General features: G+C 52.3%; 10 protein-coding genes across 15 annotated transcripts in view; 5 read left to right on the top strand and 5 right to left on the bottom strand.

Annotated features, from left to right (window-relative positions):
- Positions 1–5430, top strand: part of LY75 (lymphocyte antigen 75) — a 45815-nt gene extending 40385 nt beyond the window's left edge. For both annotated transcript variants that reach the window (XM_040069649.2, XM_040069650.2), the window contains exons 33-35: positions 203–325; positions 791–958; positions 1944–5430. In XM_040069649.2, the coding sequence (XP_039925583.1) occupies positions 203–325; positions 791–958; positions 1944–2128 (476 nt within the window). In that variant the 3' untranslated portion in view covers positions 2129–5430. The remainder of the gene's footprint in view (positions 1–202; positions 326–790; positions 959–1943) is intronic.
- A 3264-nt stretch (positions 5431–8694) lies between these two features.
- Positions 8695–89450, bottom strand: LOC120754924 (unconventional myosin-X-like). Its single transcript, XM_040069208.1, has 41 exons — positions 89107–89450; positions 84483–84581; positions 78876–79034; positions 74998–75185; positions 74621–74755; positions 70381–70505; positions 69059–69072; positions 68366–68450; positions 66797–66900; positions 65334–65463; positions 64385–64503; positions 60631–60777; positions 59824–59924; positions 57878–57944; positions 57333–57425; positions 53620–53688; positions 52677–52759; positions 50969–51077; positions 50198–50278; positions 49159–49283; positions 48252–48366; positions 42491–42597; positions 37920–38225; positions 33995–34034; positions 31725–32516; positions 29569–29692; positions 28842–29085; positions 27931–28026; positions 26215–26308; positions 25518–25573; positions 23741–23883; positions 22229–22423; positions 20382–20539; positions 19070–19193; positions 17003–17300; positions 15525–15732; positions 14753–14889; positions 14465–14588; positions 12471–12920; positions 11521–11712; positions 8695–10969 (listed from the first exon to the last, which is right to left on the bottom strand). Exons 1-41 carry the CDS (start codon positions 89230–89232, stop codon positions 10856–10858), a joined length of 6276 nt encoding a protein of 2091 aa, XP_039925142.1. The 5' UTR covers positions 89233–89450; the 3' UTR covers positions 8695–10855.
- Positions 89451–107811: 18361 nt separating this feature from the next.
- SLC4A3 (solute carrier family 4 member 3) lies at positions 107812–141380 on the bottom strand. 2 transcript variants are annotated; one of them, XM_040069344.2, is made up of 23 exons: positions 141331–141380; positions 136294–136434; positions 134942–135098; positions 131073–131407; positions 130509–130651; positions 129737–129948; positions 123771–123922; positions 122961–123141; positions 122291–122426; positions 122014–122188; positions 121504–121600; positions 119614–119798; positions 117851–118064; positions 117321–117542; positions 116848–116996; positions 115304–115498; positions 114653–114859; positions 113954–114043; positions 112194–112360; positions 111559–111812; positions 111138–111307; positions 110504–110677; positions 107812–109782 (listed from the first exon to the last, which is right to left on the bottom strand). In XM_040069344.2, the coding sequence occupies exons 2-23, from the start codon at positions 136345–136347 to the stop codon at positions 109705–109707; spliced, it is 3747 nt and encodes a 1248-aa protein (XP_039925278.1). In that variant the 5' UTR covers positions 136348–136434; positions 141331–141380; the 3' UTR covers positions 107812–109704. The 2 variants fall into 2 exon arrangements, with proteins under 2 accessions (XP_039925278.1, XP_039925279.1); XM_040069345.2 differs by having other exon boundaries at positions 109571–109782; positions 116848–116936.
- A 341-nt stretch (positions 141381–141721) lies between these two features.
- On the top strand, positions 141722–160931 carry STK11IP (serine/threonine kinase 11 interacting protein). The gene is made up of 24 exons (XM_040070020.1): positions 141722–141825; positions 141917–142119; positions 144184–144258; positions 144485–144580; positions 145512–145619; positions 145818–145889; positions 146840–146969; positions 147139–147242; positions 148031–148120; positions 149216–149257; positions 149765–149932; positions 150224–150305; positions 150416–150781; positions 150964–151154; positions 152135–152245; positions 152946–153141; positions 154527–155024; positions 156506–156621; positions 156812–156909; positions 157091–157269; positions 157518–157602; positions 158091–158173; positions 159574–159800; positions 160094–160931. The coding sequence occupies exons 1-24, from the start codon at positions 141771–141773 to the stop codon at positions 160232–160234; spliced, it is 3516 nt and encodes a 1171-aa protein (XP_039925954.1). The 5' UTR covers positions 141722–141770; the 3' UTR covers positions 160235–160931.
- Positions 160932–166707: 5776 nt separating this feature from the next.
- On the top strand, positions 166708–171850 carry LOC120755350 (gap junction gamma-1 protein-like). 3 transcript variants are annotated; one of them, XM_040070161.1, is made up of 3 exons: positions 166708–166766; positions 169588–170783; positions 170884–171850. In XM_040070161.1, the coding sequence occupies exons 2-3, from the start codon at positions 169613–169615 to the stop codon at positions 170889–170891; spliced, it is 1179 nt and encodes a 392-aa protein (XP_039926095.1). In that variant the 5' UTR covers positions 166708–166766; positions 169588–169612; the 3' UTR covers positions 170892–171850. The 3 variants fall into 3 exon arrangements, with proteins under 3 accessions (XP_039926095.1, XP_039926093.1, XP_039926094.1); XM_040070159.2 differs by lacking the exon at positions 166708–166766 and adding an exon at positions 167273–167343; XM_040070160.1 differs by lacking the exon at positions 166708–166766 and adding an exon at positions 167274–167336.
- Positions 171851–172408: 558 nt separating this feature from the next.
- INHA (inhibin subunit alpha) lies at positions 172409–174903 on the bottom strand. Its single transcript, XM_040070162.2, has 2 exons — positions 174610–174903; positions 172409–173711 (listed from the first exon to the last, which is right to left on the bottom strand). The coding sequence occupies exons 1-2, from the start codon at positions 174866–174868 to the stop codon at positions 172978–172980; spliced, it is 993 nt and encodes a 330-aa protein (XP_039926096.2). The 5' UTR covers positions 174869–174903; the 3' UTR covers positions 172409–172977.
- A 1390-nt stretch (positions 174904–176293) lies between these two features.
- Positions 176294–192392, top strand: OBSL1 (obscurin like cytoskeletal adaptor 1). The gene is made up of 26 exons (XM_040070078.2): positions 176294–176355; positions 177529–178627; positions 179389–179658; positions 179868–180128; positions 180295–180600; positions 180685–180963; positions 181060–181335; positions 181464–181736; positions 184163–184435; positions 185167–185439; positions 185733–186008; positions 186149–186424; positions 186514–186789; positions 187051–187332; positions 188039–188314; positions 188452–188727; positions 188812–189078; positions 189229–189498; positions 189581–189847; positions 190089–190355; positions 190729–190841; positions 190989–191142; positions 191243–191404; positions 191556–191660; positions 191789–192055; positions 192298–192392. The coding sequence occupies exons 2-26, from the start codon at positions 177589–177591 to the stop codon at positions 192303–192305; spliced, it is 6792 nt and encodes a 2263-aa protein (XP_039926012.1). The 5' UTR covers positions 176294–176355; positions 177529–177588; the 3' UTR covers positions 192306–192392.
- A 221-nt stretch (positions 192393–192613) lies between these two features.
- Positions 192614–197708, bottom strand: TMEM198 (transmembrane protein 198). 2 transcript variants are annotated; one of them, XM_040069709.1, is made up of 5 exons: positions 197671–197708; positions 195562–195812; positions 194880–195455; positions 194438–194646; positions 192614–193988 (listed from the first exon to the last, which is right to left on the bottom strand). In XM_040069709.1, exons 2-5 carry the CDS (start codon positions 195722–195724, stop codon positions 193842–193844), a joined length of 1095 nt encoding a protein of 364 aa, XP_039925643.1. In that variant the 5' UTR covers positions 195725–195812; positions 197671–197708; the 3' UTR covers positions 192614–193841. The 2 variants fall into 2 exon arrangements, with proteins under 2 accessions (XP_039925643.1, XP_039925644.1); XM_040069710.1 differs by having other exon boundaries at positions 194456–194646.
- A 3312-nt stretch (positions 197709–201020) lies between these two features.
- On the top strand, positions 201021–206118 carry CHPF (chondroitin polymerizing factor). Its single transcript, XM_040070224.2, has 4 exons — positions 201021–201325; positions 202495–203059; positions 203245–203427; positions 203854–206118. The coding sequence occupies exons 1-4, from the start codon at positions 201021–201023 to the stop codon at positions 205114–205116; spliced, it is 2316 nt and encodes a 771-aa protein (XP_039926158.1). The 3' UTR covers positions 205117–206118.
- A 4870-nt stretch (positions 206119–210988) lies between these two features.
- On the bottom strand, positions 210989–239543 carry ASIC4 (acid sensing ion channel subunit family member 4). The gene is made up of 10 exons (XM_040069550.1): positions 238385–239543; positions 216052–216196; positions 215757–215884; positions 215507–215666; positions 215050–215106; positions 214801–214954; positions 214310–214401; positions 213913–213992; positions 213489–213593; positions 210989–213209 (listed from the first exon to the last, which is right to left on the bottom strand). Exons 1-10 carry the CDS (start codon positions 238958–238960, stop codon positions 213090–213092), a joined length of 1617 nt encoding a protein of 538 aa, XP_039925484.1. The 5' UTR covers positions 238961–239543; the 3' UTR covers positions 210989–213089.
- Positions 239544–280581: the final 41038 nt, after the last annotated feature.

The following is a 280581-nucleotide window of genomic DNA, read 5'->3' as shown; positions in this document are numbered from 1 at the left end:
CTGAAGCCATCTTGTAAAACATGCTGTGTTTTAGGAGACGGGAGGTTCATGTCTTTATTATGCTGGTTATTCTAAACTAATTTTACAAGTCCAGATCAGCAAATGCTTTCCCATATTAATTGTTCCCACAGAAAACTCAGTGTACCAGCATCATGAAAAATCATGTAAGTTGCAATTCTGACTGGTTTCCTCTGCCCCTTAGGTCCTTCAGCAACCCTTCTGACTATAGTGGATGCTGAAGAAAATGCATTTGTGAGTGCACACATAAAGGAACATGATCTCATCACCAGGAATGTATGGCTTGGCCTGGATCAGAGCTTTAAGGGTAAGAAGTAGCAATAATGTATGAGCATGAATGTTTCATATTGTAAATATAAATGCATAAATTCTCAAGTAAGAACATTTCTGTAGTGTTGGTAGCCTACGGTAACTTGTACTTGAGGTTGGAATCTGTTATTTAACATTTTAAAGCACTTTGGACTTCATTGTAGTTAAGTCTCTTCTGTTGCACAGTTAGGGTAATCACTTAATTAAATCAATCAATTAATTAAATTAATTTTTCCCACCTCTGCTATTGCTGCCTAATGATGCAAGTGCATCAATTGCTAAAGGTCTGGAGAAGAGGGGTGGCTAAAAGTTGTGTGTTCATATTTACTGCTTTCAATATATGGGATGGATAGTCAGCCCTTTTCTTTTTAACAGTGTAAAGAAATCAATAGACTGTGAATGACATTGTGTAGCATTACAGGATGTTTTGGTGATCCAGACTAAGTAAAGTTTTTTTCAACAGGACGGTCCCTGAACTGGCTGGATGGCTCATTAGTTAAATACGTCAACTGGGAGAATAAAACTGCAGAAGCCAATGAAAAGTGCAGTGTTATCCTGTCCACAACTGGCATGTGGTCCAAAGTTGACTGTGCACGTAGTCGAAGCAGAGTGGTTTGTAAAGCTCCATTAGGTACGGAAGCATTATTTTAGCAGAGACTTAATTTTGTAGAGATTGTTTTTTGGGAATGTCTGGTTTATTGGATAAAGTCTGTGTTGAATTAATGGAAATGCAATTTACAAAAGAACCCATCAAGTACCTCTGCCTAAGCAAGAGTCTTTTGTTGTTGTTTACCCATAAAAATGCATTCAGAGACAAACTGAGTAGGAATTTACTTCTCCTGGCTCTCAGTATCCACTCAGTGAGTAAGGAAGAAAACTGTAATGTCCAGAAAGCGTAGAGTAGTTGCTATTGCTTCTTAGCACAGGGTATCCTGTCATGGGTGAGTTTATGTAGTTGGAATCAGAAAGAGTTCTGCTTGTAAGAGATGCTGAGTAAGCAGATACTGCACATTGTGTTTTCAGTCTTAGGGAGGCTTCTGGAAAGGTCACCCCATAGCTCCAGCAAAAGACTCAGGCCTTTACTCCCTCGTCCTTGGCTTTGTACAGGAAAGCAAGCAGTTAACTGAGCATTAAGCAAGCCAGTTCCTGAGAAGCAGTGGAGTTTTTCTGATTTTTGTATACATTTTCACTGAAGTGGAAATGCAGGAATAGATTAAACTTTGTGCCACTAAGGAAGACCTCAACAAAATCTTTTCAGTCTGAAGGCAGTATAATTGCCTTCCCTTCCAAGAGCCCAGGATCTAATTAGATTTATGAAGTATACAAAACTTTCAAGGTGTGCAGCCTTTGCAAGTTTTTGAACTCCAGAGGTCCCTTCCAACCTAAATATTAGTAAATTAACAACCGAATGATCAAAAATAAGCTAATGAATTCCTGCATGAATTAGCATCTAATTTCCTATGTGATGAAGTAAAGACTTAATGGGAAGCAGTTTGCCTTTACTTGAGCTAAGAGTGCAGTGTTACCATGCAGCTACCTAAGCAGCAACCCCATGACAAAATATTCTTGCCAAAACTCCTAAATAAATAAATAAAACTCCTTTTGTTCTGTTTCAGGTTCTAATCATACTGGTGTAGCTGTAGCATTTGCCCTGCTAATTATCTTGGTTTTTATTGCTGGACTGGTATGGTACCTCTACAAAAAGAAGCGTCTTCACTGGAGTGCCTTCTCTGCCGTACGCTATCAAAGAGGGATGAACGATGATGAAACTGATGACATGTTCACAAAAGATAGCTATTGAAAAACTTTCTGATCAATTTAAGCATGAACTTCACTATGTGAAGCCATAAGAAACGAGCTACTTGATGTTTTATTACTTCTTTCTGGAAAAGTAACAAGGATATTAATGGGGGCTAAAACTAGTTTGTTTATATACAAGTGCAATTTTTATTCAATTTTATGGTAATTCTTTACATTTGGCCTCAGGCCTTTAAGATGCAAGGTGTTTAGAGTTCTGTTGTATTTTTTAATTTATGGTATTATCTCTTTACTGGAATTTTTGATGGAAAAAATTAATGCCAACAGTACTTCATACAACATCACTTTAATGAATACACTTAAAATTTACTTCTCCAATACTCTTATTTATATGAGGATTAAATGCCTAATTTTATGGTTACCAACCTATAACTTTATAGGTGAAATATGTCATCTGTCCAAGAAACAAGATAAAAGATGTCTAAGGAAAGACTGAGGATATATGGTAAACAAACTTGTGTACATAATTGCTAAAATTACTTGAGTATTTTTCATAAAACTTAAACTTGATTTTTGTATGTGATGTGTTACTGTAGCCTTTCCTATGCACTCCAAAGAAAGTTATAAAGGGAAAAACAGAAGACAGAGTTGTATATATTAGTTACTCAGTGATTTGATCAGTTATTGTTTTGAAGACGTCTTTTGACTTTTTTGAATGCACAGTACAAGGAACAGGTGCATTTACTTTTATGAAGAAGGATATGCCAAAGACCAAATCCATTCTGCATGTGGTGGTGGCAAGAGGTGGTAAATAGGAATACATTGGCCTGGTGTGCTGAGAAGAGTACTACTGATTTCTCTGAAGCAGCAGAGCAGGGTCACAGTGTTCAACTGCCTTCTTTTCCTGCAGTTTACTTATGTTTATGGCACTTTTCTTTGTTCCTGTTTGCACTATTTTGATAAGGAAGTGTTTATCATTTGTGTTGAGAAGTAGAGAACTCACAGATACCGCTTTGGGCCTGTTAAAAGAGCAACCTGAAGGGGCACAGTAAAGGAGCCATTGTGGCAGTTTGCTGATCAAAGAAGTTGGCACTTTTGTAGTTTGTTCAGTACTTTGGGCACAAATGTGAACGTTTGCTTTTCCTGAGGTAACTTGTAGAAAATGTAGTTACAAGGAAAATAACTCTCATTCTTTAAACTGCCCTGGTATGAGAAGTGTTTGAAATGTTGCAAAGTCTGGTTCCTGATGTTTTCTGGTTTAGCTTCTAGGCCTAAGTGCTTTGCCAAGTGATTTCTAACTTAATGGACTAGAAAAAATGTTGATTATTGTCTTTTTCTAACTGCAGTAATAAAGGGGGGGAATTATTTACAAGATCCCATGTTTTGAGATTTACTAGTTTTATAGATGTTTATACTCTGAGCATTTTTAAGTGTGACTCTGAAATGGAAAGTGGAAATTAGAAGTAAGGGCCTAATTCAACACAAAAGGATATATACTTTTTATTAAAAATTGTATATTCTTATAAATGATGTAAATAATTTTTTCAGGCCCCATTTGTCGTGTTTATTTCATCACACCCAGGTTGTCTAATCACTGGTAATTCCTTTTTGTGCAAGCACCCTGGCCTTAGTGCAGGTGAATAACCCACTTCATTTGAAATACACAGGAAGATCACTTGGCAGTATTGTTATTGAAAGAATAAAGTTAAATAAAAGACTGAACTGCTTACATTGGTTTTACTTCCATTTAAGCAGTTATCAGAGTTAAGGTATGGGTCATTAATCACTGGGTAAAAAAGGACAGTGCAGGGGCTGTGACCAGAATTAAAGCCGGTAAGTGTGTGTTACCACAGTAAGAAAACTTTATAGAGGTAATACGTATCTTTGATGTATTTAAAAAGAATGCCGGTAATTTTCTTTATTTTCTTTTTGCAGTTGAAAACTTAGGTATACCTAGCTTTTATCAAGCTTCTTCAGGCTTACACAAGGAACATTCCTCTCTGCCTTTTTGTTCTAATCGAGGTGTAGTTCATTAGCACCTCGAGGCCCAAATTAAGGCAGTGTATAAAGGCTCCCTCCATAATGCCTCCTAAAATATAGGCAGAGTTAAACTACTTCCAGCTAAGTACCACTTGCAATTAAAGCATGAGATGTATTCATTTTAAGTGATGTCTGAGCTCTGAATTCCAGACGTCCAAAATCTCTGATTGCTGGTCAAAGGGCAGTGTTATTTTTAGCTCCAGTAATGGCTTGCTGGGAGAAACATCCTATTGTGCAAGATGGCCAACAAGGTCATCTGCTTCACAAACATTAATCTTAAATCTGAAGATGATGCACAAGGAAATGGCAGCAGAGAAATGCTTTCCCAGGTCCCAGAGCAATGGAGTTGAAAAGGCATCCTAAAACTCCTTCATCCCAGAGGACAGACTATCTGCCAGCTGTGGTAGCTTTAGGCAGAATGTGTACAGCTTCACTTCTTCCTGAATTTTGCCCAGTCCTTGTAAGACTCTGGGTCATGGAAAGGTTAATCCACATCTGCCACTGCACCAGCCAATTTTTTTTTTTTTTAAGGGTTTCTGCATCAGTAACTTAATTGACATAGAAATCAACAAGTCTTTATGCATGAGCACCCTTTGGGCGTGATGTTTTGTTGTACTTCTCAGCATTTTTCCCTTAAACCAAATGCACCATCTGCGTGTTGCTTTGGACATATGTCATACATGTAAACATTTTTGAAAAGAGTAAGTAAATTTCATGGCCTGCTAGTGATTTTTCTTTTTTGGTGTGGCTGCAAATAAACAAAGACCAAACGTTACAATTTTTGTTGCTGCAAGTTGGAATTACTATTTGAGCCCTTCGTGCATCTGCTGTTGCTGTGTGTATGGAGCATAGTGGGATATATAAAACCCAGGCTTCTAAAAGTTAGTCAAATTCATTCTCAAGAAGAATGAATGTACTTCTAGATGTACTTCTTATGTACTTCTAGACAAATTCATTGTCAAGCAGTACATAAAGTTCTTATTGACCAAATTGAAAAGGCACCGTACAGTTTTAACACAAGACCTGTGAGCAGTTATGAGCTTAGGAAAATCAGATCCCTTACTGGAGAGTAAAATTCAGTTGTCACTCTAATGGACCCTTCCCATGTAGGTCTGGAATTTTATGATGAGACAAAGTACTAGAGAGGGAATATTCTGTTAATAGCAAATTAACTAAAAAGTGGTGAATACCATAAATGCCCTTAGAAAATACTGTTATCCTTTCTTTATGGCTAAACCTCAGCAATGGTATTTGCACACTGAAAACTCCTGTACACTCTATTGTAATATCTGATAGTAACTAAGATTTTTAACATATTTATCAGGGTAGGGGAGGATACCAGATGAGGGTTTTATTGTGTTGACACAGTAGTGCAACACAGACTGTAAGTCCTTATGGATTTCTCTTCACCAATGCAGAAGGAACTATAATGACAAACAGTACAATTCTTTGTTTTTCTACTTTTCAGCATAAATAATTTACTCCAAGGTGACTTTTGAAAAAGTGGATTCCAGCAATACAAAACAATTTTTTCAAAATGTGTTTCCTGAATTAAGCTGGCCTCTTACGCATTTTTTGCCAGAACAAACGAAAACAGAAATATTTTTCTGCATGCTGTGTCTTGGGACACTCATACGACTAATGAGAGTACTGCTCCTGCTTTCTATAAAATTTCTCTTTTCAAATGCCATGTGTCATCTTCCTTTTTAGATTATTCAGAGCAGGTAACTGTACAAAACCATATTGCTTACATTTTGTTAAAGCTAACAAGCCTTATATGCATATTTGAATTTAAACTTACAAAGTAGTGGGTTGAGTTGGTTTTACAAATATGTGTGTGTGATTGAATGTCATCACCATTAGCAACTGAACTTTCATTATGAAATGTCTTTTTTTCATAAACGTGATCTGGATATTTGAAGAGTATCTTGTGTTAAAAGAAAGTGTGAATTATAAATGTATGTGGATAATGGGAAGTCACGTTTCCCCAGGGCTTGCATCGTGAGCTGCTTTGAGGAAAAGACTGTAGTTTCTGAAATTCCATCTTTTATTGTCTCCTGCAGATACCGTTCTTTGTACCTCTTCTCTCCCATACCTGCTTTGCAGCACTATTAAGCCACCAGGTGGAGAACACGCCACCACAGACACGAGATCCAAGCAGTCAGCCTTACACCACCGCACGCTGCCAAGGGGGCCAGAAAGCACCACTTCTCTAGGGAGCAGCAGCCACAAGGCTGGAACACGTGCGATGGGCACTGCCAACAGCCCCACAGCGCTGCTAGGGGCTGCAGGAGTCACTGTGGACAGCTGGAACACCCTGTAGCAGCAGGACACCACAACCTTGGCAGGATGGGTCTGTCTCCCTCCTGTGTGAGCAAGAAAGCCAAGAGCAGCTTTCTTGACCCTGGCCCAAGTACTCATGACACGACAACAGGGAGTTTATTGTGAACTACAGCCACTTGTCCCCTCCTCCCCTTCTCCTAACTTCCATTTCCTCCCCTCTCCCACCTTCTTCAAGCAGGGTATCTGTTCCCATGCAGATTCAGTGCCTTTGTACCCCGCATCAGGCACTTGAGCTGCCTTCAGCCTCACACTGCAACAGGAGAAAGGAACAAGACAGGTAAGTTGTTCCTATTAATGTGTGTTCCTCATTAGTGACCCTGCAAAAACTATGCCCAGTGTCCAACCCAATACAGAGCCAATTAAGTTTATCTTCTTAGAAGGCTGTCACTATATAGTCACTCAGGCTTTATAAGTGTTTGCTTTTACAGGAAGAGCATGTTTGTATTGGTAATTCTGAGCCCTCACAGCATTTTGGGGAGGGCCTAGGGGCCCCAGACGTGTCCCTGGGTGCAGTGAGGGCAGGAGGTGGAGCTGGCCTCTGGGACACCAGAGCTCTGTTCTGGAGCTGGCTGGGCTGCCCAAGCCAGCGCTGGGTAGCAAACGCTGGCAGGAACCCGGAATCGGCCAAGCCCTGGCCACGTTTGCTCTGGGATGCAGTCAGACCTGAAGAGGGTCGCAGAGTCTGCGTGCTCCCTGTGATGGATTCCTCCCAGCGGGGCGCCACAGCCGTGCTGGAGCAGCGCTGAGCTGGCACTGGGGTAAGTGACTGTCCCTGGCACTCCAGCTACCGGCCTTCGCCTCGGTGCTGAGCATGGGACGGGCCAAGGTGTGTACCAGCTGTGCATTAGGGAGAGCCGGTCAAAAAAGTAGCCAAGAGCCTGGCAAATCTGCATCCCACTGATTTAGGAATTCATATTTTAAAGAGGGGGCTGGAATTCACCTGTGAGATTTGCTTAAAGGCTCAAGGGGACCGTGTTACTTTGAAGCAAATGCACAGGGTAATAATAGAATACACAGCCTACAGAGAGAGGTTGTGTGTTTTAAAACCAGGTACAAATAAATGTTTCAAGTTTAGAGCCAATAATAACTAGACACATGAGCTTGTGAAATAACTTACCTGAGGCAGTGTCTGTGTATAAATCACTTCATGTTTATGGTGTAGGTTCTGATTATAAATTGTCATGAAACTAATTCACAGAGCATTCAAACTTAAATTAACTATTACAAAAATACTTGGGTGGGGTCCAGAGGGACTGCATGTCACACTGACAGGGTGATCAAACATTTAAAAAGGGACTCAGAGAAGGCTTTTAGTTGGCTGCTGCTTTGAGCTATTATTCATGGCTACCACTCAATAAATGCGTTTGTGTGTATTGTAGTCATACTGGACCTGCAGCAGTGCATGTTTGTTGTCTTTATAGAGAGGTATTAATGAAACAAGTGCAGTCTGAAATTCAACAGCTGCCCAGAAAGGAGACTGGTTAGCTGGCAGTAAGCAGAAGCAGTTGCAGCCTTGAATAAAGACCTGGAAAGTCTATGCAAGGGGATAAAGATGGGAAAAAAAAGAAGAAAAGAATCGGAACAGTTCAAAGTGATACTCTATAGACCAATCTCCAGGGTCTTGAGGCTCTCAGGCCATCTGACCAAGGTATACAGGGGAGCATAATGATGGGGATTGCGCATCACTGCTTGGATTCCGTATCTGTGTATGGATTGAGGGAACTTTTGTTTGCTAGTGGGGTGGTCTGTGTTGCTGACAGCTCAGATGCTCCCAGTCCCATTTACTTCAGTGACACAAGCTCTTAGGTGAGCACTGTGGCCAGGCCATGCACTTGTGTGGGAATTGCAAATTGGCAGTTTATTTGAGCCAGAAGTGATTTTCTGTTATTAGTGACTTTGAGGTGCTGAAGAGAAGGTATGGAGCTGATCCCACAGGTTGGGCCTTGGGAGATGATTAATTCCTTGATCTGCTGTCTCAGAACCAGAGGGACATCTCCCACTGAGCAAAAGTGTGACTCAGCCCCAGAGAGAAAAGCAGAAGTTAACAAACCTTCCCCACTGTAGCAGCAACGTATTTTCTACTGCCCCCAATATTTGCTTCTTGGAGGAAGGGCTGTTGTATCCTCATGCCAATGACGCCTGCTTTTCACTTAAAAGTTCCAAGCGTTAAGCTCTGAGCAAACACCTTAACGTGGGCACACAATGCCTGCAAGTGAATACAGCCTGTGCAATCCAATAATTTATTAAACTTTCATCTTGTAAAGCCAGTTACAAATTAAAAAAAGACAGAAGGAGTTCTGTAATAGAAATGAGCAAAATTACAACAAATAGTAAGTGGGAGTTATGTTTCAAGTGGGTTCAAGCTGCCTGCAGCAACCCAAGAGCCAGAACACAGAGCTAGTGCAGAGTTAGGACAGGGATAATCAAGCCTAGTCTGATGTATTAGAGATCAAGCCAGTGTATGCAGTGTATACAGTGCTGTTTCTCAGGTGGCCTCTGCATTGCTGTTCTGTCCCACCTGTGCACTGGTCATCTCTTTATTCCTTGTCACAACAAGAGGGTGTTTGTAGGATCCATCAGTGACACTATTTAAGGCAAACTCCAGCTGAAGGAACGATGCACAGCAGTGGCCACCCTCTTCAGCTGATTGTGTAGCAAGTGCACGGAGTGTTTGCACATGCTGAAGTGTAGTGGAAATGAGAGAGGAGCAGGGGTTATGTACAGTGTTTCTTCTTGTACTGTCACCCTCACAACTAGTGCTCTGCAACACAGTGATATGGCACAATCTGACGATGAATTGGAATGGAACCTGTTGTACACTGACTCCTACTTTTCTATGCAATTTCTGTTTCACAGCTAACAGGCCTTAGCTGCTGCTACTTCAGAAAATGAGACAGCCAATTTTAAATGTGGAAGAAGGCCCACATTACCTACAGCTGCAGTTTCAGTAAGAAACAGAATGGGCATCTGCAGTCTAGAATCCCAAGACTAGACAAGGGTCATGGAAAATGACTGACCGCCAGATTTTGTGTTTGTTAATGCAACTAATTTATGACAGGATGATACTGAATATTGTTTTAAACAATTAAATCAACTTTCCATCAGCCAGAGACTGAAGATGACTGTCATCTTTTATGGAGAAGAAAAAAATTCTGCTTCTTCAAATTGCAGGTAGCTATAAAAACCTCCAAGAAGCAGTTGTTTTGGCAAAATAGCATTGTTTTCAAGTTCTGCCAAGGACTAAGGACCTAGAAGAGACTCGATGGGGATCTAGGGATTCAGTGATGTGAACAGTTCTTGTTAAAAGTTGGGGTGGATGAAGGATTTGGAATTTGCTTACTGTAGTACAGAAGTAGTAAAAATCTTGCCTATAACAATTTATCTAGGCACCTATTCACTCAGTAGGAAGCAGTTAGCTTAAAACTAAGTTCAGGGACCTCAGTCATCCTAAAATCCCCCCTAAAGAAAGATCTCAATGCAACAAGCTGCTCACCATAAATCTCCAACCTCCATCTAATACTGGGAGTTTGAAGAGCAGCTCTTCTGGAAATGCTACTAAAACCATCTCCCCTCCTGAGCTGTACAGGGGAACCGCAGTCATTATTTTTTATGCAAGAGGTGCTGCTTGCAGTGTGCCCAGAATGGCACCTTATGGCCTATTTCAGTGGTGCTAGTCCCAGAGGTTTTCTCCTAGACTGGAGTATTTTGTAGTTTAACTGAAAGTGCCACTTTTTAGTCGTGTACCCGTGAACTTTTATTGGAAGGTAACCAACCACCTTGGGTGTTTTTATTTGTTTCTTTGTTTAATACTCTCTCACAAAGGGTTTGACCTCTCTATTGGACCATTTGGCTTCAATTATACAAACAGACCAGATCAGATGGTTAGTAGATCCTGAAGAAAAAATCCCAAACCCAGAGTGATTAATATTTTTGATTTGTTTGCAAAATAAATAAAACAAATATTCTTTTAGCAGACCATGCTGTGATCACATGATCCCACATGTCTGCACGTTCAGAATTCTTAAGGAAGCTTAAGTCTGTCTCCTGTCCTGCAGAAATGATCCTTGTACATTTTTCTGCCAGTGTGATAGGTGATAGTGAAAGCAGCGGAGAGGACATGGAGGAGGAGGATGCTTCTGACTTTGCTTCTTTAAGGTACATTGTTCATCAAACAAGCAAGGGGAAAACAAGTTTTGGGTCATTAGCATTTAACAACAGTTGTAACTGTTTAATGTCTTTGGGCAGAGGTGCAAATCCTATGGTATTGTAGAACTGTCACTTCAGGTTTTAAATACAGTAGTCAGTTGAATCCTTAAAAAACATCTTTGCTACACTTGTGCTGGCAAGTTGCAAATACCCATGCCTAACTAGTGCCAGTTCATCCGTATCACCTAGTCCAGATGCTTGCATGACTGTCCACACTGGTGGCCGATTTGACACTGCAGCGTTTCTTCACGATCATGTTGATGTACGCTTTCATGATCTTTATTATCTCACCCACCTGGGGAGAGATCACAGGAACACAGCATAAGCACTTTGAAAACCTTAATACACTGAGGCATGCTTTGGATACTTTGCTGAAAGAGATCCCCCTTCTCCAAAGTCATGAGACAATAAATTTTGCATGTTTATACTGAATGTGAACATGACAGTAGGAAGAGAAAGGCTTGACAAGTTTGTGCTCTGCTGTAGCAACACTTTAAAATATTTTTAGCTCAAAGAAAAGCAACTTTCATACTACTAAGTCCTTTTTTTTAAGTTTGTGAAATTCCCCATTCATCTACTGGAAAGGAATGAAGAAAAGCCACACAAACTGAAGAGCACCCAGAACTGGAAACTCTTGATGCACTGGAACACCTATCAACCTCCTTCACTTTCTAACCAGCCTATTTTTTTGTTCATCTCTGTATTCAAGAAGAGGTACCATGCCCATTAGGATTAAGCCCCCTTCATCTTTTCCCTTGGCTGTGTACTCCATTAGTCAAGAACTCCTGCACAGAAACCTGTCTATTCCTTGAAGCTTAAATGAAGTGGCCGTGTGCTTTCACATACCTGGGAGGTTTCAAAGAACATTTCTCTCTCATCCACTGTAATTTTGAAGGTGTTAGGCTGTGGTGCTCCAAAGAAAACGATGTGCTCATACTGGAAAGTTTCTAGTGGTTTAGGATCCCCTCGTTTGTAGACAGAGACATTCTCTGTGCTGACGCCAAGCCAGAGATCATTGGGGAATCCACCCTCCTTGCACTGCAGAAAGAGAAACATGACCTCTTACATAAATGCAGTGGAGGATCAAATAATTTTCAATTCAAGAAAAAGCCCTCTGTTTCTAGCTCTCATAGGACATTTCAATTCAATGAATAAACCAGGGTACTTGCAAAATCTATGTTGGAGGCACTTCTGCTGTGAAGATTCAGGTGACAACAGCTGTGAGTCAGATACTAGCTGAGTAATAAATAATTATTATAGGGAAGAGCTCTCATCAAATTTTAAAGTGATGTAGCAAGTCAATATTCCACTTCTTAGAGACAATACAGTGAGTGCAAGCAACTTCCCATGGTGATCCATGTAGGCAGCAGCAAAACTGACAGAACTGAACTGTGGCCTCCTACTCCAGCAGGCTGAGCACAGTGCTGTACAGGCCCATCTGTGCAGTTTCTGTTGTACTGCTGCAGAACAGGATTGCACTTTTTGCTTGCAAGAAGACCAGAGCTTTGTTTTACGCTGACTTTCACTAGCCGCCACTTTCTCTCCTCCCCGCTACCACCCACTAACAAAGTGGGAATCCACTGTCTCCCTTCATTAACCAGGATGCCCTGCCTTGCTTGTTCTATGCTCTCTGTGTCATAACTCTTGGGTATTGTGGTACTACAGGCTTACCCTGAGATTACTAAGGCAAAATGTGTCTAGTTCTCAAAATTCCCTTCTGTTACAGACAGCTCTATCTGTTCTCCAGACCGATACCTCTCCTCAGCTGTGGTTTTAGAAGTTTATTAACCACTCACCTCAACATCAAAGAGGGTTGATCCATAACCTGGCCACTCCTTTACAATGGACATGTATTTCACCATGGCCTGATGCTGAGAGAGCCCCTGCAGCTTGGTCCATTTCTGTGCTATGCTTGCCCGAGCAGCTGAAAGCTCTTCTTTTACCCACATCTCCATCATCTGCTCTTCTTCTACCTTCTGCTTCTTTACAGACCCTGTCTTGAAGCTACGCTTCAATGTCCCTTCAAGGAAGCTGGTCCGTCTCCTCTCCAGAGTGTGACTGGTACTGCTGCTGCTCTTTGTTGAGTGCAGTATTTTGGATTTCAGCCTGTTAACTGGGTAGATTCCATCAAGGGTCCAGCTTATTTTGGAATAATCTCCATGAAGATACTGCAGCCGCAGAGCTGCCAGACGCTGCAGAGTGTCCTCCGGCCCAGGAAAATGACCAGCTATGAGGCTTTCATGAGCCTACAAACAAAAGTCCCTCAAACTCATTAGAAAGCAAAAAGCACACTTTATTCACAAATAGGTCTGTGTACAGATTCCTGTTCCATCTGCTGGTCCCAGCAGGACAGACATAATTCAGGAGGTCAGAGCAGACATTGTAATAAATATGTCAACGTCTGCAAGTGGTTGATACCAGGGGGGAACACCCGTCTCTGCAAGCCTGAACAGGGCAGAGATCTTTGAGGGGCTCCTATGCTGTACAGAAAGTCCTACAATGAGGACCATTTAGGTCTGTAACAGATGAGAGACACCAGAATTGAGGCAGTTTGGTTTTGTGCTGTACCAGGTACAGCTCCTGTCTGAAGATTATATTTAACACCAGAGTAATATATAATAAATTCAAGATTCTCAACCTCAGTTTCATTACACAAAAGCACCTCCCACCTCCTCCTCCTTCACCTGATGTCTCCAACAATCTTCTTGCTAACCTTTGCCTGTTTTTCTGTGAAATCTGTCAGTGGGGCTTTTTGCACGTCCATCTAATGTCTGGGTAACACCTACTCTCCTACTGTTACTTCTCCTTGCCAGTTAAAGCTGTGGAGACTGAAAGCCTTGTCAACAGGGAGTTTGGTACAACTGCGGTTCCACAGAGCACCTTGTGCTCCTGCCTCTTTTCTAGACATTCTCTAGCTAACAATGCTTGATGTTCAATTCAAGAAAGGAACCACTGTCTGAGTGATGTACATGCCATCCATTTGACTATCGGTGGGTTTCAGTCTTCATGACTCTGATGGCCATTAACACAGGTTCAGTAATTTTCTACAGCTGTGATTTTCTGAGGCAAGTTCAGTGTTCATTAGAAGTAATACCATTAGAAGATGGGATGAATCACATCACAGCTGGGTGCTCCAGTAGGTTTAGTTTTACATGCCAGCTGCAAAGCTCTTTCATACCAGTGTGATCTTGCCAGCATCACTGTGCTATGGAGTAGAGTGACTTAAAAAAAATAACAGCCTGCTCAGCAGATAAATATTGTCAACTACATCCTCCTTTCCTCTGTCTGCAGTACTTTTCTAGGGCCCCTCAGTTAATCAAAAGAAATTGCTCAAAAGACATTTCATAGTTCTGGTAACACCCCAAGGATGTTACCTTGGGCTGTTCTTGCAAGCTGATTTGCAGATAGATATATTCTCCAGTTTTCTTCACATTTATGTTCTGAAAGCACCTACCTTTAATGATTCTCTTGAATCATTACCCAAATTTCTCTGCCTTCTAAAATGAAAGACCAAGTTTATTAAAAAAAAAAAAAAAAGTACTAATTATAATTAGTATTGAACTTTTTTTGAGCCTTTCCTAATTTTTATTGCTTTTGTTCTAATACTCATTTTCCCTAGAAAACGTCACAGTCTGTCTGCTTAGTAGATTCCAGGCAAAAATCCAACACATTAAATTCTTCTGCTACAACTAGCATTCCCACTTCTAATGAAAGGTAAACCAGTTTTCTGTGTCCTCTTGTGTGCTTTTGCCACCCTGGAAACCAAATAATTCTCCCAGAGTTAGTTTACCTGCTCAAACATGAAGGCAAATTCCACGCCATCTTTGGGAACATTCTCAATATCCAAGAAGCAATAAAGCTTAAAATAGAGTTGCCACTGTCCTTCCTCCTCTTCTTCTTCAGAGCCAGCAAGTCTGTAAAATATAAAAGAGAATGAGAAGGGAAAAAATCAGGAAGGAAAAGTGCCATGGTGCTGGAATGTCCACAGTGCAAATCACAATCTGAAGGTAACCCTGGATTCTGAAATCCAGTGTTACATCCAACGAGAAATTAAAGGTTTCATAAAACACTCCTTTACCTCTCAAACTTGGCCAAGATATCAGCCACAATCACCCGACTCTCCACAGCACGGTCAACGTGTTGATTATGTTCAAAGAGTGCAAACATATTCCGGCTGTCCTCCATTGCCAACCCTCGGATCAGCTTTTCAACCACCTGCAAAATCAGACATGTCACACAGTAGGCATCACTCCCCCTTTCACAATGAAGAATCAGTACCTCTTCAGTTCACCTATCATTTCATACATCTCCATCACATTTCTCCCTTAATTACTGTGTTTTCAGATTAAAGAATTCTAACCCTAAAAGATCATTCCCTGCAATGACATCATTACATGCATTTGATCATCCTTTTCTTCTCTGAATCTTTTCAATCTTCACTCTCCTTTTGAGGATGGGGAATTGTAATTCTGCACAAGATTTAGGCACATAATGGATTCAGATGTCATGGTGACATTCTCAGTTCCTCTAACAACAATTCCACTAATTCAGCATTAATGTTTTCACAGACATGACTACTGCAACCTGGAATCCTACTTCTGACCCTTTAATGATTAAGTTACTGGTAGAATATCCCTCTCAGAAAGATTCCATTAGGAACTGGAATTTCTCCTTGTCCAGAAAACTCTGTTTAGCAAGTTTCAGACAAAGGGCAGAACGCCAGGAAAAAAAAAAAAAAAAGAGAGAGAGAGAGAGAAATTGGAAATGAAGGGGAATGGAGTATCCCTGCAACAGACCCACTCTCCAGACACAGATGTGCTCACATCTTCTTCATCCTACTAATGCATTACCTCCCCAGCACTGGTGTGGGAGTTGATGGTTATTTTGCAGGAGCCACCACCATGGCAGTACACTGTCGTGGTCATTTCCTCACGGGTGAGAAGAGCCTGTATTTCCTCCTGGGAGGGCACAAACTCCCTCGTCTTTGTTCTCTTCAGGGAATCACTTATGAACTGTGCATACCTGTCTATTTCTGAGTCTGGAAAGAGATCTTTTACCCTGATTGTAAAGAGAAGCAAAAAAAAACAAAAGCCCATTACACAGTGAATAACATATTACTCTAAAAATGAGACTACTGCAAGTAAAGAGTTTGTTAGAGATGCTGATGTCAAATGCAACCACACGAAAACCAAGTTATTTCCAAAACCATACAATCTGCTCTTACTAGACATTTGAAAGTCACTGCAGTGGCATTTCTCAGCAATGTATGAAATAAGCAGTTCAAAGTTTCAGGAGTTTAGTGACAGCTGAAGACAGCAGGGTTGACAATCTTAATTTACAAAACTGAGAATAAAAACTGTGAAATCAAATGTAAACTTTTTTCATTTATTCTTAATGGTTTTGTTTTGTTTGTTTTTGTGTTATGGTTTTTTTGGTTGTTTTTTTTTTTTAAATTTGCTGGCTGTGTTTGAGCCACTTTTACAGTATGTTTGAGAATTAAGAAGATAGAAAGCAGATGCCTGTCTACTGTTCTCTTCCCTCCAAGACCAGCAGGTCTAGGTATAACATTATTTGCAACTCCAGTGATAAAACAATGAAATGGCTACATGGAGTTTCTGCATTTCTTAGACCCAGGCCATAGATGTAGCTATTTAGTGTATTGACACAAATCTCATCCCACTCTTTCCTAGCTTGGAAGGAATCAAATAGATTTTATTGATCTTTCTCATCGATAGGAATGGAGGAAGGGTACACTGCAGATCAGGCCCAGTGCAGACTGCTTTGTAAAACTTCATTAGATGATGAAGATGACTTGGGAAGAAATGTAAATTATTTAGTCCATGAAAATGGGAGGTTAAAACAGATTAAAAATACTAATTTCAAGCATTATGCACTTAATTAACAAACCCTGAAAAATTATAAATTGGATTTACAGTATCTCTCCTACTTCACAGTATGCATTTTGCCTGTGCCAGCTGTAAGATAGTACATACTTCCAAGAGCATGGAAGTACAGTCCTTGCCTTTCCTGCAGGTTGATAATGTTTATATGTACATTAGTAAGCAGCAGGTCATCAGTGCAAATCCACTGCAACAGTCTCATGGTATTCTGTGTGGGTTACTTACATTCATTCCACATTCTTTTGACACAACAGATGAGTGGCAAGGGGGGAGTCCGAATACACAGAACAGCTGGTGGTAAGAATTGGGCAAAGGTAGGAGGCTGGACACCACAGGAAGGTGCTTGCACAGCAAGGGGGTAACTCCAACAGGCAGAGGAAGATCAGCAGAGTAAAAGGAAACAAGCTGCAAACAAAAGAGACATTTACCTTCGAAGGTGGAACTTGAGGTAGCGCAGGATCCCTCTGCTGGGCAGGAAAGTGCAGCTCATACAGGTCATCAGCTGCCAGTGGTGCAGGTTCCCAGTACTGTTGGGATGTGGCATGTGGTTGGTTTGCTTGATGAGCTGACAGTACACTTCATCACGGAGGGGCTTTAAATCATGGCAGGTCTGCAGGATGCCTTGGATAATGGGTATGGGGTCAGACACGGTCTCAATTTCCTGAAGGGAGTTGAAGATCTTCACTGCTTCATCCTGTAAGCTGCTGTAACCCTTCTCTTGTTGCACTAGAGAATAATCACAAAGGTGACAAGAGGTGAGCATCTCCCTCATTTTCTACTGGCCCAGCAGCAGTACAATCAACTGTACCCGTCTGTCACGGAAGAACGGAAACCTGAGCATTAGCTCATATCCTGAGCTTCAATTTATACTTTAAGTTCATTAATGCTTCCTCTCTAAATGTTCAAATGCAGTTTTAATTCGTATTTGCCAGCATCTGATTTGCCACCACTGCCAATCCGTTTTTGGATACACTGTGCAGAAAAGCAGATCAATGATTTTAAGGGAAATGAGCACCAAAATCTAGTTCAGTCTCTGCAACCAAGGTACTGGAACGCAGCCACTGAAGCCTGGCTTGTGTAATTCCAAAATTCTGTGTTGCACCTGTATTAGCTTTGACCCCAGGCTAACATAGAATTTAAGCAAATTGCTGCAGCACAAATGCAACTTATACCTATTGTTTAGATTTAAAATGCTCAGACCAAAACTTGAGTTGTTTGAGCATCTAAATGTCTGCTTTTTGAACTGCTCAGAGACATGTGATACCATTCAGAGGCAGCCTTGCATTCTCCTTTGCACATCTCTGGGGCTTTAAGTCCTTCTGTATATCTTATAGAGCCACTGCTTCCCCAGAGGCCATGTATTAACTGTATACAGAGACACAGCTCTAAAAACTAAGTTCCACAGTCTAAGTGCTTGCTTTGTATTTTTCCTGTATTTCAGATTTTACTTTCTCTGTGCTTTTAATCTGCCATGTAATTGGATCCTTGTACTGTGACAGACCTAGTATCCTTTCACTTTCTCCATGACAGTCTTCCTGCCCTAAAAACTTCACTTTGAGGCTGAAGAATCCTGTTCTCTATTTGGTCACTAAACTGTAGGCAAGTTCTTCTGTGCCTCTGATCATCTTTGGACAGGTTTTTACATCTCCTGTATCTTTTACAAGATGTAGAAGGCAAAACTGTATTCCGTACTCAAGATGCAGGTGCACAGTATATATACAGCTGCACAAAGACTTCATTTTTCCTTTTCTAAGGAAAAAAGATTTCCTTTATTTTTCCTTTTCAAAACCTTACATTAGCTGCTTTGTTTCTGTACTCACCACTAGAGTTGACATTTTCATAAAGCTATGTAAATTGATGTTCACTTTCCTAAGCTCTAGATCACTACCTGTGTGGCAGACTTTTTTCCCATATACATTGCTTTGATTGAAATTAATTTCTTACAAGATGCTGTGGGCTCAGTCACTCCACATGAGACATTCTTCTGTAGTTCTTCACCAGCTTTCAGTTTTAATATGTCACACACTCTGTAATCATCAGCAAATCACTTGCTGCCCCATCACTCTAGCTCTTTCATGCTTCTGATACATTTGAAAAAGTAGTAATTTAGTCTGGTTTTACAGCAGCTTCTGCAGAAATACTACCCCACTGCCAGCTGCATGATGTAATCCTATTGTAGTATTTCCACTAGAGCCACTCAAAACCCAGTTGTGGCTGAAGAATGACAGGTTGCATGTCTCCTGGATGGATGATAAAATTATCCCATTTACTTTAAGATTCAGTGTTCCCACGGTAAGAGGCAATGGACACTGAACACACTCCAGAGAAGAAAGGGAGAGAGAAAGGGACTGTTCCCTCACTGAACCCTGGGGCTACATTGCCCCAAATAGACTTCACCTGCACAGAGAGAGCTTACAGGCCCATTCTGTAGTGCTCAGGCTCCTCACTGACCCTCAAAATGCGGGTGGGTTCTGTCACTTGGGTAAAATACTTACAGTTGACACTGACATCTCCATACGGTAGTGGGAGCAGTGGGGAATGCAAGGGGTGCTGGGTGTATCTCAAGATTGGGTTCCTCCTATAGGTCTGTTCCACTACTTCAAAGTTTGTACTGTTTTCCTGGGAAAGAAAGCAAAATTAATTATCCTCAAATAGGCACAGTCCTTTGCAGGATGCCCTCACACATTTAGATTCAAGCTCAACTACCTCTGTCTAAATTTCTGGAGGTACCTAAGGGGACTAAGCAATCAAAGCATAATCTGTATCTAAAAATTACCCTGTGTATTATTTCTGAAAATTAAACACAAGAATAGCCATGCTGCATCATCCCACTGGTCACCAGGCACAGAATCTTTCCTCCAAGCATGGCTTGTGTACCATACGTGGCATGATCCTCCTCTCCTGTGTCCTTCAAGCTTTCAACATGACATGGTTAATGGACTTTCTGACCACAAGTCTGTCATTTTCAGTGTGTAATAATGAGCCTATTCTCAACTTGTCTGGTTGTACTATATGTGTTTGCAGAATGAACAACCAAAATGCTCCATGATGTTCACAACCTGGGCCTGTCACTACCATACACACGGGATCACATTCTTCTGCACTTTGTCCTAGACTCATTCCCTAATAGTACATGACATTCCACTTGTCCTTGAACCCCGAGCTGAAATTTTCCAAGATCCTCTACAATCACTCTCAGCTCTTTCTTCCTAAATATGAACTATCTAATTGCATCCAGTTTACAGTTCATCACAAACACATTTCTTATGAAATTTGCTTTGGTGTGTCTTCTTAAATGACTCTAGGTTTATTTACAAAGTTTCTGGCAAGTTTTTCCTCAAAAATTACTCCTGTGGTACAATTCCTGCTACTTTGAAGGATATTGTCTTTCCACTCTTTACTCAGACATCTAACTACACAAGCCTAAGGTATGAAGAGAACTTCAGGATACATCAAAGTCAGATGGCTGGAACGGATTTTTTTGTATTTGTGTCTGGAGGATGCTTAAGAGTGGAATGGATGGAGCAGAGATTTGCAAATACTTGATGGTGTAATCCTGCATGCAATTTTTAATTGCACAGAGTCATAGTCAAGACTTATACGGATCAGTTAAAAAAATAAAATTCATGCAATATTTGATTTTTTTTGTTGTTGCACAGTTGTGTAAGTTTTTTGGTTTTTACTCTTTGAATTTTCCCCTTAAGACAGCAACCCCATTTTTTGCCACATCCTCTGCAATGACTGGGTTAGGCCAGTGGTGGTCTGGCTGCTCCCAACCCGTGTGGGAATTAGCAGGATGCCACCTACCCTGATGTCACGAATGAGTTGCTGTGTAGGTGTTTCTATGGGAACTTTGCTGTCAATGACACCCTGAATGGCAGAGGCCCAGCGCATGGCTTCGTTCAGCAGCTTCGTGTAGAGTCTGTACGAGTGCTTCCGCCCATGGACTATGATGTTCCAGTAGCCTGTGGAGAAACAAAGGTGGAAACAAGGCTGGAAGGTGAAACTGGCTGCCATATCATGTAGTTGACTAGAGGTTAGTAAATGTGACATCCACCTACAAAAAGGGCCAGAAGGAGAATCTGGGGAACTACAGCTCCGTCAGTCCGGCCTCGATGGCGGGGAAGGTTATGGAGCAGATCACCTTGGCTGTCAAAGGAGAGCAATGGAGCTGGGGAAGGGTCTGGAGCACAACTCCTGTGAGGCGTGGCTGAGGGAGCTGTGGGTGTTCAGCTTGGAGAAAATGAACCTCAAGGGGGACCTTATTACTATCTACAACTACCTGAAAGGAGGATGTAACCAGGTGGGCGTCTGCCCCTTTCCCAAGTAACAAGTGACAGGACAAGAGGAAAGGGCTGTCAAAAGACTGCCCAGGAAAGTGGCTGAAACACCATCCCTGGAGGCATTTTTTTATATGTGGCACTTTAGAGACATGGCTTACTGGTGGACTTGACAATGTTAGGCTAATGGTTTGACTTGATTATTTAGAAATCACTGATTCTCTTTTTGCCTGTAGCTTATGAAAAACCCTTGCTGCTTTCACAGCAATATACGGTGCGTCTGCTTAAAATCCACAAGTAGACGTTAACATCCCCATTCCCCATAAAACTGATTTATCAATAGGAAAGTCCCAGTCCAGAGTTTTGTGTGAAGAGAGCTTTCCAAGATACAAGTATCTTGCAGTGTAACCTGACTACCTGCCTGCCAACCAGGCAGCTCACTTTCACAGACAGCACTTGGACTACACTGTCCTGTTACTCACTTGGAAAATGTCCACTCTACATACAGCACCCAGTCAGATTGCCAAATAAACTCCCAGAAGTTTCAAAAATATGTGTTTGACAACCTGAGAGAATGTGTCAAGGCAATGGCAATTCTATCTGCTATAGGCAACCCCAGACACATCAAAAATGTGGACACCTTCTTGTGAATGAGCAGAATGAATTTCCTCTCATCTCACTTTACTAAATACTTCCAGCTTCCAGCCCTTCTAAAAGGTATCCCAAACAACTCCAGTACTCAAATGTACACTTTTTCAAGTCTTTTTCGAAGGTTCACAATCTTTGTATGGGGGATTCACCCTTTATCCCATAACCTGGGTTCCCTTCCAAATTCCTAAGGCAAGCAATGGAGGATCATGCAAGATCCTGCCTTCCCAGAACTGTCATGTTGCACAGAAAGCAAAAACAGGCCTTTGTCATCTTTTGTTTCTCTCAAGTTGAGTGATACCACCACACATGCACTGTACATCCCTTACAGTGTATGGGATGGCTGCTATTTAAGATGTTAACACTGGCCCCAGTGACAAACGTAGGTCATGCTACAAAGCGACAGTTCTGGGGATGTTCCAGTAATTAGTGTCAGCTATAGGAACCTGTTACCCTGCTTGGGGAACACTGAGATAAGCAGTGACTCTAATCAGTGAGAAACATCAGCACAGTGTATCTCTGTCAGGTGTCAGGCACTTACAGTCACTTGCACACTTTGCAAATCTCTTACAGTTTCCATGGGCAGAGATGTTTGCAGCCAGACACAAAGCCTCAGATGACATCAAGACTGCCTTCTCAACGTGACACACCACTACAGTCCTGCACCATCCCCTCTTCAGGAACTGCACACCTGGAGTCTGCTCTTTACCACTTTCTCCCTCTTACCTGTGTCTTTGAAGACCCTCTCGTCGGGCTGCACTACGGAGCAGAGGCTGTTGAGCACGAGCGTCCCGAGCTTGGCAGCCGTGCGCTCGGATGACTTGTAGTAGTCGAGGGCAGTGTTTGTCAGAACAAACCAGCGCTTCTTCATCTTCAGAGAGGACATCTTGTTGCTGCTCTGAACCTCCTTATGAAGCCAGCCTAGCACAGAAACACGAACATGTCATTACGCGCATCTCTGGCTCCCATGGTTAGGAAATAATTCCACTGTCATTTTAGATTTGTTGCAAAACAAAGGAAAAAAAACATTAAGGAGATTCAGTAATTCAACAGGAAAAAATTACAGCCTGCATTACTAAAACTGTCAAAAAGATAATTTTCTACTCAGAGGTGTAAAAAGCAATGTCCACCCACAAGGCAAAATGTTCAAAAAAATGTGGGACGAACCAAGAGGCTTCATACAAAGAAAAGACAGAGATAAACCTTCCTGAATATACACCTTTGCGGCTACTCTGCCGTCACAGAGACATTTTATTATGAAGAGCAAAGCATACTCTGCAAAGGATCATTCCTTTTTCTCTTTGACTAATGAACAATATCAGATGAAAGGAACTGTTGCCTTGCAATTAAGCATTTTGAAGTTAAGGTACTCAAACTGTTGTCTTATAGTCTCTTTTCATCATTCAGTCTTGAAATTTTTAAGATTAGGGTTGAAGGCTTTTGCCCCATTTTGGTGACTCTTTTCTTGATGTCTTTCTGCCTTGCCATGACCACTACAGGACCTTTATTCCTCCATTTCTGGAAGATGCTAGGCAATTTGCTCATATACTTGCTCTCCACAGACTGGATCAGGAGTGTCTTCATACATTAAGACAATGTGATAAGTTCAAAATATAGATAAAATTTAAAAATATTTAAGACAAATGGATGAATATTTTGCAACACATATATGTGATCCCTACTCATGCTCCACCATCTTCAACTAAGCTCTGAGTAAAGATGTAGTTTAAATCTTTTGCTCAACCTCAGAGAAGTCTTCTCACCTCACTATGTCTACCATAATCAGGTTAGTTAGTTTATCTGAGGACAGCAGCAATCCCACAAAGATCTATCTCCCTCCCTCTCTACATGACAGGTGTCAGAAGGAACTGAGCTGCCAACAAAAGCCCCAGTGTCATGTTTTAGTCCATCTAAGGCAGCTGCTCCTCATCAGCCGCCATGCTCCTCCCTATTCCCGGGCGGCATTTGCCGGACACGTTTAAATAGGCTAGAACTATCATCAGAAAATTAAACATATGAAGCACTTATTTTTCCTTTTCTACCTGGCAGGGAATTAGGTAAGATCCAGGGTTAGCACACACGTGACATGGCAAGCAGCAGGCAGTAAGGTAGAGGGGGCAGAGAATGACAGTTTTTGGGGAGCAGCTAAACCCTAGACTGAGTTAGCAACAGTCAAATCTCCCTGTCAGATTACAGGCAGAAGATGAGTTTCACATAATTGCATGTATTTCCTTTCACCTCTCACAAGGAATTCCTGGCCATCGACCTTGGATTCGCCTTTGGGTTTCTGCAGCAGGGAGATCCAATGGTGCATTTCCTCAGGAGTGTCGCTGTTGCAGTGAATCACGCGATTGGCTGTGATGATCACAAAAGAATTCGGTCTGCCAGAAAACAAAAGCATTAAAATTAGTCATAACCATGCAAGTAACACAGCACACCCAAAGTCATGTTTTTTACCTTCCCATAAACAGAAAGACTTCCTGAATACAAACTACAGAGGAGTGAATAGTTAAGATCATCTCTTGTTCAGTTGCTCTGTCAACTGATGAAGGCAGAGACCAGCTAAATGAAATTAAGTATCTTTCAAAAGCTGCTTCCAAAGACTAGAAAATATTAATTAGCTAATAAGAAGCTGCAAAAATGTCCTTGGTTCATTAGCAAAGGACTTTCACCGATTAGAGTGAGCCATGCTCGTACCACTGGGCTGAGCTGGTACAGCCATTCTCCTCATGCTTATTAAAACCAGTGATGCAAACACAGGTCTCAGTAGGATCAGCTAAAACACGTCTGAGATTTAGAAAGGATGAGCTGATCCTGATAAAACAGAGTAAAAACTGTTGTGTTGCTCCTGGATGACTTTGTCCTTCTCTTGCAACTGTATCTTACCAAAAGAATATTCACAAATCTGTACAAAATTGATGCTTTACAGGAAAATGGAAAAATAAAAGTATGACCAGTTCCAAGAAAATAGACTCATAGAACTTTGAAAGCAATTCCAGATTTCTGTGAGAAAACAGAGAAATTGAAAAGTAGAATATAAGTATGAAGCAAAAGGTGCAATCAAATTCTGTTAGAAAAATGCATAAACCTATGGAAGATAAAAATAAGCTGCATAAAAATGTTGGTTGAGAATAAGCATTCTCCTCAGAATTTGTGTAACATTGCTTCAAACACTGATATTCCAGAAAAGCATACCTCAGCAAATACATAAACAAATTTTGACTGTTCAGTTTACTATTTGTTCCTAGTTTTCACTGGTACACAGATTAATTACGAGGAGTACAGGCTGAGAACTGCCTAAAATGTCTTCATCAATGAAATCTTAGTTCACTTCTGAAATGCATTTTCTGAACTACAAAAAACAAAGTCCTAGCAACCTGTGTCAGAGCCCAGAGATGTATCCCCAGACCACAGAGATAAATAACTTAATAGCTAACATTTTACTTCAGCACTGTGGTATCTTTGCCCTGGCCGAACTTGTTAATATGTGGGAAATAATTAAATGTTAACATAAAGTGATATGAAATATCCCATCATCTCTTCTCTGAAACTAATTAACTAAAGGTCTGAGTTCTGTTGCATTGAAAAGATGTCAAGAATAATACAGATTTCTAAATTCATCCATTATTTTTCCACAATGCTGTTTCTTTCCTCTAAATGTACAATACTAACTCAAAATTACTTTGTTGAAAAAATGGAAGTGCTGCTTTTGCTGGACATATTTTTTCAGTGCTGGTAATGGATAAAAATATTATTTTTTGGCATTGAGATTATGCTGTTTTCACTTTTAAGCGCTGCAGGAGAAACTTTGACTCAAAGACAATACATATATGGACTTCATGCCTATAAAGTGATATTGCTTGAAACAGGCTAAAGATTTCACCTATGTTTATCTATTTCAAGAAAAATATGTATGAGTTTAAACAAATACAAACCACAAAGGAAACCTGGACCTACCCACAAAAATATTGTATGGAGTTTCTGATTTAAGAGATGGTCAGATTGCTGTACCTACCTATCAGGATTGTCTGAGGCACAGACAGAGTCAATAAGCCCAACATCCAGGGTTCCCTGTAGAGTGAAGAAGACACAGATTGCATTTGAGATTACAGGTGTTCTCCTCTGTGGATAGGATTGGAATTGAAACCAACCCTCTGAATTCCAATAGCTCGAGTAGAAATGTACACACGAGAAAGGCACAAGTGAGTCATCTTTCCTCCCTAAACAAGGTAAGATGTGCAAGGGGTTCCACAGGACTCAAGGATGTGCAAGGGGTTCCACAGGACTCGAGGAAGAACAGTTACAAGTTTCCAGAGGGTATTATGAAGATCTGAAATAACCTTAGCTATTATCTCTGTACTGGCAAAATACATAAATACACTGCTCTTCCCAACTGCTATCTTCTGTCTGGAATAGCTGTGACCTAAACTCGTCCCATCCAAAGACATTTTATCTGCATGAGGCAGCCTCCCTCCTCTCCTCCAACTGCAAAGAGCTGTCTGTGATCAAGCTGAGCAACCCACAACAAGCACCATGTTCCCTACTGCTTACCCTTTTTGCTACCAGCTTTGCTGTTTCTCTATAATTATGAATGTCCAACTTTCTTACACTGCTTAAGAAATACAGCACTGCATGTGCTGGAAAAACTTGCACAAATAGTTAAACACAGAGGGCTCCAAGCATGCCCACAGGCTGGTTGCACAGTAACTCACCACAGCATTCTTTGGATTGGCCTGTTCGTCCTGCATTTCCCTCAGCTGCTGTGCTGTAGCGCTGTGTACTCGGCTCAGGACATTAAACCAACCGCTGCCAATCAAAACAGATTCAGAGTTAAACTTTCAGTAGTGAAACTGGCTCGAGAACACGATCAAGGAACCTGGAAAGATGCCACTGGGAAAATTTCTTCATTCACAATTTCCTGAATACTATGTCACAAAATATCTCTTGGGCTGATCATACCAGATTCCAATGTCTTCCTTCCTCCTTATTTATCCATGAAAATTCTGTGCATGTTCTTCAACCCACTGACAGCTGCTCCTGCAAAATCCAGTTTTCCACTTGTTATTCAGGGAATTCTAAGCAGGCAGTGGCTTTACAGGTAGCCCATGTCAGCAGACTGAGAAGAGCATACAGCACTTGTAAATACAGGGTTAGTTTGGAATCTTCCTGGACTAGAGTCCTAGAGATGCCCGGGAGACTTCTTGATTAGTCTCTCTCTGATCTGCTGAACTTGAAAGTCATATGGATGGCACTTAATCATGGGTTTGTTTATAAGTGAATCTGGGGTGAAGTTTTTTGTCTGTGAAAGGGCTTCTCTTACAGACATATCTGGAGGGTAATCGCTGCTGCAGGAAAAGCAGATTCTTATCTCCAGCTTCCAGCGAGATCAGCAGACATCCATACTTCATGAAGGATTCTCAAAGTGGATACCCTTCAACATCTGCTAATCTGCCCTTTGCTACTGCAAGTGTTGGTGCTTTCTTCTCCCTCAGAACAGAGACTGATAGGGCATAGATAGAGGCCACATTTGGTTTATGCTTGTCCTAATAATTCTGTTATCTTAGGGCATACCTACTGCAGTTGTGGAAGTTCTGGGTTAAGAAGTCACTGCTCCTTCCACTACTGCTCCCTAAATTTGCTCGCTTCTTGTCTATGTGGCCATTCATCAGTCTATTTATGTTCAGTTGTATCCAAACACTTCCCCCCTTTCTCTCTGTACACCAAAAAAATAATATACCCTAAATAACTTCACAGAATCAGTAGATCAGAGAAACAGTTACACTGTCAGGGCTGAGAGAGCAGAAGCCTTGGTAAAGTGGTAAGACATGAGTGGCCAAGGACAGTGACTCTTAACTTGGCTTTGCATAGCCAGGATAGGTTGTCCAACCTGCCCTTAAACAACTGATTCCCACTGTCTGGCCAGGATGCCAAGAAGGAAGGACATGAGTCACTTGTTTGCTTTGCACTGAGAAGATTTTATCAGATGACACTACAGACTCTGATAAGCTGCAGCCTTTTTTCTGTCTCCTGGATAAAACCCAGCTGCTCTCGCAATCATTTACAGACAAAATGAATAGACTTTTTGTTTGATCCAAGATTCCATTAAATAAATAAATCAGCTATTAGATGTTCCAGTTTATATTAAGGTTTGTCTGTCTGCTGAAGTAACCCTGAATTCAGCATGCTCACAGCCACATGAGAAGCTGGCAGTCCTGTGACTGGCAGACTGAACCACAACCTTGGTAGCTGTAACATCAAGTCCCCAAAGTAGGTGTGATGCATCCTAGGAAGCATGAAATGACACTCTGGAACAAATCCCCCCTTTTCCCCAGCAAAAGGGAATTGACTATGTTTTCTCAGACTCTTACATGAGTAGCTGGGTCAGACCAGAACTGAATGAACAAACCTAACAAAACTCCCTATTGTACCTGGCATCTTCAGGTGACTCTGCAACAATGTGGTAAACTCGGTCTTCTGTCACAATGTCCAAGGCATTCTCCTTTTCATGAATATCAACAATCTCTCTGCAATACAAGAAAGCACGAGAGCCAAAGCTAAAAACCTTTCACAGGCCTGAATTCCACCTTGTCGACTCTTGGTGATTCTAGGTGAACCTACTGTTCACCCCACAGAAAGGAAATCACTGGCTCACATGGCCTGAAACTCTGACAGAAAAATTCCACCAATGCACATCAAGACATTTAAGAAGATCTGTAGACTTAAAAACCAAAGCTTAAGGCATTGCATGGATTTTCAAGACAGCAGCAGACTAAATGGAAGAAGGGACAACAGGGAGGCTGATACAGAGATCTGTTTACAAAGTTGGGTGTGCCACTCTTTTTGGCACTTTACAGTCTGTATAATGCTAACAGGTGACCAGTCTGTCCTTTCCTACAGCGGGAGCTGAGGAATTGACTATGGCAGCAGAAAGAGCATTTGGGACTCAGGAAAAGGCACAGTACATGCTGCCAAACTCAAATCCCGCTGTGAGCTTCATAATACCTCTGTGAAATGCCTGGAGAAGCCAGAAAACAGATGGAGTCTGGGTAGGAGAGAATGCATGGGGTATGTACTTAATTAGCCCCTCCTGGTCTGGCTCCATCCACGGCTTGGAAAGAGCTTCTGCTGGATTATGAAATGCAAGACTGGGAAAATAACTATGAAGTAATTGCAGACTCCCTCCAGAGTAAAACTAGATGCCGTAATTGTCTTTTCCTTCGTTTCTGATTCTCCAAGCACCACAGAAGATACACAGGCCAACAAACAGCAGCACTGGGCCCTTCATGATTGATTTACAGTCTGAATACTAGGGATCAAAGGGATTTATTTTTGCACTCACTTTGCCCTTCTGATATCAATAGTCCCCTTCAGCTTTTCCTCGCTGTCATTCTCGAAGTACATCAGCTTAGATTCTCGAAGCACAAACCAGCGGCGCTTCCAATTGCGGCGCGAAAGCGTTGACATTCCTCCGCCTTTTTTGTAGAGCCAGCCTGACTTCAGGGCCTCCTGCTTGGTGCGGAACCACATGAAGGCCTCGTTCTTCAGGACACACCAGCGCCGCCGCCACGGGTTCATGAGACCTCCTGCAAAAGCGAGGGAGCAAAATTTCAGCAGGCGTGCAAGAGGGGCCATGCTTCCATCCTGACCCTGCTCCTGGGCAGGAATAGTTGCCACTTCAGTTCCTACATCAAACAAAGGAACTGAAGGAGAGAAACAAAGCTGTGCCTAATTTTCAACATAGAAAAAAACAAAACAAAACTAGTGAAACAAAAGCAAAATCTAGAAATATATGCACTACTCAAGTATTTTTGTTCTGACTTCAGTTTTAGCTGAGAATGAATTGTTTAAGCCCATACCAAGTAGGCACAATTAAGTCCCAGTGGCAAAGATATCCCTGACAGTCAGCTCCTATCTCTTTACTTATTGTTTTAAATAAAAGAAGAAAATAAAAAAGGAGAATAAACTGGGAACTGAAAGCAAATAAAGATGATGATTCTGGACAAACAGAAAAGTAAAGCAGGTTTCCTGGATCCCATCTATCCACAGTTTTGGCAAAATCCACTTACCCTTCATGTAAAGGTAACTGTGAAAATAGGGGGGCCCTGAGCCATTGAAGATAGTGACTCGTCCATTACAAAACTCTTCATCTGTATCAATGTAAACATCCACTTCTTCTTCACTCTCCAGAAACTAAAGAAAATAAATTAAAAAAAAAAAAAAAGAAAAAGAAGAGATATAGTCTACTTGGGTTCTCCTGGTCGCAGGAGGACTGGAGCAATTAACAGGGTTAGAGAAGTCACATGATCAGAAGGTGCAAAACTACACATAGTCTCTTTGCAGAAAAAGCACTACAGTAAAAGTAGAGGCATGACAGCTTATCCATTAATGCCTAAAGCAAGAACACAGAATTTTCATACCTGAAAGGAGAGCAGTGGACATGGCTGGAAAGCTCCAGTTCCCTGCAGTAACAAAACTTCCTGTTTCAAGGCAGAGCCCACCTTGCAAAATCTAATTTGATGGAATTAGGAGAATTTTTCATTCTGGAGTTTTCAGATTTTTCTGGCAGAAAGGCCACAATGCCAGACAAGACAGAACAGTGATTTAACCCCTGCTTTGGGTTGATTAGGGAAAAAGCGTAGTCCAGGATAACTGAACCCTAAAAACATCAATCTAAATTACTGAAACAATAGTACTGAATTTACTCATCTCTGTTCTCCAACTAGATAAAGGTCCTCAGCCATAAGAAAGTACTTCACATACAAAATCATTTCCTTAACCTTAAATATAATTCCATTCTATTTGCTTTATTAATTTAATACTAATGAAGGCAGTTCCTTAGACCTTTTCCTTCCTCAAACCCACGTTGCTCTTTTTAATTTTCCCATCTTCTCTCAGTGACCCTCTTGCGTCTCATCCCTGCTCCACTCTTTCATCCTCTCCCTTGCCATTAAGTTTCAAAAACCAGGTAGTCTTGGAACAGCAGCTACCGATGGGATCTTGACTCAGCCGCAGTTATTGCGTCCTGTTGCTCACACTATGACAAAGTATCAACTGGCTTTTTCATTAGCCTTACTCACTGATGAGCCAATAAACCCCTCCACTTCTATTAGCATTTTAAGAAGAATGGTAGAAACCAACCTAAGCTGTGACAGAGTGATTCATGATTTGAAGATTACCTGACAGTGATCTGTGAGTACCTGCCCACAGAGAAGGCACCTTTACTCAAGCAGATCACATAAAAAATTCTGATGGCTGGCAGCTGACATTAGGGAAATGCAAACAAGATAATCATGCAACTTTTTTAAGAAAGGTCACAATCTGGCATCAGAAAAACGTACTGAAGGAAGTAAACTGAGTTCCTAAAAAAAAAAAAAAAAAAAAAAAAAAAAAAAACCATAGTTTTCTAAAAGATATTTCAAGATAACCCTTAGGGATATCATTTATTGGAAGTATTTCTGTGGCTGTCATTGGCTTCACACCTGACCTCCTCACAATCTCATGTGGGTTTTGACATCCTGTCCTGTAAGAGGGTTTATCATTGCAGTATTAAGCAGCTGGCCTGAGAGCCAGGATGTCCAGATCCACTGTTGGATCTAAGCTGAGATACTGTAGTACTAGGCCAGTAGCCCAGCTTTAACCACCCTGTCATTGTCCCTGTAGCAGGAATGAAAAGGGTCAGTGATCCTGGCTGCGTGCATTGGGACCCAGCCCAATTAGCACAGTAATTTCTTCCAGCTTTAGAATAGCTTAACTTGTACACAGCAGCTGAAAATAAACCCTTGACTGAACAGACCAAGAAAAAAAGTTTAGTGATGGAGATAAATCAAACCCCAGCCTTTCCCATTTCTTCTTGTCATTGCACACTGGAACCTTAGGCCCCCTGTGAAATCTCTCTTAAGGCAGATCATACACCTACAAAATACCAGTTGTTTGCTTTCCTTCCTCCTAAAGGGTGTTATACTAACATATGGCAATGGAAACAATCTAAAATAGGTACACATGTACTAGCTTGTGTGCCAGCAGACACCAGACAAGCACAAGCCCTCTGGCCTTCAGCCTGTCTATGACTCTTTCCTTTTTTTCAAGCTGATTATTGATATAAGAGAGTTATACATTAGGAACTATACCCAAAGTCAGCAGGCATACAGTAATAAGGCAAAGATGTTATAAACATCAGCAAAGTCACACTAATGTCCAGAAAGGTGAAGGGAGAGATTCTCACCGAGTCCAGGCTGCCACGGTTGGAGTCCAGGCTGGTACCATGGGAGTGTCTCAGACCCTCCTCATCATTCAGAGGCTCAGCTGAGGCATTACCTGCATCTCCATAGCCATCAAACTCCTCATGGTCATAGTCAGACTCCACATCTTGGGGGGAGGTGTAAATGGGCTCTCCTGCCTCTCCACTGTTACTCCTCTGTGTATCAGACACAGTGCTGTAAACACTTTCTGCTGGGTCAGAGAGGGCTCTCTCCTCCTTGGGGCTAGTAGTTCTTTCCAGAGAAAGTCCTGGAGCATGGGCAACATCTCCCACTTCCCTCTTGAGACGCAAAAGGCTTGTGTTTGCAACTTCCTTTGAGTAGTTACCACTGTTTCTTGTGCCATACTGATTTGAGACCACCAAACTGGAAGTTGGCCGCCCTTCATCATCAGCATGAAAACCCTCATCCACCTCCTCTTCAGCCAGTGGTGCCACCAGGCTGCAGTCAATGTTCAGTGTCCCCTCACTAGAAAGTGAGCGCTCTAAGTTCTGCACACTCTCATCCAGATTGCCAAAATCCAGCAGCTCCAAGAATTCCTGGGCAACCCTGGATGCCTCTTTTTCCAACCTCTGTATCTCTTCTTCTCGCTGCCGATAGATTTCATTCCTGGTGTCTTCAGAGATGACAGACATGTGATCCTCTTTCTGTTGCTGCAACTTTTCAATCTCCTTCTCCAGTCTTAAGATCTCCTCCATTTGACGTCTCTCTTCTTCTTTCAGGGGATTATCCACCTCCTCAGTATTTACTGTTTCCACCTTAAAGAATTTAGAATAGTGTTAAAGCACTTTCTTCAACCTGTCTGTGACCTTGCCTGGACCTTTCACTTTTTCTGTCTCCTGTGCTTGCCTTGTACTTACCATCTGCAGAAAGATGACTCCAAGCATCCTGCAATCATTCATGGTGTAAAACCTAAAGGCAGAACTACTGGATCTTCAGGTACCTCCTTTTTCCCAGCAATCTACCTCCATTATGAATCATACAAAGAATCTCATTGGGTTCAGTCAATTTTCAGAAAAGCCTCTCTATCTGTTGGTCACTGTACACTGCAACTCTGATAAAAGCAGCCTGAAGGTCCATTCTCTCTTTTTGAACTCAGACACATACAGGAGGAAGCAACTATATATGAAAACATATATGCATAGACTACTTAAGAGCTGAGGATTTCCCAGAAATTCATTAAGAGGTCTGGAAATTTCCTTGTTTCCTGAAATGAAGATATGACCATCAGAATCTGCGGAAGGGATACTTGCATGAAGCAGGACTGTATCCACTCCAACCACAACCCAACAAAACTCAACCCAGAATTTCCTGGGATTCTTTAGCATCATTAGACAGCTGATGGCTGACTGCTGAAGACTGTCTTACTCTATTCTCCACACTGAAGTAAAAGGAAATTTCTAGCAAATACGTGATCCTTGGAAGATACTAGTAACTTTCACTGATGTTTGGGATAAAGCCTCCCTACCCTTTCACAGAGGATGTTAACACATACACATGAGAGAACAGATACACACGTGAGAAAAAGTAAAAATAAATTGCAATAGGATTTCATGTACTTCTTGATAGTACTTATGAAAATGCAGTCAATATATTGGCCCATTTAAGCCTTAATCCTTGTTTTCTTTAGTTATCTTGTTGCTTGTTCTCTACTTGACTCTTACTTGTGGATGAATGCAAGTCTATGCTTCTAACCTCTCCTGAACAAAGATGGTCTGAAACTGGGGAACAAGTGGTATGGGAAAAAAACCAATGAGATACACAGCCATTTTCACACACCTCGGGGTAGGTGGTCTGCTCTTTGGTATGTCAAGTACCAACAATTAGATCAGTTACAAGGGATTTATTTTAGCCATGGCAGCAGTTGGCTGCACTCTTACTTCGGCTGTTACAGGCAACAATCCAGCAGAACAGACTGTGTCACAGTGCAGCACATCACAAGGTTATCTAACAAGTTCAAGCAGGAGAGATAAAAATAGGATACTGCATGTTCAATATGGAAATTTTCAAGTAGAACCAATGCAAGCTCATACAAGAGCCATGAAAAAAGCCCTACCTTGTTACCTCTATGCACCTCTGCCAAAGCCAAACACCTGCAGGCTTTGAGTGAACAAAGTCCATTTTTTAAATAGTGTTGCCACCACAACAGTATTGGTATCCAGGCAAAGTGGAGGCAATGAAGGACTCTTCACAGACATTCACAAGAAAATGTGTGAAAAGAACAAGTGAAACTTACCTGGGCCACCTGCAGTAGTGCATTCAGTTGCTCCTTTTCTCTGTCAAAAAAAAAAGACGTAACACTCAGAAACAGACCTAGTTCTCCTGCGTGAGGTTTTTAGAATTACATGAACACATCATCCCTCCATGGATAAGGTTAAAATGAGGTACTTGCTGTAAGACTGATTTAAAAGCTTTTGCAATTTAGTAAAAATCCAATTCTCTGTGGTTGGCATGACCTTTGTGGATATAACAGATTTTCCCCATGCACTTAACTTTCAGATCAATTAGGAAATTGGATTAGTTGGAACACACCAGGAAGGACATTGCAAACAGTGACAGAAAGACAAATCAGACTCATGATAAATGTAAACATAATCTTCTGAAGTACTATAAATCTGTGAATAATGCAGCTGTACATGTGTAATTGACAGGTATCAGGAAACTGTGTTCATTTTTTAAAAACAAAATTATTGCAGCATCAGCACAGAATTTGTGTTTTGTTTTGCTTTTACTGTATTAAATCCCCAACTCACATAACTTCTCAGTGGCATGCAAAATCCAGTTTATTTGTGAAGACTGTAAGAGTCAGAGTTTGTTAGTAAACATGAGCAGAGGAAAAATACTATCCCACAGTGCTGCAGCTCTACCCAGATCAGAAAGGTTACACTCCCAAGCAAAGCTATCACTGTGGCCAGTTTCTCCAGAGCAAGTATGCTACAAGCAACTGAACCAGCAGACAGACAAATGCCCGAGTCGTGCTTAGGGAGCAGGAATAGGATGCTGCTGGATGGAAGAAAGCTACCACTGCCAGTGGTGACTTTCAAATCTATAATTCAACCCCAGGGAGAACAGGAGGGCAACAATATTTATTTCCCAGGCCTTGCAGATTTTCTCAGTCAAATTCTAAACTGCGGCTGCAAGTCACAAAGTCCTTAAAGCTCTCATTTTTGTGCTCACTCTCTCCAAAAAAAATCCAGGAAATATTTGTAAATGAAAGCTGACATAAGTGAGATCCAGATGGTTCCAACTCTACTGAAAGACCCCTAGCAATCACCATGAGTTAAACCACTGCCTTAAATTATAAGAGGGCTCAAAAGCACAACCATTAAAAAAAAAAATTAGGACTATCACCTATAATCTACATACCAATTCCTGCAACTGTTCCTCACAGTTTTTAAACCTTTAGTATGTCTTCCTGTGTTCTCGTCATCATCAACTGATCTACACTCTTCCTGAAATGTGATACCCAAAACTAGGGACAGTACTGCAACTGAAGGGCACTGAAGCATCACCCCATCTTACAGAAACAATTGTTTATAGAGAGCATTTGCTTTCTCCTCTCACACAGCAGGACACTGGTGACATACTCAACTTAGCCTCCAGACCTTGCTCCTGCTGTTGAAGTAAGCATTCCTCCTCCACTCCCTGTGCATTTGATTACTCCTGACTGTAAATTTGCATATGTCTATACCAGAAGTTACCGTTTTTCAGATCCTTAACCTGCCGAAATTATCTGAACTGTAATCCTAAACTATATGCCTACAGCCCCCCAGGAGATGGTTTTATCTGCAAATTTAATAACGATATTCATATTTCCTCATCCAAATTCTTATTAAAACACTGCATAAGTCCCATAGCCAGCACAGATCATGGAAGAATCCCATTCAAGAGTTCTATTTAACAAAAAGCTACTATTGTTTATTAATTTATTGCAGTAAAACTACAAATCCTAGTCTTGCTTCACATACTTTTTTACAAAGCAAATGTCTTTTAGCATCTTAGAGTATTGTTTTAACAAATCAAAGCCCTTACCTACCCTTTACCTACCCAAAGTCAAGTTACCAGTCCTCCACAGCTTTTCCCTGTCCACAAGACATGCCGTAAGATACCACCAAAGGAAAAAGGTAACTCTAATGCTGTTTGTTCTTCAGAAATCCATATTGGCTTGACTCCTTTATCAAGCATTTACAACTGTGTGATCATTTGTTTCAGTATCTTCCTGAAACTGAGGCCAGGCTGACTAGTCCACAATTCCCTTACTCTTCCCATTTTAAAAGGGGGTCATTATAGTTTGGTATTTTCCATTTCTATGAAAAAATTACTATCCACAAAGGAGAAGAAAGAGAACAGCTACTGTTTTAAATTGCTTTAGCTAGTTCTTGAAGTACCCAAACATAATTTACACCAAATCCCAATACCTTCTTTATAATTTGTAATTTGATTTATCTGAGCATTTTCTAACCTTATATTTCCACTACATGTTCTGAATTCTCATACATCCTTCCTAATCATATTTAATGTCTAACAGTTAAGCTTTTGGGGAAGATAAAAATAGCATCAACTACCTCGTTTTTCTCAACATTATTATTTTTCTTCCTGTTGAATGTTAGACCAAATTGTTCCATGTCTCCCCTCTACTAACAGTGCATGCACAGTAACTACATGCCAACTTCTAGTTCATTACAGCTCAAACTGCACCTAGGTCGTTCTGATTTTGTCTACACTTGTGTTGGGGTTTTTTGCTTGTTCTCAGTAGATTAGCTGATTTGCAATTTCTATGGACTTCCACCTCATTTTTTAGGTCAAATGGATGTTCAGAAGTTAGCCAAGTTGGTCTGCCAGTACCGTCCTGACTACTCACTCAGATGTCATTTAACACTGATCAGAAAATGAAAATGAGTTTTCCTGATTCCTAGAAACACTTCTCTGCCATGAGACATCTCATGGTCTGGGAACTAAAGGGCAAAAATACTCTTAGCCAACAAACTAGACAAGTCCTTAGTTTTATTATAGAATCAAATGCTGAATTGGAAGGGACCCATCAGGATCATGGAGTCCAACTCCCAGCCCCGTGCAGGGAACCCCAAGAGTCACACCATGTGACCAAAAGTATTCTCCAGTGCTTCCTGAACTCTGCCAGGCTCCACTTCTTTGGGGAGCCTATTCCAGTGCTGACAATCCTCTGGGTGAAGAACCTTTTCCTGGTATCAAACCTAAGCCTTCCCTAACTCAGCTTCTGGCCATTTCCTCGAGTCTTGTCACTTAGCACGAGAGTGAAGAGATCAGAGGCTACCCCTCCTCTTCCTCCGTGAGGACGTCCAAGACCACAGTGAGGTCTTCCCTCAGTCCCCTCTTCTCCAGGCTGAACAGATCAAGTGACCTCAGCCACTCCTCATATGGCTTCCCCACCAGACATTCACCATCCTCATTGCTCTCCTTTGGACACACTATAAGCTTAATGTTTTTTCTATATTCTGGTGCCCAAAACTGCACACAGGATTCAAGGTGAGTGCTTCTAACCTTAGAATTTTCTGATGCCTGGCACACAGTCTGATGAGATCCCCTTTGGGAACGCAGGTAACAAAAGCCCAGAAAAACTACTTCGGAAAAATGAAGTATCACACAATTCTACGTTGAAATTTATATAATAATAAACACAGCAGAGTCCAGCAGGTGCAGCCAAGCGGCAGCACTGACCCCACACACAGCAGCACTTCTCATTTGCCACGAGAACTGCTGGGTAAGCTCTTTCATTGCCATGGGAGTTTCCTGCCATCCTTCCCCTTTGTCTCCCCACGGCGCAGTCACCTGCAAAGGCCTCCATCCTGAGGGTCTGATGTCATTTTCCCTTTGGCACCATATGCACCACTGCCTGTGGCAGGTGCCACCTTGGAAAGGGGTATTTCCACCATTCAGGGTTTCAATTTGTTCTCAGGGAGCTTGTGAGATTTAGCAATTTTGTATATAGTGATTATTTACTGCTGTTTTTTGCCTGTTGCAGTTTCACTTGTTAGTAAACTTATTTTTTCACTTACAGCTACTTGTATTCATTCCTTATCGGTGGAAACGGATCGGTTAAAACAAAGGGGGAGAACTCATTCTATAACGGTCCCCATTAAATTGTCTAAAACCAAGACAGAATGCAAGATACCATCTTTTACCTTTCCTTCACCTCTTCCTCTTCCTGCTTCCTCCTACGCTCCTCCTCTTCTTGCCATTGTCTTTCCTCTTCCTCTCTTCTGATCTGCTCTTCCTCCTCTTGCCTCCTTCTCTCCTCCACCTCCTGCTTCCGCCGGAGCTCCTGCTGCCGCAGGTGCTGGTAGAGGCTGCGAGCCAGGCGGCCACGCCAGTGCTTCTGCAGGGTCACCGCAGAGGCCTTCAGGCGCAGCAGGCTCTTCTTCCAGAAGTATGCTCGGTAGTTCTTTTGGATTATAACAACACTGGATAGCACCTGCTGATACTTCTTCCTAAAAACAGAACCACACACTTAACGCACCACGAAATCATACGTGTTCTGCATTTCTCATGCCCTTGCATACTGAAACACATCCACAGACAAGTCTCTTCTGAAAAATATGGTTCAGAAGTGACATAATTTCTGTTCCTCTCCTGCCACTCACTACCTCCAAATCATATTCACCTCATTGGTCTCCCTCCTAAATCTACCACTGGTTTGTTTCAATGGGCACCTACTTTTGTGAAGACTCTCAGACAGTGAGGGAGAGATATTTGGCACATGGAAAGGGAGGGTCCTCTGGCCCAAAGTCTCCTTGCATTGCACATAAACACATTCACTGTGCAATGAGCGTAATCATTCCGTATGCATTTATTACAACAGCAACATACAAATGGCCTTACTATATGAGAAGATATATTGCTCCATCTCTTAAGTGATCAAAGGCAAGTTATTCCAGGAAAGGCAAAAAACAGTGCAAAAATAGATTTGGTCACATTAATTTCACATTGTCTTAGAGAAAACACACAGATACTCCAATACTGATGGGTGAATCAAACATTGTAACAGGTTCACATAAACAAATATTTCTTTTGCGTATTTTGCCTAAACGAGAATCATAGACTATCTTGAGTTGCAAGGGACCACAAGGACCATCAATGATACCAAAATCAACTTTGCAGCACTTTAAGAACATGACAAAGCCTCAAAACACAACAAACATCATTCAGTATTTCTGTAGTCTAGTAAAGTTGTAGAAAAGTCAGGTTTTGCCTCTGCATTAAAGACTGTTTTTATCAAGGACATGAAAAAAGTTCCCGGTAGAAGTTTGTAGATGATACACAAACCAGGCAAATAACAAGAGTTACCATTACACAGTAATCTGGATCAATTTGTAAGCTAGATTCAAGCAAACATTAAACAATCCAAAAGAGCCAATCGTGAGGGTTTGTATTGAAGTATCAAAGGCCAAACACAACTGATGTGGGACTAGGTTGGGAAGCAGCAAGTCGAAACTAGATTTTTGGGTGCCAGATCATCACACAAAGGCAAATACCCACGACAATACTATAGAAAAAAAATACTACTGGGATTCTTATACTTCTAAGCAGAAATACTGTTGTATAGAATACTGCTTTTATCCTGTGTTCTGGGCTAGCCACCTCCATTTCAAGAACAATGTTAGACCCTCAAGTGATTTCTGAGGAAGCAGAACTAGAACCAGAAATTCAGGCTTATAGAACGAGAGCAATTACTCCATACAAGACCTTAAGAAATAGAAAAGCCTAAGGGGAAAGGCTTTAACTCAGGTAAAGTATCCACATTTCTATTTTTCCAACAGGGGCCATAAGATTTAACTAACCTGAAGCTGACATCTATTGTCTGAAAATAAGCAGACATTTTAAAAATAATTTAATATATTTAGATAACTTACTATCTTGCACTGGGGAAACAACCATTGTTATTAGTCAAATCAAAAACTTCTTTAATCCAAACCAGAATGTGGAGAGAGAAATTATGTGGGGCTGTTACACAGGATCTTGGGCCAGCAGGCCACAGTAATCCTTGAGGTCTTACAGTACTAGAAAGCACACTGGAAATAGCATGGTATTCACACATACATTTCCCACAGACCTTCTGCAACACCCTGAGGAAAAGACACACCTTAAAATCCCTGTCCTGGCAATGTAATTCCCTTCAAATGGCTACAGGGACCCACAATGACAGCTTGCCACCTCCCAGTACACCAGACACATCAGCTCAGTCAAGAAAATCAGGGGAGGGATGCTAATAGCAGTGGTGTGTAGAGGTCATGCTCTTTTCCCTAAGTATTAAGTCAAAGGGAGGAAGCACAGAGAAAAGAATAGGAAAGGCAAGAGGTGGTAAGAAGGTTTTAGGTTGATTACTCCTGGGCTGTAATCCCCTCATCCCCACTCCTGTCCACCCTGTGTCCTGCACATGGGGTGTGAACAGCTGCACATGCACTCTCTGCCAAGGCAGACCAAGTGCATCAAAAAGGGTACTCTGAACTTTTACAAAATGCATCTGCCAGAAACTCTCTCAAGTGCAACATGTGCCAAGCCCTGCCCAACTCCAGGCCAGCTCTGCCTGCTAATCTGCCAGGCTGAAGTGCCCCCTCATTCCTCATGACCACAGCCAAGCAGATGCCCTTCAGCTGGAATTGCTGCTCAAAGGCTGCAAATTTCATTCCCCTTGTTCAAGGTTCCACTCACCCTTCTGCACTGGCCGAAGAAGTTCAGCCTGCAGACAAGTGAAGGGGTTGGGAGACCTTCTGACCACACCAGAGAAGGCAAGCTGGCTGCAAGGCTCCAACGCTGTACTTGAAATTTACTTAATTATTCTGTCAATGAGCTGTAGTTAGCAGTTATGCCTCAAGGACTAGAGATCACAGCGTTATGGAGCAATTTGCTACTGTCTTCTTCCCATGAGCAATTCAGTCCTGAAGAAACCAGGGGCACAGCCAAATTCATACATGGATCCTGCACTATGTGGTTTTTAGCTGCTGAAGCCGTTACCTGCATCTCAGAGCTCCGCAGATTAGCTACGTAAGAATGGGGTCACTTCAATGGGCTTGATTTTCTTGTCTCACATTTTAGTGATCAGAGGTACTACGTGGCATAGGTTGCAGGGAATGAGAGCAAAGGAAATCTGGTTCTCCAGGCTCACAGAACAAGTTCACAAAGGGGGAGAAACTAGTAAAATCCTTCCTTTGCCAGTCTACTTTGCACGAGACCAAATGAATTTAAATACACTTATACTTGCAAAACTAACAGAAATGGTATCAAGCTTAAGGCAGCACATACTGGTATTTCTGCCCAAGTCTGCACAGACCATTCAGCACTTGCCCAGATGAATTTCTGCCTGCTGGACTTTTTTCAGTACAGGTGCAGTGCAACTGGAAACTCCCTTCACAGAGTTTTACAGACCCCCTTTCTAGCTCTTCTTTACTCCCTGCTCTCCTCCCCAGCGAAGTCCAGTTACCTCCAGCTGCTTGTAAAGATTTACACTCTGCCTGCAGAAGCACAGCTTGTTCTTAAGAATGAGACTCGTAACAGCAACATGTGGGATGAGGAACTCAGAAGCGTGGAGACTGAAGGACCACAAGATTTCTAACCAAGAGGAACACTGCTGCCACGCAGTCTCCATCACAGCCCTGCAGGGCAGCAGCTTCCTTACCAGGAACTCAGAAAAGCAGTAATCTGGTATGCCTGCAGTGATGTTTCCCAGCAAATCAATTTTCCTGTGCTAATCCCTATCCCTCTCTCCAAACGCTAGACACAAAGTAAAAGAGAGCAGAGGCCCTGACACAAAGAACTTGCAATCTCACGTCAAACAATAGAGCGAGCTCATTTGTCTTCCGAGAGGGAAATAAATAAATGAATAAAAGCCCCAGAGATCAAATGTGTATTTTGCTGATATTACACACTGGCAAGGCAGGGTACAAACCTTGCACTCATTTCCCAACGCAAAATGAGCTACCTGGTGTAACTGGAGCTCTAAGAAGAGTGCCTGCTGAAACAGCTCTGCTGGCCAGGGATTCCACCTCCTCACAACCCTGACTGACAGGTGTCTGGAGCAAAAACCAGCCAGGAAAGAGCATCTTACTGGGATTAAGACTGCATACCACAGCCATTAAGGAGTCAGCTGTTGCACTGACGAGGGGCAGAGGAGGGGTGGTTTGTCTGCAGTTGGTCCTCCCAAACCTCCTCTGGTCAGGTGCAAAAGGGAGAGGCAAGAGGAGATTACTGTTGCAGAGCTGGCCAAAAACCAATTCTGAAGAGTTAATTAAAAGGAGAGGGAGATCACGAGGCAAACAGGCAGGGCGAGGAAAGAGGGTGAGCAAAGGCAGAACTGCAAGTGAGGAAGAAGCAATTGGCAGGGGGAACAGAAAACAGATTTGACAGGCACAAGGAAAAGGAGGGGACCAAAAGTGTAGGTGGGGCCCAGCCAGGAGAGCCCTGAAGGCAAGGAAAAGGTGTCATCAGAGGCAAGCAACGGGTACAGAAGTCCACGGGAAGCCTGCTGAGCAGCCTTGAGGGAGGGTGCAAACGTGCGCATAACTGAAAAAGAGGTGCCAAAAGTGCAGGAAGGTTTCGGCAGAGCTGATGCCGACAGGGAGGGCAGATTCTGCAACTCTCCCTCAGAATACAGGAGGGGAAGACGGGACGGATGCCAGGGGACTAGAGAGCAAAGCAGGGTGTCGGGGCAACCCAGGCACGCAAGCAGAGGGACGGTGGGGCAGCCCCCAGCACTGACCTTGCCATGTAGCCCAAGACGTGGGCCCGGATGACTATAGCTGCTTTCCTCAACTCCTCTTCCCGATCCTTCTCCAGCTTCTGCTCAAGAGCTTCCTTCAGGAAAACCTGACGCCACGGGGAGGAGTTTCAGTAAACACAAAGAGAGGAAAGAAGTCAGTCCCCGGGAGAGCCGGGCGGTTTCATCCCCGGGTGAGCGGCGCGGAGAGCGCTCCGTGCCCGGGCGGCTGCGCTGCGCTGCCGCCCCCGCGCTGCCCCGGCGCTGCCCCGCGGCGCCCGCACTCCGAGCGCCGGGAAAAGTTCTGCAGCGGCGTGAGCCAAACTCCCTGCCCAACCCCCGCCGCCCTCACTCTGTGGTCAAGACTTAAAAGAGAGAGAGAGGGAGGGAGCAGAGGAAGGAGGGAAAGAGGAGGGAGGAGGAGAGCCCAAGTTTGCGCCTGTGATTAACTCTTTCCCAGCTGACAGCTTTCCCGGCACAATCCGGTACCTCCCTGCAGCAGGCACTGGGACCTTACGTGGGTGATTAAATATTTTGCAAAGAAACTCCTCCGCGTTTCAAGGAAAGGGAGGAACTTTTAGATTTCTAGACTCCAGGAAGTAACCTTAACAGCAATCTTAGTGGAAGGCAGGCGGAAAGCCAAAAGCCCGGTCGAGGCACAAAGCTGCGCGCACTCTCAGCCCGCCGGTGCTGAAGCCCTCCGCCGACCTCCAGAAACTCTGGGGTGAGATGCTTCCGTGCTGAAGAGGTCCGACAGTGGAGCATGCACTAGGGGCAACTGAGCTCTGACGACAGAACTCGCCAAGTATTACTGGTTACACGTCAGTGTCCAGTATTTTAATTCTCAAGCATCTTTCACTACCTGTATCTACTTCTGCTCGGTGCTAAATGCTTGTGAAGAACGCAGGTGCTATGTTAAAGACAAAAGGACTGAGATACAAGCAAGATAAGGCCATGTTTACAGCAATTGTCCTGACATCTAAGCAATGTTAAATCAGCTGGCTTGCATTAGGTTAGCACAGGATTCAGCACAAATTCCTGAAATAAATGCACTGCTTTTTGAGATGGATTGCAGCCTGCATGGAGCTCCACGGTGCTGCGGGTACACTGCTAGCAGTACCCAGACTAGAAAAAGCTGGTAAAATATGTCCATAGAAGCTGCAGTCACAGCACAAGTGCCATATGGCCATTCTCGTGTGACCTGCTGCCTGGCATTGGATAAATCCCTGCCAGGGCCAACAGCAAAATGGGCTACACTGGGGAAGTGCAGCTCCACTTGGTAAAGCGCTGCCATGTACACAGGATGTGAGCTGATATCAATCTGCAGAATTCAGAACCACATTAATCAGTAGAAACTCCTTACAAATATACTGGATCTGTGTGGTTGTGCTGAGAGGCCAGAGATTTGAACAGTCATTTAGTCCAGTGCTCTGCATAAACTCCCCTCTTTCCCAGTTACCTCCCCTTTATGTCTCTGTATACCTCCCCCTCCATCGCTGCTTTCAGCCGCATCCCTTAGGGCTCTTCCTTCTCCCTGCAATGACCATTGTGTACTGACACCTCTCCCTGAGTTAGTACCCATAGCCAGTGGCATTCCTGGACTTGAATTTCTCCTGGGGAATAGCTTCAATTAAGAAATGAGGTGTTCTGTAATGACTAAGTAACCATGGGTAGCCTGAAAAGAAGCTTCATTATCAAGGTAATGCCAACCATGAAGCTGGCATCCTTCCCTGCAAGTTGTACATCCACTCCCTCTGTCAACTCAACTATCTTTTAAAGATTTCTCTGAGGCAGGGATTGCTCTTTCCATTACATTCCAGAACCAAGCAGCAGTCACCCATTTCAAGAATGCAACCAGCAAAACACTGTCTCGGTCCATTATCTTCATCAAATTGCAAAAATACTCGAGCCATCAGGACTGCCCTAGCAAGCACAGTCTTTTCTGAGCCAAGCCAGTTTAAGGGGGCGTGGGGAAAGGGGGGGAACTTCAGGGCATGCAGAGTTCTATGAGACCCAACCTTAATCCTATAGGATTATAGGATCTATATATGCTTGAGTGAAGGGTTAATCTAAAAAAAACCATAACAATATCTAGTTATAAACTGTTGGCATTTTGAAGGTTTGGAGGTTTTTTTAGACTCCACTAGTTGACAAGGAAGAATAACATGCATTTCAAGTCCAGAAGTATTTTTGATGCCTTGCAGAAATAAACTGGAAAGTGGCTGTTTCTTTGTCATTATTCATAGTCATTTTCTGAAAATATAACATCATTTTCACCTGAGAAAAGAATGAATGAACAAAACATGCAAGATTACATCTATCATATTCTACTCATACTAGACACTGGCCAGGTTTTAAACCACAGTGCATCACCACAGGGCTCCTCACACAACCTCAAAACCTGCATGCACCATCAGTGTGACAGTGAACATGTTAAGGTTTCACAGAGATCAGAAGACACAAATGTAACTGCTTGGGCACCCATGTGTACATAAGGGGGATCATATGATTCTTGGGGACAACACTGGGAAAGCAGGAAGTGGGTCACTGTGACCTGGATGCCAAACAGCGAACAGCAACCTCCTCCTTCAAACAGGCCCTGCAAATCAGCAGGTTGAAATCTGGAGATTATTGCCTTCAAATAGCAAAGGTTACTGTGTTTAACCACTGTAGGAGATCTGTGTTGTGGGTATGGGCAGGTATGGCAGAAGGCCCAGGTGCACTGAAGAAAGGGGTCATGGAAGCTGCTGCTCCATCCCACCACATCCCCAGTGAAGGCAAAGGCACCTTAGCACAATCTCTTTCACATCAGACTGCTTGTTTGCATCTAAGCACTCAACTTGCCATACCACCAGATAAAACCTGCATTGCATACATTAATACCTCTTATAAACATTAATTTGACAATTGCCAGCACAGCAGCTGCTCTATTCTTAATGAAAAACACAAAGATCATCCTGCCCTTCCTCCTCTGTTTCCTTTCCCAAGCTTCACAATCCCCTGCACTAATTCACAGTCTTTTCCTTCCTCCTTCAAACAATTGCTAGGGATATAATTATCCTTCCATTCATTCTGCAGGAAGTATTCCCCCTTCTATAAGCCTTGCTCTTCACCCACCCCTTATACTTCTTCCTAGGTTACATCCCCATGGGCTTGCCACACCTTTTTCAGTAGCTACTCCTGACTAAGCCAAGATTAGTTCTGGGAATACCAACCTGAGTACCCAGAGCTGCACCTGTAGCAGCAGAGGTGGCAGTAAGGCCGTGCAGGGGACTTCCTTTTCAGGACAATGACCTATGCTCTGCTCCCCTTGGCTGGTAGCTTCACTTTACCTTTACCTGAAAGACTCAGGAAAAATGAAGGCTCTTTTCTCCATCAACCCAAGTGTTCCAGGCCTACATTACCTAGCACCAGCTGGAACATGAATGCAGACAAGGCCCCACCTTGGCATCTGCTTTCCTAGGGACAGGCTTTCTGGAAGCACTGTCACAAAGCTGAGCTGCAAAGTGGTCTCTAAGGGAGGAATGAAATGGCTTTGCATGGGAAAGAATGCCAAGCAACTCATCTGAAGAATGACATGGCAGAGTAATCCACCTTGGAATGAAAACACCATGCAGCAGCCCGGGGCTGGCTGGCTATTCAGCATGGAGCAGATGTGGGACATGCCAGGACAGCCTTGGGCTGATCCATTCTTTTAATACATAGAACTGCTCCTCTCTACCAGGACACACATCTCGAATACAAACAATGCCAAATAGAAAGTAACTTCTACAACTAAACAAAATGGCTCAACTGCTTCCCGGCGCCAGTGAATTTTCCTTCTCAGGCATAAAGAATACAAAAACTGCCTCTCTTAATAATTTCTTTCTTTCCACAATATTCGGACTCATAGCAACCAGTGCCACAGCAGAGAGATTGCAGTTTACCAACATGCTGCATACAGCTCTTGAGTTAAGTTTTAGTTTACAGGACACAGTCATTAAAAAAGAAATACATTAGGGAACATCCAGAATTTCAACAGAACGCAAACACATTTTCTTTGCCACAGTTACCACCCATACTGTTTTGGGGTTTTTTCCAAATAATTTTTGCAGGTCAAGGGGTGAGTGAAAATAGATCAGTCCTTCATGATTCACAATGGGGACTGAAGAGAAAAGGGACCTATAGCTTCCAGGGGCTCAAAGCAGCCTGGATTTCCTGCTTGTTGTTAGTCCACTTTAGGCTCTGGACTCCAGCTGTACAGCTTATAATCTTTTGTACTCTAAAAGGTATGTGCACAAGAGTTTGGTCCTCCATCCTGCTGCCCTTGCTGTAGCACAGCAATCTTCCATCTCTTGTCATGCTAGGAAGAAAGTTCAAACTCTGTGTTTACCAGCTCTAAACACCATTTTCTAAAGCTTTCCAGACAGCTCTGCAACACACATGCTCTCCACATAGGCTTTAACACTGAAATGCTGGGAGACTGGCAGTCACCCAAGCAATGTGGATTATCCAGGGACAGGAATTACCAAAATGGTTCCTGGTTTGCAGACACCAGTGAGGAGACTCCAGATTCCAAAATCAAAGATGGGTAACACTTTAATCACAGAGCAGAAATATAGCTAAGTGTTAAAATCTTCTTTCTGGAACATCAGTGGAGACATGGGGAAAAACAAACAAACAAACAAACAAACAAACTCCAGATTAATACATGTCCTTCCCACAGCAATGGCCAGTGGTTTTCTTGATTGTCACACAGAGCTCATAGCCTAGACTACCAACTGGACTACCATCAGCCCTCTAGGAAGAGGAGAAAGAGATCTTGCTCCAATAAATATTAGACCACTTATTAAGAAATAATTGCTCAAAGCAACAAATGTCATTATCTGATCTTCTGGACAAATTAAATGTGCATGTTCACTAGAATCACTTCTGGTTTCATTGTGGCACTGCAAATATTCTGAAGTACTTTTCTGAAGGCTTAAGGGCAAAAAAATGCAAAAAGTTGCTTTGATGTACTACCATCTGCTCTAGATATGGACTGCACACCCACTATTGAGAAATGCTGTCTGTATTGGACATCATCCATCTTGGAATATTCTTTGATGAATTTACTGGAGTATGTGGAAAGCTGTGATAGAGACAGCTTCACACTCCCAGATTTCTATAGCAATATACCTCAAAATGCTCACATCTATTTTTGCATGAAAATCCAGACTATTCCAGGCAAGAGAGAAGCGTTAAGCATTCACCAAAACAGAAGCAAGATCTGAATTACGCAAGGGGGCAGAAGCATTTGGATGCTTCTTCATAGAAAATGTATGCTAGCATCTGGGCTAACTGCAAAAGGATCATCTGAGCTTCCCCAACAGAAAGCTGTCATACATCTGGTGATGCAGCTATTCACAGCTTAAATATATACCAAGATTCAGCTCGCTGCCTCAAGCAAGAATTTCAGTTAGTCAAGCAGAGGCACAAGAGGCAAGAGTTAATGGCACACGCTACAGTTAAATAAAATGAGACCCATGTTTGTTCCCCTTGAATCTTTAAATTGATCAGACACAACAAAATCAATTGGCTTGGTCAATTAGGAGTTTGGATTAAAAACAAACAAACAAACAAAAAATAACAATCTGCTATGAAATATTTGAGATACTGCAGGTCAGTGGCATATGCCAGTGTATTGAAAGGATCACGACTGTAGTGCCTTGCAATCTGACCAGATGCAATCATGTCCCCTTGCAGCTGGAATGAAGCCATACCCTTCCCCACACTGATGAAGTACCTTGGTTTTACCCAACTGCCATTCTTTCTTGCTGCTGTCATAGGTCTGAAGAAAACCTGCACATACAGCTTTGCTGTTGTCTGAGAGGCTTGGCCTCTTCACAAGCATCTTGTACCTAAGAACAAAACAGAATCTCATCAGATTACAGATAACAGTAGCTGCCCCCTCCCTCTCTCTTCCCAATCTTTTAATTCTAATTATCCTCCTCCCATTAGTCCTTCTTCCTCTGAGACCTTCCTTCTTCATGTTTACCTTCCAATTTGGAAATTTCCATCCCCCAACCCTTATCTGTTCCTACCACACTGGCAATTATTGTTGCAATCCCACTAAAAGAATACAAACTCAACAAAATTTTTCAGTAAAGAACAACTGTCTTTTTGAAGCATGTGCTTTCATCAGACACAAGTTATTTTGTTCAGTATAGGGGCGGCATTTAGTGCTCCAAGAGACAAAGGAAGCAATGTTCAGTGTCCCTTCTAGCCTTAAACTTCAAAAAATCCTTTTGATGTTGTTTATTAAAAGAAATAATCACTCCTTCCAATATTAATCATCAACTGTACTGTCCATTAGAATTTTCTTCAGCTGCCTAAAGGTTTTAAGCACGGTATTTTCCTTTTACATATTATGACCAGCTGGATTTCACAGCATCACATTAGCTAATCTGTGGCAAAGCTACCAAGAAAAAAAAGACCAAAGACCATCTGGCTATTTTTCCATTCTGACTTATAGCCTTAAGGCAAGTCTCCAAAAGGTCTCCCAGATCAGTCTATGATATGAGCATTAAGGCCATGGTCAGAAAAACATCCCACAGATGATCCATAGCAGAAGAAGCAGTTAAAGAGGGAACAGTCATACAGAATTCTATACTTGGGGCTGCTCCAGCATACAGTACAGTGACAGCAATTACCTGCTGAGGAAGTCCTGGAAAAGGCGCCGTACAGGGAAACCCGCTCTGCGAACTTTCACTGTCTCCAGCATCCCTGAGTACCGGAGCTGGTTTAGCACCACATCTGGATTAAAGAGGTTCGGCGCCTAAACAGTGATCCAGAATCAAAACCAAATAAGCGAGGGGGTCACAGGCTGTCTATCTCTTTCACTGTAAAAAGCCAACCCTTTTGCCAAGCATACTTGGTCATGCCATGTAAAAAGGGGGATGTTTGGGTCAAGGGGAAGGCAACATCACAACACTGCACAATGCAGAATAAGGGACAAAAGGGAATTGGGCTGATTCAGGAAGGAAAAAAACAAGTTTGCAGACTGCACTTCCAGTGGGACTATGGTAGAAAAGCAAAGATACAAACTCCTAACACATACAGAGTGCAGAACCCTGACTCAGTTCTCTTTTCAGTTAAACTGGAGGCAAACTACAGAATTCTCTTCTGGCATAAATCCCCTAAGCAGCCTGTCCTCTGCCCTATCATTCATGGTTTCAAAACACACAAAGAAAAGGATCAGTTCAGAGCTCCCCACCCAATCTAGTTAGCTGCATGCTCTCCTGCCACAGCTCACAATACAAGCGAGAGCCAGCCTGTCCCTAAGCACTGTGACTTGATCATGATATGTCCACCTTCACTGCCAGGGATCTGCAGGAGACAGTGCCTACTGCACAAGCCCTTCACTCCAGAACAGATTTCTCTACAGGCACTATAAACAGGAGTGACTGCCTCTTCTATCACTGCTCTGGACTCTGCACAAGTCTCCAGGTTTCATAAGCACGGAAAGAAGTGGGAATGGCTATATCATCTCATATTCAGCATGCAGTCTTTCCATCTGATTACCAGGAGGAGGGTGTGTTATTCTCAAGCGTAAAATAACTAGAATGAAAAAGGAAGGTGGGGAGGAACTGCTCTTACCCTCAGTTTGAGGCACCTGCTAGGCATTTGTGTAAGGGCATGCCCATGCAGGCCTGTGTCACATGCACACATATGGCTGGGAGACAGACTTACCTTTTCTGTATTTGGTTTGATGCAGCGGATGAAAAATGGGTTGGAAGTACTAAGTGTGGCCATCAGGGAATGGAGAGAATCCTAAAGACCAGCAAGAGAGACCCAAACAATCAGTCACTACAGAAGAGAAAGGGGCTACATTTGATGCAATAATGTCTTCAAGCAGCCCTCTCAATCCCTGTCCTTTGCCTGCCAAAATTTCAATAACCCATGAGATTCCTTTCTGTCCGAACATACCCACAGTTTGCTCTTAAGGAAATTTATATGGCCATGCTCATCCTTGGAGCTGTATCACTTTTGTGAGTTAATTTTACAAGTCTTTCAAACTTTAAATATAGGAAAACAAAACAGTGAAATGAACAGAAGGTCTACAGACAATCTAATTGTCTACAGACAATTCACACTTGCAAGGTCCTCCTAGTAAGGTTTTATTGTAATTGTCACTACACCTGTAAAAATGTTGCCTAAAAGGACACATATACTTGGCTGAAACACCAAGCCAATATGAAAGATCAAAGAACCTCAAGAACTTCATATACTTATCAAAGTACCCTTTTCCTCTGCCACCCTGCTCAGTCTTATCATCTCACATTTTATACCAGACAGAAATCCTTGGGGCTGTGGCACTGTCTTTTTTTAGCACTGCTACATTCCTGCACATTTTCAGTGCTGGACACAAAACAAGGATGAATGACTCCTCTTGGCTGCCGGCCTTGCTTTACCCATCTGCTCCTCCCCAGAAGCCTGCTGCTCTCTTGGAAAACATCATACCCTGAACTGGGAACTGACAGTCGGTCTGCGCCTCTGGGTGCCCATCTTCAGTGTCTCTTCACTGCAACGACTGCAGACTCTTTCAAAAAGGTCATAGATGAAGTCCAGCCTAAGGGAGAAGAAAAGAATCAAAGATGCAAGATCCCTACCACCTGTGAGAAGATGGTTCTTATTGTCAGCTACTGCCCTGTCTCATTGAGAAACACCTCATTTTTTATGCCTGCTGTGCCAGAGCAGCTGCAGGAAGCAGTTCAGCTGGGCACTTCAGCAAGGAAATTAATACTTCCCATGTGGCTGCCCAGATCCTGTATGCCACACTCAGCTGCAAAGCCAGAAGCCCCATCTCACACTTTCAAGCAGCATATTACACAAAGGAAAATCTCCATTCTGCACTGGCTAGGACACCTCTCTTGAGCAAGGAGGGAATGCTCAAGGGACACCTCCCTTGAGCAAGCATACGGCCCCAGGCAAAACTACCTTGAAGGTATGCCAGCTAGACTGGTGCTGTCACGCCTCCCAGACTAGCTCTCATGATTAGCCCCCCATGACATGATCATGAAATTGGAAGCCCAGCTCTCCTGTGTCCAGCGGGGTTCTAGAGCTACCTTCTACATAGGTCAGTTCTGGGGAATCTTCCACCAGTTTGCCACTCCTGAGACATTGGTGCTGATTCCTACAAAGTTGCACAAAGTTCTTCAGAGCTGCTTGCACCAGTTTATTGTTTTGCTTGCTTCTGGCCCAACTTCTCTTCTTGGCACGTTGAAAAAGCCCTAGTCCTTCTATTATGCTGGACAATAACAACCACAATTCTGGCCTCAAGCCTCGTGCAAAATGTTCCTCAGATGGCACTGTCCGAGTAAGACAACCATGAGCAGCTCATAGTCTCAGCTCCCCCAGCTTGTTTCAAGGCTTCTCAGTGCATGCTCTGCAGCAGCTTCAGAGAAGAGGCAGTTCTGAAACAGTCTCATCAGGCTGGAGCCCAAAGGCAATACATGGACTGTGGTAAGGGGCACATGGTAGAGCTGCTGCTCAAAGGCTTGTAGGAACCTCTACATTATTAAATGCCTCCCTACCACTAGACCTCACTTCTGTTTCCCAGACCTTGCTCAAGATCCAAATCAGCTCATTTCTCTAAGGTCATGTTGCAGCACTGGGATATAACATTCGAGTCCATGCCCAGTCCCACAGCAACAGCTCAGTCTGGCTCAGGATAAGGACAGATGATTTCCACTAACAAGCAGCCTCTGTACAAAGGCTGGCAACGGACAGCATGGCAAAGAGCATTGGCTCATTCAGGGAAAACGTTGCCATTGTTGGTATAGGGAGGTAAGAGGAATAAGGAAAAGGAAAAGGGGAAGGGGAAGAGGAAGAGGAAGGGAGGGGGAAGGGGAAAGGCAAAGGCAAAAGGAAAGGGAAAGGCAAAGGGAAAAGGAAAGGAGGAGGGAAAAAACCAAATTGCCTGAAGGGACATCTGTCATGCTATTAAAGCTCTTTTTAAAACTGGGACAACATGAGTCCTGATTAAATCTATGCCTCATCTGACTTCTCCAGCTCTCCTTTCTTCTATCAGGACACTTCAGCACAAAGAGAAGAATGATTAAGAATGATGCCTGATGCCCTGGCAAAAGCAACTGCTTTCCTTGGTCTGGTTTATTCCATGAATGTGGCTTCGATCCGCCCAACAGATGTGGCCTCCTGACAAACATACCTGCTGTCTTTCAGCATGTTTAAAATGTCATCACGAAAGGTGTCTCTGTTCTTCTCCAGAAAGCCTCTCACATCATACAGCACCTGCAACACACAGTGCCGTGCAGATCACTAAGTCCTTCCACATTTACATGCCAATGAACGAGGCCTCCAGCAGAGCTACACAGTACACAGTAACACTGCAGGCATGTGCCAAGATCTGAATTTCTGGGGTCAAAGAGCTACAGAGTTCTGCAGTTACTGGCAAGAAAAGTGGCTTTTAGCCATCAGTTTAAAAAAACACAAAAAAAACCCTTCAGAAACAAGAGCCAAGTGAAACAGCGGCAAAGATTTGCCTGGCAGGAGAGGGTCTCTGGGGAAATCCTCTGCAAGGTGTGAGGTACTCTATTCACTTGAGGAGAGTGAAGAGAACGGCCACCCAGTGCCCCAACTTCTCAACCACAAGTGCTCAGCAGATTATTCTGGGAGGAGGTTAGCCCTTCTTTAATGTGCAGGTGTCCTCCCTTGACACACCTTAATCTGCTTCATATCTCTTCACAACAAAGAGCAACATTTAACCTTGAAGGCTCAGGAACCTTTTCCTTTTTGCAATAGGTATTCAGCCTTTCCTCCTCCTCCTCAAAAGTTGAATTTTCCTTGCGACTTTTCCTTTGCATTTTGTTTATTTGTGAATATCCAAGGAAAGACAACATGAGTAACAGAAGTAAGGAGTTTATCCCCCCAACAAAAAGTTACCTGAGAAACTGAAATATCCAAGTTGGAGAATATAGTACTGGAGAGCGACACACTATTTTAAGCCCATCATACTCGTTGTGCTCTGGTACGGGACACTAACTGTGTGGAAACACACAGCTCAGAGACATTCTTGGTTTCTGGAATCTAGAACTGAGGACCTCAAGTCCAGAAGATACCAAGCATCTCACAAACACATCACGAACACCTACCTCCCCTGCATAATGCCTTATGCCAAACTGATGGTCTGTCACCCGAGGCTTTACGTAGTAGGGGTTGCTCTGAAATGAAAGAAAAAGAAGTTGTCTTATAACGTTGGTATAAGAATAAATAGTCAGTCAGGAACTCTGCCATGACTATGACAAGGCTGGGATGGGCAAGGACCTTTGCTCTTGCAGAGCCCGACCACATCTGCTGCAGCTATCTGCAGCTACATTACAAATATGTTACTCAAATTTAAATGGAAATATCCAGCCCTTCAAGGCGTTTCTCATGTGAGCAAGGGCTTGCAGAATCAAGGCTGCGGAGGCATGCCATGGATGAAATGTCAGTTCTTGTGTGTCTGACACCTGAGGAGGCTGAGCTCCACACAAACCATGTGGCGCAGGACACAGGATCAGGATGCAGGGAAGATGGCAGCTTTGCATAACACCTCCACAGCTTTTCTTCATCAAAGGAAATAACATACCAATTTCCTGTCTTCCTCTATATTTTATCTTTTCTTGCACCTCTCGTCCCCTACATTCAATATTCAGTTTTCCTTTCTATTTTTCTTCTCTCATTTCCCCGCTCCTTTCTCTGTTCTGTGAAAACAATTTTAACTATTTAAGAGCAGCCGTGCTACTCTAGACCAACAATCTATCCAGCTAAGTATTCTGCCTCTAGCACTGACTATGTAGGGTAGAGTACAAACAAACCAAGTAAATCATACTTTCATCCTAATAGTCCCTCAAACTCTAATTATTTATATGAGGCCTGCCTAACGAGTAACCCCAAATGGATTTCTCTCTGAAATACTTGCTCATTCCACAAGTGAACCCATGCAGACTTCTTGCATCTGGAGTGTCCTTTCACAGGGAGTTCTCAACCAACTACATAAAGAACTAGAGCTGCTTGGATTTAAGGCTGGCTTCCATTAGTGCCATTAATCTTCTACAGGCCATGTGTGACTTTTAAACCCATCACACCCACCCAAGTCATCTTGTCTCCACACTGCAGGTCCTTTTGACACGGTTTTCTGCAGCACTGAAGCTGTCCCAGACCTGCTGTTTACCAGTTCTGCCAGAAGCTCTCCTTGAGTGGAGGGGCCCCATGGTGTACGTGGCTCAAAGTGAAGGTGATCCACAGACTATACAATGCCATAACCATGTTTTCTACTTTTACTGTTAGTCTCCTGGGAGCTTTTACTACTTCTTTGGTGGATTTTTATTACAGCTGAGCCCTGTGCTGGTATTTCCATGGAATTGCATCACAGCCTGTGTCTGGGTCTCACTCCTGAAGGGCAGCAGTCACTTCAGGGGCCATCATTTCAAAGGTGAAGTTGGGACTGTTTTCCTTCAGGCACAGCATTTTACATTTATCTACATTGCTTTTCATTTTCACTTTACAACACAGTCTCATGAGGCCCCTCTCAGCTCAGCCTTGCCCTGTGAGTCAGCAGAAAACCTCCGTGTTTGTAGGAGACAGTATCTTACAAGCCTCCTCTGACTGAGGTAACTGACCATTTACATTCTGTGAATTTACACAATTGTGAAATCGGAACTATAGGCCTATAGTTTCCTACAATACTTTCTAAAAATTAACATAATTCCCCACCTTCTCAGACAAAAGTATTAAGGAAATTTTAAGTAACATGTTGCATGATGCTGTTTGTAATTCAGCTCTTTCATCTTCAAGATCTTTTAGCAGTATTTAGCAGGTGGACAGCTTCTGATGCTGATATTTTGTTAGTGCTACGGAAATATTTTCATGTGTTTTTTTCTTTTCACATTGATCCCACTTCATTGCTCTTCCCTTCCCCCCATACAGTCATACTTTGCCAACCACAAACTTCCCTGTCTTCCACTCCAAACATGACTGCTACTGGATCTCTCCTTGGCATCCTACCCCTCTCCACCAAGCCCTTATATTTCACCCATGCTTACAACACTTTTGGTTCCTTCTGCTATCTTCCCTATTGCTCCTTTCTCCAGTCATTTCAGAGGTCATATTCTCTTAAATCCCAGCTTTTTGCTTTTTCCTCCTTAAGACTACAGCATTCCACAGAAAATACAGAGAAGAGGGCTTGTTCTCGTCAGGCTTCCCAGCAATGCTGGCTGGATGTCTTCCAATGCTCTTCCAGCCAGCACTAGAGACCTTAACTGGTATAAAAAAACGCTTTTGCCTTCAGCAAATGCAAATCCTAGAGCACTCTCCGCTGTTCCTCCCTGCTCTTATAACTCAGCCTCTTCCATCCCTTGAAAGCTTCCTAGGGTTCCACGTTAACTGTTATTGCCTCAAAGCAGACAGAGGTGACACTATGAACAGCTTAATGAAAAGGCTACTCGATGCACAGAAATCACCAAAAACAGCAACCAAAATGTAGTGGGGCATAAAGGAATGCAAAATAATACTGGCAGTCTCATGCTGCTGTACAATAAACCACAGGTACCTTCTTACCAAGGGAACTGCATTCTGGTCTGATTATTTATCTCAGAAAAGAATAGAGAAAAAAATATGTAGACAAATTCAGAAATGAACAGCAGAAGGAAAGAGGAGCTTTGAAATGTCTCCATTTGGAGACAAACTGAAGAGTTTGGAACAGTTAAGAAAGAAAATTCATAATAAGTGAAATAAACATTAAAAATATTAATAAATTCTATATTAAGAAATACCAACAACAATTCAAAATAAAAAAGAAGGAAAATCAGGCATTCTCACATTTCTTGACCTATAAGACAAGGCAAAACCACAGCAGACTACATTGAAGACCTTGATTTAAGCCTAAATAAAGTAAATAGTTCCTCAAAGCTGTAAGTAGCTAACCAAAAGTCATTGCTATTGCTTCTGACTTGAAGTCATGAGTATTACTAGCAGAGTTACAATGCAAATATGAAAAATGAGAATATCTGCATCTATGCCAATTAAAAAATATCAGATAAAGGATACAGATTTGTATGTTTTCAGGCTTGAATGAAGCCCGAATTAGAAAACTAGAAAATGTATTTGCTGACAATGTTCTTACCAAAGTAGTTAATTATTCTGTAAGTCCATGCTACAGGCTTTAATTTGCTTTGTTTTCAGTCTATTTACTATTTAGAACAAAGTGTTGGCTGTACCAGAGACATGGTAAGGGATTGCTACTGTGATCTCAGTGGGGTTTCTGTGTCCCCAGGATAGCTTTCTGACCTGCACGAAAAAGCCGTTCCACTACTGTGTCCAGAACACAAGAAAGAGGATGAAAGAATTTAATTAATTAGGAACAATAAGAGAGCTTTCATTAAAAGTCATGAGGCAAAAGCCGTCCCCAGCCCCAGGAGACAGATTTGACATGCTCTGGAGCAGACTGCTGTGAGTCAGCTGGCAGGAGAAACCCAAACACACTGTGCAGCCACATCCTGTGCCTGGGGTGCTGCCTCGTGTCCCGTCGCAGACCAGCAGAACCTGACTCCATCCCATGCTGCAAATTCAAAGCTTCTCTGCCCACAACCTGTGGAATGCACACTCCCTCTTCTCTATGTGCACAGGAGACCATTCTCAGGTTGCTTTACATATTACTGTTGTTCACTGCAGCTTTATTAAACACTCGCAGGTTCAGGCCTAAAGCACTTTACATTTCCTGCACAAAGAACATATTTTACATCAACAAAACCTTCACTTTAGGTTTTGAAATGCTGATGGGGCTAACATACTGATCATTTGCCTGCCAGGTTATTTTCTTACTTACCATATGCTGGCTGTGAAGTTTTTCCAGAAGGGTGTTGTCTGTGCCTTTGGGGAATCGACTCTCTTCATTCACCAAAGCCAGTAAACCTAGTTTCTACAACAGAACGAGACAAGCTTTTACAGTCAGCAAAAGCTTTAACTACATAGCACCAAGCCAAGAACTGGAGATCTGAACAGACCATTGAGCAATAACCCTTGAGTTATACCCAGCAAAACTCAAACTGAAAGCAGAATTCTGGACAGTTAATGCATTCAGCAAGCAGAACATAAGTGGGAATTAATTTATAAAAAATTCACATTAAGGTTTTACTTGAATGTTAATCCCTGTCTAAAACATGACAGCCTTCCTAAGCTTACTCTCAACAATAAGCCAAGATCTGCTTTCTTGAGCTGGGACTAAGGGTAGTATAACTCATACTTTTGCCAAGTCACTATAGGAAGAGAATGTCAGCAACGATCTGCTTTTAAAACCAAGAAATGCCAGGGAACTCAAGACAATCAGCAGTCCCCACTGATCCCTAGAAACTGTCACAGGGAACTGCTTACCTTCTCAATAAGGTCCAGGCACTCTGCATTATCCATCCAGTCAATGGCTTCCCAGTTTATCCCTTCCCTGACAGTCAAGAACAAACAGAACAAAGTTGTGAAACAGAAGATCCAATGTCCTGGGGTGTAGGAGAGCAGAAGTAACCGAGCCTGGCAGCTGTCCCAGGACTTTAGGGTGAATTGCAGGAATTAGGCTTTGCCATGCCTGGGGAAAATGAGCAGGGGACAAAATGCACTGCTAACACATGGAGATGGAAATAAGAGACAGCCTTTCTTATCCATACCAGTGACTTAGACTGATGCCTTTGTTATAGTCATTGAGCAAATTTCACATGAATTTTAAGACTGTGCTCTTTCTGGAGTGATGGGCATCAGCCTACACAGTGGTGATGAGGGACAGTTTGCTGCACAGCTTCAAGAGTCAGCTGCTGACCCACCAATCTGGAAAGCAGGCCTGAAGAACACCTGCCAGAAGACTGAACCACAGTTCACAGATCCACCAGGAGAAGAGACTGGAGAGAGTTTTCAGGGAGAGTTTTGAAGATTATGACACAAATAAGCTTTGGCCTGACATGCAGGGAGCCTAGAGGGTGGCCCTGCTTCTTTCAGAACAGGAGCTGATGTAGGTACAGCAGCACAATAATGTGCTTTGAAAATCACCCATGACATTCCATAAATCTGCTGAATGTGTTTTTCCGCCTTACCATCTTCTTATACTTCCATAATACAGGAGATGTCTGTTTTCAGAATTCAGAGTAGCCTAGGATAACTCTTAAGAATACAAGGAAGACTAGAGGCTATGTGTGAAGCTTCTTACTGACGTTCTGATACAGACCCCTTTCAGGTGGAGACTAACATTTTGAAGATAGTGGAGCTGCTGCCTCCGAATGCTTCAGCCCAGGCTTCATACTTTAAGGTTCAAAGCACCAATGTGAGATGCATGAATCCACTTACTAAGCCTGAGGAAGCAGAGCTTATATGGTGAAAGATGAGCTTTAAGTGCATTGCCTTAGAACAATTTGATATGTAGTCAATAAAACATCATCTCATTCTTTCAAAAGTTCAGCCATAGAACTTAAACTTCTATGCAACCACCAGGAAAGAATCATTTGCCATGATGGTACCATTTTTAATATGAGATTCCTGCAATGGTGGAACTGGCCTGAGAAGTGAGCCCATAAATAGCCTTGCAATTTTGTAATCTTTAGAATTTAATGAATTGACTATTCAACTGTCTCCCTTTACAAGCCTGCTCTCATTTGCCCTCACTGACCCTATTCAATTCCTTCATTCACAAACATAAAGGCTTTTGTTTCAGTACAACAACTGAAGTATTTGTCTAGCAGCCTTCTCTAGAAGCAGAAATACTCTAGAACATCACAGGTACTTCACAAAATACAAGCCAATATGAAGCCCACAGAAGAGGAAAAAGCTGTGCAGAAGGCCCCAAGCTCAGGAAACAGCCTGATGTAAATCTTGCTGAGGAAAAGAGTCCTTTTCACAGTATAGGAATCTCTAGGACACAAAGAGCTGTGAAATATCTCTAATTGTCTACCTTTAGGGAATTTACTTTTTGTACACCAAGATTCCATCTGCAATACATCACCACTGCCATACGTAAATCATTACCAAAGTCAGTAATACACCCAGTGACCACGTACTCTAATGGGTTAAAGCCCAGGAACTTTCCATTCAGCTGAGAGACAGAAGGAAATCTGGAGTTTCTAAACTTTACAATGAAGAATGCTTTTTCCTGGAGGTACAAGTGACTTACACTGGCAAAGCACATGGACAATGCTTAACAAGACACGTCTACTGTCAGGGCTGTGCTAAGGCTCAGCTGTCTCTTCTGCTTCAGTGGTAGGGACTGAGCAGCACAGGAGGAATGATGTCCTCCTTCCTACTACCCATGAAAGCAACGGGGGCCCGCTTCCACTGTTTGTCACCTGTTGTACTCCAGCTGCTCCAAGGAGAAGATGTGTTTGTTGAAATATTCCTGGAGTTTCTCGTTTGCATAGTTAATGTTAAACTGCTCAAAACGATTCACCTGCGAGAATAAACAATTATAAAATTTTACACTCTTGTTCCTGAGCTCTAAAAAAATCTATATGAGCAACAGGGAAGGTGCCAGGCCTGGAGTAAAGCCAGAGAACATAGTGGTGTCAGGTGGATATGAGAAGGACAGTATGGAGAGGTCCACTACGAGAACAGCTTTTGTAGCACCTGCAAGGTTAATTCAGTAAACCTAATTCACAGTAAAGCATGCTAAAGACAATTATGTTTCTCTTCTTGGAAGAAAGAAATAATTTCCCTAACTGTTAGGTCACCAGGCTTTCTCTTCTGTGAAATATCTGAGCAGTCACTCTATGACTGTTCAATATACACCCCCCACCAGCTGTAGTTAGAAGCGTTACATGCAGGATTTTCCACACAATGCAAAACAGATGTAAACAATGTATATGTAGGATTTGGATATTTAGTTTGCATACAAATCAAAACCGCAGTATTATCTATCACAGCAGATCTGCTTAGGGTCTGTATCACAAACCAGACCTTGAACATTGGCCTATATGAATATGGCTGGCAGAAATGAGCAGCTAAATATATCTTTCTGCTTTCAGGGGAAAGTGGCAGGGTGGAGATTCCAGAATGCCCTATGCTATCCTTACCAGGATGCAAACCCACCAAAGTTTCTTCCAATATGCATCAACATCTCCAAAACCAACCCACCCCACAAAAATCAAAATCCTGACCTGAAAGTTCTCGAAGCCAAAGATATCCAGGATGCCCACAGACTTAAAGTTTTCCTTGCCTTTGATCTTTGTATTAATCTTGCTAATGAGCCATGAAAAACACTGGGAATAGAGTGCCATAGAGAGGGAGTCCCTGGAGTCAGCTGCCTGTAAATACAGAGAGAAAAAATGAGTCACAAAGAGAATAGAAGGCATAAGGGCCACACGAATCTCTATGGGACTTCAGGTTCCTCCACTCCTCTAGGTTTCTTAGCCTCTGTACTGGCTGTGCACAGTGCAATATTTATTTGTAACAAGTTTTCAAGTAGCCAGCCACACACAGACAAGCCATAATTTTTGGGTAACTGCACTTGAGAGGGTGAAGGAAGTAACAAAATCAGTGACATTTTTTGGAACAAGTGTTGGGACAGGGAAAATACCTGACAACTAAGTCCACAGCAGTAACTTTTATCACCTGAGCCCATATTTGTGGTGACAGGCAAGGTAACTCTGTTCAGTACTCCTAGCAGAGCTGTCAAATGGGTATCTGCTCAGTTTTCAAAAAACTGGTAGGGCAGGATTTAATAGAATATTCTGTCACCAAGTTACCCTCCAAAATTCCCTTTCCAAAATGTTCCTGCAGACAGCATTATCCCACTGGAATCCAGTTAGGCTGGCCAACAGCCAGGACACATGCCCCAGAAGTTCATAGGCTGAAACTTTCCTGCAGTTGACCCAACATCCCATGCAGATATCATAACCAAGTGTCATATGTGGGAAAAATAACTTAAATTGTGATCATGAACAGGCAGTAGATAATTGGGTGTAAGCGTGTGGATGAACATCCAAAATCAAACATTTGGTATCTCAAGCAAAAGCCTGCTACCTGATAGCTGCACCAGGAATGGGCTGGTTGCATTATTTTGATAACACTTGGACAAACAAAAGTGGCACACCTTAAATCCTCCAATTAATAAAGAGACACGAGACAGAAGCACAAATTGGGAGTCTGACCATGTGCTGTCACTCTGCACATACTCTATTTAGAAGAGGAAAACAGAGTTTAGGGTTCTGGAAAGCAGAGAAGGCCAAAAATAAGGGCCCCTAACAAGGAGACACAATCTCAGAGGACAGAAAAAGGAGCCGGGAGAGAAGACAGCAAAGATCATGACTGGAAGAAAGATGCTGGAAGTGGAGAAAGATCCTGGTGATTGGAGACATGGAGATAAATGTCAGGGCATGTCCAAGGACCTTGGCTGGTAGTACCTGAGACTGATAACTGCAACTGCACAATATAAACCCAGAAAAGCTTTTGCCCAACCCATCTGGACAAGCTGCAAACTCCCAACTGGGAAAAGAAGTTGACATCTAGAGAATTCCAGAGAATATAACGCTGAGGGGTGAGCAAGCCAATACATGAAATAATCAAGTAGGATGAAAGCCATTATCTTGTCATTTCATAAATAAACCTCAGTAAATAGATTGCAGGTTGCTCCCCCTGTCCCGACTAGGACACCAGCAGGGCAATTCCTTCAGTAGGCCAGACCAGCATTGACAGGTCTTCTAAACGCACCTCTTCCCCCTTCAGTTTCACAACCCTAAATAAGATGAGATCTTTGCTAATGGCACAGGCCAACTGTTTCTGATCCCTTCCAGTGTCTCACAAACTTCTGAGACCCCGACTGCCAGATCCTCCTTTTCACCCAACCACACTGGTTTTCTCCTCCTTTCTCTTCCTAGCTACTGTTTCCTCTTCAGCAGCTCAAAGCTGACACAGAACAACCTCCCTTCTCCACAGAAGAGAACATTTCAAAGCACGGGCACACATGCCTTTTCTGGATATTTCTTCTCTCCGTCAGATGATCTGCCTTATTGGCTGGGACTAAGAATGCCCTCAGGGCCATGCCTCTGTAGTGTGTCTGGCTACACTGTAAGTTGGACACATTTTTCAGGAACAAGACCTCCCCAACCAGCTGTAAGCCAAGCCACTTTCCCCACAATGTGGCTCGAATGAGATTCTCAAAGGCGCCTTTCATCCTCCCAGCTTTGCCTGCCTTTAGGCCAGCTCATCCATTCAGCGCACTGAAATGTCAAAGCTCAGATGGGTAATGAGCCCATTACATAATGGGAAGTCCCCAGCAATCCTGTCCCCACAACAAGTGGGAAAGGGTGGGTGCAGCACTTAGGGCTTAGGCAGGAACAGTCTTTACAGACCCAGTGTTGAGTGCAACAGGCTCACCCAGTGAAGATAGCTAAATGGTAGCATCCACTTGCTATCACAATTTTCTTGTGGCTATGGTACTTCACTGGGCTGCAAGCAGTAAGTGTGGGGTCCAATCCACACTCGTCAGGAACGGCTATACCATCAGGGAAAGCTCCATTCAGGGAAACTCAGTAAATCCTACAACTGCATACCATTGCTGTGGACTGCACGAGGTGCCTCTGGTACTATCTGTTATCCAGCCTTATGCACTGCTAGAGAAAGATGCGGCTTATTTAGGACAGACAGCTGAGAAGAAAACTGTGGTATTGGATACTGAGGATATCTACCACAGACTACAGGCTGAAAAATAATTTTCACACAATTTCACTGCAAAGAAAGGTCACAGACTACGAAAAAAAAAAAAAAAAAAAAAAAAGGAGACCATTTCTTAAAGGCAAAGCTTAGTTTATGACTACCAGCATGTGCGTTCAGAGCAAGAAAAGAGCAACTACTCTACCATAATGAACACTACTGAGACTTCAGCTTGATTACAGTGTCCAGTTAGGGGCACTCCACTTCTTAAAAGATGTGGGAAAACAGAGACAGAAGACAAGGAGATTTAGAAAATTACTTACAAGGAAGCACTGAAGGAACTGGATTGTTTAGCTTAGAAAAGAGAACACCACATGAAAAACTTCACAGAAGCCAAAGCTTGTAAGGTGGACAGCTGGGATGTCAAAGGTAATCTAAATATGAGGAAAATCTTTTCAACTCCAGACTCCACTGCAGCTAAAGCAGGATACTTAAAGATGCTGTGAAATTCCTTCCATGGGAAATCTGAAGGAAAGTTAGACAGACATCCATCAGAGAGAGTCTAGTAACTCTGGCTTCTCTGCCAATGTAGGCGTTGGATTGATAACCCTCTGCAGTCTGTGCCAGCACATGATTTCCATTACAGATGTTCACTTTGCTATAACACGATGCCTTTCCTAGTAACAGTATACTCTTTGCCTTCCAGTGTCTTGCATTTTATTAATGCAGAGGATTTTCTACAGTTATCTGTGCATGGACCTAAAACACCAAGAGTGCCCTCAAGTGATCAGCAACACCGCAAGAGCTATACATCAGTTTATTCAGTCCTCCTTTGTGGTTGTATGGATCCAGAAAGAAGCTGCTGTGGAGTAACAGCCTAACATCTGCCAGATGTTTTGTGGGAACTGTGTGCCAGCTTTTACTTTCCAGTAAACACAGTGTAACCCAGGAGTTCTGCAGGTTAAAGCACACACACCTGCAATTACCACAAAGCATCTGATGCACCTTCTGCATGACACAAGTATGACCAGCTCCTGGTGAGTGAAGGTGACTTAAAACTAGTATTGTGCACTGGCATTTGCAAGTGAACTCCCCTGTAGAGCCTGAAAAGCAGCGTCAACACTGGGACCTGAGCTACCAATAAGGGCAAAATACCTGAGGAAACAGGAGGCCCTCGGCTGGAATGGATGGCACAGGAGAAGACTAAGGGCCTGGAAATGAAGAAGTGCCAGAACTGGAAGCATACACTAGGACACTTACCTGCTCCACAGTGAGAGGGGAGCTGATCTCTTCCCCACGCAGAATCATGGACCTCTGTGTCAGTACTTCAGAAAGCTGAAAGGCGTCTAAGCCCAGGAGGTCGCTGGCAACATTCAGCACTAAAAAGAAGACACAATTTTCTCCTGCATGGATCCCCATCACTCATAGGGATATCTTTGCAGCTCGGTGAGGAAATCCCAGGGACTTCTACAAGGCAGGTGACTAAACCCCAGCACAAAACACACTCCCCCTTACTTGATTCTCTTGGGCATAGCCAAAGCTGTAGGCTCACATACCCATTATGGACCACAGTCAAATACTCATGTAAGTCACCCTTCCTGCTGTCAACAGGAGGAGCAAAACCACGTGTAAAACTCAGCACTAGCTAAACACTGCATGAGAAGATATGTTTCTCTAAAAGCATAATACTGCAGTCTGAGCATGGGATTGCTAAACTTGGATGTTAAGAAGAGAGGCAATTAACTTAAGACTCGAAGCACTTCTAATACATATTTATTGCTTCTGTCTGTTTTGGGACTCACTTTGCAGACCAGCTCAGATTAGATAATTGTAACAGAGTGCACACTAGCAACTGCTTCAAACGAAGATGGGGGAAAGTTTCTAACAGATCACTTTTATCTCAAACTCCTTCCTGATCCTATTTCTTCCATCTCTTTCAATGTAAAAGAGAAACTGTGAGGCTGTGGACGCAGTCTGAGAATATCCAGGAGCACAAATCCATCACAGGACCATAGACCAACTAAATCCCACTGGTACCCTGGAGCCATGCATCTTGTGGCAATGTTTCTGTAGGGTTAAACTAAAGGGAACCTGCTGGTGAAGGTACCACAGACCGGCATAACAGAGGGAGAAAGGAAAAGGAAGAGGGTTTTATTGGGCACCTTATGGGGCTTTGCATGGTCTATCAAGTTGCTAGGATCCTACTTACCTGCTTTTGTTGTAATCTGGGCCCCACCAGCTGTCATGAATTCAACGTTTCCCAAATGAAGCGTGCCAGAAAGAAGTTTGAAGATGTCTCTGATTTCTTCAGTGCTGAAGTCCACCACCTTCATGGCAGTCTATGCAAAACCAAACATCTACTGTTAGCTATATGTACAACTGAGTACAATGCAACCACCAGAGCTGGTCCAGTGGGTGTAAAATGTAAAACTCAGAATTGCAGTCACCATGAATATAAATGAAACAGGTAGTCACAGCACTTCTATGAGGTATACATTTGTCAATGATCTTTACTGTCTCCTGTTCTCTCCTACATTTGCTGTATTGCCACCTAAGGCAGGTGGGCATTGGCCCATCCGCTGGCTGGAATTTGCTGCCACCATTGACGGTCTGTCACAGGGAGAACATGTTTGTGCCTGGGTGAGGAAATCCTACCCTGAACACTGGAAGCACAGGTTACAGATGTTTCTGGATGGCTTCCACATTCTTGCTCATTTTCTTCCCTGAAGGATGGATCCATATAAGATACTTAATTTACTCTGATCCACATAACCCCCTTAATTCATTCCTACTATAGGAGATTTATGCAGTAAGATTTAAAACCAGGCTTTCAGCTAGTTGGTTGCTACGTAGTTGGAAAGAGATTGTCAGATAATAAGGAAGTATGGTACATTCCCGCTTAGAGCCTGCATATGAGCCAGGGTTCTTGGGGCATAAATTGACTTTGAGAGGTAGGACCTAGTCTTCATGCATTCGCCCTGTCACTGGGGCACTCTGGGGTTCTAGTTCCCTTCCTCCAGCACCTCCACAGCTGAAGAATAAATGCCATATTGCCACTGAAACTTCTGATGTACAGGTGTTTCCTAATCTTAAATCACACCTAACCAGGAGCTACTGAAATCCTAAGCTGACTCCACTCGTCTTTGCCTATCTGGTTTCACCTACATTATTAAAACCTTCAGGCCAACAAGCATTTATCAAATAAAACATGAATTTGCACATTCATGCTGCTAGTCCCTTAAACTCTGATAAACTGGTGTCTACTGAATCTCTGTGGTATTTCAGATAGGTGATTTGCACAGGTGATATAACTTTACTGGAATATTTCTGGAGAACAGTACCTTCAGGCCAAACTGTTCCCCTTCTAATGGTCAGAGTGAGGTTTCCTGAATCAGCCTGTCTAGAAGGCTCCCGTGAACCATTATGGGGTGGGGTTCTGCTCCCTCAAGTTCTCGCTCATTCTAAATTATTGTTCATACTGTTTCCCAAATTCCCCAACTTCTGTGTCATGTTTGCCATTTTCTGAGTCTTGTTTTAGCTGAGTTTTGGACGTGTTGAACACCAAATTTTGGCTTTGGGCAAATCAGTTCTGCCTCTGAGATCTAGGCCATGCAGCATGTTTAGTCCATGAGACTGTGCCCAAAAGTTCAGAAGAGTTAGGACTGGACTCACCATGACCTTACTGAACATCTCTACATCATTCAGGTTCTCATCAGTCACACAGCCAGACTGGTTCAAGTAGCGGTAAGTCTCTGGCTCACAGAGGGAGAGGCTCTCTGCAACAGAAGAAAAAGAGACAGGGGAGAGACAACACTTTATTTAGCAACCAGTCTTCTCCTTCATAGAAGAGGAGGGTGTGCTGTAACAAAGCTTGCAGATGGTACGCAAAATTATTTAGAACTGTCAAATTCCAAGCTGCAGAGTCTCAGAAGAATATCTCAATAGTGAATTGACTCAAGAAAAAAAAAGTGTAGCCCCAAAAGTGTACAGAAAAATAGTCTTAACTACATACATATGGTAATGACCTCCAAATTAGATATCATCACTTGACACAGAGTTCAGAGAGTCACGGTCAGATTTCTGATGACATTCAGTGCTACGCAGAAGTTAAAAACTGGACATAGTTCTCAAAACTAAATGTAAACCCAGAATTAGGTCTCAGTGTTTAAGATGTGGTTGCACAGGAGATATACAAACTACAGATTTGATCCCCCATTTTGAAAAGAATGTAGGAGATCTAAAATATCAACGGAGAAAGGAGGCAAGGATGATCAAGAGCCAAAACCACATTACAGATGGGCAGGTGAAGGAGCCTGGGACCCCAGCTTGGAGAAGTAGATGGGGAGGAATAGCAGAGATCTGCTGAAGAAAACAATCTGTTTTGTGTATTTTCCCTACACAATTGATAATAACCACGATCCCCACTATTTTCCTTTGCTTTAGATTGATCTCTGAATTGACCTAAGTAGCCATTCCTGCATTTACCCCCTAAAACTGACTTCTACTCTGTCAGGCCCAAATCTTCCATCTGATTATCCTAACACACAGAGAACAAAAGCATAAAGAAATTCCCCAAAACCAGAGTACAACTGTAACACGTTTCTGCCTGCCTATCTGACCCCTCCAGAAACACCATCAGTGCTCAGCAATGTCTGGGATAGACACACACAAATGTTAGGGGGATGCTGCTCTACAAAGAGGATTCATCCACAGGCTGCAGCTGCCACTTCCTCTGTGTGCACTTTTTCAGAGCCACCTCTCCCTTCCCCAAGTACAGAGCTAGGAACCTTTTGTTCAGGCTAAACAAGATACATTTTGGCTCTAGTGCTTCCACTACATCGCTGGTCTTTGTAATTCTTCTCTCTACTAATACCTATGCTGAGGATTTGTTTTAGAAATAGATCTATCAGCCCATCCTTTGAACTGCTTGGACAGCTCCCACCAGCAACTGAATCAAGACCCTTTACCCTTCCTCTGCCTCCAGCCAGTTCCATCACCTCGTCACTTTGCACATACTTCTTCCTTCAGCACAGAATGCCTGAAGTCTTTTCTCACAGGGAATTTCTGTCATCCTCATCCTCTTTCTCTTAACTCTCCTTTCTGTTTCCCATGAAATCACCATATGGTGGCCTTCAAGAAGCTACATATCAAGTACCTGAGATACCCATGCTCTGACTGACACCTGCTTCACATGTTGGACTGGAAACAGGACAAGAGACATATCCCAGAAAATGAAATTACCTTTCTGCTCCCCGCTCACACCAGCTAGCAGAGCATAAAAGATGTGGTAATTCCGCTCCCCAGGGTTCTGATGTACCACCCTGTTCTGAAACAAAGAATACAAGAGTAACCAGCAGAAAAAGATCAAACTTGTGGTTGCAAAGGCAAAGAGAGGACCAAGATACAGGTTAATCTCCAGGACCAATGCACAAGAGGGGCTTCTTGCTATTTAATGATGGTTTTGTCTAAATAAATTCTACATTGAGATCTTTGTGGCTGTGCAACTGAGCATACACATGAATAAATTGAACTTTGTCAGTTCTAGCCCTGCTCCTCAGTGAATTCCCAACTCCAAAGTAAACCACATCCAATCAGAGATGCCTGCATTTGGAGTTGTACCCCATATTTTTCTCTGTGGAGCTGCATTTCCAGCTACTTCTCTCTCCCTTTCTCCTTGGTAAACAGGTCTTTCTTGGAGTCTCACTGTAATGCACAGTTTATCAAAGATGGGAGAACAGGCCGTGATAGATACAGAACAAACATTGCTCCTGCTGCTCTGCCTCTTCCTCAGCTGGGAGAGTTGCAGCAGTAACACCTAAGGAGCTGATGTCTACATGCTGCAGTGGAGACAGCCTCATCCAGCAGGTGATCTGGCACTGCCACACCTCCTACGAGGAGAGGGCTCAGCCAGCACTCAGGAGAGGTGATGCCTACCTTTTCCAGTAAATCTGAACAGCACGTTAAGGAAAAAATATCCAAGTGACAGAAGCACAGATTTCTTGATGATAGGCAAAAAATATTCTAGACACATTGGGATGAACCCTGCAACAAGCAACAAATCATGACACTTTGGAAAGTAGGTAAAGAGTGTTTCTAAACATCGTCTTAGATCATCCTCTCTATTCACTGTCCAAGGAGGTATGATGTGCCAAAGAGATATTTAAAAGGGCAGGGCCAGGCAGAGCATAGATAACCTAACAAAAGATTAGCCACATTAGGAACACCTAGAAGGATTAGAGGCCACTCTTATCTGAAAGTCTGCACTCCACACAGCAAGTCTTGCGTCAATTCTCATTGCTCCTGCTAGAGACCGCTATCTTAAATCCACCGACAGCACAAAGAGCAGAGGCCAAACAATCCAAGCCTGTCATTTACAACAGCAATAAATTCATCTGGCTACTACTTCAGTGGCAACTGGTGTGGTTTTCAGTCAGCAGCAGCTTTGAACACGCATCAAGAACTGCAGCCAGGGCAGCTTTACCTGCCTCATGGAGACAAAAGGTACGTCAAAACCTACGGGAGAGGGGTACCTGGGAAGAAAGTCATCACGGCACAACACAGTTGGACTATATCCAGTCTTCACTGTCCTTGTTGTCACTGGAACAGATCAGGCTCCCCACAGAAGTGGCCATGTCACCAAGCTCCTCAGAGTACAAGGAGCATCTGGACAAAGTGTGTAAGTCATGTGATTTCATTTTAGGTAGTCTTGAGAGGAGCAGGCAGCTGGACTTAATGATCCTAACGAGTCCTTCCCAACTTGAGCTACTCTGTGATTCTATGACTAGGGTTTCAAGGTCCACTGAAGATGGCAGCTCAAAACAGGAACTCATAATTATCTTCTGCACCCAAATATTGTGCATAATGTATTTATTCTTAGTCTGGTCACTTTTCTCAATCACAAATTCATTGGTAGAGCTAAGATAAGTGAACAATTTTATGTGGAGCAAATAGGATGCAATCAACCTCAGGGATCTTCAAGGTAGAAAATTCCAGGTTTTTAACTATTAAGTGTTGAGATTAATGAAGTGGAAAGTCAAACTATGTCCCTACCTAATGCAATACTGAGACAAAAGATTCCCAGAGTTAGGTGCTGCAGAGCCACAAAACCAACACTTCTTCCCTCTTCAAGTTGCAAATTTGCCCACAGTTGTAAATTGACTTTGAAAAACTTTGATGAGGGATTTCCTGATCTACACTGAGCTCCTCCTCATCTTTGCTCACTCAGTCCGCTTCTGGTCCACTGCAGAAAAGGATACAATCAGTTACTCGGCCTCCCTGGATGTGTCCATGTTGAGAGAAGTGCAGCTGGATGAACTTGCCAAAGCGGCTGGAGTTGTTGTTATAAACTGTCTTGGCATTTCCAAAGGCCTCCAGAATGGGGCTGCAGAAACAAGGCAATGAAGATATGATTAGTGATGGGATACCATTAAAACCAAGCGTGTGCCCAGTCTTTTGACATTTGCACACTGTGTTCTGCCATGAGAGATTCATTTGTTACAGCACCAGCCTGGACAAGCAGGAAGAGCTCAAGGGAAAGGAAGGATGGCAAGAGCAATTTAACACTCTGCTAGATAAATTTTAAACCTTTGGGATTGCAGTTAATTAAATCAGTCCGCAATCTGTATGGGCAGCTGGTGCTCACACTGTCAAGGGCATTCCCCACCAGTGTGGCTTCAGGAAATGAAAGGTGGCAAGACCCAGCCAGGTTTGTCCTCAACACAGCACACCCCATGAATGCAACTGTATTTTTTCAAGGATTTTCAGAAGCATCAGACATATATGGCAAATACTCTGTAGCTTTAAACCACATAATTCTACATTCATTCCACCTTTTTTTCTTCTGCCTTTGATAAACCACCTCTTAAAATTACAGGCAAATGTCTTCAAACTAACAAACAGTAATAAAACAATTTGTTCGGTACTTAAATTTGATACTGGAACACACAAGCCCTTGTTACCTAAATCTTGCTTAAGCTGATATAAGCCACATGGTTTCCAAGCAGGGGGACTATACACACCCCATAGATTTGAAAATTGCATTCTAAAAGAGCGACATCATCCACTTCAGGTCAAAAAAAAGTTGCAAGAAAATCTATTGCCACACATCAGACTGGCCATAAACGGAAGACTTTTGTCTGCTGGTCACTTCCCATCTTCAGGAAAAAAAAAAATTAAAATGCTTGGCACTTGCTTCACAGAACAGTACAAGAGAAAAGCCTAAACCACTCAAACCGAGACACTGAACCCAGGATTAAAATATTCATTTCTGCAATTAAACCAATTCTAAAACAATCTGAAGGGCTGACAAGCAAGGAATCACAGAGATGCTACAAGAACAGCCTGTATGTTTTCATGTCTCATTTTAAACATACATGGTTTTAAACAAAAATTATTGCTGTTATTACTCTGAGAAATATTGGCTTTTGAATATCTCCACAGGTCTATTGTGCAGTCCCACTGGAGACTGGGGCAGATATGGGATTATTCACAAGTTAGTAAATATAGCATAAAAAATGACCACAACTAGAGACATCCTGGAGCTTGCAGAAAGCTTCAGATCCTGTGAGTGTTAGCTAATGGAGAGCTGTGATTAAGGAAACCCTCAAGAACCTTCAGGAAAATCCAGACAGTATTTTCCTAACATCTCTTGAAACCGCTTTCAAGTAACAAGGATAGAAATGGAAATTCCTCTGTTATAACACACTACAACTACAGAAATGCCAGTTAGAGCAATCTGGGTACACAGATCAGGAAAGTTCCTTGCCCTGGAGAATTTGAACTCCAACACCCACATCTCTGAAACAAGTATGTAAATAAGGACATTGCACAGAAATATCCCACTGAGCACACCACTGCCATGAATCAACAAAATTAATGGGGACAGCCAGAAACAGGGAGGACAGAATTATGTTATATGACCACCACAGATGCAGTGAGAGTGCAGGAGGCAGCTAGCCAATCTTTTTGGCTCTAAATAATGTTAAATTATCTAAGAAAAGGAAATATCTTTACAGTTCAGTCTGGCAACGGGCTCACACACATGGGTGTGAAGTCTTTCAGGCTTGGGAGGGGAAATAAGCAGGATGTCTGAGCAGTTGCGGGGCAGAGGGTGGGATGAGCTGGTTCAGCCAGGCACAAGGGCAGGGGCCTGGGCCGAGCAAATGGCCAGCAGCACATCACAGCAGGGCACCCGAGGGAGGAGGGAACTGCCAGGCAGAGCAGCACGTCAGGAAGGTGATGCTGGCTGCTCCCTCCATGTGGGCAGGATCACTCCAGCATTCAAACTAACGGGAAACAGTTTCAACAGGGCAGCAGAAAGCAAAGTCTGGAGCTCAGAAATACTGCACCACATACAGCTTCAGGATTCAAGTGCACAGTTGAAGACAGAAAGATTTGAAGGCACAGGGAGGTGAATAGCAGGAAAGGTGGCTATGCTGTCAGCAGTGGCACCCAGTGTGGAGAAGGGAGCTCCGGAGTGAAGCAAGCAAGAAAAAAAGCTGAAAGTTTGCAGAATTTTTAATTAACTGATGGATATTTTCAAGAATGAAAAGAGACAAAATCAAAGGAGTTTTGAGAGCCTGATTTGTAAGAAATACACCAAGCACTAATGTTCCAACACAAGCAAGTGATAGAAAGCTGTTGAACACTTTGTTTGCAGTGCTGTCTGAAACTGAGAAAGAATCCAGCATTGTTCCTTGCTATGTGCTGGGCAAGGATGAAAATCCACCGTAAGTGAACCTGAGAAAGGCTGCTGTCAGAGCAAGTGCAGCTGAACTCCAAACACAGGAAGCAGGGTCCATAGGAGTGTGGCAGCTCTTGGGTCTGGGCCAGGCCTTCAGCTTCTTGTCTTCAGAGGTGACAAATCAGATTCTCTTGCACCCATATTGCAAGAGTTCATGTAGCACTAGAGATGTACACGGAACAGGTTGTGATCTCGTACTTCACTCCAGCTCACAGCTGTGGCATCTTGCAGACTCAGGAGTCACCTACCCACCACGATAAGCTCTCTGGATCACTGTCAAGTTATCACTTAACTGCTAAGAGTGCTTGAGCCTTCTAAGCCGCTTGCCTTAAAGCAGATTTTGCAGATCTTGAGTCATGACTGTACTGCTCTTCAGAGCTTTTTCCAATTTGCCTCCATGCCTGCTAAGTTCTGCACACCTGCAAAGAATAAATCATCCAACTACAGTCTCTGGGACACAGGTCCAAGGGCAGCAGCCCTTCTGCTCAAGGCTGCTCTGCTTATAACGACCTAAACCTCAAAGTGCTCTCACAACTGCCTCCTCTGGAGGTTTCTGCAACTATCACAGGCTCCATCTGGGACTAATCTGCAGCCTCAGCCTTGACAATACCAAACTGCAAGACCCTTAGCAAGGTCCTTCAGCCACAGGGAAGACAGTCTGGGAAATTTTAATGTAATTTGTTAAATATAGTTCAGGTATTAAGGAAAACAAGGACACAGACAATAAAACAGATGCATCTTTCCTGCCTCTTCCCCAGCTTACCTGAAGTCAAACACCTACTGTCCCCTCCATTTCTTAGCCTCAGCTTTCTTTTTTTACCTCAGGTTATACCCACTCCCTCAAAATTCCCCCTAACATGGCAGCAAGGGAGCCTGGGGTCACACTCAGCACTGCTTCTCTCTGTCATTCTTTGCTTCCTTATTTTCTCTGCTGCTCTTTGCCTCTCACTGGTTTTCCTCAGCCACACTTCGCTTCTTTAGGTTTTCCAGACACTTTTTCCCTTTATCTCCCTGTTCCATCATAAGTCACCTCTGGGCCATGGTCCCTCAGGGGTGCCCCTGCCCTGGCATGGGTTATGGACCCTCAGGGGTGTCAGAACTTCTGGCACGAAGGAATTTCCCAGATATGTGTCTCCATTCCCTCACTGCTGCCAGCTTCTCTCTGAGACACATTTGCTTCAGGCACCATGCGCTTCCCTGCCTGCCTGATGCCTCGTCAGGGTTCAGGCTGTTCCCTGGTTGGGTCCCCATGGATGGCTCTCCATGAAATCATTGGCCAGGACAGCAGGAGAGCTGCCAGGTGGCCCGTGGGACTCCTGAGGGCGAGACACACCAGCAGCCTGAAACACTGGGAGGCCAGGGGAGAGTAGGGGCTCACAAAGGAAACCAGGAGTCAGAGAATGACAGAGACTCACCGTGAGGACAGCTACAATCGAGAGCTAGAGCATTAACTCTCCAGCTGCCACGCACATCCCACACTGCAGTTGGAAAGAAGCCCACTCCATCCACAGACAGCTGGGAGAGCAGCCAGGGTGAGGCATCCCGGCAAGACCGCAACCTTCACATTTCCCTGATGTGACACCATCCAGCCTGCCATCCTCTCTACCCAGGTCTGGCTCCAGCCATGGCCTGGCTGCCCAGAAGGCAGGGCCCCCCAAAGGCAAGGGCCCCCCAAAGGCAAGGGCCCCCCAAAGGCAAGGGCCCCCCAAAGGCAGGCTGACCCGGCACTCCAGCGCCCATGAGGGGGACTGCACCTGCTCTCCAGGATGGCTTCTTCCACATGAGTGCTCTTCTCAGACACAGGGGCCCCGAGGGAGGTCTGGCTCATGGCTGACAGGAATTTCAGGAGCAACTTGGTGCTCTCAGTCTTTCCAGCTCCACTTTCTCCGCTGTTAAGAAAAAAACATCCATTTCATTCACAAATCCAGGACAGACAGAGCCGATGGCCATCCCACCCGCGGCACAGAAGCGACCTCTAGGAACAACCACGTGACATCTCCGCTGCGACAAGCAGGTTTCAGGCAAAGGCAGGGAGGATGCTGTGGGTGTTCAGGCAGATGTCAGTGCGAATGGAACAGCAGGAGCAGGGCGTGTGATGCAGCCATGGAGTAGCCGGTTCTCCATTTCTAACCTGATCAGAACACACTGGCTGTCATGACGCTTCCACAAGCAGCAGTAGCACTCGTTAGCCGTGGCGAAGATGTGGGGAGGCAGCTCACCCAGGCGGTGCTGTCTGTACAGCTCTATGGCATCCACACCGTACAGACCAGGGATGGGTTTGTAGGGATTTACTGATGCCAGGATGGAACCAATGTTTGTCTATGGGGGAAAAACAAAACACAGAAAGCAAATGAAGCAGGCTCCTGGGAGGGGAAAAAAAAAAAATCACAACATGGTGAAGGAGAAAGCCTAAATAAGGATGTTGGGCTTCAGCAGAGAGCTCCACAGTTTAGCAAAGAATGTCAAACCCCAGAGAAGGAGCTGTACAGCTGGGTATGGATGGGGCACTCTGAATTTTGCTGCCTTACAATAGAACATTCTTATCCTGCTGTCTTTGTTAAATTAAGCTTACACAATTTAAAAACATGAAGCCATCTTCATACCCAGCTGCTTTGCACTGTGCTTGAAGCTGAATAGCAGAGCCAGGACTGAAAGAGTGCCAGGAGATAGCTTTAATGTCCCCATCTGCAGTCCTAAGCAAAGGGTGCTTGACAGGGTTCTCCTGAATAGAGTTGGAACACACGCACACACTACACACATGTGCAAAGAACCACTAAAGCACATAATTTTATTTCTGCTGAAAAAAATGTTGTTTGGAGCAGCTTAAATCATTTGGTAAACCAAATCAAAATTGACAGCTGAAGATGAAGCTCTGGATTTCACATCAAAACATTTCTGTGTTTTCTAAATATTTTGTTTTGAAAATATTTATTTTGAAAATCTCACAGTCCAAAAAAAGAATTAGCAAGACTCGAACTAAAATACCCAGAGCACAATATTGAATTTCAAATGTATTATTTTGTGCAGTCAGAAGGAAATTAATTTTGCTTTTTGGGGCATGACTTTTTCGGTTCAGCCAACCAGCTCAAATCCAGTTATTCCCAGAGCTGCAGTTCAGAGCAATGGTGCCACCTCTCTCCTAATGATGGCTTTGTAATATGGTCAACGTCCATGCTGCTGGTGTGGTGGTCTCCCTCACAGGGACACCTTGGGCTGCTCTACTCAAGGAATACCCATTCTCAGTAAACACTTAGATTGCTGCAGGAGATTGCCAAGCTTTGTGATCAGGGACAGCATCTAGCATTATTTCCAAACCATGAACGAACTACAAGTCACCCAACAGCTATAAAAGCATTTGAATGTATTTGCTGGAGAAGCTGTAAATTGAACACTTGGTGACAAGGAAGACTCATCAGGCCAAATGAAATCTGAGGCTGTAGCAGTGCCCAGCTCTGAAGCCAGAAGCCAGACTCATAAGATGCTGTAGTTACCAAAATATTTAAAACTCATTTATCAAAGCAGCAGAGATCATCAGCAGGGAAAAAAAATCACCTCAGCCAAACTGCATTATCAGTATAAACAGGCTATCATGGATCAAGTCCTGAGGATCCTCTAACAGGGACCTTTCTGGGCAGAAATATCAATTCATTGGTAATGAAAGCAATAAGCAAGCAGATGATCTTTGTCCAGGGAGGTGGAGAGAGAGAGAGGAAAGCATTGAGTAAGAAAGCACGAGTCGGGGAAAAAGCATTGCACAAGCAGCTGAGGAACAGGCATTGTCCAGAGAGTACAAGACAGAAATGTTCATTCTAACTCTTCTCCCAGACCTTCACAGCATCTTTTCTTCTCAGATGTTTCAGTTTGCATTTTCCATTGTAGTTTCACTAGGAACAGAGCTCCTTACCAGAGAACTTCTGAAAAGTCCTTTTCAGAACTTCTTCCAGTACAGCCATCTCTTTCAAAGGTGTTCCTAGGAAATTTTTCCACCACCCAGTTGCAGTCTCCTCATCACATGCACTGCCTTATAGACGGTTTCTGTCTGTAATTTTTAATAGCAGTAAAACCACGTACATACCAGCTACTCTATCAGCAAAGTAATTGCCCCAAAGAACCCTCCAGAGCAGGACAAGCCACATGTGGCAAGTCTGCTTCTCAGGACAATAGATCCTACTTGGATGGTTAGGTATGGCTTTGCTAAGGACAGCACAAAGGTGGCAGTTCAGCCCCTGGCTCGTTTCTACATCACTCACTTTATGTTGGGTCTACTTTTATTAAGGAATACAGGAATTGTAAGAATGAAGAGGGAAGATGCAGGCTGTTGCTGTGCTCACAGAATTTCCTTCAACAGCTGGGTAGAGCTTGAATAGTATTTATCTGGAAAACAAAAGGTACTGTTGAGCTTGTCAGTATTGCTGTAGTAAATTAATTACAGGTGCCAGACCAGTCTAGATATACTGCTACCTACACTCCCTGATCAGAAAGAATCCCCTTTAGGAGCTCATGGTGGGGCTAATAATCTCACACTGAGGGGCTCTTCCCAGTGCTGAGCATGTTACAGAGGTCAGGCCCCTTCATACATCTCCAAGAACTTCAGACCTGAGGGTGCACTGAGATTTGTGCACTACACAAAGGCAAAAACCGTGGTGTAAAGTTGTTAAACTTTAACACCTTTATGGACAGACAGAGCAGGCACAGAACTAATGCTGAATAAGAGAAGGAATGACACATCAGAGCTAGCTGAAAAGCTTAAGGAGATACGGCTGCTATGACACTGCTGCTGTTGTGGCATCTCTGCTACAAGGCACAGACTGAAAAGAAAAGAATCCTGCATCACATTTCAAGGTGTCGTTCCTTGGGAAGAGGAAACAGGAAGAATATACCCAAATGGGTCAAAAGCTGCACAGACACACAGCATGTGTCAAACACAGGACAAGAAGAACAGCAAGGATATGGGCCATCAAAATAGTGTGTGCACATGGGTACTGTCACAGGGTCACAAAGCCATGTTGACAGACAGGCAAAGGTGTCTACAAAAAAAAAAAAAAAAAAAAAAAAAAAAAAAAAGAATTTGCAGTCTCCTCTGCATCCAGTGCAGGAGGTGGTTCAGAATCAGGGTCACTTTACTGATAATTTACTGGAATATAGGTGCATATGGTTTGGTTGCCCTGATAACGGTTGCTATGCAACACAGACAGAGATTTACATTTTTTCTATCGTATTCTGAAAACTCTGTGTGCACATAGCATGGACAAGCAAGGTAAGAGTAAAGCAAGGTAAGGCAATCTTTGTAATCTATCTTCCTTGCTCTCCACAAGTCTCAGCAGAGCACTGCCATCGCAGCAGTCCAGGGATGTCTTGTCCCAGGCGTGCTTTTCCCTACAAGTCCCTTTCCTCACCCTTGTCTCCCTCCTGAGAGGGCAATAAGGAGATGCTAGGAGATGATATAGTGATATAATGAGGAGATGCTATGAGATCTGTGCAAGGAGAGCAGAGCAATCAAAAAAAAAAAAAAAAAAAAAAAAAAACCCCCACAAAAAACCAAAAACCACATCTGTATGTAAAAGCAGAAGAGTTAGGCAACAGATTTGCATTCCTAGTTTTGTTAGGCAGGATTTTCATCTGTCTGGATCAGGAGGGATGCTCAGCAACAACCTGCCTACACTGCACTTTCCAGTCTGCTCGGCCTTATAAACCATGGAACAGCCATAATGGGGAACCTGGGGAATGTGAATGACAGCTCATCAAACATGGATGCTCATGGAGGATATAGAGCTGCACAATTACCACAAAGCTCCGAGGTGAACATTCATGTTTAGGAAGTTCCTCCACAGAGGCAAAGAGGCCCCTCTGGAAAGGGTAGGATCTCACAGGGATGATGGAGCTGGCAAGGCAGAAACCCCCCTCCAATTCCTATCCTCAAGAGACAAGGATAACATGAGTATTTCACATGCAAAGGGGCAGCCCTGAAGCTAAACAAAAGCCATGAAGCCAAAAGGGATGAGCACTTACGTAGATGTTGCCCTGTTGGTAGCGCTGGTGAAGGTTAAGCAGGATGGCAGCCTCATGCAGATCTCCCAGCATGGACATGTCTTCTACCCCATCAATGCTGGTCTGGTGCATGGGTAAGACCTTTTCTCTGGAAAGGGTGGCCTTGGGGTACTGGAACACCTGGAAGAATGGGGAGAAGGACAAATAAGCTTATGATACCTGGGCACGTGGCCTGATGTCCTACCAGAAATGTGCCCCTTTATACTCTGGCACTGGAAAAGGAAATGAGTAAGACACAGATCTGCTCCCGACTTTTATAGTCACCCTTTTGTTCCTGTTCCTACACATTTTAGTCCTCTGTCCAGAAACTATACAGCATATTCCCTTCTTTTGCTACACAGTCAATCTCTCGTTTTCACTACTGCTGAGGACATATCAACACAAGGTTACTTAATTTTCCTTTAACAGGTGCAGGGCACCAGCCCCCAGCTGCTAGGCTAGACAGGTATTACTGCACTCATGACTGTAAATAATGATGGCAGCTGCTCCCAAGAGACCAGGAACAGTCTTTCACAAAAACCACAGGTGAGATCATGTCTCTGACCGTGGGGAGGTAGAGGAAAAGCTAATTCACATTCCAAGTTTGGCCCTGCACTCTCCATAGTAGCAGCCAGAGAGCATTTGGAAGACTTTGTCATCTCAAGAGCAAAGGAAAGCAAAGCACATGAGAAGCCAAATAAAGTAGTGACATTCTCTCTGAGTGATGACACGTATGTGTATGATACAGCTTTCAAAATATTGGTACAGTGACACCTATTAACTTCTATCACTGCTCTAGGAAGTACTCATCTCTCTGTGCAGTTGCACTCATCTTGCCTCAATTGCTGCATCCTACTTCCTGCTAGAGCTTTCTCCTCCTCAATAACCCACTCTTCAGTTATCAGGTCATCTCCTTCACCCTCTTTCAACACAGCTGAGATTATATGACTGTTCCCCTCCACCACAGGCACATCCCAGCCCTCTTTTCCTCCTCCTCAAGCACGATGCTGGCATTTCACAAAAGTTATTTCAGTTGCTTCCCACTCTTGGATTCAGCCATGTGCCATCTCCCACCCAGCATCCAAAACTGTGCTAAATGCTAAGACCCAAAGAGAGACAGATGGGAGACTTCATACAGGCATCCTGGAGAAGGAAACTGGTCCACAGCAACCCCCCCAAAGAATCTTGTGCTTTTGCTCCACTCCTGGGGCTCTGGTCTCTACCTCATTTCCATCCCTGCTTGTCAGCCCTCCTGGGTGCCAGCAAGAAACTGACGGGCTCCATAGAGAACGAATTATAACCTATAGCGTTGATCTCACTGGTTTCTCCTGCCCACCTCCTTGGAGTGCTCAGGCTGCTGTCACTGCTGGGGAGAGGCCATCCCCGCAGCTGCAGGCTGCAGACAGAATGAGGTCACCCAGCCCCCTCCAGCGAGCCACCCCTGCGAGTCCCTTGCAGGGCGCTCACAGCTGCAGCACGCTGCAGGTGCTCCCCCCTTCAGGGCTCCCAGGCTGCACCCCGGCAGCGCAGGGCAGAGATAACCCAGCACAGCGTCCCTTCCGAGGTCACCGTGATGCACTACCACAAGAGCAGCTCTGTGCAGGAAGGAGCTGCGGAGGAGGAGCTGGCTCAGTCCCTCAGGTGTGTTGGCCCCATATCTGAGCAGTCACACCTGCAAGGACTACTCAGTCTCTTCCACTGGCACACTCCTTCACAGCCCACTTCTTTCACCAGCCAGGAGGCTTTCAAAAATACACAGCTCACATTCATGATCAGTGTAAAGCAAAGCCCAGTCCAGCAAAAAGACTCTCTCCAGGCCTCTCCATACCAGTTCTGCTCCTGGGTGTCAGAGAGGTCTGACTGCCAGCAGCAGGACCCCCACTCTGCAAGCAGGACCCTAAAAATAGAAAAACTCTCTCTTTTTTCTTTCTTCAGAGCAGAGATCTCAGGCACTTTCATAGGAGAGCTGAGGGTGCAGAAAGGGAGAATGGGACAACTAAACTCAGGAGAGAGTACAAGCTGCAGATGCACAACATGAACTGGGCTGTCAGGAACAAAATCAGTACCACACTTCCAAACCAGGAGGCAGCAAACGACCCTGGATCTCTCTTGTCCACTGACTTACACAAAGTTTGGAAGAGGACAAGAAAAAGACAGTATGATGTGATCTTTCCTTATACCTGTCTGGTACTGACTCATTTGTTACTGCACTGTCAGCACTTGCAGCTATTTGGGCCAGAAGAGAAACATTAAGAAAACATTTAGATAAAAAGCTGAGTGGACAAGTGTCCTAAAAGATATCAAGCAGCCGGCAGCACCTGTGCCCAGAGGCTGCGATGCACGAAAAGTGATGGGTCAGAGCTCGTTTCCTTGTTCCTGCAGACAACATGGGAGAAAATGGAATCCTGAAGAGGAACAGGGGTCCTAAATACACAAGTAAATGATTAGCAGGGCTTAGATAATCACCTGTTATTCCTGTCTTGAGCCACTTCATTGGTGTTATTCAGTCATCCCTCTCTAAAAAAGCCTGGTCCAATATCCATAAAGAGTTAAGCAGGTGCTCTGGCAGGACAGCAACAAAGGTGGATTTGTAGTATTGGTTCTGGTACCCTCGGGACAGAAACACTGTAGAGGTGAAATGTACCCCCTGGAGAAGCAGTGTGGTGCCACACTGCCACCCCAGCCACGGCCAAGTTGTCACCTGTCTGTCCCTGAGGCTGTGGAGGTTCATCTCATGCACATCACTGCAAGCCTTAGGCAGCTCTCCCTCCCTCAGGCAGAGGCTGGGGCCTCCAGCCCCACTGAGGTTTGGGAGGTGATGGCTCTGAAGGCACTTGTGACATGTGGGAGAGTTTTCAGGTCTTCCCTGGCACTGGGAGAAAGCTGACTTTTAATTTGCTCTCTGCCCTCCAGGGAAGAGGGTAGTTCCTAGAGTCTCTGTATCACCAACAGGCTGCAAGGATCATCCATGCTCCTGGACACATACACATGTCCCAAGACTATCAAAGTGACTTTCTTCAAGGAGCTCAGAGTTTTGAGACACAGACAGGATGATGCTCCACCCTCAGAGTCCCAGTAAAGAAGCTTTTATTACCCCACTGCTCACCCCTGGACACTCCCAGCAATCTGCCAGGAGAGCAATTTCAAAGATCCTCCCCCATCATCCTGTTCCAGGAAAGATATGCCAGGCTGATGTTCAGCACTACTGAACTGAATATGATAGATGATTTTTCCTGAAGCAAGTAAGAACTTAGGCATACTGATCTCCCAGCAAAGCTGCCCCCAGAATATCCCTTTCTAAACAAGCTAATATGTAAACCACAAAGTTATAGGTGTTAATAAGCAGATCTTTATTTTTGAGAAGGAAAATAATCAGGTTTCGGTCTAACAGGCACCTCACAGCTGAAGATTTCTACTTTCTCACCAGTAACATACTATGTTTGCCTCAGATTTAGCTCCAGGCGAGAGTAAAATGACCACAACTCTCTCCAAGGCCCTGCAATGGTCAGGAATAAAGCAAAATCTGGCCAGCAAACAAGCCAAGATGAGGCTTTGCCAGTACTGCTCACCGGGCTCAGCAAGAGAGAAATTATTCCCTTTCAAACTCAATTCCATCCATTAGTGCCATCCTGAGCACATAAGCAAAGCTCCCACCTGGCATCCAAGTTATATTTATCCATAAAGCATTTGGCTGTTTTGTCTGGATTGTGCTTTCCAATCTTGTGTTTCATAAGCAAAGCTCCTCCTTTCCTCCCAGGAAGTCCCATTTCTGATGGATTTCTTGCTTGAGGTGTTTTTAAGGAAGCGAAAACAAATGACAAAAGCTTTGAAGCGCGACCGGACTTCTTCCCTCAGAGCTGCAAGGGCTGCAGCGATGCTGGGCCACAGCAAACATGAGGACACACTAGAGTTGGGAGAACTAAAAATCAGAGGGATCAACTGCCCCATCCAACAAAAAGTGAAGGCATTTATCAGAGTTTTCACCTGGGGTAGAGCTGTCCCCCCTGCAGATGTGAAGCAATGAACATGGCAGGTGAGGGAAGCACACAGGACAGCTCTTGTGGGTGGCACTGAATAAAGAAAACCCTTTAATGATCACCACGTGCTTTTACTGCATAAGCCATAAAGCACATGCTCCTCCAGCCTAGTGGTTTCTTCTTTCATGGAAGGAAAAAACACCACCAAACCCAGCTTTATTTTTCACACCTGTAAGCCACCCAGCATTTTCCTGAGCATATTTTCCAGCATATGGAAGACAGGCTGGAGGTGGGAGCACCCACACAGACAGCTCTAAAGTGGGATTTTCCGGTGTCCTTTCAGAGGTTCCAGGTGGGCTTGAAAGATTTTACAAGGCCACAGCAGCATGTCAGAAGAGACAGAACTGGGAAAGTCACAGAAGTATTCACCATTTTTTTGTCACTCTGGAGGCTGCTGCGTTACCCATGATCCCTTAAAACGTGTTAGTGATATCCAGAACTCCCAAAACAAACCAACTCTTCAAGAAGGGGTTTGAGAGACTACAGTAACCAGATAAAAAATCTGTGAATTTCCATCTCTGAAAAACAAATCAGACTCTTTATAAAAGATTGAAGACTTAAATCCTAGGTCTTTCAAATCAAGACTGAAAAATACAACAGTCCTATCACTGACTCCACAAACCAGAGTCCTAAATCCCCTTTCCCCCTACGCCCTCCCTTGTTTGCCAGGTGAGAGGCTGAAGAAAACCTGTCCATTTTCTGTGACAAAGCAGCCACCTGCAGGGCCCATTCACCAGAACAGCTGAGCAGGTCTAATTGCTCACTGCTGGAGGGCACAGTCCTGCCCATCTCCCCATCCTCCTCCCAGCCCAGGCACCAGTGTGACTCACCAAGAACCTCTGTGAAGGCTGTGGAAAGTTTTCCCAGGGTTAGCCAGGCGAGCTGACTCACTGAGGACTTGGATGATCCCCAAAGGACCCTTCCTACCAATATTATTCTGTGACTACTGCAGTAGAAGCACCAGGGAACCACAAGAAGCACAGGGCTGGAAATCAGGCGGGAAAGCAGCTTGTTCTTACCGCTGTTGGACAGCTCTGCTCTCAGGGCAGCTTGGCCGCCTTGCTGAGCTGTCCTGTGCATCTCTGCTGCCTTTACCCGCTGACCGGCACAGGGAGCCCACTGCCACGTGCCCCTGGCCCAAAGGGCTGCCAGCAAAGCTGCTGCAGCGGCTGGTGGTGAGCACAAGCACCCTAAGAGTGGCCCAGCTCGCACATCTTGGCAGGAAGGGCTGCTTGGTTGGTGGAGCTGCCTCCTTCCAGGAGCATTTAGCCGATAGAATGATTTTGCTAGGCTGTTAATGCAACTCCTTCAAAGATGGCACAAGGGAAACCAAGAGAAGTGAGGTAGGCAAAGACATGAAGAGAACAAGAAGAACAATTTTCTGGTTTTAACATTTGTTATAACTTTGGCATAATTTGTAACAGAGCCAGGTCACTTTTCAGAGAGAATTGCAGCATTTCCTTTGATAAATTTCAACATGATGGTCATGCAAAACCAAGAGGTCCATCTTACAGCTTGGCATAGGCTACAACCTCATGCAAACTTCACTTACCGTGCCATAATCTGAGGTGAAGAGAACGTTTCCATTGGCACTCAAGCCAACGGTGCATGGCTGCAGCTGGTCCTGCTCCCGCAGCCATACCCTGGCACCCTGCAAAAACCAGAGGACACCGCATTAGAAAGAACTGGAGCCTGTGAGATCTGCACACAGGGTGCAAACACCCAAGGAAAGCTGGGGGAAGCTGCAGGATTCAGAGGCTACTTCCAAGCTACAGCTGCTTAAAATATTTAAGTCCTACTTATATCTTCAGAGAAATTGAAAATTGTTTTTTCTTAATGTAACATTAGAAGAGTGGAAGAAAAAGAAGTTTTAATTAGCTTCAGGCTGAAACTAAAGTAAGGAAACACCAATTTTTATAGAAAGTGTCATGGAAAGATACCAACACATAGAACAGTTGGTTTGACTGTCGAATTGTTTTAAAACTTGGAATAGCCGGTCATTAAAAGTCATGTTATAATAATAATAGAAAATATAAATAAAGCATGTTTACAATGTCCTACGCCCACGCATCATTGTAAGTCAAAATGCTTCCAGAAATCAGCAGCAAACAGCTAAGAGGATTTCACAGAGCTTTGTTTGCAAACTCTGGCAAGAGTTTCCTTTGGTAAATGACATGACCTGAGTGTTTCTCTGATGTATATATACACTGATGTATACACGATGGTCCTGATGTCTGATGTATGAATGCAGTGGTGTTTATATATGTTTATATATATATGATGTTTCGCATGCATTACAACATCTTAAACTCTCGGTGTGTCAAGACAAGTCTGAGCACAAACCCAGATTTCTGGTAACACACTTGCAGGGATCTGCAGGACAGGTAGACCTCACAGCTTGCCTACCAAAATGGTAGGGAAAACAAGTTTGCTGGATTGGCCTCTTCCACCCTGTCTGCCCGTGGGACCTGGGACAGGGGAAAGAACAGGAGCAAGAAGGCAGATCAGGGCGAGCATGACCTGCAATTACAGAGCTAGGCATGAAGCCACACTGCATTTCAGTTATTGCAAACTAATCACTCCCATGTCTTTCCTTAGAAATCACATACACTCTGCTTAGATAAATATTGAGAAAAATCCGAAGTGCTCAACTGTTGAGTAACATTAGAACCATTCTGCCTTTTATTGATTCACAGACTGACTTTCTTCGTAATTTTTATGCCCCTAAATTATTGATTGTGAGCTTTAAGCCCTTCCTACCCTCTTAATCCCATCAGCACCATTAGCTCTTTGCTTGTAGGCTTAATATGTTTGAAGAAATTGAATAGTGTTTTTCTATATTACATTATATAAAATGTGAAACACTAATTCTATTTTTAATGATTTGTTTTTAGTTTAGGTGGGTTTTTTTAAACCACTGAAGTCACTCTAAACATTTTAGCACCCCAGACTTTCCTTACTGTAGGAGATACATCTATAGGCCAACTTCCAATCCTCCCAATAAAAGACCTGAGTTTCATTACATTAAAAAGGTGTACATAATTCTAACTTTACTGCTGTGTTCTGATCTAGAGTTTCCACATCAAGCAGATTAATCTCCCCTCACCGAGTGAATGAAAAGCCCACTGCATCTGACCAGCACCTAAACCCATGGATGGTCTGCAAAGATGATCCTCACGGTCAGTGAACAAGAGCAATAGAAAAAAATGGAAACTTATGCTACAGATTGGAGATCCCAGAGAGCTGGTATGGACAGTACATCACACACAGATTTTGAGGAACTATACAGAGAGGATTTGTTACATCCTCTTAGGCTTTCCAAAACTCCGGATGCTTGAAATAAAGCGTCCTGAGGCATCTGGGCAAGACATCACTGTTGAGAAATCGTCAATTTCCCAAATCACATTCCGACTATTGTGCATAAACTTATGAACAGCAATGTGTGTTTAAAGATTTTTTTGCTGCTTTCACCAGACTCCTACTACCACCAAGGTAGAAAGCTAAGAGTCAGAAAACAGGAAGGCTGTGTCTCCAAACAGTGGGATGAAAGAAAGCCTTCTGTAAGACACTTAGTGTAAATATCCCCAACAGTGCATTTCAATGCCTTCAGACACCAGTAACCCAGGGGGGCAGAGATGGGAGCCTGAGGAAAGTGCAGTTCGACCAGAAGACAAGTCTGCACCCTGCCATGCACACTGTGCCCCAAGGTCACCGCACGCACACCCTGCACATGGGAGGGTGACACAATCACTGCACCCTACACAGTCTGTCCCTGAAGACCAGGGGGTACAGGTTACACAGACTTTACACTCCCTGAGCTCAGAAATTGGAGCTACAGACAGTTGATAACCTGACACAAATTAAAATCACATGTTTTGTACAACACCACACAAACTTATGGCAGGTCCTTCTGTGTGCTCCTAAGGAATAGAAGGCAACATGTGAGACTCCCAGGCACCGTGGTATTTCAGCTGCTCAGAATGACTTCAGTTTATTCTGATGTTGTAGCTGTTTGTACAACAGCAATTGCCTCTGCACAGCAGAATAACTGCACCCAGTTACCCTGTTTCCAAAAGGAATATTCTGCTGAGACAGCCAGAAAAGGAACCACAGAGCAAATAATTATTGTAACTTCTGCCCAGCATAGCCATAGCCCCATTTCCTGAAAGGCAGAGTTTGTTTTAGTGCATCTCCTTCCACCAGCCCTTTTTTCTAAACATAAAATCCCCCAAGGAGCCCTGACTAAACACAGGAGCAGATGGTGACACCAAAGAGACTGCGCTCACTTTACTCCCCTCTCCCCCATTGCCGCACATCTCATTGATCAGTTGAAAGGATTAAACTGAGCAGAAACCTTCCAAAAACTGCCAGGCAGCAAGGCTGAACTTCCATAGGAGAAGAAAGGGCAGTAGGAGCGAGCACTGCCCAGCAGCAAGGTGCCAGCTCTGGGGGCCCCAGCTCCCACAGACACCATGGATGATGGGGAAACCCTTCAGCTTTCATTCTGGGATATAGAAGGTCTGCCCTCACCCACAGACAAAACAGTTTAACAAAATTAAGCAACAAGCAATCACCAATTCGAAGAAAACACCTTAGAGGAGGAACAGCAGTGATGATTTTGTGTAAGCACTTTCCATCAAATAAAGCTGGCTGAATACTGATCATACAGATAACTCAAGCCCCTTATATAATGAGCTCATCCCCTCCCAATTATTATTTACTAGGAGTTTATTAGGCTGGTCTATTGCTTTGGTTTTAAAGGGAACAACAGCAGGAACTGAAAGGAAGAATAAAATAGTAATGTACCAGTTCCTATATCAAGGGCAGGTCACTCAGATGTTAAACAAACTCTGAGACCAACATCCTCATTCCTATGGTCTCAGTAACAATCTGTCCATGAACTTGTCTTGCCACAAAGTGCACAGCAAAGCACAATCCTCAAAAGTGATCCTGTAGCACGGGGTAGTAATTTACAAAATAAAGTTGCTTGCATACAGGGAGCAGTGTTTCATCGGTATTGGCCCACAGTCACACCATCACGCCTTCCACTGGGCACAGTAAACTCTAAGATGTCATTTCTCAGTTCAAATAACACATGGCACTTTGGGAGCCTAGACTCAGAAATAAATACCATTTCCTGCTATTCATTATATCAAAAAATCAGTTGAAGCCACAGATTTCTTTTGGCCTTCTATGCAGTTTGTTTTTTTTTTTTTTTTTTTAGAGTGTCTGAAACCAGAAGTTCTCCCTTGCATTCACATGCCTTTATTTTGTCTCAGGAGATGCAGTATGGTGAGCCAGCAGGGAAAGAATAAGGCAGATCTCGTGTGCTGTACCCAGGGAATGGGCAGAGAGGCAGACAGGCAGCACACAGCCCTTTCTGCAGCAGCACAGTATCCAAACATTAAAGCAGAGCGTGTAGCCAGCAGCTACATCCTCCTCAGCAATTATCCAGCCCTTGAAGGCAGCAAGGTAGGCTCCAGAGGACAAGACACAAAACTCTGCACCTGCAAGTGCCTTGGCCTCTGCAGGGCCTCCCAGCCCAGCAGGAGACACATTCAGGGACTGACATGAGAAAGCACTCCACAACTGCATCACTTCTCAGAAACTAGTCTTCATATTCTTTTCTCCTTACTCACGTGTTCTGGACTAGCCTTGAATCTTCACGTTTTCCCAGGATGTCCTCTGTCTTCTGGAAACTGCTTCTTCCCAGACACAAGCAAGAATGAGCTGCCCCAGCTGACCTTTGGGACACAAACATCCCATTCCCCCTTGTGCACAAACCGACACAACTGCTGGGAGTAGCGTGCTCAGGAGGGGCCAAACAAGGATGGCTGCATCAATTCTCCAGGGGTTATTCAGAGAGGAAAACTGGTTTTGGTTGGAAGAGACCTTTCAGTGTGTGAAAGGAGCACACAATTCCCTACTCTTTCCAGCACAGGATGCTTTTAATGTTTTCTTTGTGATTGAATTTGGCTGTCTCAGCCTCCAGATCTACCTACAAAACACAATGCTACAGGAGGCTCTTGCAGTGGCTTCCTTGATTTAGGTAATTATACCAAATCAGCCGTTCTGCAAGGAGCAGGGATGTCTCAAAAATGTACACCCCTGCACTGAGAGTCTGAAACAAAAACCTCTGTGGGTGCTACAAGTTTTCAACTACAAGTGCTGTATACATAAGTTCCCTTTGCCTTCCTAGCACACCGAGGCTGTTCAGTAGGTATTGGGCATCCAAGCCTTGTGTTTCTCCTGCTGATGGATCCATGTGCTCCTAGGCTCAGATAAAGCTCTCCTAGCAGCATAGTGCTGAGCCAGCTCTTTTCCCAGCCTCAGTGGGCTTTGTGGTTGTAAGGCACGAGGCAGAAACTGGGCTAGAAAGGTCCTCACAACTCACACAAAGCCGGAATCAGGTTTCAATAAATGCACTTTTCAAGAGATTGATCTGGATGATCATGAATAAGTGATAGGACAAATATAAAGAGCCTTAGCTAATGGATGTAAGATTGGTGGGGAGGGGGAGTCCCTGGCAGCCTAGACCCATATGGTAAGGAATGCAAGTCTGCTGTTTTTCTGATGGCAGGCTGAAATGAAGCCATGGCTGTATCTGATCAGCAAAAGTGGGACCAGCTGCTGGAAGGGAGGGGCAGCCCAGAGGTAAGAGAGACAGAAGCAACAGCTCAGTTGGCAGCAGCCAGCATGGAGTAGCTGGGAAGAGGGACAATACCTGCAACAGCAGTAGGGATAACAGAAACAAAAGTCTACTTCTTGTAAGGCATGAGAAAGACACACTGCAGAGCAACAAAGGGACTGGATTGTACCTGTCTGGTCCCACAGTTACCACACAGCAGCTCACTCAGCTCAGGCAGCCCCTGCAAGCCAGCAGGGCTCAGAGCTGGGCACAACCTGCAGCCACAGGTGCTGCTGCTCCAAAGCTGCAGCCTAGGCTTAGCCCACGACTCATTACAGTTCTGCCAATTAGCAGCCCCATTCCTCACTAATTAAGGAACAGAGCCCTCAGTCTGCCAGCAGCTTTGCAGAATAGCAGTATCAGGAAAAGGTTTGTGCATTTTAAATAATCTAAGAGCAGTTTGTCACTTCTGGTCACTGATGTATGTGCACTGCTTCCCACTCCCCTTTCGCCTCCCCCTCCCATCTGTTCTGTTCCTGTCTCCTCCCCCAGTTTGGCTGCTGCACAGCTTCCCTTCTCACTCTCCAGAACATCTCCAACTTCAAATATCTCCCAGGAAATGCCTGGTCCATTAAGGTAATTCTTAATCTTCTCAAAGAAGCAACTACACACTACAGGAATCACACAAACTCCTTGTCATGGGACTGGAGGGAATGAGCCCCTAGTTGTTTTTCACATACTTCAGAGCTGCCCCCTGCCGTGAGCATAAGGTGTCCAGAAAGGAGGAGGCAGGTGTGAATCCTTATGGACTTCACTGTACACTGTCTCCAAGCTCAGTTTAAGATGAGCTGCCCCCTGCAATTCCACCACGGTCAGTGGAGTCACTCTCCTCAGGTGAAGTAATCGTCCTACAGAGTTTGCAACCACCTGAGAAATTCTCACCGGTCTTGAAAATGCATACTGAATTTCATTATGTTCATAAAAGTAAACACCACTTCCATGCCTTCATTACAAGCTCTTTCCTGCCTAAAACTTTAATTAGGAACTGAATTAAAACTACTAGCTCCCTAAGCACATTGGTAACACGGGTATTTACAGATGTGTATTCCCTGTCTCATCACAGCAGCACTGGCTTTCCTGCATCTCTTCTGTAGCCCTGAAAGAAGGGAGGTAACATGGCACATGCTAAAGCCCAGCCTGGCCCTAGCAAAACTTTCCCTGACCACCTTGCAGCTCTAAACTGAGCAAGTAAAAGCTATTCCTGCCCTGCTCCCAACTTGGGCAGTGCTTCTCAAAGGAGCGTCTCTCTCTTGCCACCAAATATGTCAGGAGGCGAATTCCTTGCAGTTCCCTCCCTCTCTCAAAGCCATCCAAAGGCTTCAAGGGTGAGGCTGGGCTGATGGACAGTTGAGAAGTCTTCGAGGTCCACAGACTAGAGCTCAGGGCCTCAGGAAGCCACAAGGACACAGTGGTCTGCCACTGAGCAGCTACAGTGCCATATGTTTTGCAAAAATCTCAGACAAGAGCCCTGAAACAGGATTTCTTCTGCAATGTTTATTGTGCATAATCTGGTATTATGTCCAAGAATCTTTATGCATCTTTTGCCACATCCTTGATTTCAATATTTCCCTGCCTTGTGGAGTTCTACCATCTACTCACACATTATAGAGAAACATACACTTTTATACCAGTCTCATCACTGTGAAGCAGAAAATCCCTTTTTTCTTGTGGTGAGAGGTAGAAGCACAGAGGAATTCAATCCACCTTCTCTGTCTCATCCATTATTTTCTGCTCTTTTGCCATGTCTCCCCCTATTTGTCATTTCACTAATAAAGTAATCTCACGTTTTTTAAACTCTTCATGTGAGACATTTTCCTGGTGTTTGCTCGTCCTCAGTGTCCTTCCTTCAAACACCTCACAGAAAGCAAGTGGAGTGCCTGTGAGCTGGGAGGCACTGTCAGTCAATCTGAAATAAGAGTGGAAGTAGGGAAAAATGGGGCAAACAACCCATATAAGAAAGAAGCTGGGAGACAGGAAAGACAGAAGAGCCTGTGTTTCACTATTTTCTAATATCACTGGGTCCAAAAGCATGTGCTAGTAGCAGCATCCAACTGCCATGCATGCCATTAGATGTGCATGGCAGCACTGTCAGTTATCATAGAATCACAGAGTAAGCTGAGTTGGAGGGGATCCACAAAGATTATCAAGTCTGACTTCTGGCCCTGCACAGGACCATCCCCAAGAGTCACAGCATGTTCTCAAGAGTATTGTCCAAATGCTTCCTGAACTCTGGCAGGCTTGGTGCTGTGATGATGGAGACACACAGAAGTTTTTAACAAACATCCCTGGAAAGCACCCATCTTGCATCACATTGCAATGCTGAAGTGCTTTCAGTAAATGGAAAGGACATAAAACATTTTAAAAATCAACAGGTCCAAGAGTTCCCAGAGATCTGTCCAATAAAGTTTCTCAACAGCCGATAGTAATTTTTTTATAAGTCTGGTAATGCTGAGGAAATTCCAAGAGATTGAAAGAGTCAGAGTCTAAATGGGAGTGAAAACAGAATTATCCCCAGTAACCATGGGTTGCTTAGTCTGAGAACCCCAGGGGAAATACAGAGGTTTTGCTCTCAGCTGTTTCATCTTAAGGATACTCTGGCTTTAACTGTTGTCCAGTGCCAGATAACATGTATAAAGAAGTCTAGTCAAAAAGGCTTCTTCCTTAGCTTCCAAGCATACCAGGTAAATAGGACCGTGATTGACTCTCATGACATTGCCCATGTAGAACACTGTATTTCAGTAAAAGTCAGCTCTTGAGGAGACACCAGCAGCAAAGGGATCTCAAAACTGTCCTTATGAATGGGGAAAATCACTACTAATTGAGGGAGTTTCCAACAAATGTCTGCAGTGACAGCGTCAGTACTATTTTTTATTCTCATCAAGGACCTAAAATCTAAAGTAGAACTGACAGTAGTAGCAGATGCCAACATCTGGTAGATAAGTAAGTACCCACAAGGATGTGACCATCAGAGCAGTGTGGATTCCACAGCCCCCTGTCAGAACAAAACAGGATTAAAGTACAGCCAAACCGAAGGGTCATCGTCAGGAGAGAAGGAATGCAAGGAGTACTTCAAACAGAGGAATGTCTTCTGGAAAGTCACAGACCCAAAAGAGGATTGTGAATTGCTGAGCAGAAACTCCCAGGACATTTGGTTGCAACAAGAGCTGATGTATGTCTGGGATGTATAAAGAGGAGTAAGGAAGTTTACTGCTTACTTATGCTTTGAGGTGTGAGAAAGAAGCCTTGCAGAGACAACATAAAAGGCTCAGTCATTTTTGCTGTTCGGAAAGATCCCTTGTAGTGCAAAAGTATTCGTGAAGATGTTAATGTCATTATGTAGATTTGCCAGAGCTAGGGCTGACCTATCTAGCCCAGACAGTGATAGTGGGGGGATTAAAGCAGCAGCATGTGGCCCAGCATGGCCCAAACCTCATCTCTGTCCCTGCATCCTCAGCTGACTCAATCCCGCTGAGAGGACATGGCAGCCAGTGGCACTGAGACCCCCCTCTGCTACCTGCTGGCTCACCTCTGCCAGAAACCCAGAGACTACCTGGCACCAGAAAACAATTTTTTGCAGACAGAGAACTTATTTGGGACAAAGCGACTCATGAAGCAGAAGAAAAGTAGGACCCAAAAATGGATGGATCTGCCAGATACTTCAGAAATGAAGCAGGATTTATTTTAAAACAAGGTTGTGTAACCACTTGAAGAAACTGCAAAAAGCAGGGGATCCTCCAGAAATAAGAAGCCCTTCTAGAAAGTGTGATTCAGCCAAATCTTCATCATTGGCTCACGATGCAAGTAACAGAAATAAACAGCACTAATATACCCTCCCACCTTGTCCTAACCCTAATTTCCACCTTCTCACCAAATACCCTGAAGACTGGATCTATGAGAGGCCCCACCACAAGTTCAGTTGCTGTGATAATTATTGCACTTGTATGACAGGACCTCTCAGTCCCCTGGTCACTGTGCCAAGTGATGCATAACAGGCCCTCCTTAGGTGTTTTTCCTGAGACTTGGCTCTACAGCTCTGCTGAACTGTGGGTGATCTCAGACAGAAATGAGGAGGCAGAACTGCAGAGCTTAGAGTAACTGAAAGATAACCAGGAAATCCAGACTCTCACAAGTTTCAGTCTTAATGATCACATTTAGATAGTTCACATATTCGCCTTAAAGCAAAACGGGAAAAAGAAATTGCAAAACATTTGCGATCATTATGTTAAATATAAGTGTGGCAAGAAGTGAAACCAGAGCAGAACAAGGTGGTTTTGGAGGCCACAGTGGGGCAGCTGAGCGAGGCTTGGCCCAGGGCAACCTGGCCTCCCTTCATGTGGGGGCTCTCACTGAGAGCCTGTGCCAGCCCACCCTCCTGCTGCTGATGGGATCTGACAAGGTCGCAGCTCATGCAGCCTGGCTCCAGATGAATGCCCTAAGGAGGGAGCTAGCAGGACTCCCTCTCTTCCGCCAGACACTTCTACATGTCACCTTTGGCACAAGAGCTTTCTTCCTTGCAATTGCTGCTCCAAAACAGGGCAGTCGAATCCTTTTGTCCTATATGTGCCTCTATCACTCTGAATGGTTTAGGGGAGACACAGCTTGGATGGAGGATTCCGTGTGTGGAACATCCATGCTACACTAGCTGCATGGATACCTTCAACGACAGTGGTACTTCTCTTCAGCTGCACTACACAGACTAATTAAACAGAGAGGGGTTGCTCTGTTCGGTATTGACACAGAGAATTACATATACAAGATGGATGTAACAGTCAGCATTTCTCTGTCTCTTCGTAACCCCTACGAGTCTTCTTTCTGAGAGGTCACAATATTCGCAGTAGACTGAGAGGAGGTTGTCAGGGGAAGCTGGCAAAGCACATGTTCCTGAGAAGTGGAGAGAGAGGTGGCTGGAATACTCCTTCAAAGAACAGCCTCACTGCTAAAGGAGATGATGCTCTCCATACCTCTTCTTTCCAAGATGGCATTTTCCTAAGACAATGGTTAACACATGGGCATTCAGCTTAGTGTTATCTGTAAAGACAGCACATCATCATCCACATCAGCTGAACCATCTCCCTCATCTCAGACAAGAGTCTCTGGATAGATTCTCCCGGACATCTGGCCATGTTCCTCTCTCACAGGAACTCCTCCTTCTCCCAACTGCAGGGAGCATGGGAAGGGCAAACCAAGCTATTGAGAAACCTAATCCAGCCATGTATAAACCCTTCCTACTCAGCATAACCTGGGCTCCCTGGGGACACGGGTTTCTGAATGATTCATCCAAACAGCTTCAACAGAGAGCCCAAAACTGGTGAGACTCACATGTGCAACCAAAAATCAGACCAATCCTGTACCTGCTGCACCCACGTATCAGGCAGGCTCCACACTGCAAAGGTGCATTCACAGTCAAGTCCTTTCAGTTGTTCTCCTCACCCATGTTCCCTGCCTGCAGATGTTTACACACATAACTGTACGCTGTGACTGAGAAGCCATTAAATGCCCAAAGCACAGCAAATTCAGTTGAGTGTCTTGTGGCCAGTAAAGGATCACACCCTGTAGACTCCCTGATGGCTTTGTGGAGTAGTCAGGCACTTTGCACTTGCATCAGGTAGTCAGAAGTCAGTGCAAAGCCACCAGATCAAAAGAAACCTGGCAGAGGTACTTGCTCCCCACCTCAGTTTGGGGCCAAGAAAGCAGCTCAGGTGCATGCACGGCGGCAACTCCAGCAGCCTTAGTACTCCTTCACAGCCTTGACTCTGATGCTCCTTCCTGATCTGCCTGGATCCTCGGGAGAGATGGATCCTCTCCCTGTCTCCATGGCAGATTTCCATGCCACAAAGAAGAGAAGGGCTGTGGCCAGGGAAGGATTGGGAACATGGGGAACAGTAAGTGAAGACCGTGACAGCTGTAGAGAGGACAATTCCAATCACCGCAGCCATGCAGGACACGAACTCAGAATTACCCCGCCTTTCTCTCCCCATGTCAGAAAGCTTAAGAATTTCAGGGGATTTATTTTACAACACAGATGAAAAGCTGTGGATTTCACCACGAGAGCAATGAGGAAAGCTGTTTAACACTTAAAATGCCAGCATTTCTAGGCCAGGGGCACACGAGAAGGAGAACAGCATCTGTGACTCCACTAGATGCTGTTCCACTGTGTAGACTGACTATAGGACCGTGCTAACTGGTCACTCCACCTGGAGTGCAGAAGGACAGAATGGGAGAAGCGTCCCCTTTAACCCTGTCCATGACATTCCTGCTCCTTAGGGGAGAATTGGAAAGCGAGTCACATCCTCTGTGTCAACCCCACATCCTGCCCACACTCCAGACACACAGGGAAACCGTCATCTGTCACCATGCCACAGCCCTGGCCTCCAGGGCCCCTCCTCCCTGCTTGGGCACAGGACTGGCTGCAGCAGCTAAGCAGGGAGACGGTGGAGCACACACACACACACACACACACACACACACACACACACACACACACGGCTCCTCCACTCACACCCGGCTGGAGCAAAGGCATCATCCGTCACATCTCTGAGCCACGCCACACAGCAGACCTCCAATGGCAGAGGCACAGACACATCTTTGTGCTGTACCACTCACTCAGGAGGAAGGTTTTCTAATTTGGCCCGCTTGGGACACTGCGGGAGAAGAGCAGCAGCAGCAGCACGTGCCACAGCAGCTCGCTGTCCCTGGGGTCTGCAAGCAAGGGAGGGCACAGCACATGGGAAACCCTTCCGCAGCGTTAAGCTGGCACAACTGGCCAAAACTATTCCTCCCTTGGCAGAACCAGCATGACAAGTAGGTTGAACCCTTCACAAAGCCATTTTGGTCTCCAGCATGCCAAAGGGGCAGCTAGGGGAGCTGTGAAGACCCGTGGCATCCCCACCTAACCCCAGACACTTATCACATAGTTGAGTGTGATAATCTAAATGCTGCAAGCACAGCATGGGGGCCTGCTAAGGCAAGACCAACAGCACACTGGGGTTTAAGCTATTCACTGTAAGACATGACATGCATCCCCTGGGACAAGCTCGTCTTCTGCTGATGCAGAAGGAAGTGAAGCAACTCCCTTCTACAGAGGCTTTCCCTCCCACCAAGAACCCCCCATGGAGAAGGAGGAAGAGTGGCTGGGGTGCAGCAAATGCCAAACATTCCGGCTCTGGGGAAGCCACATTCCCTCTCTCCCACCCCCCACTGCCTTTCCTGCAAAGCAAAGTCTGATGCTTTCCTGCACACACTCACCCCAGTTCTCCAGCCTTGCCTATCTCGATTTATAACAATTTAAGTCTGTGATTTTCAAGAAATGTGTGACTCTTCGAGAGACTCTGGCTCCAGGAGAGCCCCTCACCCCTTCCCTGAAAATCCCTGTTTCTTCAGATAATGGCAGAATCATGTCTGGACAGGTGAAGCTGGACAAAGCAGGCAGCTCTCTGATGGGTGCTACTTGCTGAGATGTGCACCTCTGGGTATCCCCTTTCCAGCCTCCCTTTCCCATCAGTTCCTTCAGCCTCCTCAGTGGCTATTCCTGTTACAAGAGGCCAGGAGGTTCCTCCTGACAGAGAGGTTGGTATAAAGGCTCTGGTGAAATGGCCCTTTGGGAAACTCTGGCCTTCATCTGATTAGATACAGACGGCCCAGACTTCGAGGAGCAGCAGGTTAATCAGTTAATGGCCGAAGGATGCTGGGCGATGCGCTGCCGCACGCTGCCGGGCAGCCCCAGCCGCACAGCCCGGGGGCAGCCACTCCTTCCTCTCTGGAGCCAGATCCGGGAAAACATTTGTTCTGATAAAGAAAGTGCTTCACCAGGGAGGGGGCAGGCCCGAGCCCATCATCTGCTCCAGCCCAGCGAGCACGGGCTGCTCCGGAGCGCTGCTAGCTTCCCCTCCGCACCCGTGACTCGCAAGGCCGGACACTGGGGTTAATGGCCTGGAAACCATCTGGGGGCTGAAGGGGATAGATGTGTCCAAACAGGAGGCTTTCAGACCTCGGCCGCAGACCTGGAGAAGGCCCCGTCACCCCACAGTGCCTGCCGTGCCCTCTGCCAATGCCACGGGCAGCCACTATCAGCCATGGGTCCAGAAAGGGCCGCCCTTGCCTTGCACCCACCTGCCCCACACAACCAAAGGCATCACCAGGCTGGGCTGGAAACCTGTGTATGCTCAGGGAAAAAAATAAAAAAAAATTAAAAAACGGCGCAGAGTATTTCGAGGCGTCTGGGCTGCGCCCGTCCCTGGCCCCGCGCACTCAGTCCCTCGCTCCCCATGGCAGCACAGTGCCCGCACGGCTCTGTGCTCACCCCGGGAGGGCACCGAGGGCAGGCGGGACCAGAGCCCGCGGCTAACAGGTACGGGCAGCCGCTCTGCCCGCCGGCGTGACCGGGACTGGGCAGCGGCACCGAGGGGCAGGGCACTGCCGCCGCACGCTGCCCGCCTGCTCCCCGGCCCGGTGCCCCGGAGGCCAGCGGCTCTGTGACACACACACGGAGGCAGGAGCAGGCTCCGGACCCTGAAGTCGTTTCAGAGGATTAAGGAGCCGGCTCTGGGCAGCCATGACTATCGTGCGACAAACCCTCCCCTCCCGCGAGCAGCCCTCGGTCGGCATCGCCGGCACCGCACATCGGCCGGGCTCCGGCTCCCGCAGCCCCTTCGACCCCTCGCACGGGTCGCGCGGCGCCGCGCCGGGCCGGGGAGCGCTCGGGGACGAAACCCTCCGCATCCCATCGCTCCAGAGAAAGCGCAACCGGGACCGCCTCGGCGAGGGGGCAGCGCAGCGTCCCACGGCCCCGGGGGCGCTCCCGGCCCGGGGCACGAACCCCGATGCCCGTCTCGCCCCGAGACCCAATCCCGCCGGCCTCCGCCCGGCCGCCGCCTCTCCCGGCCCCGCGCCGGGGCGAGCCCCGCTCCGCGCCCGTGCCGCCGCTGCCCACCTGGCGCAGAGAGGCGTCCATCGCCCGCGGAAGCGCCGCCGCCGGCTCTCAGCGCCGCATCGCCGCGGCCGGGCGGGCACGGCTCTCCGGCTCCGCGCAGCCCTGGCTCCGCCTCGCCGGCCGCGGGCAGCGGGGAGCGGCCGGGCCGCCCGCTCCGCCCCGCTCCGCCCGCCCCGGGGCGCCGGGAGCGCGGCTCCTGCGGCGGCGGCGGGGCCGTGCCGTGCCGGAGCGTCTAGGAGCCGGGTGAGAGTGGCTCCGAAGAGGAGCGCGTCTCGAGAGGAGGGTGCTGAGAAGGGTTGGCGTGGGGGAGGCCCGAGCGGCCGGTGCCACCCACGGACGCGCGGCGGGCACGGGGGACCGGTGCTGTACACGGCAGCAGGAGCCAAGTGCGAACCTTCGTAAGGGCAATTGATGTCATCCAAAATAGCAAACGTTTCGGGTTTGGGGTTCCTTCAGCAGACCATCACAGCATGATGCAGCGAGAGAGACCGTTAACAGAAATCCTGATAGAGCTATGAAAGGATGGGTCTGAGATCTGGAACAGGTGGCAAAGAGCAAAGTTTCTCCAGATCATAGTTCAAAGATAGAAGTTGATCACAGATCAAAGTGTTGCCAGATCATAGTTCACAAGTGTTCTGTAAAGGTGTTTCTTTCCATCAGAAATTGTTTCTTTATTCTGAAAGAAAGGAAATCTAACGGAGGGGTGGGGTTTGGGTGGGTTGTTTTGTTTTGTTTTGTTTATTATTATTATTATTATTATGGTCAGTAATAGGAGGGGTTTTTAACCGCTTAAAACACAGAGGCAGTTCTGAGGCAGACGGCAGTATCTTGTTCGACATCCGCCGCTGGACAGAGTCACACTGAGGCCGCTGTCTAACCTGTGATGACCATTTCCACCACTCTTCCACCTTCACTTTCTGGGCCTTTCAGTAGTTTCCTGATACATGACTCACTGTCAGTGTGTCCTTCCATTTTGATACCAAGTTACTGAGAGCTATCCTGAGCATGACTATCCAGGCTCTTTTGTACTTGTGCTGGATTAGTTTAATCTACACCACCTTCCCTGTTTTACGAAAGCATCATGCAAGGCAGCACCAGAGGCCTAACTGCAGTTTTTATCTCACACCTAATACTTCTATCCACAAGACCGATCACTGTGTCAGAGAAGGGGATTAGATCTACTCACAGTGTCCCTGACAGTCCTCCTTACAGCCGCACATTTGTTGCCAGGCTGTTTCTGCCACAGCCAGCTTTCTCCTCACGGGAGGAGAGGGGATTCCCGCTGATGCTGTTTCTGCAGACAATTTTAGCTGTTAAGCTTCACAGTTCTGGCTGGTCACCAGGGGGCCGTGGAGCTCCTCACAGCCACAGGAAAGTTGAGGAGCACACTTCTTTCTCCTCTATCTTCCTGCCGGCCAGCAGTCTCCACCAGCAGGCTTTCCACCACCACACATCCCCTTCCAGGCTTCCCTGGAGAAACTTTGGCAATGGTTCCTGTCATCCAGGGTAGAAGAGATGGATACAACCTTTCAAAAGGGCAGGTTTTTAGCATTAACACTATTGTTGACTGGCACTTTCCGAGAGGGAAGTAGAATGTGCCTTAACCTAGTCCATAGAACAAAATAACTTTCCAGCTCTTCAATCAATAAACATTGGATTTTCCCAAATGGATCATCAGTGACTGATGCTGTAAGCCCTGTTCTCCATCAGCCTTGTAGAAAAGGTGGCAAGACTCTTGGCAAGAAACTTACACCTGAAAGTGTGTTGTTCCTTTCTGTTACAGGATTAAAGCACCAGTCCTGCGTTTGTACAGCCCACTTGGAAACTGCACTGTCTGAACCGCTTCCTAGCTCACATCAGGTGCTGCTCCTGGGAAGGGGTGGCTGTGACCACCTGCTTCTTCACGGAGCTTTGATAATCAGGTGATTGCTGACTCACTATCACATGAGCCCCACCGTGCAGGAAAAGCCTGGGACCTCTCTCCAGCCCATCAGTCCCCTGCTCCACCCCCCAACCTCGGGGCTGCCTCCTTCCCTAAACCTGGCACAGCAGTGCTGACCGTGTTTGGCAGCAATGTCAGCAGCTCAACGAGCTCCCGACCCTCCTCTCAGCCCATCTGCAGACAGCACAAGGACCAGGATGCCGTGGCTATTCTCCTCTGCTTGTCAGCAGAGTGCAGGGCTCTGGGAGGGGACAGCCAGGGCAGGCAGGTGCTGGTGGGTCTGAGCAGTGAGCTATCCCTGCATCCATGAAAGGAGCAACCCTCTGGTGCTGCAGGCAGCAGGGCCCCGCACCCAGCCGTGGCAGCAGCAGACAGTGAGTCAGCTTCCTGCTGGGCTTTCCACACCGAGGGAAGGTCGGCAGAGGACTGGCAGGAACAAGCTGAGGCAGGAATTCCTCCTGGACTCCAGACAATATCTTAATTTCCTCTTCTGCCACGGGTCTGGCACATTGCTGGGAGGCAGGCCCTCATGCCACGCTGTAGGTGGGAAGCATCTGACAGACTTGTTCTCCCATTGCCTGCGAGGGAACGAGCTGTGACACCTTGGCTGCAGGTCCCGCTTCCTCAATGGCTCATCAGAACCGTGCTTGTAGGGTGGAGGACTGATTTCCTCCACTATCATCCCTGGGATGATCTCATTTGGGAGAGTCAGCAGCAGAGGCAGGATACCTTGGACCGGACGAAGGCACAGGGAGGCACAGATGCAGGAGGGCATCTGTGCTCTGTTATGCATTTCCTCCATCACAGCCCCCACTGCCAGGCCCTGCTGCTTCGCTGAGGCAACCAAATCTTTGAAATCAGGTTATAAATCAACACTTGAAAAAGGCAGGTCCTCCCTTCTCCCATTCCCAGACTGTGGGTAGCCCAGCCACACCTCAGACTTGGTCAGTCTGGCCAGGCCAGCTCAGGTTTGGGCTGCTTGAACTCAGGTCATGAAGCTGTCGACCTCTCCTCCAGCCCCATCCCCTGCAAAGTGCAATGATGATGATCAAAGCTCTGGTGAAGCTCTCCCTGCCCGGGGCTGCTCTGAGGCTCTATGACAGGAATTAGCCCAAGCTCCTTGGGGACAGGATCATGTTTGTGCCAGATGTGTCCCTGTTCCAGAGGAATGTGATTAAGGATGTCTGGAGAGGCTTTCACAGGGTCACACCAAGCACTGCGGCACCTGCTCCCCCAGAGAGCAGGAGCATGACGGGGAGTCCTCCTTCTAAGGGAGGATGGTGTGGGCTGGGGAGGGTTTATCTGTCCTGGGCACCCTGCTGGCTCCTGTATCACTTCAGCCACCAGCAGTGAGCCGCAATGCAATGCACAGGGCTGCCTCTGCACACTGCAGAGCTCAGGCCAAGGGCGGCTACACCCTTGCTTAGTCTGATGGCAGTGGGAAAAGCTTCTTATCCCATACAGGCACAGGAATGCCCTCCAGGGCTGCCCCTTCTCTGTAGGTCAGGAAAACAGGATGTTGTCCTCATTTTCAGCCTGAGCACAAAAGCAGATCACTGGAGCAGATGGGCCCAGAGGGTGGATGCTGAGCACATGCACCCCACTGTGACCATGTGCCACCCCCTGGCCTCTGAAGCACCCTCCTGAGCTGCATCACCAGGGCCAGCACTATAGCTGGGACTTTCTACCAGCCCCATTTACACTTGGCCATGCTGATGAACCAAACCCATAATAAGGTATCTCCAGCTTTCTCTGCAGATAACGGTCCTGGTCTTGTTCTTCAGCTCAACCCTTCCTTCCTTTCCCTTCCACACCCCAGGCTACACATCCAGCTCCTGGCAGTGACAAGCTGAGGCTCCCTGCCACTGCTCCCTTTGTGCTGCTGCCGGTTTGCTCGGGGCCACAACGTACCCGTGTGTGGCTTTTACACCTTGGCCAAGAAATGCAGTCCCGGGGACGAGATTTGTGAATGAGGGAGCTGAACTGCGCCAGGCTATAATTACAGTAGGAGCATGTGGGGAGAGGCCAGCCAAGCGCATCCACCTCATTTCCTCTCCTATTAAGTCTGCCCTGCTTTTGTTTGACCCAGACCAAACTTGCTATTAATGGCACAATGCTGTGGAGGTCACAGATGATTCTGCTACAAGCAGATTGTGGATTCTGCTTGACTAAATGCATAAGCAGGGCTTTGCTTGCAGATACCATTACTATGTGATTCACGCTGTAGAAAGTATGTCAGGCAGCTGTGGTGTAGGCAATTCCCAGACTGGGCTGTTTTGCCAGGGGAGCTCTTTGTCTCCTTCACAGCCAGCAACCCAGGCGAGCAAGCAAGGAGGTTAAATGGTGTCATATCTCTACCCCTGGCTGAATTCTGCTGATGGGTGCTGGTAGCCTGAGCTGCGCACGTTTCCCCTTCCTAGTCTTGTCTGCACAGTTTCAGCTTGCAAAATCATTTTTTGTGCTGAAGGAGAGAGCTCTTCTCGCTGTGCACCTGCAGTCAAACTGGTGCCAATCCCTGCCCTGTTTTGTTGTGTTTGTCCCTTATAAGTCCCTGGAGGCAACCTGAAATTCTGTGCTCCTGGACTAGCGAAGGAAAAAAGCAGGCAAGGCTGGGCTAACTCCTCCAGGGCCGAAAAGTGAGTGCAACCACAGTCCAGAGCTGCAGTAGCTGGCCCCAGCATCTGGCCATCTGTCTTTGCTGAGGAAGAGAGCCTGGCACAGCCGGAGGCAGCCTCTCCCAGCCTCTCCCAGCCCCAGCGAGGTTGCTGTATTCTTTGTGCTGGAGAGGGGAGGCATCCTCCAGGGACACTGGGCTGATAGATGAAGGAAATCATCCAGCTGGGCTCCTGCAGCAGAGATCACAAGGTCTCCCCTTCTCTGCAGAAATCATGTTCTGCTCAATGACAAGATCACATCTGGCAGCCCAGGGGGTCACAGAACAAAGTGCCAGGAGAGACAGGGATGGTGTGCAGCACTGGTGCTCAGCACTCCTTGTTCTGACTCCTGCATGGCCCCCTCTGAGCCATGTAGGACGCTCATGGGTGCCAGCCCACCTCCTTGCTGCTTCCTGCAGGGAGGAAGCTTTGGCAGTCACATTTCAGAGCTCAGGCTGAGCCTTCCCTGTCCACACCTCACAGCAGCACTGCCCCCTCTCTGCATGGGAGCTCATGAGAACCATCTCTGCAGAGCAAGACACAGCAGCTTGTGATCAGGTGCATCCAAGCCAAAAGTATGCACCTGGACAGGTGAACCTGCACAGGCACAGAATAATTGTCCCAGAAGTGCCTCAATCACTTCTGCAAAGATTCCCTTTGGAGACCAGTCCCAGCACAGGCACCTCAGAGAGCCAGGGGGCTGGAGAGCCTTGAGGGGATGATGTGCTGGCAGGGATGGGGCAGGGGCACGGGGCAGCAGCCAGGAAGCAAACCTCCCAGGGGAAAGGAGTGAGGGCCAGATTGATTACAGGAGTACTCACCTGTATTGAAGAAACATGCTGTCCATGCCTCTGCCCAGGATTCAGACATCCCTGCTAGAAAAATATCCTTTGCTAAGACCTGTGTGAGGAGAAGAGCTGGACAGAGCCTCATCTCTGTCCTGTAGTTCCGTGGCAATGTCTGTGGACCTGGCAACTGGCTCCAGGAAAGGCTGGCTGCAGCACAAGGGACATGTCCAAACCTGCTGTTCCCATGGGGAGGAAGGTTTGTGTCCATGCCTGAGGAGGGCAGGTTCCTCTACTGGTGGTCAGCAGGGCCTTGCTCGGCCCTTCCTTCTCTCCCTGGTTCTTCTCCTGGGGATGGTGAGTCCCTTACTTCGAGTGACCTGAAGGGGAGGTGGATGGAGGGCAGGAGACAGAGAGCATTGGGCTGGGGCCATGGCAGGGATGTGCAAGGTCACCGGTGTTCAGCAGTACTTGCTGAGGGTGATCCTCAGCATCTGCAACAGCAAGCAGGACCCCAGCACCCCTGAGCTGGGGCTGCTCTTGGGGCTTCACACCCAAGCATTGCCCCGCTCAGCATCAGCTCTCCTCTCCCCAGATGGATGCAATTCACATCTGAACAAACCCACTTGTGTTGGGGATTGCAAGCAGGAGCCACTCACTCCTGCCAATGTGAGGAGTGCACTGTGCTGCCACCTCCCGCCACTGTTACCTGCCCCACACCTCCCCAAACCCCTCATGGGGAAGAGAAAAAAAGATTTTCACAATTTATTTTAATGAAGTTTGAGTGTCTGAAAAGCAGACACGAAAGCCCCTGCAAGGACTTTCAGGCACACGGGGGGAAAGGGGAAACTTTACCACTGGCTCCTGTTCACAGTTTTGTTGTGGAAATGGTTTTGGCTAGCAGTTTCCTTAACTTCCCAGCCATACGGCTGTGTGAATGGGTGCCAGCGTATCTGACAACAGAGGTGTGCCAGCCCCTCCTGGCTGCAGAGAACAAAAATAACTGGAGGAGATAACTTGAGTGTACTTGAACCCAGGTGGCAGAAACAGAAACCCAAAGAGTTTGCTTAAACAATACAGTTGTTTAAAATAATAAGGTTGATAATTTGGGAAATGGACCTTCTATTTTTAAGTCTCTGGACAGGCTTACTTTTGTAAAGATAAACCTCTTCTCAAATAGCAAAGAGGGAGAAACTTCTGGTGGGAGTGCAGTCCTGGTCTGGCATAAATGAGTCCCCCATCATGGAGCGAGTGAACGCTTGCCCCATCCCAGAGCACCCCCTGGAGAACTGAGGGTCTACAGGCACCTAGGGTATTCTTCCCAGCCCCAGCACAGGAGCGTCCCCTGAATCTGCAAGCAGCCTCTCAGCTACTCCCCCCTGCAGTATTTTGTGTTCCAGCAGGCTCCTGGTGTGCCAGCACCCAGCAGCTCCTCTCTCCTTCTCTGGTCTGACTAAAGTGGGGGTACCATGGAGTGCACCCCCTGCAGCCCCTTTACTCCTCCTGCCTCAGCCCATCCCTGCTGCGCTCCTCTCCATCCACCCACTGTCTCTCCTCTGGCAGAGCGACCAGGACTGACTCCTCCAAGCTGGAGAGGTGTCCCACTCTTGGAGCAGCACACCAGCCTTTGGTAGAACTGATTGCTGACTGAGTTCACACGTGTGACCCAGACCAGAGCCCCTGCAGTGATCCTGCCTACATTGAATCCTGGTGCAGTGTGTTTTCCAGCACATCCAGGGCCCAGGACCACGTGGATGAGCTGTGATCCTGGTCGACTCTTCTCCATCACTGCAGCCACCCATGGAGGCACTCTGCTCTGCCCTCGAAGGGGAGGTCAGCACCTTTGTGAGGCACATGCAGCGCTGCCAGGAGGGCTTCAACCTGCACAGCCTGTACCACGTGCTGCTGCTGCTGCCACGGAGCCCCTTGGGGCAGGTGGAGAGCTGGCAGCACCTGCAGAGGTTTGCCCACTGCCAGCCTGGCGTGGCCAGCAGCTATGTGGACTGGCTGGCCTCCTACCTGCAGCACCTGAGCACACTGAAGGAGAGGTTTGATGCCAGGGCAGTGGTCTCTCTCTGTGAGAACTTATACATGCATGAGGAGCCAGCTGCCTGCCCTACCCAGTGGTCTCCCCCAGCATCCATCTCCACCTGGCTGCACAGCTCTTTGCCCACTGGTGTAACTGGGGGCTGCTGCTGCAGAGGGTGGGACCCTCAGCCAGAGGGTCTTCAGCCCTCAGAGTTTGCATGACCTGTGTGGCTTTGCTGATGTGGGGCCCTTTGTGAGGGTCTTGAGGCACCCTGATGTCTCTCACCAGAGCTTGGCCACAGCAGATCTCACCCAGAAGTGGGTGTCTCTTCACCACAACAGGTACAGCCGCTCCCTGCCACCATCAGCATCACTGTCACCATCACTGCCACTGCAGCCACCAGCATGGGGCAGAGCAGGGTTGGTTCCTGGCACTGTACAGCCCCCTCCATGCAGCAGGGCTCCCCAGAAGCCCAACTCTCCCCTGGGCTTGCCCAACCCCATGATCCCACTGCAGCCTTCAGGCACAGGCAGCAGTGCTGGGGTGCTGCGAGCGCAGCTGCAGGAGAGCCAGGAGGAGCTGCTGGCCCTGCTGCACCGCAGGGAGAGGGTGGCCACCCTTCGTGCCCAGGCCCGTTGTGTTTCCCAGCACACCCGCCTCCTGCACCTGCAGCAGCAGGCGAGGGGCCGGGGCTGGCCCGGCCCTGGCAGAGCTCAGGAATGGGGGCTCGCCGGCGTGAGGCTGCCCTGGCCAAGGAGCAGCAGAAGAGCCTGGAGCTGGAGAAGTACCACCACAGCATCCTGGAGGCTGACTGGCTGCTGGAGCCAGAGGTCAGGCCCATCCTCATCTGGAGGATTGAAGAGGTAAAAAGGCACGTGTCCCTCTGCTTGCGCTCCCTGCTCTGCATACCAGGGTGGGCGGGGGCACGGCTGCGGTCTGGAGTGCTGCACGGGAAGGGCTGGACATCCAGGACATGAGTCTTGTGGGACTAGGTACAGCCACAACCTTTCCAATGGCCTGCTGGTTTGGTCATTCACATGTGAGGAGGGAAAGCTGAGGAGTGGGGAGTGGGAGTTTCCTAACATGGCGGAGCAGCCTGTGGGTCATGGATACTCCCATCCAGCCCAACTGAATGCTCAGGAGATAGGCACACACACTGCTTCCTCTCCTGCAGGTTCTGCAGCACTGCCAGACCCGGGAGAGGCTGCTGAGAGGCCAGGCAGTGCCAGCATACCTGGCCCAGAAACAGGATGGCCACCTTGGCAGGCACAGCCCCCTACCTCTGCTTCAGCAGCCAGCCCCTGGAGCAGCCAGTGACTGACCGTGGGCAGTGGGACTTCTACCTACTCCCAGCATCAGCATCCTGGAGAGCAAGACTGGAGGACCCCCAACCCATCACCACGGGCTGCAGGCAGCCAGCAGCTCACAGGGACCTGGCTCAGTTCTTGCCTGGGAAGCATGGAAAGAACGTGTTTAGTGACATGTTTCTTCTGTGCTCGGCCCATGGACCTGCCATTTGGCGTGTGGCTACAGACTGCACAAGATGGGCACTGAGTGCTGCCAAGCACACAGGCACAAGCATGCACGTGGATGCAAGCAGGCAGAAGAATGTGTTTCCAGTTAAACGTGGGGTTCAGCCTCCTGTTTCCAGCAGTCACAGTAACCAGCCTGCTTGATGATGATGATGGAAAGCCCACCTTTATGCTGCTAGTGGGTAACATGGTGACAGCCCTTGCTCCAGCTGGTGCTTGCTACCTTGCTAGCTGTAGTGGGCAAGGAAGTTTTGTGCTGGGGAATTTCAATCCATTTAATGTATTGCCATTGGCGATAAAACCAGAAGCGTGGAGCCAGAGGCACAGTTCCTGTGAAGAGTTTATTGGTGTAGCTGTTTCCACTACAGTCAGAGGAGTCACAATGCACAGAAACAACAGGCCTCCTATACTACACAGGGAGGACAGGACACACACGGCCACAGACACACAGAGACACTCGTCTCTCCGCCCCAGGCCCTGTAGGGACCAGGCTGTGGGCAGGACCTGCTGCGGGGGAGGCGTCTTTCTCTGATGGGATATTTCTGCAGCCTCCCGAAGAAGGCATTGGACCCTCCCGGTAATGAAGCACCCACCATCTCTCGCAGGAGCCAGGCTGGTAAGTGGGAATGGAGGCAGCATCTTCTCCCAAATCCAATGGTGAAGTGAGCATCCCAGCTTCCTCCGGAAGACCAGTCCAGCTCTGACCATCAGGAAGAGGCTGGGCTGCCTTTCTCTTCTGGCACTACCTTTGGAGTTTCCAGGGGCAGCAAGGGCACCATCAAACAGTTTCTGGGCTAGCTCTGAACAAAGGCTGCCAGCCTGGGGACACCCCAGGGAACAGCTGTGTCAGGTGGAAAGGTGTAATGCACAGCACGTCTCACCTGAACGTGAGGAAGAACTTTACTGTGCAGTGACTGAGCACTGGAACAGGCTGCCCAGAGAGGCTGTGGAGTCTCCCTCACTGGAGATATTGCAGAACTGTCTGGATACAATCCTGTGCCATGTGCTCTGGGATGACTCTGCTCGGGCAGGGAGGTCGGATCAGATGATCCACTGTGGTCTCTTCCAACCTGACCCATTCTGTGATTCTGTGGAGCTGCTCAGATGTGATGGGGGGCTGAGTGTTGGGCACCCTGAGTGCTGCTCCTTCCCCCCTGGAGGGCACCACTGGATGTGAAAGTCGATCTCAGTATGACAGCAAAACGGGCTGGGGTTTCGGGCTTGCAGGGAGCCAGACTCAGTGGATCACTGCACAGAGAAAGGGAGGGGACCCAAAGGACTGTTTTGTGCTCCAGCACTACATTTCTTGTATAGTTTCTTAAATATGGTTTGTTCTCAGAGACAGGAATGTGGGGATCAGGAACTGGGATACAGCCCTGTGATGAGTGTTTATTCCTGCAACCTCTGTGGAGGTGCAGAATGACAAAGGACTCTTCTTAGTTCCTACAAGAGGGCAAACATTCAAGTCTTCAGGATACCTGCTTGTCTTCAGCCTTCCCTCCCTGTGCAGGTTGCCTTTGGAAATAAGGTAGGAAAAACAGATGGAGAGGAGCCAAACAGCCTCTTCTACGTCAATCAAGAGCTGAAAACAGTCATGTGGGAAGGTGACTGGACAGAAGACAGTCTGGAGGATTGGGCCAGCGTGCCAGTCCCTCTTTGCCTGTCTGCCAGGCTGCAGCAGACCCACGGGCCAGTAGCTGAGGTGTGAGCACTCCTAGAAGAGGGCAGAGGGACCAGGAACAAGGCATCTGCCAGCTGAGAGAGGAGATTGTTGGCCTGGGAGAAGAGGCAGCTTCTAGCCCATTCCTGTGAGTGCTCAGTGTCACGTGCTGAGCAACCCAAGCGTCATGGTAGTGGAGGGGAATGCAGTGGCACCAGCTGGCATGGTTCCCTTTCACCACCTGGAGACCAGGCACAGGCTGCCTCCAGCAGGGAGGGGACAGACCCCTGACCCATGGGCACTCAGGACCCACACAGCTTTGGGATGTGAGAGGCATCTCTCAGCCCACCAGGTCCAAGAGGAGAGAGACTCACAGCCTCTGCTGAGCGAGCGATGGGGCAGCCAGAGCCAGGGCTGCATCTTGCAGGGCAATGGAACAGCCATTCATTGGTCCAGGCAAGAGACAGTGTGACTCACGGCAAGTCTCCAGTTCGTTCTTGAGGGCTGAGCAGGCGTGAGCCACCTGTCTGGCGAGCAGGGAGGGCAGCTCCCAGCTCACACAGGCATGTGCAGCTCGTTGTACTCGTCCCGGCCATCCTCGTCGAAATTTGGCTCCGCATCCTCCGAGTCCAACTGGGAAGAGGCAAAGACCAGGCTATGAAGGCCACAGCTGCCCCCAGTGTGGGGTCAAGCCTGGCACAGAGGGATCAGCACACAGCAACCCAGTCAGCTGGGCTGTGCTGGGAAAAGCAAAGCTCGTGCTCCTTCCCCTCCCAACGAGCTCCTTCTTCAGACCCCCACGCCCATCCATGCATCCCCAGCCCGATGCCCTTTCTATTTTAATGCCTGGGGCTTTGGTCCAGCACTGCAGCTCCTTCCTCTCCCCCTGCTGGCAGCACTCACTTCTGGGTGCTGCTCCAGGCTTTCCTCCAACAAAAGCTCAGGATGTTGACAGCAGCAGAGGAGCCGCCAGCTCTTGAAGAGCTGCCAGCACCCTGGCACTGTGGTTACATGCTGAAGTGCCAACAGCCATAGGCTCTGATGTGCTGCTGGGCTGTTCTTGCTGCTCGTTCAGTGGGGAATTGGAGTGCTTCTTGATGAATGAGCCACAAGATGGAAGGGGAAATCCTTATTCCAGGCCTCTGCCTGGTAGGAACCTGTTTCCTTGCCCGAGGCTACCCATCCATCTCATACTGCACTCCCAGGACTACAAGATCCAAGGAAGCCATCCACCCACTTACTGCTGTTGAGCAAAGACCCTCAAGGCTTTGCTGGCCCATGATCTCTCAGCCTTTCAGGCTGCCAAATCTCATTCCAGTGTTGCAAGCTAGACTGAGGACAGCTGTCTGCTCACCGCTTTGAGCTCCCTGTCGTGGAAGAAGCGGGGCAGCACGAAGCGTCGCAATGGCACTGTCATGATCAGGACAAAGGGGAAGGCCAGCGATGCCACTGTAGATTTCACCACCCAGAGCAGCACAATGCAGGCCAGTTGAATGCAGGTGAAGAGATTCATTCTCCAGGTCTTCACCTAGTAGGTAAATCCAGTCTAAGAACACATTATCTTTACACACAGATTCACAAAGACCCAACTGGCAAAACAATGCTCTTCTGCATAGCACAGTACGGCAGAGTACCTGCTGCTGCAGAGTCTACCTGCCTTTACAGCCAGGTAGAACTCCATAACACATCACCCCCTGTGCTAACTGGCAGCATACCCACCTGGCAGTGCAGTCTCTCCACCCCCTCAAGCAGCACATCACTCCTATAAATCGTCTTTCTATCCATACAATATCCTGGCAATACACTCCTGGGTGCAGCCTACCAGCATTGTACCACCTCTGTGCTTGCCCTGCACTTACTTCTCAGCACAAACTTGCAGCCAAGCAGGGTCACCAAGCCAAGTATCACTGGCAAAACACCATCCTTCTCTCCCCTGATTCTTCTTCCTCTTCTCATTACCTGGTTCTGTGCAACCTGCCTTTGCTCACCTTGACAACGTAGATGTGGTCAGGGTGGTGCTTGGACGGCATGAAGATCAGGAGCAGGCGCTCGTAGAGCTGGATGCCAGTGAGCGATGTAACCCCCATGTAGAGGAAGATGCCGAAGAGCACGGCCAGGGGGATCTGCCGCAGCATGTTCCCCATCACAATGGACAGACCTGCACAGACAGAGCTCAGGGCACGTGCGTCCCACGCCAGCCCCTCCGCAAAGCACCTCAGCCTCCGTCCCTCTCCCACCTCCTCTGTGTCCTGGGGCGCAAGGGAAAGGAAGCTCAAAACGGGTAGGTGTGGGCAGTCCTGCAGAGAGCAGGCAGAGCACGGAGCGGCCCACGGGGCAGGGACACTGCCGGGAGATTCACGTGCCTGGTCCTGACCTCTCCCCTCCCGCGTTCCCTGAGCAGAGGCTCACCGACAAGGGCGGCAATAAGCACTCCGGTCACACGCTGCTCCTTCACCTCCTCGATCCTGGGCTTCTCCCCGGGTGCGATGGCCTTGCTCATGACGGTCAGGGCGTTGACATGGGTGACGGAGCGCACCGTCGCTGCCGTCAGCCAGGGCAGCCCGAAGAGAGCGCAAAGCCCTCCCATAGTGCCAATGAGCAGAAGGTCCAGGTGGAAGCCAGAGCCTTTCAGCAACTTCCTCTCCTTCTTGCTAACAATCAGCCTGAAAGAACACAGAACCTGGGTCAGTGCAAGGCCCAGGTCAGTGCCCAGGGACAGCACGGCAGCTGAGGACAACACTCGCCCTCTGGAGACAGCACGCATGGGGACAACAAGAAGATGGCCGAGGAGGTGGATGGTGGCCGTCAGCCTCAGGTTAGAAGTTTCCTCCTGTGCTTGGCTGAGGCAGGTTTCCACCACACCATATGCCAAGAGGGGAGACAAAAGGTGATGAGAGAAGCCAAGGTACAGTCTGAAGTGGCCAGGATCCTGCTCTTGCTGTTCCTCTGGGATGTCCATTTCATCTCCAAGTGAACCAGCATCCATCCTGGCCTTGCCTGTCAAGGGGTTAGCAGTGGTTGAGGTTGGAGGGGGAGGTACTCACGTAGTGATCTGTGTCTCCATGAAGATAAGAATGAAGACCAGGAGGGCAGGGATGGCAGAGGCAAACATCATCCACAGCGGAAAGGTCCCACTGCTGCCCATGGGGTGGATGAACCAGCCACGCTTGTGAGGGGATGTGACCGACAGGCCGGAGGGAACATTCAGTTTCTGGTGGTGCAGTTGCAAAACCCAGCAGTTACTCATTAATACAAACAAGCCCACAGATTCACACAGCTTTGATCCTCCTGCTCTCCCCGGTCTGAATGCCTCAGATGATGGGATAAGCCACCCTGAACTGAGCAGGACTTTCTCATGGATAATCCCCTTCCGTGCAAAAAAGCCCATGTTCCCTAACATGGGCCTGTGTCATTTCCTTTTAGCTACTCAAATTCCCTTCCAATTTTTTTCCAAGAGACGAAAGAAGTATCTTCCCACAGGAACCTCGCCCCCATGTCAGTCCTTGCAGACCACAGTTAAAATTCTCCTTGGACAAATTAAGTGTTCTGAACTACCTACCATCTTCTGAGGTGGCTTTCCAGACTTTCCAAGGCTTTTCTGAGACATTTTACAACATTGTTTTTGCAGTGCAAACCCCAGAAGTGGCCACATTCTGTGGAAATGACCTCACCCTGACCACGTTCAGAGGGAATATCATGTTTGTGCTCCCATCAGACCACACAGACTCCTAGCTGTATATCATCCTGACCCTGCATTCATCAGCTTTTGAACCCTTGGCTCTGCTGCTCTACAGCAATTTCTGCTATCTGCACTGCAGGCAGAGTTTATGATTTGCATTTATGTTAATCAGCATAAGAATGAATAATATTTCTGGAATGTTTGTCCTTGAGTTAAGCTGTGTAACTAAGTACCATTTTCTTGGAAAGCTTTGTACATATGCTGAGTTAATACTGAAATGATAATGCTTGCTTTTGATATTAACTGTAGAAATGTAGAGGGGTATGAAAAGAATGTAACAAAGTGCATGATTTTACTAGCGTCTGATAGACTGAAATTTTTCATTGAAATTCAAATGAATAAAAATGCATTTGGATTCCACCAAGCCTTGGGCTGTTTTGATAAAAAGCTTGCATGATGAACAGGAAATACTTTTCCTCCTCTTCCCAGTTTTACAAAAAAAAAAACAAACAACAACAACAAAAAAACACCACCACCAAAACAAAAATATATAACTCCATATCTACTAAAAAAGGAGAAAAAAAAATGAAATCTGTGAGATAGGTTTGTTCAATAACATTAAGTTATCAAACTTAAGTTTGTGCATAAACTGGGGGAAAAAATTGTGTTTAAGAAAAAGTGATCAAAATATCCTACAGTCAAGGAGAGAATAAGTACTAAACTCATGACAAAGACCCCATTGAAACCATTCTACATGCCACCTTCTTCAATGTGCATAAACAGTTTATGTCTTGTTGATTGACTGCAAGCATTTAGAGTTACAAACAAGGAATAAACTGCAATGAATCTCCCTAAAACCCCTAAACCCTCCCCTACTAACAGCTGGAAGACCAGAGGCATACCAGGGCACTCCAGTCCCTGTAGCTCTAGCCTCAGCCTCAGCAAGACCCTTGGAGCTTCCCTTCAGCGTGGGAGTGAGGATGAGGGGAATGTTTCTGTTTGCTTTGTGCTGCCGTGACTAAAGAGGCAGGAAATACAAATTCCCCATTGCACAAGAGCAGGCCAGTGCCACAGGGATCACTGCTGGGCTGCAGGAGAGGCTCCGAGGGCAGTGCTGGAACCTACCTGTGTGTATGTGTCAGTGATGGTGTAATCCACCAGCACCATGACCAGGATGGAGATGGGGATCCCAAAGTCTCCGATGATCCGCCGCGCCTGCAGAACACAGACCCGTCATGAGCGAAAGGAACAGGCCAGCTCCATGCATGCACCCTGCTACAGGGAGCCTGTGGCAAAGAGAAGCCCCAGATGGGGCCAAGCACCACTCCAAACCTGAGCACTCCTGACGGGCAGGGCAAGGAAACCCAGCCTTGACCGACGGAGATGTGCATCCCACTGCCCACATAACTCTTAAATGCTCTTAAATGACTGGCTAATTGCTCCTGCTGGCCTACTTAGACAGTGCTCCAGGTATTACACAGATACCCTGCATGCAGAGAGATGCCCAAAGAGAAGAAGTTGTAAGCTCCTCTTCTTATATTCTCGTTTAACAGACTTGTATCCAGTCCAAGGAGCTTTCCCAAGGTCCAGAGGACTTTCCAGCAAGCTTCACTGGAGCAGGACAGTGCAGATACCATCATCAACAGTCAGCTCTGGTCTGCACCTGAGGGTGGGCTACCACCCCTCCTGCAAGGTATTTAAAGGATTTCTGGTGTTTCTTTGGGGGATGTCCAAGTGTTCTGGAGGATAAAGGCCTGTAGCCAGCAGCATTACTTGTTTGGCGTGTCCCTTGTCCTCAACATGCGAACCTCACAAACTTCTCACCTTTCCTCCTAAGAAGCGGCTGTTCTTGAACTTGCGCATAAAGAAGGCAATGAAGAAAGTGCCTAGCATGAGGATGAGGGAGAGCAGAGCAGTGTTGGGCTGCATCCTGGTCCCCAGTGACATGGCATCCGTAGAGAGCACGCTGGCATTCAGGCTGCTCTGCACGTTTGGCGGGTAGAACTTCAGCAAAGGATGTTCTGCAAACACCTGAGCAGGTGAGAGAAGCAGCAGACAAGTTACTGCAAGGAGGGGCAGGGGGCACTGTCACTACTGGGGGCAGGGGGAAGCGGAGGTGTCCTGCTCTGTGGAGAGGTGAGGGCAGTAGATGGTGGGCACGGACAATCCCAGCATCCGTCACCTCGCCTCACAACCTACCCAGCTGGAGAGGGTTGGGGAGAGAAAAGTGGCCCCTCTTTAATGTCTCCTGCAGGAAGAGAAGGGGAGAGAGACATTAGGGCTGTTCCTGCCACCCTCTGTGGTGGCACAGGAGCCAGCTGGGCTGAGACATGAGATCAGCAAAGAACTGCTCTGCAGAATGTCTAGGCAAGTTGTGGCTGAGCTGGCCCTGTTCCCTCGCCTCCTGTATGCTAAAGCAGCAGGTTCCTGAGGGATTAAGAGATGAAGCAGCCCATCTCCCCAGGGAAGGTTCACCTTGTACAGTTTGTAGAAGGTCTCATAGATAAAGATGAGGGAGATGAGGAAAGCAAAGATCTCCTGGGTGAAGGGCGAGATGTAGCGCACCAAGAAGCTTCCTTCTGCTGCCACGATAATGAAGATGAAGACGATGAGCCACAAACCAATCCACACTCTGCCTGTCAGATACTCAATGCCTTGTGTCTGGCAGAACTGAAACGGAAAGGGGAAGGAGTTACTCATGGCTCCTCAGGCTGCCTTCTGCATCCACTCCTCATTAAGATCAAAGACTGTCCTGGAAAAAAAATTTACATCTGCTCGGGCATCCAGCACAGAATCAGTGATCTCATGGCTAGAATCACAGGTAAATTTGCAGACTTTGCATTAACACCTGACAGCTCACACCAAGCAGGTCTTTACTGCTTCAGTCTTTGTAACAGTACGTACTTCGTGCTCTGCTGAAGCGGGCCAATGCATAACACATCCCATTCCACCCATATGGAGGTGCCGTTGCTCAAACACGGCTCTCCATTGCTGCATGCACTCAACAGCACAAGCCTGTTCCCTACAGAGAGCCTGAGCTACATCCCAGTGCATAAAGGCCACGATCTCAGACAGCACCCTGCGTACAGACAGGTGTGTGTGTGGAGAAAAGCCCCCAGGCTGTCACCAGAGGAGACCATCTCCACTGCCTCTGCTCACCCACATACACCAACTATTTCCAGGACAAATCACACCCCTCCCTTTGCAGCCTTCCTCAGTACCACCACAAGCAGAGGTACTCCTCTGTACACAGTGACTGGACAAAGCAAAAGCAGTCAGTGAGAAGTGCAGTCACAGGAGAGCAGAGAAATTCCCACTCTGCAATAGCACCATCAGCTCCAAACTCTTGACAAGGTGAAAATCCAGCTGCAGAAAAAAACATGCTTTTTCAAAGACCAGGCATGCTGCGAGTCAGAGAAAAGGAGAAGAATTAGATCCACTGCTTGCAGGTACAGTGATACAGGGGTGCTTTCAAGAGCAAAGAGGTTGTGCTACTTAAGAAAGAAAAATATCTATCCTGGCTGGCCAGGCTACCTCTGCACACACCCTTGGGCTCATCTTAGAGGTGGGAGTAATATATGTGGCACATCCCAAATGGGTACATTACTGAGCTCCCATAAAAGGAAACCTAGACACAGGTGAAAGTAGTGAAATGGTCTTCAAAGGAAGCCCCAAGAACAAGTTTCAGGATGCAGCTACAAGTGCTCATTATGCCAATGAGCTGCAGCACAGGGCTGCTCACAGTGCTTTCCTCACAGTCAGCATGTAGAGGAGTGCTGTTATCACTGTCACACCTCAAGGTGATATCCATCCTCAAGGATAATGGATATAGCAACAGGAGATAGAAGTCCCTGTAGTGGGACCTGCAAAGGGTCACCAGAGCCAAGGGCAGCCCTGGCTGAGCTGAGAACAACCTGGAAGGACTCAGAGTTCTCACTAACAAAGACTCTATAGAGCTGAGAAATGCCAGCCACCCTCTCCAGAGCAGGTGCCAAGCACAGACACTGCCTCACATGTACCTTGTAAAAAGCTTCTTCAAACACCAGCAGAGGCCCTGAGAAGCCAATGACCAGGAGTGGCTGGGCTCCAAGCAGGGAGAAGAGGATCCCTAAAACCGAGGTGGAGATTATCAGCTCGGAGACCCCCATGAGACCCTCAGTTTTCTCTCCTGGGAAAGACAACAATGTATGAGTGTTACAGCCTGCACATAGGCACCATCACCACAGACAGGCAGGCTGCACAGCTCCAGACAGAGGAGGCAGGTCCCCACCCATCAGTCAGAGGTGCCCTGTGTTAGGCAGGGAGCACAGAGGGAGCCCGGGCAGCCGAGGCTGGAGAGGCCAAACGGCAGGGAGGGAACAAGGCAGCAGCTGAGGCACAGCACCACCACTGTCCCTGAGCAAACAGCACCAAAGCCCACCCAGAACAGCATCACACCGACACAGCCAGTGTCCCAGAGTGCAAAGAGCAGACCAGAAAGCAGGCCCATTACCTAGGAGTCCCCCGAAGGTGATGGCAGGAGAGAGAGCAGCAAAGTAGATGAAGAGAACGGCTGCGAGACACTGGCTGTGCAAGGCGTCTCTGATGTCACTGAGGTATTTGGGGTACCTGCGCTTTATGTCCCGAACCAGACCTCCAAAAAATATCCCGGTTCGCTTCAAAGGGTCGTCCTCAGCTTCCTCCTCTTCTTCCTCAGCTTTCACTTCACACAGCTCTAGAGGTGCATGGAGGGCAGGGCTTCAGCAAGGAACACAGCTGGGCCCTTGGGCTGTCCCTCTCCCCAATACCTCCTAGAGCAGCGCTAGCCTGGTGGACCCCCTGCAACAGCACATCCCACTGCCTCCAGCTGTCCCCAGCCACCAGAGGTGCCCACAGTCACTGTCCTGCTCCCCTTGACTTGCTCCCCACTCCTCACTGCAGGATTCAGGCCCTGCTCACCCCTCCACTGAGCTCTGGGAGGGGAGGGCTCATTGGGGCACACAGGGCACTAGGCACAAACTTCCCAAATGTGAATGGAGAGACCTTTGGCTTCCTGAGCAGTGCCCTCCTTCATGGACTTCTGCTCCCTCTCCTTCCTCTTCTTCAGCAGCAACTTCTGGAAGGTGGCAATGGATTTGAGCAAGTCTTTCCCCTCCACCTCTGATGGGGGGATGACAATACTGCAGTCCAAGAACTCGTTGATTGCATTGAGGAGGTCTTGACGATCATCTGCCATGTATGCAGCCTCATGGAAGTGCTGGAAGGGGCAAGGAAAAAGAGAGAGGGAGAAGGCTCAGACCAAGACTAGACCCAGCTACTTAAAGTCTGGGAAAACAAAACTTGCTGTGACATTTAGAGTATCATTCTGCTCTTCCATCCACTACTCCTCTCACTGCTCTATGACCCACACTCCTGTGTCCTGCCACCTTGTTTTGAGCGAGAAGCTGGTAGAGCCCTAAAGCACCACAGTTATAAAGCACAAGAACCCGAGCAGGGAGCATGAGAGACTCTTGGGAGTCCCCACATGAAAGACTGAAAGAAAGGGAGAAAACAGGCATCTACAGCATGAGGGAAGGCATGCAAAGGAAACTAGGCAGAAAAGGGGGGATATTTCTGACAGCGAGAGCAGGTTAGCACAGAAGGACTAAGGAGACCAGGCAGGGAGGTGCTGGCAAACAGGTGGAAGTGCTGCACTGCCTTTGGAATATGCCTCCAGAGAAAAGGCTGGAGGATGATGAATGAGTGAACAGCCTGTAAAGGAGGTAGGGGACAGCGAAAGTCCCCGCAGCACACAGACTCCCTGGAGCCACAGCTTCAATGTAAATGATACTGTACTCTCTCTCCATGGCGCCAGGACTGTGTAACCTTGCTGTGGCCAGCCCTGGCTGCAGCAGCTGGCTCTGCTCTTCCAGCAAGAGGAGCAGAGATTCAAATAAATGAGGTCAGCCCACAAACACAGCACTGAAGCTGGGATGGCACCTCACTTCTTCTGGCTAAAAACACATTCTCAGCTGCGCCCTTCAGGGAAAGAATCTTTCAATCTTGCTGCCTCTAAGGCACTGTATCTGATTGAGCCTTTTAGTCTCCAGTTCAGTGAAAGTTGTGCAATAGTGGCAGTTCAGGAAGGTTTGTTACTTGCCTATAGTTACACAGCACCAGCAGGAAGGACCTGTGAACCTCTGATCCTCTTGTGCTGGACGTATGCAGCACATGCTCAGATTGTCTCTCCTTTGCATTTAATTCCTTACCAAGATAATCAATTTCACTGCCATCTAGACAGATGGGGGATTCTAGCAGTGCACTTGCTTGGCAGAAAAACCTTCCTGCCTCCTCATGTCTCCTGTATGGATGTGCTCCTCTGCATGGATGCCCCAGCCATGGGACTCAGCTAGAAACCTTCATCCAAACACCTGAAAACAGTCCCCAGGAACTGCTGGGATTTTTTGTCAGCGTGGTCTGGGCCAGGTGCCATGGTCACAGGCATCACTCAGCCTCCCCTCCCCTCTGTGAAATGTCGACTGAACATCCCTCCTCTAGCCCTGGGTCCTCCTTGTCTCCTGTGCTTTTACACATGGCTCCTTTCTTCATCCAGCCTAGCACACTCTGTCCCAGCCAAGTAGGTGTCTGTCCTACTCTTTCCTCTGCATTGGAGGATTCTTCCTTGGCCAAGCCAGACTGATCTTAAAAATCCCAGGTGCTCACACCTGCCTATCCCACCTGAGCCTTTGCACGGCTCTCATCTCAGGACTGTCTTTTAAGGAGCCAGCAAAGCTCCCTCACAGCGTCACTGTCCATCAGCTACTCACCTTGTCAGACATGAGGGTGGAGATTGAGCGGCCAATTTCGTGGTAGTCCATGTTGGCCTGGCTAGGTCCCAGCAGCACAAAGATGAATCTGACAGGAATTGGGACCTCCAAGACAGATTCCAGGAAGACAGCCTCATTCAGTCGGACAAAGGCCATGGTTGGCTGCTCCAGAAACTGCACACAACCTACCAGGAGGCAATGTTTGGAGCAGAGTTAATCACTGGAGTGAGCTGTACTGGGCTGCCTTTAACAGCAGAGACAGGGGTTTTGGCGGTTCCTGCAAGCCCTGCAGTCATATACTTTCTCCAGACCATGGACACAACACTGAGCTTTATGTTGAGGTCTGCACCATGCTTCAATGATCATTCACAAGCACTGCTATTTTCTTTAGCCTCCCAGTTAGCCCATTCTCAATCCCTTACAGATGGGCTCTACTTACACTATAAGGGGCTAAGTTTAAATTGGAAGGTTGTTTCCCACTTACGTAAGGAAACCTCTTACACGTTACTTTCATCAAACAAACTTCTAGTCTCATCAAATAATTAAATCAGGTTTGGTCGACATGACCTATTTCCCATAAACCTTACTGCTTGGCAATAATTACATTCATATTCTTTAGCTCTTTATTAATTGAATCCCATATTAGCTCTGCCACTGTGTTGGCCGAGAAGGATGTCAGGTTAAACAGCTTATAGGTACTTGCTCACTGTTCTTCCCTCTTTGAGCGTTGATGCTATGAGCTTTCTTTGTTACCTTTTATGTTCCCTGAATTTATTTTTTTTCAGACAAAAGTAAGTCAGTGCTCTAAAGACTCATAGGTGCAAACTGCACATTTTGTTTTACAATGTCTGCATCTCATCAGTGCTTGGCAGTCTCCTCAGTTCCTAACAGATTGGGAAGTACTCCCGCATCCTCCAGCACACCAGCCACTCCCTTCACATACCAAACACAAATGTTTATTGAATACTGGTATTTCTCTGGCATTATTACTGATCTTTCTGCCATTGCTGTCCAGCAAAGAGCTGTGTTCTGTGTCAGGCTGGCAAATCTGGGCCTTCTGAGAGTCAAAGCGAACCCCAAGACACAACCTTAGCTCAGAAAAAAGCCAATGTTTAGTTATTTGAGTACTCAAAAGTGCATTTATGAACCTGATTTGGCCTTGTTGTGATTAAGCATCAGTTTGGTTGAGCTGCCAAGCCTCTTTGCCTGAGCTTTTAATCTACTGGGTAGATAATGGTATTTACTCTGCTTGTAGTATAGCAGGGTTTGCTGAGAAGTTAATGCCAGCAAAGTGACAAGAAGAAGGCACCAAGCCCGCTGATGCTCAAGCCTGCCTGCTCACAGCCCTCCTGTACAGAGAAATATGTCTTGCAATGCAAGTCAATACCTGAGACCTTGCCACCAGGCAGGCCCTGCTTCTGTCAGCTCAAAGCTTGCTGGCACACACAGCCAGGAGCCAGCACTGGTCAGGGACAGGGCCCAGCTGCTGGCACGGTGTTAAGTGGCCAGAAAGAGAGCGGCAATGAGCAAAGAGCAGGGTGATGGCTTGGCCATCAGTCCCTCAGGCACCACTCATCTACTTCTGAGCTGCAAAACCAGACATTCTGTGAGCCTGGCAGGACTTCCACCACTAAGTTGGGCCCCAACCCCCAGCAGCAGTGTCTATCAACCTCTTTTTTAATTTAGGAAAAGAACTACCCTGGCAGGCCGCATATTTGCTATACACCAGCAGAACGTGAACCATCACCAAAGGAGGGAGTGTACCAGGCTCACTTCCCAGCTGAACATGTATGAGACGACCAAATATCCCTCGGGAGCGAGGGCACAGACAGCTGGGGCCACACCAGGATCTGCACTAGTCACTGGGGGACTCTATGTGCTACCTCTTACCCACAAGGACCACTGTGGCCTCTGCATCTTCAGGGATTTTCTCCATCAGCTTCAAATATTTACGATGGCCCTCAGAGTTATGAAGATGCGGGTTTTTCTGCCAGGAAAGAATACAAATAAGTAAGCGTGAAGTCCCCATGCTTTGGTCTATACTGCCTTGCACCCCACCAGCATAAATGCAGCTGGGCTTCCCTTGGCGGCACACCCAATGCCTGCTTCACAGCAAGGCACCCTCACAGCAAAGGCCACCCTGCAAGTGCCAGAGCTGCTGCTGCTGCCATTACATGCTCGGGCAGACATCTGCATACAGTGCAAAGCTGAAATTGGGTACCAAAATCATAATGCAGCGACCTGACTTCCAGAGCTCCAGGTGATCCAGAGAGCTCAGTCCTTGCATTACAAGGTTTCCCCACGAAGGGGCTCCGAGGTGGGCACCATGGCCTGCTGTCAGCCAACAGCTGTCCCCAGAGTGTGGAAAAAGGCACAGTAAGGCCCCCAGGTCACCCTCACCTCCTTGCACTCGGTCTCATTTGCCTTGGGGTCAGCCATCTCAATGCGTTCTTCCCCCATGAGGGGCACGCACGTGTCTGTGGTGTGGTTGTGATGGTGGTTTCCCACGATGGAGTTCATGCTGGAGCTGGAGTGGTTCCTCGGGAAGAAGCCCTCTTTCTCATCATTGGGATGGCTGAGGGGGAGAGTGGTGGCCATGAGGGGACCTGCCTCCCTTGCCACCTGGGGCTCACAGATAACCCCTGAGCCCTGGGGGCCCGCATCCATGTCCACCCACCTGTGCTTCAGCAGCAGGGCACGCAGCACGTTGGCTCGATCTTCTGCCCTGATCTGGTCAGAGATGATCATCGTCTCCACCATGAGGTGAGCAATGCCAGGCAGAGTGGTCTGCTCCAAGTCAAGGAGGACAGCACCTGCCAGCAATGAGGGGAAGAGCCCTGCTCCTAGAGTGCAACACTCCCCATTGCATTCACACTCTGGGGACACAGCTGTTCCACCAGGAGCCAGGCTTTGGTTGGGGTACAGATTCAGCTGAGAAATGCCCAAGTACAAGTGCCCCATGTCCTTTCTGTAAACCCTTGCCCCAAGAGAACCCAAAAGCTCCAAGATGCAGTGGTATTTCTGGTATGTCCTTTCGTTTCAGTGTCCCACTCTGACCAAACTTGCCTTTCCACACCAAAGATGGGTCCAAGACCTGCTGGTCAAGGGACAGCTGGGTGTTGCAGCTTCCATGTGCCCAAGACCAGTGAAGCAGAGCGTGGAACCAACACAGGCACCCTTGGGCTAATGAAAACCCTGCTGATCAGGCTGCACGATGTCCACAGACCCTACATGAAGCCTGGACACTGTTTTGTGCCTCCAGTGAGGGACCCAACAGCAACAGAAGCTATCCAGCTAAACTTGTCCCAGAGCAAGAGACAAACCCTGGTCTGCCCTTCCTCACTCACCGTGGGCAATAGTCTTCCTGAGCTCCAACAGACTGCGGAAAGACAGTGAAGCCACATGGGGTTTCCCCCACCTTGCTGTATCCTCCTCCACATCCTCCTCAAACTTGATCCAGCGGGCTGTCTCCCTCCAGTGCATCTCCTGGTTCTTATCCACCACCAGCTCATTCAGCTCCACAAACACCTAGTGTGGATTACAGTGAGGACATGAGATGCATACAGCCCTACCAGCAGCACACAGAAAGCCTCAGCTCTCTTCTCGAGGTACTGCCTGGTCTTACATGCTACTGGAACAAACCTGCCATAGTCTAAAGAGAGGTTTGCAGCACAGAAGCAGCCAGGATAAATATCACTGACAGCATGGCACAAGTTTCCATCAGCACATGGAGTACCAGAAAGAATCAAGTCACATGGTGTGGGCAGAAAGGAGAGAATGATGCAATGCTGCATCCCCTTCTAACAAAATACAGCAATTTTGTCCTCTGTCTTCTTCGTGGTTTCCCCCTAAATTTCCCACATTAACCAGAGATATGGATGTTACTGTGCTGCCAACTTCCACAACAACATTACCATTTCTGTGACTTTTAATGTCTCTCCTAAGGTCAAAGCTTTGTGGTTTTAGGGAAATCTCCACTTATATTGAAAAAAGTGTATTTTTAGCTCTCATGATAATGGATAATAGCTTGAAATGTCACCCTCAAGGTCATGTAAAGAATGAATTCTATTGAAACACATTTATCACTTTATAAATTGCATGTTTCTAGTCCTGATTTATGGCTTCTGAACAAGTGTGGGAGGACAGCACATGGATACCTCGTGGGGCTTTCTATCCAACTTCTTCTTCTTCTTCTTTTTCTTGACAGATGGAGTTGATGCTAATTTTTTGCTTGTCCTGGTGATCTGGCTCCGAGACGGTTTTTTCATCAGATGCCTCCTCACACCTGGGTTATCTTCAAAGCGGTGGCCTAAAGACACAGGAAAGGAAAAAAAGCCACCAATTTGTCTAGTGGATATACGCTGTCTGGCAGGGAAACGCATCCAAGTGCATCCTTCTCTCATTAACTTAGGCTACCAAAGCCCTAGCAGCCGGAGAACTCACCATCATCCTCCAGAAGCTTGAAGATCCTTTCTGCCTCACCTGCCTATTTTCATCCCTTCCAGATGTCTATGAGCTAACCTCTTCACAAAGAAGGCTTCCTCCTAGGCTGTGCATACACTTGGGGCTTCATCACAAAAGCTTTTACTCACGGTACCCGAACAAGTGGTGAGGGAATTCTCCCCATATTCCCCCAACAAAAAGCAACCTGCAGCCTTGCCTGCACAGTTCTGCACCCACACGTCAAAGGCCGGGCCTCACCTCTTGCACCAGGGGGAGGCCTGGTGCTCAGCAAGCATAAAGGGCAGGGAAAGGGAAGGATATTTAGCCGCTGGTCTGGGAGACATAAGGAACTATCAATGTCTCTTTTATTTAATTGTGTGATGAGACTGTAGGATAACACTGCAGCCTGGGGCTGGCTGGGAGGCTGGCAGCGAAGTCGAGCTATCGCTGCTCCTAGACGACCCGCAGCGCCGCTGTAACGCCCTCGGAAAGGTCTGCGTTAGACACGGCCTGAGGCAAAGCCTCCGGACAGGCTGGTGGGTGAGGCTGCTCTACAGACCCATCGCTGTGCTGTTGGCTAGCCAGCGCCCACCAAAATGCAGCCACAACCTTTTTGCAATGCCAGAGAAACAGCACCTGGGCAACACCCAGCCAGGGAGAATTTCCCCGGACGCTACCCAGAGACAGTAAGTGTATCTTTCTCAGCACGGACAAGCCAGAGGAATGCAGAAAGCCTCAGAGCCTTGTTACAGGATGGTCAGGCTCACCCAACTAGATTATGGAGTCAGGGCTTTTGCTCAGCTTAGGTCCATTGAGGTTTGCTAGCCATGCTGTAAGACAATGCTAAGGTCTTTTCCCTGGCAGAGCAAGGGCAGCTCTCCACTGGCTGAGGTGAATGTTCTGTCTGCACATATCTTTCTGCACTTAGCTTCAAGACCTGCAGCTTTCAGGATATGAGAGACAGTAAAAATCACAGGGTTTTAAGTCTGAGTGGTCTCTTTGATGTTGCAGAAAAAAATCTGTACACCTCTGCCATGGAAAGACAGCATCAGGCCAGGCATAACATGGCCTTGCACCTTGGAAATCTGGGTCGCTAAATTAAATATAAAATGAATCAATAGTGAGCCTCAGGGCATTTTCCCCCATTGGCTGCCCTGCTGATGGTGGGACTCCTCCCTGCTCCACTTACTGCACTGCAATGTCGATAGGAGCCAATAACTGCCCAATAACCACCATGAACGTTTCTGGGAGCCCAGCACGTGTGGGGCTTCCGTGGAGTTTCACATGGATTCTCAGTTCCTGCACGAACAGCAGGCACTTCAGCACATTCAGTAGGAGCTCATGCATAAAACAGGCAGTACTCCAAGCAGATGATCTTGGTATCTGGCACCTTTGCTCCAATCCCTGCAGCTTCTGATACTCCTATGCACCCTAGGACTCCTTCTCACTGTGTCCCTGGAAAACCAGAGTACACTCTGCCCAGCAAGACAGAGCACAGCAAGCTTTCTTCATAGTGATGACAACTTACTACACAGTGCTCTTCAACAAAAGCCCTAGAAAGCATCCACAGGCATCTAATCTTAGCCCGAAAACAGCTGGAGGACAGATAAAAAGCAAGGAGCCACGTTTCCTGACATCTCTAGTGACACCCACACTCACTGACAGGGACAGGAATCAGAGTGCTGCAGGGTCAGAGAGCATCAGGGAAGGTTCATCTCCAGAGCCCTACCTACAGCAGTCTAAGGAGAGATCTACTTTCCTGCTCTTCCTTGGCAGTGTTTGTGGCTGTTGAGATTCCAGCCAGGGTGGGCACCAGGCCTTAATTTAGGAGAACCACTGTTTTTGGGAGTCCCATGCAGAACCCAGCTGAAGTGCCCCAGGCTGCCCTACAGAGACCCTTTCTGCGGCCTGTCAGATTGGTGCTTTCCCTAATGAGAGTCAAGCTCAAGAGAGCACCTAAATCTGAGGTCCTTATTCAGGACAGGATCTTAGACTGAGACCAAAGGGTGATGCTCAGGGCAGAGGTCTGTCCTTCTTGCTTGAAACCAAACTCCCCAGGGAATACTGCTCTTGCTGTGCAAGTGCTCCCCAAGATCTGAGTGTGAAGACAGTGACAATGTCAGAGGACAGAGAGCAATTCCTATGGTAGTTCCACTACAATGAACTGGAATATCACCCTCCCACACAGCACCTCCTACAGTCTCTTTCAGAAGATGATCTCGTCACGTTAGCTTCCAGAGTCAGATTTCTTCAGAGGAACAAGTTCCTTTTTCACTAGCTTAAATCTGAATATGACAAATATGACTGCACTGGTTAAAGTCTTCCTCAAGAATGCCTTTTCTAGCAGGCAATCACCTTCAATTTACACCATAGCTCCTGCTTCTCTCCCTTCATTTCCCTCAATCCACAAGAAGGAAGACCAGAAAGAAGCATCATGATTTGTATAAGTACTAGAGAGCAACCTGCTATCCTGGCATCACAGGGGTAATGAACACTGCCCATATACCCCAATGGTTAAGTTATAGCAAGAAAAAAGAGATTTAAAACTCAGGCTCTTGAAATATATAAAAGAGACTTAAATTCTTGAAATATTTAAACCTAGACTAAATGAAGTGCTGATCAACATACTGTACGACACAGGCATGTGCTGGCTTCTGGAAAAAGCTACTCCCTGTCCTACACAGAGCCCAAGTATCTCCTGGTTGAGGCTAAGTTCAATGTGATAGGGATAGCTCATCCCTGCTGCCAACCAGATGTCCAGGTCCAGCACTCCACGTGCTCCAAACACTTAAAAGAATGCAAGGAGACCAAGGACTCCATTCTGTTCAAAAGCCAATTGATTCCTCCTGGATCTGAGTTGGTCCTGGAAGAGGCATTGCCATGGAGTGAATAGCTGGGCCAGTGGCACTGGCTGAAAGTGAACTGGCTCTGCACAAAGCAGACTCCGGTGTCTCAGCCATGTCTGACTCTGCCATACCTCTCTGCAGGATTAATCCACAATGTGGATTCATTGTACGGAAATAATTAAGAGTTGACTGTACAGTGCACCTGCAGTATTAGCTGTAACAATCAACAAAAGTGTTAACTATTAGAAAGCCAAATTTCCCCACTTTGTAAGTGATGCATTAAAACACCTTGCAGAGTGATCTGTCCCTTCTACCTTCCCAAGAATAGCCTTGTTTTCCAAAGTGAACCTGGAACGATTTTTTCACACTTTTAATTTACAGTTCATTCAGCTTGGGACTGCTGATGGGACAAATTTGCTCCAGGTTTCTATTTTGAACTGTGCTACTATTATATGCTCTATCAATTTACAGTAACAAGTAGCAGACTTGTTACTGTAACAGCCAGGAGCTAATCCCCACTTGCTGGTCCCTGCAGAAGCACATGGGCAGACTTTTTTTCCCTGAAGGTTTGTAAAGATGGAACAGATGACAAAGAGAACACAATGCTGGGACTGGGAGTCTTTTGCCCAAGATCAAACAGCTTATGGCAGAGGCAGAAGCTGAACCAAGGCATCCTGAGCTCCTGTTACAATCACTCTGCTTTCACACTTTTCTGTGTAAAGCTGTTTAGTGGGATAGTTCTGGGACTAGCCTCCCATGTGCACCCTCCCATGTGCACTCCTAAAATCCCTTGAAAAACTAACACATGATCCAGATGAGGACATTTGGACAACCACCCATGAGCCATGGCTATGAACAGCATCACTCCCAAGGTGGGGCACCTTTTAGCATCGTGCACCAAGGAAGGACCCCTGTGAGAGATGGGAGTGAGGCTCTGGTTTCTGCACCATCTCAGAGATGGCTCAGAGATCACTCTGCAAGGGATGTGAAAGTATAGAAACAGATGCAGAGAACAGGAAGACATTCTTGACTCTAAGGATTCCTATTCTCTCCTTCCCTGTTTTTCCCACACTTGCTTCCTTCCTTCCTCTTTTCCCTCTTCCAGGCACCCCAGCCAGCCTGCCACCAGCTAGTTTCACAGCCATACTCAAGCATGCAGACACAGAGAATAGGTTATTTTTTTTTTCTCTGGGCAATTAGGCTATGGTGCAGAGCTGAGAGCCTGATACCCACCCCCGCTGTCAGATCCGCACCTCGACTCAAATTCCAGCAAACAGAGCAGTAGAACAGTCACCTTGTGCTACAAATGGAAGGGGAAACCTCTTTGTCCTTATACACACCTCAGAGCAGGTGCTTTTTCTCTACCCACGGCACGGGCCACATCCTGATAAGCACAAACAGCAAGATGCAGCTGCCTCTGGAGCTGCTCAAGCAAGACACACACAGGAAAGCACCTCAGCACTACAACACAGATCGGTACTAAGACCTCACACAGACACACAGGCATCAGGCAGCTCCTCTGGTGTCCCCAGACACACAGTGGGGCAGACCGTACTTCCTCTAAATCAGAAGACCAACCTGACTTGGAGAGGGTACAGACAACAAACACAGGAGGGGGTTACGCACTGTAGCTGGGGGCTCTGATCTACAGCTGCAACCACGGGGTCACTGCTCTGGTACTTACAGGTGGGCTCCCCGCCTGGGTAGCCCAGATGGTTTCTGATGGCCTCCCATAAATCATAGTCTTCAAAATTGAAGGCAAATTCATCAAAGTCTTCATAGCCGAGTGAGTTCCGAATACAGGTGCTTATCACTACCTCCGGGCTGCTGCCCCCTTCCGATTCCGTTGCTGGCTCCTGTCTCTCTCGAAGGGATGTCATTTTGTCCTTGTGAAGGTCAGGGGTCAGGTGTCATGAGCGACACGCCTTCAGATGAGGAGCCAGGAGAGCCAGGCTGATGTGTAGAAAGCAAGCTGTCCCCCTGGGGTGGCTTCACCGCAGCCCTGGGGCCAGCCCTGGCGCCTCGCTCCCCTGCTCACAGGGCATGAAGGTGCCGGCTGCAGCAGCCCCGAGGACTGAGGAGGTTCCAGGAAGACTGGCTCCACCCAGGGATGCTTCCGTGGGGGCCTGCCCCACCAGCTCCTCCAGAGCAGGGTCCTCGCTTTTCCGCGGGGTCTTGTGCCAGATACCCAGGGGTGCGGCACCCGTGGCCCGGGGACAGCCAGGCTGCGTGTGCAGCACCGCTTCTCTCCCTCACTCCCCTCTGGTGTCTCCCTCCCTCTCCAGCCTGCAGAGCAACCTATTGAATTCTCCATGTCCTCGGGCCCGGAGCGTGCATTTCCATGACGTCTCTTCTCTCTGTCCTCATGCCACGCACAGGGGCAGTCCCTCTCTGAGGCGCTCCAGAGGGGCAGCTGCCTCTGCCACGAGAGCACAGCACAGGGGAGGCTCCACACCTCAGGTTTTCTGCAATACCAGAGCTGGCAGCGTGTCACACAGAGGGCTGATCGCTGGGAAAGTGTGTCAGGAGACGAGAGAGAGCTGGGTCTCAGGGAAATGCTGGGAACCCTGAACCAGAGAGGACAGGGGGGTGGGTGGAGGAGCAGGCATCCACGGGGTAGGTGGGAATAGAGATGCTGAAAACACGCTGTGGACAATGCAAAGCTGACAGAGATGAGACACTGCTGGAAAAGAAGGATCTGGGGAGCAGGAAGGTGAGGACCAGGTCCTGTGGCAGGCTGAAGACCATGCCTGAGGCTGCTAGGGGACAGCAAGAGAAGCACGGGACAAAGGGACACACACACTGGTAATGCAGGTAGTGTTGTAAAGCCTCACTTTTCATGCCATCCAAGTCAGCAGATGCCAGCATCTGGGCCTCGGCCTCGTCTGTGGGGACGCGCTGGTACGCTGCGCTCTCCAGGGTGGTCATGCTGCCGATGCAGATCCTCTCCTTCAAGTCATAGGTAACCCGTTGTCCACTCGCCACCTGGCCCCAGGCCTTGCGCTTCTCCCACCCACGTGACAGACGCTCTCGAGGCCCGGGGGGGCTGTAGGAACCAAAGAGACTGGCAGTAGTAAGCAGGGTGAATTAGAATGGGCAGTGGCCCTCAGGGGTTGGGGTCCCACAGCCCAGCCCTGACCAGCAAGTCCCTGAGAAGGAGCAGGGCCAGGAGTCATCTCCTGCGAAACCTGAAGGCGGTTCCTGATCCTCCTCTTCCCTACCACACAGTGGGACCACCCTGTGCCCAGTGTCGGGGACCTACCCCTGAGCTGATGGCCTCATGATCCCCTCCTGGGGCTTCCCAGCTTGCAGTTCAGCACGACAGCACAAGCTAGCTGGGAGGAAGGTACTCCAGGTGTGCAGCCCAGTGCCTCTAACCCTGCACCATGGGGATCCCGTGGACCCAGGGAGGTTGCAGAAGTCCCATGGAATCGTCGTCCCACCACAGAGCAGCCCTCTTGTTCACAGATGCTCTCCCTCTGGGGCTCACGCCCCTCTGACTCAGCAGACAAGTTCAGGCTAAGCACAGCCACTACCCCTGGGGACAGATTGTGCAGTGACCTTGAGCTGGGAAGGGCAGCAGGCAGCTTGGCACCGCTCACCTACCTGTGGAGAGAGGCGGGGCCCTTGTCCTGCAGCAGGTCAGCAAAGCGAGGCATGGGCGACAGGATGCCACACTCCTCCTCCACGTGGAACTGCGCGGGAGCCAGAGCGCTGCTGGACTCCTCCTCATCGCTGCCAACCGTGAACTGCAGAGACAACAGTCCTGACAGCAAGAGCTGGGCAGACAGCCTTCACCCCAACCCTTGGCACACAGAGCCTCCTCAGAATGGGCCACAATCACTTTCCCCACATGCCTCATGCCCTGGGACTGGTGATATTGAGCCCTCCACTTCACTATAAACCTTAAGAACAGATACACTGATCTTTCCCCGTGGGTCTTACAGCCCCAAAATGCTCATGCACACCCACTCCTGCATCCATACCAAGCAATGATGTACCTGTCCCTGTCCTTTGGTGGCCATCTCTGCTAGGCAAGGACAAAAATACTCTTCCCACAATACTGAACAGCTACAACTTCTTATCCCTGAGCAGCACGCTTTCTGGCACTCTCCTACCACCTCCCCCCAGAATCCAAGCCCCATCCAGATAGGCATGCCCTGGCCTTGCCTTTGGTTTGCTTGGGGACTCCAGCTTAGGGGATGTGTCCTTCCCACGAGCTTCGGCCTCAGACTCTGCAGAGATTTCTTTCTCCTGGACCTCCTCTGCCTCAGATTCTCCTTCTTCCTCTTCTTCTTCTTCCTCTTCTTCCTCCTCTTCTCCTCCCTCCTCGTCCTCTTCCTGGATGGTGGGGGTGACCTCTGAGGGAGGTATTGAGGTTTTCTTCTTTTTTCTCCTCCTTTTTTTCCTCCTGCTGGCACGGGGTGGCCTCTTTTGGAACTTGAGGGCAGAAGGGAGGTGAGTGGAAAGGGGATGATGGATGTGGTGCGAGGTTTGGCGGTGGACTGAGAGAGAAAAAGAGAGTCAGGGGCAGGAAGAGGCTGGGAGGAACCTGCCAGGCGCCCCTCCAGGAAACAGCATGGTCTGAAGATCAAGGGCCAGGAAGGGCAAGGAGAGCCACCAGCCCACAGGGACACAGCAAAGCTCTTTCAGTGATGCGGCAGGCTGTGTCCAGCCTGGGGTAGGTGGGGACACAGCCCCTGTGCAGTGCCAAACCACCCCAGCACAGCTCCACTGCCCTGGGGAAGGCATCACTCCTCTCCTGGGCTGCCAAAAGCCATTTGCATGGCTGTGCAGAGCTGCAGTGACCTGCCCCAGGCAACATCCCCTTCCTAAACCTGGGGAAATGTTTCTTGCATCCTCAAACATGCAGGATTTGAGCCCTTTACAAACTTTCTTGGGATATTACTTAGTGGTTAGGCCATGACTTAGTGGTGGACTTGGTGTTAGGTTTACAGTTGGACCTGATGATCTTAAAGGTCTTTTCTATCCTAAATGATAGTGATTTCTTTTCTGCATAATGTTTCTTTGAGTTGAATAGATGTAGTTTATTTATCCCCCAGGCTTTGACAGAAAGTTCCTCCTACACAGCCACGGGAGCAACAGTGCAGATGCAACCTAAGTCCACATCCTGGGTACTTTGAGGGCATGTGTCTACCAGCCTCTGAAATTCAGGTTCAGTTAGGAGGCTGTCTTTTAAAAACCAGGGTAAAGAAACAGGGCAAAAAGGACTTTTCTTTAAACTAATCTACAAAGAGAAATTCATACAGGCTTGACCTGGGTGTCATGGGAATTACAGAATGAGAAGAAATTAAGGGCATTTCTGAGCCTTCACTCCAAAACAAAGGCAATGCACCAGGCTGGGAACAGGGTAAGCTCAGCATCCCACTGTGAGAGAAAGAGAAGCCATTGCTGCCAGGGCAAGCTGCAGGCACAAAGACTCCCACGGGCAGTCTGCAGGATGCACAGGTCCTGGGGCTGCACCCAGAGTGGCTGAAATCTGGGGGGCACTAGCCACTTGGCAAGGGGGTGTTGCTCAACAGCTCTTCCTGAGGAATTGTTTCCAGTCTGTTTTGATTTGGTTCCTTCCCAGCTTTCCTGTGACATGGCAGCAAAATCTGTTTATAGTAAAAACTACCTTCAAAGGACATTTTCAATGTAGGCTGTAACCTTCTCCCTGGGAGAGCCAGGCAGGTTCATTGTTCTGCTGTCATGTTTCCTTTCCTTTGGTTTCTCAAGTCTTTTCTCCCTTGTTTCCCCCCTTGGGAACAGCAGGGATATTTCACACATCCCCTGGTTCAGAAGGAGCAGCTCGTGGCAAGATTAGAGGAGAGTTAGTATGGTCAGAGATCTGCAAATTGGAAAGAGTTTGGACTCTTTATAAACACTTTTCTCTCAAATTTTTTTTCTTTGACTTAACTGGGTGTACCCTATTTCACTCACAAGATGTGGCAGAAAGACCCTCCTGTCCTCCTGCTGTACTTCCATAGCATGCCACAGATAGGTCAGGCTTGAATTTCTAATATAAGAAGCAAGAAAGACCCCAACTATACACATGTTGCTTCTTTGACAGCACAAAGCTGCTGGTGAGGAGGCAGACCATCTTTCCCTTCTGGTTTGTTCACTTCAGCCTAAGACAGAAACATTTATGTTTTGGATCAGAAGGAATCTGAAGCCTTGGGCCGCAGGGAAGGGCAGTGATGCTGTGTAATCTGGCACAGAAGAGGGGAGTACTGCTCTTCTCTTCACCCCTGCACTCAGCCCTCCTCATGTCAGCTGATCACATCTCCACAGAGGTGGTCTGGAGGTGGGAGAAACACACCTCTCCTAAACACAAAAGGATTCATACCCCCCCACTTCTTCCTCCTTGTCTTCCTGTGCATCCAGTCCCTGCCCTCCCTCCTTGCTCCCTTTCTTGCACTGCCTGCCTGTATGGAAAGTTACTGCCAATTTAGTGTCCCAGATGTTTGATTACAATTCTTGGTGAACTTGATAAAAGAGATATGAAAAAGTCATTTGGATAGGGAGCCCAGAAGGAAGAGCCTACAAATTAGGAATTCCTGGCTTCAACTAGTGCAGGAAACATTTCTAAGCCCAGAGAGCATTCACCTCCATGGGCTGGTATGTTATCTTTAAAAGTCTAATGACCTAACCAGATCTTCCAGCTTTATGAATACAAGCTGCATAAAACTTTTAATAACCAGGATTGATGTCCTAGACAACCGAAATACATCAGGAGTTCAGAGGAGAAAAAGCTTGACTCTGACAAAAGAAAAAATATTTTCCTATTAATGAGGAAAAAGAACCCCAACCCCAAACAGTACAAATCTCTAGTCAAATTTTCAAAAAGCTTCTGCCATGCATGCTCAAGCAGATCAACCATGTCCTCCAAGCCAACCCACACACCTGTGCACACAGGCAGAGCTTCTGAGCAGGTAGGTCCTACAGGACAGGAATTCAACCCACAGCAAAGCTACCAGCACCTTGCAGCCACGTGCATGAGTGACTGTGAGCCCGGATGGGAAGTGCTATTTGAATGGAGCCTCTGTAGAGAAATGACACAGGCAAAAACCAGCAGCTGAAGTGCACTACAGTAAGAGACTTTTACCAGCAAGCTTTTATAACAGCCTTTGGAAATGAGTGGCCAAGCAGAAAACAGCCTGGTGATGTACTCGGGACATAATGTTCCCAAGGTTGTATCCCATCAAAGCCAAGCTGGAAAAGAAGCACTATATGACTGTGGAGAGCCACAGACAGGGAAAATCTCCCAACCATTGCTACATGTCTGCCACACAAACAGGCTGCTGGACAGGGGCCTCTTCCTGCCCTTCACTGCTGTTACTATAAAGCAACATAACCCACCTACACCAGGCAATATCTTACAGTCCCTCTTGTTGGTACATTCTTATTTAACACCCAAAGTGACTTTGGGCAGACCACTTGCCTTCATCATGAAAGAGCACTTAGAGGAATAGATACGCTGCTCAGATGAATTCAGGTGAGATAACTACAGCACTTTAAATTCACACTCCGTTTTTATTTTGCAGTTCCTTTCTTTGATGAGATAAGCCCAATGGATTCTTGAGTGCTATTTAGAAACACACAGGCATGTCTGACTGGAGCCATCTGCTTTCAGACAGGGGAGGGCAGCCCGGCTTCTGGTCATATTTGGATGTTTCTTTGCAGCCACATGGAAAAAAAATTGTTTTAAACTGGAAATTTCAACTCGGGGAAGTAGCTGCAGAGGTCTCAGAGACTGGTCTAGGAGGTGAGCGAACAGCGGGCTGAGCTCCGCTGCTGGGTGGGTTGTGCAGTAGCTATGCCTAGGAGACAAAGAAAACAGGAACAGACTGGAAACAGGCCGTGGGCACTGGTGCTAAACTGTGTGTACATAGCACCTTGGGAACGCTCTGGAGGAAGGAAGTGAATAGCAGGCTAATACAATCTGCAGTCCTGGCACAAGGCTGCAGAGCACAAAGGACTGGGTGAGGGCTGGTGGTGAGGGTGTAAGGGGGTACAATGTTCCAAAACCTACATACATTCAAAATCTCTCTCACTGTAGCTGCGACTTTGCTTCTCCAGATTGCTTGATGCTGACTTGCTTATCAGGTCCCCAAATCTCTCGATTGACAAAGTCTTATCCAAGTCCTCATCGTCCTCGGCACCAGGAGAGGCTTTCTCTGCGTCATCTCTGCCCTGCACAGAAACCGCCAGGTAAGAATCAAACACGGCAGACCCCTAAAGCCCTCCGGATCCTCCTGCCCTTCCAACAGTGCCGGCTTGCTATGGAGCAGCAGGTTCCATACAACAGGCCTGGGGCATAATTTCTCACACAGAGGCACAGCGCTGCTCAAAACCAAGTGCCAAAACAGACCAGCAAGCTCCAAGGCATACTCTGCAGGGATACCTTACTGATCCTCCACACCTCTCAAATGGAAGGTATCAAGGAATATGCCAGTGCCTGTTTTTAGCATTAGAGAAAATGCATAGCTTTTGTTTGGCTGGAATTTCTTTCTCCTTGTTTAGCTGCTGCCCTCTGGTCTCCCCTTTGCCCGGCCTGCCATCTCTCTCATTCTTAGACCTCCCCTGTATTTACCCCTGGGAAACAGCATCCCTGCTCTGGTGAGCTGCCCTTGGGTCAGTGACCACCCTGTGTCTTCACACCTCCCCCCCACACACCTAGGGACTCCTGGTTCCTCTTGGATGCCTTCTTCAGGCTTTTCCTCCTGTTTCAGGCAATGGGAACTTCTCTGCCTTTTGCTGGTGGAAGTGCCCTGAGATGAGCATCACCAGGTGGCCCCTGGCCTTTCTTCCCTTCTTTCTTCTGAGCAGCTGCAGCTGGTAAAATTTTCCATCAATATAGCTGAAATGCCAGCGCAGAGCTGTTGTGGACTCCCGTGTTTCCATGGAAACCGGAGGAGGCCCAACTGTGACAAATCTGCTCAGCAGAAAGAGGGAGCAAGGCAGCTTTAGCCGAGAGATCCCTCTCCTCACATCCCTGCTCTTAGCTGTGGCCTAGGAGCAGCTCTGTATCTGTGGGTGAGACTGCTTCTCCTCTCACCTCAGCACAGGTGTCCCAAGCCCAGCCTAAATGGAGATAGTCTACTGTCAAGCCGCTCAGCTCCTCCCGTCACTTGCACACCCTGCCCAGTGGCAATGTGAAGGCACAGGGCAATGTCTGGCCTTTTCTGGGCCACGGTTTGCTGCGTGCGTGGAGAGGATACGGGCTCACGGGCAGCCTGGGGGCACGCTCCGTGCAGAGCCGTCCCCGGTAAACGCTGCTGTGTCTCCTACTGCAGCACGCTGCCAGGACGCCAGTCCCGCTCTCAGCCGGCAGGAGCACGGTCCCTGGGGAAGGGACAGCCCCGCTGCTGCTGGATTCCCACCTCACCTGCTGCAAGTCGATGAAGACATCTCCTACGGGAGGGGACTCTCCAGCTGCCATTTTGGTTCAGGACCTAAGGGCCTGGGCAAAATATCAACCCTTCTCTTTCACCGGCAGGCACCCAGCAAACCTGGAGAGTGGCATAACCTGTGGAGAGAGGGCAGGACAAGGGAATGTCGTGGGAGACTGCTGGCCACTGCCCTCAAGCGTCTGGCTCCTGATCCAGAGGTCACCTCACCAGCCCTTAGAGAACCTCCCTGGCATCACGAGGACTGGCCTGCCCCCAGCAGTGTGCAGGGGCAAGTGGCCCAGCCCACGCTGCTTTGGCCACCAGCTCCAGCTGGTCAGGGATAGATGGGATCCTGTCCTGCTCTGAAAGGTCAGAGGGGCCAATGGAGACAGCAGCTATATATAGCTCCTGCAAGGGCTGTGCAAAAGAAAGAAAAGCTTCCTGCTCAGCCACCTCTACAGCAGCCCACCTGCCCAAAGCTGGGGTGTGACTGACCACCAGGGAAAGAAAAAGTTGGAGGGATCAGGTGCTGGGAGTACATGCCAGGAGCAGGCAGCAGAGTGGTCCTGTGGTACCTAGCTTTAACTGGACGGATCCCAAAAAAGGCCAGAAGGAACCACAGAGAGAGCTGTACAGACCACAGAGATAGCACAAGGACAAACAGTTCATCATTCAAATGCCACACACAAAACAACACACGTTACAGGCAAAGAGACCAACCTTCAGACTGCAGATCTGTGCCCTGTCAGCACTGGCAGGGCTGAAGGACACACAAGTCCCTGAGGACAGCACAAAGGAACAATGTGCTCAATATCCAGCTACAGGTGAGGACGATAAAGAGGTGCCACGCTTGACAAGGACTGGGATACAGACTAACACAGAAACACCTCTGGTCAAACCATCTACAGCAGCAGCACAGCCTAAGCAGCATGGACTGCACCCCAGGAAGAACTGGAGGTGGTACAGAGACTGGCACTGGGAATACACTGATCCCCAAAAACTCATCTGGAATAGAGAAGATGTAAGCACATACACAGTGATTTGGCCACAGGGAGAAGCAAAGTGTCCTCAGCTCACAGCACAAGAAAAGGGACATTCGTTAAAACTGCAAGGGTAGAATACAAATGAATTCAAAATTGGCAAAACAGTTTTTTAGTGATGTCATCAAGGAGCAAAAACCTGCAAAGTCAGAGGATAGCTTGGCCATCTCTCTGGTAATGAGTTGTATTTATGACAAAGAAAATTAAAATAAGTTAAACCCATCTTTCAGAATGAGCTATCCTCCGGCTGTGAAAGCTTTGGAGTAAGTATTATAGTCTGTGTCATGGTTATCTGCTAAGGGACTTCTTGCTATCTCATCTGAAGTACCTAGCATGGGACACTGTTCAAGACAGGTGACTAAAACACTAAAGACTGTCTAAGGATGAAACAAGTAAGGCCACTTCATAATCCCTTCTATCTTCGACGATCTCTAGAGGGTCTATAGTCTGCTTACTTTGCCTCCATGAAGAGCTTATTTAAACCAAAAATGCCAGGACTACCTGGAAGGCAAGTTTTTGAGGAGCTAATCTGACTCCTGATGAAGGATGCTCCTTTGCTCCACCTTCCTAATTATCAGGAACAAGGCAAAAAACATAACGGAAGAAACCCCTGAAACTCACCTCAATGGACTCATCACTGATTTCATCCTCAGTAAGACCCCAACAGCTCAAGAGAAATAGGGTGCCAAGATAGACATCTAAACAGCAAATGAAGCATCCAGGCCATCCTTTTATCCTTTTAGTAGGAGGCATGATAGAGAAAAGGTTAATACATGGTGCTTTTTTCTCGCCACCCCCCCCCCCTTTTTTTTTTTTTTTTTTTCTTCATTTAATTCAAGAAGAGGGTATAATTCCATGAAAACAAACAGCAGTAGATTTGAAACTGAAGGCAGGGGACATTTTATTCCAACGGGAAGAGCTGGCACGGGAACCTCATTTTGCAGGGCCATGACATCACCACTGTTAAAGAAAGGACTGGCCATTTTTAAGGAATAGAACATACACAACTACAAAGTGACTACAAAAACATGTTGCAAGCACTTTATCTTAGGGCGTAAAAAGATAATGGGGCTTTGGACAGCAGCTCCTGTAGAGGCAGAATCTCTAAAACTTAGCAAAATGGTAAAGGTAATTTAACAAAAGAAATGCTAATGGTCAGCTTCACCTCGATGCCACTAACATGCCTTGTGGGGCCTTTGAAGTAAACTAAAAACTATCAAGAGGGTTGTGAAGCTATGTGCTTTGTTTCAGGTCAACCTTAGGTATGTCTGAAGCAAGGCAGAGGCTCCAGGGGCATTTTGTGCTCCGGGAGGGAGGAACCCCACATCCTGGAGAACTGCTTGGTGCAACACATTCTGCTGAAACCAGCTTTGTAAGATGCTACACTAAGTTTAAAACTACAGCCCAACTGCCTAAACGAAGTTAAAAGGGAGTGAAAATCCAGCACTTAGTCCTTCTTTGCCCATCATAGCAGCGCATTCAGAATTATGCTGAAGCCATCACTCTAACGAGGCTGAACAGCTAAAAGCCAGACAGTTGTAGTAGCAGTAAGAGAGCCCTGGAGACTTGCCTTGAAATTTCAGAGGGACTGGGAGATACCCACGGGGTTTCCATCAATGCCCCGCTCACCACCCTGTGAAAGCAATGTGTGGGCATCCCAAGCCGGCAGGACTTGGGACCCAGCTCATGGGAAGCCCTGACGCTTTGGGGATGGGAGGTGTGCTCTCCGATTCTAACCCTGCCAGCTCTCCTGTTTCTGAAGAATGGAGAGTCCACAGCCTGAAAGCACCGGAGCACATTCGGCACATTCACAGCTGGCCACGGCCACTAGAGGCCACTTGCCCCTCACTCTGTGCCACCTCTGGAGGGAGGCGGGATGGACGCCTACTGGGATCCTGCCTGGCGTTTCTATCACCCTCAACAGATGGAGTTCAGAGAAGAGCAAAATTTTGCCAGTGGGCCAGAGGGATTGATTTTATAAGGAAAGGTTAGGAGCTAAATTTGTCTAGCACAATATGGGATGACTAAGATGGGGAGGGGACAAACCAGCAGTTTGGATCTGGAAAGATCTCAAGGGTGTAAAATACAACTAAAGGGGTTTTTTTTTTTTTTTTTTTTTTTTTTTTTGTCAGGCAGCCCTTCATAAAGAGATTTAAGAATGGGTTAAAATTTAAAATAGAAACTTAAAAGGAGGATCGGGGAGAATTCTGCCAATAAGCACCACGCTGAAGTGCCCAGCCTGTCGGCATCACTGCCTGGGTTGCCATAAGAAGAGCACAAGACAAAATGGGAAACTAAAAAAACAAACACCACTAAAGAAAAGCAAATGACTGATACCTTCATCCTACTCTATCTCCTGGTTATGGGGAGTACGTGATTCAGCATTCCCGCTAGAAGTAATTTTCAGTAATAGAAGCGTCATGCCAGCAGGCCAGATTCGAAGGGAGGCCAGAAAAATCCACAGCCTGCCAACCTCTCTGCACTCACACATCCCCACTCTCTCCACAAGCACATCAGCGAACAGAACTGGCTCACATAAATCACCATTCCTTGTACTGACCATCGTACTGACCATCTGGGCTTAACAGATCCTGAAGGAAAGTGATGTCCCTGCATCAAGGCATGTCCCTGCAATGCTGGCAGCTACAGCATCTCCCACATGTTGCTCACAGGGACTCCAGCGGGGCTCCCCTTCATCCCCAAAAGCTGCTTCACAGTGCCAGTGCTTCTCTGTTTTGCTGAGACAAACGCAATCTGGCACATCTTTGAGGGCCAGGACAGCAGTTCGCACTGTCCCTTTGCAATAAAGGTGAGTCGGTAACGCTACAGGCAGGCTGCCCCAGCTCCATGGGCAAGGGGCTGCATGGAGACAGCCATCAGGTCCTACATCCATCTCCACAGCTCTTCCTTAATCCCTCGGCCATCGGCTGAGAACAATTTAGCTGTGGAGTGTCTAGACTAGGAGTGGATGTTAAGATAGGGATAAAGCCACAGGGGCAAAGCTGGTTTGAGGGTGGAGGGGAGAAGGGACTCCGGCTGATAGACACAGACGGGAAGAGCTCACAAAGAAGGATTAGAGGCCTTGGAAGATTTTCCTGGGAAGAAATACTGATGTGCATGTCCATGGAGGAAAGGAGCAGAAGGGGTGCTGCTGCATACATCAAAGCATTTGGATGCTACTGTGACACTCACAGCCTCGAAGCCAAACAAAACAGGAGAGGGCTGCACAGCTCCTACCTCTCCTCCGTCACGGCTGAGGAACAGACACATACACCAGGACAAAAAGGCAACACGCAAGACAGTAAACACACAAAGTTTTCCAGCACGAAGGTTTTAACCTGTGGATCTCCCTGCCACAAGGCTATGTTGAAATCTGTATTATTACACAAGCACATTAGAAGGCTTAAATATTTCAACGAATCCAATACTCCACTGAACTACCCTGGATGAACCATCACTCCTGAAGCAGCGTCTGTTCCGTGACTCTCCCTCATAACAGGCCCTTCATAGGGTACCAGACGGGACGGAGCCTGCACGGTCCACAGACACATAAACGCACACACGGAACAAAATTCACTCCAGAACGAAGCGCCAGCACCAGACAGTAACAATAAGCCACCTCTCCACCGGACGTACGGACGGCTATGACAGACACACACAGCCGGGAAAGGAAAGGGACACAGTCAGGCACTGGGGTCACCGCACCACGTCCCTGCCTGCCCTGCAAGCCCGTAGGTGCGGAGCGCGGCACCGCTCCGCTCCGCGCCGCATCCAGCCCCGAGCACCGCGCTGCGTGCCGTGCCCCGTGCCATGCACCGCCCCGCACCGTGCCATGCCGTGCACCATGCCCCGCACCGGCAGCCACCCGCACCGCGCCACGCACCGTGCAGCACCGGAGCGCCCCGCACACGGGCCGGGGCAGGGCAGCCAGGCGGAGCTGCTGCCGCCGGGGCAGCGCAGGGACAACCCACCCCGCTCCCCTCCGGCCCGTACCTCGCACCGCCGGAGCAGGAGAGCCGCCCGCCGCCGCCGCCGCCGCGCCGCGCCCCGGCCCCGCCGCCGCGCTCCGCCCGACACGTGCCGCGCCGCGCTGGCGGCGGGCGGCGCTGCTCCCCGGCCTCCCGCCGGCCCGGCCCGGCCCGCTCCGCGCCGCCCGCCGCCGCCGCCGGGCCGCCGCCGCTTACCGGGAGGGCTGCGGGGCGGCGGCGCGGGGCGGCGGCGGGGCGGGGGCCGGGGGGCGCGGGCCCCGCCGAGCGGGAGGGGGACGCTGGGGCGGGCTCCATGGCAACCGGATGTGAGCGGCGGCCGCCTCGCCGGTGCGGCGGAAGGGCGCGTCTCGGCGGCAACGCGGAAGAGCGGCGCGGCGGCGGCGGGACCGGCCGTGCCGGGCCGGGCCGGGCCGAACCGGGGTCGCCTCGGCCTCCCCGCTGCAGATGGCGGCGGCGGAGACGCTGGTGCGCGGCCTGGCGCGGCTGCTGCAGGACGCCGGTGAGCGGCGGTCTCCTCGCGGGCCGGGTCGTGTCAGTGCCCCCGGTGCGTGGACACTCACGGCCTGGCCCGTCCTTGCTCTTCCCTGCAGGGGACCTCGTCCTGGACGGCTCCAGCACGCTGACGCTGCTCACCTCCACCCTGCAGCACCTCACGCAGGTCTTCGAGCAGCACCTGGGCTCCCGCAACCAGAACCGGGGCTTCGTGGCACTGCCCTCGCACCCCGCCGAGACGGCCGCCATCCTCCAGGCGCAGTTCCTCTTCGACGTCCTGCAGAAGACTCACTCTTTGAAGGTCCGTACATAGCGGGGCCGGGGGTGCTGCGGGGCGGGCCGGCGGAGGTGGCAGGCACAGCTTCGGAGCAGCCTCCTCTAGTGCCCATTGCTCCCGTCTGACCTGCGGGCTCCATGGGGCAGAGGGCTCTCTCACAGGACTCTTGCCTGGAGTCGTCGCTCAGCACGATAGTCTATAGCTGCTTCCCTAGGTTCAGCCATGCAACTTAGCGGAAGGCTTCTCGGAGTTAAAAACAAGGGCAGCAAGAGTTAGTTATGTTCTGACCTTGGTAAGATGTTGTCATTGTTGGGCAGATGATTATTTCCTGGAGTGCTTGAGCAATTCAGGCAGTATCTGGCACCTGAGCACAGCTTAGTGCTCTCGGAGTGATGATTGATCTGCCCAAGGCAGCAGAGCCGGGGAACTTGAGCAGAGGGGTCAGATGTTGTACACACTCTGAGGGTGCTGCTTACTTCAGCAGCCTGGCCAGTGGTTCTGGTTCATCGTTTTCATAGTACGGGATATTTCTAGTAATGTATTCTCATTAATTTTAACAATAAAGGCTGTAGTAAAGAGTCTGTAATAAAGATAAAGCTACAAACCAGGGAGTTCTTCAGAGAGGTTTTTGAAAGATGGTATGTGCTACGATGCTGCACATGATTCTGCTCGGCACTGGGGCACGCTATGGGGGTAGTAGAGGTGAAAGGAACCTGAAAGGAGAAGTGGCATTAGCAGCTATTTTGAGTTTCACAGCAGGGCTCAAAAGGTATTGCAGCTTGAGAACTAAAATCTGTGATGTCTTTAAAAATGAGTTTTCCCTGTGAGAGTGGAGTGGTATCAAAATGTTGTTGGGAGGATTTTGTAACAGTGTAGTGACCAGGGAGATGAGAGTGGGGCCCCAGAGTCTGTGGAGAAACATGGGTCTCCTGGCAGGAGGAGGCAGGGAAGGACCCTGCAATCAGGAGGATGTTGTGGTGAGTGCTCCTGTTTGCTGGAAAATGTGCTCTCTCTGCAACAAGCCTATAAAGAAGGGGAAGCTGCCCATTAATGTCTGGTAACTGGTTTACTTGGAGAAGCTAATAATTTATATCAGCCTGGCAGATTTTTAAGACAGTGGAGGGAGATGAGATGATCAAGACACACAGCAAGAATGGTGTCTGCAATAAACGTTGCTAGAACTGATCATTAGAGCTTGACAGTGCAAGCTCCCCTTACAAATGCTCTTGTTCAATGTGCAGCATTAGTGCTGGCAGGCAGTGGGCAGTGATTCATTCCTGGCAGGGCTGTAGCTGTGGAAGCAGTAGTGGTGATGAGGTCTTGGGATGTCTGTTCTGCACCTGATGAGTCACTTCTGCGTGAATATATATGTAACTGTCAGAGATGGTCTTTCTGGTTGTACTTTGCTGGTTGTACAGTGGAATTGGTAACTACTTCATCACTCACTTCCAATAGTAGCCACAAATGCTGTTTATGCACTGCCCATAGAAAGCATACGAAGGTGGTTTTAATAAGCTGCTTTATGGTACATGAACACAGCCTAACTGGGCTGAAAGGGCCCGTGGCTGTACTACAGAATGCAGAGAGGAGGTTTGCAGGCACCTCAGTCTAACACTAACAGTGCCTTGGAGACCAACTCTGTTTTCCGTTTTATCTGCTGGTGATTTGCCTTATTTGGCCTCTTGTGGTGAAATGCACATGCACACCTCCCACCAGCGTGCTAGTTCCACTCAGTTGCTTGATAAACATACCTCCAGCAGTTAGTTTTGTCTTTAGTAGATTTGCTGGTTGTGGCTGATGAGGAATCCAGCTGTCAGACCTCCCAGTGGTGCTAAAAGTGGTGAAGCCATGTGGGCAGGGGAGATGAGCTCTATGGGCTGGCAGATCACAGTTGCTAACAGGCTGTTCTCTGTGACCTCTGTTGTACTATGGATCCAGGGAGACAGTGCCACTAGCAGCACTGCAAGAGCTTTTAAGGGGTCACCTGAGCCAGAGGGACAGCCTGTTCAAGGTGCTGCAGTGCATCAGGAAAGTGGTAATGAAGCACAAATCAAGCCTTACATGAGACTTCTTTTCTCATTTCTCCAGCTCGTTCATGTTCCAAACTGTGTTTTGCAAACTGCTGTGAAGATCTTCCCTTTCAAGTCCCTCCGGCATCTGGAAGTGAGTATAGATGGCGAGAGTGGTTTTGAGTCTTGCTGTTTGGGTTTTCTTGAGTAGTTTCATGGTTTCAGAATGCCTCTACTCCTAAAAACTGGGCAGGCTTTTGTGGCTTCCCTAGAGGCTAAGACTAAACTCCTGCAATACTTGCTTGGGGTAAAACTTGGATCTGATCCTCCACTGTAATATTTTGATGTATGTTGTTCTTACTTTCTCATCCCCGCTGCAGTTGAGGTCTGTCCCTCCACACTGCCTCCGGGGGCTGCGATTTGTCTATTCTCAGCTGGAATCTCTAACCTGTTGCAAATGTGTCAGTACACTGGAGGTGAGTGTCTCTACACAGCTCATGGGGTAATTTGCAAGAGAAAACCTGTCTTGATCGTACAGTTCTTCACGCAGGGAAGATGTAGGAGACGGTGTTAGCCCTTTTATTCATTCATGTTGTGTATGGCTTCATCTTCCTTCCCTCTTCTGAGGTCCTACTCCTCAAAAGCAATATTGAAGGTCCGTCTCAAGCAATATTGAAGGACTCCCTGCTTGCAAGCACATGTGCTCTGTACTCTTCTCTTTAGCTTCTTGAGAAACTCTGGCTCTAGACAACATTTGTGTCAGCTAGGACTGACAATTCTGTGTATGTCTGTTTCCACATTCAAGGCCTGCAGCTGGTCAAGGTTTATTTCATTGTACCTCAGCAACCTTTTTAGAGTTTATTGTCAGAGTAGAAGCTGTGCCCCAGTGTCTTACCTGCGCTGCTGCCCAGCACATTTTTCAGACATGAGGGCAAGCTCCAGCCATGGAGGACTGAGTAGCATGGGCCTCTCTCTGAGATGTAGAAGCAGACGCCTGCTGGAGAACAGGGGCTGATGGTAGGGAGTGCTTTGAGAGCTTTTTAAATCTGTCAGGATACAAGGTATCTTGCTTTTGTTTGAGGGAGGTCTGAAAATTGTTTTGTTAGCGTAAGTCTTTGTGCTCAGTGTTCTGAGCCTAAGAAATCTAACAGATTTCGCTAACTATTGCCACTTCAGTGTAGGAAACAAAAGCATCTCCCCTTCTTTCTAAATATCTGGCTGTGGGATTCCCACCACCTCCAAATACTCCAATAAATATGAATTAGGCATAAAAGTCAGTGCCTCTCTAAGCAAGATAAGGTCTGTAAAGCACAGTATATTGGCCACCTTCTAGATTGTTCTCCTGTGTTCATCTGCTTTTACTATAAGCTAGTATTCATCAAGGAATAGCTCCTCTCTTCTTCCTAGGAAATAATTTCAGCATGTGGTGGAGATTTGAGCTGTGCTCTCCCGTGGTTGGAACTGCAGACTGTGAACTTCAGCTATAACTCAATCACTGCCTTGGATGACTCACTGGTGAGTGGGGCATTCTTCCTGCATGGCTGAGAGGAGAGATGATCACAGCCAAGAGCCAGGCCCTCTGTTACGAATGCTGCTAGGTCTGGGTGGGAGGAAGCAGGCAGTGTTAATTTTGCTGGCCTCTCCCAGCAGGAGGGGCTTTTCATGTAACAGAGACAGTTGTAGGATCTGATCTTGTATCTTTTTGTCTCTCAGCAATTACTGAATGCTCTGAGGGTCTTGGATTTGAGTCACAACAAGATCCAGGATTGTGAACACTATTTAACGGTGAGTATTTTGGACTGACCAGCAGAGTTTGCTCCTGTGCAGAGGATACTGCTAAAATTCTGTAATCGTTGGCATCACATTCCTACTAGGTGAGGTGTAATAAAAAAAATCACAGACGTGGTATAGCTTAGAGCTAGCACTTGCAGCCTGAAAACTGTTGTCCTGTATGTGCTATCCAAGTGCCACTGAGGCAGTGTTCCTCACCTCTGAGACAGAGAGCTCTAGTTGTCACTTGGCAGTCCAGCATGGCCATGTGGTAAATGCACTGATACAGGGTACTCTGTGTACAGCCCCTCACAGGGTGAGCACTCTACTGTAGCCAAGACTTTGCTGTAATCTGTGCAGCAGGTGAGAATTACATAGCCAGGCATGGGGCTGTAGAAGCTTATTGTTCAGTTTGTTCAAACTGCCAGTAGCCTTTACTTCTTTATTGCTCTCAGAAACGAGTCAGATACTCTAGAAAAGGGGTAGTCCATCACAATGGCACCTGTGTTTTGGGGGAACAGCAGTGAAACCCAGGCTTTGCTGGGCTAGATCGGCTTCTTTGAAGTAAAGCGATGAAACAGCTTTTCATGGAGTTGGTGGGGCTCACAAGGTATCATTCTCCATTATCTTTACAAAGGTAAAAAGGGTTTCTCTTGGTAGCTCACTCCTTTTGCCGAGGCAAGATGTCCAGCCCTTTCCTGTGCTCTGTCAAAGCTGGCAAGGAAAGAGAAAAGTGCTCCTGGCAAATTCTGTAAAGCAGTTAGATGATGCTGAGAGCCCCTAAACAAAGCACTCCCAATGTGAACATCAAACTCTTCCTGCAGAAACAGTCTTAAGAAACTCACTTGTTGGTTGACTTTGTTGGGATGAAAACAATGGTAGAAGCTAGTGCCCCATCTTGAGTTCAGGGCCAGGCTTTCAGATAAGGTCCCAACTGATCCGATGCTGCTCTTCTCTCTGGACAGACTCTTACAGAGCTAGAATACCTCAATCTGGCATACAACTTCTTGTCCAAGGTGCCAAACCTTGGCATCTTCAGCCGATCCAAGCTGGTGACTCTGATCCTGCGCAACAATGAGCTCGACAGCGTTAATGGTGAGCCCACAAGAGAGAAGCATTTGTGAGTTTGAAGCCTTTGTGTCACCTTTGAGAACAAACAGAACTTGAAATCTTGGGCACATCTATTTTTACTAGGGTTTAGTTTTGGAGGAGATTCCCAAGTTATGTCTTCTAGCATACTGATGGCTTCTTGCTTTGTTCACAGGAGTGGAACAGCTTGTGAATCTGCAGCACCTAGATGTGGCCTATAACCTGCTGCTGGAACATGCCCAGCTGGCACCATTGTCCACTCTGCACTATTTAAAAAAAGTAAGCATAAAGCCTGATGGGTTGGTGGATTAGGGATTTCATGGTGTGCAAGATGAAGACTTTGTGGTAACCAGAGAGTTTTGAAAGATAAGTTCAACTCTTGAGCATTTAATTTTATTGCAGGAAACTGATCGAGGAGCCTTAGACAGATGCCTGTGTTTCAGCCTTCATTTTTAGTGACATTTCCTCAAGCCAACCTTTTCTTGTATATTCATCCCCACTTCCCTGCTCATCTTTTCTGATTTTAACACTGTCAAGTTCAGTAAAGATCCTCCCCTAATCCTATTGTGGATTTGTGTGTTCAGGGAAGTCTGAAGGAGCAAGGCAGTCACTATAGTGCTTGTGAAAGAAGATAGTAGAATCAGAGAGTGGTTTTGGTTGGAAGGGACCTTAAAGATCTAGTTCCAGCCCTCCTGCCTTGGCAGGGACACACCTTCCACTAGACCAGGTTGCTCAAAGCTGCATCCAATCTGGCCTTGCACACTTCCAGGGATGGGGTATCTACAGCTTCTCCGGTCCTGCAAAGGACTGTTCTTTCAACACTTCTCAGAGTCAGTGCTGAAAAAGCTCATAACTATTTACGTCATGAGTGGGAGGTACTTTAATCTCCTCTATTTGCTGAACTAATTTCAGGAAGCATTGTAAAAGCCTCGTTCTCTCCTGGCTTGATAACTGTTCTTCTGCAAGGATAGTTCTTGAAGCAGAGAGAAAGACTGGAGCCTGCAGGCAGGCTAGACTGGGGTAGAGAATATTGCTTCTAGTAACAACTTGTCTGTTCCCTCACCCAGCTGCATTTGGAGGGAAACCCAATATGGTTCCATCAAAATCACCGATCTGCAACCCTTGTCCATGTGTCTCCCAGGGCAGCCTTCTCCAATGTGAGTATTAGCCACCTGCCTTCTGCCCCTGCCGGTCAAGGCATAGGGTGTTCTAACACTCAGGGGCAAATGAGGGAAAAGAAACTTGCAGATTTATTCCAGCTGTGTAACATTGGGCATTGTTTTATGGTTGTTTCTTTTTGGGGTTTTCTTTTGGTGGTTTTTGTTTGTTTGTTTTGTTTTGATTTTTTGTTTGTTTGTTTTACCTGAGTAAAGTAGCTTAACCTTAATTTTTTTATGTGATGTGCTGGCCAGCACAGAGTTGAATACTGATCTCAGGTTTGCAACACCTCAGATTTTAGTATGTCCTCACTGTCTACTCCTTCAGTTTTGCTTGCTGATGGAACTTTACTCTGTTACTGCTGGATGGTAACGATGTAGCTGGACTGTGCAAAGGGGAAACTCACAATCTTGGCCCACCTTACCTAAATATTTACTACTTTGGCAGCCATGGCCACCTCTTTGTGCCCTTCACTCTTTTCTCAGCCAGGTGTCATCACTGTTCCCTTACACTCCAGTGCTTAGGTCAGTTCTTTGTAATCTGATTTCAAATAAAGAAGCCAGTAAAGCCAGTGTTCTGGCAATTCAGCAAAATAAACTTACTTGCTATGGGTCAGAGGTGTTCCAGAGCCTGTCTGCCCTTCATATTAGTGGCAAATGGCTGGATTCATTGTCTTCAAACTGCATCTTGGAAAAAGCTTTCAATGAGCTCAAGTTACTAGAAGCTATGTGGAATCTGGCTAGAGCTAGGATACAGGCTTTGAGGTGAAAGTGAGTACCTTTCAAAACAATTTGAGTTGTTGTAGAATAATCGATTGTACCTCTTCCGTGAACTGTCTTGGATACGTTTCTGGAAGTGATAAAGTCTGTAAACAGGAAAACCACAACGGTCCCTTCTGGCCTTATATGCTATTAGGTCAGGTAGCTACAAGTAAAGGAGTGGTGGATAGGCAGGAACAGGGTTGTTTCTTTGCAGTTTTTTTGCCAGGGATCCCAACCCTAGGGTGGCGTGAAAGGGAATAGGAGTCAGCAGAAGTTGTCCTGAGTATGTGCCAGCCAAATGGAATTTGACTGCAAATGGGTCTCTAATTACAGTTCTTCTTGGACGGGGAGCCACTCTCTTCCTCAGACCTAATGGTAAGTGTAATTGTTTAAAACTGATCTTACTGGCTTTGGGACTGGGAACTCTTGACAGGTTTTTGCATTGTCATGTGTCCTATTAAATCTTTATGGGCTACCTTGACTTTGACACAGATCATTTTGTCTCAGTTCATGCTGATTCCTAATAATTGTTGGAACTGGCCAGTGTGATTTATTCTGGCTTATGTAGCTTTGCAGGACTTGGAGCCTTGCCTGCTTCCTCTTCAGGTACTGCATGGTACTTGACACTTGAACTACATGTCAGCAAAATAGTTATCAGTTTCCTATCTGCTATTTTTAAGAAAGGTAGAGATTGAGTTAAATCAGAGTGGTTGTGATGAATGATCCAATCAACCAGGCAGGATCTGTTGTCAGTCCTTTGACTGAGATGGTGAAAACTTGGGGTGAGGAGCAGGAAAGCTGTCAGGGAAGCCTGAGTTGTGGCTTGGCTACCTTGTCTGCCCTTTGCACTCAACTGGCAATATTCTCTTCTTCTTGCTTTAGCACCTTCCAAGACTTGTGCAAAGTGTGTCCCAGTCCATCCACACCTCTACCTCAGAGAAGACTGCACTGGACCGCAGTGCACTGGAGAGCTCCTGTGCTGCAGACTTCAGCGACAGTCAGTCCCCATCAGAGAATGTGGCTGTCAGGGTCCCTCGAAAGAAAAGCAAGGTCTGGGATTGACATAGCTTCTTAACCATGTAGCTGGCATGTTGGGTGAAGGGGATGCCTTGATGTGAAAGCCTCCTGCAGTGAGATGTGGTCTGGTACTGATGGCGTGGTTAGTGAGCCTCCACGCTGCTGTGTGTTAGGAAGGAATCTTCATGTACCCTGACACGTGTTTCATGGTGTGTCTCTACACTGTAACAGCTATAAACCCTTCAGCTTGGCAGAGCCTCTCATCAAGTGCTGGTTTCATTGTTCTAGTTCCACACAAATACTTCTATCCTATTTTTTTTCCAGGGAAAAGTCAAAGTACGCAGAGCAAGTATTTCGGAGCCAAGTGACACAGAACATGAGCCCCAGGCATTACCCCTCTCTGCCGGTGAGGCTTGTTGTTTTCCTTAATAACATAGCAGCTAAACTGCCCACACAGCAAGAGGAGTGCTCTGGCCTGGTGACTACTGTCATACTTCCCAAGTTTTCTCTCTGCAGGTCTGGTTCTAGAGCATCAGAAGGAGATGAAACGCTTGGCCAGCTTCAGAGATCGCTTTGGTGCTGACTGGCTGCAGTACAAGAGACACCTGGAGGAGCATGACCAAGTACCTGTCATGTCCCGCAGCCGTTCTGCAGATGAGATCACAGGCAGACCTGCTGTAATGGACTTACAGAGCGAGAGCTCTGACCCAGAGCAGGAAAAGCCCCAAGTATCCCAGGAAGGATCCTCTCCTCCTTTGGATGACACTACAAAGGAGGAAGAGCCTGAAGTACAGCTGGATGAGCCTATGGAAGGAGAACAGAGAGGAGAAGAGGAGGCAGATGAGCTAATGCTTGGAGAGGAAGAAGAGGAGAAGGTAGAAGGTATGCATGTCCTTTCACTGCTGTGTTTAAGGGCTTGGATGACAAGATAGATTAATCAAATGTGATTTATCTGTATTAAGCTGTACCGTGATGCCCAGTATTGTGGGAATGCTAAGGACATGGGTCCATCAGGACTGAAGGCCTGCTGCATGTACTGACCTGTATTGTGTCTTATTTGGCAGTGGACCTGTGCCAGCCAGTGCTAGTGAGCCAAATAGAAGGTGAAGGGGACCCAGAGCCAGACTGGATCTTCCTGCGAGTCACAGCTAAGCATGTGGTTGAGGTGGAATTGAAGGCTGCCAGAGTCCTCCACAGGCTGGAACTGAAATGCCTAAAGAATGTGGAGACTTCTGAGTTGACCTGGAAGAGGATGGTGAGTTACACTTCTCTGTGAGCCTTTGTCATCTTACTCCCTGTGTATGGCAGCATTCTGGATTTGGGCTCCTGTCGAGAAACCTGCAGGTCTTTTCCTAGCTCCTGCAAAGCCTGATTGAGCATCTCTTCAACCCAATGCATGTGTATCTAATGGCATCTGCATTGCTTAGACTGCCTGCAATAATGCAGCAGAAGCCAGCATCAAATCTGTTCCAAAGCTGGAGTTTAAAGACAATGGCTGGACTTGTTCCAGCATGGAGGAATGAGAGACTTCTCAAGAGGAACTTAAATTAAATGGAGATCTCCTTCCCATCCATTCCTCGCTGGGATATCACCCTGGCCTTGGAGGACTCTCTGTGGATCACATTGTTTCTAAGGCAGCACAGAATCTAGTGTGATGTTTAAAAGCTCTTCACAGCTCAGTGGGCAGTTTGCCATCTGCTCTAGGTGCACACTTTAGCATTACCAGCCCTATTTGGCTTTTGTGATTCTTTTGAAAGGGAGTTTGGAAATCTCTTTTTCCTTGTGGTAGGATCTTAACATTCGGTCTGTATACAACATGTATACATGTTCACGGGTTTCTCTAATTCAGTTTTCTGTAAAAACTCCTACTCATTTTTATACCCTGCCCCTGTGCCTTTTTGAATGTTTATGGCTTGATATTCTTCTGAAATATCTTCATGAAAAGGTGCTTTGTTTTAGGCCTTGAAAGTAACTGTTGTACGTTTCAAGCGCTCATGCAGTTTTTCAAGTACTCAACACAAGTGTTGTCAGCACTAATTAGTTTTATATTTTTTTATTTATTTCTGCCCATTTTACCAGACTCCCAAATGCTATCAGCTGTGGAGGCATGCTTAGGACACACTAAATTAAGTGCTTGTATGGCCATGTTTCATGTTTTCATGGCTGTTTGCAAGCAAATGTAGTCTGTGAAAGCTTCTCCCTCATCCTAGAACGGGTGTTTTCTGTCTCCTGCAGGACCTGGAGCGAGTTTTCCCTGTCCTCACGTTGCACTTCAGCTACATTCGCAAGGACCGGCAGAAGCGCAAATACGTGGTGCTTGACGACTGCCCAGAGCAGTGTCTGCAGGTGGGGGAGGCTTGGGGAGGGGGCAGTGTTACTGCAAGACACTGAATTCTTCCAGCCAGCATAGGGCTGCTGTTCTCAGAGCACATGAGCACCTGCTGCCCATGTCTGGCTTGTTGGGGTTTCTTCTTCTGCACAGATGACCTGTGGAGTGCCCTGTGAGCATGGCCGTGGGCAGTGGAGCTCCTATAGCATAAATGTTTTCTCCCTCTTGGGATGGAAAGTTTGTAGTCAAGCTAGTGATTATTACGTGTGCATGTGCAGTGTAATGTTTTGTGGGTGCTGAGTGATGTGCTAGCCTGTCCCTGGACAGTGAATGTCAGTGCTATTTCCACACAGCTGCTGTAGGGACTCTGGTCTCTAATTCAATCATTTCTCTCAATATACCATTTAAGAACCTCTAAACAAGTTGTTAGAGACACGACACAAATAGTTGGGACCTTTGAGATCAGAGTTCCAGAGGGAGCCTGTCAGTATGTCGCTGTCAGGAACAGACCTGCAAAAACAAGTTGTCTTGGTGTTCAGCAGTGAAGCTCCATGCCCTTGGCAAGTCTTGCACAGCTGGGAAATGTTTTTGCACCCCTTACACTCTGAAACACTATAATGAGGCATGTGAAAAGACTTTCTGGTGTCAGAAGCTTGATTTTATTAGGACAATCACAGCTACCTGATAGCATCGTTTTCCCTATGCTGCTATTTTTAGTGTATCCTTGAAGTGTTGTCTCCAGCTGTTGAGGAGAATCGGCAAAATCAGGACCAAGAGAAGGGATCCATGAAGCTCCAGTGCCTGAAATGCAAGCAGGAGTTTTCACAGTCCCTGGCCCCCTGGCATCAAGGTTCCTATCCTTCAGAGCTTGGAGACACCAAAATCCTGGAGAACCTAGTTGCCTCAGATCAAGGTAAGCTGTGGTGCCCAGGAGAAGGATGTTTGCTAATTAGTGCCCAGGCAGGCGTCCAGAGTGGCAGCTGTGGTGCAGAGCATGGAATGTATAGGAGATACATTGTCTGTACTGGAATTTAAAACCTATTGTGGGATGAGCTCTCACTTGGCCTTCTTGGACTGGGAAGATCCTGCCTCATTTTCTAGCAGGAATAAGCCACTGGTTTAAGGTTAACCAAACAGCATTCCTGTTCTGGGTGGCCTAGGGGCACACAGGGGTGCTAGAAACTGAAGTCTGGGAGAGGACTTGCAGGTCATGTAGTCAGTTCTGCCACAGAGACTTTATTTGTTCTAAAGAGCTTTTGCTAACGGAAGCTTACAGGGAATCTGCATCAGTATTTCAGGTAAAATTTTGGCTGTTAGACATCAGAAAATCAACCAGAACTCTAATCTAAGTCTCTCTGTCTGTGATCTTAAGCCCAGTCTTGCTGCCACTTTGGAGGAGCAATTTATTCCTTTCTTTGTACTTAAGGGCCGTTGTTCTCCCCTGGCAACTTTTCCTGGTTTCTGTCCTCTAGACTAAATAAGCTCAACTCTCTTGATAATTTACTTGTCAGTCATATCTCATACACTGAGTTTCTTGCAGGTCTTTGTACTTGTTCCCCTTTGTCCACATTTTTCTTTGGCTGTTTAAAACTAGATGTGGTATTTCAGCTGAGATGTGGCTAGTCCTGAGTAAGCATCTTCTGATTGCTGTGCTTTTTGAAGCTCAGTTTATATTCGAAGTGGGGTGTGCCTTAGCTGAGAAGATGCTGTTTGACAAAGCATCCAGGGAGTGAAGTACTGCAGTGAACACAGAAGTGCCGTTCTGGCTGCAGCACTTTTCTCCACCCCAGGACACTTCCTTCTCCATGCCAGAGTAATGGGAGTCCCGTGATCCAGCTGGGAGTCTGTTCTGGTGTGGGTGAAGGGGACAGCAGGAATCGGGGTCAGAAGGGGAAGGGGCACAGCATGCTGGGGATGGAGGTGGCTAAGGAAGATTAGATTGTCTGGTCATGAGCTCGGGCTTCAGAGGTTACGTGAGCACTCGCAGATGCGGAGGAAAGTCAAGAGCCAAAGCCCTGATGCAGTTTTGGTTGCAGCCACAGCACACACTGGGCACCCTAAATCTGAGCAGAACTATTACATGTGGCACTGGTCCAGAATTTCTGGTTGATTTGTGAGGGGAGGTATGTAGGATATGCTTCTGAACAAGTTGCTCAACAAGCTGCTCAAGTCAGACTGTAACTATTCTCTGCCCTGAAAAGGGAGGGTTTGTGGTTTGCAGAGGAGGTGGGGGAAAGCAAAATCTTTCTGGGGAGAGCTGTTCTGGCTTTTCTTTATATCTGACAAAATCTTTCACAGGCCCTACAGCAGCTGGTGAGCCCATAGCCTGTCCCAGTTGTTCCAGTGACCATGTGGTCATTCTGCCTTCAGAGAAGTGCTCCAGCACACCTCTGCCGCCTGGTGCCGACAGCACGAGTGAGGAGCTGTCAGATTCTGTGCTGGAGGGAGGCAGCCAGCAGGAGGGCCCAGAGGAAACATCTGTCCTGGCCAGCGAGAGCGGGAAGTTCTACATTGGTGGGGAGGATAGCTCGGAGATAGACACCAGCAACAGCACCAGGAGCCCGGAGCTGAGCACTGAGCCTGACGGCACTCTTCATCCCACCTCCTCATCCCATGGGTCAGATGGGGGCTGTGGGAAGGAGCAGGGCGTGAAGAGCCAGTACTTGTCCCTCAGCCACACAGACACCAACGGGGGCAGCCTGATGGGAAGCTACTATTACAGTGTTTCTCGGGGGCCAACTCCTTCTCCGCTCTCTTTGAACTCTGAGTCCGAGGAAACGTGGAATCTCAGTCCTTGTGAGTATGAGGAAACTGTGCAGGGTTTAGGGGTGTTGACAGCTTGTTGCTGGTTTTATCACTGGTGCTTGCAGGGTACACTTCCTTCTGTTTAATGGTGAACGGGGACATCACGTATGAGCAGACACAAACACAGGGCTCTCATGAGCTGAGATTTTCATTCCCCTCTCTGTTAAATCCTTATGCCTGAAGGTAGGAAAAGTGAGTCAGCTTCTAATACCTATTATTGCTTAGACTGTGAGTAATAGGGTCTTGTGCTGGAAGCTGCATTGCTCATTTATGGATGCACTGGGTTCCTGTGGCATCCATGAGCTGCCAGCTGGAGTATTACCTTTGAAGAATAGTATGCATAATTTCTCTGTATTTATTCTTTGGCTTAAGTGCAGTGTGAAGCTGGTGTGCTAGTAGGAGGCTCTGGTTTGTGGATCTACAGTTGCTTCTGCTTTCCTCACTTTTTTTTGTGAGCTTCAGAGGACAAAACCTGTCCAAGAGACTGCATGCTGGCTCTGTGAGGACTGTCATGCAAGACAGGAGGTCCATAAAAGATTTTTCTGAGGGACCTTGCATTTCTGATGTAGCAGACTGCCTTTGCTTGGGTTTCAGCTTGTGAATTACAGAATAACAAGTTGGAAAGGAGGTGTGGAGGTTATCTGGTCTAGCCCAGCAAGTGACTCTACTGCAACTGAGTGTTGAGTTCTGATTTGCAAATCTATTGGTTTCTTGATCTGTAGAGGTCTCCCCCAGTGCTTCAAGACTGCTGTGCCTCAGAAGAGGAGTCAGTGTAGAATCACAGTTTTAAGGTTGCTATGTTCAGTCTTGTACAGTTGAAGTATGAGAAATAAAGCAGTCTCTTTTCTGGGGTCAAATTGCAAGGTCCCAATATAAAACTGAGCCTATGGAAAGTTCCTGCTGAGGAGCAGTTGATTACTGTTTCTGGTGGAGAGCAGGCTCTGCTGGGAAATGTGAACTCTTGGGCTGTACTGTGGCTGTTGTATAAATCATTTGGTTATACAATTTCATGACAAACCTAATTATACTCTTTAGCAGTTTTATTGCTGTCTTCCTCGGGCCCCTTTATCCTTGCCACGATCAAAGTCAGAGTTAAAAAGTTGACCTGAGCTGACACCAGCTGAAATAAGAAATATCCTTCTGGCTTTGTGATAAGAATTGCCCTCCTGCCAAATCCAGCAGCAAAGCAGTGTCCTTCTGTGACTAAACAGACAACCACAGTTTGGAGCTGGCTTAGACCAAGGCTTTGTATATCTGAAAAGATAGCAAGTGTTGGAGCAATGAAGTCCTCTTTTATCTCCACATGGAGACCTGTGGCCTGTAAAGCCCTGTGTTTGGCCCTTCGTCTTGAGGAGAGACTTGATGGAAGCAGGTGTGCCGAGGGGGTGACACTGCTGCCCTGGTGCGTGTCTGCATGCTTGGGCAGCCCCTGGTCAGTGGTGAGTGTCACTGCTGCCCTTTGCTCTCCTCAGCTGTAAACAGCGTCCTGAACACGAGGGACTTCCGCTCAGTGGATCATCGCCTGAAGCTGTACCTGGACATGGAAGTTTTTGAGGAGAATGCTGAGGAGTTCCAGTGCTTCCTCAAGGTGAGCTCCCACAGCACCACTCCTACAGCTCTTCAGCTGTCGCTCTTGCCACCCTGTGACTCTGCACCGAGGTAGCATTTCAGAGACTGTGGGGTGTGAAGGGAGTTGAAGTGTCTTTGAGTCTGGCCTTTCTGTGGATGAGCTGTCAAGGGGCAGGCCAAGGTTATGACCCACCCTCTGTGTGCTCTAGGTGGTCATGGTGAAGTTTGGCCGGCAAGGAGAGTTCCTCTCAATCCTGGTTGCTTCTGATCTCAAGATTTATGTGCTGGAAGTCACTGGAGCTATCAGGTGAGAACCCTGCAGCAAGTTTGGGAGTGCCAGGTAGTGCCAACCTGTGCTAGCCTTGCTGCCCTTTCCCTGGAGGGGTGGTGACATGCACAGGCTCTTCTGGCAAACCCCCTGCTGCAGTCTGACGTGGGAGGGGAGATGGGGCAGCCTGCTGCAGCTGAGGGCTGTGCTCTGTGATTAGGGGACAACCTGCAGGCTGGCTGAAGAAGAATGACTCTCACTACCTGTCTGATATGTCTCATCTGGAAGTGGGACTCTGCCACCAGAGCTTGCGAATGGAGTTTGAGAACCCAAAAACTTCCTACACTCTGCTGATCCGGAACCAAAGCTGCTGTGACCAGTTCCTGCAGACCCTGACAGGTAAGAGTAGAGCTGTAGGGGGACAGGGGGAGGATTTGAAAGATTCGTTCTTGGGGAACAATCAGGATGGCTATTGTTGTATGTCTGTTGGAAATTAACTTCTTAACAGCTCAGAAAAAAAGCTGGGAGAGAATCTCTCTGGCAGCATAACTTGCAACGCCTGTCTGAACAGTAGAGAGGTGTCCTGAACTGTCACGTACTGTCCTTGGGTTTGCAATAAAAGACACCTGCCCTCTCCCCCTCTTTAGATCTCATGCAAGAGCTGCCTGCTAAGCACAGGAGTAAGGTGAAGGAAATCCCCACTGTGGAAATGAGTCCCCAACATTGGCTGTGGTAAGAGCGTGTGAGTGGGTGGGATTGCAGGTAGAAAGGGATGTCTGCTCATCCAGCAGCCCCTGGGAAGCATGGTGGTGGAAACAGGGTAGCACAGAAGAGGCACTACTGGAGTTGCAGCCATGCCTGGATTACTGGTTTAAGGCAGCCATCTCAAGTGCCTGCTGCACAGAGGGTGAACGGGCAAAGGGGTGTCATGGGCTGAGCCAGGCAGGGCAACTTCAGCTCTTCTGGAGGAGCCTGAGCAGGGTGGTATAATGGAGGGAGAAGAAGTGGGAGGCATAGGGCAGCCTTCTTACTTGCAAGAAGCTTTTGGTTCCTGGCTGGCAAAGTGGTAATTAGAGGACCAGGAGAGGGAGAACTTTGCATTATCTGGAAGAGAGAGTCTTTCCCTTCCCCTAGAGGACTGGGAACAGTAGCTAGTTCACAGCAAACCTAGACTGGAAACAGAGTGCTTCCTTATCAGCCCGCTCTTGTATCTCCTCCAGGCCTCTGATGGACTCCAAGACTACAGATTCTGCAGCTGCAGATGACACGTGTTTCTTCTACCTGCTGGGCTACCTGATCCAAGGTATAGGACAATGGAGTGGGGGCATGGGTGAGGGCTCTTTTCTAGTGTTGGGTTGTGTAGGATAGCAGCATACTTCTGTACATCCAGCAAATTTCCCAGTCCTTTTCTACATGGAAGTCTAGGAAGCAGCTGGTCTTGCACACCAGTTTTGTTGACAGCTTGACAAGCTAGAGATTATCTGAGGGCTGGATCATTGCCCTGATCTGAGGGAAAGATGAGGAGTCATAAAACCATCTGGTTTGTCTGAGTTGCTGAAAGGCTTCTTCATTTAGGAAAACAGAAACAGGTGTCCAGGACCTGAGATGATCATATGGGAGGAGCCTGCTGGAGCCCTTCAGGTTCTGTTCCAGGCCTTGCTGAGGGACAGATGTGTTAAACTTGGGATTTGAGTCTTCAGAGAACAATTCCGGTGTCATCTCAGCTTGGGACACTGAAAAAAGCAACCTAGCTCTTAATCACATTCTGACCAATTTGTTACAGCCTTTGCACCCCTGGTCACCACTTGACCATTGGGAGGTGTGAGAGGGTGAGGATCAGAAGGAATGTGCGGGAAGTGCATTTGTTGTTGTCCTCAAGCCGAACAAATAGCATGTGGGAGGGAGAACTTAGAGTGCGTTTTTCTTACTCTAGAGTTTTCTCCTCTTTTAGAGTATGGTGCCCAAAACTGGATACAGTTCCAGCTGAGACCTCATTACCAAGTAGACAGGATTAATTAAACATCCCATTTCTGATAGTCCTACTAATTCCCAAGAGTGAGATGTGATGAGAAAAGCAACATAGTGCTACATCGGCTTGTGATCCCCTGTGACCTCAGCCACTTTTGCTAATGTTTCCCTATTACTTTGCATCTAACTTAGTCCCAGGTTCTAGTGCTTTTAATTTGCATCCGCTAAAATAGCTGGATTATATTTATGTTCTCTAAAGTTTATCAAAACTACTTTCCTTCCTGTCACACTTATGACGTATCCCAGCTTGGTATTAAACTTGATATGTGTGCTCTCTGTTTCACCCATCAGATATCTGCAGCCAGACGAATTCAGGCCAAAAAAGGCAGCCTTTGAGCTGCAGCTGCCAAATTTTAACTAAGGAGTAGTAAAATGTTGTTTAAGAGGTCAAAGGACTTGAGTGACTTTTCCTGCCTCACTTGAGGTCTTGGGCTGGACAAGCTTTGCTGGGCGGTGGTCTTTCACATGCATGCTCCTGCAACAAGCTTGGATAAGCTGGTCAAGCCCAGCCACATTTCAGTACCCTGGTCCACTCTTCAGTCAGGAAGCTGGATGAGGTTGTTCACCCAAGTTACTGCTGCTGTAAAGGATTTCCCTAGGGGAAGAACAGAGAGCAAAGCTGGTTCTGTGGTGACTCAGGCTCTCAGCCTTTCTTATTCCCTCATATCCTTTTAGGGGCATCTGCTTTCCCTGTGACCCTGCTGAGTACCCGAAGCATGCTATTTCTGCTGGAGGAGAATCACCAGTGGCAGGTGCAGCCCTCCTTGGATGAGGACCATGAGGCAGAAATACCTTCTAGGAGCAACATCCAGTTGAAAGAGAAGCAGCCAATCACCAGTATTAGCAATATCATAACCTATCGCCTCTGTCCTTGTGACATCAAGCTGATGCTTTACGATGAGGTAACTGGGAGGTGTCATGGGGTCAGGCTGACTGTGCTCAGATCCTGTTCCTGCAAGAGTGTCTCGGGGCTGTCATCTCCCATCCTGACCTAGGGCCTTGTACCACAGAGCCAGGGGAGCACAGTGGAAAGTCATGCAAGGGACACTCGACTGCTGGCAGCAGAGAAGGGAGCAGGAGGTCCCAGAGGAATTAGGAGGAGCTGGCAGCTGTGCTGGGGGATGGTGGCTCAGGGCCGATTGGTGCCTGTCAGGCCAGTCTGCTCATTCACCTCCTTCCCTTTCCTCTCTGCCAGGTACTGAAGCTGGAGAGCACTTGGCACATCCGCACAGAGTGCCCTGAGCTCCTGGCAGAGCTGGTGGAGTGGATCCGTGGGCCCTGGGAGGAGATGTTCTCAATCGAGCTCCGGAGGGCTGTGTATGAGGCACTGGAGTGAGCCTGGTGGCTGGAGCAGGCAGGACTTGGAGTCAAGTGCTGCTGTGCCAGCAGTGGTGCACAAGTGTCTCCCGCTCCCACCTGACCTTGCTGTTCTGTGGCCTCTGCTTTCCACTCTACTCTTGCCCCTGGCCCTTTCTGGTGAGTAAGAGGGGAGCACAGGATGGTTCAGACTGCACAGTCATTTATTTGCACTGGACTGGCCACGGAAGGAGAAGGTGGAGAGTCTTCCTTGTAATAGTGTGTAAGCTACCCAAAGGCAGTCGGGTGCCATTTCTGGCAGATGCATTTGCTGCTGCCTTAGCTGTCTCAGGACAGCTATCATCATATGCTGATGATTTTTTTTCGTCTCCCTCCTTCTTGTCTGTGGTTTCCCTAAAGCTACCTGCTTCAAACAGGAGCCTTGATTGCACAGGGGGATGAAGCATGTTGTACACAACCCCACAGAGAGCCCTTACCTGTCTGCCTGGTGGGGCATGGCTCAGTCTGCTGCTGTAGTCTTTCACTGTCACTGGGAGGAAGGAGCCTCAATGTTCTCAGCACAGAAATGTGTTGCTCATTGCTTAGGGGTCAGGACCTTTATGGGCACCAGCAGGTGTAAGCAAGGCTTAGGCTTCTTCTGAGCAGTCCAAAAGCAAGAGTCTATTTTAACACGAGTTTTACTATTTTCTATTGTAATAAAACTTATATTTATTGAATTGTCATGCTTTCCTTGTTTCATTCTTCTGCAGTGCTGTAATGTCTTTCTAAGGGTTTTCATACTAGCTTTGCTGCTGCCTCAAGGGTTCCCTAACATCTCACTGTGTTCAAGCCATTCTCCCCTTCCTGTTCAGGGTGGGTGTGAATGGGCTGCTAGGCTAATCTCCACCTTCCTGGCTTCCAAGGAGCAACAAAGGAACAAGGTTTAAACAGGACTAGACTGACACCAGGTACAGGTTGTGGTGTTCTCCTTTGACAGCTGCCCTCAGGTGGGCATCCTGTGGCCTTCCAGCCCCAGCACGCTGCTTCCTGGCTGCACAGGCCCTCAGAGGCTTGCCTCTCTCAGGAGCTGTTGTTGGTGTGGCTGTGGAGGTGGGAGCGCCTGCCTCTAGGTTCTTTCCTATTCGAGGCTTTACCTTGTCTCAACCTCTCCTGCACAGAGTTAAATGCAGTTCAAAAAATACTGCTGCCTGGCCAGGGCTTTGCTATGTCATAATCTCTGCCCCTGCCCAGTGAAGAGCAGAGATACATACTGTGTGTGGTGTTTTGATGCTCCCTGTGGGAGTAGGCAGAAATGGAACTGTTACATTAAGGTGCTGATAGGTGGGATCTGATACTGCAAGTGGGGACCTTTACTGATGGTAGCTTTTCCCAGAACAGCATCTCTGTTTTTCTACAAATGTTCAGTCCACTGCTTCAGGGCAAGTTTTCTGACTGTTCAATCCTCAGTGACCAACCTGTATTTTATATCAGTGTAATGTTGATTTTTATAAAGACGTGCATATGACATTCAGTGACCTGATGCCTGTTTTCTTTGGATATTGAATATGGCAGCTATTCACAGTAGTCTCTATGACATTTAAATTTTCCACATGCTCAGAGTTGGTGTCTGTGACTTCAGTTTCTGTCATTGAGAAAACAGCAGGGACTTGGCCCCACAGCATCCTGCTGCTTCCCTGAAAAGGTGCAATAAAGTTTTCCTTCCTGCTCAAACCCATCAATGCCATCCTTATAGCCTTAAGAGCGTGGGAATTTCAGTTTCCATCCTGGGTCTGAAGGCCACTCTTTCTTGGGGTCACTGTACTGTTGGATGTTCTTCTGTCACTTCCAGAGGCAGTTGAGTTGCTGAAGGCCCACAGTGGCCAAAATTTTTATCTAGCCTTCTATAGACTTGATTGCCAAGATCTGTACTGTCTGGAGGCAGATGTCAAAATTCATCCCACTTTCTCAGATCTTAAGTGGGAGTGAGCTCAGTCCCCAGCTTTGTCTGGGGGAAGGACTCTGAGAGAGCTGAGCCAGTAAACACCAGTAGGGTTTTATGTCTTCATCTTGCCATTTAAGGAGCTTGTGTAAGTTCTGTCTTCACCTTCTATAGTTGCGTTTTTCACAAAGGGCAAAGACAAATTTGGAGTTACTGGACCTGCCTGTTGATGCCTTTTCTGCTCAAGCTGATTCCCTGAGAAAACATCCCTGGAACTTGCTTTTCTGATCCTAGCCAAGCTGCATCTTTGCTACTCCAGTATCTGGGTATGTGTTGAGGGGCCTGACAAAGTGTGGACTGCTAGAACCAAAGGTTTTGGTTGCGTGCCTGTCTGCAGCTCTTCTCAAGCTCTTCCCGCTTTTTATTTCAGAGGTGACTACTCATTTGTTTCTCTTCTTTGTCATGTCTGTGGTGGTCTGTGCTCCCAGCTCAGCAGCAGCCTCCTGGTCCCGTTAACAGCTCCCTGCTCTTCTGCATTCCTTTGGCTGCTGTGCTGACGGGAAAGCTCACATGCACTGCCGCAACCTGTCTCCTGCCTTTTCATGAAATACTTGCTTTGTTTTTGCTTAGCATTTTCTCGTGGTTATTACAGATTAACCCCTTTTTGGTTGCTCTATGATCACAAATGCTTTGCTATAGGGCCTCTTGCACCTGGTGCAGTGATTACATTAACTGGTCTCCTTGCATCAGCTGGCATGTGCAGGGGCTTCCCTGACACACTCCACCTTCCAGCACTGCAGGCATCCCTCTGATGGCTGTGTGGGAACTGGAGCTCTACAGGACAGCTTGGGTTTGCAGAAAGGTGGAATATATATTGAACCAGCTGCAGATATCTTCTGCCTGTCTCAGTTTTGATTATGCAGTCCCCCAGTTTGCTCTTAAGCAATCTGGATTTTGCTCTTTCTTCTTTTCTGAGTGCACTTGGCTCCAGCACTCAGCTGCTAGCACAGAGCAAGGCTGGTCTGAACCACTGTTGCCCTGCCTGTGCTTGCTGTAGCACTGTCTTCTCAAGGTGTACATAGCTGAAAGGATTCCCAGGCTGGGGTGGGCACAGGGCTCTAGGCAGGCTGCAGGCAGCCGTGGCCTCAGGCAGGCCATTGCCACGAGCCTGAAGCTACCACCACTTTTCCATGGACACGTACCCGCCCTGCTTTACTCTGCTGTTACCAATGAAACTTATGCCTTCAGTCAGTCATGGGTTTGGCTACTTCAGTGCTTCCTGCTGCATCTCTCTGCCTTCTAAAGCAGTACTGCCTTGAGCATACATAGCTTGTGGGTTAACTGTCAGCCCCCTTGCACTGTGTCAAACTAGTGAAGCCCGGTGACTGGAGTGACTGGTCATTTACTTCTAGCAGAATATCCCTGCTGGCCTCATCTCCAGGGCACATAAGAGGTAGCAGCAAAGGGCGCGTGTTCCTCATGGGTCACAGACCTGTCTGGCCAGCTTCATCCCTCCAAGGTGCCAGTGATCCTTACCCACCGTACAGAGCAGTGTCCAGGGCCTGTATAAAACCCTTCCCTGTGCGCTGCCCTCCAGATTAGCAGGCAGGGGAAGAGCAGCCAATGCAGGCTGGGCTCAAGCTCCGTGCATGGTGCTGGCAGAAGTCAGCACCCAGGAACTGTGCAGGACACCATAGCATGAGAGAGGTGAGCAGGGGCTGTGCTGTGTAACCCCCACTGCGCTGCATAATCGAGTGAGGGGATAAAAGGGAAGGAAACTATTTCAAAGCCATCTCAGCCTTTGCTCAGCCTGTGTTGGAGGGCATGGTAATTGTCCTTTGTGCTCTTGCAATTGAGTGTGCCTCTGCCTGTTATCAGAAGGGTATTAAGCTAGTTATGGAGCTGTCCTGTATCAGGACAAACAGTCCCTAATAGAGTTATCTGCTCCCTGTCCCAGTGCCAGACAAGTTGTTTAATCTGGGAAGAGCATGTTTGCTGCCAGGGATGCGTGCTGCCTACCTGCAGCGCTGCCTGCTCAGCCCTGCTTGGAGAGGGTGGAGCTGGCTTCCTCGCCCCACTGCCAAGCACCAGCCAGGCATTGTCCATGTCACCCCGCAGCAAACGCACCCAGGGCGCCCAGCCACACCATCTGCCTTACTGCCACTGTCCCCAGAAGCAGAGGCAGTCATAGCAGGGCCCAGCCCATCCTGCTTTATTGATCAGAGCACAAACAGGCTGCTCTCAAGAACCAGAGTGGGCTCTGTACCTTCCCTGCACCCTGTGTCTGGTAGCCAAGGCAGGGTCTGGCAGTGGCATCTCAGAAGGTGCTTCTCTTGCAGCACTCTGCCTGAACAGGGAGGAAGGAGTGCTTGCACAAGCTCTTGCCATATCCATCCTGAGCTGTAGCACTTGTCCAAGAAGTGGATGTTCTTCTTATCCCTCTGCTTACACTCCCCCTCAGCCACTATCTCCTCTTTTACCAGCTCCCCTTGCTCTTGCTGGGCTGTGCAGCTGCCCTTCCATGGCTCTGTCCCACAGACTCAGTGGTTTGGGGCTGATCCTGGTTTTTGCGGTTGGTGACAGTGCCTGTTTCCTCTGCAGAGCTGATCTTTGAGCCAGACCCCACAAGACTGCTGCGCTGTACATCCTTCCTGCTAACTATGTTCTGTCAGCCTCAGCTGATGTGGAAAGGGATGAGGGTGGGCAACACCCTTAGACCACTGTTTTTGTTTCCCGGATGATGTGGGTTTTCCCCCTGCCCCAGGCTGAAAGGATGATGCCTCTGCAGGCATTTGGGTTTTGCAAGCTTAAAAAAAGGGTGAAGTGCGGGAACACCCAGGGCAACATCACAGGGGAAGCTGGAGGGCTCTGACGCCAGTGGCTGGATGCTGACAAGCACAGTTGCGTCTGTCCATGGGGTGTGTGACACCAGCCCCAGGCCTGGCCTCCCGAGGCAATCCCTGCCCTGCAGCCCAGGCATGGGCTGAGCTGTGCAAAAATGCTGCAGCAGTGGTGCCTGACCCCAGCCCAACAAGCACCTTCATTGTGGGCACAAGGGCTTCAGTTTGCAGTGTCCCAGGGATCACACTCCCCAGTTCAATGTGAGGCTGGTGAAATAAGGACTTGTTCTTAATGCACTGAGCACCAGAGTCAAAGGGTGATATAGGTCCCTTACCCCTGGCAAACTGCTCGGCTGCCTGGGGTTGAAGCCAGGCTGGAGGCAAGCTTTCCAGGCTGGAAACACTTGAAAACAAGTGGCTACTGTGAGGAAAGCCACGAATCACTTTAACTGCCAGGCAAGAGCAGGAGGTTGAACATGTGCTTCTTGACCTCCGCAGCGTGCTGGAATGCTGACCTCATGCTGGCAGCCCACTGCCCTGTTCCCACCTCTCCACGCTGCACTGCAGGTGCAACCTCCCAGCAGCTCTGGGTTTCATTTCTGGAGCTGAAAGCTTCCCTACATTCTTCTAAAATCTTGGGTTTTCCATGCTCGGCTTGCTGTCTCCTTGCATCTACCTCTTCCTGGTTTTCCTGGCCTGGGATGGAGACTGTGACCAGAGTGTGTGTGCTGGTTCTGAAACGCAGCTTTCCCTTGCAGAAATGTTAATGCCACAGTTGCATGCATGAGAATGGGATTCAGTAAAACTGAAAACTATTCCTTCATGTCCTGGTCAAATTCCCCTCCACTTGCTGCAGCTCTCCCTCCATAGAGCATAATGTGTCACCTGGAACTGACCCATCCATGAGCTGAGGAGAAGAAAGGAGTGAGCCAGAGGCCAAAGCAGGGCCTTTTCCCCAGCCTGTTGTGCACACACCTGCATCTCTGCCAGGGTACAGAACGCTGCTCTGGGGGGGTTCCAGTTTCCCTCCCATGTAAGAGCACCAGGCCTGTGTCCAGGTTCTGCAGGTGCTGAGCCATGGTGGTATTGCTGATTTAGGGAAGCAGCAGGGCTGCTGCAGAAAAACCAAAACCCCACACTGGATGTGATGGCCACAGTCCCCATAGCTCTCCTTGCCCCAACCTCATGGCCTCAGCCCCAGTGCTGCACCAGAGTTCATAGAAACCCTTCTGCGGAAGGAGCACGTGTTTCAGTAAGGAGAAGAAGTGCTTCATGAGCTTACACAGACACCAGCTTCGGCATGACTGGTAGGGTTATGCAAGACTGCTTGGCATCCCTCCTCACCCCCACACAACGGGGTTCAGGACGTCAAGGGTGTGGCTGGCCCAGTGTGAAGACTCAGCCCCAAAAAAATTCCCACGGAGCCAATTTTAGCAGTGCACCGAGTAAGTGGCCAGGGTCCCTGGGTGAAAGGACAGGGCACGGCTCCAGGGTGGTGAGTCAAAGCCGCTGCTGCCGTTGAGCTGGCCTTGGCGGCGCAGTAGGTAACTCTAAAGGCACATCTCGAGGTGCTGCGTGCTCGGCCTGGTCCTGCTGTAGGACTTCAGTCTGGGACAAGAGAAACAGCAGCACTTCAAACAGGGGCTTCAAAAAAGCCCTTCAAAAAAGGGCTTGAGGCACATTACCACCACAAAGGCACGCCTCGTTCTGCGTTCCCACCGTGTGTGGGGCCACCTCTGCACCAGATCTCTGCTTTCTTCCATCCTGGCTCTCCACTAGCGGGGAAGAACGCTGTAAGGAACAGGCGGTTATTGTGCAGAAGACTCTCAGGCCGGAGCGGGGGCTCCCTCCGCTCACCCTGCGGCCGGACTCATCCCTGAACAGCCCGCGGGCTGAGCCGCGGCCGCGGTCCGGAGCGTCCCTCTCCAGCGGGCAGGGAGCCCCCGCCTCGCTCCGCGGGAGCGGCCTCCCGGGAGCCAGCGGCGGGGCAGGAACGGTCAGTGGGGCCGGACGGGGCTGCTGGGGCGGGAGTCGCCTCTGGGAGAGTTTTGGCCGGCGCCGGCCCCTGCCCGCAGCCCTGCGCGGCCTCGCGAGGCGCGGAGGGGAGCGCCGAGGGCGGCACCGCCCGACGGGCGCAGGACGCGGCGGAGCGGGGCGGGCCGGGGCCGGGGCTCCGCGCCGCGTGGCTCGGCCGGTGCTTTCGCGGAGCGGGACGGGCGGGGCGGAGATGCGGAGCGGGGCGGTCGGTAGGCACCGACGGGCGGGAGCGGGGCGGGGCGGCCCCGGGCCCCTTTGTTCGGCGGGAGGCGGCGGTGCGCCGCCCCGCCGCTTTGTCCGCCTGCCGGCGGGAGCCGCTCGTTCCGGTGTGCCGTGAGTGGGGCCGGGCTGCTGCGGGAGGGAGCCGGGCGCCGGGGCAGGGGCAGGCGGGTGGGCGCAGGACGGTACCCCGGGCGGCGGGAGCCCCGGGCGTGGGCTGGGGCCGCGGGCGGGCGGGATCGGGGGACCGGGGGTCTCGGACGGGCGGGGGCGGCTGGGCTGGGGGCCCTCGGGACGCTGGAGTCGGTGGGACCGGGGACCTTGAGAAGGCTGGGGTTGAGGAGTGGGTCCCCAGGGTGGCAGGGGTCGGTGGGACAGCGGTCCCCGGATGGGCAGGGGCCGGTGAGCCCCAGGGTGGGATGCCTGCTGCTGTCCCCCTGGGCAGGCGAAGCTGGGGGTCTCAGACAGGGCACACGGGACTTGGGAGCCCCACTCGGGGGGACTGGGGTCGGTAGGACTGTGGGATAGGTGTAGGGTCCAGCCAAGGTGTGTGGTGCTAGTCCTGACTCCCAGCGTGGCCAGGAGGCCCCGTGTGGCTGTACTGCTTTGAAAACTGGCCTCTGGCCATCTGCCCTGGATAGGGGACAGGCTGCAGGTAGCTCTGTGCTGCTCTGGCCATGCCCACTGCTGCTGCCATCCCATGTTGCCAGCCATTGCCATGCCATACTTCCATGGCCACCGCAACAATGCCACCCTATGTTTTTGCTTTCCTTGGGCTTGGTACCTGTCGTGGTTTGACATGGCTTGGGTTTTAGTTCCTGGAAGTGTCCTCCTACCTGGTCCTCTCACCTTGTTCTTGACCCTGGTGCCAGGGTGGTGTGCTGCTAGAGACACAAAGCATCTGCCTTCCAGGGAGGTGGTGGGGGAGAGGGGCTCACACCTGGGACACAGGGCAGCAGTGAAACCTTGCAGGGCGTACGACCACAGGAGGGTGGTGGCCCTGCTGGGCTGAATTTGGGTCCCTGGTGTCAGCCTGTGCCACTTCCTGCAGTAAGAGCATGTCCCCAGTGTGGATTCTTGTGCTGGAGGGACTCTTCTGCTTAGGTGAGGTATGTCAGGAGGCTGTCTGAGCTTAGTGTAAAAGATCCTCTTATTGTGGACAATAGAGGAATCAGTGCAGCATCGATCATCATCTGCAGGGACATGCCCTGGCCAGGGGCGATGGGATGGGGCTGGCAGGGGCCGCTGGGGGCTCTGTGTGGATACACACTCTCTGCTTGCCCTGGGCCATCCCTGCCACCTGCTGCCCTGGCTTGCATCATCTCATGCACAAGCTGCTGAAAACAGGGGTGGCGGGGAGCGGTGTGGGTGTCCTGTGTCTTCTTTGGCCAGGAGATGTGACATGGTCCTTGTAATTTCCTCCCCAATCTCTGGTGTCAGCCGGGAGATGTGACATGGTCCTTGTAATTTCCTCCCCAGTCTCTGGTGTCAGCTGTTTTGCCAGGGCTTTGTGCAATTCCTTGGCTGCCCCACACTGCCCCTTGCTATCACTGTCCTGTCCCCTGTTTCATCCCCCCACCAGCCCTTGCTGTGGAGCTGCAGGGTGTTGTGAGCACTGGCCACTGCAGCTTTGGAGGCTGGGGTCCTGCAGGTGGGAGGGCACAGCACTGAGGTTTGGTGGGAGAGTGATGCTGCATCTCTCCTGGCTCTCGGAGGAGAGCTCTGTTGAGTGAAGAGGACCTGGCTGATTAGCACGTGGGGGATGCTGCTCTGAGGAACTGCCCCCCTCAGTCAGGGCTCAGGGCTGGCAGCTGCAGTGGGCCAGTGGAGCTGCCCTGTGTTGCCTCCCTCCAGTGCCTTGTGGACCCCCATGTGAGGGTGTGAGTGCTTTCGCAGGGTGCAACGCTGGTTAGGGACCTGTCCAGTGCCAGGTGATAAATGGGTGCTGTGGCACCAGCAGAGAAGGAGGTGGACTGCCTGTCCCCTCACAGTCCACAGCTGCCCTGCACTGGTATGTTTGCTCTGGTTGTGATTGTGCTCACTCTTCCCCTAGATGTGTCCCTGCAGGCAACCAGCATGTCCCAGCCTTCCCCCATCGCCTCCACCCACCTGGCTGGCAGCAGAGAGGGAGCAGGACGCGGATGGGAGCACAGGGAGGTGGTGCTGAGCAGGGGATAAAGTTTTGGGGTGGCAGCTTCCTGAGTAGGGCTGTGTTTATGGATCTATGGGTAAGGGAAGGGACAGCGGTGCTGGAAGAGAGAGCCGGACAGAGCTGGGCTAGCAGCTGGCGGATTTCAGAGTCCTGGTGAGGTGCACGTGGATTTGCTCAGCGCCTCTTTGCCTGTCCGTTTCTTGCAGGATTTGAGTCAACTGCCTGGTCAGGATGAGCTGGAGTTTCCTGACGCGGCTCCTGGAGGAGATCAACAACCACTCGACCTTCGTGGGCAAGATCTGGCTGACTGTCCTCATTGTCTTCCGCATCGTGCTGACCGCCGTGGGGGGAGAGTCCATCTACTACGACGAGCAGAGCAAGTTTGTCTGCAACACGCAGCAGCCGGGCTGTGAGAACGTCTGCTACGACGCCTTTGCGCCCCTGTCCCACGTCCGCTTCTGGATCTTCCAGATCATCATGGTGGCCACGCCGTCCGTGCTCTACCTGGGCTTTGCCATGCACCGCATCGCTCGCATGCCTGAGTCCTCACGGCGCCGGACGCCGCCAGCCCGGCGGGCACGCATGCCGGTGGTGCGCCGGGGAGCCGGGCGAGACTACGAGGAGGCAGAAGATGACAACGAAGAAGACCCCATGATCTTTGAGGAGATTGAGGTGGAGAAGGAGAAGAGCCCAGAGGGCGGAGAGAAGCACGATGGCCGGCGCCGTATCAAGCAGGATGGGCTGATGCGTGCCTATGTCCTGCACTTGCTGTGCCGCTCAGTGCTGGAGATGGTTTTCCTCTTCGGGCAGTACCTGCTGTACCGCTTTGAGGTGAGCCCCTCCTACGTCTGCAGCCGCAGCCCCTGCCCGCACACTGTCGACTGCTTTGTCTCCCGCCCCACTGAGAAGACCATCTTCCTCCTCATCATGTATGCCGTCAGCGGGCTCTGCCTCTTCCTCAACCTCTGCGAGCTCTTGCACCTCGGTGTGGGGCGCATCCGCGATGCCCTGAGCCAGGCCGACGGCCCCCCGCTCCCGACTGGAGACAGCCCTGCGCCGCAGTACCCCAAGAAAGCGCCCAGCGCCCCCCCCACCTATCACTCGTTGAAGAAGGAGCTGCCACAAGCCCCGCTGACCAACAGCAAGCTGGACTACCGGGAGAACCTGGCCCAGGGGCGCTTCGCCCTGGCTGCAGCTCCCCCGGTGCACGAGCTGGACCGGCTGCGTGAGCACCTGCGTCTGGCCCAGGAGCACCTGGAGGTGGCCTTCCACCTCCAGCCCCCGCCGCGGCCCCCCAGCCCTGCCCGCAGCAGCAGTCCCGAGGCCAATGGCATCGCCGCCGAGCAGAACCGCCTCAACCTCGCCCATGAGAAGGGGACCGCTGCCTGCGATAGGACCACAGGTGAGCGGGAACGGGGATGGATCCAGCCCGCTGGGGTGGAGACATGGGGGGCTGCCCATCCCCCCGGCGTGGGTGCTAACCTGCTTTTTGCTCCCCACAGGGCTGTGAGTGCCACCAGGGATGACAGCGGTGTCTGCTGGAGTGGCTGCCACCGTGGGATAGGCGCCCTGCCAGGAGCACAGGGCAAAGGATGCCACACGCTTGCCCAGCGGGGCAGTCTGGGCAGTCCTGTCCCGGTGGGCAGCAGAGGGGTCGGGGGCCGTGGGGTTCATTCCTACTAAGTTTTCAAAAAGGGAATATCTTATTTTTGTACGTTTTTATAAACTCATCAACATGTGCACCCTGGCATTTTTGTACTCCATCCCAATCTCCACTCTGGGCCTGTGCTCCCCATCTCCCGTTTCACTCACTTTTCCTCCTCCCGCACCCATTTTCCCCAGCATGTTGTCCTCATACCCCCCTGTGCCCCCTATGCCCTCTGCCACCCGCGTTAGCACCGGCTGGTGCTGTGCATGTGCTGGTGATTTTGGTACTGCCCCCTGAGGTGTGGGGCACTTAGGGGAGCAGGCTGGGGGTCTGGCTGGCCGGGCTAAGCTGTGGGACAGAGTGCTGGGCTGGCATTACTCTTGGAGGGGGCAGGAGGTGGCACTGTGCTGCCAGAAAGTGACTTTGTGGCCAGGGGGGCCATGCTGCACAGCATCCTGGCCTGGGGCTGTGAGTTGCGGGGCTGGCCTGCTTGGAAATGTCTGTGCAGAGGTCAGGGGCTGTCCTTCCCGTTGCCTCCACCCTGTCCTGGCAGGCCACCCTTGGACCAAAACTTGTCTCCTCCCACTCTGGCTGCAGGGCTGGGACCCCCTGCACGGAGCCAGACCCTGACCTCACAGTGTGGGGACGTGGTGCCCCGAGCTGGGCTCGGCCAGGAGCCAGTGGAGCATTCCTCATCATCTCAGCCTGGGTCACATGGGGACTTTTGTAGCGTTGTTTTTTACTCGGAAATGATTGTCACTCTGTTTTTCTTTTTTTTTTAATGTCTATATTAGTAAAGGCTGAAGACATTTTGTACTGAACTGCTGCATCCGCTCATTCGGGAAGAAGGGGTGGGAAGGGAATCCTGTGCGTCTGGGCTGCCGTGCGTGCCTTGGGACCTCCCTGCTGCCCAGGGTGACTCAGTTGTTCCTGCTGTGCGGGGGCGGCTGTGGCCAGGGCAGTCTTCATCATCCTGCTGGAGAGGGATTGCACTGGCCACATTCCTGTTTGGCCCCGTCACTGTCAAGGGGCCAGGTGAGGGGCTTTCCTCTGCCTCCCCATCCTCCCACCGTCCCCATGTCTCCACAGCCCTCTGCTGCCCCCGTCCCTGCACAACCTGTTGTCCGGAGCAGAAGGGATGTTGCTCTGCTCTGCACTCCGCTACCTGGGGCAGGATCAAACCCAGCCACACTGCTCCCATTTTGGCCAGCATACTCCAGTCTCCTCTCTGGTACCCCAAATCAGATGGATGCCTCTAACAGTATTTGCCCATCCCCTCGTTTCTCCATCTGGAAGCCCCCAGGGAGGTCATATCCCACTGCATAACCGCATGCCACCTCCGTGGCTGCCTCTGATGGAAGCTGGCATTTCCAGGCTGCTTTAGTAAAGGGAACAGGTTTATTTCACTCATCCCATTAAACTTTCCAACAAGCTGTGCTGCTGGGAGAGGGCTCACTTGTGGTGCCATGTTTGCTGCCAGCCCTGCCAACAGTGCATTGCCAGCCCTGCCACCTGGTGTGGGCTCACCCAGGCACATCCTGATTCTGTTGCCACAGCCTGGCCCTGCCTGGACCACGGGGCAAGCTGTTGAACTCTACAGCAGGAGCAAGACACCAATCTTTGTAGGGGCACAGAATTGCAGGAGGGAATCAGGTGGGGAGAGATGAGGGCTAGTCTGGTTGCAGACAGCAGCCTGGCTTTGGCAGGGCAGTGATGCCTTTGCCGTAGGCTGTGCCTATGCCTGCCCCGCCATGCCCTGATTTGCTCTGAGCTGGGACTGGCCCTAGGGCAAGTCTGGCAGTGCGATGGTACTGGGCCAGCCCAAAAATCTGGCTTGTGCAGGGAAGGGTGGTACAGCCAAACTGCCCCATCCCAGTGGCCAGGGTTCCACTGGGAAAGCAACTCCTCCTGGGTGGGATCACGGTCCGGGGCCGGGCTGCAGGATGCCCTAGACGCAGGTGCAGTCCTGGGCCAGAATGTTGGGCACCGTCTCGTACTTGAAGGAGTACCCGCCATCGGAGGTGGTGCGGACGCGCAGGGAGCGCATGGTGCCGGGCAGGGCAGCGCAGCAGAGCTGCACACCCAGCCGGTGGCTCAGCCCGTGGCCTGCGGCGCAACTCCCGTGGCAGTAGTGGAAAACGAAGCTGCTGGGATGCACGATCCACTTGTCCCAGCCCAGCTCCTCGAAGGAGATGTTGAGGGAAGCCCGGCGGCAGTTGGTGTGGGCAGCCAGCTCCTCAGATGGACGCTGCAGCAGGCTCAGGGCGGCTGGGGACCAGGGCATGGCAGAGCGACGAGCCCTCTCGCTGCCCTTGGCCCGGGTGGTGGCCACCAGGAAGGGCATCTTGTCCCCCTCGGGCAGGCAGGGGCAGCCAGGGCAGCGCACCAGGAGCACAAAGAGCGGCTGCGAGAGCTGGGGCAGCAGCTGTGGGGCCAAGTGAAACACTGTCCAGTGCTCGGGTGTCCGCTCCACCATGGCTGTCACTGGCACCCGCCCCTGAGGCGACAGGGCCAGCACGTCAGGTGTTGAGTGGTTGGGGGCGGCCGAGGGGCCAGTGTAAAACCAGAGCTGAGCAGAAGTCACCACACGGCTCAGGGTGTGTGCTGAGGGCTGGAAGAGGTAGGTGAAAATCCCTTCTTCCTCCAGCAGCTTGTCTGGCTGCGTGGGCTCGCAGGGCACATCTGTGGTGGGGAAAAGATGATCAGGGTGTGCACAAACCTGGGGAGAATCCCCAGTGCCAGATGGAAAATGGGATGTTGCAGAGGTCCCTGGAGTGCTGGTAAGGCACCTGGCTGCTGGCGTAGGCTGTGGCAGGGTGCAGGGGAGCTGATGTCTAGTGCTGTGCAGCAGCTTCTGTGCTGTGCCCCACAGCTGATGCCTGCTATGCCCTGGGCTGGTCCATTACTGTCACCCCTGCCCCGCAGGATCCTGCCCCATAGCTGGTTATCTTGCCCCTTTCCTCCAGAGTCCATATCATGCCCTGTCCCCCAGCATTCAGCCCCATAGCTGGTCATCCTGTCCCCTTCTCCCGTCCTCTGCATCCTGACCATCTCCCTAGTATCCTGGCCCATCTCCCAGTCCTGTCCCATAGTTGGTCATCCTGCCCCCTTTCCCCCAGCAGGCACATCCTATCCCATGCCCCAGCATTCTGCCCCATCTGCTGCTGTCGTGCTTTACAGCTGGTCATCCTGCCCCATCCTTCAGCATCCTGCCCTGTCCCTTAGTATCCCAACCCACTTTCCAGTATCATGTCCCATTCCCTAGCATCCCACCCTATTCCACCCTGCTCCTCAGTGCTCCCCATGTCTCAGCATCCTGCCTGGCCAGCTGTTTCCCAGCCTCCCAGCACCCTCTTGTGCTGCCAGTCCCTCTGCTCTGTCTGTGCTGAGGTGCCGTTCCTTTCCATCTCCCAGCTCTCCACCAAATCTCACTCATGCTCGTGTCCCAGCCTGGCATACCTTCTTCCCCTTCTTCCACAGACCACCACGTCAGCCTCTCCATCCTTCAGCATCTGCATTGCTCCAAACCCCCACCCTGCTTCACCCTTCTGCCCTCTCCATTTCATCAGGATGTTCTCACCTGTGGCAGGGAATAAGATCACCTGGGAGGTGTCCTCCAGCTCCTCTGGCTCCACATCGGCATTTTCAAGGACGTCTCTCCGGTGTACCCTCCTTGCTTCCATCTGCGGCTCCTCCTGGAGAAGGGGGGGACTCAGATGTTCCAGCACCCGAGCCCGCACCTTGGCCAGGATGAGCTGCCGGTCGGCACCGGCCCCGGTGCAGCTGGCCAGGGCGGCGGTGGGCAGCATGGCAGGCAGCAGGTGCAGGAGCAGCAGCATGACCGTGGGGCACGCAGCAGGGTGCTGGCTCGGGGGGCTCTGCCGCGGGCTTCTCTCTGCCAGCCCAACCCTTCTGCCCGCTGCGCTCCCCCCGGGGCAGGGTGGCATTGAGATCTATCTGACACTGACGCAAACGTCTGCTCGCCGTGAATATTATCTCTGAGCTGTGAAAGCGCTGAGACGTCTGGAATGCGAGGACTGCAAGGACAGCGTGGTCGGGGGGGGGGGGGCTGGTGCCCGGACAAGGGGGTGTGTGGGGGGGATGCTGCCGGGAGCAGGGGGTGCGTGGGGCTGGGGAGGCCGGGCTGTGGGCAGGGTGGTGCCAGGAACCGAAGCTGGCAGGGATGGAGGGGGTACCCTGGGTGAGCTTTGAAGCTGCCGATGATGGGTGCCCCCAGGGCATGGAGGAGTTGAAGGTCTAGAGCTTCTGGAGAGCTAGAAGGAAGTGGCAGCAGTTGCGCACAGCAGCGAAATCTGGGCAAGGACCTGGTGGGGATCAGAGCCCTGTGAAGCTCTGGCATGGGGGAGGCACTTTGCAGGTGGCAGTCCCCAGGGCAGACAAAATGTGCGAATGGGGCCTTGGAAAGGGAAAGCTGAGGGGCGGAGTGGTTGTGGCATCTCCATGACAGTCTGCTGATTGGCAAGGTCCAGAGTCATGAAACAGGAGGGATGGCAAAAGGTCCCCGCTCTACCTGGGGCTGGGGAAGGCTCGCCCAGCTTCAGGGGAAGAAGAACAGATGAGACAGAGCCAGGCCAGCTGCAGGCCCTGCCGCAGGTCCAGGAGAAGGATGTTAGGCTGCTGTTCGGGCTGTATAGCCATGGGCTGGCTCACAGGGTGGGAGTTGCAGGAGAGGCATAGGCTGTAAGGAGACCCAGTGCCCTTTCTCTACCGCTGCCTGAGGGGCAGTGCCAGGTGTTCCCTATGCATTAACCCTGCCTGCCCTGTGGATGGTGGGCCACCTGTGCAGCCTCTCTGTGCCTCCAGAAGCTCAGTGTCCTGCACATCCCATCCAATACAGCCTGGTGTCTCATGCAGCATCCTGTGCAGTACATCCTCCCCCATGCAGCATGTCCTGTGTGACATGTTCTGCAGTCTGCCTGCAGTCTGGGGTCCAGCTCAGTGTGCTGCACACCATGCACCCTGCACCGTGCACCCCGCGCCGTGCTCTCCGCAGGGCACGCTGTCTCTGGCTGCTGGCAGAGGCAGCACAGAGGCACAGCCAGGCCTGCAGCTCCCTAGCTCTCTGGGGTGGCTCCTGCTGGGCTGCTATACATAGGTAGGCCAGCCCAGCCTCGGCGAGGCGCTGAATGGAGCAGGCTCACTCTTATCAACCCCGCGTGTCATCAGAGGGTATTTTTGGGGACAGCAGCTGCAGGCATTTGTAACATTTGGTCCCTGCGCACTGACACCCAGAAGGGGAGCTGGGGGAAGCAGCAGGAGCTGGGTGCCGGCCCTGAGAGACACAGGGGAGAGGTGGCAGAGCAAGGTACTTGAGTGGGGCAGGGGACTGGGCTGGGGGGCTGCCTGGGGCAGGGTGACTGGGGAAGGGAGTGGTTGAAGGGTGCAATGGTGAGGCCGAACCATCAGAGCCGTCCGTTTGTGTCCAAAGGAGCTGCTGTGGGGTGGCCCACAGGTCAGGGGTGTGTGTGGATGGGGAGATGGCTCTGAATGGGTGCACTGTTCCGGGGGTAGGACTCTGGGAGGAGATGCTGGCTGCAGTCCCTGTCGCTCCTTGAGGACCAGCCCTCGCCTACCCTCCGGCTCATTCAAGAAGTATTTTTGTTTCCCTTCCCCCTGCCTGAGCAAGATGACCCTGCCCCAGTCCCAGCCGTGGCGCCGGCAGAGGCTGGGGTGCACTCAGCAGAGGGGCGGCACAGAGCACCTGTCCTGCTCCTGTCCCTGATGGTGGGCACGGTTACCCACAAAGCCAGGGATGGAGGCAGTGCCCCCCAAAAGCAAGACCCACCTCCCCGGCTCTCATTCTGCCCCTGGGGCTGATGATTTCCAGCTATGGTTTTGAGTGCACAAGGGCTGGATCCAGCCTGTGGGACTACTCTCTGGAAGGGGACCCCTTCCCCAGGGCCCCACTTTGCCCCAGGGCACGGCCCTGTGGGGCGGCTGCCCGGCACAGGGGGTCCCCTTCCCACCCAAGGCTGGGAGGAAATCCCAGTCCGGGTCCAGCCGGGGCCCCGCGCCCGTGACAGCCCCGTGTCAGCACCTGCCCGCTGAGCCGGCCCAGATGCTGCAGGAATGCGGCTCTGCCACCACCCGATACTGCAGGAATGTGAATGCCCGGTGGGTGGGGAAGGGGCGGGCGGGGGCCTCTGCTGTCCCCCAGCCCCAGTATCCAACAAGCAGCTGCCCGTGCTCCCTGTCTAGGCAAGGGTCCGCCCGTCTCTGGAAGCGGAGTCCCCTCTGCAAGTGTCTCAGCCTCCGGGGGTGCAAAGAGCCACCTTTTGTCACTACTCCTATTGCCTTAGGCTGGGAAATGGATGACTTGGTGACACGGGGCAAATCAAGGGGGGCTGTGCTGCTCCAAATGAGGGTGATGCTCCTGAAGCAGGGTGTCCATGCTGGGGATTTTCCCTCCCAACTGGGGGCTTCACACTGGTCCATCTCTTTGATGACACCTGAGCCCCCACTCTGTACATCTCCCCAGGCTGATGGTCCCTACCTGCTGCTCCAGCCAGCTGCCTGCCGTGACCCTGGGGAGGTGGTGATGGAGGGGTTCAGGGGAGCCCCCAGGTTCCTGGCCTATCCACGTGCCTTCACGGTCCAAAGTGGCACCAATGTGGTCCTGAGCTGCCAGATCATGGGTGATCCCCAGCCAAGCGTCCTCTGGGAAAAGGACAAGAATACCATTGAGCCCTCAGGCCGTTTCCATATGGAGTCCAAAGGGGACCTGTACAGCCTGCTGGTGTCCTGTGCCACCCCCAAGGACAGCGGACTCTACGTCTGCAGGGCCAAGAATAGTGTTGGTGAGACTTACGCCGCCACAGCACTCAGGGTAGAGCCAGCGGAGCCCCGAGAGGAGGAAGGATGCTCCGGCAGTGCCGCACCTGCCTTCCTCATTGCCCCGTCGTCCATGCGGGTGTGCCGGGGGGAGGACGTGATGTTCACCTGCAGGGTGTCTGGGCAGCCCTGCCCGGTGCTGGAGTGGGAGAAGGATGGGCACAAGCTCTCCGACCTCTTTGAGAGCAGCCACTTTGCAGTGGGGCATAAAGCAGAGGACTGGCACTTCCTGAAGTTGTTCAGTGCCCGGCCCCAGGACGGGGGAGTGTACGTCTGCAGGGCACGCAGTGGCTCCCAGGAGGCCCTGGCTGCTGCTGTGCTCCTGGTGGAGCCCCAGACGCTGCTGGACAGGCTCCCCAATGGCTCCTCTGCTGATGGTCCTGAGGTACTGGCGGAGCGGCAGCGGTGGCGGCGGCACGCCGTGGGACGGCGCACCGGACCAGAGACCTGGGTGCCCAATGGCACAGTGCCAGCCAGGATGCCAGGGGCCAAGGCATTTGCCGTGAGCGCAGGGAAGCACGCCAAGTTTCGCTGTTGTGTTACTGGCAAGCCCAAGCCAGAGATTATCTGGCAGAAAGATGGTGAGCCCCTCGCTCCCGGCCGCAGGCATCTCATCTACGAGGACCGGGAGGGATACTTCATCCTCAAGGTGCTGTACTGCAAACCCCAGGACCAGGGGCTGTACATGTGCACCGCTTCCAACACTGCTGGCCAGACCCTCAGTGCAGTGCAGCTCCAGGTGAAAGGTAGGAACATGTTCCAGGAGTGTCAGAGGAGGTCGGGCTCTGGGGGGCTCAGGGAATTTTGACTGGCAGGGGTGTGTCCGTGTGGGAGCCCAGCATCTCTGGGCACTTTCCTGCCCTGTGGAGCCAGGGTCACCCGAGGCTCCTCAAGACAGAGCTGTGGCCTGGAAGCAGGGGATGCTGGCTCCTCCAGGAGCTGTGTCCTGCTCCATGTCTCTCTCTCTTTGCAAACAGAGGGGTGGCTTCTTGGGATGGCTGTGAGTGTCCAGCCACAAACAGGGAAGGGGGACAGTGCCTTGGTGACAAATTCCCCTGGAAGTGCTGAGGGATTTTGGCAGGCAGCCCTGCAGGGCACGGCTCCAAGAGTCTGCTCTGGCAGCAGCCCAATTCCCCCCAAGCCATCCAGCCAGCTGGGGACAGCCCATGGCTGGGGTCACCCAGTAACTGGTGCAGCCCCTGTCTACACCCCACTGCTCCCCTCCACTGAGATGCCTGCCGCAGCATGCAGGCTTCCATGCTCCTGCCTCTCTCAAAACAGCTGAGGCACTGGGGGCATCCCTGCCCCTGCCCAGGCCGTGCCCTGGTTCTCCCTGCTCTGGGGGATGTGCTTGTCAGGGCAGCGTCTGTCTCACACAAGCCAATGGAGAGGGCTAAGGAGGGCCAAGGGTCTGGTGCTCTTTGTGAGCTGGGAACACCTTGAGTGAAGAGCTGACAGGAAGCGCTGTACCCCACACGCCCTAAGCTCCTGTCTCTTCCCATGGCAGAGCACCGGCTGCGGTTCCAGGTGCAGCTGGCAGACGTGGAGGTAGCAGAGCGGGAGGATGCAGTGTTGGAGTGCCAGGTGCCATTGGAGACCATCCCCACCTCCTGGTACCTGGAGGACAGGGAGCTGCAGCCCAGTCACAAGTATGTGATGGAGGAGCAAGGGGTGGTGCGGCGCCTGACCATCCGCGATGCCCGCATCGATGACGATGGCATCTACCTCTGCCAAATGAAGGACAAAGGGCGCAGCATCGCCGAGGTCTCTGTCCGAGGTGGGGGTCAGGTCTCTGGCAGCACAGCTTTGCCTTCGTATTCCCCTCCTCGCCTCCCCACTGCCCCCTGCATTTGCCTTCCCTCCATTTGGCTGGTGCCTACTGCTGCCCCGTCTCAGCTTCCTCCTCCTCCTCCTCCTCTCCCACCTCAAAGAGCCCATCCTGTTCCCCAGCATCCCTCCCTGGCCCTGATATATCTCTTCCCATAGGGGTGATTGTGAAGCGGCTGCCACGGAAGCTGGATGTGATGGAGGGGGAGAATGCGGTTTTCTGTGTGGAGACTCGGGATGTGGTAGAGGGGAGCTGCTGGAGCCGGGACGGGCTACAGCTGCGGGAGTCACCCCGTACCGTGCTTAAGAGCTTCAGCAGGACACACCTCCTGGTGCTGGTGCATGTCACCCGCCAGGACGCGGGCATCATCTCCTTCGCTGTCGGGGAGTCGCAGACATCCTCCCAGCTCCGAGTCAAGTGTAAGCTCCAGGCTTGAAGGGCTCCTGTGTCCTCCCTCCTGCCTGTTCATGGGGGGTGATAGAGAAGGGGAGATGGAGTAGTAACCCAGTATGCTGTGGGTGTGATGCTGCAATGTGTGAGCCTCGCTGCCGTCCCCAAGCAGGCAACCTGGGCTGTGACTTGCAGGTGTGAAGCACGACCCTCCGAGTGCACCAGTGGCAGCTGAGATGAGCGTGGTGGAGAGCAACACGGCTCTGCTGACTTGGTGTCCCGCGCCTGACTCCCACCTCCGCCCCGCCAGCCACTACCTGCTGGAACGTCGGGAGGCGGTGGGAGGGGAGTGGGTGCAGTGCCTCGCCACTGACCTGCCCAGCTGCGTGCGGGTGCTGGGCGACAGCGTGCCTCGCGAGGCCGACTACTGCTTCCGCATCTCTGCCGCCAACAAGCACGGCAGGAGCAGCCCGGTGGAGTTCCCTGGATCCGTGCACCTTGGTGAGGAGACAGGCAAATGCTGGGGTGCCGTGCCACAGGGTGCTGGTAGCCAGTGTCACTGGGCTAAGTCTGGCTGTGCTCCAGCCCCAGCAGCTCGTCTGGAGAGGGGTCTGCAGGACACGTGGGTGAGGGATGGTGAGGATGCACAGTTCTCCCTGGAGCTGTCAGCCGCGGTGCATGGATCCTGGTTCCTCAATGGTGCCAGGCTGAGTGAGGAGGAGGATGCAGGTGGCCGGTGCAGTATACAGCGCTGCGGGATGGAGCACTCGCTGCTGATCCGAGGAGCACGACTGGCTGACAGTGGGGCCCAGGTCACCTTCGTGTCCGGTGGTGTGCGGGACTCAGCTATCCTGCACGTGCAAGGTGATCAGGGCACTCACCATGGGGTACTACCAGGGCCCCAGCAGCAGGGGTTGTCAAGCTGGAGGATGCTTCTCACCGCTCCTCAATGTCTCTCAGCCCCACAGGTCCACATTGCCCCAGTGTCTGAGGCCGAACGGCTTCGGAAAGTGCCAGCAGGGATGCCCGTGCTGCTGGAATGCCAGGTGTCCTCCGCGGATGCCCCTGTCTCCTGGCTGAAGGATGGCCAGGCCTTGCCTCTGGATGACGTTATCGCAGTGCAGGCAGAAGGCTGCGTGCGGAGGCTGCTCCTCCGCTCGGCGTGTCCCTCAGACACTGGTGTGTACACCTGTGATGCTGGGGATGATGCCGTGAGCTTTGTGGTGACCGTGACCGGTGAGCTGGGGACTGTGTGTGGGAGCCTGGCCCCTACCTCCTGATGGTGTTCCTGTCCTGCTTCTTGCCCCCATCATGGGGCTGAAAGCTGCAGCCAGTCATGCTGAGGCCCACATTATCCCTGGCAGAGGTGCCGGTGAGGATCATCAGCTCCAATGAGGAAGGCCCCCACAGCTACGTGGCCAGGCAGCGTGTGGAGCTGTGGTGCCAGCTGTCCCGCCCAGCAGCCTCAGTGCGCTGGTACAAGGATGGAGAGGAGGTGGAGGTGGGCAAGAGCCTGGTGCTGGAGCAGGAGGGGCCACGGTGCAAACTGGTGCTGCCCTGCGCTCAGACACAGGACACAGGGGAGTTCGTCTGCGATGCTGGTGGGGACTCTGCCTTCTACACCATCACTGTGGCAGGTGAGTGTGATGCAGGAGGGCTGGTAGGGTCTTGGGGGCTTTCTTTGCCAGCGCAGGATGCCACAACACGTGTGCTGCTGTCACTCTTGCTGTCACTTGTGCGATGGGATACTTGTCAGACGTGCTCTTGCCTGGTGCTCCCCAGCAGTTTGGTTGGTTGTTCAGCTGGGGTCCTTGCGGCACTCGGACGAGCTGCCATAGGAGACAGCTCACTCTGCCTGTCCAAAATAGTAGAGCACATGAGAGCATCCAACACCTGCACACTAGGGTGTTTGGCAGACCCCTGCCATAGCTAGTACCCAAGTCCTCCTCCAAGATCCTAAAAATAGTGGGCCCGGCACCTGGCATGGGGTGACTCATGGCTGGTCATTGCTCCCTCTAATGGACAGCGTTAATTGCTGACCTGAAAATTAGCAGTTGCCTGGAGACAGATGGCTGGGTGGTGTTTGCTGGGTGGGAGCAGGACTCAGCATCCTGTGGCGGCTGCCCCGGCTGTGGAATGGTTGCTGCATCACCGGCTGGCAGAGGATAATGAAAGCTGAAAGTAAATGAAAGGTTTTCCCTTGCTGGCCCCAAAATCCACATCCCAAAACCACAGGAAGGCAACCAGAGGCAGAGCTAAAGCCCAGTTGAAATGTGGTGTGACCGCAGTGGTAAAGCCTCAGTGTGGTGTTAACACATGGCAAAGGGCCAAAGTTGATGGCCAAGGACATAGGAATGAAGATAGGATGAGTGATAAGAGATGCTGAAGAGTCAGTGGAGTGGTGACTGCTGGGAGGGGGAGGAAGGGAGGGGGTTTAGTGAGATAAAGGTAAAATTGCCAGGGGGAAGGACAGGCAGCATGGACCTTCAGGCAGAGGCAGAAGTCATGTGCTGTGTGGGAGTGTGGGGCATAGAAAGCTCTGCTTCCCTGAAGTGGGAGAGAGAACACCATCTGCTGAAGCTCAGCCTTTTGGCTGAGCAGCTTTGCATGACTTTGACAGAAGGGTCTTAAGGGAGGCTGTCTTGGTTCAATCTGGATTTGGACATCAATGTCATCGGCAGGGCTGGGGGTGGGTGCCTGGAGGCTCAGGCTGACACCTCTCTGGCACAAGTGCCAGGCTTGCTGCTGCAGTCGAGCACTGCTGCGGCACGCTTGGGTTTCCCTGAGGCATCTCAGCTATCTGCCATAGGGCTATTGTGGCACGGAGCCTGCCTGCCTCAAGCTCGGCCGTCCCCACGCACCTCTGGGATTTCCGGCAGCTGTTGAGCACCGGAGGTCCCCCAGAACTAGCGAGAGGCTGAGGGCAGAGCGATGTTGCTCGCTGAGGGCTGGCACATTATCCCCGCACTTCAGCGCTCAACATCTCCTGCTGCGCTTCAGCAATGCGATTGCTGTCAGCGGGCCCAGGGAGAGGGGCAGCCGCCGGGCGTTTGATCAGGGAGCGGGGCGGATGCAGGCTCAGCGTGCGGCAGGTTAATCGCTGCAAACTGGCGCCGCGCCATTCCCGCGCGCTGCGGGGCAGCGGTGCGCTGCTGGGCCTGGGCATCACGGCCGGGAGCTGTCTGGGAAGCTTCCACCCTGATGCCCAGCATGGAGCAGCTGCGGGCTGTGAGAAGGGCAGGTTGCTGCCCGTGCACCATTGTGCCCCAGAGCTGGCTGTGCCTTGTGCCTGCGTGGAGCCATGGGCTTGAGGAGCACCCATGGCAGAGTCCAGGCCAGCTGGCTGTGGGTGGCACCCTGGACCTCTCCCAGGAGAGAGAAGTCGCCTATAATTTGTACTGGGAGCCTTCTGTCTTTAGAGCTCTGCCTCAATTCAGAGGGGTGATGTGAGCAGCGGCACACATTTTATGTAACAAATTAATGGTGATTTTAGTGATGACTGCAATCTGGAATCGGGTCCTGGGTCCTGGTGAGCTGGAGGGATGGGGCTGCTGGCTGCAAGGAAACCACATACCTGTGCCACAGTATAAGCAAATGCCAAGGCTGAGCCATGACAGAAGCACCAGCTGGCACCTGGTGGCCTCTGGAATAGGGAGATAGGCAGAGGGGAGGGCAACCCCTGGAAGAGCAGCTGCAGGGGCTGGTGCTGGCACCACCGATAGTGGTTATCAAGGCTGGAGCTTGCCTATGTGCATCCTCCCTCCACAACCTTCAGCCCCACCACAAGGCAAAGGAAGGCAGGTACGATGGGAGCAAGGGCGCAGCAGCAATTTACAGCCAGTTCAAAGCCTGGTGCTCCTCCTGGTTGTAATGTGCGAGGGGAAGAGGGAGACCCAGGCACAATGGTCCAGAGGCTTGTACTATGTAGGATGTGGATGATGTGGCGCCTTCCAGCCTTAAAGCCAACAAGCAGTGAAGTCATCGCTCCACACAGGGCTGTGACTGCCACCATCACTGGCTCTGGTATTTATGTCCTGCTGAGCCCCATGTCTCTCTGTGACAGAGGAGCCGGTGAGGATCATCAGCTCCAACGAAGGGGCCTCCCACACCTATGTGGCCGGACAGTGTGTGGAGCTGTGGTGCCAGCTGTCCCGCCCGGCAGCCCCAGTGCACTGGTACAAGGACGGGGAGGAGGTGGAGGCAGGTGAGAGCCTGGTGCTGGAGCAGGAGGAGCTGCAGTGCCGGCTGGTGCTGCCCTGTGCCCGCCCACAGGACACAGGGGAGTTCGTCTGTGATGCTGGTGGGGACTCTGTCTTCTACACAGTCACTGTGGCAGGTGGGTGCAACAGACACGTACATCCCTCTCCCCCTTCTCCCTCTGCCCCAGCTCCTTGCTCACACTGTGGCTTCAGCACCTCAGCTGCTTCTCACCTTCTTGGGAGAAGTTCCTTGCCCATGGCCCTGGGTTGGAAGGGGATGTAGGCAGGAACACACAAGCTGGTCTGTCTCCCTCCAGAGCCCTGTGTCACACTGCCCCCCTACACCCCCGAGGCCCAAGCAGTGCCTGCCTCTGGGTGATGCCACCTCACACTCCAGCCCTGCCGTTCCCTCAGTTTGCAGCTACCAGCACTGCAGGGCTGGGATATCCACAGCTGCTGCCCCCAGGATAGGTAGGATGGGAGGCCAAGTGACATGAGGTCTTGGTCCTCTCAGCTCTGAAGGTCTGCCTCACCCCAGTGTTGGAGGGACAGCAGCTCCAGGAGGTGGTAGCAGGGCTGCCCTGGGTGTTGGAGTGCCAGGTGTCCCTTCCAGATGCCCCTGTCCACGGACTGAAGGACGGTGAGGCCGTGGTCCCAACACAGGTCCTGACCATCTGCTCAGAGGGATGCTCACAGAGGCTGCACATTGCTGCAGCTGCACTGTCCAACTCAGGGGTGTAACCGTGCCATGCCAGCAACAATGCTGCCAGCTTCAGGGTGACCGTGAGCAGTGAGCTGCCCAGGAGATTCCTGTCCTCACATGGGGCTCACCCAGCACTCTGCCTGAGCCCTGCCATGTCCCCTGCAGAGGTACCAGTGAGAATCGTCTGTTCCAACAAGGAGGCCCTTCACTCCTACGTGGTCGGGCAGCGCGTGGAGCTGTGGTGCCAGCTGTCCCACCCGGTGTCCCCGGTGCGCTGGTACAAGGACGGTGAAGAAGTGGAGATGGGCGAGAGCCTGGTGCTGGAGCAGGAAGGGCTGCAGTACCGGCTGGTGCTGCCCTGTGCCCGGGTGCAGGACACAGGGGAGTTCATCTGCAGTGCCAGAGATGCATCTGTCTCCTACTCCATCTTGGTGGCAGGTTGGTGGCACAGCAGGGACAGCCTGTAAAGGGCAGCACTGTGCCAGCTCTGTGCTCTGGGATCCCTAGCCCTTCTGCCTGCCCTCAGCATTGTGGAGGAGGGTGTGCAGTTTCATCTCTATGCCCACTGCCCCTGCCCCTGAGCAGCTCCGACCTCTTTGCACCGGGGTGAGAGGATGTAGCTTCCATACAGCCCCATGGGGACAGGGACACAGGCGACAGTAAACAGACACAGCAGAGCCGGAAGCAGTGCGGTGAGCAGGTCTCACACCCTTCCTCCACATCCCCAACAGAGCCACCAGTGAGGATCCTGCAGCCTCCACAGCGATCACTGGAGCTGCTGGTTCAGGCACCAGGGCGTGTGGAACTGCGGTGCGAGCTCTCTGTCCCAGATGCTCCGGTGCACTGGTTCAAGGACGGGTTGGAGGTGGACGAGACTGATAACCTGCTGCTGCTGGTAGAGGGGGCCTGGCGCTGTCTCTTCATCCCCAAGAGCAGTGCAGAGGATGCAGGCGAGTACATCTGTGAGACCAAGGATGAGGCTGTCTCCTTCGACGTCAAGGTGTCAGGTCAGTGGAGGTGCTGATGTGGTTCTGGCCCATCCACTGGGCCACCCAGCACAGTGCTCACCTGGGGCTGGCAGCAGAGGAGTGCCCAGGGCTGCGTTGTCCCCTCGCTGCTTTGTATCACAGACATGCCATACCTGCAGAGCCTCCGGTGAGGATCCTGCAGCCCTGCAGACCTGTCCCTGTCATGACGGTGTCCCCGGGGGAGACGGTGACACTGTGCTGTGAGCTGTCCCGTGCGGATGCACCCGTGTGCTGGGCAAAGGAGGGTGTCAGGCTCGAGGCTGGGGGCAGCCTGGTCCTGGAGGAGGAAGGTGCCAATCGCCGGCTGCTCATCCCTGCTGCCCAAGCTGAGCACTCTGGAAAATACACCTGTGCCACCACCAATGACACACTGACTTTCACCATCCAAGTGTTGGGTGAGCATGAGGCTGGGGAAGAGCGTGGTATGGAGTGCTGGGCACACAAACCCCAGAGACCTCAGCTCTGTTGGTGCCGGATGCTGCAGATCCGCTGGTCAGGATCCTGGAGAAGGATGTCCTGCTGACCCACCGGCACTGCCAGGCCATGGAGGACCTGGTGCTGGAGGTGCACCTCTCACACACCCATGGGGAGGTGAAGTGGTACAAGGACGGGGAGAAGCTGCAGGACACGGGGCACGTGCGGCTGGAGGAGGACGGGGTGCGCCGATCCCTCATGATCCTGGGCGCCACAGACAAGGATGCTGGGGAATATCTCTGTGACACCGGTGATGACAGTATTTTCTTCTTCGTCACTGTAGAAGGTGAGCATCCCTGGTGGGGATGGCCATGGGGAGAGGTCTGAGGTGGGTCTGTGGCTGCTGTCAGAGAGGTGTGAGGGTGGGCTGGGTGGCAAGTGAGCACAAGAAGACTGGCAGGGGGCACATGGGGAGTGGGCTGCACCTGTGTGGTGGCCCTGTGGAAAACCCTGTGCTGCTCAGCTGCAGCCAGAGGAGTCTCGGCAGGGCCCGGCCATTGAGATACCCAGCACAGGCTGCTTTTGTGGTGATGGCCCATCTCTCCAGTCCCAGAGCCACCGGTGACTATCGTGGGCAGCGCGGGCACCGTGGTACATCACTGCCTGGTGGCCGGGGAAGACCTGGTGTTGGCTTGTGAGCTCTCCCGGCCCGACGCCACAGTGCGCTGGCTCCGGAATGGCCAGGAGGTGCATCCGGATGAACGTGTGCAGGTTGAGGCCCGTGGGGTGCTGCGACAGCTCATCATCAATGGGGCACAGCCCAGTGACACAGGATGCTACATCTGTGACGCTGCCAGCGACCGCATGGTGACAAATGTGGAGGTGTCAGGTGGGCTGGCTCAGAACCCCAGGGATCCCCAGAATGGTGGGATCATGCCAGACCTGGACAAGGGGAGGGGAAGCCTCTGTGACCCTGCTGATGCAGAGGCCAGGGTGGCAGTGTGGCAGGGAAGGGTGGGAGCCCCGTCCCCAAGTATACAGGAGCCGTTGGCTAGAAAGACACATGTCAGGGTCGTGGCGAGACATGTCTCTGCTGCCTCCCCCAGCCAGGGGCTGTTTAAATTTAGCCTTGGCTGGCTCCCAGGCGCCGCTCCTCCTGCTTCAGCTGCCAAGGGCTGAGCTCAGCCTGGACCCTTATCAGTTGGAGATGGAGGGCTGTGCAGGGTGGGAGGGGGCCTGCTGCATGCGGGTGCCCTGGCTCCCCAGCAAGGTGTTTTGGATGGGGGGCACAATGAAATTAATGGTCTCAACATGGCAGCTGTGCTGCCTGTACAGGGAGTGATGTGGTAGTGATGGGTTCTGCTGCTGTCCCTTCCCTGAGTGAAACCCTGAGCTACCAGACCCGTCCAGCCTGCATGCCTGCCCCTCTGGGACCCCTGTCTGGTCTCACCATGACCCCCAGCCAGCCCCACAGTCCTTCTGCCTCACGGTGACTCACTGAGGGGTCACCTCTCCGCTTGCAGTAGTCCTGTCCCTGCATTGCCCTAGAGGGTGGGGACATCCCTGAACCCTGCCTTGTCCCCTGTGCCCCTCAGCCCGGCCTGTGTGCATTGTCAACAAGGAGGAGGCGCAGAGCCCGCTGGAGGTGCAGGAGGGGGACAGTGTCACCCTGGTGGCTCGGCTGTCCCCGGAGACAGCGGCAGTGCAGTGGCAGAAGGACGGACGGACGCTGTGCTCAGGTGGGCGGCTGCTGGTGTGCAGCGAGGGTCCCGTGCGCAGCCTCACCATCAAGCAAGCAGAGCTGGGTGATGGTGGCATCTTCCTCTGCGACGCCGGTGATGATGAGGCGCATTTCACACTGCATGTGAAAGGTGAGCCCGGAGGTGTCCCTCCGCCACGCCACGGGCAGGAGCAGTCTCATCCTGCCTCACGCCGGGATGCTTTGTACCCCCATCGCACGCCGGTAGCACCGGCAGGGCCACAGCTGAGCCCAGTGCTCGTCCGGCAGAGGCACCCGTGCTGTTCGTGAACAAACGAGAGGAGCAGGAGAAGCTGCTGGTGCTGGAGGGCGGCAGTGCCGTGCTCTCTGCCATCGTCTCCTCGGAGCGATCCGATGTCACCTGGCTGGGCCCGCAGCAGGCGGCGGTGGCCGGCGAGCGCTGCGAGCTGCGTCGGGATGGCCGCGTGCACAGCCTCATCCTCCACAATGTGGCCATGGAGGACGCTGGCACCTACACCTGCCTCTCACCCCACGACCAGATGCAGTTCGACGTGACCGTCCGAGGTGGGCGGCAGGGGGGCAGGGGGGTGCCCGGGGATCCCGCTGCATTGGCAGCGGGCGCTGATACGGGGGGGTTTGACTGCGCAGAGCTGCGGGTGAAGTTCCTGCGCGGGCTGTCGGACGTGCGAGCGCGGCAGGGCGAGCGGGTGGTGCTGTGGTGCGAGCTCTGCAAGGCGCGGGGCGACGTGGTGTGGCGGAAGGACGGGCGGGTGCTGGCGCCCGGCCCCCGCCGGCAGATGACGGCAGAGGGACGGGAGCGGTCGCTGGTGCTGAGCCGCGTGGAGCCCGGGGATGCCGGCGAGTACTGCTGCGAGTCCAACGACGACCAGACCCTGGCGACGCTGACGGTGCAGGGTGAGCCCAAGGCTTCCCCACCGCCTCAGGGACTCCTGTTCCGTGGGGGTGGTGGGGATGCTGGTACAATGATGTCAGGATTGCAGGGACGCTCAGCGTCTCTACGTGACAGGGGGTCCCTTATGCTGTGCCCTGACAACCCGGCTGTAGTCCCCAGGGTGGTGGAGATCATCATGGAGCTGCAGAGCCTGACAGTGCTGGAGGGGGAGGATGCCACCTTCAAGTGTCTGGTGTCCCCCGAAGATGTGGCTGTGACATGGCAGCTGAATGGCCAGCCCGTGGTCCCCAGTGAGCGTCTGCTGGTGACAGGGAGTGGGCTACGCCACAGCCTCACCCTCCGGCAGTGCCAGACAGGCGATGCAGGCACCGTGACAGTCAATGCCGAGGGGCTGGTGAGCACAGCTCGGCTGAATGTACAAGGTGAGGGGGAAGGAGAAGTCTGGGGCTCAGCCCAAGACACAGCCCTGGGGCCAGCTGCTGACTCAGCACACGGGCCATGCAGAGGCACAGGTGCTGTTCGTGCGGAAGCTGCAGGATGTGGTGGCAGAGGAGCAGGGAGACGTGTGCCTGGAGGTGGAGGTGAGCCACGAGGCTGCCGAGGTGCAGTGGCTGAAGCAGGGCATCCTCCTTCAGCCGGGCAGCAAGTACCTGCTGCAGGAGTCGGGGCGCCGGCGCACCCTCACCATCTGCTGCCTCGGCCCTGCTGACCGCGGCACCTACCGCTGCGAGAGCCTGCACGACCGCACGCAGGCCAAGCTCCACGTGGAGCGTGAGTACCGGGATGGGGATGGGGATGTGGACAGGGAGAGCACCCAATTGCTGCAATGGAAGCATGTGGGCAGAACTGGTACTTGGCTGGAGGGGGTGGTCAGAGAGGTGAGTGTGTAGGCAGGGGTGGGAGGCTGGTACAAACAGCTGGATTTAGACAATCACTTCAGCAAGCACAGGCTGGGAAGGCAGGGGCTCTCCTGTGGAGCAGACACCTACTCACAGAAATGGGTTTCTCACAGCCCGGAAGGTGTCGATCCGGACACCACTGACAGATGTGGAGACCTTTGAGAAGGAGACAGCCACCTTTCACCTGGAGCTGTCTCACCCTGGTGTGACCGGGGTCTGGACACGAGACGGCATCCGGGTGAAGCCCAGCAGTACGTGCCGGATCAGTGCCACAGGCTGCGGGCACAGCCTGACACTGGAGAGGCTCACACTGGAAGACTCGGGCACCGTCACCTTCACTGCTGACAATCTACGCTGCAGTGCCCACCTGCGTGTGCGGGGTATGGTCCCTGGGGCAGGCTGGGGGGTGTGTGGCACTGACGCTGTCTGACCTGCAGCTGTTCCGTACCAGGAGACACCAAGGCTGAGCTGGGCCACCCAGGGCATATGTGTCCCCCTGTCCTGGACAGGGTTGACAGTGTACTGGCAAGTGTCCCCCTGCACTCAGGGAGGAGATGTGAGCTGAGCAGTGGAGACACCCATCCAGGGTGTAGGTCCAGAGCCAGCTGGAACACCACTGATGAGTGCCTGCCCATGGGTAGTGCCACTCTCACCGCATGCTGAAATGCCCCACCCACAGCTACTCTTCCCTGCAGCCTCAAGTCCCTGCCTTTGTCCAACCAAGCCTTCTTGTCCTGTGTCCTGCCTCCTCAGAGCCTCCAGTCACTATGGTGAGGGTCCCACGAGACCTGGGGGTCCCAGAGACGGGAGTCGCCAGCTTTGAGTGTGAGCTGTCTCGCCCCAATGCAGAGGTGAAATGGTTCAAGGTGAGGGTTCGCCCTAATCCCCCCAAGGAGCACCTGGCCATGTGCTCCTCCTTGCTTTGTCCCCTAGCCGCTGCCCTCCCTGCCAGGGCTGCAGACAGAGCAGAGAGGCCAAAGCAGTGGCATGCTGCCCGTTTGCCATCCATGCAGGATGGACAGGAGCTGCGGCCGGGGCCCAACTGCCGCATCTACTCAGCGGGACGGCGCCGCATCCTGCAGCTGAACCGCTGCGAGCTGACCGACACTGGCAGCTACACCTGCGATGCAGGTGACTGCCAGGCCTCTGCCATGCTGCACGTCCAGGGTACGGTCACCCAACTCCCAGCAGTGTGCACACCCCTAAACCCTACGCTGCCTGCTCCCCTCATCCTTGGCTGCTCTGGGACCCTGTCCATTACCCGCAGAGCGCCAGATCCACATTGTGCAGGAGCTGCAGGACGTCCAGGTGCGGGAGGGTGACAACGCAGTCTTCACCTGCGAGGTGTCACATGGGGACGTGAAGGGCGAGTGGTTTCGGGACGGGGAGAAAATCAAGGTCACCAGCACAGTGAAGATACGGCAAGAAGGTGAGGGTGCAGGTGGTTGCATACCTAGTTTGGGGCTGGGATAGGGCAAATTCAAGCAAGGGAAGTTTGTGTAGACAAAGGGGGATCCCTGCACCCCTACTTACTATGGGTGCGCATTGCTGTCACCTTGAGCCAGCCTCTCCCTCCCCAGGAACCCGGCATTTCCTGCTGTTCTGTGGTGTGCGCCCTGAGGACAAGGGACTCATCCGCTTCACAGCCAGGACAGTCAACTCAGAGGCCAGTCTGGAGGTGGAAGGTAAGAGCGTGGGCTGAGAGATCTGGCTGGGCTCCAGCACCAGGGCTGGGATGTACCAGGTCAGCCTGCGGTGTCCCCGTGGAAGCCCGCTGACCCCATGATGCTGACGCCTCGCATACACCTACCAGCGCTGCCAATCCGCATCGTGAAGCCACTGCGGGACAAGACGGTGCTGGCGAGGCACAAGGCAACACTGGAGTGCACCGTGTCCCACGCCCGGGGCCGGGTGCGCTGGCTCCGTGGTGAAACTGAGATCTTTGCTGGTGACAAGTATGAGATCTGCAATCTGGACTGCTACCGCACACTCATCATTCACCACGTGGGCCCCGAGGATGAGGACTCGTACACCTGTGACGCCTTCGACGACCGCTCCACTGCCCGGCTCCTTGTGGAGGGTGAGTGGGCCCCTAGAGGGGCACCACTGCCGGCTGCCTGTGCTGATGTGCCTTGCGGTGAAGGGACACCAGAACCCATATCCCTGTCCCCCACTGCTTGCAAGAGTCTGAGCACTGGGCTGGAGGGAGCAGGTTGGATACAGGGACAGGGGTCTGTTCCTCCTTCTCTGGGATCCGCCTTTTGGGTGCCCCACCAGTTCTGGCAATGCCCCATCTTACTCTGACTCCCGTTGTTCCCACAGGGAGCTAGAAGCCAGGATGCAGTTCTCAGGGCCTGCAGGCAGACTGATGGATACCACTACTGCGAGATGGGGTCATGCTCCCCCTGGCATGGACAGACACAGACACCATCCCCAGCCTGCTCCAGCCTCAGGGCTCTGCATTAAACAGCATTCTTTTTCTGCCATGTCTTCTTCCAGACCAGGGAGCCGAGGTCCCATCAAGAGAAAAGGTGGTGGCACCACTCTACATCCTGCTCAGCATCCCTGGAAGCCCGGCCCTCTGGGTCCCCCCTCACCCCTGCCCCCCCCGCACAGCACTTGGCTTTGCACGCCAGACTCCGAAAGGCTCTTTACTGTGTGGCCGAGGCCTCAGCAGCATTTGGCACATTTACAAAAGAGACTGAAAAGGGGGATAGCAGCACAACGCTGCGGGAAGGGGGTGCCTGGCAGAAACATGCAGTTCCTGGGGCAGCGGGGCCAGCTGGGCTGGGCTGGGGGGGCTCCCAAACCAGAGGGTTCCCCAGTCCAGTCTCACCACCATCCTGCCTGCCTGGCCATGGGGAAATCCTGGCTCACTCCGTAATAAGTTAATACAAATCACAGCAAGAGAAATATATACAAGGCGTGAGCCTCTGCCCGCAGCAGTGCTCTGGGCAGGGGCTCCTGCCCTGCCCTGCCCCAGGGTCCCCCGGCCACTATAAAAATCCAGTCGCCAGCAAAACAGCGACGGTCTCTGATGCTGCAGGGGTCCCCGCATCCCTGAGGCAGCCCAGCCTTTGCCCAAAGGCTGGAGCCAGTGTCCTGTCTCCCATCAAAACATTTTATGGGGGATGCACCCTGCCAGCACAGCTCCTGATGAACAGGCACCAATTGCCAGCATCACCCTGGGAACCACCTGGCCATGGCAGTCTCTGCCCCAGGACCACCCCGGTCCAGCCTGGGAAAAAGAAGTGGCAAGCTGCTCTGGGGTGTAGGGAGGGTGGCTAGGGCAGGAGGATCTTCTGAGGAGGCAGATTTCGAGAAGCACTGCCTGGGAGCTGCTCCTGGGGACAGGGTGGGACAGGGCACACATGCTCAGGGGATTCCCTGCTGGGAAAAGGGCCATGGGACCTGCTCTTTGAGGAAGGGACATAGGGGACAGGCACTTGGGGAGTTGCTAGGGGTGCAGTGGGGTGGGGGCAGGAGTGGGGAGCTGCTTTTGGGAAGCGGGGGGGACTCAAATATGGGTAAATGTTAAGATGCAGGATGAGCGTGCCCGGGCCATCGGGTAACGCACAGCAGTGGGGGCTCAGGGACCCACCACCCCAGCAGAGCCACTCGCACTGCACGTCCATGGGTTCTGGTCCTTGGGCTGAGTCCCTGCCAAAGGGCTTTCCCAGCACCTTTGTGTCCCACAGGCAGCTGGGGCTTCCCCAGACAAGTCCCCTGTGTCTCCAAGAAGGGTCTCCATCTGCAGCCCCAAGCCGCATGTTGCCACACGGGGCTGAGGACAAAGCCCTGCCTGTCTCAGGAGTTCTGTCAGAGCAGGCTGGGCTGCTGGTGTTGCTCGAGGTCACTGCGTTGGCTTATACCCTCACAGCAGGGCCAGAGCCTGTGGTGAGGGGCACGGTGGAGCTGCAGTCATAGTCCAGGTCCACCACGGCATGGGAGCTGGCGATGAGGCTGTTCAGTGACGGTCCTGTCTGCCGCTCTCGGAAACTCTGGATGTAGCTCTGTGAGAGAGGGTGAACAGAAAGTGAGGGGGGGTCTGCTCCTGCACCACTCCACTCCACTCCACCCCGCCCTAAATGCTGCCACCACCCCTCCCTGGCCCCCCTCAAAAACAGCCCAGTGGAATCCCCAGCACCTGGGCCCTCCAGTGGCTGGCTACAGCAGGGAGCACAGCCTTATCCCTCGCCTGGGCATTTTGCACCTTGCCTATTGCCTGTTTCTGCTATGCTCACAGTGCTCTTGGCCAGCAGTTTTCATTTGCTTGCAAAGGCTGAAGTGCTCCATGATAGTAATGGCCCAGCTTAGCCCTTCTTGAGTTACGCAGTCCCTGGGACACCCCAGTCTCATCCCTCAAGGAGCTGAGATGTTAGCTGGTGCCCAGGCACCTCTCCCTGCCCCAGCCCACCCATACGGAGAAGGAATGGCTGTGGAGACTGGGGGAGATCTCTACCCTGGCTGCGGGACTCACGGGGGAGAGCACGTCCCCATCAAAGCGGCGCACAGGATTGGGCTTGCGACGGTAAGCAGGCTCGGGGGGGTGGGCCTTGTGCTGGTGGGGCGGTGGGTGGTGGGGTCTCCGCTTCTTCTTCTTCTCCTTTCGGTCTTCCCGCTGCTTGATGCGCATCAGTTGCACACGGCGCTGCTGCCGGCTGATGATCACTGTGGAGCAAAGCGGCCTGTGAGCACTGGGGAGCACATCCAAACGATCCCCGCAGCCAAATCAGCATGAACTTTGAGCAACCAAGACTCCCTTGGGTGGTGTGCTGCCACAGAGTCCTGAAACCTGTAGCTGTCCTTGTGAACCAGGTGCTGGAAACATCCATCCCAGTCCCCACATTCCCAGCTCCTACAATCACCCTGTGCCATGCCCATCTGCCCCACTCCCCACACACCTTCTGTATGGGAGTAGCCCTCGGCTGTGACCTTCCACTGGACCAGGACACCCAGTGTGGTGAGGAGCGGCCAAATGCCCAGAATGACCCAGCTGTACCAGCACACGGGGCGAGCAGGGGCCACCTTGATGCGTTCATAGATGTACTGCACCAGGAGGAAGAGCTCGATGAAGTAGTCGACAGTGACGGTCATGATGGCGCTGCCGAAGACGGCGGTGGAGAGGGTGGTGAAGAAGCGCTGCCACTGCAGGGTGAGCACAGCAAAGAGCATCCCTACACCCAAGAGCAGTGCGATGGGGATCCACACCGTTGGTGGGTGGTAGAATTGCTCCATCACCACCAGCGTGGCCACCGCCAGCAGCAGCCCCAGGAGCAGCCCCACCATGAAGAGGCCAACGCTGCGCACCAGCATGGTGACCAGCCCACACAGGACTCCAATGCCCAACCCGATGCCCACTGAGGCCTCCACGCTCAGCTGTGTGTCCAGCACCCGCTCCTTGTAGCACAGCATGAAGATGATGATAGAGCCGAACATCAGCCCCGTCAGGAACATGACAGCCTTGAAGCAGCGGTAGCCTGTGGAGAGACCACCAAAGTCAGGGAGTGGATGGCCAGTGTGCCCCAGCTCCCCTCTGCCCTCCTCCCCAATTGCCCCACAAGCAGTCGGGCTGGCCGAGCTCACCGAAGAAGCAGTAGATGATGCCAAAAAGGCAGCACATGGCGCACACCACTGAGGGCACCACCTGGTAGCGGCGCTCAATTTCCTGCTGGCAGCTGTGCCCCCACTCCTGGCCTGGCTCGTGCGGCAGCAGCTTGAACCGCAGCGTCTGCACAGTTGCAGTCATGGCTCTGGGGACTCCTGGGAGAGGTATCAAAATCTCCACTCCTGCCTCATAGATCGCCAGCAGAACAGTGTCCCAGCACCCGCCCCACCTGGTGGGAGAGAGACAAGGAGAATGGAACTGGTGGCACTGGTGCTGGTGCCCAGCAGTGGTCCCACCACCCAGCCACCAGAAATTCTGCTCCTTCCCCTCACTGCATGGGTAGGAAGGGAGGGAATGGGGGAACAGCCTCATCAGTGGAGGTGCAGACTTCAATTCCTTCACCCAATGTGTGACTGAAGGGATGTGCTGTCCCTGGAGAGCCTGCATGTAGCCCTGGGAGCTTCCTGTCACATTTGTCTGTGGTTTCAATTTTCCTGCCCATGCCTCTCCACCACCCTTTCCCTGCTCGATTAACAGGAGAGTTCCACAACTTGGTATTTTCTGACTGTGAAGCAATTATGCTCAGTAATTAAGTCACCCCTCAGCCTTCTATTTTTATAGGCTAAACAGATTGAGCTCTTTAAGCTTGTACTCCAAGGCATTTTCTCCAATCCTCTAATCATATTTCTGGCTATTTTTCATCTCTGCTCCAGCTCTCACTGTCCTTGTAAAAACAAATTGGGCCTTCACACTAGATCCAGCCTTCCCATGCCAATCCAGGGGGCTGGAAGAGCACCAGCTGTAGCTGGCACTGCCCCTTACCCAAGGGCTCACCCGTAATGCTCTGGCTGGGCTGGGATGCTGAGCAAACAGTTACCGGGCCCCCTGCAGCGCCTACACAGACGGAGGGGTCATAATCTCCTACAAAGACTGATCCAGCTTCAGTTTAAACCTAATTACAGCATCCGTCTGCCTGCTCCCACCTGGAGCCAGTTCCATCACCCCTTCACTCCCCTAGTCCCTTTACAGGCTCAGTTGGTTTAGAATGGGTTTATTGTCACAAATTGTCCCCAGGCCAGCATCACTCCTTCCAAGTGCCAAGTTTATGCGGCCAGTCCAGGACAGCTCACAAAAACAGCGCTCTGGGAAAGAGCTGGGAAGAGGGCAAAGGCTGCAGTCACGGCTTCCTGTTGCCCAGCACCTTGCTGCTGCCCAGACGGGCTCCGCTGGCATCTCATCCCTTGCCGACAACCGCCTTCCTCCCTTTGGCTGGGGAAGGCAACAACCAGCCAGAGCAAATCCCCGTGGGGAAGCCGAGCACGGAGCCTAATCCCAAGGAGGCAGGCGGGTAGGGAGCGGGCAGCCAAGCGCTCGGCCCCTGCTCGAGCCCCCGGGGGGACGCTAAGCAGGATTGGACTTTACCCGCAGAGCCCAGGAGCGACGCTGGTGGGGATGAGCGATGCTGTGTGTAGTGAGAGCAGGGCTCTGCCGGCCCAGGGGACCGGGGATGCGGCACGGCACGGCTGGCCGGCCGGTGTGGGGATGGCACGGGATGGCACGGGACGCCGGGGCGCCGGGCAGGGCTGCGGGCAAGCGGTGCGGGCGGCTCGCGGCGCCCATTGGCGCGGGCACTGTTGCTAGGGGAGCCCAGCGCCTGCTCATTGGCGCCGGGACTTGCCCACCTGCTGCCGCCCGCCCCGGGGCCCCCGCAGGCCACAGCCCTGGGAGGAGCGCCCGGGTCAGAGTCCCGCCGCGGCGCCCCCATCGCCGCCCCCGGCCGGGCCCCGCTGCCCCCGCCGGGCTGCCGGGCCCCGGCCCGCCGGGGCGGGCGCGGCGTTGCCGAGCGACGGCCGCAAAGGCCGCCGGGGCGCGGGGCCGCTCCGCCCCTCTCTTTGTTCGGGGCGGGGGTCCCGGGAGCGCTACGCCGGGCCCCCCGCACGCCCATCCTAGGCTCCGCGCTCGCTCCGCCGGACGAGGGAAGGATCGGCAGCCGGATGCCCCGGCCCTTCCCCCGAGGGGCCCGGCGCGTCACCCGCCTGCCGGATCCCCTCGCGCCGACCCCCCTCCGCCGCTCCGCCCGCTCCCACCTGCGCTCCCGGCGCGGCAGCGGCGGCGGCCCCGCGGCGCCCGGCGCTCCCGGCGCTCCCGGCGCTCCCGGCCGCGGACCCCGCGCATGGTGGCGGCGCGGCCGCCGCGCGGTGCTGAGCGGACAGCTCCGCTGACGTCACCGCGCCGTCAGCGCGCGCCGGGGCGGGGCCTGAGGGCCGGGGCGGGGCCTCTGCAGGGGGCGGGGCTGAAGGGGGGAATTGGGGGAGCATTGGGGTGCGCGATGGGGTGTGAAGTGAGCTGTAAATTGGGGGAGCATTGGGGTGCGCGATGGGGTGTGAAGTGAGCTGTAAATTGGGGGAGCATTGGGGTGCGCGATGGGGTGTGAAGTGAGCTGTAAATTGGGGGAGCATTGGGGTGCGCGATGGGGTGTGAAGTGAGCTGTAAATTGGGGGAGCATTGGGGTGCGCGATGGGGTGTGAAGTGAGCTGTAAATTGGGGGAGCATTGGGGTGCGCGATGGGGTGTGAAGTGAGCTGTAAATTGGGGGAGCATTGGGGTGCGCGATGGGGTGTGAAGTGAGCTGTAAATTGGGGGAGCATTGGGGTGCGCAATGGGGTGTGAAGGGGGGTATAAGTTGTGGGGTGCCCTGGAGTGTGCAGTGGGGTTTACCCCGGGGTGTAAAGTGAGGCGTATATTGGGGTGCTTTCGGGTGCATACTGGAGTGTAAAGTGGGGTGTAAAGTGGAGGCGCACTCAGCTGCGCATTGGGGTGTATATTGGGATGTAAAGTAGGGTGTAAATTGGGGGGTGCACTGGAGTGTACATTGGGGTGCACATCGTGGTGTGCACTGGGATGCCATGTCCTGTGCCATGGCGTGTGCCGGGGACTCAGCCCAAGGCTGTATGTGCAGTGTGGTGCAGCACACCCTGGGCTGGGCCGTGTGTGCCATGTGCTCGGCATGCCGCGGCTCCGAGGGCTGCAAGCCCCTCGGCATGGTGTGCCAGCACAGAGGAGTACGGGGTGCAGGGGTGTGGATGTGGGAACTGCAGGATAATCTTGTGTCAGGTGGGTCCTGACAGTGCAGTGTCCAAGGGGCTGCGCCAGGGCCACAGGGACTGGAGTGCCTGTGTTCAAGAGGGGGCAAATGCACATGTCAGGGGCATCTAGAGCAGCTGCCTACCTGTCCCCCATGAGCAGATGGGAGATACAGCATGGCAAGCAGGTGGGGAGACACGGTGCTCTGCAGAGACAGAGCTCTCTGGAGCTGGCACCTCCTGGCTGTAGTGCCTAGGGACCCCCCAGGAAATCCTAGCACACAGAAGACTCTTGGCAGCAGCTGCCATTCCCCCTGGCAGCCCCTTCCCAGCCCCATGCCAACACTGGGGAGACAAAGGCGGGAGCTGCAGCTGGCGGGGGGCTGAGAAGGGGCTGCTGGAGGAACGGCACTGCTGCCTTCCTGCTGCTTTCCTACAGAGTCTTCCAAGGCCACCAGGCACGGGGGGCCTGTGCTCAGCCACTGCCAGACAAGCCCTGGGGAGGTGTGTGCTCTGCCCTCAGCTTCCCACGCATGTTTCCCGAACTCAGAGTCTGAAAACTTCATTACTTTCTGTGATCTGCACCTTTGTCTGAATATAAGTTAGATCAACAGAGTCATTTCAGAATGAAACCTCTCATCACTCACATAAATGATCTGGGTTTGTATAAGGTGGCTAAAGTTAAATATTCCAACCCATAAAGAAAATCAAATACATCTATTTCTTATGCATTTTGCTATGTACAGAGAACAGGATACTTTGGGTTTTTTATCATCATGGCTGGTTTTTGATCTCTGTGTGTAGAAGATCTCTGTTCCTTTCTTAGCTCTGCACCTTTTTTTCCTTCTGGTATCTCCTCATCCCATCGCGTTCTCTCTGATTCTAGTTTTTATATGTTCTTCATTAAACTGCCATCCACGTGACCGCTTTGCCTATTGCTTTTCTTGGTCTATTCAAGAGTAAAAAGGCCTATGAAAAGCAGCCGGGCTTGGATGATGATCTAGTATCTCGGGGTGGGATGCTGCCAACTGCTTTCCGATGAAAATAGGCTGCTTTGTTTTAGAAAATGAAAGAGATCCTAGGGCTGAGTGGGCCCCCATGTGCCCTCAGTGCCCTGCAGTGCTCTGTGGCTGCTGCTGCTCCCCAGGGCAAGTGGGCTGTGTTTCATGGGGAGGGTGGAATGCACTCCCCACACAGAGTAAATCCAGAGGCACTTTAGCGTCCCAACGGCTGCAAGGCTGTGGAAGCGCAGCCATGGGCTGGGAATGGGCGGAAATGCAAAGTCCTCCTTCTTGTCCTTATTCAGCAATGCCTGGCACTGAGCAGCCATGTAGGGCTGCTTGCCTTGCAGCTTCTGACTTGGATCATTCCTGTGCTGGAAGCTCCATTTGTGCAGCAAACTCTGTCCTGCCCCGGTTCCTTCAGCTTTGTCTGCCCCAGAGGCTCTTTCTGGCGGCCGGTGCTATGGTGGAGCTATGCTGCAAAACAGCTCAGAGTGGGATGGTGGCCCGACCCTAGCTGGAGCTGTCTTTGCTCCCGTTTAAAACACATGATAAGGGTCCCTGCTGCTGGGATCTCCTGATGTCTGCCTGCCCTCCGCCTGCCCCGGGATGGTTTGCTTCTGTGCATCCAAAGGTCGTCCTGTTTGCTCTCCGGGTACGCCAGCTTCCCAGGCACCCGGCGTGCCCAGCTGCGGCCTGCAGCCCGCAGCCCACACTGTACTGCTCTGACCTCAATCACGCAGCCCTCGCTCTTCCCCTCGACGACTCAGCCACCACCCACACCGAGGGGATCACCCTCGGGCAGCGGTTTGGGGAACGTGGCGGTTCAAGCCCACCGTGAATTCACCAGCGCCGTGGTTTGTGCTGTCCCGGGGAAGGGACACACGGCCGCGCGGAGGTCCCCGTGTCCTGGGCCCAAAAGGCCGGGGAAATGCGCCCTTAAGCCCACTCAGGTACCGACCCCGGGCGGATGCGCTTTCCGCTCTATGAGCCGACAGCCGGGGCCTGAGGCGCTGCCCGGCTGGTGCAGGATGCGGATACGGAGTGCGGGGTGCGGGATGCGCGGTGCAGGATGCGGGGTCCGGGATGCGCGGTGCAGGATGCGGGGTGCGGGATGCGCGGTGCGGGGCGGCCCCACCACGCCGCTCCCGGCCCGGCCGCTGCCCCGCGGTCTCCCGGCAACCTGACCCGGCCCCCACGCCTGCCCCGCCCCGATGGGCCGCCCCGCCCCGTGACGCGTCGGTGGCGGCGCGGGCCATTGGTCGGGGCGGGTGACGCGGCGGGGCAGGGCCCGCGGGTGACACGTCGGACGGCGGCGCCGCCAGCGGCAGCCGGTCCCGGTCCCGGTCCGGCCATGCGGCTCTCGCTGGTGTTGTCGGTGCTGCGGCCCGCCGGGCCCGTCGCCATCGGCGTCTCGCTGGGCTTCACCCTCAGCCTGCTCAGCGTCACTTGGGTGGAGGAGCCCTGCGGGCCTCCGCAGCGCCCCGCCACTCGCCCGCACCCCGACGGCGGCCCCGCGCCGCCCCCCGGCCCCGCCAACGGCAACGCGGCGCGCAGGCCCAACGCCGTGCCCGCCGCTCTGGGCGCTGACGACTGGGAGCCCCGCGTCGTGCCCTACCGCCCGCCCAGCCCCGGCAGGGCCGCCAAGAAGGCCGTCAGGTGCGGGGGGGCCGGGCCGGGCTGGGGCACTTGGGCCGTTTCTCACCGGGGTTTATCTGGGGGTAGCTGCGGGCGAGCTTCAGGTACCTGCCTTGCCGGGGCTGGGGGACCTTAAAGGCGGGCTTTACAGAAGGCTCAGCGGTACGCCTTGCTCTCCTTTCAGCCACCTGGGGCTGCAGACGGGTTTTTTCTCCCTGAGAGTGCCTTTCCCAGCTTCTTCCTTTCCTTCCCTGTGCCCGACTTCACCGTACCCCCAGCGAAGAGCCTCCTGCCCATGCTGGTGCCCGCTATGCGAAGGTTGCCTGCTGCAGCACCTGCTGCCGGGCACCCAGCGACGGTCCCCTCCTGTCTGATTAGGGACCCCTCCCATGGTGGCACGTCCCCACCCAGTGCCGCAAACGCCAGCCTGCTCCGGAGTCGGCTGCAGCCCCATCCCAGCGTCCCCTGGATGACAGGGAACAGGCAGTGAAAGGGCCTCCTTGTCCTGGCGAGGTGGTGGGTGGGTGCAGGGGGCTGAATGGGACCACTGTGTAGCAGGCGGTGGTTGGGGGATGTGATGGGGGGGGTCGCTTCCTGCTACTACGCCAGACTGGGAGAATTAAACCTGAAAGTCATTGTGAGTGCGACAGCTGGGGGCCGTGGTGGGGAGGGGGACACAGCCAGCCCCTTTGCTGGCTTCAGCAACCTGTGTGGGGCCTGGCTTCCCAGGGAGGTCAGCGCGGGCTCTCCTGCCTGCCTGCTTTAGAGTAGTATGACTGGGAGGGGTGGCAGGAAGGTGCTTCCCAGTTCAGACCTGGCCAGCCTCGCGGTTGGGGTGTCTGGTGAGTCATGTCCCTGCTAGAGTCGGGTTGTGCAGCCCTGTTTCCTGCTTTTACCTGTGCTCAGCCTTTTGAGAGCATCTGTTTTGAGCTGGACTGGCCAGCTTATGGGAAGGTGGGGTCCCCTTTGGTCTCAAGTTGACGAGGACCTTGGCAAAGTGCTCTGCAGTGCCTCTGACACAGGTGTAGTGGCAGATGGTGAGACTGGGGTGATATCGTGTGTGTGTGGCTGAAGCCTGGGAGCAGTTCCTGCAGAGGAACTGAGGTCGGTGCCATTGGTTACAGTAGGGAGGGTACAGGCTGAGGTGGGTTGCAGTGCCCTAGAGGCTATGCATTGTCTTCTTCTTGCAGGACCCGGTACATTAGCACAGAGTTGGGGATGCGGCAGCGGCTCTTCGTGGGTGTGCTGACCTCCAAGAGCACGCTGAACACACTGGGGGTGGCCGTCAACCGCACGCTGGCACACCGCCTGGAGCGCCTGGTGTACTTCACCGGCACACGGGGCCGCAAGGTGCCCCATGGCATGACAGTGGTGACGCACAGTGATGAGCGGCCCATCTGGAACATGTACCAGACCGTCAGGTACCTTCTGGACCACTACGTGAACGATTTCGACTGGTTCTTCCTGGTGCAGGATGATACCTACACGGAGGCGCACCGCATCAGCCACCTGGTCGCCCACCTCAGCATTGACACCCACCTCTACCTGGGTCGTCCTGAGGAGTTCATCGGCGGGGACACCGAGGGACGTTATTGCTATGGAGGGTTTGGCTACTTGCTGTCTCGCAGCCTCCTCCTGCTCCTGCAGCAGCACCTGGAGAGCTGCCGCAATGACATCCTCAGTGCCCGGCCTGATGAGTGGCTGGGCCGCTGCATCATTGACTACACGGGTGTCAACTGTGTTGAGGAGCATGAGGTAGGTCCTGCAGCAGAGATGGCTGGATCCTGACCCAGTGTTTTCCCTCCTCCCCGTGGGCTCTCTCAACCCTGGGAGGACTAGCTGTTGCACCCTGACATCCTTTGAGCTTGCTGTGCTGACATCTGGTGGTGTGGGAGTTCAGGTTGGGGCTGGCTGTGACCTATCTCTCCTGGCTGGCACAGGGTCTGCATTACCACTATTTTGAGCTGGGGAAGAACGCAGACCCTGAACGGGAGACCGACCTCCATTTCCAGAGCGCCTTCACTGTCCACCCTGTGCTGGATCCCCTCCAGATGTACCGGTTGCACAAGTACTTTGCACAGGTGGAGCTTGAGAGAACCTATGAGGAGATCCAGCAGCTCCAGGTGAGATCTGGCTTGGCTGGGAGGGTCTTGGTTCTGTTTGTCATCCTTGTGGGCTTTCTGGTTTCTCTGTGGGTTTCTCACCTGATCCTCTTGTTGGACGGAATCAGTTGAGCTCATGTGGCTAAAGAGGCAGTGGTGCTGTCTGGAAAGCAGCAATGGACCTAGATGGGTCCCGGTGATGCAGTGGTGGTTCAGGGTAATGAAGCCAGAAGGATGCAGAGATCTGTCACAAAGGCCAGATAGGGTGGGGGAGAAAACCTGAGTTGCTGTACAAGAGTCTGGCTGGGGGCAGAGTTGTTCTGGTACTGCTTTTTGAACCAGCTCTGGCTAATCTCTGAGTATCAGAAATCAGCTTGAGTGCTGCCAGAGCTGGAAGACCTGCTTGTGCCTGCCTTGGCTCTCACTCCTCCATCTCTTGTCTTGCAGATGGAGATCCAGAACACCAGCAGCCTGTCTGCAGACGGGGACCACGTCGCCACGTGGCCCATCGGCATCCCGCCCCCATTCCAGCCCAAAACTCGCTTTGAGGTGCTGCGGTGGGACTACTTCACGGAGGAGCAAGTCTATGCCTGCGTGGATGGGTCCCCCAAGTGTGAGCTGTATGGTGCGGATCTGGCGGACGTGGCCGATGTGGTGGCCACGGCCATGGAGGAGCTGAACCGCAAGTACCAGCCAGTGCTCCACGTCCGCAAGCAGCAGCTGGTGAACGGCTACCGGCGCTTCGACCCCACGCGTGGCATGGAGTACACGCTGGACCTTCAGGTGGAGGTGGTCACCCAGAAGGGGCACAGCCGCTCCATCACTAAGCGAGTGCACCTGGTGCGGCCCCTCAGCGAGGTGGAGATCATCCCCATGCCCTACGTGACAGAGGCCAGTCGCATCAACGTCATCCTGCCGCTGACGGCGCATGACCGGGACTACGCTGCCCGCTTTCTGGAGGCTTATGCGGCAGCCGCTTTTGAGAGCAGTGAGAATGCAGTGCTCACCTTCCTGTTCATCTATGACCCCTTTGAGGCCCAGCAGGTCACCCAGAATGACATCTTTGCCTCTGTGAAGTCCCAGATCACCGAGTATGAGCGCAAGTATGCGGAGGTAAAGATCCCCTGGATCAGTGTTAAGACAGATGCACCTTCCCAAATCAAGGTCATGGACATTATCTCCAAGAAGCATCCTGTGGACACGCTTTTCTTTGTGGCTGGCGTGGGGACAGAGGTCACCATTGACTTCCTTAACCGCTGCCGGATGAACACCATAAACAACTGGCAGGTTTTCTTCCCCATCCACTTCCAGGGCTACAACCCGGCCATTGCCTACCACAACCAGGTGCCACCCACCACGCTGGACCTGCTGAGGGACATGGGGCGCTTTGACCGTGATGTCTTCCATGAAGCCTGCTTCTACAATGCTGACTACATGGCAGCACGCACCCGCATGGCGGGGGACGTGCAGGAGAATGAGGACATCCTGGAGACCCTGGACATCTATGACATGTTCATCAAGTATTCCAACCTCCATGTCTTCCGCGCTGTGGAGCCTGCCCTGCTGCAGCGCTACCGGCACCAGGCCTGCAACCCCAGGCTCAGCGAGGACATCTACCACCGCTGTGTGCAGAGCAGCCTCGAGGGCGTCGGCTCTCGCTCCCAGTTGGCCATGGTCCTTTTTGAGCAGGAGCAGGGGAACAGCACCTGAACCCTGGATGGTGGAGGGGCTGGCAATGTTATGCCTGCCTGCCCACTCCACTTCTTCTGCCCAAATCTGTCTTCCTTCTGCAGTGGCTGCAGAGATTGCTGGTGTCCAAGCTCGTGACTTGCCCCACTGGGGCTCCCCAGGCCGGGGTCTGCCAGGCCAGGGTGCCTGGGTCTTTCTCAAGCAGCCATGGCTGTGCAGACCCCAGGCAAGATGGGGTCAGAGTCACTGAGCTGCAAGCTGGAACGTCTGGCTCCTCATCCAGAGCTGCTGGCCCCATCCCTCTGTCCTGGCCCTGCTGCTGAGCACTGGTGGAGATAGGCTTCCCTGTCTCTTGCTGTCCCCCCTTAACTGGGGGAATGTAGAGCCCAAAGTCCCCCTTCTGCAGGGCTGTGACTGCCCCAGGGCCTGGAGTGATCCCTCGTAATTCCCCCAGTGTCCTGGGACAGGACTGTGCTCCTTGCTCCTTTGGAGCATTGGCCTGGTTGTACAGGGAGGAACATGTCCTTGTGCCTGCCACAAGCCTGGACAGTGGAATGGGGCACATCCCATCCCAAAAGAGCAATAAGGATATTGGTTTTGGGGTTTTGCCACTTGGCAATGAGCTGGAGTGCTCCTGGCTGGTTGGGGTGTGAGGAACTTGGGTCTCTGGGGCTGGTGGGTGTCGGGGGTGCCAGAGGGGATCCTGCTGATTTCGCATACCGTGAACTGCTCCCCATGGGAACCATGACCCAGGCCGCTTTGGCCTTCGCAGTATTGATAGGACGTCGGAGGTCACAGCCTCAGACGAGAGCCTCCTGACAGAGGTGGGATCCCTCCCCACTGCGGGACCGCCCTCAGGGTCGAGGGGCACTGTGCCTCACACTGATGGGCATGGCAGAGGGTTTGGCTGTGCATCTCCTAAGGAGAAAGCGACTGAGGAGCCACTCTCTGCTCCTGGTTTGTATTTAATAGGGGGAAAGGAGGGGGGATGGGGTGCATTTACACTAATAAAATGGAGAGATGTACTGGTGGGTCTGGCTGATTATGTCATGAGGCAACTATGGGTTTTCTGCTGGGAGTCTTTGTGGTGGTAGGTGCTGGCTGCTTTGTATAGGTTCTGCCTGCAGCTGGCTGGACCGATTCCATACAGAGGTTCTTCTTTCCACAAGCACTTGCAACATCCTATTCCTGAGCAGGGAAATGCCTGCTGCTTCTTAAGGAGGCTGTGGAAGCCCATTTCCATATGGACAGGCTGGCAGATGTTGTGCCAAGCAGACACTTTGAAATACCTGCTTTAGCTGCTGCAGCTCGCAGCAGGAGTCCTGCACTTCCTCTGATGCCCACAGTCTCTGGGGCTGTCCTGCTGTAGCTACCTGCTGCCATCACCAGTGTTGTGGCAGGATGCTGAGCCCACTCACTTGGGAAGTCCAGTGGAAAAGCACCAGTAAAGGGCTGCTGTGGCTATGTGTCCTCCCACATCTGCTGTCTCTGCAACAGCCTTCGTGGTCTCTATGTGGGTAATGGGGGACTCCTGGCCCATGCCAGAGCAGAGGCTGGCTGCTCAAGTAAGGTGAACTCTGCCCTCCAGGATCTGGGATCAGCTCTGGAGGGAACTCCCAGGCTAGAAACTGAATCTGAGCACTGTGTTGGATCACTGGTGCCAGATCTGCTCTCTTTGCATTGCTCTCATTCTTTTTTGGGCTGTTTTACATCTCAGGGCTTCTCAGCACTTGTGTTTTCCAGTTCTTAGGTGGGTAGAGTACTGTGGTCCTGTCCTGGACTGTTTCATCACCTGCAGCTCCTTATTTGCATTATGAGGTGTGGGGACTGTGTCCCCTGCCCATGCTGCCTGCTCCAGGCATGATTTTCATGACTCCATATGCCCTTTCCACCAGCCCTTTCCTCATCATGTTTTACTGCTTCATGAAACACATGTATCAAAGAGACACACTCAAGAAAATTAACTGAACCTACTGTCTATTACTTATCAAGGCTGCTAGTGCTTAGCAAAACTCATGGAGAGACCCTGGGCTGTGTGGTATGCCTTTTCCTCATTCATCTCTTCCTGCTCCAGTCTCTGTATCCATGGTGTAGGAGTGTATATGTTTAAATATAATTTTATTATATTTCAGACAGTAACTGTGAGCTTGCTCTGAGTATTTCTATTTTTGATCTTCCCTGAGCATATCCTTAATTCCCTTCAAGTGGAAATCTGGGGCAGAGGGAGCGAGGCAGATGCAGGTGTGTTAGAGATATATTTATCCTCTGAAAAGCAGACCAAGTAGTAAGATGTGATTAGGCATTAGAAGAGTATCCAAATGGTAATAAAGTGGCTTCAAATCAAGTTGGCTGTGAAAAGAAACACAGGATTGTAGTTTAATTATCATGAGACTGTCTAGATAAAGTTGCTCTTGCCTCACTGCTGTTTGCCCAGACCGAGTTAAAGGTATTTGCATACTTTAACGCTCTGCACTATCAATACCAGCAGAGGCTTCCGGCTCTGACACATGTATGAGCAAATGACAGTGTTGTGGCACTCCCAGCACGGTTACTGCTCCCTTTTCAAGGGAGCTGGCAGGGTTTGAAGCTGTTTTAGTGTTTGCCAGGCTATTTACAGCATCAAAACATGATGAAACCCCAAAGAAGGATGTGCAAAACTTTGGGAAGGGGGTTGGTGGCGCGAGCAAGGTGAGCGCTGGCTGTGAAGTGAGTTCCATCTGTGCTTACTGGGACGTGGCAGAGATCTGTGACAATAGGGACACGAGCACAGATGCACTCTGCCCCTCTCCTGCCCTCATAGGGCTGGCAGGTGCAGGCAGAGTACCAGACCAGGACAGTGACACCTTTAAAAGGGGCAGGAGGAGCAGCCCTGGGTGCTGATGTGAGTAGCTGAGAATACAGAGACATTCTGTGATCCCTCTTCAGACTTGACCAGTACTTTCATACAATGTGTGAATTTTTGCACTTACCCAGTTGCAGAGGCAGGGCAGTGAAAGGTCAATTTTACAAATGAGGCAGGAGAAAACTTGTCTCCTGCATTGTAGGCTTCTGTGTTCCTTGCAGAAATTTTCTAAGTGTTACTGGCTCACCACAGCAAGCAAGAGAGACAGAGCAACTTCCTCTTGGAAAGCTTTTCAGAAGAGAGAGTGAAGGGGTGGTTCAGAGCACTCTGAAGCACAAGAAGGAATCCTTTCCCTCCTGCCTTCCCTTCTGCCTTCCCTCCTGCCTCCTCTCTCATTCCTACACGTGCAAAGAGAAAGAGGCTCAGTCTGGGGAAAACTCAAGCTACTGCTGTTCTTCCCCCACCATGGTTTGTTTTCCTATGTATGCAAACACAACAGTGAGCCTGTGAGCAGGGAAGGCAAAACCTACTTCTCTAGCCCTGCTTGGGTCACTTCAGGCTGTGTTAAACTCTGTGGCAAAGCTGCTTCAGCCCCAGCAATATTTTAATCAGTTTGATGGCTGACCTTTGGGAGGGTATGGGAATTGTGGCCATACCAAGAAAGGGCTGGAGGGCAAAGGGAAATGCAATGCCCTTTCTTCCCTGTGCTTTCTTCGGGAAGGGACCAGTGGTGCCTGTCCTGCAGGGGCAGCTCTACCAACCACAGGCCAGGACCCAACTCGAGCAAACATTTCCTTCTGTCTCTAAATGAAGGCAGAAGAAGCTGGTCTGCGTGAGGAGGAGCGGACAGGGAGGTGTCAAGCTGGGCCTGCATCCAATGCCTTGGATGTCCAACATACTGCTTAGCCCCTCTGGAGGGTGTGAGGCCTTTGGTTAGGGTTTTTTTTCTGGCTGAGTTCAGGGAAATCAGAGCATTTCAATGAAGAAGGAAAGCTGTATGTGCAGGCAGAGCTGCTGTCAGCGTGTGCCTGCCTGCAAGGGTTTCCTTCCATGGGGTGTCAGCATATCTGGCCATGCCAAGAGATGTCCCCTCTGGGGCCACACCACCCCGGCATTGGCAGAATGCAAGACCCTGAAGCTCTGGCACTGGGGGAAGAGGCAGGCAGCTTGTTTGGACTTTTACTTTAATTGCCTCCTTGATTTTCCAGCCTCCTTGCCCACTGTCAGAGGCTGAGTGCTGGAAGGTGGGTGCTGTGTGTCCCTTGCCTGGCCCGACTGATTGGCATCACCAGTCCATTTTTCCAGCAAGGGGGTCAAATGATCTAAGAGCAAAGCGGTGAGCTTGGCATTTGCATGTTATACAGACATGCTGAGAGTCACTCCTTTCTCCAGGTGTTGCCTGTCACCATCAGCATGTCCAGGCAGGAGATGCTTGGGGAGGAGGTGACAGCAGTGAGGCCACATGTCCCATTGCATTTTGGGGCGTACTTCCAAACATCCTCTCCCAAGCTGGATGTTTATTTTTCTTTGAAGTTCAACTTTTCTATGAGAACAGCTGTAATTACTGTTCATGGCAGTAGAGGCATGTTGGAAAGTGCCCAGAGGAGATGCCTGCCCATAGATGGAAGAGACCTTTGCTGCCTGCTCCATCCTGGTGCCTCCTCCCTACTGCCACTCCTGCTGTGTCTTCTGGGGTTGTTACCTCTACGGTGACAGAAGCTATTGCCAGCACAGCCGATCCTGCTGTGATCAGATAGTTGGCATTTGTCCAGAGCACTGTGCTCATTAAAATTAAGGGCCTGTTTCACTGTAGTGGATCCCCTTCTAATTATGCCCCCAACTATTTCATGTGGTTCATTACAGGTGTTTCAAGCAGTGCTGTGCTGGGTGAGCCCCGGGTGGCAGCATCTCCATCTCTGGGGAGGACCAAGCCCTGGTGGCCCTTGAACAGGCACAGCATGGAAGGGGGCACACAGGAGCCACAGCACTGGGGTTTGTGGTTGACCCTGGGGTGCTAAACCTGGGTCACCCCACTGGCCCTCCTCAGCCCAGTGCCATCTGCACTGGGACGTGAGGCACGTCACGTGTGCTGGGTTCACGTCGTCTGCCTGTTCTGTTTGGAGAACTGGGAGACCCTACAGGAGCTGTCATTTCCAGATAGCACCTGGAAGTCATCAAATTAAAGAATAGAGGTGCTGAGAGCAACAGAGGAAAATATATGTCAAATCTTCATTAGGTCATCACTGCAGGGCTCTTGGGAATGGCCCTGAGGCTGCTTTGTTGGCATAGAAGCTGGGATAGGCCATGCATGAAGCTCTGCCATTCTTCACTCCTGTGCATGGTACTGGAGGAGCTGGAGGACATCCTGAGGAAGGACCTCATGGGCTCATCATGTAATCCTGCTCTCCTTGCTCAGCTCCTGTGACATGTCTTCACTGTAGAGCAGGAGACACCATGAGCTCCCAGTTACCGCCTTGGTGTGGGTGAAATGATGGGGCATCCTGGAGGGGCAGAATGTGGTGGCAGGGACAGACTCATCCCAAAGGGATCCAATCTTACTTGATGATAACAAAATGTGGAGGATGTAGCTATTTCCCTGCTTTTCCCTCTAGCACCCAAGCTCAGTCCCCTTCTCACAGGGCATGGTGTGAGCTATGGAATGTGGCCCTGTGTCCCAGCTGCACCCAGTTAACTCAGGCTTTTTCATCCCTCGCTGGTTTAGAAGGAAACCTGTGCTGCCTGGTGCTGGCAGCCTTCACCAAGAGGTCAGCTTCTGTTTCCTACTGTCTCCCCTCTGTTCTGCAGGGTAGCTGGGGCAGATGGAGAAAGCTCTGGAGAAGGCAGGAACTGGAGGAGCATCTCTGCCAGGGAAAGCCCCAGCAGGGTCCCTCTTCCCCTTCACTCATCCTCTGTCTCCCCTGTTTTCAGTTTCACCCTGCACCCCTCGTACACGAGCGCAGGGCTGTCAAGAATTCCATGGGTCCCACCCCCACCCCTCCTCTAGGGTGGTGTCTCACACATCTCTGCCCCATCGGCTCTTGCAGGCATCTCTGGACCTACTTGTGCCTCTTTATTAGGGAGCATTTGTACATTTATAAAACAGTGACACACATCTCTCACATTCACCAGCACAAGGGCAGTTTGTGCTGGCCATCCCACCATGGTGCCCATGCCCACCCCGCTCAGGGCCTGCTGCTCCAGCTGGCAGGAAGGGGACACATCCTGCACCCCCCACTTGCTGCAGGAGACCTTGGTGTAAGGCTAGCTGGCATGGCCGTGGCACATTCCTGGGATAACATGTGGCACCCCTCTGGGGACTCTCCTGCTTGCAGGTTGGCGTATGGGAACCCCACGGGGAGTTGGCACAGCTTCTTCTTAGGGAGGCTGTGGGAGCCCATTGCCTTATGGACAGGCTGGCAGATGTTGTGCCAAGCAGACACTTGGAAATACCTGCTCCCTGGGGAGCACCAGTGAGGCTGGCCTGCTGTGAGGCTCGCTGTGTATCCCCCCACGCAGGGGAACATGGAACACCACGCAGCTGGGTGCTCGCACCCACAGGGAACATGCTTACATGTGGGTGCATACTTTGGGGGAGCTGTTGGACCCCATGCATACCCAGAGCCAAGGCTGCTGGTGCCCTGGTCCCTGCCCTGCGCCTCCCATGTGTGGGGCCTTGAAGGCTGCAAGGATGATGGCTCCTCCTGCATCTATGGCTTTGGGCACGGCACAGCATGGCCATGTTCCATTTGTGGGCACCAGATGGGTGGGGACCAAACCAGCAGGGCCAGAGGCTGCCTGGCTCAACCCCAGCCTTCCCCCGAGGTACCAAATTCGTGCCCTGGGGTACCCCCCTGCCAAGTGTGTGTGTTCAGGGGGGCTTTGCCAGCTTGCCCCCCCTCCTGAGATATTTTGGGGCAGTTTGCCCTGCGCTGGTGTCTGCTGCTACAGTGGAGGGGGTGGAGGCAATGTACAACAGGACGGGGGAGCGCTGCGGGTCCTGCCTTGCGTCCTGCCGTGGGTCCCGCCATCTCAGGGCAGGCAGGAGGAATGTGGCTGCCAGTTTTGGTCAAGGCTCCGGCCAGCGGGTTGGACCGTGGCTGTCCGGGCGGTGCCGGGTACGGAGCACCCTCCTAACCTTGTACAGTCTAGGGGAGGCACAGCGGGTGCTCAGCACCTGGGGCTGGGCGCATGGCGAGGGGTACGTGCATGGTGCAAAAGAGCAGCAACAGGCAGGGGAGTGAGGGCAGGACCCACCATGATGCTTGGGCTGTGCCAGGCAGCTACGCCAAGGGGTGAGCCACTCTGGGCAAAACCTGGGCAGGGAGAGGATGGGTTCACAACAGATTGGGGCAGGAGACAGGGGAGGCAGTAGGTTTGCAGTGCTGAAATGACTGGGGATTATTAGGGGCCAACACCGGAGTGGCAGAGGGAGTCACAGTGCAGGGGTCTGGCTGGGAACAGTGGTGTAGGGGCTGCAGCCCTGAGAGACTGCATGACGCCGGGCGAGGGTGGGAACATGTTTAGGGGCGTGTCACAGTGGTGGTGGTGGTACCAGGGGTCAGGGTGGTGCCATGCAGGTGTGGCTGCAGTTGGGGTGTCCCTGGGCTGGCCACGGGGGCCATGGTGCTCAGAGGGGTGCCCTGCAATGCTGCCCTGCCCTGCAGCAGGAAGGGGGAGAGGTGGTTCCGGGGCAGAAGGAAGCTGTTCCAGGCATGTCTCTCTCATGGGGAAAACCATGCAGGGCAGAGACCACCACCCAGGAGGAGTCAGCAGGGGAGGGCTTAGAGGGGCTCACAGGAACCTCAGCTTACCCCCTTCATGCTCTGCAGCACCATGGCCTCTCTGGGCCACACCTGCTGCTCCTCCAAACCTCCCTGGCATGCCCATCCCCCTCCACGCTGTGTGCTTGAAACTGGGCTGAGCCCACGTGCTAGGGGCAAGCAGAGGGGACAGGCAAAAGGGCCTGGGGGCTGCTCCAGTGCTGGTGCTGAGGCAGCTCCAGTGGCATCTCTGGGGGCAAACGGTGTGGCTGGTGCTGGCAGTGGGGCAGGGGAGGCAGGGGCCTGTGCCCACCGCACCCAGTGCCGCGGTTCCTCTCCATGAGAACGCTGGGGAGGCGGGTGACGGGGCTGCCCCCCGCTCCCAATCTTGCCTAGCAGGCGAAGTCCTCGAAGACTCCCTGGTGAGGGTAGTGGTGGCGGTGGTGGTGGTTTGGCAAGATGCCCGCATTGTAGGCGCCCTCCACGTGCCGACCCAGCGTCTCACAGGGGCTCTGTGGGGATGGCAGTCAATAGGGTGAGCACAGACTCCGTGCACCCTGCCACCTCCCTAGTCCTCCCGCCCATCACAGCGTGTCCACAGGAGCTCCCTGGAGGACACCCAGCTCCCTGCCTCCCTGGGAGTGCCCCGACTCTGCAGCCTGAAGGGACCAAATGCAGAGCCACACACCCCCGCGATCTCGGGATGATTTCCCTTCCCCCTGGGATGGGGGCAGACACATGGCCAGGTCCTGTCCTCGTAGCCCCCAGGCAGCCCAGCCCTGCAGGGGTACCTGGTCCTTCATCTCCTCCAATCCCAGTGTAGCGATGCTGCCCGAGGGCTTCTTCAGAGGTGGCTTGGAGCGGCGCAGGACCCGGCTCACCTTATCTCGGATCACCTGGGTGCAGATGGGAGGTCAGACCCATACCTGCACACAGGTAGCACCCCGTGTGTGGACACCCCAGTCTACACAGAACTGCTGCCTGCTCCCCTTCTCACCCAGGGACAGTGGGACAGTAGCTTGGCCCACCACTCTCCCTGTCCTCAGGTCACTGAGGAATGCTGAGGGACCCATTCTCCTGCCACTGCCTTCCTCTGGATGTTCCCTAATTTGGGGGCTGTTATAGCCCTCTAGGGTGGCCACACATTTTATGCCCTCCCCAGGAAGCCTGTCTCTGCACCCACTGCTGAGACACGTGCCTGAAGGCTAAGCACACCTCATAGATGTAGTCCAGGATCTCCAAGATGGTGAGGACGCTGGCACCGATGAACAGGCCCATCTGCCCCCCGATATCCCCTGGGGAGGAGAAAGGGAAGATGGTCACCAGGAGATTATGTGCAGCCCACTGGAAGCCCGGAGTGGCCCAGCAGGGCAGTGGGGAGTGCCAGGGCTGCCGGACGGTGGGGGACAGAGCAGTCATTGGGGCAGGGTCAGCAGGATGGAGGGAGTGGGGGACATGCGGGATGGGGACAGTCAGCAGCATTCCACCCTTCAGCCAACCTGTGGCTGGCTGCTGCTCTGTGTGATCCCTCCCCCACCAGACCCCCGTCTTCCCAGGGCTGGGACCCAGAGCTCCACGCCTTAGGGCCCCACAGGAAGGCGAAGGGAGTCACCGAGAAGCCCAGCAAGGTCATAGGCTTTCTTCTGCTCAATGGCTTCATAGTTGAGCGCCTCAAAGAAGATGTCCAGCACCAGGAAGTTCTCCCTGTGGGGACACCACTGATCTCAGCAAAGAGAGCTGGTCACCGACCCTCCTGTACCACTTCCCACAAACCTCCTGTGTCCCCCAGCCCTCCAGCTTCCAGGTGCTCCCAGGTGCTCCCACGGCCCTCATGAATTATTCAGGCTGGTGCAGTGGGGACATGGATGGGGCATGTCCCAGACCAGGAGAGACAGTGGGGTGGGGAGGTGCTGGCAGGAAGGCTGGGAAGATTGGACAAGTTGGGAAGAAGCTCTAGTTAAAACACCCCTGCACAGAGGATACTGTAGAGGCCAGGTATGCCAGGACCCTCTCTCTCTGAATGCTGTCGGGAGTGGAGCGGAAGTTCCCCAGGTCCCCAGCCCCCTGCCCACCCCCTGGAATAGCCCAGTGCTGGCAACTCACCGAATGTAGGTCTCATTTTTGTTGTACTTGCGGGCGAGGTAGCGCGCTGAGCCCTTGTTAGGGATGCGGACCATGGAAATCTCCTTGCCATAGCGTGTCAGGTTGCACGGTGTGGGGCAGCTGCAGCGCTCCTGGCTGTCCTCCACTGCTGCATCTGGGGGCAGACACCCATTGGCACAGCCACAATCTCCAGGCCCCTCCCTGGGGCACTCGGCCAGCCCCTAGATGCCCACCCACTGCTGCACCTACCCAGTGTGTGGTCAGCACACTCGATGTACACATTAGGGGAGCAGATGGACTCGTTGCCTGTGGAGAAGCAGATGGTTGGGAGGAGGGGAGTCTGGCGAGATTCTGCCCCCCAAATCTAGACTCACTCCCTTGGAGGCAGTGGAACAGGATGCAGAGGGAATGGGGATGAGTGACCCTTGGGTGTAGGTTGGCTGGAGTATGTGTGGCCCAAGTAAAAGGCAAACAGGGTTGACCTGTGGTGTAAGGAAGGTAGGACAGGAGCTGATCCAGCATGTGGAGAGAATGGAATGGTCCCTGGGTGGAGCAGGATGGGGGCAGGGAAATCCTTGGGTGCAGTGTTGAGGCAGAGGTGATCTTTGGGTGCAGACTGCAGGGAGTTGGGGCAAGGCCAGCAGGACTGTTGGGGCAGTGGGGCGACCCTCACACCATCACGCACACCATCACGCACACCCCTCACCTGGCATATGGACCATACGGCAGTGGCAGCTCTGCACCACAGCCTCCTTCTCACACTGGAGGCGGCAGGCAGCGATGCTGTAGGTGTCATAGCCGGGCAGCAGCTGCTCCCCCTGCATGCTGGCCCGGCAGTTCCCCCACGGCTGTGGCAGGTAGGTGAGCTGTTGGGGTGGGAAGGGCATTGCGGCAGGGCTGTGCTGGGCTGAGTGCCCGCAGACACCTCCCTGGGGCTGTGGGGCATCCTGCCTTACCCGCTGCTCCTGGCAGGACACAAAGGTCTGGAAGCCAGGCGAGACACCAAAGCCCAGCTGATGGATATAGGGTGGCTCGTCCTGGCTGTGGATCTGGACCCGGATGCCAGCTTCAAATGATGTTTCGTCTGCGGGAGAAGGACAGAGGTGCCGCATGCCTGCACCCACCCAGCACCTGCACCCCTCCGATGTCCTGCTTTGTCCACAGTCCCCTCACAGTGTGCTCTGCTTTTCCAGCAACCCTGCGTCCTAGCACCCCTCACCTGTGCCCTGCCTGAGCCATAGCCCCACTTACTGGTCTCTCTCCAGATGGGTAGGTATTCCTCCTGCTGGATGTCCAGCATGATCTCCAGCCCATTGCCCATGCCACCTTGGCGGGTCACACGCGGATTCCTCCGATCCCCATTGAAGGTGTAGCACTTACCATAGCGTGTGTAGACCTAGGGATGGAGAGAGCAGCAGTAAGGGAGCAGGCAGGGATGTGATCGAGTATTCTGCAAGCAGGGTAAGATCCAGAAACTCCCTTCCAATTCCATGGAGGTGATGGAAGGAAGGTAGAGTCTTGCACGACCTCTGGAAAGGCTCATCTCAGCCTGACTCCCCACTCTGCCACCCTTCCACCCTTACTGGGGTGAGGGTGAAGCATCATTCCCAGTACTCATGGGGCAGCCCAGCTGTCCTGTGCCTTCCAGGAGGGAACTCACGGGAGTGAAGTGCTGGGGGCCACAGCGCTCTCCCTGAAAGCGACACTCCACCAGCATGTCCTCAATCTGGTGGCCCAGGCGGTGAAAGAAGCTCTGCATGGTGCGCTCGGAGCGGCGGGGCGGCAAGAAGCGCGAGTAGTTGGCCAGACGCGTCAGCCAGGCACGCTGGTCCTCCCCCAGCACGGCCAGCACCTCGGGCACCAGCGAGTGGTTCTCCCGGGCCAGCCCCAGCCACTCTCCCACCGAGTAGAGGTCGGGCTTGGTGAGGTGCAGGAAGCGCGCCCGGTTGGGGTTGCAGAGGGTGACAGCCGGGAAGCGGAGCTGGGGCGCCCAGGCGAGGCGTGCGCGGGTGTGCACGGGCCGCGAGAGCAGGTGGTGCAGGCGGTCGGCGGCGCCGCTGGCCAGCAGCCCGGCGGAGGCCAGGAAGGCCAGGCTCCAGAGCAGGCGGCGCAGGCGGGACTGTGGCCGGGTGCACATGTAGTGCAGCCCAGGGATCCGGGTGGCTCGCAGGATGCCAACAACGAGCTGGGGTGCGCTGCTGTCCTGGGATGGTGTCAGAACCTCCGCGTCCTGGCAGCAGGCAAGGGGCAGCGGCATGGCTGCGTTCAGGGTGGCTCCTCTGGAAAGCGGGCTGCAGGCTGCCCCTGAGGCTGCCCAGGGTCCCTGGTCCCCCCCAGGGATCTCTCCCTCCCGGGAGGCTTTTGCTCTGCACCTTCCTGAGACGAACACAGCAGACGCCTTTCTGAGCTGCTTTGCTGATGGGTGAGGGGAGGGAGAGGAGGGGGTTGCTACAAACACGCCCTTCCCCAACCTGCATTCGGGAATGGAAAATTCCTTCTTGAGCTGGGTTGGGACAGGGGTGTGTGTTGTCTTAGCCCAGGCAAGCTGAACCGGCAACCCCCAGTGTCCCAGCATGGTGGGCATCTGTGTCTGGATAGTGATGACCTGTCCCAGGCATGCTGTGTGAGCCCTGTGCCTAGGAATGTTGCACCTCAGCTCTTTCTCCTTGTCCCTTGCCATGCATTCACCACAAAACACTGCCTGGACCTCTAGGGTCCCCAGCTGTGTCTGCTCTGCTGCTGGGGACTCTGCCCCATAGAGGCAGGACACTGACAGCACTGGGGGGCCATCACCTACTGCCATTGCTGCTGGGGACCTTGTCTACCTCGGTATCCTTGCCCCTGGATCTGGGGACCTCAGTGCCCAGACCATCTGGGCCAGGTGGGGTGGGAAAGGCAAGACTGGGTCAGGAGGAGTGGAACCATGGGGTGGGAGGCTGCATGGGAACCCATCTGCGCCTGGCGGGCGCTTTGAAGTGACGGCAAGGCTGTGATCAGAGCGCAGCAGTGGCGTGGGGGGGTGTCTGTACCCGGCTGTCAGCGTGGCTGGCAGCGCCTCGACAGCCTGTCAGGTGCCTTCAAAGCTCAGCACTGCACTCTCCTCAGCCTCTCATCTCCTGCTGCGGCAGCTTCCAGGCACCCACCTTCGGCACTCACCCAGCGTGGGCCGGCGTGGGGAGGGGCTGTCCCTCATCCTCCACAGCCCCAGGACAAGTCAGGGCTACTGGGCCCTGTGAAAGGCAGCATCCTTGAGCTCCATTGCATCAGGGAATGAAAAGGCCGGTGATGGCAGGAGGGATTGGAACAAAGGGAGCTCCCGATCACCTACCTCAGCAGTGACTCCCCAGCACCATCCCTGCCGCAGGCCTTGATGCCTGAGCAACACGTAACTGACAGCCACGATGGGGACACGGCCAAGATCCCATCTGGTAGCTTGGTAACAAATGCAGGAGGACTTCAGGCGGGTCATAAACAGGACAGAGAGCGAGGGGGGCGAGTGGAGGCAGCGGGCGGCACCCAAAGGCGGCAGGGCCGCGCACCCCGTCCCCGGCAGGCCCTGCCCGCCGCGCCGGGTGCTTGGCGGGCGCTGCCCGGCAGGGGGCAGCAGGGCCCCGCGCTCGCTCGGCGGCCCCGGGCCCTGCGCCCGGCCCGGCCCCACACCCGGCCCGGCCCCGCACCCAGGCCGGCCCCGAACCCTGCCCGGCTCCGCACCCGGCCCGGCCCCTAGCCCCAGGGCAGCCCCTGAGCCGCACCGGGCGGCCGCTGAGCTCTCCGGCTCCTGTCGTGGCCCCGCCGCCGAGTACGGCGCTGGCACCATCCCCGCCGCGTGCTGCCCGCTCCTGCGGCCTCGGGACCCTGTGGGTCACCCCACAGTACCCGCCCTGAGCTGCCCCCTCCAGCCGCGGCATCCCCGCAGCACCGCCAGGACACGGCTCAGCCCCTCTCTGTAGGGCGGCTGGAGCCGGCTCGGCTCCTTTCTGAGATTTATCGCGGTTGCGAGCGCCGGCGGCTGCCAGCCTGATACCATCAGCCCCGGCGCACCAGGGCAGCTTCTATATTAGTTTTCTTTAAACGGAGGATAAGCTCCCCAGGCTGGAGAAAATGTCATTTCTGTGAACGCTTCCATCTCGTGTCAGTTCAAACACCTCCGGGCGGCATGGCAATCACCCTGGGGCGGGGTGAGGGATGGGGATGCGATACAGAGGCTGCGGCACGTGTGGACAGAGCTTAGGGACGGGGACCAGTCTCTAAGGGGGAGGATTGGAGGAGAAGGTCCAGCTGTGGTGGTGGCCGTGCTCCAGGCAGGTGGGCACGGCTGCGGGGGAGCATGGGGAGCAGGGGTGCCCATGGCGTCCAGCTGAGTTACTCGCTTGTCAACTGCTGGGGTGCCGAGGCCAGTTGTGAAATCACACTGGCGAGAGCACAGCACAGTCCTGAAGGGCTTTGCCTTTCCAGCATGACAAATCCAATTAGATAACAGGGAGTGCACAAAGAGGAAGAGGAGGAGGTGGAGGAGGAAGAAGAAAAGCAGAGGAGAGCCTGCCTGCACCAGGAACATGTTTTTCTCCCCACAGGTGACCCAGAAAAATACCTTGCAGGGCTGTAGCACACATGTCCAGCCAAGGACAGCAACTGGGGCATGGGCCCTTGGGCACCTGGCTCTGCCTGCTGGGCACCCACGAGTGTTGCAGCCTTAGGGCCAGAGAGGCAGCATTCCCGTGTCACATGCTGGTCTCCTTGCTCAGCCAGTGCATGCTGGCATTCCCACACCGTGCTCACATGCAGGGGAGACCCCATTAGGGAGGCAATTTCTTGACATGATTCCTCATTTTCCTCTCTCTCCCATGGAGACATGCTGACCTTGACAGAAATAGTTGTCTGTGCCTCAGCAGGCAGATCCCAGTCAGATGTAGCTGGGGACCCTGGCATCTTCGTCTGCACCCCACACAGTTCTGGGGCCCCCCAAGTGCCCTCCATGCTCCCAAGACTTGCATCCCAGCCCCTCTGCTGTGGGGAGCCTTTTGGGAGCAAGATGCTGAACCCCAGCATCCTCATCCTGGCTCACGCCAGATCACTCATGAGCACTGGGAGCATGAGGACCAACATCACTCATTCCCAGCCCCCCATCCCCAGTGCTGCCAGCCCACTGTGCCAGCCTTGGGCTGATCCCAGCTCATGCAGGTATTTCCACGGCTTACACGGCTCCCCACGGTATTTAGCCTCTGGAAGACGACGCTAAACATTGCAGGCAGTGACAAATCCTGATTGCTCTGAGGAGACAAGAGGCCGCACTAAGCTTCCAGCCAAATGTTTTCATGCGAGGGGAAAGAGCTACGACATGTGTGGTGCCAGCGGGTCCTGCTGCTGCATGCCTGGGCCACCCAGCCCTGCTCCCACATCCCCACTGGGACAGCCAGCTCTGTTCCCACTTACCTACTGGGACATCCAGCCCTGCTCCCACATCCCCACTGGGACATGCAGCAGACAAGCAGGCCCTGGGCATGGGCACACCACACAGGAGCGATCACCGCAGCATAGAAGCACCCCTGTGAACAGTCATCATTGGGGCATAATGGGGATGGGGACAGGAATGGGAGGACACCAGAGTGCTGCCGACCTGGACTTGGTGGGGATGCCAGCCCAGGAGTAACCTTGAGGCTTATCTCCAGATAACCCTGAGCCCAGAGAGGAAATCACCACGGGCAAGACTGTTGTGTAAAGGAAAGCAGCCTCTGAAACTGGAAATGCTGCTTCCTGAGTGAGTGCAGGCAGCTGGAGCACGGGGATGTTCCTGGACAGGAGACATGGCACAGGAGCTGGGGCCAAACTGGGATGACACTGGTAGAGCTGGGGCAATGGCACACCCACACACCCTGCCTCCTGCTCTGCTCCTGCCCCCCACTTGGCCATCCCAGCCCCCCATCCCAGCTCTGCTGGAGCCCCTCACCATGCCAGAGCCCCCCCAAGGCAGCCCCCCATCCCCAACAGCCCGCTCCCCCCGCACAGGACAGCCAGCCCCGCCTGGGTGCCCCGGGAGGGAAGCCGCAGCGCTGACGCCAGCATTACAACTGCCCGGGATATGAGATCCGCTTGGATTCAGCAATTTCAACTCATTTCAAGCCCGATTCTGCAGCAATTTTCTGAGCCAGTGGGATGTTTTTGCCACTGCAAACGTCCCTTCTCATGCATGGTCGCACCATTTCCTTTCCCCGCTCTCAGGAGATTTGAGGAACGGTGCCAGTTTGGCTCGACCCCAGCTCTGGCAGTAGCACAACCATCTCCCACACTAGCAGCTCCTCAGTGCAGCCCCCTGCCCTGCACAGAGCTGCTGGGATGCCTCGTGCAGGACACAGCCCTGCATATGGGGTCTGGGGCTGCTGCCTCCATGGGGCACCAGGCTCTGCATCCTCAGCCCAAACAGAGCAGGGCACCTTTGTCACGGTACGCACAAGCGATGGTTTAGGCTTCTTGTTTCCCCAGCCCTGTGAAGGGCTAAGCTCTGGAATATCTCCTGCGGCTCCCTGATCTGCCTCCAAAGGAAGAGTGAAAACAGTGTGGGGCAAGGGGGCCAGAGGCTGCTGCAGGCATATCCCAGAGAGGCCAGGACCTCTCCCTCCACTGCAGCTGTGCCTCTCTCTGTGCTACAGGACAACCCTTGCCAGCTGAGTCCCCTTGGCTAGGCCTGAGCCAGCAGTGGAGATGTGGGCGTGTGGGGCTGGCAGAGCCCCTTTCATGCCAAGCAGGCTCGCTGCTGGAATACCAATTGCTCAGCTGTGCTGCAGGCTGTGCCACTGGCCAGGCAGAGCAGTGGGAGACACCCGAGCTCCAAACACGGGCAGGGCAAGCAGGTCACAACCAGGCTGCTGCATCAGGGACAGTGTGTAACCCATGTCCCCAGGAACAGGCAGGATCTAGACCACAGCTTCCTGCTCCTGGTGGGTCAGGAGTATAGGGATACAATGCAAGGCAGAGAGATGCACCGTGCACACGGGCAAGGACACCCTCCCAGCATATCTGCCCCAGCCCTGCCAGTGACTGTTAAAGCAGGGGGACATTGGCACCATCCAGCTTTCCGGATCAGCATCTGTGACAGCATGCCCAAACTCGTGTGCCAGAGAAGGACCTTTCCCTGCAAACCATTGCCCCAGGAGTCCTGCACTGGCCAAGCCAGAAGCTGGAGAGAACCGTGCTGCTCATGCCACATGGAGACAGGGTGGCTGTGACACAGGGGGGCGTAGCTGGGGACCCCAGCTCCTCACCTCTCGACTTCACTGCACAGGCATGGCAACAGATTGCACACATGGCAGCCTGTGGTAGCAGGGAAAGCGCTATCACATAGTTGTGCTTTCTACTCCTGCTGCTCCTGGGGGGAATTTGTCCCAGAATCTCACTCATTTCCAACCTAAATTTATTCACGGCCAGTTTTTACCATTTGTTCTCATGCCAGCATTGTCCCTTAGCTTAAATAGCTCTCTTTCCTCCCTTGTGTTTACTCCCTTGATGTATTTATAAACAGCAATCCTATCCCCTCGCAGCCTCCAGCCTGCCAGCCTTCACGTGCCAATCGCTTCTGGTTTCCTCTCCCGATTCAGCCTCTGGCTGCCTGTGCAGCCTGGCTGCCCGGCACAGCATCAGCTTCAGCTCCTCAGCCCTGGCTGCCCAGCGCTCGCACACAGCTCTCCCCCTCATTCCACAGCAGCCGTGGGGCAGCATCCAAGCCAGTCGGGACCGCTGCCCCAGCCAGGGCTAACCTGCTCCCTGCAGATCTCCCGGCAGCTTGTGCTTTCATACAGTTTGTTTTCATTTTCAAACATCCACCAAAAGCGACACCTGGGCAGGTGATGGAGCCAACACCAAGGGAACTGCAGAAGGTGAAGTGCCAGTGGCAAAGGCATGCTGCAGTGCAGGGCAGGGATGTGAGGGGGGGGGCGGGCAGGAGCAGTGAGATGAGGGGGCAGGGGCTGGGGAAGTCCACATCATCCTGTTGGCAGCCCAAAAACCCCTCTGAGTTGCTAAGCATGCTGCCTACCTACCCTGGTCTCTCCCTTAGTACGAGTGGGGTGCTGGAGCTGCAGAAGGTTTCTGCCCTATATTTCTGCCTCCTGCTTCAGGAGGTGCTCAGTGTCCCCACGGGAAAGAATGCACCAAAGCTGCACCCCCAAAAATGCCAGAACGAGTTTGTCGAACTGCTAACACGCTCCCTAGCTGGGGTTTGGACCGTGCTGAGCAGCAATCCTGCCGTCACTCCGTGCACCCTCCGGCGCTCTCCAGCCGGCTTCCCACCCTCAGACACCCCCGCGCTGGGCACGCCGCTCCCGGGCACACAGCACGCTACGGATAAGCACTGGGATGGGCTGCAGCTCAGCCTCGCTGCTGCAAACCCAACAAAACACTCACATACACAGAGAACAGTAATGATGGGTTTGGGTAGCGGGCTCCCCTTGGCAGTTGGAGAATATCCAGCACCATGCGCGGTACTGTGCAGACACAGCTGGCCCGTGCCACTTGTCCTCAGGACCAGAGGAGGATCCCCAGCCCTGTGGTTTCACAGAGAGTTAGCACTAAGCCCACACATCTCGCAGGCTGGAGGAAGCAGGGAACATCAAGGATACCCGAAAGCGGGGTATGCAACGTCCCCCGGGTTCCTTTGTGGAGCTTAGGCAGCCTCTATTCTTCGGCTGTTGTCACCCCGCAGGAACCCCAGCCTCTGCATGGTACTGGTTGGGCGCTAGTGGCCTTTGTCTGCAGATCCTGGGCACCCCCGGCCCCGTCTTGCACTCCTTCGCATGCGGGGCCCTGCGGGGATGTGTTCCCGCATCCCGCCTTGGCTCCGCGGGCAGCGCATCCCCCAGGGACCGCTTCTCTTTGAAAGCAGCCGTACAGGGAGCTCTGCCGCCCGTCCCCAAAGGGTTAACAAGCAATTTCCTTTGCTGACAGCTCGGAGACCGTTCTCTATCGACTGCGGGAGAATAAGAGGGGAGAAGCAGGGAGATAAAAAGGCAGCAGAGCTGGCACCGCCTGCTTAATCCCAGCGTTTAATCTGCTGGGGCAGCGCAGGCAGCCTTATCTCGCCGTCCTTCTGCTGCTCCATCTCATTACTGCTCCCACGGCTGCCGGGAGATGGGGGAGCTGAGCCGAGGAGCGAGGCCCGGGGCAGGGATGCCGCCTGCCGCCCCGCTCAGCAGCCCCCGCTCCTGGCACCAGCGCACCCCTCGCTGCCCGGCCGGAGCGGGGGGGTGGCACACGGGGGATGCACCCAAGAAACATGCTGGCTGGCGCTAGGCGCTGTCACACGGCCTCGGGGACACACTGCCAGTGTCACACACTCAAGTCACACGTTTCCCGATCACTGAGCTCCGGTGGTCCAGCTTGCGCGATGCCCAAGCCCGCATGGGCTTATGAGGGATGCAGGGCTCCACGGTACAGTCTGTGTAGGGTCCCACAGTAGGGTCAGGACAGCAGGCAGGGCAATGCCACCTTGTTCTGCGTGTGCCCTTCCCTCCATCCCCACCTATCCAGGTATCCCCCTGCCGAGTCCCAGACTAGGGCCACACTTCCCACCAGGCACACCATGGCCATTGTCCCTGGGACACACCGGCCTGGACCTGGCAGCTCCCGCAGCCTCCGGGCAGGGTTAGGCGGGAGGGGAGGGGAGGGGAGGGGGTCCCTCCAGCCGTGGCATTTATCTGTAAATCCACAGCACTGACACGGTGAAGATGAAGCCTCTGCTCTTGCCGGGTTGTCACGGGGGTTATCCTGCCTAGGATGGGTTTGCACTGATAAGATTTATTGTCACCCTGGATGAGGTACCAGCACCTCACTGCCTGCTGCTCTCGACAGGCTGTGCTGCCTGCCAGGGGGTGTTGTGAGGGGCATGAGCAGCACCTCAGTGAGCAGTTGCCAGTAGAGTGGGTCCCCAGACAAAAGGACAGCCAGGCATGACCCTCTGCTCCCCGCTGCCGGAGCTAGTGGGTTCCCTGCCCACCTGTAGCAGGGCGCCTCACACACTCTGGGACCATTTCAGCAGGATGCGGGGGGACTCTGGTCCCTGAGCCGGACCATGCTGAGCAGAGCACACATCTGTGCTGCCACAGATTTGCTGACAGTGCTGGCATTGCAGTTCCTGTCACAGCTCGGTAGCCTTCGTGGCGCTCCTGCACAGTGTGGGGAGACTGGGACTCGCGGGGCTGCTGGGACAGCCGTGTGTGGAGCCACCACAGGCAGAACGGCCTGGGTGGGGAGCGGGGGCACACTGTATCCTGCAGCCTGAACTCAGCACCATGCAGAAGCTGGCAGGGAGGCTAAGGGAAGCAGGGCTTCGTGCACCCCCGTGCTCCAGGGTGACGTGGGATGAGCAGGGATACCCTCAAAAGGGGAACTTGGCTCCAAAACCGTCTGCCGTGCCATGATCCCTCACCCGCTCCCTGCTGCCTGCCCCCACGCCACGCTCCCCACCACTGATTTCCCTGGGGCCAGCGGGGATTGCCCTGAGCCGCCTGGTGCCACCAGCCGGGGGCTGAACCAGGCTAAATCCCTGAGCAGCGGGAGGGGTAGCCGCCTGCCAGCATCCTCCCCGTCTCCGAAGTCACCACATAAGCCCCGCACAGCTCTCCCACCACCCCACCCCATCCAAACTCCCTCCTCTTCCCTTTCTCCTCCCCTCCAGCCGCTGACCCCCGACACTGCTGTGGGCTCCGCTCTCTCCGACAACAGGAATTCGACTCCAATGTGTCAGAATTGAAGGAAACAACATGCAAGCAAACAGCCTGAGCCCTGGCTGCACCCTCCTCCCCAAGGCCGACTCAAGGGACCCGGGGGCTAGGAGGCCAGTCGGGATGATGGTGTAACCCGACAGCACACAGGGAGTCCCAGTGAAGTGGGGTGATCACAGCTCAGTGGGAAAGGGCTCGTTAATAGCTGAGCCCTTTTAGCAGAGATTAGGGAGCTGCACGGCTTTGATCTTTGATTGCCAATTTGCATCTTGAAGGCGCTGGGACCTCATCCAGCCTCAGCGCAACCCTTTGTGGTTATCTCGTGGCTAATGGATTTGTTCTTAATGCTGGAGCGTGCAGGCTAAAGGCTGATTAAACCCTCTCCGCGGCACTAAATCAATGGAACAAACATGATAGGGGCTGGCTTTCCCCAGCCTGGGTGCTCCCGGGCAGAGGAGCTGATCAAGAAAGCCCCTGTGCCCCGGGACTGACAGGGGGTCCCTCCTCGGGGCTGCCGGCAAGGGGAAGAGATGTGGGCACTGGCAGGCAGGGGCAAACCTGCAGCCCATATCCTTCTGTCCCTATATCCCCATTGTCTGCTCTCCATGTAGGTGATGGGCTGGGTGTCTCAGGACTCCCAAGGCATCTGCTTCTGTGTGTTTGGTCACATTGCCCATGTGCTGGTCCTCAGTTTTCCTCTTCAGCTCCTCCCAGCTCCCATCTCAGCTCCCAGGGCTTGCTGTCGGAGCAGGGACATGTCCTGGCAGGAATGGGGTAAGGCAACCTGCCCCTGCAGCTGGGGGCCTCCTTCTCCCCTCCTCCTATCCCTTTACCTCCCATACAAAGGGGAGCAGCACTGGCAGCTCCCACCTCTCTCTTCAGACCATTTCCCCTTGCCTCTGCTTGGATCCAGTGCCTCATTCCCAGGAGTGTATGCTGCTCCCAGCATTCCACACATCACATGCTGTGAGCAGGGGTATCTGTACACACCACTTTCCATAATGCCTGAGGTGTCCATTGCACGACCAGCTTCAGGAAAATGCAATTTCCATCACTCATGCCCCAGGAACAGCTGGTCCTTCATCCTAACTGCTGCCTGGGCTGTGAGCCTGGGGATGGGAGCTGAGCACCTGAGACAGGCAGGACTAAAGTTTTGGGGACTAGGAGCCATGGGGAAAAGGAGTGAAGGAGTGAAGGAGTGAAGATGTGGCTACAAGCTGGGAGGAGACCGTCTGAGAACTTTTTACAACTTTTGCTTTTTGCAGGGCTCATGGCATTGGCCCGGCTGCTGCCAGGTCAAAGCTACCTGCAGGTGACAGAAGTCCTGATCAGAGACCTTGCTCCAGAGCCCTGCTCTTGTACAGGAGGATGATACCTGCAACACAGGTAAGCTCAGAACAGTACCCTGCTGGGAACCAGCCCGTGGGGAAAAGGTGCTGGAAACAGCCCCATGGGCCCCAGACTGCGACCATGTCAGGCTCAGTCCTGGTGAGCAGCTGCCTCAGAAGCAGCTGGGCTGCTGCACGGCATGGAGCTGGTGGGATCACACACTGAGATTCCCATCGGCAAACGCCACTATTGAAACATCTCCTCTTTGCCAATATTTGCCAAGCACGGGAGATAAAGTGGCTACAAGTCATGACTGCCGACATTTCAATCCACTAGGGCTAGCAGTGGAGGGGCAGCCAGGCAGCTCCCAGGTGTGGGGGGTCCTGCCAGCTCAGCCCCCAAAGCCCCCCTGCAGCAGTGCAAGGAGAGCCAGGATCCCTCCACACTGGTGCACAGCACCTCTGGAGCCTGGGGTGGATGGTACTGCCATGGGCATTTCTGCCTCTGCCACCCTGCACTGGGTAGCCCCTCTCCTGCCATAACTCCCACCTCTGCACCATGACAGCCATGACAGCCATCTCCACTGGGTCAGCATCTCCCTGAAACCCTCAGTGTAGTACCCATCACCTGGCTCCAGCACTGTGCCATCTGCTCCGTGTCATCCCAGGGTCCCCAGTATCACCGCCCTGCCCTGCCTGCACCACGCATCCCTTTCTCCCCCTTGCTCCAGGCTGCCTGTGCAGTCTCTGCAGTGGTCCATAAGAGGATGAGGCAGCTCACAATGCTGAGATACAGCTCCTGGAGGAGAAGACCAGAGCATTATCAGCACAGGGAGTTAATTAAGGTCATGTCAGGCGATAAGGAAACAGGATGTAGAGCAGCAGCAGCAGTACAGGGGGGTCAGAGCATGAAAAACTCCCTCTGAAAAGCAGCTCCATTGAGATGTGATCAGCCAGTTGCTCGGGGATAGAGCAGCTGTCATGGCCACACAGGCAGGGCTCCATGTATGGCACTGCACACGCTGTACCATGTCCAGTACAGGATAGAATGGGATAGGGTGAAATGGGATGGGGATGAGGATGGGGTGGGGTGGGATGGGTAGTGGCTGGGCAGAAGGCCTGGTGATACACCATTTCCTGGGCCGGGAGAGCCTGCTGAACAGTCCTGGTTATTTTCTCCTGTCCTCATGAAGAAGCAATGCACCTTGGAGTGACCAGTGTCATGCCAGCAAGGCAGGAATTACTGTGAACCCCTGCCCATAATTAGCACATGTAATTGCAGACACTCTCTGATTAGCAGGACCTCAGAGGTGGGTATGCCAGACTGCTTGACAGTGCTTGCATTGCTCCCGCCTCAGACTGTTCACTTCCCTGCTCAGTGATGACTTCACCCCTGAGCCAGGCAGTGCCATGGGGCTGGGAGAGCCAGGCTGACCCGGCATGGCACACCACAGCCACAGCAGGGTGGTGGGAGCAGGCTGTGGACTGGGCCACAGGCAAAGGGGACACACAGCCAGTGCATATCCATCTTTCCTGCACAAACTGCAGCACGACCTGGTGCCCTGCCTTGCTGGGCAAGAGCTGAGCTGATGGGACATAATTAATACTTGCATCAATCTCAGATGGATTTGCATAGTGTCCTCAGTCCCGTGCTGCTTGGGAAGGTGGCCTGCTCCAAACCTTTCCCAGGAGCAGCAGCACCAGATACTGGGCTGGCCCTGCCTCTTCTGCAGGAGTCAGAGCCCCAGCGTGGCCCCTGACTTGGCCCCACATGCACCCCAGCCCTCCTTGCCCCACCGCAGAGCGGACACCTGCAGGCCCCATCCCAGCCCTGCTCTGGCCACTGGAGCACTGAAGACAGATGGAGATGTTTCTCTCTGCTGTAGCCTCTTTCCTGGAACACTCAGTTCCCTCCTGCCCTGTCCTGTTCCCATGGCCCAGGTGAATTCCCCCATCCCATTAGTGAAGGTGTCTGGGAAGAAGAAGAGCCAGGGGAGAAAAGAATCTGGGGTGGTGGCAGAAACACCAGGATGCAGGTAGGGACCACAGCCCTCACCTTGCTGCCCTGTGGGTGCACATGCAGGTGGGGGACAGTACAGGGATGTGCAGGGTGTCATTGACCCCAGAGATGACAGGCTGGTGACATATCCTCGTGCAGCCAAGCGCAGTGCCTCTCCACAGCTGCTGACACCGCTGACAGCTGCTCCCAGCCCCATGACACCGCAGGGACCGCCATACTCCAGGCACTGTCAATGGATACAGGGGGGACGTGGGCACATCTCCAGCCCCTGGCACTGCTCACAAGCTCTCTGTAGCCACTGTCACCAGTATGTTTCACCCCTGCCTGCCCAGGTGACCCACAGCATCTGCAGCACCTGCATTACCTGCAGTACCTGCAGCACCTGCTACCCAGCCCACCACGGACACAGGGGCTGTGGCCACTGATTGTGACTGTGATCAGAGTGGGGAGGCCTCCACCTGATTGCAGCTGCCCAGATTAGTGCATCTAGCTCAATCAGAGCTGCACAGCCCTCCTGCATGCCGGGCACCGGGAATTAGACTGCTAATGAGTTGCTGGCTGGAGGGCCGGCAGTTAGTGATTAATCAGAAGCTTTACTCTGACAAGGCTGTGCCTCCGCTCCCTACCTGCCCTGCACATCCCAGAGCTGGCGGCCAGCAGTGACCAGTGTGTCCCCCAGCCCCTGCTCCCTGCCTGCCCAGCCATCGTGGGCAGGGGACAACCTGGCTCAGCTCTCCAACACAAAGAGGGGTCTCCAACCCCCATTCCACTGAGACACAGTGCCCACAGGTCCTTCCAGCCACTGGCTTTCCTGTCCCCCAGTTACTCCTGTACTTGCCTTCCCCAAGTTGCCATCAGGTGACAACCTTCTGTTCTGCTGCAAGAAAACCTGTTGAGCCCAGATGAGCTCAGCTGCTGCTCATCATGTGCTCAGGCTTCTGTCTGAGAGCCCAGAGATGGCCCAAGTGATCTGGAGGGCATCTGCAGAGGGGTTTCACAAGGGAGGTAGGGGAGGAGCAGCCATGCAGCCAGTGACATCTCCTGGGGACAGAGCAGGCACATGCAGGAGCCCTGAGTCCCAGTGCATCAGGGTGCAGGTCCAGTCCCCCCGACCCAAGCCCAGCAGCACAGTGCCATTTGTTGCCCTCACCTCCTGCCTGCTGCTGGCACAATGGTGGCATGGTGGGTGATGGGGTGGGCAGAGCCCTGCCTGTGCCTGGCACAGCGCTCTGGGGCATGAGGGAAGGCTTTGCAGTATGAACAGGGGACAGCCATCCACAGAACAGTGCAGGGAGCTACAGGGAAGCTACTTGACCTTGAACCCGACTGCTCCCTGCTGGGGCCCTTCATGGTCATGGCAGAGTCAGGACAGGGCAGGATGTGGCAGAGGTGTCAGCACCCTCCTGTCCCCACACCCTCCCTTGGCTGCATGTCGGGGCAGTGCCTGGGGGAAAAGGCCAGCGACCAGCGAGGAGCAGGTTAGAGATGCATGTTTTCCCCTATTGTGCAATTAATCATGAGAAGTTTTTCCTCCTTTCGTGCATGAAACAGAATTTGGCAGGGCACTCTGACCACAGGGACTGGCTGCATGCTCTACAGTAAAAACCCAGCCACATCTGGCTAAGAAATAACCTCAGAGCATCCCTGTGTGTGCAGGTGGAGAGAGAAAATGCTGGGCCAGGAAGGAAAATCCAGTGGGGTTTGATCCACAGCCCCTCATGTAGCGAGCATCTTCAGCTCCTGGTGTTCGTCCCCCCTCCCCATCCCTCCACATACACATGGCCATGTTGAGCTGTTGGTGCCTTCATCCCTGCCTGCAGACCCTGTTATTCCAGTCAAGGACATAAAAATGCCTAGGCAGGGACATCCACCCTGTGGCAGCATCCCCTGTCTGGGCTCTCATCCCACCCTGTCTGCCTCCTCCTGCCCACTCCATCCCTAGCCTGGCTGGAGCCTCAGCCCATCCTTTCCCCAAGGGAAAGCAAACTGAAGCCTCCCCAACAGTGTTCCAGTTATTTGTTATTGGAAAAAGGGGGAAATACGTTTTTCGACAATTATTGTTTTTTCCACCTGACTGGCTGCAAACTTGTTAATTTTTTTCTTTAATGTGTGAACAGTGTCGACGGCAGCTGCATGTCAAATGACTCTACGCCCTATCTGCGGGTCCCTGGCTGGCTCTCAGCACTCGCACCGCAAACATTGCCTTCTATAAATAAAGGCCTATATCTCATCAATGGCAGAACAGCAGAGCTTTATATAGTCGTCTTACATAAAACCGTCTCTCTTTATGGGCTTCAAACCATTTGCGTCACTTAGTGCAGCTCCGTAAACCTCCTTCTCCAGACACTCCCCCATGGAGGGAGACCCGGCACGGCTGCCCCGTGCCCCGGCGGGGAGCTGGGATCCCCGCTCTGCCTGGGGCTGCCCCCCAGTGCCTCCACAGGGCCAGGTGGCAGCTGCGTCCTTGTTCCTCTGCCCCACGACCTTGGCACGCGCCTCCCTCAAGCCCGCCCGGCCTTGGCATCGAGTGCCATGATGGCACTGCCAGGCACTCCAGAGCTTGGGGATGGCTGGCCGAGGGCCATCATCACTCGCCCTGCCCTTGTGACCCTGTCCCTGACACCTGTCCTGCAGCAGCACAGTCATGGATGCTGGGAGGCGCTGCTCTGAATCCCGTCACTTGGGAATCAGGGACCCGAGGGCGCAGGGTGACTGGGGACATGGTGCCAGCCTGGGGGCACAGACCAGCTCACAGCAGCTCGAACTCTGATGTGCAGAGAACACAAGGCTGGCCAGTGGCTCTCCACCCCACTGCCCAGTGAGCTCTGGAGTGGAGGATTCTGGGCGCTGCCCCGTGGCCACAGGTCCCAGCCCCAGGCTCCCACGGTCCCCAGGGCCCCTGGCTCCATATGGCAGAGCCTTCCTTCCGGCTCGCCGCAGGCACCCTCCTGCACAGTGATGGGGTGCGGGGGGGTGGCAAGGCGGGGCGGGGGCGCTGAGACTTCTGCTGGGGCTGCAGCAATGCGGGCCTGCAGGAGGCAGCCCACATCCCTTCTGCGACTCCAGGAGCTGGGGGGAGTGGGGGGAGGGACAGCACTGCAGAGAGCGTGGTGACAAGCCTTCATTTACCTCCATCACATCCTAGCTGACTACCCCGGGTGGCTGGAGCCAGAAGGAGACAGGGATCTAACAGCATCGTGGCACTGGAACCTGTGGTGCTCTCTGACCCATGGTTGTCCCCAGTGTTGTCCACGGGACCCCTGCCACAGCTGGCACTGGCATAAATGATGGAGCCGCAGCATTGCCCTTCGGCGATGGGGTCATGTGGCATTCAACCATGCCGCTGGGACAGGGCACCCGCACCCCAGTCAGCCCCGCCTGGTGCCCAGCCAGCCATGCAGCGCCCCATGAACCCCCGTGCCCCATCTGTCACCCTGCCCCCTGTCAGCCCCACTGCCCTGTGTTCCCATTGCCCCGTGGTCTCACAGCCCTGCGGCCCCAGAGCAAGCACCAGCTCCTGGAACCCTCCCCTCTGCACATCCTCTCCCTGCCCTGTTCCTCTCATGGCCACCCGAGGTGCCCAGCCCCCTCTGCAGTCAGCAGTGCTGGAGGGGCACTGCCCCACAGTCACCCCACGGGTGCCTCGGCCCCAGGAGGCAGCAGCATCCCCCTCCACTCAGCCTGGCACGTGGGCCCAGCCTCATGGCACGTCCCACATCCCTGGGGAGACACACCAGGCGCGGGCGTCCTGGCCGCTGGCTCCCCCCGTATCAGAGACAGGCTTATTAAGTGTGTGATATTAAATTACCCAGATAAGAGCATAAGAGCTTTTAAAGTCAATTCATTAAATATAATTATGAAGAGAGCTTTTTTATGCTCACGGTGATCCGATCTCAATCAGGGAGACGGTGGGAAAGCCGTCGGCTCCTCCAGCATTTCTGCTCCCCCGCTGCGTCGCCTCTGCACCCCCCTGCTCCCCCGCCTCGCCCCCTCCTGCAGGGAGCTGGCACCCACTACCACGGCCCTTGGTGCCCACCCTGCTGCCCTGGCACCCTCTCCACAGTGTTGCTGCTGGTGCCAGCGCCGCCCCACTTGGATGGAGTTGGCATGGGGGTCCACTCAGCAAAGGGGTTGGGGAAGGGGAGGCAATGGGTGTGTGAGGGAAGGGGCGGTGGCATTGGGGTGGAGGGCAGCAGGGTTTGGAGATGCTCAAGGGCAAGAGGTTGGAAGCTCAGTATAGGTCCTTCCGAGCCATGGATTCTCTTGTCCCCATGATCCAGCCCACTCGCCGTCCCCTGCAGACCAGCCTCCTCAGAGACCTAATGATGCATCTCCACTCCACAGGCAGGAGGAGTGCATGCTTCCCACCCATCCTACGTTCATTAAAGGCACTTTGTGACCAATTAAAACCTGCCAACCAGGTGACACCTGCCCTGACCTACGGCTGAACCCCTCATGCACAGCCCCGGTGGCTACATGCCAGGCTTATGCACCGGGCACCCCTCTTGCTCTATGCACCCCCAGCCACATCCCAGGGTGCACAGGAGGCTGTGCCCAAATGTATTGGGGGAATCCATGAGGAAGCAGTGGTCCCAAAAACACCTCATGACCCCCACAAGAACATCTCCCCAACCATCTGAAAGACAGTCAGATTGCCAAGACACCTGCTTTTCCCCTTTTCACCCTGCCCCACAGTCACGAGGGGCTTTGCAGTGACACCTCCAGGCACAGACAACCCCTTGTTCCCCCACCGCAGTGTCCCAAAATCCCACTATCCCCAAATACACATACTTGCTGCCAGAGCCTGAGCAGCTGGGACAAAGAGTAGCAGCATGGCTGGCAGGGAGCAAGGTGGGCTCCAGACTGGGGTCCCTGCAGAAGGCTTCGGTGGGGGCTGGTGGGAGCAGCTACCCGCTGCTGGGAGCTGCTGGACTGACATTTATTTTTAGACGTGAATTGTATAAATTAGCATTTCTCAGCGGATTAAGCAGCAGGAATTGTGTAAAATTAAATGGCAACGAATTGCATTAAAGTCCCCCGTTTCCTGGCACAAACAGCGCCTCAAGCCGTGCCCAGGCGGCTCATGTGTGACAGCGCCGGAGATACCGCTGCCGCTGCTCCGGCCAGGAGCACGGCCAACCTGTGATGTGCCTGCACTGCCCGGGACATGGGCCTGCAAATGCACAAGCACAGTGGCCAGACTGTGAGGATGGAGGGTCCCAGATGGGCAGTGAGCCCCTGAGTAGCTGGCTCAAGTGCTGGGCTGGGACTGCAGGATGTGCATGCAGTGAGTGGAGTGCCGTGACCCAGATGGGCACAGATGGGCTCAGCTGAGCAGCTCACAGGCATAGGATCAGTGAGGGATGCTCCATCCGCTCCTGGGCAGTGACACCACCAGCCCCAGCCCAGCCAGTCCCTGCCAGGTATGGCAGGACACCCATCACAGTCACAGCCATGCCACCCTCCAAAGGAGATGGCTGGGACCCACATAGCAGTGCCTGGCCCAAGAGCCACTCTGTGTCCCAGCCAGGGCAGGTTCTGCAGTAGCTGGAGCCCACTGAGCAGCTAGGGGGGGCCCAGCCCCGCACAGAAGTACAGGAAAACGGAGTGGTTGAATGCCAGGGGCAGAGCAGGCACCAGACAGGGTAGGGCAGGTGAAAAACAATCAGTTTAAACCAGTAAAAATTGGCTGAAAATGTGACATTTATTAAGTACGATTCTGGTGGAAAGGTCAGAGAGTCCCCATGTCAGGAACAGTGGGAGAGCCTTGCTGGGAGGAGGCAGAGGCGACAGCTTGCTGCCTCTGCCCACCCCCTGAGCCAGGATCTCCTCTGTGCTTGTGGAATGCAGCTGAGGATGTCGCCCATCTCAGCACAGGGTTTCTCCCTCTGGGCTCTGCATGGGGTGCTGGGGACACCCCTCACACTGCCCACATCCCGGGCGGGCAGGAGGCCTAGCATGGAGAGCCGGGGCCGGTGCCAGCTCCGAGAGGCACTGCCAGCTCTCAGCAACCTCCCTGCTCCCCCCCAGCTTCCAGCCCCGGCACAACTGGCTTCAGCAGCCACACATCACGAACAAAAGGCTTTTGACAACGAATGAGGTTTTGAGAAAGGCACTGGGCTCTTGCCCGGCCGCGAGCGGAGGCTCCTGCCGCAGCCACCGCCGGCAAACAGGCGGGATGCTGCTGCCAACTGAGGAGGCCCCCTCCACGCACTTCCTCCCACAGCCCCCGAACTCCTGCACACCCCATCTCTCTGCACCCCCATCTCCAAAGCACTGGCGGGAAGGCTCCCTCTTCCCTCAGCGCCGCCTGACTCGGCCAGAAGCGGCCCCGGGCTGTGGCTGTAGCAGGGTGCCAGGCAGGGGGTTGGGGTGAGCGCAGCCCACCCGCGGCAGCTCAGCCCCAGGCCCGCGGGGACGCTTCCCAACCTCCTGCTTAATGGCATGTAAACAGTGCCATCGATTCCTGCACCGGCACCCTCAGCTCTGCAGCTGCGCTCGCCCGGCCAGGAGCGCTCCGTGCTCGCCAAGGCATCCATGGGACAGTGCCCCCGAGCACAGCAGAGACCGGGGGGCTGCGGGGTTCGACGCAGCTCAGTGGGGTCAGAAGAGGCTCCAGCACGGCCCTCTAGCAGCCGGCACAGGGGCCACATTTGTCAGCGGGGCTGCAGGGAGCCTCGCTGCGGCTCAGGGTTGTCCCTGCCGCTGAGATTTACAGCCCAGCCGGGCTTTATTACATGGAAGATGCTTACGCTGGGGATTTTTTTTTTCCCGATAGTTTCTTAATTTGCTGTCCCATAAAGAATGTGGATTTGTGACGTTGAATAGGGGAAGATCATTTACCACTCACGGCTCTTACTTAAAGGATCCGCACGAGTTATCTATTGTGTGAGTACGGGCTGCAAGCAGCGGCACGAGGGGACATGCTCCAGCCCTGGCACTGCTCCTGGTCCTGGACAGACCAGTCAGCGGCAGCCCCACAGCTTGGCCGCTCTTGTGCTGAAAAACTTCCAGCCTCTGGACAAAGTCCACCTCATGCCCAGAGGGAAGGAAAGACTCCAGAACTCCTGCAAGCATGGCTGCAGGGAAAGCTCCTTCCTTCCTCCAGTATCGCTGGGGGACAGCCTCTGCTACAGAGACTGCTCGCTGTGGGCTGGGTGCCCTGGGACCCCCAAGCCATTTGCCCTACTGGGATGTGCTGCAGTCTGGGAGCCCTCCATCACTGCTAGGACATGCTGTGACTCACACACTCACCCACAGCAGAGCAGGTACAAAAGCTTTCTGAACATGAAGGCTCACATGGGGACCCAGAAATGGGACCAACAAAGCTTGGAGCTCCCTGCCACACAAGCAGCCTGGGCACCCCTTCACTGAGGGGGCCACAGCTATGATGCACGGGAGTGCCCAAGCCCACACAGCACAGCTGGGACTCAACCTGCCTGCCAAGAAGCCTGTGCTGTGTTTCAGTCATTCCCAGGAGGTACAAGGGACTGATTTGGCTCAGGGAATGGGAGTAGAAGGCTCCAGCTGCAAACGGTGCGATGCCTTGACAGGTCCCACTGCTGCCTGGCAAGGCTTTGGGACATACTGTGTGGCAGAGAGGTACATCACATCTTCACCCATCCCTCCCCACACCCGTCTCTGCAGCCTCTCCTGCGCCAAGTTCACTCCTTTGCTCCAGGCAAGGGAGAGGTGACAACATCCCCTTCTGCTGACAACCCCTGATGCCTCAAAGGCCAGAAACGTTGAGCTGTGGACAGGGTGGGTGAAGGCTTTAGGAGCCCTATAGTCCCCTCTGGCCATGAACCCACAGGTCAGCTGTGCCCATTCTCATGCCTGAAACCCGCTCCAGTGCAGGGTGCTGGCACACCAGAGCCCAGCTGCCTGGGCATCCCCAGGGCATACTCGTAAGCAGATGAGGTAGGCAGGCCAGCTGGTCCTGCCTGGCCACACTCTGAGAAACTGGGTCCCAGTGACTGTCCTGGTGGTCACCCTTCACTGCCATGTAGCGCAGCGCATGCCACACACTCTGTCCATGCTGTGGGAAGCCTGTACTGCCTCATCCACCTGAGCTCTGCCCTGCCAGCATCACAGTGTGGCTCAAATCCCATTGCCACGCCGTGCCACTGCCCAGCACAAGGCTGGGCTTGCTGCCTCCCCCACAAACTAAAGCTGTGCAGGATCCTCCAGGAGGATCCCAGGGCTGGAGTCAGCATGGTGAAGCCACGTGCAGGACTGTCCAGCACCAGAGATTTCTGCTCCAAACCCTGCTGAACCACACTGCTCCCCGGAAAACTCAAACAGCTGGTGTAGAGCAGGCACAGAGCCCAGCAAATCCCCAGGAGGAGTGGGGCTGCCTGCCTGCTGTCCCCTGCTCCTTCCCACTCCACTGCAGTGCCCCATGCCACCACCACCCCCCCGCACCAGGTTCCGCCCCCGCACAAGGTTCCCCCCCAAAGCGTCTCTTTCCCAGGGACAGCATCACTCCGCACATTGAGCTGGCGTTGTACCGACGGGCACGAAGTGAAACGGAACATGCTGCATCAGCCATTTCCAGCCCCACGGAGCCTCCTCTCTTCCCCGGTATCCTGCACAGCCCGTGGCATCACACCCGACTCCCGGCACGGAGCGGGGTCCGGCTGGCAGCACAGCTCTGAGAACGCGGGAGCCAGCTGAGCAGTAGCCCCTGGCAGCCGTAGGAGAGAGGCGGCTCATTTCCAGAGTCATTAAGGTCTGAAAAGGGTCCCATCAGGTATTCCGCCCGTTCAGCACATTTATTTTCCCAAACCACAGCGGGGATTTGTGATTCCAGGCTCAATATTGGTGAGAGCTGCACGCTGGCGGCGGTCGGCCAGGGGCTCTCTGCCTGGGCAGACTGGGCGCTGCTTGGAAGAGGCCCTGCTGCCAGTCCCGGGCACTGAGTGGGCAGCCTCGGGCAGCCCCCCCCCTCTCCCGGCTGTAGCCATGCCTCCAGAGAGGAGCGACTCGGCATTTGTGCTCGGCATGTGCGCACGTGCGTGTGCAATGCCGGCAGTCTCCACATTTACACACATCCCAGTGCTAATTTCGCAAACGCAGGAAGGTTCCCCTATGTGCAAAGGGGTCTCTGCCTGCCCCCCTGCTCCAGCCCCTGTCGATGAGCAAAGCACCCCGCGTCAGGGCACTTTGATCCAGGGCAAGAACAGGCTGGAGCCGGACTCTGTGCCACAGCTTTCCCCCTGGCCGCTGCGCACCCACCCGGGGGACCGCTGAACCCTGCTGCTCACCCACCGCGGCTCCTGCCCGTGAGCCCCTCAGGCACAGACCTGCCGACAGTTCTCTGGCGCAGAGCCCTGCTGAGAGCTCCCACGGAGGATCCTCTCCCTCTCTCCATGTGAAACTTGGAGGGAAACTCAAATAGAGAGAGAATGCGAACTTCAGCAGCCGGAGTGAGCCAGGGAGCCCTGCTCCGGTGCGGCACGGACGGACGGGTGCCCCCGTGCCGGTAGGGGCCCCTGGGGAAGCTGAGCCAGGTGTGCACTCACCACAGTGAAATCACGGGATGAGCAGTTCTCGCCGCTGAAGTTGCAGCTCTTGAGCATGTCGTCGAGCTGGTGGCCGGTGCGGTTGACAATGTCAGCCATGTCGGGGTCAGGGTAGAGCAGGTCCGTGGCCTTGTGACCATCCCGGTCCTTGGGGGGCAAGCCGGTCATGTTGGCTAAGTGGAAGATGTCGGCGTCGGTGAGCGCCGAGTGGCGGTAGCGGTTAATGTTGCAGATGGTGATGGCGGGGAAGACCATCTCGCGGATGGCCTCCTCGTCCAGGGCCATGACGTGGGGGTGCTCCAGGTAGAGCAGCGCTGACTTGGCCGCCTGGTAGAGGAAAAAAGCGAGCGAGGCCAGGAAGGCGAATGCCCAGAGGGTCTGGCGCACGCCCAGCCGTCCCGACCGGCAGATGTGTCCCAAGCCGTGCAGCGTGCTGGTGCTGGCAAAGGTGGCCAGATCCCGGGAGCGGGGACGGGCAGGCTCCTCGATCAGGCTCTCCTTGTCCCCTTCTTCTTTCTCCTTCTGCTTCTCATCCTCTTCAGCAAATTTGATTTTACACACGATCTCAATCGGCATCTGCCCCGTGCAGCTGGTGTGCCCAGCCAGCGAGCTGCCCCCTGGCACAGGCACCGGCCGAGAGCCCCGCCAGGCGCTGGGAGGGGGTTCGGGTCCCCCCCAAGCCCCAGCACGGCACCGGGAGGGCCGAGCCGTCTCGGGAGGGAAGCGCAGCCCCTCTCAGCAGCTCCGAGCCGCCGCTTCCCTCTTGTCTCACTAGTCGATCGTCTCCTTGTGCCTTCGCTTATCAGCACAAATACAGCTGTCAAAAACCCCTCTCTCTCCTCTCCCTCGCTCTGTCTCTCTGCCTCTCTCCTTCGCTCCTCTCTGGTTAAGACCCCAGCAGACACAGGCAGCATTTAGGCATCATGTGCTAATAAAATCCAGGGAATACTTAATAATTCAAGACATGTCAACATTATTTCATCGTCAAATAAAGAGCGAGCGTCAGAGAAAAGAGGCAGTGTGAAGGGCCCGGCGCCTCCGGGGCAGGGAGCCACGCTGCGCCCGCTCCCCAGCTCCGGCCCCGAAGTGCTGCCGGAGCCACTTGTTTGAATGGCTCGGGGGCTGCCGGAGCCGAGCCGTGCCGAGCGGAACCGAGCCGTGCCGCGCCGTGCGATGCCGAGCCGTTCGCGCCGCGCCGCGCGATGCCGAGCCGTGCCGAGCCGTGCCGTGGCGGGCGGGGCACGACGCCTGTCCCCCACCGTCTCCGCCGCCGCCGCGCTCTCCGCCCGGCCCCGCCGTGCCCCGCCGGCCCGTGCGCCCCGGGGCAGAGCGCGGCGCGGCTCGGCGGGGGCGGGCAGCCTGCGGGCAGCTCGCCCGGCGGCCCCCTCCTGCTCGCCCGCCTGCGGACTCCTCCTGCCTCGGCGGCTCCCTGGCCGTTAACCGCCTCCCTGCCGCGGCCCGCCGCGACCCACGGCGGCCAGCGCCGAGTCGCGGCCGTCCCGGTCCCGGCCCCGGCTGTCCCGGAGGGATCCGGCCGGCGAGACGCTGCAGGAGCGGGGCCGAAGACGGGGTGCCGGGGGTGCGCTTTCCCGTGCCTCCCCCCGGCCCCGCCGTGCTCCTCGGTGCCCCGGAGCCAGGAGGGCGGCAGTATCGCCTCCCGCGCCCAGTGTCCGCCGCCCCCCTCTCCACTGCACTCGCTGTGCACCCGGGATGGGCTCCTCCGGCTTCATTTCTGACCCCCTTCCCTCCCTCCCTCCCTCCCTCGCTGCTCCTCATTGTTCCACCGCAGCGCACAAGAAGTGGGGGACACCACAGGCGGTGACCAACTCTGCTAGAAAGGCTGAGCCGGGGTAGCCCTCACCCTGTCCTGCCCTGCCCTGCCCTGCCGAGCCCTTGCTCCTCTCGGGGTCTGCTCCCTCCGGGGCTCGCTACCGTCGACCCTCCGCACAGCCCCAAGCAACAGCCAGCCCTCGTGGCAGCACTGCCCTGCAGGCAGCGTGACAGGCAGGGTCCTCCTGCCCCGTCCCGCCCGCGGCAGTGGGGCTCTGCTTTCCTGGCTCAGTCATGAGGTGATGGGTTCAACCTTGAGGCACCTGGGTCTGTTCACAACGCACAACACCTCTGCCAGCAAGTTTTGATCTTTCCCAGCTTCCTGCCTTGGTGTCACCAGCTGGTGATAGAGGGTTTGCACAGCTAAAAACGATGAACCAACCCACTTACTCACGAGTCAAGCAACCCTCTGTGGCGCTGCCCTGTGGCACAGTGGTGGGGGAAACATTAGTTCTCTGTCCTCAGAACAACCCCAGCGCTGGGTACCCCCCCCCACAGCAGACATGGCTCTGCTGAGAAGGTGCGTGCCTGGCAGGGAATCCAGGGTCTCCGGAGGACAAGTGATGAGACAGCCGCCCATGAGTGCGACAAGAGGCCTCGCCTCTCCTCGGGGACTGCACCGCAGGTCAGCACGACCTTCACTGTGCTGCCAATGCCAACGGCAAAGCTTTCCCCAGTCGTCCGGCGAGCGCACATGCATCTTCAATCTTCCCATCGATCTGTGCATGGCACACATGTTTCTGCCTCTGTGTGGGTCAATACAGCATGATAGGCTGCCTCCGGCAAGGAGCACGCACAGCCCCAGCAGCCTGTTTCTCTCTGCCCAAGGGATGCAGCATTCACATGCCCGCCCTGCACCTCCGGCTCACAAAGACATGGTAGGAGTAGGCTGGGCAGGTCGCCCAAGTGCTGCTGCCACCACAGGTGCCCCAGCCACGTAGCCACCAGATCCCAGTTGCTTCCGCAGGGATCCTTGGCCCTCTGGGGGATGCTTGGCCCAGCAAGGACCATGGACAGAAAGGGCAGGATCCTGTGGCAAGGAGTTTCCACGGAACCAGGCAATGGCCAGCCCTGAGTCTTTGGTCTGCAGAGCTGGACGTGTAGTCCCTGCCTGCGCCTCTCGGGTGCTGTGGTGGCGAGGGACATGAGGGCATGGAGGGTCTGCCAGGCAGGTCACCCCAAAAATGCAGACCCTGAGGTACAGGGCAAACTGAGCTCTGTGTGCTGGACACTCATGGCATGGGAGCAGGACTGTCCCTCGGCTCCCCACAGGACCCTGTCCCCCATACCAACGGGATCACATACCCTGCTTTCTCTGGGTGTCTTCAGCTCCATTATCAACTGCCATCTGGACTGGGGACATGTCTCAGCACCATCCCCACAGCATGATCCCCTCCTGTGTGGCCAAAGAGGTAAGTCCTCTCCCGTCTCCTTACCTTGCTCTCCTCTCCTGTTGTACTCTGCTCCTGCCTGTCCACCCAGCAAGGGCCACTGGGTTGGGGACTCATCCCCTTGCAGGATTACCCAAGGCTAGAGTGCAGTCAGGACAGGTTGGGATCAAGCTGTGCCCAGGTGAGTGGCACCCATAGCACAAGCCCCATCCCCAGATGCAGCTGCAGGCCTTTTACAAGCCATGGAGAGGGGAGGACTATAGCTTCACAGCCAGGGAGCTCTGGAAGACAGAACATGCTGGGAGAGACAGTGGGATGGAGGTGCAGGGAGTGGGGAAGCAGCACGGCTTGGGAAGATGGGCAGCAGAGTTTAGGGACAGCAGGTCTTCTACTCAGGCTAGACAAGGCAGAGAACAAACCATGAGCTGGGAATAGCTGGTGCTGCCCCTTTGCCAATGTGTCTGCAGGTCCCCAAGGTTCCACACCAGAGCATCTCACCTCTGGCTGAGTGCCTGCACATGGGGAGCATGAGGCCACATGGAGGGACGGTGGTGTGTAATAGGGCTCATCTCTCCCTTCACCTGGCCACATGCAGCTACAGAGTGTGTTTGCTCCCACACAGTCCCTCATCCAGTCCCTGGATATGATGCTAACAGTCAGGAGAAGCACAATGTCCTGGGCTCCTGCGCTGACTTCACTAGCCAGCGTGCAAGCAAGCCAACAGCGAGGGAGAGCCAGCCAAGGGCTTGCCAGCAGATTGGGAAAGTGGAGCCTCTCCTGCTTACCCCTGTGCCCCCCAGCCAGGGGAATGCTGATCATCAGGATTTGGCACAGGGCCCATGTACTACACTCAGATGATGGGGGGAGGCTGCGGGTGCCAGGGAAGACAGGGCTGGAATTAGAAATGATGTTGACAAATCGGAGAAATGGCCTGAAAACAATCAGATACAATTCAAAAGGACAAGAGCTGGGCTGGGGCGGGAAGCAAATCTGCCCAGCAAGCAGAGGGCGAGCGGCTGGAGGGCAAGGCTGCCAAGTGGGCAGGAGGGCAGGACAGAGACTGGCTCAGCAGTGGGCAGCAGCATCAGCTTGTCTGAGTTTACCACCAAACCCTAGGACAATCCCAGGTGGATAAACAAGGCATGCAGAGGGGCGTAACCCTCAGGCAGGACATGTTCTGCAGGTGCAGTTATCTCTGTGAGCAGGAGCTGTGTTTCCAGATGCCCAGCAGCCAGGAAGATGCTTGGAAAAGCAGCTGGGAGTTAGGAGAAAATAGGAGAAACCTCATTCATTTGGGATATGGAATCTATCAGTTTAATATGGGATGTCTGGCAGCCCTGCAACTGCACTGAACTCAGTGAAAAGGACAACGTTGCTCAGGGCTGCGTGAGAAGGAGAATCATTCGTGAGGCATCTGAAGTGTTTGCTGGCGGCAAGGCCTTACTGGGAGCCCTGTATCTGGTCTGGGACACACATCAAGAAAAATCCAAACTAATTGTAAAGAGTATAGAGGATGGCAGTAACAGAGAGCAGTGATGGAGACCGGCTGGAGACACTGGAGGTTTGGGTGAGAGCAGAGGAGGTTAAGAGTCTGCATCCATGAACAAAATAATTGAGCACAGGAGGGGGCTTTCTACAACACCAGGGCTCTGACACACCCACAGAACACAGCAGGATGGGGGATAGGTGAAGTCTACACACAGAAGAAGCCTCACAGTCTGGAGGGACGTTTGGTGAACCTGACCCTGCTGTGGTGCCCTCCAGCACCAACATGGTGATTCATCATCCCCTCCAAGACACAGCCACTGGCTGTTTCTATTCTTAGCCCAGTCCAGATGAGGGTTTGGTTGTGATTTCCCTCTCTTGTAACCCAGCCAATGGATGGAGTCTTTTCCATACCAAGACCCAAACTCCCACTGCACTCCAGCACTGGTGCTGTCCTACTGCACTGAGCTCGCCCTCCCAGCCAGCCTGCAGGGATACAGGGGATCAGTCCAGAGGACCAAGAGTGACATGGCAGGGTCAGCCCAGAAGGGTGGGGGACACTGGTGACCGGACAGTAACAGACCTGGGTGTTCAGCAGGCAGCTGTCTAATGGGAGACCTCCATCATGGAGCTCCCACCTGATACCCTGCTAGGCCAAACTGGCTGGGATATGGATCCAGCTCGCTGCGTGCTTCTACTGCCAACCCAAGCTTGTGAGCTGGCTGCTACGTCTTCCTCGCCAGCTCCTCACACTCCGGAGTTGGCGCTGGCCACGGCCTCGTGCCCAGAGGGAAGTGGATCTGGGGCAATCATTACTTTTGATCTAATTGAAGGGAACGTGACTGCGGAGCCCAGCTGGCCGCAGCACTCAGCTCTGCCTCATGCAAGTTGTATCCTCTGAGACCCTTGCAAACACACTGGCTTAACAAGAACAGCCTCCTTCCACGGCCTCCCCGGCATGCTGCCGGCGCCTGCCCAGCAGGTCGGGCTCGGCAGCAAGGACAGCAAATGCCTCGGTTGTGGGGGGATGTGGGATGACAAGATGTCCACTCCAATTACAGGAGAGCAGGGCTGGCGACAGTGTGATGAGCATGCCAGGCATCGCTGCCTGCTGTGGGGCTAGCTGAGGGGGGGGCACAAGAGCAGTAATGCTGCCTGCACCCCACTTGCTGAAACCTCTGCAGCATCCTCCTGCACCCACTGGGAGTGGTGGGGCTGGGAACGGCGGGAGGGAGCTGTACACACCACGATAGGAGCAGAGCCATTGATTTGAGCATTTTTACCAGCTGCATCATGCTGGCATGGGGAAGATGGCAGCTCCAGTGCTGCAGACCACTGGTGATCCTGGTCGCCGGTTTGGCCCACTGTGACAGATGAAAAGTCTGTCGGGACCAGCAGACACATGGGAGATGCAGCACCCCATTAACGCACTGACCCTATTTACATAAACTACCCCGATTAAGCACGATACTTATTAAATGCTTTACCCCAATTAAGTGCAATACCTTAATTAATGCAGCACCCCAATTAAAGACAACACTCCCATTCAATTTATTCCTTCATTAAGCGCAAAACCTCAATTACAAAGTCTCTTTTGTAAGCTGTGTGCATGAGCTCGCACAAGGTGCCCCGGACACCTTTTGCTGCTGCCAAGAAAAAAACACTGAGCTTATGTGGCTTTTGAGGTCCTGCCTCCAGGAATTTAAGGACTGGGTTTCAGTAGGATCTGGGTGTAGGAGCATCTGTTTGATGGCTGAGAGGACAATGCCTGCATCAGAGCTGGGTGAGATCTCATGAACACTCAGTGGAATGATGGGTCCAATCCCTGCCCGATCATGGGAGAAAAGGGTCTGTGCTGAGCCCAGGCTGATTCCATGGTATTTAACCCTAGTGAGCAGTGAGATCTGTGCTGTCACCCTTCTGAATTCCTCTTCCTAGAAATGCTCACCTAGTCAGCTCTTCCTGTGCCCAGGAAGAGGCAGTAGGCCGTGGATACTGTGAAGTCCCCACCCACGTCCAGCAGCCCCTGCTTCTGGTCTCCATCTGAGACACCCCACATGCCGTGGACCTGCACTGCCCTGGCTCTGCCAGGCTGAAAGCCAGCACCCCCTATCCATGAGCTACTCTGACCCTGTCAGTACAAACACCCCCAAACAGAGCCAGCCACTTGATTGCGCTGCACAAGCATTCTCACAAAGAGAAAACAAATGTAAAAGCCTCCCAAATTGCAGCATCCCCAGGAGGATGTTGAACCCAGCACCCATCTCCTGACTCCGGATCTGGCAATGCTCGCTGGCCCGTGACCAGCAGGAGGTCAGGCTCGGCTGACGCTGCCCTCCAATCCTGCGTGGGAGGAGTGGAGGAAATGGCCTCACCACCCTCAGAGCATCCCCCACGGCTGGAAAGGCTGTCGCAGACGTGACCAGGGAGCGGCTCTGTGCATGGGCAATGGGATATGCACAGTTCCTCCTGCCCTCACCACTGTTAGGAAGGGGAAGACACCCTGGGAGCCATCGCTGCAGCGTGCAGAGACAGACATTTGGTTTTATAGCTTTTTATTGCTGCAGCTGTTTGGTCCTCCCTTCTCCCTGCCATCTTGAGGAGGGCAGCCGGGCAGGCTGGCACATGGCCACACTGTGCTGAGCAATTTGGCCGTGGTGCACCCTCCTGGGGTGCCACCAGGCTTGCACTTCCAGCAAAAACACCAGCACGGCAGGGAAACAGGCTCAGCACTTGCTGGGACAGTCCCCAGCACTATTTCCCTCACAGCCCCTCTGTCCACAGCCTGAAACCCCCCACCTCCACCACTTGTCACCTGCCTGGTGGTTTATAAAATTTTAAAGTTAATGGTGTAATAAACTCCAATAATTATATTGCAGCTGCACCGGGGCATCCTGGGATGAATACATTATGGGAGCTGCAGCAGTTGGGCAGAGAGGGCAGCACTGGGAGATGCTCCAGCCAGTGCAGCCGGAGACAGACAAGCCTCACCCAGTGCTGCTGTGAGCGGGGCAACTCCTTGCTTAACTCCCTCCCAAGCAACAACTGAGCAAGGGCAACTGGAGGGTGGGCAGCTCACCGCAGCCAGAGTCCTCCCTGATCACAAGGCAGGCTAGGAGACCCTCAGGGAAAATAATTTGGGAGAAGCTTGAGCTCCTAAGGTAACCTACCATCAGTTTCTGATTTATGGGCAGGGGGTGCTTGAATGGATGAACTGGATGGGCCTGGAGCCAGCTGTGGGCAGCCTCAACAGCAGTGGGGTCCATGTTTGGGGAAGCCAAAGCCACAATGTGCAGCCCCCAAGCAGCATCTGGGTGTTCCTGCCCTGCCTCGACATCGTCAGCCCTGGGACACCCCCATCAGGGCTGGCATGCTGGCATGAACAGCTGCAGGCGTGGGTAACGCTACTGCTGAACACAGCTGGCGCAGCTGGAATGTCATCTCACAGCCAAGGGGACATGCCAAGAGCTGTGCCATGCTGGAAAGGCAGTGTGCAGAAGGACATAGCCTTGTTGTGGTGTGCAGGGAGGATGAGAGCCTCATCCAACTCCAAACAGCCACGACCTTGCACCAGGGAGGTCTCTTGTGCGCTGGCATGAGAGTGGAAGGGTGATGAATGCTACAGGGCTGAAGGCCAACCCAGCAGTGTCAGCAGGCCCATCACCAGGTTCTTCAGACACCTCCGGAGAAATGCAGCCTGCAAGTTAAGTCCCAGTGCAGGGCACAGGAAATGCTTGCACTCCAGGAGTACCCACTCTGGGGCAGCGGGGCTGGTACCCAGGCATCCCACCCCTCCATCCCATCTCTGGTCCTGAGGGATGGGAGTTTGCCCAGCCAGTGGAGCATGTGGATCTGCCCTGAGAGACATCATTCAGCTGCTCCCTCATGCTCAGCTGGGCCCGCAGGCCCCACCCTGCCCTGACCCCTGCAGTCATTGGCACCCGGTGCTGGTCAGGCACCCTGTGGCTCCTCCTGGCCCCCACTGCTCCTCCTGTCCCATCTGCAGTACTTCACCAAGGCAGCTCCTGCTTCCCATTTGGCTTTCCTAAAAACAACAGAGCTGTAAACTGCCGGCAGAGCTGCCTCAGCACAGCAATAGGGCTGAGGTTTTAAATGCACCCAAGTCAGGAGGCTGGGAGTTATGGTTCCCCAGACAGCCATAGCTCAGCTGCATGGTGCCCATGATGGTCCTGCGCGTGCACAGCCATGTGCCACGGGCAAGGGGCAGAGTTAGTGTTACCATGGGAACCATCACTCCCCATTTTCCAACATTTGTGTGATTAAAACCTCAGCCTTAGTGCCACAGCTCCACTGATGGCATTATGGTGGGGCCATACTGCCTGCCCTCCCCAGGCTGCTGGGCAAAGGGGCTGGGAGCCAGGGAATGCCCCTGCCCCTTGTTGGCTGGTGGAGATGTGGTGGAAAGACTGGGTCTGCAAGGTGAGTAGGAAGCCGGAGACGGTCACTGGCAAGGGGGCCCTGGACTGAGTACACCATAGGCACAGCACACATCTGGCCACCCAGCACACTGCATGGGCCCCTACACTGGCCATAAGTGCTGACAGCAAATCAAGCGCCCACCTGCCTGTAGAGCACATGGCAAACACGGCACACGCACTGTCCCAGGGATTGAGGAACTGGTGCCTTCAGCACCCTGTGTGCTCCAAACCCCAGGCGTGCTGCTGGCACCAAGAGAATATTGCAAACTCCAAACATCCCACTGGTCTTCATCTGCAGCATGCTGCAAATAGGGAAAGCATCCAACTGCCGAGCATCCTGGAAACGTCGAACCCAAAGGTGAGCTGGGGCATTGTAAACATGTCACCATCAGGCACCAAGCACCATCTCCCTGCAAACTGGCAGCTGATGTTGAGCACGGAGGGCATCGCTGGTGCCACATGTGCCACAGACACTGAAAACTGAGCTGCGAACACGGGATGCATGACAAACTGTGAGTTCTGAGTGCACTGGAGTGAGCCTCAACAAGGACAGTGCAGGCTGGTGGCGCTGCTAATGCGAGAGCTGGTGCTAGCAGTGCGCACAGACTGTGCAGCTGCTCCAAAGCGGGCCAGTGTCCAACACCAAGCACAGGCTGGGTAGCAGGAACACCACTAACACTGTGCATCAAGCTCTGTAAATGGCAAAAGCATCAGGAACCTTGTGCTGACCACATCATGGGCTGCACTTACAGAGCATGCTACAAGTGAGCAGCGCATTGGGCACCGGGGCGGGACGCAGGGCAAGCGCTCACACCTGCGGGAGCAAGCGGGAATGGACGGGCAGCGGGAGCATGCTGTGGGCACCAAGGCTGAGCCCACTGTGAGCACTGCACATGCACTGGTGCTGGGCACCAACCACAGTGGCAGCAGTCTGCTGTGGACACTCATCACCCCACAGGAATCAAAATACTGAGCACACACCAGAGAGCCGGCTGGTGTGAGCTACAAATGCCAAGTTGAACAGACGCAGGGCACACCTTGAATGGAGAGATTGCTGAGCGCTTGGCAAACACAAAACCACAGCTGACACCAGATACTGAAGATGCTGCAAACATCATCAGCGGCGGGGTGCACACCCTGAGCACACTGTGTATGTCAGCGCTGCTGACACTGAGTGTAGGGGCTGTGTAAATAACAATGATGCCACAGGTATTAAGTGCTGAGCACTCTGCAATTATCAAGCAAACTGTGGGCATCAAGCGCTGCATACACCATGACTGTAAACACACTGCAGGCACCAATTTGACAAATACACTCCTGATAACAAGCATGTGGCTGGTGCTGGGTGCACTGAAAAGAGTGTGTGAGTGTGGGTACAGAGTGCCACGGGCGATTACAATCACCAAATCTGGCGCAGGCACTGGGAATGCTGCACACATCAGCTCGGGCATTGTGTGCATTGCAAATACCCAATATAGCATTGGCACTGAATGCCAACCAAATCCTTCACTGGTTCCTAGCTATGTGCTGTGCTACAAGAAATGTGCCAAGTCACCCCCCTCTGAACGCATTGCAAACACCAAGCAGATGCAGACACCACTCAGTCTCACGCTGACCATCGAGAACTGGTCATGCTTCAGCCAGCCATCTTCCTGAGCCAGACTCAAAGCCCACTGAAAGAAGCAGCTCCGCCAGGTGCAGCAAACACCAGAGTTGGTGGCACCTAGCTGACACACCACGTCACAAACCCACCCCGTGTGGGCACCAGCAACGATGATAAAGGCAGCTCGGCCTGGAGGCTGTCAGCCCTGTGGTTCCCCCACACCAGGGTGCATGGGTTCCTGCGTGTCTCTTGGGGAGTGACAGCCATGCAGCAGTGCCAAGAGTGCAGAGTGTGCCGGTGTGCTCAGGGCCTGTTATTTCATTTTCACTTGTCCCATCCCATTAGCACAGCTGTCTGCCACCAGAGAAGGGAAAATTGATGCTAAACGGGATATCAATTTATCATGGAGTGTGTCACCCGCCGCACGGCTCTGCCAGCCGAGCAGCAGAGACGCGCTGCACCAGCCAAGCAGCACCTGTAATTAACAGCTCGTCAGCCTCCCCCGAGCGCTGCAGCCTGGGCACCAGCTGGCGGGTGTGGTACTGGGAATCCCAGCTGCGGTGCCACCCTCCACCCCTGGCCGGGACCCCAGCATCACTCCTCAGTGACACGTGTGCCCACCTCCCAGGGAGAGAGACACTTAGCTGGGTGCATGTGGGTGTGCCGGGGATGCCAGACTGAGGGATGGCTCGGAGAGCCAGCTTAGAGAGAGAGGTTTGCCCCGTCTCAGCCCTGCCTCAGCCGTTTTCACCCCTGCCCTGATCCTTCACTACTGAGGTGTCCCAGGACGAGGCAGAGCTGTAACTCATGTGATGATGGTGCCCGGTGAGTAACGAGCCGGGAGCCCAGCGCCCGGGTATGAGTTACGGCCGCTGCCTACGCTCAGTGAGACATCAATCCCGCCGGGTGGCGGGGACAGAAATGTAGAGTTCAGTGTGCCGGGAAGGGGCCGCAGGATGGGCCATCAATCCTGGGCAGGAGGGTGTGATGCCAGTGCAGGAAAGGCTGGAGGGCACCCACTGAGACAGCCTCTGACCACATCCCCATGTTTACCACTGGTCCCCCTTGGTGCCCCCAGCCGCAGAAGAATGCAGGCTGTTGTGCCCGGTCCATGCTGCCCAGCTGAGGGGCCAGAGCAGGAAGGATGGGCCAGACGCGGCTTTCTCCAGCCCTGGGGATGCCAGTGGCCGTACTGTGGGAACAGAAAGGAGGGAAAGGCCCACTGGGACAGCCTAGTACAGAGCCAGGAATGGGGTCCCAACCTGGTGCTAGAAAAATCTCTGGGTGTTTTTGCATGAGCAAGCTTTCCATCCCTGCTACTCCAGGCTGCTCAGCAGTGCTCCCACCTCCCTTCAATGTCCCTGCCACACAGGGGTGCTGCAATCAATCACATAGCCCCTTCCCCACTGGAGATGGCAGGAGCAGGACCGAATCCCACCCAGCCTCAGCTGGGCACTACCACCCCTGCCCTGCACCCTGCGTGCCCGAGTGGTGCAGCAGTGGCAGCGGCAGCAGCAGTGGCAGTGACAGCAGCAGTGGCAGCAGCAGTGGCAGCAGCAGTGGCAGTGGCAGTGGCATGGCGGGAGGGAGCAGGCAATCGGGCAGCCAGCTGAGCTGAGGCTGTTTGCAGCTTTGATGTTAAACACCCAGAGATGAAATGCGTGGCCCGGGGCTGGGTCCCTTGCAGCCAGCCGCCGGCCAGCCTCTGGCTGCGGAGCCGTGCCAGCGCTGGGGCCGATAATTGGATGCATGTTTCTTCCAATGAGTTTGTATCATTTTTATGTAAATTTGACATTTTCCTGATGTTCTGTAATGTGCACAAAGCAAGTGCCGCTCCTGCCGTCGGCAAAGCCTATTTCCTTCCTGTCTGAAGTGCTGTGTTGATTTAAGGGCCTGCTAATACGCACAGCCGGGCCCCCCCGTGCACACGCACGTGCTCACACGTGGCTCGCTGGCTCCGATCTCTCTCCATCAGTCTCATGTGCTGCTCCCAAGTACCTCATGTCCAACCCAGGGCTGTCCTGCACTGGGACGGCATGGAGCTGGGCTCCCCAAGCCAGCCAAACACCCTCTTTATCCATCTCCTTTGCCACCAAATGATGCTGCTTAGCAGTTTGGCTCATCCTGATGGAGGTGAAGAGGTTCCTCCATGCCCAGAGTGGAAGGAATGCCACCAGCAGGCCCTCAGGGCTCTTTCATCTCCTGTGGGAAGGTGGGAGGAGTTCAGAGCCCAGGAGCCAGAGCAGGAGGAAAGGAAACAGCAACCAAGAGGAGCCTTTCTGGCAGCACAGGGAGGTGCTGCCCCTTAACTGATTTCAGGGGACCTTGCAGTGGGAGCTTTGGACACTGCTGCTTGGGAGCTGCCAGAGGGGCCGGGGAGCGTCGGCCCACGCATCCCGTGGCACTTCTGGGCAGGGCTCCACATGTGGAGCAGCTGTGGCACCGGGGGTGCTTTCCTTGGGGTGAGTGCACCCCTGCTCCCACATCCCTGGTTTCTCGTGCCGCACAGTTTTCCTAGGCTCTGTCTGTGGTGCAGGCGAGGGGGTTTCAAAGGCAGCGCAGCTATTTAAAGCCCTTATTGTTCGCGTCCTTGACACCGACAGCTACATCCTGCTGTCGTTCGATGTGAGCGCATCCTGGCCCGGCCAGCCAGAGGAAGGCAGCTAATGAAGAGCAAGTGCAAAGACGCCTCTTCTTTGTCCTGCTCACAAAGCAGCTTCCCAAACAGTCCCCCTCCGCCCTTCACTGAGCAGCTATTTATAGTTCCCCTTCCCCAGGGCATGCCGGGAGTTTCCTCCAGACAGCGATGCCCTGGGATCCCTTCAATGGGCCACGGGGATGAAGGCTTTGTGACCCCTCAGCCCTGAGAGCTGGTAGCAAATCCTGTCCTATCCTTGCATGCTCCCCTTCCAGGGGCAGCCATGAGCACAGCTGGGTCAGCCAGGGCCAGGAGAGAGTGAGCTTCCCACAGGGTCATCTCCCTACCCAGCCCTGGCAGCCAGTGCTCCTGGGGGAGCTTCTCCATCTGGGCAGCGTAGCTGCCTCTCTCCTCTTCATTCCTGTAGGCAAGCACACATCTGCTGCTGCTGCTGCTCCCCTGCCTGCCTCAGGCACAGGGCTGTGCAGCTGTGGGACGCAGCGGAGGGCTGAGAACCCCATCTGAACCCTCCATGACCGGGGCAGCCTGTCTCCCGGCCCCCCATCACAGCGGGCATCTGCCGTACCCCCGTGCCAGGTGCTGCTCTCCCCAGCGAGAGGCTTTGACAGGAAATTAAAGATTAATGTTCCCCGCGGCACCCGTGCCAGCGGCGCCCACGGCGCTGAGGACGTGCCCAGCATGGCAACCTGGGGGGCGGGGGCGGTGTGCAGGTCGGGGTGCCTGGGGCACTTGACCAGAGAGCAGAGGGGCTATGCAGGGGGCAGAGGTGGGATGAGGAGGGAAAGGATGTATTCCCTGTGCCCTCTCACTGCATCGGGCATCCAGAGCCAGGCAGCGAAATGCCCCTCTGCAGGCAGGGCAGCGTGGGGGTTGAAGGGGCTAGACAGGAAATTCTGTGCAGAGCCCTCAGTCCCTTCCCTACCGCCTTCAGAGTGGGGAGCCACCAATCCCTCGAGGGGACGCCTCAGGGCAGGCCAGGGGATCCAGCGTGTGGCTAACTGGCCACCTGGCACAGTGAGCTGGGCCATGCAGCTGAGCAGGCAGCACGATGCCAGGAGCATTTCCTCCCTCCCACTGGGAGGGGATTAAGCTCAGCCAAGCTCTGGCTGGCAGTGGCCATGTCCACACAGCTGCATGCGTGGCTGCAGCTGCCTCCTCCACTCCCAGTGCAGCTGGGTATTGCATCCTGCTGCACCCACCACCCGCTCCTGGGGCACAGCCCCTCTGCTCCCAGGGCATAGGTCTGTGCTAGATCCCACTGCGCCCTGTACCGAGTCCCACGGGCACACAGTGCGACCCACGAGGGTGGTGGCACCTGTTCCCCCTGGACATGCATGTACCACAACCACGGGCCTCTCCCCGCAAACACCGGGCACCTTGGTGTGCAGGGCCACGGTTTTGTGAAATATGGCCCCTATAAATCCCGTCGTGTGCGTGCCATAATTCTCAATATATTTTCAAATATAGTTCAATTATTTTTCCCATATATCATGGGGAAATTGCATTGGCGAGTGGCGGCACTAAGCAGGGAGCGCGTGGCGGGGCGGCATTAATAGGATTGTGCATGGTATTATGCATGAGGTCGTTCAGGACACAGTGGGGAACCTCCCGTGCTCCAGAGAGACGGGAAGGAATAAATCAGGCTATTAGCCCAGCACCTTGCTCAGGTCTGCAGGGGATTAATCTCTACAGCGTGTAGAGATCCCAGCTGGGCTGTCTCCCTGGGAAGTCTCCCTGGGCTGTTCTCGGAAGCTCTATCCCACTCTCTGCCCGTGTCTGCCCACAGCACCAGGGTGCAGAGGCAGTGCTGAACATACCAGAGTCATCAAAGTGACACTGACCCGTGGCACTTCTGGGCAGGGCTCCACATGTGGAGCAGCTGTGGCACCGGGGGTGCCTTCCTTGGGGTGAGTGCACCCCTGCTCCCACATCCCTGGTTTCCTGTGACATGTCTCTGGGGAGCGGTTTACCATGCTTGCATGCAGGGGAGTCCCTGGGCCAGGTGGAGAGACTTATGTGACACTCTGGGAAACCCCCAGGTATCTTGGGACTTCTCTGGAAGCGCCTCATCCTTGGCTTGAGCTTGCAGCCCTTGCTGCAGCCCTGTGTGAGGCCCTAGCAGCTTCGTGCCTCACGCTGCAGGTGGGCAGCATGGGTGCCGTTGCCGTACCTCGCCATGAAACAGCAGCTTGGCCAGCGGGACCTGGAGAGCAGCGGCAGCCTTCAGGACAGGCGCCTGTAATCAGCCGGGACAGTCACATTTCCTTCAGCTCTCCATGAATATTTATGCAATTTGCGCAGAGCTGCCGGAGCCGATCTACTGAGCCAGAGGGGAGACGGCAGCCTGGGCCCCCAGCTTCCCCTGGGTCCCATGGCAGCTCCCTGGGGCTGGCCCCTCTTGGCTGTGCTGCTGCACACACCTCCAGGACACCTCTGCAAGCAGTGAGACGGGAAGGGAGGGTCCTGGGAGCAGTGACCTTGGGAATGGATGTAAGGGACATCCAAGGTGGGGCTGGACACTGCTGTGCTGGGTTTGCAGATGGAATATCTGAATTAGCCACTAGCCCCATGAACAGCATCAAAAGCAGGTCCTGGAAACTGGGCTTGTGGACTACTCACCTCCTGCCTGTCCACCTGGGAGAGCCTGGAAGCATTAGCACCACATGGCCTGCTGCCAGCTGAGAGGGAGCCCAGCATGCAAGCAGCAGAACTCGGTTGCGTCTCACCAGGGTGTCTCTATGGGAGGGCAACTGAAATTACTACAGTGGCCAGACATCCAGGGCTGCCTCTACTCTGATAGCACACAGGATATTCATTCCCGTGCATAGGGCTTGGCCCACTGAGAGCAAGGAAGAGGTTCCTGGTGCTTGGGTGGGTCCTTGGGAATGCCTGGCCCTGCGGTGGGTGCCCCACAGCAGGCAGGGAGGTGAAGGACCTGCAGGGCCAGGGCATGAATGCTCCCCAGCAGCGATGGAGCTGGCAGTGCCAAAGCAAGCAGCGAGTGCAGGTGAGGTTTACAGTAAAGGGAAAAACAAATTATTAATCATGAGAGCAGCCCCAGCCGGGCTGTCAGGGCCGCATGGGCTCATGAATATTCAGCATCGGGCTGAGCACTAAATCTCATTTAAATGTCAGGGACCATTAGGCAGACAGTGAGGGGGCTGGGATGGCAGCTCCCCACTCTGTGCCAAGCCCCGCATCAGACGGAGGGGCTGGCTGGGACTGGGGTGCTGACACCCTGCTGGCATGGCTGGGCAAGGGCCACGCTAGTGCCCCCTGTGCCCTTAGTCCAGCACCTGGGCACTCCTTGAGGGTGTCTGAGACCCCCTGACACTTCTGCCAACCTGGAATATCTTCTGATTCCTGATGTGGGCTGAAAACCCACACCGAGCACCCTATAGCTGCAGACACTGTGAACTGCATGCTGTGCTCCCTCCTGGCAGAGGAACAAACCCTAAAGGATCACCAACCCAGCCAGGTTCAGCCTGGCAGGACAGTTTCCTGGCATCCCAGCCAATCCTCCTTACTCCTCAAAGCACACACAGGATCAGCTCCATGTTCCTCCCTGGACGCAGAGCTGGTGGGTGCTGGAGGGATGCCAGAGGGGCATCCAGAGGGATGTCTGGCAGGACTGAGGCCATGCCAGGGAGGTGCAGGCAGCACACTCAGGGCCCTGCACACTTGAAATTCTCCTTTGGAGACCATTCTTCGTCAGTGCCTGGGCACCATCCCCCTCAAACCACCGGCCATCCATACTTAGGGTGGTTGGTGGCTCCCAGTGGCACCCGCAGCAGTGGCAGTGGCAGGAGGCAGCAGCAGGCAGCAGGAACGAGCAAGCACGCCTGGGCACTGCCTCCCTGTGCTGGCACTCACACTCTCTCCAGCTCAGCAGGGGCCTGGCAATTACACGGATACATTTAAGCTCTTAATCCTACTGAAGATTATTCCAAGGTCGGGGCACTAGACAGGTCCCCATGCGCTGCCAGGCTGCGATGCATCCCTGCTGCCATCTGCCGGGATAGCCCAGCTGAGGGGATGCTGGCACCCTGGCACACAGTGGTTCTTCCCATGCCTGGGCCACCAGCATCCCCCCATCCAAGGAACTGGTCAAAGTCTTGAGCCTGCTGGCGTCTCCTGAAGGCTGGAGGCTGGTGCAGGTGACCCTGCTTGCAGGCTCTCCCAGGTACCAGGGGCCAGCCACTGGCACCTCCCCTGGCTCTCCAACCTCCCAGCTCCATCAGCTACCTGATTTTGTCTCATGGTGCTCCATGGGAAGCATTGGTGGCCTGAAGAAGAGATTTCTCCAGCAGGGCACAGGAAACATCTTGGACTTGTAATGGATACGGCTGGGGATCCAGAGCTTCTGTATGCTCACCCACGGTAATACAGAAGCTCAGAGCTGCAGAACGGTGCCTTACCTGGGTCTGAAGAACCTGGGTGAACAAAGAGAGGGCTCACAAGTTCTAAAACTTTTATAATTGCTGGCACTAGCCAGTGATGATCTAAGAGCAACAAGTGGCTCAAAGGTGATGCAAACCAACCTGGGAGCAGATCTGAAGCCCACTGCAGAGCGGGGCCATTAACTGCAGCAGCTCACCACTGGGCCATGCTGGGGTCTCCTCCAGACCCCTCCAGATGAGTGGGTATGCTTTATGGGGCCACTGCCCCAGCCCGAGGTGGGTAGTGTGATTATAATTAAAAGGAGGGAAGGTGCCCAAGACAGGGAATAGGTACTCAGCCTGGGCAGTGGCTCACGGAATTCCCCCTCCTGCCCTCTGCATTGCTCATTGGAAATCAGCACCCACTCCTCAGCGTGACCTTGGTCCTGCCTTGCCCGCTGCTGACAGCTGATGGAGCCCTGCAGGACCTGGCATTTCCTCCCGGGGAAGATGTGTACATACTGCAATCCATCACTGTCCCATCTCCTGCGGCAGGCCAGCTGGCTGAGACGGGGCTCTGGGATGGGGTGTGGTGTCTGGCATTACCAGCTGGAGACAGTGGCACTCCTTGGGGCCAGTCCCAGGAGACAGGGAGAGGATGATGCACGCTGCATGTTTGAGTGCTGAGTGCAACCACACTGCACCATTTGGACCCACAACTGCCATCAGGCTCACCCTGCTGGGCAGGGGCAGCATTTTGTCCGATCTTCACCTCCAGAATCCCCTCAGCAAGATGCTTCTCCAGCTCAGCACTCGGTCTCTCCTGCTGCGGGGTGTGCTGGTGACCAGGGCTGGGTTGTCCTGCTGTCCCCTCCTGGCAGTGCAGCCATCCCACACGGCGCACACAGCCACAGCCGCCCGCACCGCATGGCACCACACGCTGCACCCCCTTCTCTCACACTCCCAGCCCCGTGGAGGTGCCTGCGCCCCAAACCCCTGCATCTCCTCCTACAACGGGTTGGGAAGGTAAAAGAAAATATTAATGATTATTAGGAAGAGCTAAAGCAGAATTGCAAATGTTATTTCTCTGGTAGATGGATGATAGCAGGATGGATGATAGATAGCTGGATGGATGGATCTCTTTCCCTCCAAGCTGTAACCCCCTTCCAATCGCTCCCTCCGGAGCGCTGCTGTCACCTTGTCTCTGCTCAGAAGGGCTTTTACTGGCTCACTGGGGGATGCACGAGAACAGGTTATTAATACATGGAGAGGGGGATGGAATCCATTTGACTTGAAAATAGCTGAGAAACTGAACGGCACTTCTAAAATCTGCTTTTAATCAGAAGGAAAAGAAGAGAAGTTTTAACAATTAGGGAGTAATGAAGAGCTTTGGGAAAAAAAAAAAAAAAAGCTCTCTGAAGATTAGCTAAGATTTTTACAGCACTTCAAGCATTTAAAGAGCTATGCTGGTATTGAGCAAAATGATGCAAATATTCCCTGTGAAAATCAGAGCTGGTGGGATTGATGGTGAGTGCCAGAGCCTGGATGTCCATAGGCAGGCACAGCACCGCTCTGCTGTAAGCAGCGATGCTGTGCTGTCTGCAGGGCAGGGCAGGGCAGCAGGTGACAGCAGCAGGGCTCACCTGTGCCACTGTCTGTGAGAGGTAACGGGAGCGTGGCCAGGAGGGAGCCCCAGCTTGGCCGTGGATGGAGAGCCATGGTGAAGTGCAGCCACCACGGCAAGGCTGGAGCCATCCATTCCCCTCCAAGCCCTTAGCAAGAGAAGGAGGGGGTGATCCCCCATGGGCTTGGTTTTTGTGGGTTCAAGGATGCCCAGCAGATGGTCATGAGCAGGGACTGCTGACTGCGCATCCCTGGAAGAGAGCACATGGAAAATCTTCCTGAGGTGCTTCCTGAGGCTCAGAGAGAGAACGGGCAGCCGTGACACCGGCATCCCCTGCCCTGAGCCAAGCCCTGGCCTCCACCAAGCGGGGAAGCCGCCAGCCCAGCCGAGTCTGTCCCAGCCGAGCTGGCGGCTGCTCCTTCCCAGTACCTGCCAAGGGCCCATCACCAGGAGGTGAGCGTGGGGGCTGCACAGCCGTGCACAGCAGCAGCTGGGTAATTTTCATGCTAAGTGAAAAGTAAAGTGCACAGACTCTTTATTAGAGCGAGCACGGTGCGGGGAACAATGAAGGCAGTGATGATCGTTAACTTTCTAATCGGAGGAGAAAAGTCCTCAATGCAATTTTTATGGTAATAACATCGACACTAAAGATAATTGCTCCCCGCGTCGCGCTTAGCGCCAGGAAACTGTTTGGGAAAAAAACATTAATTTGCAGGAACTGAGCCAAAGTTTCCTTAAGGCAGCTGCTCCCTGTGCCACCCTGTCACCAGCCCGTGCCAACACCAGCCGCTGGCCGACCCGTTGCCTTTCCCTCTGCCTGCAGTGACACCCCTCATCCCTTGTGCCAGCCAGGCTGGGTTTGCACCGTGCTGGTGCTGTCTTTCACAGCATCGGTTCCAGGGGCTCAGCTCAGCAGGAAATGCTGGAGATGGTGCAGCTCACCTCTGCGGTGGTGGAAGAGGGCCAGAAACATTTTTGGGTGATGTGAGAGAGCAGCACTCATGCTGCAGTAAAGGGGACGGGCAGGGCTGCCCCATGTGCCGGGACCACCGTGAGCAGGGAGGAATGGGAGCTCGCTCTCCCTGGGGAATAATAAGCACAGGAGAAATTACAGCCAGGTGACATTTTAACGAGCTGGCGTCCTGTGTGGCATTAATATTCCAGGGGCTGCAATTCCCTCGTGGGTGTTTGAGAGATGAAAAAAAAAAAATCCCAGCCCAGTAAAATCAAATAAATAAATCTCTGCCTAAGCGTGGCGTCTCCCCCGCCCCCGGCACGGAGCGGGTGGCACGCGGTGTGATTTCCCCTGTGATCCCCTGCCGCCGAGCAAGCAATCGTCTCATCTTTGAGCGCGGCGGCAGGATGATTTATCCCGGCTCCCGGCGCCCCGGATGGGCCGAGAGCGTGGGGCCGGGGATGATGCATTGGGCAGGAGCAGAGGTGGCAGCGGGGGGAAGGCAGGAGAGCAGGGTGCACGCACAGGCCACCACTCAATTCTAAATTAATTTTAATATTTGACAAATCAAATCTACTTAGGTGAGCCATGGGCCATGCAAAGGAGATTTATGAGGGTTTGGGGCTGTCGGCTGCACGTGTAACCCTTATTTGCCACTGCCTGATGGGGTTCCAGCACTCACAGCATCGCTAACTCCCCCCTCCCCAGGAGCAGGGATGCGGACAGTGAAAGAGCATAACAGTGGCAAGAAAATTGTCCCAGAATCTAAGTCCTGGCTTATTAGGCTGGCAAGAGTGACAGAGCCTTTGCCTGCCCCAGCTCTAAGCCCACTGGCAGAGCTGGCAGCCAGGGCACAGCTGTGGCTGTAGCTGGATGTAGTACCCGATGCCCAGGATCTCCCTGAGAGCTCCAGCTAGCCTAGAGAAGAGCAACCAGTTCCAGCCTGCTTGGGATGATGCTGGAGCAGTTTCCCATGGGCTGGGGCGATTATAGGCCTGTGGAGAGAAGAACCATGCGGGGAGCAGGTGCTGGTATGCAGGGTGTGCAGAGCCATTTGCCTGCAGGACCATTTCAGTCCCAGCTCCATCAGGCCCGCAGATTCATGGGCCCTGGGAGGTGACAGGAAACCTGATAGGTTTTAAGACAGCAACATGCCCTGAATCTGCAAGGTGCCTGAGCAGGCGAGGCAGGGAATCCAAAATGTTTACAGCCTCAAGGGACTGCGGAGCAGTGAAGGCAGGCTGGGCTGCCTGGGATGAGATTTCCACGCTGGGGACAGACTGCGGCCATCCCTAATGTGCTATAGGAAATCCCTCCCTCAGCATGGGCATCCCCCCAGCAGCTCTGTAGAACTGGTAGGGAAGACTCAGGGAAGCCCACTGCCCCCATGCTGAACCCAGCATGGGGACTACCCTGGATTGCAGAGGTCTTTCACAGTGATGCTGGAGAGGGAGTCTTTAGTGCTTTCTGCCCTGGTGCCCCTCACACCTGCCTGTGGGTGAGGACCAGCCTGTACTCGTTTCTTCTTGCCGATTACTTTACTTGGTGCAGTCAGGCAGCCATGCCCCAGTGCTCAGGCAGGGAGAGCTGGGCTGCCCTCCACCAGCCCTTTCCTGCTGGATGCTATAACAGTGATGCAGCACTGGGCCCTGTGCTGCAGAGCAGCCCCATGTCTGGCTGCAGCCTGAAGCTGGAATATCTCAAGGGACGTTCAGCATATCCTTGTATTGAGGGACGTACAGTTGTTCATAGCCCATGGCAGGGCAGGCAGCCTTTCCAGCTCTTCCAGCAGCAAAGAGACAAGCGGGGCTCAAAGCTCAGGCCAGCCCAGAACCCCAGGCATCTCCATTTCCTGTTCTACCTGTGCCTCCTCCAACTCCCACCCTAACGATGGCAGAGCCATCCAGCTGCCCCAGGTGTGCCAGAGAACAGCCAAGGGCCAGGGAAGAGATGTGAGGTAGAGGAGAGACAGTCTGTATGCAGGGGTGGCATGTACACCTACACCTTGCAAGTCTCACAGTATAAAGCAGAGACCACAAAGGTCTCAGAGGACTCTAAGAAATCTCTACAAGTTGCCTGGGCCAGTAGAGACCAGCTTTAGGAGGTGATGGATGTAAGGAGAAGGCAGTTCTCAGCCCCTGCCTGGCCCTGTGCTTGGTCAGGCTCCCAGCTGGGCATGGGTAGCAGGTGCTGCATCCCAGCATGTCCCCGCACAATGGGATGAAATAGGATGGAAGGAGGACCGTACCTCTGGGGGCATGAGCTTGTAGTGAGCTTCATCCCCACAATGGCACACAGTTCCTGATGGCCTTCTCCAGCCCAATTCCAGCTCTACAGGTGCCCCACCCACAGCAGAGGCAAACAGTGCCAGCCCTGGTGATGCAGTCCCTGGGAAGGTGGGCACTGTGTTACAGCTCCAGCTCTCAGCAGAAGCGTATGTTCTCATAAAATATCTACATTTGGATGCAGAGATTTTCAGGGATCCGAGAACGCTGTGCTGATAATTAAACATCTGCTCTGCATTTGTCTGTCTTCTCGCCACGATGTCGCTCCAGCCCTCATTTCCCCCTCCCTGTCCTCCGGCAATCAGTCTGGACAGCATTCCCTGCTCAGTGCTCTGTCCTGGCCCTGAACCACAGCATCATGGGCCATGGGTGCTGGAAGAGAGATGGCAGCTCTGGGCACCCTCAGAGCAAACAGCAACTTCACTGCCAGCACCCACACTCTTTGAGGGGCTGCTAAGCCAGCAGCCTTCTCTGTGGCTTGCACCAGCCCAAACAGTTTCTCTGAGCCCCACCAAGCATTGCCAGCCAGTGCTCGTCCATGCACAGTCCCCTGGGCTGAGCAGGCAGCTGCCACCGCCATGCTGCAACAGGAAAGCATCAAAACAACCTCCAAATTGATCCCGGAGACTCTCCTGCAAGCCCCAGTCATGTCCTGCTAGGAGCAAGCGTCTGCTCTAGTTACTGTCTCCTAGGAGAGCACCGAGGCCTTCAGGCTGTCACAGGAGGAACAGGCCCAAACATGACATCTCCATGGAGCCCGGGCTGTGACAGGCAGGGCCACAGCACCGGCGAGCAGATGGCACCACGACCTGGATCGATGGGAGCCGCCTGGGTCCCGTGGGGGCTCCACCAGCCCATACGAGGCTGGGCCGTGGTGGGGTGAGCTCGGGAAAGGGCCGGGTCCCTTTCCTAGCTGTGGTACCTGAGCCCAGCTGTGCCCCAGCCTCTGGCCAAACACCCAGCAGGGCTGAGCTGAGGCAGCTGGCCCTGCCCACACTGCTGGCCCCGAGGAGCTGCACCCTGCCCACACTGGCTGCGCTCCCTGCCTGGCCAGCGGGCAAGCTGGGGCACCTGCAGTGCCGTGTGCCGGACGGGCACTGCCGGCAGCCACACCGCCACCTCTGCCCTGGGGCCCAGAGCCCAGCGGGGTGCCAGCATCCGTGGGGACAGCACCCTGCTCAGAGCGGGGTTCCAGGAGCCGAGGTGGGCACAAGGATGGGGGAGGCTATCCGGGATGTGCTGCAGAGCACCTGGTGCAGCACCCCAGCATGTGCCAGCCACATGCCCCCCTTCACCAGGGCTGCCCTTCCTGCCATCCCTTGTCCCCTGCCTGCTCCCTGGCCTGCCTCCTGGCCCACACACTGTTTGTCACACTTGTCACCATGGCAAGGGAGAGATTAGCCGTAGACCCTCCGCTCCTGCCCCAAGCCACTGATTCATATTCATGAGACTTCAAAGCATCTCTCTGGCTCTCCTGCACCAAACCTAATCCTCTGCTACAGCACCGTGCCAGCAGCCCCAGCCCTCGCTCTCAGCTCCCAGCTGGGAGCTGGCAGCCCCACAGCCCTCCTGCCCTGGCTGGCCATGGCCGTGCAGCCACTCTCCCACCAGCCCACAGTCACGGGGGAATGCTCTGCACCATGGGGTTGCTGCCATGGGAGCCACAAAAATCAGGTGTTAGGAGCACCGAGGCGATGGCTTTTGTGTCCTCACCTGCACCTGCCCATCCCTCCACCCCTCAGGGCTGTAGCTGCAGTACCCTGCCTGGACTGCCAGCCCAGCAGCATCCCTGCATGGGTTGCAGCCATATCAACAGTTCTCAGCGGAGGATGATTGATACAGGTGCCCCACAACCCCCTATAAACCCACCACAACCAGCAACCAGCAGGCCTTGGATGGGCACTACTGAGGGGCAGCTGGGTATTCAGAGCACGACCTTGCTGGGCAGTGTTCCTGCGCCCACCAGCGACAAATCCTGCATCACACGACCAGCAGAGAAGCATGCTGGAAGCACTTGGAGGTGCAGACAGGACCACAGTGATTAATTGCTCCCAGCCTGCCCCTGCAGAGTTGTGGGGCAGAGGATGGGAGGAGAAGGCACCCAGGAGTGCTCTCCCCTCACCCTGCTGCAGAGTGGGTGCAAGCAGGGTGCTGCAGGCCACCAAAAACCCTAGGGCTAACTGGGCCACCTCCAGGTACAGCTCACCTGCTCCACAGCAGGGTCGCCTCGGGTTCAAACACAGGGAGCCCCACACAGAGAGCCAGTGGTATCATGCCACCTGCAGGTGCTGGCAGCCCCACACCGGTGCCGGAGCCGGGAAGGTTCTGGTTCCACACGCAGGTCCTGGCTGTGGGTGGGGAGCGGGCGGCGGGTCCCCCACGGAGCCATCTCCTCCAGATGGTGAAGGCCATTAGAGCCGCTCTCGTGCTCATGGAGCCATAAAGTTTATGGGGCTCATCATTTAGCTGTAATGGAAATAGTTAAATCTGTCTCTGTTTAAGCAAACTCTGCCCTCGTGGGAGCGATTGGCACAGGCAGGCAGAGGCCTCCGGTGGCCAGTGGGTGCCTCCGCTCACCATCCCTCACCCAGGCATCTGGGGCACCCAACCCTGGCACTCCCACCTGGCACCTGGGACACCCCTGCCATGTCAGGATGGGGACAGGCAGCGATCCCTGTGCTACCAGCCCTGGTGCCTCAGTTTCTACTCAGTGTAGACAAGGCTAGAACCAAACTTGGGGCAACCAGGCAAGATATGGGGCTACATAAATGCCCTGACAGCAGAGGCTGAGGCTAATGTGCAGACAGATGGGCAGAGAGGGCAGGGACCTGCAAAGAAGGATGATGCCTGTCTGCTTCAGGCAGGGCACCCGCAGCTGTGTAGGGCGAGGTGGATTTGGCCAATGCAGACCTGCCCCGCAGGGCTTTGGCCAGCAGCCCCCAGCAGGACTCAGCCTGGAGCCTGCCAGAGCGCACTGTATGGGGCAGAAGAGCGAGCGATGCACCAAAAGCCACTGTTCATCCCTCACATGCACCCGCAGAGCTGGGCAAGAAGATGTGATCCCAGCACAGTCCAGGTTGCCCCCAGCTCTTGAAGCAAGATCTGGTCAGGGAGAAGAGTGAGAGCAGCCCCTCACTGTGCCTCAGAGCACCCCTCAGCCCCAGCCTGGGGATGTGAGGCTGAGTCCCCAAATGGTAAACTGCCAGTGTGTGTATGGAGGGCCAGTTTCTCCCATGGGGTGGGTGGATCTGTTGACCTGGGGTGGAATGAGACCCTGGGGCTGCTGCTGCTGCTGGAGCCACTGATACTTAGCCAAGGGGGTGCTAGGAGCTGCCCCCACCTAGCATGCAAAACATGATTAATTACAGAGTAAGTCATTAATATTCACAGCTAATTAAAGATCCTTATCATGAATAATGGAAATCACTCCAAATTATGGGACAAAGATGGAGGAGGGGGGAAAAAGCCCTTTGGAGAGAGGGGTCTACAGAGGGGCAAAGCTCTGGGGCAGGGGCATATGAGGCAGTGGTCATACCTTCCTCATGGGATGCCTGGGTGTGACAGTGCCCTAGCTGGGATACAGCAATGGACAGAAGCAAAGGCAGTGGGCATTGGAGCTGGCAGAGGATTCAGCCACAGTGGAACAGGGCCCAGGAAGCCCCAGGGGCACCAGGCAACGCTGCCTGTGGGTCTCTAACCTGCCATCCCATCATGTGCAAGACCCGGTCTTGAGCACTTTGTGCTGGCTCAGTACTGCACACCTCCTCCCGGAGCGGGGATTGTCCTAATCCTGTGTTATACAGTCTCCAAGCCAGCTGGCCCCAGCAGCCTCCCAGGGCGAAGCTGGGATGGGGCTGACTGGTCCTTGAGGAGCAGGTGCGAAGGGAGGGCACCGGCACTTTGCCTGAGCTCCTGTTATACAAATGAAAGGTTTTTAGTGGGAAAGTCTCTGGGAGAGTAATACATCTCCCATATTGATCGCAGGCCAGGGACCAAGGCACGGCTTAAACAGTAATTGATTTCTAGCCGCCGAGATGTGTTGGGGAGCATTGATTTAACAGCACTGCAGACACACTGCTACTAATCTGATTAAAGTATTTAGCAGAAATGTTATTCTTTAAAAAAAAAACAGAGGGAGGTGACGGTGCTGCCTGGGGCTGAGGCAGGCCTGTAGAGCAGGGACAGCCTAGCACCCTGCCAGCGGGGACCAGGGGACAGCTCTGTGCCTGCACCCCGCTGGCGTTGCCCCTGCCTAGGCACACACCACCAGCTAGCTGTGCTCGCAGCCATTCCCGCCGGAGCTGCCAAGGATGCCTGCGAGCGTGGCGGGATGCAGGCAAGGCAGAGCCAAGGACGTGTGCCGGGAGTGTGGACAACACGTGGACAAGCACCAAGCCAGTGACCCTGCCAGTGCAGCCACCAGCTGTGCTGCGGACAGGGCAAGAGTGGGAGGAAGCAGAGGCAGCCTGCAGAGGTAGCCCTGGTGGGAGACATGCTCGGCTGGTGGAGCAAGTACATGGGCCACAGAGCTGCAGCAGCCAGGGAGGTGCAGGAGCCAAGGTCTCCTGGGCATGGAGGAAGTGCTGAGCAAGGGAGACCACGCAGGGACCACGTGCACTGCTGGCCTACTGGCCATGCACCATCCCCGGGTTCAGCCTCTCCCCACACTGTGCCTTGCCACAGCTGGTCAGGCCATCACCAAGAGCTCTTGCATGCTGTCCTCTCCTGTCCCTGTCCTGCCCCACTGCCAGGGGCAGGGGTCGAAGCTGGGCTACTGAGAATGGGACTCCCCCATGCCATTCCCAGCCCTTGTGGAAAGGTACCAAATGAGCAGGTGGAAGGGTTCCTGCCACTTCCCATCACACTCATCAGCCCAGTTAATTAACAGGCGATGTCAAACAAATAAATTATTCCTGCTTCCTATTGATTCTAATTTACTGGCCCCTGGAGAACCCAGGATCGTTTATCCCACCTGTCACCCCTGCAGAGCAGCTGTACTAACATCTGGCCTGCTCCCTTCACCTCTCCTGCCCATCTACCTTTGGGGCAGAGCCAGGCACAGCCATGGGACCCGTAGTGCCCTACCTCACTGCCAGTTGAACCCCAGAATGCAGCTGCAGCTGGGTCTGCTTCTGCTGGGAATGGCAGCCACTGCCAGCAACACAGGAGAGAAACTGTCTGCCCATTGTTGTGCCTCCCTGCTTGCCTGGGGTCTGGCATCATCTAGGGGTTCCCTGGCTCCTGCCAGCCCTTTCCCCTCCTCAGCACCACCAGAAAGGGTGTGGGTGCCAGTTCGGGCTACCTGAGCATCCTGGCTCACATCCCAGGCCACGCCCACCAGGATTTCCCTGTTGTCCCAGAAAGAGGCCGCTGCTGCCCACACATCAGCAGCCTTTGATGCCTGTCTCCTCTGCGGGAGGCTGATCAAAGCCCGAGCTCCTCCCAGCTCGCAGCCCTATGGATGCTGGATCAATAAATCAATGCCAGCTCAGCTGCTGACTGCACAGTAAGCTTGGTTGGGAGATCCTAGAGAGGAACAGGGTCCTGGCATCCACCCCAGCCCACTTCAGGGCCTCGGCTCATGGCTGATGTCACACTGGGCTAGTGATGCACCACACCAATCCAGGCTCTCAGGCAGGATGGGGATGGGTGCCAGCCCTCGGCAGCCAAGACTGTCTCCTGCTGGGCTCTGGGCAGCACCCAGTGACACATCCCGGTCCTCCCCTGGCCAAGGCACCACTGCCCAGTGCTGCCTGCAGCAGGGGCTGCGGGAGCCTCTGGGCTCGCATGCAGTGGTGCAGGTGACAGCATACATGCCCTCCATTGCGCATAGGGTCATCAGCTGGCTCAGCTGAGGGATGCTCTGGGCAGTAGCCTGCCAGCACAGAGCAGCCCTGGCCTCACCACAGTTCCCATAAGTGACAGGCCACGCTGTACCGGGGCAGCTGGAGCCTGAGCAGGGTCATGGAATGGGGTTGTGGATGCAGCCTGCCTACCTGCCTGCCTGCCTGCCTGCTTCTCCAGGCACTGGTGCTTCCCAGATCTGGATGAGCTGGATTTCCTTGGACTGGACAGATTAAATCGATCCCCAGCCAGACGCCAGTAGCGGCCGCTTGCCATGTGCCTATAGTCCGAGCCTGCCTGGAGCGTTTGCTGCTTGGATGGGGGTCACCTGGCATCTGGCTTGGGAGGGGACACACAGAGCACTGGACTCACTACTGGCAACCCTGCCATGTGTCTTGCGCTGCCCGTTCTTCCACAAGCCCTTGGACACCTCCTCGCAGCCCTTCCCTCGTAGAACGTGGAGCAGCGACAGCCCTGCTGCTGTGCCAAGGGGAGGGTGAGGAAGTGTAGTGGACGCCGCTGCCAAGCTCTGCTGCCTACGTGGCCAAGGCCAGGGGGGCCGGCAGGTGACTCACTGGCCCTGGGTGATTCATCTCAGGTGGCTGGCAGGAGCAGCCAGAGAGCCAGGGTGGCTTCAGCTGTTTCAGGATGTTGTGCCCAGAGCCAGTCCATCATCCTGGCCTCCAGCCCTTGTCTGAATCTGCGTGCCTGCTCCCACAAGAGCGGTCCTCATGGGTGCAACTGGGCTGTACCTATTCCTGGGGTTCGCCAGCCTTCCCACCGCTGACCCACCACTCACCCTGTGGGGCGGCTGGCGGTGCGGGGGGCCGCAGCTCCCATCCGGATCGGCGTGCAGGAGGAGCTGCTGGCAGCACCGCAGCCAGGAGATAAGCTCCCTGCTCATCCTCATCACATGTGACGGGAGGGAGATTTATGGCTCCAAGCTGCAATTTGTGCGCAGCTCCAACACGCCGTATTGATCACTCCAGGTTGCTCCTGCTGCTCCCTCACCTCCCAGCCCCTGCCTGTTAACTCTTCCGGACCTGGGGATCCCCGGGGCCGGGCATCCTTCTGTGCTGCAGCAGCTGGTGCAGCAAGGAGCACCCCAGGTCCAGGCTGGCTGGGATGCCGGGGCCCATCTCCTGGGAGAAAAGCAGAGTTTTTCCTGGCTGGGGCTCAAAGCAGAGCAAGCAGGGGGAGTCTGGCTGTGTTGGCAGTTAGGAGCACCCCTTGGAAAGGAGAAGGGCCAAGGGGACAATGAGGTGCTGGAGGAGCCAAGGGGACAAGGATGGCAGCCAGCGATAAGGGAACAGTGCAGAGGGAACGAGGCGTCGTGCCAAGGATTAGCGCTGAGCGTACGGAGACGACAGGTGGTGACAAAGGAACGGTTCCCAGGGGACAGCGTGCGATGGCCACGGGCAGCGCCAAGGGCACACGGACAGCAGCGTGCACCAAGCGGTCCCAGGGCCAGCTGGGGGGCTCATGCCAAGGGGATGAGGATGGGGGCAGCCGAGGGGGGACGGGGATGGGGCTGCAGGTGGCTCTGCAGCAGCAGCAGGAAATGATGTGTGAAATGAAGAGTTCCTGCCCAGTGCCCAGAGGGAGCGTGCAGCATACTGAGCAGGGCCGGGGCTGGGGAGGGTGCTGCAGGGGGGCGCACGGCTGAGGGGGTCCCCAGCCTTGTGGACCCTGAAGAGGGGGCTGCTCAGCAGCACGGGACTGAGCCCTTCCTACAGGAGAAGGAGGAGGGGGGGTCTTAGCGTGGCACTGCTGAGTAGCTGCCGTGGGGCTGGAGGCTGTGTGCGGCACAGCCTTGCTAGATCAAGCCGTCACTGTCCCCCTGCTGTGACGCCCCAGCACCACGTACCCGCCACCCCCTCCCTGCTCGCTGGTTTCCCGCTGCTCCACCGAGATAATTAAATCCGCTATTTCGGCAGGTTCCGCATCCCCTGCCAGGCGGATCTGCAATCAGCCTCGAGAGGGCCGGGGGCCACACACCTGCGCCCCTCCACCCTCACCGCCCCCACACCGGGGCACCTTGGCTGGCCCTGGCACCTCTGCCTGCCTCGGATCCCTGTCTGCACCCTTGGGGACGATCCCAGGTGTTGTGGGAGGGGTAACACGCTCCTCTCCTGTGTTGCTCGTATCTCGCCTCCTGCTCCAGGGTTGCAGTCCCGTGCCAGCTTCTCTTGAGGGGTGAGTCCTGCCCCCAAAGCCAGCCTGGCTTCAGAGGGACGCTTCCAGGGGTGCCACAGGCCCTAAGCATGGGCAGGAGCTGCTCCCCACCAGCTGTCCAATGTTCCCAGCTTCCCATTCTTCCCCAGTTCTGATGTTATCATCTTCCTGCAGCACCCGGAGAAGCTTTAAATAATTCACGGAGGTGAGCTGGGGCACAGATGCTCCCAGAGGCAGCTGGTGCAAGTGGGCAGGCGGCGGCTGGGTGGCAGAGATAGTGGTGCTGTGCCCACAGGCTGCCCGGAGCCTGCTGGCACCTGCCAGCTGGGAAGGAAGGGCTCAGGCTGTTCATGGAGGAGAAGCACTGAGAACATCATCCTGAGACAGTTTAGCAGAGTCAGGAGGTGAGCAGGGTTCCCAGGCAGCCCCACGCTGCGCTGCCCCCACGCCATGGCCCCTGCCAGGCTGGCTGTCCCTTCCGCCTCCCCTCTGCCCCCAACCCGCTATGCAGGATGCCAGATTGATTCCTGAAGCTGGCAGGTCTGGCTGTAAATTTTGATCAATAATTTAAGGGGGTAAAACTATTAATGGAATATTAAACAATCTGCTCTTGTGTGATGCATGAAGGCGGGAGTGAAGTTGAGGGTACCTGGATGACCTGCACAGCTACCTCCCGGTCCAGCCAAAAACCCCGGCACCGCCTTGCCAGCGCAGTGGGGAGGGTGGCAAGCATTTCTGTAACTAATTATCGGCTGTGCCTGGAGAGGGGAGGGTGGCATCCATCAGGAAGGGGAGTCATTGATGGACTCCAAGGCTGCTATTACCTGCCAGCCCTGCTATTACACACACCATCACTCAGTGCACGGCTGTGGCCACCACGCCGGCTCCTTGGCGGTTCCTTGCACCGCACTGGCCAGGAAAACCACTGGAAATGGGTATAATTACACAGACAGTGCCCACCAGGTGTGCTTAGGCTGCAGCTCCACTACCTGTGCTGCTGGCTACACGTTGCACTGACGCTGTTCAGTGCTGCCCGAGTTTTCCTCTAGGTCTTGTGTCCCCAGCCCCACAGCAAACCAGCGCTGTGCAAACCCTATGGCACGTATCTGCCTCACCCCCGTGCTTTTCACAGCCAGGCTGACAAGACACAGCCTGGCTGAGCCAGGGAAAGGAGGCGGCCCCTGCCATCCTGGAGTGGGGAGCTGGCCTTCACCACCAGCAGGTGATGCCCCTGGGAGCCACCGTGCTGTGAGGCTGAGAGCCCACCGCAGCCTGACTCATTCTGGGAGGATTAGTCCCTGATCCCCCGCACAGACCCAGAGAGGGCAGCTCTAGGACACCAGGAAGTGAAATCGGGGAGATTAACCCTGGTCCCCGGTGGGATGGAAAATGGAGGCACATCTGCTCATCCGAATGGAAGGAACAGCCTCCCTATGGGGGAGCAGATAAAAATAGGCTGACATTTACCTGCCAGCCCCAAGCAGGGCGGGCGGAGGGCACCGTGGCCAGCCTGTGTCCACAGAGGGATGCAGGCACCCGCTCCAGTGCCAGGCACTCATCGCCTCTCTGCTCAGGCTGCAGGGACAGTGTGAGGCATGCAGCAGCGTGGCTGTGTGACAGCAGGACAGTGTCCTAGGGCAGCACCAGCGACAGGGAGTCCTGCCAAGGCAGGGCTGCCTTCTGGGCACAGGCAAGCATGGATGCTGGGGCAATAGCACAGCTGGTGCCTGTGAAAAGGTTTTGGCTGCCTGTGCATGGAGGTGGGCAGCAGGGTGGCTGGCAGTGAGGTGGGAAGCTCAGACTGGGCTGGTGCCTGAGCCTGGAGCCAGTTGGGGTACTATTGCTCCTAGAGGGGTGTAGTGAGAAGAGCAGGCAGAGCTGAGATCCGCAGCAGAGGTGCTCAAACAGATGGTCGAGGACGTCTAAAGAAACCTTTTACCTGGGCATCCTTCCCTGCAACCAGCAGAAAGAAACCTTTTCACCTGTCCTGAGCCCTGCAGTCTGGGCTGCCAAGAAGGGCTGATGGCACTCTCTGCTCTGCAAAGGAGCCAGGGGATGCTACAGCAGCTGTTAGCACCTCTCCACTTGCCTGCAGCAACTCTGTTTTCCCATGCACAGACCAGAGTCGGGCATCCTTCTACGATGGCTTTAACATTTCCCAGCAGTGCTGGAAGCATTTCCTTGGGATGACACGTTCCTCTTCACAGCCATCTCCAAGCAGCAGGGGACTGCCACCCTACAGTCATAGAGGTAAGGATGCCTCCTCCAGTACTGCCAGCTTGGCATCACACCTCTGACAGGCATTTTACCTTGCTGTGAGCCCGGAGGCTCAGCGTGCCTGCCCGAGCCGAGGCGCAGCATCATGCAGCCCAGCCACAGTGAGTCCAAGCTGAGACACCAAGAAGCCAGCGCACAGGTGGGAAGGGTTAACTGCTGTGAGAGCAGAGCCTCCCCTTACTCCCCCTGCACTGTGTTTTACAGGCCGGAGCTATTACCAGGAAATGTTCCCATCAGCACCATTGATCCCCTTGTTTACAGCCCAGTAATCCTCCGCTGTTGACTCGGGAGCAAGAAGGAAAGAAGGGAGGGGATGGCTCCCACTTGGGCATTTCCTCTGCCCTGCCTGCATCCCACCCAAGCCCGCCTGATGCAGGGGGGTGACCCTGGCATGCCTGGCTAGGCGCTGGAATCTCTGCAGCCAGTGGGAAGGTCATGGAGGGTGGCACAGTGGCAGGAGCCCGACTGTGAGAGCGGCCATGGCCCTGCAGGAGCTGGCTGACACAGGTGCTGCAGGTCCCCCCTTGCCAGCGTTGCCCTCCTGGCACACGGCTGTGCCCCCCGCTAGCTGCCTGACACCCGGTGGAAGGGCCCGGCGTGACAGTCCCACTTTGTTCTCATTAGGGTGATGAGCAGAGGCATCATGCTAGATTAGAGACCAGCTCACAGCTCTGCACATGCCAAGCTGGAGCTGCCAGCTGGGAGAGCCTGTGGGCACTCATGCACTGCCTGGGGAGGCTGCAGCACCCGAGGCTGCCCACCAGGCAGTAGGACAGCAGGGCTGGCAGGACTCTTGGTGTGGGGTGCTGGCCTTGCACAGTCCTGCCTGCTGCTCCCTCTGTGTGTGTCAGCTGTCCCCAGTCCAGGAGGGCTTGGAGCCCTAGGCCAGGGCTGTAGCTCTCCCTCACCCATGGCCCAACGGAGATACCACAAACCTGTGCCAAGCATCTGTGCCAAGAGCACTTGTGTGGTGTCCATCAATAGGACTTTCATGAGCATTTTCCTTCCTCTGGCTCTGATAACACCAGCGGCTCAACCGCCTCCCTGTGCCCATGTCCCCACGCTGAAGAAGGGCAGGACTGTGCCTTCCTCTGCTCGATTACATTACTGCCTGGATTCAAGCCATCTCCTGGTACCTGCTCTGCTAGGAGGGGATGTGCTTTGCTCCCTTTTAAAACCCTCCAGGCCCGGATTTACCTTCCCGCCCAGAGCCCGTGGCAGAGTTGAGGAGCCGGGCTTCCCAGGCAGGCTGGTGCAAGGCTGCGGGTCACAGCCTGCCTCTGCTGGGGCCTTTCTCTGTGCCTCTCAGCCCAGCTCCACAGCACAAGCACTGCCAGAGCCGCCCCAGCTCAGCCTAGTGCACCCCAGCTCTGCATGGAGCTCTGCCCCAGCCCCAGCAAACACAAGGCCTTACAGCCCGCCAAACCTGGTGCCTGACATCTTTCCCTGATCCCCGGTCACTGGGATTTCCTTATCAGCACCACTCAGCACCACAGCAGTGCACAGGCTGTGGGTGCCAGCCCAGGGGCCGTGCCTAGCCCTCCCTGCCCCCTGGAATGTCCCACCACTGGCCACTCACTGTCTGGAAGTCGCTGCTGTTGCAGTCCTCCTTGGCGAATGTGCAGCGGACAAGCATCTCGCCCAGGTCCAGCTGGTGGCCCGCGCGCTCATAAAACTCCTCCAGGTGGAAGGGACGGCTCTGCTCCTCCTCGCCCACGGCCAGTGTCCCCAGCAGAGCCTCCAGCCTGCTCCTCTCAGGGCTCTCTGGCACCAGGGGCCGGCCAGCACCATCCAGGAGCCCCAGCATCTCCCCTGCCCAGTACAGATCGTGGCCGGAGAGCTGCGAGAAGCGGACAGGGTTGAGGTTGCAGATCGTAACGGCGGGGAAGATCTTGTTGTGCTCTGTCTCCTCCTCCAGCTGGGTGCTGTGGGGGTACTGGAAGTACAAGCCCACGCACTTGGCATAGGCATGAATAAGGAGGGCCAGCGAGCCCAGGAAGGCCAGCAGCCACAGCAAGTTGCGGACGGTGTAGCGCCGGTGCCGGAAGATGTGATGGATGCCGTGGAGGGTGGAACGGCTGGCAAACTCTTCCAGGCTGCACGGGGGCTGCCGTGGGGCTGGGACATGGCGTGCTGGGTGCCTGTCAGGACAGTCCCCCGCAGGAAGCGCTGCAGAGGGCCAGGGGGAACCCCAGGTGCGTGGGGGAGGCCCCTGCGCTTCCTCCAGCCACATGCTGCCGGCCGGCTCTGCCTCTCCCCGCTGAATCCGAGGTGCCGGACGCGGTTTGAGGGGTGGATGACCGTGAGAGCACCGGGCGGCCGGGCCGTGCGATGTGCAGCGGTGCCGGGGCGGGACTGGTGCGGGGCGGTGCCGCCCGCACCCTGCCCCGAGCGGGAAGATCGCTGAGTGCCGAGATCACAGATGTACTTAGCGATCACCACATCCTGCAGGAACTGGAGCCAGGGGCTGAAACATCCCGGAAAGCTCAGGGCACTCTCACTGCCTGTCCCCCGGGGTTGTGGGCAATTACTTGGAGTCCTGCTCACTTCCACCCTCTCCGCGCACTTAGTGTGGGTTCCCCAGGGAGGGGGAGACAGGCAAATTCCTCATCTTCCCCTGCCACGACATGTAGATGCCACCTGGGTGGGGCTGCGTGGCCCTGGGCTCGGGAGAGACGCCTGGCCAGGCATGCCTTGGGGTGAGCCTGTCTTTGGCCATGGAGATGTGGGGGAGCCCCAAGCTCTGCACCAGAAGCACAGCTCTGGAGCACAGCTCATCAGGCTGGCCAAGGAGTCAAGGTGTCGGGTGTCACTCTTGCCACAGTTCCTGCACCCTTGGACTCAAACACCTCCTCTGGGATCCCCAAAAGCTGCAAGGGCACAGACTGCCAAGAGCACAGGGAAGAATGACACAGACCTCAGGGGAGTGCCAGGTGCTGGCACCACCTGCATGCCACCACAGGGATGATGCCAGGCTCTCTAGTGTGGTGCTACCTCGAGGCCAGGACATCTGACATGGTGGAGGGGCCAGCACCACTCAGCATCCCTCACCTTCACAGCATACAGGAAAATGCAAAATCTTTTATGAGGCCAGTGTTGAAGCTGAAAGAAACAGCTGCTTGTGAGCAGTGAGAAGCACTTGCGTACCCAAAAGTTTGTGACCCTTTATGAACAATCTCGCTTGGTTGAGTAAAAGATGCTGCCTTTTTTTACTGGGCTTGCCACTCATGGACCTGTCAGAACAGATCCCACAGCCCTGGTTTGCTGAGAGTGGAAGCGGAGCAGAGGCACAGAGCAGAGCTGTGTCTGCGAGGCCAGAGAGGGCACACAAGCTAGGATAGCTGTGTTCTCCAGCCTCCCAGCAGAGATGATGGGGAAATCAGAGGTAAGGATGTTCAGGGAAGAGCTGTTTCCCAGGCCCAGTGGGGCTGGAGAGGAACAAGAGGGCTGCAGATGTTCAGAGCTGGCTGTGCATTGACTCTGGGCCTCAGAGTGCAGCAAAAGGCACTTCAAGACTCTGGCGGTGTCTGTAGCCACGGACTGGTGACACTGGCCCTGCCCAGCTGTGCTCCCCTGGCCTGTGCTCCCCAGCACAGCTTTAAATCCATTAGCTTTGCATAATTAGATTTTTCTCAATTACGAGATTATGATAATTAACAGCTCATTTGTAGGAGGCAGTGCCTAATCCCGGCATCAAGCCTGGCTCAATGCCAGCCTGGCTCTTGGCTGCTGGTGCTGGCACAGTGGGCAGCAAAGCAGGCACCAGGACAAGGGAGCCTCAGGAATGCTCCCAGGACCTCCCAAAACCTCTCAACCACTGCTGACCTAGACCTCCCCTTCACTCTCTGGCCAATACAGCCTGCATGGAGAAGTTGGTCTGCAAAAACAAGGGGAATGAGAGCCCAGGCAGGAACAGCATGCTCTGGCAAAGGGAGTCAGCAGAGTTTAAGAAATGGCTCAGTCACCCACATGGCTCCAAAGATGCAAAAGACATCCTTCAATGCCTCCTCCTACAAGCAGCCACCAAGGCAAGACATGGGAGAGGTTAGCATTGTGGGCCGGGCTGGCATAGCTGCAGTCATTAGGAGTCTCATTAATGAACTTTCCTAGTCAATAATGTTGAGATGAAGGACAGGAGAGCAGGGAGGCAGCTGCTGGTAAGGTACCAATCTTCATCACAGGAAGTCAGGGCAGTTCAGGCAATTACTGCCCATCAACAGAGCTTCATCCCTGGTAACATAATAGAGGAAATATTAAGAGAAAAATGCTTCTGAGGACCTCGAGGGCAAGGGAACAAGGAGCAATAAAGATATGCTTGGAGCTCACACAGAATAAATCTACCCAGTCCAACTTCATAGCTTTTTTTTTTTTTTTTTTTTTTTTTGGCAAAATTGCTAAATAAATTGATGGTGAAGAGACAAGAAGTATGAAATATCAGGCTTTTATTAAAGCATTTGATATAGCATCTCAGGGAACTAATTCCAGTTGGTGGGGACAACCATCCCCCACCTGGGCTGGGTGCAGCTGAGGAGGTGAGGGAGATGGGGCAGCCCTGAACACATGGTGGCATCCTGTGACACCACGACTGCAGTGCCATCAAGGCAGCCCCTCTTCTCCCACCCAGGTGAATGTGCTGCAGCTTCTGCTCCATGTCCTGCCTCCCGAGGTGGCGGTGACAGCAGCACCGGTGCTGCATCTGGATTATCTGGATGCATCCCTATGGGACAGCGCCCATAGCCTGCCCAGTGTCCCCTTTGCACTTGTTAGGGGCCACCATCTCCACATGCCTGAGCCTGTTTCAGGGCTCTTCTGCCCCTGCCATGGGCTGTGCTTCTAGAGCTCTGGCTGGGAGGAGGCGCTGAGCGTGGGTAGCAGTCATGCCCAGCCAGGCATGACTGGATGGGATGTCTCAAGCTGTTCCCATGCGTCTACTATGCCTGGCATTTCTGCTGTTCTGCCATGAGCATCTCTAGGCGGGGGATCTGGTCCTGCCTCTCCCCACAGCATGGGCTGCAATTTCAACTCATGCAGGCAATAAATCAGCCTGCTTGCCCTGAGGTGGCTACGTGGCCCCTGCTGCTCCAGCTCACATTTCCTAGCCCCAAATTACCCCAGGCTGCCAGAGAGTTGGATGATTTTGTGCTGCTCCTTCAAACACCCTCTTCTCTGTTTTTGTTGCCAGATTTTGCCAAATCCCCTCGAGTGTCTGCATGTCCAGGCACAGCCTATTCCAGCACAGGGTCCCGACTGGCAGCTCTTCTGGGGAGCAAGCTTCACCAGCCCCAACTGCTCAACACCACAGGGAGTTAGATGAGCCTTGGCAAGGCAGCCTCACTCAACCACAACGGCATTTGTTCCTCGGCTAGATCAGGGTCAGAGGTCCCCTGCCAAATTTTGACATGTTTTTCTCAGTGGGGGAGCAGCCCAGAGTGTGCTTTTTGCTAGAAACCACCTGGAGCTTTTCTTCTTTAAAACAGTTTTTCTCAATGGGGTTCCTTCGATGCTCACACTGGGAGCACCACATGCAGCAGTTACTCTCCCAGCTGGAATCTCCTTTCCCGTTACTGAGGAATCCCTCTTTCTGTCTCCTTCAGCCCCTTCCCCTGTCCCAGCTGTGCCAAGCAGCCAGGGGCTTGAGGGGCTGGAGGTGATGGTAAGCTCTCTGATGGAAACAGCCCTGCCATGGGGCAGAGAGTGAGGGAATCCTCCCGGTGGTGGCACTCACAAAGTGTTGGGGATCATGAGATGCTGGGGGAAGCTCGTGGATAAGGGGATCACGATGGCGCAGCTCACCCTAGTGTCAGGCCAGCCAAGCTGCCCCATAAGAAAAGCACTAAATCCATGAGACCGCTGAGACATCTCAAGTGAGGGTGACAAACAAAGCACAGTGATTCAGGGGCCAAGCAGAGAGATCTGTGTTTGTGCAGCATCAGCAGATTTCCTCACAGCCCCCACTTTTGGGGCAACAGAGGAAGCTATTAAATGGGGCACATCCACAGTCGTCCCAGCAGGATCCTCTCCCCTGCATGCTATCTCCTCTCTCCCTGCTGCCTGGCTTCTTCCCACACCAGCCTCTTTCCAGCTCCTTGCACTGGTGCTAATCCCCTAATCTGTGCAAAGCAATAATTTTCTGCATGGCACAGTGGCTGCTTTTAGATCTGCAACCCTCCTCTTCCAACAGCCAGTTCTCTTATCAGCAGCAGGTATCAGGTGAGCCAGGCACCATCTACTTCCGATAAACCCGTGTTTTATTTTGCCCTATTTCCATTTATCTCCAAGCCAGTAATTATCCCTCATCTCGCAACGCATTGTGCTGCCTGGCGTGCCGGGGCGCGTGCTTTGTCGGGCAGCCCTGAACCAGAGCCTCCTTCCAGCAGGGTGCAAGGAGCCGGTGGGACCCTACAGGGGAAGGGTCCTGCCCACCAAGCTGGCTGCAGAGCCGTGCTTCCCTTTCTGCACAGCCGAGCCGCGTTCCCTTTAATCTCGCACAGCGGTGGGGATGGATTTTCTCCCTGCGAGCCAGATGTGTTGCACGGAGCATAAACACCCGCGACAGTTGTTGTGCTCCTCGGTGCGAAGGCATCAGATGTCTGCATTAAAACAAAGCTCTCCACTTAATTACTCAGGCTGATAATTCAGCGCGTGGAGGCGGCTCTGGTTGAGAGCAGAGGGCTGGATCACAGCTGGGACTGGAGAGCCTTGGAGTGCGCATTAATCCTGGCTCTTGCAGCCCTGATTAACGGTGCTGGAAACCTGCCCACACCATTCATTCCCAGGGGAAGGGTCTTCTACTGTCCCACCAGAGGGGGACCAGAGTGATGCCCAAGAGGCCCCGTTGGCCCTTGATGGGCCAAGGCACCGCCTTCCCAGTGTCTTCAGGGTGGGATGGTTGAGGATATGAGGCACCATTGCTCTGAGGGCGCTGTGCTGCCCTGGGAACACCCACCCACTGCATCTGAAGGCCACAGGAACTGGGTCCAGGACAGTGAAGTTTAGGTAGGACCCAAGGATCACCTTGTGCAGGTGCCTGCTGCCACACCTGGAGAGAGCTGGAGACAGACCACGGCTAGGCTTAGAGCAAGACCAGGCAGACCACCCAAGGCTTTCTCTTTGGGGCCAAGGCAGCTTGCTCCTGCTAACCTGAAGTTCTCCTTCCAGGACCAGCAAACACCTTCTGCAAGTTATCTTTGCTCCCCTCAATGATCCCCAGGGCCTAGGGGGACTCCTGAGGAGTCCCTCACCCAGCCATGTGCTCTTGGTCCCTGAGAACTCACCTGGCTCTGCCAGTCTGTCTGGATGTGATGCTCCCTTGGACCTCTCTCCCCTGCTCTCTTCTTCCTGCCTGTTCCCCAACCAGCTCCTCCCATCTTCCTTCTCATCATCCCTCTCTCTCAGTGCCTGAGCATCCCTGGACCTGGGGTATCCCTCTCCCAGAAGAGCCCCAATCCCAGAGCACCCCACAGTTCTGTCTGTGGGGTCCTGTCTGTCCAGCGAGACTGATTTCTTCCAGTTCAGCTCCAGCCCTCTTGTTTCTCCTCCCCAGACTGCGCACTTTGCTCTGTGGCTGGGCTGAGTCGGAGCGACAGATCACGTCCTGCCTGTGCTGAGCACCCACGCTGGGGCTGGGCACGCAGGGCAGAGGGGCCCAAAGCAGGCAGCAGGCAGCAGGCAGCTGCAGGCAGCATATCCCAGCGGGGCCCCAAGAGTTAAATTGTCATGTATTCAGGGCCATGCGCTGGCCAGGAATTACACTTTTATCGGCATGCGGTGCTGCCGCCACTTGAATTGGGACTGGGAACTCTATTTCCGAGCTCACCCAAATTATTCTCGAAGAGATAAAGCGCGGTGCAGAGCAGCGCCGGTGCTTCATTAACATTCCCCAGCCCATTCAGCTTTAAACGAAGATTGCCTGCCTCGGAAAATGATAAAATTGAACATGTGAAGCAGGGCATTATGTTCCATCAGCCGATATTATTTCCCACGCAGGGGCCGAGTGGAGACACAAACAGCTATTTATGCAGTACCTGGCCGAGCCAGGGTGGCTTGGGAGGGGGGAGCAGGTGGCGGTGGGGACACGGGATGGGTGGCAAGTGCTCCTCACCCATCTCTGGGCATAGGAGGAGCTGCCTTCATGTTGCCAAGGCCACTCTGCCCTCCCGGGGGTTCCCAGGCTTGTGCCCAGTCTGCAAGGTGGGTCCAGGACCACAGACCTGCTCCGTGCACTGGGTGTGGAAAGTGGCTCAGGGATGTGTGTGTTTCCATGGGCAGTACTGGCAAGGCTGGGGCATCTCCATCTGCTGCCCTGCTCCAGGAATGCATGTCCCCTGCTAGGGCTGAGCAGGTGGTGTGCTGGCTCCATATGCAGGATGGGGTCTCATCCTCATGCTGGGCCAGTGGGATTGAGGAGCATCCAAAGAGAGGGAGCATGTGCCTCCCCAGAGGCAGGCGGGGAGGGATGAGTGGGCAGGGAGGGCTGAGCAGGCAGGCCCCCGGGGCTGCAATTGGATTTTGCTTGGCCATGCTGAGCCTATCGATCCAGTAGTAATTAAAGTCGCTCCAAAACCTGACTCATATTCAACCTTGGGAGGAAAGAGCTTCGCTGAGAAACACCCTGTGCTCCCCACGGTCTGGCACAAGATGGAGCAAAGCCTTGCCAGGGTGCTTCCAGAACCCCGATAGTGTCTGTCCCAAAGGGGGACCATGCCTTGGTACTGTCTGGGGCCCAGGAAGCAGCATCCACCAGGGAGTATCCTGGTCAGTGTCCCTGGTACCACACAGCCTCGGTCACAAATGCTGATTAGGTTCAGCCCTTAGAGTGACACAAACCCTATAGCTATTTTACGGATCCTGGCTATTTTCTCACCAAATGGCTGGGACACATCTCTGGTATGTAGTAGTACTCTCCCATAGCCCTTTCTTGTCACTGTCTAGGCTCTGACTGAGGGACTAGCACAGGGAGAGGAGCCTGTTGAGCCCCCATCCGCTCCCAAGAGTCACCGAGGTGTTGGGACAGACCAGGTGCTGTGTGTCCACAGGGTGCAAAACCTCTTCTCCAAGGTCAGTGTCAGCCGGCGAGGTGTGAAGGCCCGCGAGGATTCTGCGAGCTGTTCCAGTGTATTTGTGTGTGTGTGTGTGTGTGTGTGCAGGGACTTGCACGCCCAACCCTGCCGCCAGCACCGCTGCTATTCCCGGTATTCGTAGCAGGTCAGGACAGGCATCGGGGAGGGGGAGCTGCCTTTCAGCGGCGCCCC

This window comes from Hirundo rustica, chromosome 7 (genome assembly GCF_015227805.2).
Source record: "Hirundo rustica isolate bHirRus1 chromosome 7, bHirRus1.pri.v3, whole genome shotgun sequence".
In the NCBI taxonomy this organism is placed as follows: domain Eukaryota; kingdom Metazoa; phylum Chordata; class Aves; order Passeriformes; family Hirundinidae; genus Hirundo; species Hirundo rustica.
The sequence above is the reverse complement of the archived record's forward strand: the minus strand, read 5'-3'. Positions and strand labels throughout refer to the sequence as shown.

Coding starts and splice junctions, on each gene's coding strand:
- LOC120754924 (XM_040069208.1), bottom strand. CDS start 89,232: ATGCTGCTAGGAGAGCTTTATCTGAGCCTAGGAGCACATGGATCCATC. Junction 48,367..49,158: donor TTCCAGGACTTCCTCAGCAG/GTAATTGCTGTC, acceptor TTTTGTTCTTAG/GTACAAGATGCTTGTGAAGA. Junction 26,309..27,930: donor GAGTCACCTGAAGATGCCAG/GTACAATAGGGA, acceptor TTTGATTGGCAG/CGGTTGGTTTAATGTCCTGA.
- SLC4A3 (XM_040069344.2), bottom strand. CDS start 136,347: ATGGCAGCTGGAGAGTCCCCTCCCGTAGGAGATGTCTTCATCGACTTG. Junction 116,997..117,320: donor CACCTTCGGGGGACTCCTAG/GTAATGGGCCTG, acceptor TGTCTTTCCCAG/GAGAGAAAACTGAGGGTCTC. Junction 110,678..111,137: donor ACCACATCTACGTTGTCAAG/GTGAGCAAAGGC, acceptor TTTACCTACTAG/GTGAAGACCTGGAGAATGAA.
- STK11IP (XM_040070020.1), top strand. CDS start 141,771: ATGGCGGCGGCGGAGACGCTGGTGCGCGGCCTGGCGCGGCTGCTGCAG. Junction 155,025..156,505: donor AACGTGGAATCTCAGTCCTT/GTGAGTATGAGG, acceptor TGCTCTCCTCAG/CTGTAAACAGCGTCCTGAAC. Junction 156,622..156,811: donor AGTTCCAGTGCTTCCTCAAG/GTGAGCTCCCAC, acceptor TGTGTGCTCTAG/GTGGTCATGGTGAAGTTTGG.
- LOC120755350 (XM_040070161.1), top strand. CDS start 169,613: ATGAGCTGGAGTTTCCTGACGCGGCTCCTGGAGGAGATCAACAACCAC.
- INHA (XM_040070162.2), bottom strand. CDS start 174,868: ATGCTGCTGCTCCTGCACCTGCTGCCTGCCATGCTGCCCACCGCCGCC. Junction 173,712..174,609: donor GATCTTATTCCCTGCCACAG/GTGAGAACATCC, acceptor TCCCCACCACAG/ATGTGCCCTGCGAGCCCACG.
- OBSL1 (XM_040070078.2), top strand. CDS start 177,589: ATGGAGGGGTTCAGGGGAGCCCCCAGGTTCCTGGCCTATCCACGTGCC. Junction 185,440..185,732: donor CTACTCCATCTTGGTGGCAG/GTTGGTGGCACA, acceptor CATCCCCAACAG/AGCCACCAGTGAGGATCCTG. Junction 188,728..188,811: donor GTTCGACGTGACCGTCCGAG/GTGGGCGGCAGG, acceptor TTGACTGCGCAG/AGCTGCGGGTGAAGTTCCTG.
- TMEM198 (XM_040069709.1), bottom strand. CDS start 195,724: ATGACTGCAACTGTGCAGACGCTGCGGTTCAAGCTGCTGCCGCACGAG. Junction 195,456..195,561: donor CATCATCTACTGCTTCTTCG/GTGAGCTCGGCC, acceptor GTCTCTCCACAG/GCTACCGCTGCTTCAAGGCT. Junction 193,989..194,437: donor CCGTGAGTCCCGCAGCCAGG/GTAGAGATCTCC, acceptor CCTCTCTCACAG/AGCTACATCCAGAGTTTCCG.
- CHPF (XM_040070224.2), top strand. CDS start 201,021: ATGCGGCTCTCGCTGGTGTTGTCGGTGCTGCGGCCCGCCGGGCCCGTC. Junction 201,326..202,494: donor GCCGCCAAGAAGGCCGTCAG/GTGCGGGGGGGC, acceptor TTCTTCTTGCAG/GACCCGGTACATTAGCACAG. Junction 203,060..203,244: donor ACTGTGTTGAGGAGCATGAG/GTAGGTCCTGCA, acceptor TGGCTGGCACAG/GGTCTGCATTACCACTATTT.
- ASIC4 (XM_040069550.1), bottom strand. CDS start 238,960: ATGCCGATTGAGATCGTGTGTAAAATCAAATTTGCTGAAGAGGATGAG. Junction 216,197..238,384: donor CATCCCGTGATTTCACTGTG/GTGAGTGCACAC, acceptor CTCCATCCCTAG/GTCTACACACGCTATGGTAA. Junction 214,402..214,800: donor AAAAATGAGACCTACATTCG/GTGAGTTGCCAG, acceptor GTGTCCCCACAG/GGAGAACTTCCTGGTGCTGG.